This window comes from Fringilla coelebs (genome assembly GCF_963513975.1).
Source record: "Fringilla coelebs genome assembly, chromosome: 1".
Lineage (NCBI taxonomy): Eukaryota > Metazoa > Chordata > Aves > Passeriformes > Fringillidae > Fringilla > Fringilla coelebs.
The window spans coordinates 32,925,395-33,173,823 of NC_140028.1; the positions used below are offsets into that span (position 1 = coordinate 32,925,395).

At 39.1% G+C, this 248,429-nt stretch overlaps 2 protein-coding genes across 4 annotated transcripts; both read left to right on the forward strand.

The window, feature by feature from the left end:
- The first annotated feature begins 1,350 nt into the window (after positions 1-1,350).
- Positions 1,351-33,709, forward strand: UBE2W (ubiquitin conjugating enzyme E2 W). Of its 2 annotated transcripts, none has more exons than XM_084216900.1 (6): positions 1,351-1,378; positions 19,392-19,483; positions 22,456-22,558; positions 25,019-25,174; positions 26,319-26,394; positions 30,620-33,709. In XM_084216900.1, exons 1-6 carry the CDS (start codon positions 1,364-1,366, stop codon positions 30,631-30,633), a joined length of 456 nt encoding a protein of 151 aa, XP_084073026.1. In that variant the 5' UTR covers positions 1,351-1,363; the 3' UTR covers positions 30,634-33,709. The 2 variants fall into 2 exon arrangements, with proteins under 2 accessions (XP_084073026.1, XP_084073025.1); XM_084216899.1 differs by lacking the exon at positions 30,620-33,709 and adding an exon at positions 27,085-29,176.
- Positions 33,710-46,654: 12,945 nt separating this feature from the next.
- Positions 46,655-216,882, forward strand: STAU2 (staufen double-stranded RNA binding protein 2). Of its 2 annotated transcripts, XM_084214937.1 has the most exons (15): positions 46,655-46,748; positions 66,001-66,208; positions 67,269-67,399; positions 71,940-72,099; positions 74,098-74,233; positions 98,502-98,661; positions 102,250-102,357; positions 108,317-108,529; positions 110,916-111,053; positions 114,269-114,400; positions 118,461-118,521; positions 131,591-131,898; positions 155,433-155,546; positions 214,843-214,931; positions 215,772-216,882. In XM_084214937.1, exons 2-15 carry the CDS (start codon positions 66,010-66,012, stop codon positions 215,863-215,865), a joined length of 2,043 nt encoding a protein of 680 aa, XP_084071063.1. In that variant the 5' UTR covers positions 46,655-46,748; positions 66,001-66,009; the 3' UTR covers positions 215,866-216,882. The 2 variants fall into 2 exon arrangements, with proteins under 2 accessions (XP_084071063.1, XP_084071064.1); XM_084214938.1 differs by lacking the exon at positions 155,433-155,546.
- The last annotated feature ends 31,547 nt before the right edge of the window (positions 216,883-248,429 follow it).

The following is a 248,429-nucleotide window of genomic DNA, read 5'->3' on the forward strand; positions in this document are numbered from 1 at the left end:
ATTCAGTTTTTGCTTATAAGGCCATCTCTGAAGAAAAAATCAGGGCTACCACTGGGGCAGAGGTGATGCATGGATTTTTTAACATCAGAAAGGAGAGGGGTGAAGGGACAGAGGAAGGGGCTTCAGTGTTTTTGGAATGTGCAGCATAAGCTGTGGGAAGATGGGGATTATAATGACCTATAAAATCAGTTTCTCTGTTAAATCCTTAGTTTTACATAACCACTGGGATTATAAATTTTATAGGTTGTCTTTGGATAAACATTTTGTAGAGTTGTGTTGAAGATCCATTAAGTCTGAAATACTACAGCAGAAATAACAGCTTTATGAAGCGCGTTTCCGCAAGTTGTTCAATTTATTGACTGCACACGGTCACTCTACTGAGTGCTGCCTGTTTATTTTCACCTACACAGATAGGCAAAATCATCTGGTACAAAGGACAGGGATTATTCCAGTCCAGGAAAGGAAAATATAGAATCCAGAAGTGCTCCGACTTAAAATACGCCCACGTTCATTTGGACTCGTACGCCAGCAGACACCAGTGCAGGAAAATCAGATGCCCCGCGGCAGAGCAGCCCCCAGGGACGTGCCCAGCAGGAGAGCCGCTCACCGGAGAGCCGCGCCCGCCGCGCTGCCCCGCAGCCCTTCGGCCCCGCGGGCCCGGGCCCGCCCAGCGGGATCTAGAGACAGCGCACGGAGGAATGGGACACGCTGAAAGAAGAGGGATTTGGGTTAGATATCAGGAAGAAATTCTTTACAGCGCGGGTGGTGAGGCGCTGGAAGAGGAGGTTTGTGGATGCCCCATCCCCGGCAGTGTCCGAAGCCAGGCTGGAAGGGGCTCTCTGGGCAGCCTGGTCTGCTGGGAGGTGTCCCTGCCCATGGCGGGGTGTCGGATCTAGATGATCTCCAAAGTCCCTTCCCACTCCTTAACATCCCGTGGTTCTATGATTGTATGGCCCTCCCACAAGGGCACACCAGGAGTGAGGAGAGCCCGGAGGGCACAAAACGGAGGGGCGCAGTCCGCATTAACCGAGGCACTTAAACACTCTGCAGGTACAGCTCTAAAAACCTTCACAAACTGAAGCAGGCTGGGGATCAACCCCTTCCCGGCTGGCGGTGATGGACACTGCGCCGCTCCCGCTCCGGCCCAGGGCGAGCACGGTACGGGCAGAGCGGGGGAGCCTCCCTGTCCGCGGGAGCCGCAGCCCACAAACAAACACCGCCCGCCCGCACCGCCCTCGGCCCGCCCAAGCCCCGCGCACGCGCAGCCGCTCAACGGGCCGGCACGGGCACGTGACCGGGGAGAGCGCGGGGCGGGGCCGCCCCGGCGGCGGCGCAGAGGGGAGGGGGAGGAGGCGGATCCATCATGGCGTCGATGCAGGTGAGGCGTCTGCGGCGGAGCCCGGGGGCAGCGCTGGGGCCGGGCGCTGGCGGCGGGGGAAGACCGGAGCGGCCGTTCTTTCGGCCGCTTGCCTGCGTGGCGCTGCGCGAAGAGCGGCGCGGAGGGAGAAACCGCCCGGGCAGAAGTTGAGGGCGTCGAGGTCCCGGGTGGCGGGGCCGGGGAGGGCAGGTGGCGGCGGGGAAGGGCCGGGATGGAGGTGAGACGCGCAGAGGTGTGAGGGGCGAGGCTGGGACCCGGACGGCGGCGGGCGGGGCGGGCGCGGGGGGAGGCACCGGGCCCGGGGCGCGGGGGAAGAGGCGCCTCAGGGAGGCGTCTGGCAGCGATGCCGCCGCTTCACGGGCGGGCGAGGGAAGGGCGAGGGGATCCCTGTCCCCCGGGACTTGGGGGGGCCGCAGCTTCCCTGGGCGCCGTGGCAATGTGTATCGCACCGTGCGGGGTGGGCGGTCAGCGGGACCCTCCTTCCCTGTGGCATCGTGGGGACTGTCACCAATAGCTCCGAGTTGCTGAGGTTCCGGCGCTGTAATTCCCCGCACAAGGGGGACAGGGACAGGCGTGTCCTGCTCCGAGCCGCGTGTTGCCCGTGGGGCTCTCTTTCTCTCCGTAAAATGAGGTTGCGCTGTGGTGTCAGCTCTGTGGACAGGGAGCGTCTGGCTTTCTCGGCCGGATGGTATTGCTGTAGGTACAGTAGGATGGAAGATCCTGCTGCCTGACAGGTATTTCCAGCTGAATTATTCATTCATACCGGCTCTGAAGGGGTTCTGAAATAGGGGCTGCAGAAATTGCTCTGGTAGAATGGATCACTTTCACTGTGCGCTGCTCTGAGTGGGTGGTGCATTATTATGACTGGGGCAGGAAAAGAGATTTCTACGTTTTGTGGCAGTGGCCCCTGTCTCTTCTTAATTAACCAGCAACTTCTCTACTTTTCCTTGGATATTTATAGTTTTCCATTTTGTTTTTATATTTGGATCATCTAGATCTCCTTTCCTCTCATTTTGGTCCAGTATAGCTCACATTTTTTGTCACTAGTAATAGAACAGCACAGAAAGAGTGTACAAAATGAGTGAAATTTGTTTAATTTTCCTAATCACCTGGATTTAGTATAGCCAAAAATAGTTAAAATGTTAAATTGAATTGTCTGGGATAAAAATTATTCTCCTGAAGTTTAGAAGCATAACTCCCCCTCCCCCCCATTCCATGGTGTGTCTTTCAGAGTTACTGAAATGAAACGAGATCAAGAAATTGAACATACTGTACAGAATGTTCTTTTAGCAGTAGCTTAGGCAGGTAGTCTGATGTGTCTTAGTTTTATTAGCTCTATCTGACAAATGCATTTTTGCAATGCTCTTCTTCTAATAGGCAGACTTTTACAAGCTCAGCTGCAAAATAGAGGCTGTAGTTTATTAAGAAGTGTCTTTTATAAAACTGTGAACAGTAGGGAAATGGCAGCTGTGAACCAGGAAAGAGGCACTTTTTAAAAGGACTTGGTAAAGCTGTGCTGTGTCGCTGTCTCTGGCCTAGTAAATGACCTTCTACAGCCTGCCTCACCCTAAATCCTGTTGCTCCTTCTGTAAAGGGGAAAAAATGGTTACATATTAAACGAGGTTGAGGATACATGAATGACAAATGTTGCCTAAATGTCAGATGTGTGTAGGGTAATACTTGCTTCCTGAAATTACAGCCGTGTTAAACCTGATGTTGTAATTGCTTTCATTTTAGAAATACAAGCTGTAAGATGACACTTTTTGTTTTCTTACGTGATGTTCTGTTGTCTTTTGATAAGAGATTCAAGGACATTTATGGAGGTTTTTTTGTCTATATGTGGCTAATTGCACGATGCTCTCCTATCTTCAGTAAACTACTAATTTAATAATGTAGTTTAGCATGTTGGAAAGGACTTGTAAACAGGAAGCATCAATGAAAATTTAGTAAGTGAACTATTAAGTTTATAGTGGACATTCTCCCAGGTCTGTAAGAATTCAGGATCTTGAAATCTGTCAATTAACATTTAAGTGTTCAGTGTGAAAAAATGTATTACAAAGGAAACTGGTAGCTATAATTTTAAGTGGGTTTTTTTTTGGTTCAGAATAATTTATTATAATTATTGCTATCTTCTAAGTTGCCTGACACAACAAAGAGATGTTCTTTTAGTGATTAAGTATAGTCTTTTTAAATACTGTGTTTACCTGAAATGTTTGTGTAACTCATTGCTGTCTCAGACTGTACCAGTGGTTTGACACTGTACTATTATGGATTTTATTGTTAAAAATGATACATTGCACAGAGTAAGTTCTAGTTACTTAAACTGCTGTAATTTTATACAACAGTGTATGATACCCCAGGTTAATTACATTTTATTTTAACAGATCCACTGAAGTCTCAGATTAAGTTACCAGAGTTATCTAATTAGCCTGCTCTTAGTCTACAGTGAAGCTTTGAAACTTGTAACAAATTGTCTCTTTTTGCTAATGGCTCTGTGCATGGACCTGAACAGTTACTGCAGTTCAGTGGAAGGATAGTAACTTGTGACTTTGAGCCTTTGTGTGTATCATTTACATTACAGTGATTTTTGTCTGTGTGGACAGTCTTTAATGGGAGTTTTCTGCCACCCCTTTTTTTCTGTGGTAATAGAAGCCAATGCTTATGAGGTCTTGTGTTTTGTTTTCTAACCACAGTGTTGTTGCTAATTTGCTGTTGCTGGACTGGTTTAAACCTGGTTTGCATAAGTTTTTGCAAATCATATATTTTCTTAAAAAAAGCTAACTTACCCCAGACAAGCCTTTAAAGGAAAGAACACTTATTTTCAAGAATTTTTTCCAGAAAAAGCCCAAACTTGTGCAAAGTTCTCCTGGATAAAAACACAGAAATATTCTGAAAAGGTACAAGTAATGTAGAACAAGGGAAGACAATGGGTTTGCTCTAGAAAATTCTGATATAGAATCTTTAGTAATCTGAGTCCTTTAAAGGCAAATGCTGGAGAAATAGTAAACAGTTCTCAGAACAGCTGGAAATGCAGGACTTGTCTTATGAATGGAAGAGCAAGTAAAAATAGAATAAGGAAGTTCAGTTAAAAATGTACAGAAAATACATCATTGCTGTACCAAGTGTTAAATTATTAAAGCCTTTCCCTCAATGTTCAGATATGAACTATTTACATCATAAACTTGAAAGATTGACTTTATTAGTAATAATGACATCTTAATTACTATGATCTCCCTTTCACTTCTTTTTAGTTTAAATGCTACAAACCCTGGATTTATTTGTGAAATTGTGAGAATATTTAGAGGGATGATTTTAGGTTTTTTTATCACCAGAATAACTTCTCATATATTCTGTAAAGTTAGGCACATAAGATTTGTACTTGTAGGTATTTACATCTGATTGAATGCAGAGCTAATGTGATTAATGACACAAACAACCTCAGTAAAGAGTGTAGGATGTTGTCTTTCACTGTGCTTCTGTGTTATGCCTTGAAAACTGCTGTGGCTGTGGTGGGCTACCATCAAATTACCTGCACGCAACAAAATAAAGTGCTACTTGAAAAATTTTGTTCCATCAATAGAATTTTTTTTGAAAATATGTGTCTAAGCAGCTGTTTCATAAAATAACTGTCTGAGATGGCAATGCGAATTCATGGCCAATTTGAGATCCCAGTGAACTTGTATCACAGAATGCAAGCTGGTAACAATACGAAAACTTCCTGCAAATTTCACCCCAATATTTTCAGTCAGTGGGGTGGGGGTTGAGGTAAATATTTACAGGCCACTGAAATCTCCAGAAAAACCACATACACTCTTGGTTACACTTCCTTCTATTCTTTACCTGTGCTTCTAGTGTTAGTGGAAGTTCTGTGTTTCCAGCTGTTCTCAGAACAATTACTTATTGTGCAATCTTTGCTCAACATTGGCAGTGTTTTTATTTAATGATTTGGCAATAATTTGTTCTTATTTAAAAGCTTTGTCCAGAAAAAATGTATTAAACTATTTTTATGGTGTGTTCCAAAAAAATGCCCCAACCTTAAGTGAGGGAAGCTTTCAGTGAATTGGAACTTGGATGGTTATGCACATTGGTTCTGTACTGTTAAATGTCATAGTACGGGATGCTATTTGTATTTTTTCAAAAAAGAAAAAAAGAAAATGGGTGCGTACTGTAGCTATATAACCAATTCTGGGATATTAACAGAATAAAATTATTGGTAGTTAATAAAGTATTTAGTAGTTCCATTGGTAAAATGCTGTTGAGGATAAAAATTTCAGTAATTATTTAAACTGAGAAATGTGAGTACCTTAACTGAAACCGGAATGAGTAGACAGTAAAAATAATTTCTTCTGTCCACTAAGAGATTTTTAGTCCTTTACATAACCTTTGGTAATCAGTCTGTACTGATGTGTGCTATATTAGCTTTGGTATGTAACCATGCTAGAGTGAAGTAAGATAAATACAAAACTTTTAGTAATTTTACCAAGATAAGTTAATTTAATCTTGGGAGTTTATTAATAAAGTTTTGTCTTTAATATCAATTGAAGTTTAACATTTATAGTCTTCATTCAATAAAGATAAATAAAATAGAAGTTATGGCTTTAGGCCCTAAGGAGTTTCATTTGCTTGTTTTTGTATCTGCCTGTGTAAATAGAATTTTGGGAAATACTTTGTTGTGCAGCAGCTGCAGTATTTTTGAGCTAGGATGGAAGAATTCACTTCAGAGAAAGAAAGCAGTAGTAGAAAAGCTTATTGAAACAAGTGTCCCCTGAGTACTATCAGCAGCTCTTCCTTACAAATAGACCAACTGTACAGCTAAAATGGAAAAAACCATGGATGCTTTCAACCTGTCATGTTGAACACACGTTCATATGTGTATGATTTCAATCAGGAAAATAAAGTAGACAAGTGTTTGTTGTAAAGAAGAGTAATTCTGATTGATTACGAATATTTTTTGCTCTGAGTTTTATAGTATCTTGTGTTTAGGCCTAGCTATTCAAGTTCTGAGAAGAGAAAAATATAACACAATACATTTGCAAGAGCCAGGGAATGTTGTCTTGTTAAGCTGCTCCCTTGGAAGGCTCTGTGGGTTTGTCATTAATAAGCTAAAGCAGCTTAGCTCAAACAATGTGCAAAACTCGGTGATCAAGTACTTTCTTTAATTGTTTGCTCCAGTTCTACCAAGCAAAGAGTTTTAGACTAAAGGATCTTCACTATATATTGTACAGGTATAGGCCATACTGGCGACTACGCCCAGAGACTGAGGTTAAATTACCCCTATTCATGTGAAAGAGAGAAGGCACAACTCCCAGTGAATTCACCCACGGTTACGGCTGTGTGCAACCGGCGTAAAAGCCTTCAAATCATTAGATCATGTCTCTCACACAGCCTTGGTTTACAACTGAGAGATGAGCGTTCAAGCAGATTACAGGCTAAAATTTCCACTAGGGCAGAGGGGAAGAGGATGACGAAATTCTTTTACTCAGTACTTGGAGCCAGAAATGTTGTGTGTCTTGCATGGCTTTGAAGTAGTGAAGGACTGTGACAGAACTGTCAGCTGGATATATAGTTTTTGTCTTTTGAAGGTAGGAAGAGATAGTATTATCTATTCACTGAAACCTGTTACAACTTCATTTACTGAAAGCAAATGAAAATAAATAGGTTAAAGGCTTTAAATAAAAAGAGCCAGTAAGCAACATTTTGTGATCAATGAAGGTCACGTAACATATCTTCTGCCTGCTTTTGATAGTTGAAGGCTTTCAAAAGGTGTTCTGGAATTTGTTCGAGCCTTTGCCGTTGTTTGCGTTGTTTGTTGTTTTTTTTTTTTTTTTTGTTGTTGTTTTTACTTTGCTTTGTTCAAAAATGTGTTCTGGAATCTGTGCAAGCCTTTGCAGTTTAGTTTTTTGTTCACTTATTTTTCCTCAGGTGACCTTAATTACTGGCATGAAAAACAGGTATCAGTCAGAGATGGCAGGGAAAGAAGAGAGAGAACCTTATAATTTACCTTCCTAAAAGCAATAGTAATGTGTTAGTAAAGGAAAGACAGAAGTTAGTGGTGGTAAGTCAGGAATTGTGAGATGCCTCATTTTTGCTAATTAATGATCTCATTGAGGACACCAGCTATTCATCCTTTCATACACAGTACTAGAAAATTATGGTTTCTCCTTGGGTGATTACAAATACAAAGTTTTTTGTAATCTTTTTTAATTCAACTTAATTAAAAGCACTGCTTAATCAGCTTCAAGAAGAAAATCTGTATATGTGTCAGTAAATGATGATAATAGTTTAGTAGAGCATAGCAAATATTGTCCCTAAAAGTCTGCTGGAATAAAATGCTTCATAGAATTTGATGTCACTTGTTCATATTGATTTATTTATTTCTTCTTCATTTGGAATTGGTGGCCAGTAATAAGAAACCTAAATCCATTCGGTTTCTTTGACCCTTCTTAAGTTAAAAACTCTCCCCCTGTCATATTTAGGTGCATGGATTGAATGAGTATTTAAATCTTGTTGCTGTTTGCTACTTCAAATGTTTTACCTCTTTTTCTCTCTAAAATGCTCTTTGTCAAAATAGAGCACTTTATCGTGGTTACCAACTATTGGAATGTTTTTATAAGGATGAGAAATTCGCTGGTAAACATATGGTTGACCTCATTGTGCCTGCCTTTGTTATTTTCTTAAATTAATTTTTTTAACTGAAGCAATTCAAATAGTGGCAGAATCTTTTCTTTAAAAGATAAAATTATCTGTGGTTGACTTTTTATTACTGTGTGAGGCTTGTGCTGGGCGTTGGTACATTTAAAGACTCCATTTACAAAGCAGATGACTCGCTGTCAGTTTCATCTTATCCTGTAATAGTGGATTCCACTTAATTTGTTTTCAAATGACAGGTTCATTGTAAAAAAATTGATTATCTGGCAAAAAGCTTTTCAGACTGTGAAGTACAGAATGTTTCCTTTGTGTGTGTATAGTTATTGTGATTTATCTTTAATTATACTGTAGTTACGATTTCAGGTTGATCTTGTCTGTTAGTGAGTTTAAGTCAAGTGTATTGTTCTATTTTAAAGAGGACTGTTGCTTTGACCTTTCAGTCAAATATTTTAGAATATCTTGGAGCATATGAAGATAATATTCTGTTATCAAACTGAGAAATCAGCAATCTTTCCTCCCACCACCCTCAATTCATAACTGGATTTTTTAAATTTTTAAATGCTCAGAAGAACAAAAGATGAGTGATAGGAACTTAGATAAAAAAGATTCATGCATTGCCATTTGGTTCCTTTAAAATGAGAACAATGTGTAAAATTCTTGACGTTTAGATCTTGAAGTCAGGATTGGTCTGAGGAAATAACATTAGAAATCAGTTGCCAGATGTTAACATGTTTTATTAGAAATGAGGAGGAGACTAATCTGCTTCTGCATTCTCAGTATAGATTGAAAACCTGCTATTCAGCCAAAAATAGATAAAACTGAAAAACAATTCTTTGAGCTAAAATCCCAGTATTACTTTTTAATAAGGACAGAGTATTTTGTGGAGCTGTTTTGTTATGCATCTTGCTGAAGCTTTAATTGACCACATCCAGATGATTATCCATCTTTCCTTCTCTGTGCCTTGACTAAAGCTTGCTAGAACAACTTTGATAGGAAGAATTCAGGCAGGATTGTGATAATCAAGTATCTGGATGGTTCGTGTGTTTGAGAGTCTGGAGCAAATGATCTCACCTGAATTATGGGATATAATCTGCATGGGCTTTCTTGAATGACCTGGTTGACTGGGAAATAAAGGGGTTTTTATTTGTAGGAAGTGTCATTCTCTAGATTACTTAAATAGCGAGATGGAGTGTAGCAGGTGACTTTTTCTTAAATGACACCATTGTTAGTCTTTATGTTGTTTCTCTTCTGTTTGACAACTTTTTGGTATTTTAATTAGAGAGTAATGTGCAGTGAGTTCCTGGAATACTTCAACTGTTTAAAATATGTTGGATTTTTTCTTCTGTAGATGAGTTTAGTTTGAAAAGCATAACTATCTACCTGGTGTTTAGATCTTCATATTCTGGATTTGAGGCACTTGTCAGTAAATAACGTGTGAATGGAAGAAACTGAAATACTGAAAATAGAGTTCTAGTGGTCATACGCTCTCAGGCTAGTAGCTGGTACTAACAGTGAAGCTTTGCTTATGAGTCAACATGGCGGTGTTGTACAACACTGTCATTGCAGCCTGTTTGCAGCTTCTGTTCTGCGACAAGCTTGCTGTTTGTCTCTGTACTGTGACTGTCTCCTGCATGTAAAAACTTATCCAAAACAGAAAGGATGTTTTTTGTGAAACATTTTATAACTTGAATGTGGGAGGAGGTGACAGGCTGTAGCTCATAAGCAAAATGTAAATTCTTTGTCAGGATGTTATCATATTACTGACTGTGTTTTGGTGCTAACAGAGTTTGGGCCCATTTAAATTTTTGGATGTGGAAGAGAGTTTTTGTAGTTACAGAAGAAATACTGTTAGGTCTCCCTAGGGTACAACAGCTTTACCAATATATATATACACCAAAATAGAAGAATGGAGGCCCTGTGGGATTAATATTTACCTTCTAACTATTTATGAGTTAGTTTTCTTCTTCTTTGATCTTTGAGCCAGATTAAGATTTGAGTTTACAGTGTCCAGGTCATTTCTTAAAACGAAGAGAAGGGAGTTTGAGTGCATAGAAATAGGAGGTTTGTAACACAATACAAGTGCAAATGTTTTGGTCCTGCATGCTTCCTAGTCTGTGAAGCTGCTATTCCAACTTTGTTTCCTCATATCATCATGATACTGCCTTATTGGACATGACTAGTTGAGTTCTTGCCGGTTCAGGTGAAATGGCCATCACATTTCAGTTAAATTGCCCACCACATCTTGTTTTAATGGTGAAATAAGGTGTGGCAATGAAACATTTTCTCCAGCAGAAGTGAAAGGAATCTGCTTGTCCATTTGCCACTTTTTGCTGTGTTTGTATGTTTCTACTCTGCTGATAATTTTGTTTTTCTCCTAGCTATTTTCTACCAAGTTCTTACCACTTCCCTTAATATATCATGTCTTTTGTGAATCTGCTTTGGGGTCCTTCTTGCTTTATTTCTCTATGAAAAGGAAGATCACTGAAATAGGTTGTTTGTAGGTAAGGTATTTGACTAAGATAGCTCATAATTTAGTTGACTCATTTAAGATATTGCTGATTTAAGACACTGCACATTTTGTGCTGCATTTCTTGAAACACCAAAAAGTGAAGTATTGAAGAATTGCAATTTTATTTTCTTTGTATTATTTATGTTTTCAAAGTTTGTAATTTCAACTCATAAGAAATAATAATACAGGAGTATGGGCATACATTCAAACTTGATTGGATTAATGTGTTAATATTTTGCTGCTAATCAACAGCCAATATACCACTGTATGTACACTTTTCCCACTCCAATTATGAAGAATAAAATGTTACCTGAAGCAACACTTACTGGTTGGCCTAGGTGCTGTCAGCTGTATGTATGTAAGGTATACTTGGTATTGACCCCTCTAACTTCACTGTAGACATGTTTTTGTTTGCCCTTAGCTCTGTTAAAGTTTAACTCTCCGTGCTCCACTTTTTCAAGGGAGGGGCAAAGCTGTTGTAAGAGTTCTGGCAATGGGCTTAGAACTGACATTATGATACTTCTTTTTAAAGGTGTTGAGAAAGGTAATTTTCACATGCCTACAAGAGCTAGGGAGGTTTTCATGGTGGGTAAAGAAGATACTTTTGCATTGTGAGGGATTGTGGTTAAACTCTGTTGTTCTGTCTGTCCATGGGCATCCTTTGTTTATGATAGAATCAGAAAAAAAAAATCCCTGTTTTTGGGCAATGTGATGGTGAGGATTCTATGTATGCTTTAGGAATATAGGTTATTGACACCTGAGATAGCTAACAGGGACACAGAGACCAGTGAAATTATTTTGTATCTGTTAAAAAGCATTTATGTGCTATAATATCCAGCTCAGTCATACAAGTGAACGACTGAGGGCTGGTTTTGAAATACTAGTATTGAAAACCTGTAAATTTCTTCCAGTCCTATATTGCTGCCCCCTCTCCCTTTTCACGTGTTGCATCTTTTTTACGTGCAGGCCCTGCCTGCTTCTTAATGTGATTCAAGGAGAATCAACTGAAGTGGGAATTCAGCTGTGGCATTTGAGATGTTACCTCTGCAATTCCAGAGGTGACCAAGTAAGATATGTGCCAGTTTGGAGAAAGAGGAGTGTGTATTTTTGCTAGAAGCTGCTGGCTTCAGACATACGTTTAACCTGAACCGTGGCAGACAGTAAGTGCTGTCTGTCAGGACAGAAATGATAGAGGTAGTTGTGAGCTGTCTGGGGAGCTGTCAGGAATTTTACTCCAGCTGATTTTTTGTTCTTTTTTCCATATGCTGTAAGAAGTCTTACGAGTTTGATACCTTAGAAAATCTGTGGAGGATCATTGAAGGAGTTGCACAAATCCTGTTCGACAGAATTAGCAATAGGATACAAACCATTGCTATGTCAGTCATGTCTCAAATACTTGAATAAACTTCTTTTGGAAGTGATGCTTGGATCAGTGTTAAGCTGTGTTCTTTGATTTCATCCCTGATTCATCCTTTCCTGTAGAGATAGATATAAGTAAGGAATAAGTAATTTTGATTTCAAAAACTTCCACTTGAAAATACTTCTACAAACTACTGGTTACGTCACTCCTTTGCATTTTGCATGTGATTATTCCTTTAGTGGAAGAACTGTGCTGTTAACCAGTCTTGGATTTCTGATATTCTTACTTAGCTGTTCTGTTTCCTTCTAGATTGTGAAAGTTTTTATCAATTTAATACATTTTAGTTCTGGTTTACTTTAAAGTTGTGTTACAAGAATGTTTAAGTATAAAATTCTCTCTCAAAAATGAGGAGAATGTCAAAGTTAGATTATCTATGCGTCCTTCATGTATTCCCCTATAAATCTGCAGTCTGCTTTCTTCAAGTCCTTCCTAACAGAAAGTGGACAAGCAGGAAGGTTCTTCTATATGAAATCCTTTGATGGATTAGTAGAAACATTGAAGAGAGTGTCTTGTGATGTGAAAAGGACAGTAAAGCAAGCACAGCTCACAAGAGAATATCAATGTATGGAAAACATCTGTTTGGGGGTTGTTTTAGGCATGAATAGCTACATTAGCTTCTATTTTGACTTGAAGGAGTTGGTTGAGAGGCTGAAAGCAACTTGAGTGTGATTAAAAAAGTATTCCTCATTCATGGTAAGGAAAAAGCTGAAAGCAGTTGCAGAATTGACTTTAGTTAGGCACGTCTTAATATAGCTGGAGTGTTGAAGGGCTACAGGTTTTTAGAGAAAAATAATAATGTCTGATATCAAGCTGTTTCAATATGGAAAAAAATAAGAATAATCGTAAAAGTCAATGTGTCACCATGAGGGCCTGTTCAGTGGCATGAAGATTGAGGAAGCTTTGTATAGAAAAGTGAAACTAAGTAATTCCTGTTAAAAGGATAAGCATATAAGAGTGAAATCTACTCACGATTCATTGTTTTGAATTGGTGTGTTTGAAAAGCATTAAAAGATGTTCTTATAAATCATTAGAAAGATGAGGAAAGGGATGTGCCTGTAAATAGGAAAGCAAAGCAAAGAATAGGTGACAAATACTTGAATTGATGACAAAGCATGCCAAACAAAAAGGGCAGATTCAATGTCTTTTAGACACTGGATATTATGTCAGTAATTAACATTTAGCTGTCTGGGTTGGTGGCTTTTTAAAAGTATTTACACAACTGAATCTTTTTTTTTTTTTTTTTTTTTGACAATTCTATTGAGTGAGTTTCCAGATGATAAATATTACTTTTGTTTTTCTACTACCATGTGAAAGTTTGACTTCTGGAAATCGCTGGACCAAATAGTCTTTGATACCTATAGCAAACAATCAACAATTAGCAAAGACTATTAGCCAAACGTATTTAAGGAAAAAAATCACATTGAATTAACATGATTTTCTCCTTGTATTGGGCTGTAGCTGTTGTGAAGGAGGAGCAGTAGCTATATTTTGACTGTGCAAAAATTTTCCACGTATCTTGATGTGACATTTGATAAGCACACAACGAAAATGTGGTATCAATCATGGGGACTCTGTTTTTTCTGAAGCCATAAAGACCACAAGTTATCAAAGTTGCAGTTGGTTGTTTAGACTGCATGTCTGATTGAGAGAGGATGTTTGGTTCTTTTGAAGAGTGAACCAGCCAAAGGGTATTTTGAGGGCAGTCTGCGTTGCATTTAAAGTGTTTACTTGAGTAGAGATTGGGAAAAGTCACATCTGACTTGAACTAAATAAAAGAACACTTTCACGTCCATGAAGCCAAAGAGAAGTAATTTGGCCACAATTCATTCAACCCACCTAGATCTCTTACTGTAAAGAAAATTCTTCCAGTTGTAAAGGCAAGAGATAAAGTGATGTGAAAAAATGTTAAAGGCTTTTAGCACAACCTCCTTTTATGTTAGGAAGATGGAGAGTGTCTTTAAATCCTAACTTTATAAGATTCTACGAATAAGAGTTAAAATTGTCTGACAAGTGTTAACCTGTTATATTTTGTCCTCCTATGTATATTGCTGCTAATTTTCTAGAATGTTTGTGAAAACAAAACCAAGAATTCTACACTTATGGCTGTCAAATATAAGAAAAGCTTACCCACTGAAACATGCAGCAGTAGGAAAGCCTTGATGCTGAAAATGCTTGATTTGAGAATCTTGCAGTTGCCATGTGTCTTTTGTAGGTATTGTGTATGAGCTTGATATACCAGAGTCAAGTTTTTTCAAAGTACATTTGAGTCTTGAAGCTGAGTGGGTGTTTAGACTGTGTTGCTGTAAGAAAATTATTGTCCTTTGTAACCTTTTTGGTCAGCAAATACTATTCAACACTGAAGAGAAATTAATTTCAAGTTTTTAAATTCAAACTTCAGATGTTTTCTGAATTACTGTGATAACGAGGAACTCGGTTTCCTAATTAAACTGTATGAATCTGGTCTTTAAGGGCTTCATTTAAGAGCTTTTTTTTGTAACTAGATTAGTCTCCTGATAATCCAGTTTCTGTATTAATGAGACACAGCAAAAGACAAATTATTTTAAGAAAGAGAGAAAAAAAATAGTCCTTCATAATATCTGTGGAAAATATCTTCAAGTTTTCTGAATATCCCTAGGTGCATGTTAGGCTGTCTGTACAAGCATCGAGCCAGCAGCTCGAGGAAGGTGATTCTTCTCCTCCTATCTGGTACTTGAGAGCACATCTGGAGTTCTGTGCAGTACAGAACAGACATTGGGATTCTGCTGTGAATCCGGCAGATGATGGGCAGGATGGCTGGGGCAGAACTGTGTGACCTCTAAGGAGAGTGGGTTTCTTCAGCTGTAAGAAGAGAAGGCAAATGAGAGATCTTGCTGATGCCTGCAACAAAATAATAGGAAGATATGAGGGGTAACAGAGCTACTCTGGGAAGACAAAGGGCAAGAGATACAAATTGGAACATGAGGTATTTTGGTAAGATACAAAAGAAACATTTTATACCATGGTTAGTGAAACACTGGAATGCATTGACCAGAGAAGTTGATTTTAAGATTATTTTCTAAATGTTACTTATTCTCTCTCTTAAAACGTTTTGTTTTGTTTTGTTTTTTTTTACTGTTTGAAGGATTTCTGGTTAGTAGGCACTTTGTGCCCTCTGCAGCTTTGTTCCAGTTTCTATGGAGTGCTCTCATGTTCTGGAAGGGTCTATAAGCAGCTCTTTGTTATTCTGTACAGAAATAATTGAGTTGATATTTGATTAAAAAAACCCCAGATTTTGAAGATGTGCGGTAAAGGCCTGTTAAAGATACTCAGATATGTTCATCGGATCAGGAACTATTAACTTCTATGGTGTGGAATAGTAGAGTGTTTTTAAAATATAGAGTATATTTTATTATTCCAGCTGGGGGAAAAAAACCCCGACAAATAATGGGCTTAATCACATCTTAAATGTGTGTCTGTTGGTCCAACAGAAGTAATTATCTTCATATATAAACTAACTTCTGTCTCTAGTGGCAAGATTAATACTTAGGCAATCTTTAAAAGCATTTTTCCACTTGAACTGTTTAACACTTTCAGACTTTCTGTCATTTTATTACAAGATGCTTCTTTTGGTCTTTAATATCAAAGCAAATTATCCAGATTGTCAGTATAGCTGGAGATAAGAAAAATGAAGTTCACTGCCATTACTAATAGCAGTTGTTGCTCTTCTGTTTGGAATAATTCTAGGGTGAGAACCTATTTATTTGGGAGGGAGCAGTGCTGAGATACATAAAATCCATCAAGGTGTAATATAATGGAATACAGGTTCTTTAGGCAGGCATAGGGTTAGGGAGGTTCCTGTAAAGAAATAATGCCTTTTGCTGAAATTTGGTTTTGTTTGGGATATTGCTCTGAATCAAGAACAAATCCAGAAGAGTTGTATGTTTCTTCACCTCTAAATCCCTTCCTTCCCTATCCAGTGAGGAGCTGTGTCTAGGAATTTACCATTAATCAAAATTGCACTGGAGTTTCCTATGCTTAATAGATAATCATGGTCAGTTTTTTTTGTGGAGTCCCTTATTTCAATGTGATAAATTTATTTGCTCTAAACTGTTTTCATTGTAACACTGAGAGTGTTAGTCTTGCTTTTCTGGGTTATTGAGTTTCTGTAACTTAATAGATAACGCATTCATTTTCTACTGAACATGCTCTTTTCAGCTTTATATGGGAATGGCATAGATTTTTTTTTTTTCTTGTATTGATATTTCCACTGAGAGCTGCAAATAGAGGTCAGATGGAACTGATTAGAGAATGGTGTGGATTTGAAGGGACTGTAAAGATAATTTCATTCCAGCCCCCCCTGGATGTGACTCTCCAGCAAGTTACTTATCCACTGAACAGTCCACTCATCAAATCCATCTCTCTCCAACCTAGAGAGAAAGATCTTGTAGGGGACCATGCCCAAGTTTTATCAGAAGTCCAGATAAATGACATCTGTAGCCCTTCCCTTGTCCACTGGTGAGTCACTCCATTGTAGAAGGTCACTGGGTTGGTCAGGCAGGACTTGGCTTCAGTGAAGCCGTGGTGGCTGTTCTGAATCCTTCTCTGTCTTGCATGTTTCATAGTACAGCTTCTTGGAGGATGTGTCCCATGAACTTCCCAGTCACAGAGGTGAGACTGACAGGCTTCAGTGTCCTCCTTTTTACCCTTTTTCCAGTCAGCTGGGTCTTCACCTGACTGCCATGACTTTTCAAATATGGAAAGTGGCTTGGCACCTAAATCTGCCAATTCCTCTCAGGAGTCTGGAATGCAGCTTGTTGGGTCCCAGAGATTTGTTTATATTCAGGTTCCTCAAGTAGTCATGAACCTGAACTTTACTTAAAGTGGGAGGGACTTCATTGCCTCCTCCTGTCCATCCACTTGAGTGGTGTGGGAAGAGTGGTTGCCATTGGAGACTGAGGCAAAAAAACCCCAATCCTGTTGTTGAGTTCTGTGGCCTTCTGCTCATCAGTTTTTTCCAGTTGTCCAGGAGTTTTTATGGATGGGAGGAGTTACACCTTCTTTGGCTTTCTTTTTCTGGCTTACATTGATACTTATTTTGAATTGGCTAACTGGGAAATAATACTTTCTTTAAAAATATTATTTGTTTGATGTGACAAATTTGACCCAAAGTGTAAATAGTATTTCTTGCTATTTCTCTGGGATATGTTTTGTGAATTTTTTTTTTTTGAATTGCAAACAATGAGAAGTAGCACGTTGTCTGTATGTATTATTTATGCTGAATGGACAGGCCCTCATGTCAGTGTCAGCAAATGTTTTAGGATCAGAGGAACAGAGCACTTCAGTAGTACTCTGTTATTCAAGTATATATATTTACTTTTGCTGATGGCTTTTTTGTTTAGAAAGGACCATAAACATAGTATGTGAGAACCAAAAACCTATGAAACAGGATATTTTTGCACTTGTGTTATGGAAAAAATCATGACTGAGTCTGTGTGAGACAGAAAAGGTGGTTTCTGGAGAAAGGGCCAAGGGTGCAAGCTTGAAATTAGGTAATATTATAACTGTTGGTAATTTGAAATTTTTTCAGGATCAGAACAGACAAAATTTTATCTCTTCATATTGCTGTCAGACACTGATAGCTCAATGTTTCTGATTTCAATTAAATTCTAAAATGTGTCTTAGGCTTCTTTTTATAAAGACCAAGTTGTATAGTTGGTCTACATGTATATGTAAATGGATCTACTGAATGATTTGCTGTTCTTATATACATATGTTCTTTGCTATTTTGTAGCCAATGTTTCCAAATCTCCTCTTTAGGTGAGTTTGAATTTCAGTTGTCAAACGTTCTCATCTCTGAACTTTTAAAATATTTCTCTACGTGATAAAGTGTACACAGGTTGATTGCCTTTGAGGCTTGTTTGATGGTGGTCTGGGGAAGAGCCAGAAAGAAAATTGATTTCAAAACATCTCTGCCATTCAAATTAAGGATTTATAAAATGGTTTTGCAACTTTGCTCCTTTGCATTTTAATTCATATAATGGTGTTGGAAACACTGTTAGTGTTTTCTTAATCTGAGGAGAAAGAAGAAGGTAAACACTAGGATTCTAACCTGATTTGTTAACGTGTGAGCAATGTATACAGCTTATGAAAATGTTAGCATTGGATTTTCAGTTTGTTTGTTATATCTCAGTGCCAGGTAGGAACTTTCAATATAGAATCCCAAGGAAGTTTTTATGGCTGCTTGATAGAGACAGAAAGTTATTTCAGTACTTTCAGAATGTAAGTTGGGAATGTATAAGGGCCTTTTCTTTGCGAGTTGTGTGGTTGAATTTATTGTAGTCTGATTTCAAATATATTTGATGGGATGCTGAATCATTTCTGTGTTGACAAATCAACACTTTATTTTCCCCTGGAAATTTTTTAAAGTTCTACTAGGCACTGGAAAACAGCTACAAGTGTGTGATAAACTTGTGTTTTAAAAAAATCAGATATTGAATGAAAATGAGGTACTGAATCCCCAGACCATATATTTTTATTCCTTTGGAGTATAAAATAATTTTGACTGGTAATGAGGTTGACGTGAACTTGTAGATAGTAACCTTAAAATTGTTGGCAAGAAAAAAAGGACAGTAGAAATGAGAAAGCCTTGAACTTTTTATCATCTAGATGGCTTACAAATGACAAAAACATATTGTGTAACTTTATATGGAGAAAATTGACTCTGAGAGCAGTGCCAATGACAGCGCAGAGGCTGCATTTCCCTTGCTCAGTAGATTGTAAGAAACTGTTCTGGTGGTTGTTACAGAAACACCTTCTTGCAGTGACTGATTTATCTCTGTCAAAATAGGCAAGAATTGCCTGAGCTACTACCATAACACTTTAATAAGTGCTATGACTCTGTGGGTTCTAAGATGCAGTTAGTGTAAAGTTTTTAATTTGTGTTGTGCAATCCAAATAGTTTTGGTTTAGTTTTCTGTTCTGTCCTCTGGGATGACTTAAAACAAGGCAAAGGCTTGCACAGATGCCAAATGGAAATGTCTTAGGTTACGTAAAGTCTTGAGATTTAATTATAAATCTAATGATGTTGTGTAAATATGAAATGTTTGCTGCTAGGAGTGGAGCTCTTACAGATGTTTTTGTTATACAACAAATTAATTTATACCTCTGTAGTTTGTAACGCAACAGCTATTCCCTTTGCAGTGTTGCAAATGTAGGTGCCACTGTATTTTACCCAAAAAGTAAGTTTAAAGCTTGTCACTTATTTTGCCTATGTCTTTTCAGTTGAATTTCTAGGAGCAAAATCATCCTTCTTTCTCACCTTTCAATTTAATTTTGTTTTTAAATTGTCAAGTAAAACTCCTTTTACCTTTCAAACATTGATGAAATGTACTTAAGTGTGCATGTTTATTGTTGAACTTTATTTAGTATTTCAAATATTCCATACAATTTCTTTATAGAAACGATTACAAAAAGAACTATTGGCATTTCAAAATGATCCACCTCCAGGAATGACTCTAGATGAAAAGAGTGTACAAAATTCAATTACACAGTAAGTATATATACTGTTTTATTTCTGCTATCATGCTGAAAAGACTAAGTAATGAGCAGTTCTCTTCACACTTCCACCACTTACTCCAAATAGCATTGTGAATTTTGCTTTTAGTCTAGGCAATGATACACTGTTCTCCTTGGTAAAGATATTGCCATAATGTGTTGGACACTTTCAGAAACAGGGTAGTGAATTTACTAAATTTTTATTAGGCATTTTACTGTCTAACAAACTGTCAATTAGTAAAAGATTCTGCATATTTTAGAATAAAATAATTTAATTATCTTTCATAGCTACTAATGTCCAAAACTCTTCTAGATTTATTGAAATAGTAGCTGTTTTAGAGTTCTTTGACATTTGAATAGAATGTATGTCATAGTTGTTAATTTTCATTACCTTCTTTCTCTAAGGCAAGTGGAGAAAACTTCTTAAAAACCAAAGTTTGGGCTTGTTTGTACCCAAACAAGTCTGGGTACACTTGTTTGCATTTTTTTTCCTGCCTTGGCTTTCTCAGTGATTTGTGAAAAGGGAAGAGAAACATGGTAAAATATTCTGTGTCTATTGAAATGGACAGGGGTTGTTCTTGGTATTAATCTATTTTTTAATTGATGGAAATTCAAAAGATTCAGGCTGACATTTTTTTCTCATAACTTTCTTAGTTTCATTTTAGAGAAATGTTAAAAATTGAGCATATGTAAACATCAATGAGAGTATGATCTCAGACTATAAGTTCTGGACTATGTTATTGATTGATTGATGGAGCAGCTTAAACACAGAGCTGAATTTTGATGTTTTCATGTCTGCATTTTGGGTAGTGGCATTCAGACCATGTTATATGAGGCTTTTCTGAGACTCATATATACTGTTATATACGTATAGCATGAGTTAAACACTCGCTGCTTTTTAAATTACACTGGCCTTTGTGATAATTCAGATGAATATGACTAAAACTGAAATAGCAGTTTTTAGTTTTCTGCAAAAATGAGTCAGTCTAATATTGTAAGTGGTATCCACTTATTTTAACAAAAAAGTATTAAATCAAAGTTTAGAGCAGATTGCAAAGGATATCTGTTTCCAGAGTACTACCTCATTATAATTCTGCCCTGTACAACTTTTATACCTTTCAATACCTTGCACATAAAATCTTCCTATTTACTGTCATGCTACATTTTGAAACTGTTGCCGTTTTAGAAGCCTCTTGTCAAAAGTAAAATGATATTTTTTCTCTTTGAGGGATTTGGTATCAGCATGTTTTGAGTTCATTAATCAAGTTACAGCTCGAATCGGTTGTGTTAAAAATTTGTCTAGCAATACTTGCTTGGGTTTTAAAGATGTCAAATAAAATAATTGGATCTCATGATGTAACTGGGTCATTTAAAACATTGAGCAATCTTTTATTTTAAATATACAAGGATTAGAAATTTGAGAAAGCTAAACTGTAAAGCACACAGGAAATATGGGTTCTACTGATTCCTTGACCATAAAAGGAGCAATGTCCAGGAAGTTATCTTCTACTTAGTAAAGTAAACTATTTAAAAAACTTGAAAGCTGAAGTTCTGGATTGCAAGAACAAATAAATCAAAAGAGTATTGCTGGACTGTGTGTATAAATGTAAAAGCAAAAGGCATAAGAAGTGGTCTGGAGTGCAGATAGATTAAATCGAAGGCATCTTCACAAAGGTAAAATATGAAATGTACTTCATCAGCCTTCACTGTATTGCCACTGTGCTACTGTTGAAGATGCATTCCTCTTGAAGGGTGTGAGAGCTTGCAGTTTTTCTCAAAAAATGCCAAAACACAAAGCACAACAACAATAATAAAACCAGAAAAAAAAAACCACCAAAGAGTGACAGAGGGGTAAGTAAAAAATGTGCATGGCTTAAATACAGTGGGAGAGTCTTACAGGAGGATCATCAGAGCTGCCAGCTGGAGATATCAACTTTTCTGAGTACACTGCTGGTCTGCAAAATCTCAGCTGCTTTCCTTGAGTTGATGTAAACCATATCTGAGTATTTTTGTAGTCTCTTTACCTTTTTGTGTTGCTTAGCTCTGTAAAACTCAATCAAATTTAAAAAACCAAAAATGGGAAATTGATGCTGCAAAGGATGGTATTAATTGGTCAATAGAACTGTAAAATCATGGAAGTTAAATAGCAGAATGTTGCTGTATGTCTCAAACAATATGCAAAGCATCTGCTTTTAGCTGTACTAGAAAAACCACAATGGAAACCCAACAGCAATAAAACCCCCACCTGCAACATCACCACCCTCTTCCCCAGCAACTCCGACTAACTCCGGTCAGTTACTTTAATGGTATTATGGTGGAAGCAGAAGAAGCAGAGGGAAAAGAATATTGATATGTTGCGTTATCTTCATTAGAGATTCAAATTATCCTGGTTTTGGATTTTGTTTTAATTTGCTGGGACCTTTTCATTTTTATACTATTAACTTTTTCATTTTTGGTTCCATTACCTGCAAGATACCATTTAATTTCTGAGTTTTTTACAAATATAAGTACAAGATGAGCTTTGCCCTTTCCCCTTGGTTACAGATTTTATTTTAATTAACTGTATTGATTTTTCCTTGACAGAGAAGTAAAATAACCCAAAAGAGAATGTGTACTAGTTTGTTTCTTTCCAAACCTTTTAAGTTTTCAAGCAGGGTTTTTTTTTCAGCTTTGTTGTCTCACATTAGCAGCCATTTCTTGGGAACTGACAAGTCTGTGTATAGTTCAAGTCATAATTACATTTACAATTTGCATCACTGTGTCAGTGCCTGTATGCAAAACACCAAGTTTGTTTCTTTTAAATACAGGCTTGATGTATTATTCACCTTTGTGATTGTTGCAGTGTTAGAAGAGAAGTTAGATGGTCTGGCTGTGATTGATATTTGATTTGATTAGTCCAGTGCTCCAGGAGTACAAGTATTAATTTGTCAGTCCACAATGTTAACTGCTTTTTCCCCTATTCCTTAGGTGGATTGTAGACATGGAAGGTGCTCCAGGAACACTCTATGAAGGGGAAAAATTTCAGCTTTTATTTAAGTTTAGTAGTCGATATCCTTTTGATTCGCCTCAGGTAACTGCTGCCTTCTTTCTCTCTTCCTGCTACCTTCAGGTTACAGCTGTATGACTTGTGCTGAGTGCTGTATTGTCCACATAGCCTAATGTCAGCTTCGCTTACTTTAATTTATATTAAACACATTGTGCAGGTGCCTTTTCTTTACAAATGATTCTGCAGTGAAGTATAGGACTTTGATGTCTGCTTGAACAGATGAAATTAGTGTGACCTGGAGGCTTCTTTGATGTTGATATTCATGTCATAAAATACAGGGTAAAGTAGGAAGATCCATCCCCTTTACTGTGATGCAGGAGCCAAGTAAACAATAAACTTCATCCCTTCTTACTTTCAACATATTTTTTTCTGGTTGATTTTTAAGACTCTTGCATCTTCTGTGCTGCCATTGTTAATACAGCTGAAGAAATACTGTGCTTCTGATAGGGATTCTCATAGATACGTGACCTGCTTGAGAGACCTGCAAATAGTGTTACAACTGAGGTATGTGATACTGTGTTGCTTTCAGGACAACCTAGAGAGCGGAAGAAACAGCAGAACTTGAGACTGCAGAATGGGCTGTGTATCTGCATTCCTCCATTTCCTGAAGGAAATGCTTCAAAATATGGCTGATAGGAGTAGTGGCCAGTTATCATCCCTGCTTTTCTGAAAAAGGAAATAAAAAAGCAAGTGTCTTAGTTCTTGTCCTGTCTGTTTCAGCTCAGAGTTCTAGAAATTATCTCTGCAACTTCTCTCATTGGTGTTAAAACTGAAGCATGGAGCTGTGAGAGACACTTAAGCCACAAAAATTAGCATATTTTTAGGTACCATGCTAAACACTAGAATGCTGACTTACAGTCTTTTACAGAATAAACTAGCTACTTGTACTTCGGCACCTCATCAGGTTTGCAAGGTACTAATTATAGGTGATCCTCAAGAGAATAGCCAGTTTAATTGGGTTCTAGGTTGTTTGTCTTCATTACCCAACCTGTGTGTGTGGCTCTGTGCAATTTATTGTTAAGTAGCAAATTAGATCCATGCATCTACACTGAGTTTTATCACAGAAAACAATTAAAAATTTAAGTACTGGATACTGGATTGTTTTAAATGGATAGAATTTCAATTTTTCAAACATTGCTGTGCAGCAGGGTCATTCTGCACGACAATTTATTGGTCATAATTACCTCTCCTGCAAATCTAGTTACTGTGAATTGACAATTTTCACTTGTGCTGCTTTAATCACTTGGATGTTTTCTGCCTTTAAATGTATGTTGTCTGTCATAGAGTGCATTCTTTTATTTACCTAGTCTGCCTAGTTCAGGTTGTCATGTAAAAACAGGATATTAGTTACAAGTGAAATACATTACAGGATTATGGAGGTAAGCCCTTCAATGCTTAAGAAATACCAGTTTAAAAACCTGTGAAAGATCATTCTGCATCCAGTTTCTCTTATGCCTCAGAAACCTGTCTGCCATTTTGCAGATAAATTAAGCTCTCTAATTTCAGTTTCCTATATGATGGTGTTGCTTGTCATCAGTGAGGAGGTGGGTGTGTGTGTACATGTTTACATATTTTTATGCATACATATATAGCTTAAGAAACTGCTGGGTATTATAGTTATGAGTGGTAGAGATTTATAGTTTTATTGCATAAAAAAAGTTGGAAAAGGAGTTCAGGAGTATAATACTGATATGAAGGTTTCACTTTTACTCTCATTCTGTTCGTCCTGAAACAATTATATGTTTTGACAAAAACTTGATGTAAGAGCAGGAATTGCCAAAATTGCTTTTCTAGCCTTTTTTTGACTGTGATAGTATCTTTTAATAGAGGATTTCAGGTTCTAAATGCTTTTCTTCCATATTCTTCATGTCAAATAAAAAAAATTTTATTTGAAGTAATGTTTTAAAAACATTTCCTATTTGGTAAACTTTGGTATACTTTGTTTTCACAAGTCCTTTATCTATAGTTAATAGATAAAGTTAATTTTATTCTTCATACTGGAACCTGAATGAGTTGTCCAGAATTTTATTTCTGTTATATCCAAGTTTATAGAAATTCTCATGTGTGACTCTTGTTGTGCTTCTTGGGGTATAACATTGTGGCTTATAAAGTCATTAAAATCCAGTGGTTTGGCTAGACAGCTGTATTCCTTAGGATGTGGAAGACTGAGGCTGCAAGATTTTGCAGTCTTTACGTTGTTACCTTTGCACTTTTTATGCTGTATAAATATTAATAGAAAATCCCCTATATTTAACCATTTATTTAACTCCATCTTCACTAGCTATTTAGGCTTCCATTGATTATTTTATATTTCACTTAATAGTTTCCAAAATGAAATTAACCCAACGTGGTGAAGTGTCTTGCTTTCTATAAGTGAAAATGGCAGACCTGGTTCTTAAATAAGATTATATTGTTTCCCCAAACCAATACAGTTTTATATGAAACAGGGACTATAAATTAGTTATTTTTGTTCTTTTTTTTTAGGTCATGTTTACTGGAGACAATATCCCTGTTCATCCTCATGTTTATAGCAATGGTCATATCTGTTTATCCATTCTAACGGAAGACTGGTCTCCAGCCCTCTCAGTGCAATCTGTTTGTCTTAGCATTATTAGCATGCTTTCCAGCTGCAAAGAAAAGGTATGGGCTTTTTTAGCACTGTTGAAGTAGAATAAGTAAAAGTTAGTAATTTTCTACTTTGCAAAGTAAAATTTGCATTTCTCAAATTCCGAAATAGGCAAAACTACTGTATCTACGTTTCTACTACTGAGAAAGTACTAAACTAGAACTGCAAAATAAACAGTGCAGTAAGTACTTTGCCACTGTTTTCATGGTAACCTGCTTATATATCATTACTGGAAAAGAGCAGTGGATGGAACCCTTCCAGTTGTACTAACTGCGAAGTTCAATCATGCTTTAGGACAATTCTTTGTAAAATTATCTTTCCTCTAAAGGCAGTGTGGGATGATTAGTAAAACGTCTTTAGTGCAGATGTTTCTAACTTTGCATCTGTACTATTTCAGTGAACTTGGTGATTTTCATTTCAGGGAAGTAAATGGTGCTAAGCCGCTTTTTTGGCACTAATACCTTAGAGACCTTTTTGTAAAGAGATTGCCCTTTCACTTTTGACCATTTCTTTCGCAGAGGGCTGTCTGTGGAATTTAGATGTGGTCAGAGCTTGTCCATATGTGCTGTCCAAGCATGCCTATTTATTTTGCATCCCAATCAGTCCTAGTCATATATGTAGTAAAAAAACCACCCCAAAACAGCTTTGTATTGTATTCTATCCTATGTCTTTTGTAAATGATGACACTTATGAAGAAAACAAAAAAATATATAATAATGATCAGCTATAGATACTTAAATTCATTTTTTCACCCACTCTAAACTGAGCCTTAGAATGGGAATTGGATGTAATGCATCAGAATTAGATTCCAGGCTGCAAAGGAATTTAATTTTGGGGGGTTTTTTGAACAACAGCTGTTTCTTGTGAGTTAGTTTTTTTTGTTTGTTGGTTGTTTTTTTATTTTTTTTCTTTTTTTTCTCCCCTATTTATCACCAAACTGTATGATATTTTTTACTATTTAATTTTCTTGGAGTATCTCAAGTAAGAATTTGTCACCTGGATCGTTGAGAGATTTTTCTTCACCAAAAAGGTCTAGTCCTGCCTGTTACCTCATTTTCACTGCATTCACATGGTAATCTTTCATAATCTTATTAAAAAGCGCATGTATTACAATATGAGGATTGTTTGATTATTTGTAGGTCTTTTCTTCTGTTGCAGAGGCGACCTCCAGATAACTCATTTTATGTAAGAACTTGTAACAAGAATCCAAAGAAAACAAAATGGTGGTATCATGGTAAGTATCTAACTAGGACCAGAAATTTTTAACTTGTTTTTAGGCTGAAGACAATTAAGTTGCAGGAAAGTAGGATAAATGTGTTCAAAGCATTAAACTATTTTTTTTCAACTGAAAATGTTCTTTAAATCCTGTTTCTGAGATACTCTGCTGTGATTTTTTTTTCTATATCACATTTGAATAATTCTGGTGGAAATTTAAACATGTTTTAAATTGTAGGGTTGACTTTGAATAAAAGTTCTTGTAAAGTGTATCAATCCATTACAAGTACAAAGTTTGGGATTGGGGAAAGTCCATGATGAAACTAGGTTTTGCTTTAAACATTTTTTGTTATTGTCATTAACACTTTAAAAACTTTTATGTTGTTGAAAAGATACCTATGTATTTGCAAACAGCTATATTTTGATAGATTTCCACTCTCAATCAGAATTTCCAGTATGGGACAGTTGACTGACTTTAAAGGCTCCTAAAAACTAATACTCAATAGTATAGTAATAAGATCCACCATGGATGCGATAAAGAAGAAAAAAATGTATTAAAACTTCTAGTGTCTGCAGTGCTAGTGTTGTGTTGGGGTTTTTTTTCCTTTGGTTTTGGTTTGGGGTCTGCTTTGCTTTTGCGCTTTTTTCTTTTGTTTCTATGTGTTCTGTGTCTTGCTTTATACTTTGTGGTTTCTTTCTTCTGCCTCAGCATTTGTCATCCTCCACCCAGAGCTGCAGTTGGCTGTATGTGCTTGTCTTATCCACTCCGTTGGTGAGGAAAGAGAGAAGAAGGGGATAGAGATGGGCCATTCTTTGTTTCTCTCCTCTTGTTAGCAATGCTTTCCTTGCTTTCCCTAGGAAGATTCTGTACAAATGTTAGTCATTGGAAGCACGAGTACTTTGGGAAGGGATATGTCAGAGAAGGTAATGCTCTATGCTAGTGTAGTGCAGAACAGTTGATTCCATCACTGCGAGGCGAGTGAGGGTTCCACCATAAGACATCCTCTAGTTTTCATGGCCTCCTCACTTCAGCATAGGTTCTGTCTCTGATGTGAAAATTAAAGCAAGTATTTTGAGGCAGTGAGAGTTCCTAACTGGAGAGGCAAATTCCAAAGTCTTCACCCTTAAAATTCTTAAGATTCTTAAAAGCCCATGCATGGCCTAAGAAAAACTTGATAGTTTCATAATCCTTGCTGAGACCCATGGGATTTTGACATATGGTAATGTAACATAATGAAACTTTGTTTCTCATAATACAGCAATTGTAACCCCAAAACAAGGTGGTCTCAGGTACATTAAGAGAATTGCTGTATGCCATGAGATTAAGGTATATATAAGGAATTTGGGACTATCATGTGGTTGTTTTTAAAGTTAACTCCAAGAATAATAATCATATTGCATGCAAGGATAGATTTTTCATCCTCACCAGATTATTCAGCAGTCACTTTCTTTTCTCTCTCTGTTTTCATGCTCTTGTAATGTGTTTGGTGCTTCTCCATTTCTAGTTTTTGTTCCTCTTAAATGGCAGTTTTGGGAGAGTTTTTGTTAACTTGCTATTTTCACTTGCTAATTATTTTTAAAGAGAAAGAGGTAAAGTTCCATTTATTGGCTTTATCTTGTGATTAAATTGTGATTAAAATGTTCTGTTTGCTTTTAATTTGTACCAGTCTCATTTTGATTTAGAATAGAAATCTGTAAAAGCAGAACAGTCTGCAGATATTACTTTTATTTCTTAATAATGAAATTTGATTTGTGTTAAACAAGGAAAACACAAACTTAGTATGAAAAGAAATCTGAGTTACTGATTCTGAAGGTTGCTGTATTACTATGGCTCAAAACCACAGCTTACAGTTCACTGAATGATTATTTTAGTTACTGTGAAGTAATTATGCAGTGTTTGTTTTCTGGAAGTCAGAAAATCTCACCCCTCCTCAAATTCAGAGCAACCTAAAATCCAACCTGAGCAAGAGGAAGAAAGTCAGTTAATTTAAATAGCTCATACTGTCTTGATTAAAAATTCATTGGGCTCCACATCACCTTGAATTCTTACATGAAAAAATAAAATATTCCTGATGTCCACAAGAGAAAAATTTCATAAATGATTAGAGTGTTTTCTCTTCCATTTTGGTGTGTGTCATTTGCTTCTTTTCTCATTTAATTTTGTTTCTCCTATGTGGACATAGAACAAGGCTGCCAATGCATGATCCTTAGATTGTCAGTGTTTTCTAAACAGGTTTAAAGAAATGGTATGTTACAGTAAAATGGGAAGTGTGAAAAGAGGATTCTGTCATGTTTATTTTCTGCTCATGCTTCAGCTGAAGTGTCATATATCTAATCTTGTGGTTGAACCACGTTTGGCTGGATAAGTGAGGGAAGAAAAAACAATCCCACCCAGGAAAGAAAACCAGCTGTCCAAGGTGTACTGTTGTGAGAAATTAAATGCCAGTGCTAATACCACAACCTGTGGAGGGAGATGCAGAGTGATTCTGCCACTTCTGCTGTCTGCTGCCCATTGGACTGGTTTAGCTTTAATGTGACATAGTAGCTCTGTGTTTTGAAGAGTTAGGAAGAAGTCTGTCAAAGGTATAAAAACATGCATTTGAAGGAATTTTTTTTTTCCAGTATATGCCTGGAATTTATTTACCTGGGAGCAAAATAGTCCCTGGTTGGGAGCTGATATAAAGAAAACCCAGATAAGCACAGAGTGATGAAGTGGCACTTAGAGACATATTCTGACATGTAAATATGTGTCTGAATTCATCTTAATACAGAGTTTTTAATCTGTCATATCATCCCTCTGCCCCCACCCAGCACATCATCTTATTCCTCGAGCAGAGTTATGGAGCTCTATTTACTACAAAATAATGTTCCACAAGCCCTGTTTTAAAGCTCCTGATCTTTGATAACTGAAAATATTTCTAGATTGTCTACCCTACCCAATGTCTGTTTCAACTGTAGATTGACTTTCTTGCTGAATTTCCATCTGAGAGTTGCTCATGTTGTCTAAAGACAGAGGAGGATCTTCCAGATACAGTTTACTTGGGCATCCAGAATGAAATCTGTTTCACTAAGCTGTTGACTTCCTTTGTTGTTTTCAGGAGGTGGATTTTTTTTTTTGTGAGGGGAGGGTGTGGTGTGGAGGAAGGGAAAGGTAATGGTGTTTTTTTTCAACCAGCACTTCCTTGCTTCTTTTGGGTTTTGAGGTTGGTTTGGTTTTGTTTTTTTCTTGAGTAGAAAGTGTTTTCTCTGATATTTGGTCTAAAATTTTAGTGTACCATTTAAATGTCCCTTCTCTCTCTCTTTTGCATCCTTGTCCAGTTTTTTTTTATGTGTGCAGTAGCCTACTGAAAAATTCAAGAGTGTTTTTATAAGTAATAGCTTTGATATAATATTTTCCCATGAGAATGTAGAATGTTTATGAGGCTACATTTTTAAGGTGTGGGAGGTTACAAGTAAGTCCTTTAAAAGTAAGCAGACAGTAACCTTGTTTTCTGTTAACAACTCAATATTTACTGCTAGCAGGTGCAAATATACCGCAGGTTGATGTGTGAAGGAGATTGTTTAAAAGGGAGAGCATTAGTATGGAGCATAATGCAGAAAAGATAGGAATAGAATGTGCATTTTTACAGTATGTTCTGTCTAATCACAGTATTTAAAATATAGTGTAATTTACTTCCAGGTTTAAGATTTTAGGATGATAGTAGTAGCCTATTCTTTTTGCATAAATCTGTCAGCTATTGTTTTCTGTTGAGTCTTGACAAATAAATTTTTATATATATATATACACAGACACATATACACATATAAAGGATTGAGAATGCATCAGAAGCAGCCCACTCCTGCTGAGTCTTATCCCTATATATTCCTTCTAAAAGGATGTCTTAATTAGATAACTGTTGTGGATCTGCTGTACTTCAAGGGTGCAAAATGTTAAGCATATTTGATTTTTCATTTTCCTGGCAAGTGGTTTTCTAAATATCAAGCATGGAAATGACTGTCATTTTTATGGAGTATTTGCTAATACTAATGTCTTTGGGGGTGTATGTGTATTTTGGAAGTTTAATTTTTGATATTCTCTTTTCTCCCCGAGTTGTTATTGAACAAAATCACAGAATTATTCAATCAGGGTATTACCTCTGCATGTTACTGTCTGTGCTAGGAATTGTTTCTGCCTATAGCACCTTGCTAATTTGGAATTAGAATGTTTATATGTTTTCCATAAATGCTCTTCTTTTATTTTAAAGATGACACATGTTGATGCCACCATTTTGTGATCCTCGTAGCAGAAGATAGTCCTACTGAGAAAATGAGCACTTTGATCATTCAGTCTTTGAACTTTAACCTTTGACTGGAAGTGACCTATAGGCAATGAAGACTACTTCCTTTGACTGCATTTTTACTAGTGTGCATTCTGGGCGCATGTTGATCGCTGGTTCAGTCCATGCAACTGACATGCTTTTATTAGTCATACAGTATTAATGCAGGTGTCCAGAAATGTCAGAATAATTCCATTATTTTTATTTTAAGCTTTTGGAAGAATTCCAGGTCTTCATATATTGTGCAATAACACTGAGCTCCTTGGCGGTTTTGGTGCATCCATTGCCGGCAATGGACATTGTACCAGGGAAAGGTTTTGCTCCTGCCACAAAAAAGATTGACACATGACTGAGCTTATGAAAGTTTTGAATATATTTGGAATATAAACAAGGGATTGACAATTACCTGAAATCCAGCCCATTCTTTTATATTTGGATTCTATGCACTGTGACCACAAAACTAGCAGCATGAGTTAACATGCCTACCTGAAGGACTGTAATAAGATCATTACATATTTATTAAATCGTTTATCTGCTGTCAAATTGTTTTGACATGGGCGGTTTTTCAAGTGACATTGGCAGAGAGGTACAATGTTATCCCTATGGTGAAATAAAACTACTTTTTGTATATAGTTATTCATATCTCTGAAGCAAAGGTATGAGTAATTTAGGGTATGAGTGATTTAAACAAGAATTTATTTTGGAGATAGAGGATGGCAGTGATATAACTGAACTTGCTGCAGTCCGTAATTGGGCTTGTAATTTGTACTTTAGAGCTTTTTCCAAATAGATTGCACACTGTTATTTCCTGCTAGCCATCAGCATGAGCCCTACTGCCTACACCAATATTTCATTTATTTATGTGTTCGAAAGCAATCCATATAACATTTTTTTGTTTGCATTCACCGTTTCTTTTGTGTTGTATGTCATGTTTGAATGTTACAAAACAATATTTTGATTGAAAAGCTTTGTCAGAAGATATTTTCATGTAAATTATTTCTTTATCTTGTAAGCATCATCTTGTCTTTTAATCCTGTATTATAAAAAGAAAAAAAATACATTTTTGACAGAGGCTTAAAGTTTTCACAAAAAAGTGTGGACCTTCTTATTTAAGTTTAGACTAAAGTATATTTTCTTAACTTGTTTGTCCCACGTAGCCATGCCAATTTTTCCAGGCTTTTCTTCACCAAAAATAGGGGGAAAAGCCTAAAATCAGACATTTTTCTGTGGAGCAACATTTACTGAAATGACAGTTGTTCTCAGCACTCAGTAATATTTTGATACTGCAATTAGGTTGTCTTTTTAGGAAGCACTTTTATAAACTAAATACCTTTACACATATGCAAAATTTCTATAATTTTTTTTACTGTTGCCTTATTGTTGCACTCAAAAAAAAAATTCAAGCAATTAATGCATGAATGTCTAAATCAAGTAATAGCTTGATGTAAAAACAAAACAAAAAAATCCCTAAACCAAATCCAAAATGACTTACTACAATAAAAAACCAGAAAATTGGCTGAAAAGACTGATTTTTTTTTTTAATCTGCTGTATGATAACGGATGTTTTATAGCCTTGTACATACTTCTCTGTTACCTATTGTTTAAAACACTTTAAAAACAGTATAGATGCTTAACTCAGGGGGGATAGAGTTTAGATGGATTTGCTTCAGAGAAGTATTTTGTATAGCATCAGAACTGTAGATACTGGCAGTGAAGTGAAGCTACAATATACTTCAGGAACTGCTTTTTTTTCTTTCCTACTGTACTGAAAATATCTCTTGGCCTTTAAAACTCAATGGTAAAATCTAGCTTTGGATATAAATTTGATGTGTGTATATATTTTCACAATGAGCCTTGGAAACATTGAATTAATTTTCTTTTAAGAGCCAAAAAAAAAGTTGTTTTAAACAAAAGAAATACTTGTGCTCTAAACTTTTTGTTTAGCAAAATTTTCTTGTTGTGAGATCATCAAACTGGTTAGTTTTGGAAATGGTTCATATGAACGAGCAGTAATCTGATACTTAATCTGCATAGTCTTGTTCACTGCTCTGTATGAATTGAAACAGTTGAGAAATTCATGTATGACTGGTTCATATAGTAGATCCTATCAAAATAGTCCACAGGAAAGAGACCTTAATGTGACCAGGTAATGTCTGAAGAAATGGCTTAAGTACATCTCAAATTCAGTTACCTTTTCATATGGTGGTTTGGGAAACAACAATACATGGTCTCAGAGAAGCTTCATGACATACCATATGTATTTTGTTGAAGATGGGTGTTGTACTACAAAGCATTATGCATTTTATTGACCTGTGCTGTCACATGGACTATAGTGAAGTTAAATAACCAAATTTATGCTGCTCTTTAATAAACCCCCACCCCCTATAGTATATCTTTATTTAGATCAAGAAAATGCAAGGTAGATTAGAGAAGAATGTACCTCAGGTCTTATAGTTTACAGTAGAAATGCCTCATTGGTTCTCTTGTAGATCTGTGGGTAAGTTCACCTATATAGAGAGGGCCATGACAAAGCTTATATACCACTCAAGCCCTCAAGATAATGCAACTATTCTGACAATGCTACGATGTCCTGAAAAGGGGCTTGAATTAGATGGAAGTGGTCCATCCTTTCCCAAGGGTGACCCTGTGTATGTAACTTTCTTTCACTTGGAATTTCTCACATGGACTAGTTACAGAATTGGCTTGAAACTATCTTGCTTTTATTTTGTGTCGATATTCATGTTGTTGAACCCTTTGTTTTGTGTTTAGTGTCTTTATACTATAACACAATAAATTCTTGTTTTAAAATAGATTACTACCCTTGAATGGAAATACGTGTGGACCTTTTCATGGTGCAGTGCAGAAGCACAGTTCCTAACATTCAGCCACTCTTTAAGAAAAAGCTGCCAGTGATTCTGAAATGTTGTGATGCATCTCAGGGGAGGAATTTGTATAACAGCAAGGTGTTTCCTCATCCTCCAGAGGTTATCTGTTGTAACAGCTGGAAGAAACAGTTAATTAAAAAAAAAAAATCACTAAGATGCTTTCATTTGAAATGCTTTCATTTCTCACAGATGAGCATATAGTTCTCTTTTTTTCTTTTTTTTTTTTTGCCATTTGACAAGCACTTAAAATACTTGATGAGAAGTTTCAGATGCAGGATTCTTGTTTGCCTGCAGTGGTGGGAAGAGAGTTTCTATTATTTTGTCAGCATCATTCAGAACTGTTTAATCAAATCTCTGCCTCGTACCAATAACTGCTTTCAGTTTTGTGCATTTTTTTTCAAAAGATTGTGTCTTCTGCTTTGTAAAAGGCAAGGCACTGCATACCTAAAACATGTATTTTTATGAAAAATTAAGTTTTTAAAATTCATATATTTTCTATAGTCAAGTTTATTCTAAATGTTTGGTTTTTTTTAATTTGCAACTTTTTTTTGAAAGTCTGACAAAAACCCAAGATGTGAACTGTATTTAAAGGTATGCTTTAAAGAGACCATACAATTTCCAGGTCACTAATTAATGATGTTTTAAAAAGAGAGGGGGAAAAAAAACCCCTAATTAAACCCTAACTAAATTAAAAGATTTGCAAAAATGCAGCTATCGAGTTTGAAGGTTTGGAGGAAATCAATACAGTTTTTGCCTCCTCTGATAGAGCAGTTGAGCATTATGTTGTGTTTGTATGCTCACAAATCCTGATCATTCTAAAGAACAGGATTGTATGAATTTTCTTTTAAAACCAGTTACTTTTAATCCATATCACCCAGTCCAGTTTGGATTTACACAGTGGTACCTGAATAGTTTGGAATTGATTTGAATAAGGGGAATTAAGCTGTCTTAGTGATATTCCATCTTCAGCTGCAGTCACACAGCAGCATGGGAAGAGAGACTTTGGATTTGGTTAATGTGCCAGGTACTTGTTGGCTTTTGTTTCTAAGACTAATAATAAATTTCCAGACCTCCTGGCTTTAAAGTACCTTTATAAACTTGGAAGAGTAGAAATATCATGAGCCACCTTTTACTAGAAAATACAATTTTCTAGTAAAAGGTGGCTCATGATACTTAGAAATACAAATTTGAACGTACTTAGTCTCTGGTTTTATTTCATTTTACTGATATAGCAGTGCAGGAAAATCTATTCACTCTTCATTTCTTTTTCTTGCAGATTTTATGTACTTTTTAAAATAGTGTTAAAGAAATTTTGATCAGCTAATTCAATGTAGCAAATTCTCTCTGCAGCTACTTAAAGTGATTTTTTTTTAAAATTACAAAGTAAGAGTATTTCAGTAACATTGAAGTTCCAAAGTAATGAATGAAACCTATATGGCAAAACCATATAGATTTCATTCAGATAATTATTTTGTATTTAAAAACCAAAAATTAAATGCAAATTCAATTGACTGTGCAGTGTATGTAAGTCTAGAGATTGGATTTATAAGCCTGTGTCCATAGTCTCTAATATAATACTTCATAGGAGCTTTAATATGTGAGTCAGTGGTAGTAGGTTAGATTGTATTTAATTCCCTCTACTTTGCATACATGCTATGTGTAGTGTAACTTTGTCTTTCCAAGCGACATTTTACTCTTGACCTCTTGAAGGAGGGGCTTACAAGATACAGTTCTGAATAGCAGTCCAGTGAGGAGCTGAAAACCATAATGTTGGCCTCAAAGAAAGATGTTACAATCTGAATTCCTGTAACGCTTACCACAGTTCTTCCCTCATGCTGGCCTGGTTTTTGTTATTTAAAATCTCCATGGTAAGACCTTAAAACTTTTGTCCTGACTTGAGCAATTGGGGAACCTGTTTTCTTCAAGCCCTTTGAAGTGCTTCGTGCCAAGTAGGTCAGGGTTAAGTCTGTTCAGATGAACATTCTGGGCCCTTTCTCTTCCCAGGAGTACAATATTATCTGGATGCTGCTAATGCAGTTCTCCAGGGCATTTAATCCCTAAAGATAAAATCAAGCATGGTTTCTGCTATTACCAGAGAAAGAGGAATTTGTACTCCTTCCTTTCCAGTCTAATGGTTTACATTCCTACCTTGCATCTAACTTTATTCTCGAGTCTGCACTGAGATGATTTAACATGGTAAACCAGTAGGAAACCAACTTGAAAAAGTGAAAATCTATCTTCTCAATTAGCAGATTAGATCATTAGTTGCTGCATAAGCAGTAGTTTCAGAGCTAGTGCAAAAAATTGAAAGCTTTGTGTAGCTGGGCTTTGGAAGGTGGGGGCTAAAACAGGATTTGTATCTTTAGAATTTTCTGCATAATAAAATATTATGTAAAATATTGGCAACCTTGTGTTATGCAGAAGCTGAGTAATGTGTTATGAAAAGCCTGGGAGCTGGAGGTCTGAACTGCCTATAACAGTCTATGGGAGAGAACTCTCCTATATTTTTTAACTCTGTTTTCCAATAAAAAAAATCTGAAGTTGTTCCAAAACATTCAAACCATCTGTTACCTCTCCATTTAGATGCCTTGAATTTTTAGTGCTCAGGAACTGGGTGGCTTTTTGTGTTTTGGTGGGTGGTTTATTGTTGTTGTTTTGTTTATTTTGTTTGGTTTTGGGTTTTTAAAATGTAGCAAGTCTGTAGTCATTGTTCTGTGAGGATATTTTTAGTTAACTTTTTATCAGATCACTGTTGTCAAACCTTAATCATATATAGTTGTTTATAGTATTAAATATAGTTGTATCCATAACAAGTATAGTTATGGATGTGGGTGACTGTTTAAAAAATGCCAGTTATTTTCCAGAAAAAAGGCACTAATGTTACAAATAAAATATTCTTGAGATTAGATAAAAAGCCAGGTGTATTTACACTCATCTAACACAGAAAACACTTGTCTCAGAGGTCTCATTTGTCTATTGTATACTTCAAGAATGGGACTCTTGTACTCTGGTAGGAGGTTTTCAAGACAAAACCACACAGGTTGCCACTTCATCCCTTTCTCTGAAGGTCTTGTTCAAGGAATGGATGAAACCTGGTGGTTTTTATCTGTATTTATTTGTGCTGGGTCAGTGAAGAGTGTGTGACAGCTGCTACTCTGACTGGTGATAAATTGTGAATAGCTCTTGAGTCTCTCGTTCTCTAAACTGTCCATATATCTGCACAAAACATTGTTAGCTATGTTGCACATGCACAGAATAAAGTACATTTTACTTACGTGGTGTAGACCATTTATTGAAGATGAGAACTTTGGAAGATGCAGTATAGAATGTATACATAAATAAATAAACAAGTGACAAAGACAAGTCATCAAATCTCCAGATGACTTACAGTATATCAAGCCTAAAGTCTTGATTTGCATAAGGTTTTACATTAGTGGGGCTTGAGGTGAGGGGAGAATTTGGGGACATCATCTTGCACTGGTATCTTCTGTATCACACTTTGGACTATAAGTCTTTTAATCTCTTAGGTGTCTGTGTGTTGTCATCTCCCCGAGGCAGTAACTACTATCTTAAGTGTTATGCTGGAGTAAGAGGTGCAAGTTTGTTAGCATCCTGAAGATTCTCTGAAAATTAGTGGCTGGTTGCATGGTGTTTTGGGTTTCTGTGGTTTTGGGATTTTGGGTTTTGGTTTGTTTTTTGGTGGTGGTTTTTGTGGGGTCTTTTTTGTGTGTGTTTTTTGTTTGTTGTTGGTTTTTTGTTTGTTTGTTTGCTTTTAAGAGGACATCAGTAAGTGCACCAATCTATAATTCTTATGTTACGAAGTTCTCCAAAGCTGCAGAAGGTCAAATGCAATGCAGCTATGGTCATGATGCAACTGAAGGATCAAGGTCCTGGATGACAATCAGTAGCAGTTTGTTGAAATGTGCTATGTTAAGGAAAAGAGAATGGGTAGCCCTCTTTATGAAGGGGTAATTGAGGTAATAAGTTTCTTTTTTCCATTGCAATTGTTTTACCAGAAACCTTAATAAACAGCAAAGTAGATTTCATACTGTGCCTGACAAGAGATTTTGAAGTCTTGCAGGTGGAAAATAGACTGGATACAGTAGTTTGTGTTTTGCAATTCTGAAAATTTCTTCTGTTAGCTTCCTTTTTGTAGTCTGTAAGAATAGACTAAATAATACCTAGGCTCTTCTTATGTCTTCCTTGTATATTGGGTGCTGTTGGGGAATGCTGTACAGAAAAGCCTGTAATTCTTTTCCCCAAAAGCTTCTCTGGGTTGTTGTTACACTCAATTAAATACATCATCTACTTCTTTATGTTTCCCATCAGCTACCTTGTAATGCTAAGGGTTTTTAAACTCATGTCTGTGTAATGTTGACTTTTTGGAAGTCAACATTATAAAGACTTACCATTTGGATATTGGTATAAATATATATAAATATAAAAAAGTTTCCTTACGTTAGTACTGTAGCATGCAATATAATAAGGCTTAGGTCTTCTTGAATGATTTCTGAAATGTAAATCCATGTGAACTTTTTATTCAGCATTGGATGTACCTGGATAAAACTAACAAGAATTGTCTTGTGCCAGCCAGCTCAGTCTGAAGCATCCCTACACACCAAGTTTAATGTCTCAGGATTTTCTTTGTAGTAAACCAAAGACCTAATTGTAAAATTTGTGGTGATCTCTGCATAAGGCAATTCCATGCTGTTTTGTGGTGAGATGGTTTTTTGTGTATTTCAAGGCAGCTATTAATGCACCAGTGCTTGAATTTGAGAAATGGATCCTGTCACTATTGAGTTTGTCACATGGTAAAGCATTTACTTAATTCTTCTTTCTTATATTTGCCAAGTATTATGGCAGAATTTGGCCTCTGGAAAGGAATCTTGCTGCATGGTCTGCACCAGAATACTGTTGCTCTCTGTCATAGAGTTTATTTCTTGTGTTTAGTCTCAACAGTAGCTATATGTGTAGGTACATACAAAGGTGAGTACTAATCTTGCTTAGGCCTTGCATTATTTGAGTTTATTTTAGTGTATATCAATCTTTATATGTTTTACCTTGCTTTATATAGTATCAAACGCCTTATTAATTTCAGCTTTTCATTTAAAAGAGCAAGATTCCATCAACATTTACATTTTCATTCTTAATGGTTTTTTTAAAGCAAAGATACTTAAAAATAATGTGGATAAAAGGAAGTAAGAACTTTCTAGTTTTTGTCTGGAACTTAAAACTTACAAATTCTTACAAAATGTTCCTTTCAAATTTCAAGTTTTTAATCTAAGGAGTTGTTTTTGTTGACTTTGTTTTTCTTTTTTCTAAACACATTATTGTCCTGACATTATACAGATACAGAGATCAAAGGACACAACTAGTCCAAAAAATTCAACAAATAGAAATATGTTTCCCATTCTGCATAGTTCATTTGCTTCCCATCCATCTCTATTAAGTTACACTGCTAGCTACCTTTTATTGCAGGACAGTGGAACAATTCTGCAACAAGTTGAAAAGGACCTGTATTTCTACCATTTTGGAGAAGTAAAGAAATTCCTTAAGGATTTAAACAGTAAATTAAGCCTGTATTAGACCAGTAATCTCTTAAATTATTATTCTGTTGGAACAAGAACTGCCTTAGACTTTCATGAAGTCAAACTGCAAGAGCAGAAAAGAGAAATTGTCTGTAGCCAGCATTCATAGAGAAAAAAGGGTTCCCCATCTCCCAGCCCCAGAAGAGGAAAGGTTCAGAAGTTACCAGTACTGCAAACATGACTCAGTACACGACATAAAGGGCTTATTGTGGTAATAGAAATGGTAATAAAGCATTGCCTACATATGCTTCTAAGTATAGAATCTCATGAATGGAAACACTAAAAGCAAGGGCAACTGGCAGCATTGTCACTCAAATGATGTTTATTTTTAGAGGATTACCAATGCTTCCAATCCGCTGTTAGTACTAGCTCTTGCCAGCACACACAAGCTTCATTCCCAGTTTGCTCAATTTTTTAAGAGACAGCTCTTAAAGCAACAAGATTCCTGCTACTTCTAGGGACTGTAACAAAAGACAGCTTCAAAACAGGTGGAGTGTAATTGAGTAAGCAGAAGGTATTACATTAGCTGAAAATACAGAATCGATGCATGTTACACCTACATCAAATGTAATTGAAGTCCTCAGTTTCACCCATTTCCAAGAGGTTTACTGTGTAAGAAGTTTGCTGTATATTATGCATGTTACAGCAACAAGCACTGCTGACTTTCTCAGAGGACAGCAATGAAAAAATAGTATAACAATGTCTTTGAGTGAGATAAATCATATCAGTATTAGATGAAGTTGGTTAAAGTTGTTAGGCTTCACATTGTTTTACAGTCTTAGTAAATTTTTTTGAGTCTGATGACAAAATTATAAATTACTGGCTGTAATAAAGCACAAATATTGTCATGTACACAAATTGACAAAAATAGCTGGACTAAATTTTATTGCTCTATGAAGGTGCGATACAGTAGACAGTAAGATTTGCAGCAGTTCTAACTTTGTAATTTTTTAAAAATAAGCAGTCAGTGCAACATTTTCCCATTTATGATAAAATAAAACTCTCCCACTTTATCCTGCACTGTCACCAAATCGTCATTTACCATTATATCCTAACTATGCCAGGACAAGGGAGTTTGGGAGTTACAGGAGGTTTAGGATATTTTGATAATTGACACAAATGCACTAACTGGATATTTTTACTAAAATGTTGCTGTATAACACATCATTGAACCAGACCTTTCCCAGCCATTCAATAATTTACCAAAAGCACTAGTTTTGTGATAGTTGAATATTGCTGAATTTGACAATTTAGGCAAGAATAAACCCCCACATAATTTGAGAAGTTCAGTGTTCATTTAATGAGACAATTGGACCAATCTGTTACCTAGAGCAATAAATAAAAATGTTTAAAAAGGCAAGGTCTATGGCAGATCTGTACATCTCTGAATTTTTCTGAAAGTTTAAACATTAACAGGGCTCATATGCCTTCATAGAAGTTAGGGAAACATCCCCATGTCTGACAGTGTTTTGATTCTTCAAAGCCATATTAAGACAAAGAAAGCATAAACAAGTTATGGGCACTGCATCTTTCCAGACTGATCTGAAAATTTTGCAACAGTTTTATCTGATTCTTTGCTACACTTTAAGTTCACTATGGAACCCAGTGTATTACTGATTTATATACACATTTGAGAAAAGAAAAACAAAATACTAATTTTCATGTCCAACACTGGCCTTAGCTTCAAGATGTAAATGGCCTAATCCCTGCTCTCTCTGGGATCTAATCTGCTGGTTGTAAGGGTGGCAATAGGTATGATTAGGTACATTCTCTCATGAGCATTACTGCAGATAAATGTGACTAGTGTGGACACGGATGTACAAACTGTTCTACATTACTGGTGTCACTTTGGTTATGTTTGAAGTGTTACTGTAATTTTTGCCTGCACTGAGAGGCACTAATGAGAATCCAAAGCATTTCAAGAGGTGTGTGATCCTCTCATACAACACTATCAGGAAATAGCATTGTGTTTGGACTTGTCTGAAGGTCTTTTATGTAGTCAGAATGCTACCAGCAAAGCAAAACCCCCAAAAACCCCAGGCTTGTAAACAGGAATGTCATCTTATAGAATCTGTTGCTTCCTTGACCTGTAATTGCACTTTGGCTTTCCCATATTTCTCTCCTGAGCAAAGCCAGTATAGTGTCATCAGGTAGCAATGCCTACTAATGCAGAAATGGGCCATTTCTAAATGTCTGTGTGCTTTGTAATTGATCTTCAGGTTGCTAGTTCTGTTATTATTCTTGCTGATTTATCAAATTGTAGTTACCTTTGTCTTCATTGCTGTAGTCATAAGATGTGAATCCCTGGCTGACCTGAATTTTCCTGGTTTTCTTCTACCATTCTGTGCTCTGTGCTTCTAAGAAGTAATCCAAATCTTGCTGGTTTGGGGTGGTTTTTTGTTTGTTTGTTTGTGGTTTTTTTTTTTTTAATCTGGAAATCACATAGGATATTTGAGAAGCTTCCAATGTTCATAATGGGTGATGAACTTGTATGAAGTATCTGTGTATATACATAAAGTTTATGCAGTAACTATACATATTAACTAAATAAGCATAAATATGCAGCATCATATTTTCTGTAGTTGTACGGTGAGATGGCTGTACCTTACAAACTTACAAAAGAAAGCTTTTACAGTACTTTGTGTCAAAAACAATTGGAAAATTGTGGAAATATCTCTCACAAATGAAATGTACAAATTAAAACTAGGGACTTGGGGCTATCTTCTATGCAGTTTTGGATACAGGAACTATGATAATTAATGAAATTTTCTGAATGTACAGTAAAACTTCTAATAGTTAAAGTAATTTACCAGTATAATTTTAAAGTTTCACTAGCGTTATTAGAAGGGTAAGCATTTATTTACACATGGCTCTGCTATTTCCAGCACGGACGTATGAAAGCAATGGCAGCAAGTGATTGCTGAGAAATACAATGCTACCTGCAAAGCAGTCTAAATTTGGGGCAGTGGGTCAATTAATAATGAAAAAGCCTTGATACCTTAATGACAGGATACCTAGATGAAGGCTGGTAATTGCAAAATCAGCACATCTTTTTGGTTGGGTTCACTTTGCGTTCTAAAAAAATGATACTTGTTAAAGGGATGAAGACCTAGAGGTTTCTCAATGTCCTTATACCAACAGTGATGGAATTCAATATGTGCTGATAAGTGCAAGTTCTAGTTCACTTTATTTAGATTCTTGAAGTGATTGTGTGATTCATCTGTTTTAGGGAACTCACATTTTAGACATGAATCATCAAAGACAGTGTGTTAGTATAAGTTGTTAAAATTCATTGCTTGTCCTCATTGGAGCATGAAGAGTAAATGGTTTCCATTACACAAGAAAACTCTTCACAGTATTTGCTTGTAGTTTGTTTTGTCTTGGTTTGTTCATGCCTCTCATTCCATGTACTACCTAGTGATAAGTTGGTTTAGTAATTTGCCCTGCGTTGTAGTTAAAGATCTACTTTCATAGTCACGGTTCTGCACCTGTAATTGGGGAGAGCAGTGGTCTGACTAGACGTAGGTTCATTAATAATACTGGGTTTTAATCAAATATAATCCCAAACTACTGCGTTTTGCTTTTAATGGTTGAAAAAATATTATTAAAAAAATTAAGTGACTCATTCTTCTGGTACTAAGCTATTAGAGGCTTTTATTCAGTTGAATGACTGACTAATGTAAATAATGCATTATTCACTTCTTATTGGTATTTTATGAGCACTCTTATTAGCTTCATTATGGTTTCAACTTTAGTATCAAATATCATCCAAGTTCTTAAATAAATAAATAAATAGTACAGCTACAAAGAAACTTTCTAATACTCTGAAACAGAATTCTGGAAGAGGCTGTAAAATATCCAGTCTTGCAAGTTTTCTAAAGGAAACCAAGCAACCTGCTAACTCAAAGGTCAGATCCAGCTTTAGAGTTGGTCCTACTTTGAGGAGGCAGGGAGGGTGGTGGAGCAGACCTTCAGAACTCCTTTCCAATCAGTTCTGCAAAGCTCCTACTTCTTAAATACACTATTGGGTATTTTCTTTGGGGATTTATTTTTGGTTTGGTTTGTTACACCAAAGTGTATTGAGGGGTGGAAACTCATTTCTTGATGGTTTCTGTTGAAACTACAATCATAAATAATAACAATCACTAATAATAAAATATATTAGTAACAATGAGAATATTATGATTTCTTGCAAGTCAGTGTGAAAGTGCTCATTTATTTTTTTCTGAATCTGAGGTTCAAAATGACAAGGCCAAGTATCTTCAAGTGTCCTACTCATGTATACAGACCAAATAGAATAACTGTCCTTTCCTCCACTTAGGTATTTATCCAGGCATTTAGGCATTAATGTGGCTTTTTGTTATTTTCAAACTGCATACTGAATTAATCACTTTTATTAACAACTTGCATACTGAAAGTAGATTGTTGTGCAAGTTATGACACTCTTGTTATTTAATAATGGAGTAGTGTGAAAGAGTACATACAAACTATGCATCTTGTTTTCAAAACCTGAGGACTTTTTAGGTTGTATTAAGCTGCTTTTACTGGAGATACTGACTAGTCTTTATCCTGTACCTCAGCAGTAGCAGGAAAAAGACCCTCAAATGTAAGGGTACAGTAAATCTTAAAGAAGTGACTTGTAATGCAATTTGGTTGTTCATATAAGAAAGCTCCAATCATACAGGAAACATCAAAGAAGCAAAATACACCCATGGGCTTAAAATTATTATAAAATATATTAACCTTTGTTTTATAAAAGATGTATATATACATGGTAAGTTTTGGGATAAAATCTGCTCTTCTGTATCCAGTTTTCTTCCAGCTACATTCCATTTGCAAAGGAAGATGTATATCAAGATACTTCTGAGTTAATACATGTTTCTCAATATAAGTTTTTAAACTAAAGTTTTAGCTGTTTAGTAATAGGAATTTTATAAAAATGTTAGTTATTGAAATAGTAGCAGAGATTGGAGATTTTAGAGGCTTGTTGGAATTAACTGTCTACTGCAGAAAGTTCACAAACCCCTCATAATCTGGTGCTGACTTTCATTAGATGTGTTTTTCTCTGGGTGCGCCGATGCTAAGTATGTGCTATACTGTAGGGTTGTTCTTCAAACTACTCATAGTAAGTAAAGAAAAAACACGACTTAAAATTATGAAGGAAAAAACCAAGAACAAACAAATGAAAAAACTTCTATGGACAGCACCATCACAATTCAGCATCTGGATGAATTTTGCTCACACAAAAATTCATAGTAGCCTAATGAAAAGTACTTGCATTATTATCCATTGCTACATTATATCAGAAGACTACAAAAGAAATTGTATTATACAGTGTATTTCTGTCCTCAGTTCTTAAATTAAGGGGTAAGGAATCAGAAAACAAAACAATGGAGGAATGAGAAGGGGAGGATTAACGAACTACCACTGCTGAATACAGGGTATGTATAAGACACTCATAGCAAATGCTGAGTTCCCAACATGTGTTTCAAGAAGTTGTAAATGTCATATTAGTGTTCTGCTAGTATGAATAAAATCTTATTCATATCACAGATACTCACAACGCAGCTCTGCCACTAGGTGTCATGATGTGTATTTGGTGTGTAAATTACCTACATTATGCAAGCTTACTACCAAAATTCACCTGGGCTGTGTGCTTTTAGAGTTTTCCTCCACTATGCTTGGGAACTGTGTCAGGCTACATCTCTCTTTTTTTTTTTTTTTTTCCCGCTCAGAATTGATCCAACTCTTGGTATCAAGTAATAATTAAAAAAATAATTCTCATGTAATAGCAGATACTGCAGGCAATATGAACTCTAGACTCATTCTGATCCTGATTTATCAAATGTTTTTTAGAATTACATTTGCTGTGACTAATGTTATAACTCTCATATAAAAAGATTCATTAAATATTAGTTGTGTAGCAAAAAGGTATAGATCTTTGCCCCCTCAAAAATCTAGTTTTGTTTCTGAGCCTGATGAATTTTTTTATTGCGCTCTTGCAAATCAGGTAGGAACATGACTGCTTCAGGTTGGATGTTCCTACCTAGCTTTTGCATAGATTTAAAAATTATTGGTTTGTTTTACTTGAGGCAATCAAGAAAACAGAGTTTTACAAAATAAATTAGATAGATTGTGAATTAAATTCAGAAATCTTTTACTAATGAACAATAAACTTCTGATTACTTTGTGATAAAGATTTGAATGTTATCTTTTATTGCTGTAGATGGTCAGAAATTGATTTCTTTGATTTCTCCCATTTTATTAGTCTATTTATTTCTAATTTAAAGGAAGAAACAATTAAGACTTTAATCTCAATTTGCATAAGCTTTTTTTTTGTTTCTGCCTTTATTTTTTTTTTTTTTTTACATTTTTCTGTCTAGTTCTGCCTTCTCTAAGGGATGTGCAAACCTGAAATTTGGCAACAAGATAAATATTTTTATGGTGGCAAAACCAAAGACACTCGGTTTTGGTTGGAAAGGCACAGAAACAGCAACTTATCCCAGGGTTTTATGTGGCTGAGCCCTGGCACTGTGTGAGGAGGGGAGGGTTTGTGCTTCTCTGGGGAAGGAGGCGGTTTCAGTGATGCACCGTGGAACCTCCATGGCTGAACCTCCACAGCTGCACAACCTGGCCCTCGTTCCTGCGGTCTCCCTCCAGGCAGCTTCCAGCAACTGCATCAGTTATCTGCACTAATTCTAGACAGAAGAAAATATTAACATAAATCTTCTTTATGAGTTTTTACCTTTCTCTGAAAACAGCTCTCTCGGAGGGGAAAGGTGAGAGGGGAAATACGTTGGAGTTAGTGCTCCAAGCTAGAGTGAGATGAGTAACAGCAGATGGGGGAAATAAAATCAAGCCGCTTCTGTGGTGTGCTGCGGTGGCTACCCCACTCTCCCTGTATTTTTGTCGGCCTTTTTCCTTGCCTGAACTCTCGTAGCCCGCAGCCCGCTCTCTCCAGGCACGCAAGGAGCGGTGCAGACAGCGGCTCTCGGCAGCAGCTGAGAGTGGGCAGAGCACGCTCGCCATGCCGATCTCAACCCCACTCACGGACCGGCACTTTTCTCCGCGCCGCTGCTCTCCGCGCTCCCTGGGCTGGGGCTTCCTCCTCCGCGGTGCCGAGGCTCGCCGTGTGGAAGCCCGGCCTCGGCCCCGGCTCGCCGGGGGCAGGTGAGCGCGGGGTGCCGGGGCCCGCCGGGGCCCGCCGGGGCTGGGGGCGGGCGGCCTGAGGGCGCAGGGCCCCGCGCCGCCGCTGGGGGCGCTGCGCGCCGCCGGGCCGGGGCCGGGCCGCGGACGGGGCCATTCGCACGGCGGGCGCGGGGGGAGCGCGGCGCCGGGAGCGCTCGGGGAGCGTCCCGGGGGCGGCGGGCGCGGCGGGGGCGGCGGCGAGGAGGGGCCGAGGGGAGCTGCGGGGGGCGACGCCCGGCGCGGGGGCGGCGGGGCGGGGCGGCGGCGCCGGCGGGAGGGCGGGGGGGGGGGGGGGCGCAGTGGTTGGGGCCGGCGGCGGCCGCCGCGGCGGCGGGGTCAGTTCTCTTTAGTGTTTGCCGATGTTGGAGGCGTCTCCAAAGTGTCCCCGGGAAGCAGGTAACCGGGAGGGAGGGAAGGGGGCGGCTTCAGCCGCGATGTCCTGGTCTCCGTCCTGGCTCCCCGCTCCTCCCGCCGCCGCGGCGGCTCCCGGGCGAAGGCTCCGCCGGCCCCCCGGCGCCCCCCGCCTCCCCGGGGCCGTGCGGGCGCTCCTGCGCCACGGCGCCGCCGGCCCGCTCCGCTCCGCTCCGGCGGGGGGCGGCGGCACCGACCCCGCCATCCACCTCGGGGTCCCCGTCCGCTGCTAGCCGCCCGCCCGACGAGGGCGCAGGAGGCGGGCGGGGGCACAGGTGGGCAGCGCTGCCACCCCCGGGGGCCGGGGAAGCCCCCTCTGGATCCCCTCCGTAGCTCTCCGCAGCTCCCCGCGCACGGATCCGGCTGCCGGCGGCGGTCGCTGCGCCAAGGCCGGGCCGCGGCCGGGCCGTGCGGCGGGGCCGAGCTCGGCGGGGACCACGCCGGGCCTGCCCTGCCCCAATCCCCGGGAAGGAGTTCTGTGCGACCCGAACTTGCTCCTTGTCCTGTGTCCCGCCCGGGCCTGTCGCGGTGCGCGGCCTCGGGGGCGCACGGTGGCCGCTCCGCCGCCGGCGGGGCGAGGGGCGCCCGGCACTGCTGGCCCGGTCAGCGGCGCGGACCTCGCAGCTCAGCCGCCGTGTGTTTGTACGTGTGTGTTAGTCAGCCCTCTCTGTGCACGTCTCGCGCTGCCCCCAAACTTCGGACAGGGCCCCAAACTTTGCCATCAGTGCTGGGCTCTCCCACTCCCAAAATGGATGTCGGCGTCTCTTCCAGCGATGGGCAGAGCCGTTTACCGGCCCTCGACCAGCACGAGGGTCTGGGAGCCGTCGTTGAGGTGGGACCCAGAGACACACTGCTGTAAAGTTGCCTCGTCCAGGCTTCTCATGGGCTGGGCGGCATTTTCCCAGTGTTCAGGTGTCTGGTGGGAAAAAGTTCGTCTTGGTTACAGCCAGGCCTGGAAGTCACAGCCGTGCCCTCCTGGAGAAGTGTGGGCTGCTTGGGCTTGTCTCTGAGGGTGAATCCTGCAGCAAAGCTGTTTGCCTTGTAGCGCTCAGGGTCCCACCTGACAAGTCAGTGATACCCAAGCAAAAAATTTCCCTGCAGTGTATCTGGCTGGTGTTGCCTTACGGCCAGCAAGCTGTTTCTGTGAATACCGAGACGTAAGCTTCTCAAGCCATGTTTGGAATGCTCCCTGTGCAACCATGGTACTAAAAAAAAGTTTACGCTGTACAAAAGAGTAGATAAAGTGCTGCTGTTGTGGCCCCTCTCCTTGCATGCAATGCTGCCTTGAACAGTACTGAGGGATGTGTATGAGTAACTGCAGTGTTGCAAGGCACAAGGAAGGCTGTTTGCTCTGCCATAGCTTGGGGTGGTTAAGCTGTGCTTCTATCAGGGGGCATATATTGGTGTATCTGACTTGTGCTTACCAGTGGCATCCAGCTGCACAGGAGTAAGGTCTTCCTGGGTTGTATTGGTAATTCCAGGTTAGCAGTCTACACCAGTGAAGTAATACTAATGCATTTAAGCCATTTGCTAACTACAAGGAGGTTCTGTATGGGCTTTGTTGTGACATTGCTGCTTATATAAACAATGCCAGACTGTCAGATTTCTGAATGAAATCTCTTTTTTTTCTAGAAAGTCAGCAGCAATGTAAGAGCTCCAGTACTGATTTCCAGCTGCTGAACCTTAGCTTTGACCTAAAAAAACTCAGAGAGAGAGATTTCTACTCCTGCCAGTCTTTGCGAAGATTCCTCTTGCTGCCAGCTAGGAACAGGATTGAGGCTGCCTGCTTGTTTGTAGTTTTTGAGGGGAAAGGACAGTTCAGATTTTCTTTTCTTTGCAGACAACTTTTAAGCTGTCTTACTCAGCTTGGGTTCTGCTCAGGCTGCTCAGCTTGGAGGCCAAAGTCTTTATGTATCTTTTTGCCAGCTCAACCAACCTTGTTACCTAAGAATTACATCAAAATAATAATAAATTTGACTAATTTAAAATTCTGATTTTAGATAGTAGATTGTAAAGAAACTTTCTAATTTTACTTGCAGAAAAACCTGACCAGAGGTGTTTTAAGGACTGGACCAAGTTTAAATAAGCATTTAACACCATCAGCCTCTTTGGGGGCAAAGGTTTGATTTTCCTCCATAGCTTTGTAAACGTCACTCTAACTCTGGTTTACACTGGTGTGAATGTGGGAAGTGAATCAAATGCTATGTGTTTTATTTGTAAAGTGTCATGGCAAATGACCTTGGGAAGGTTAGGCAACAAGCCATAGTGGAGCAGATCCTCCTATTCCAAGACTGGGTCTCTAGCCATTAGGAAAGGTGCACCTGTCATGCTCTATCTAGACAGTTTGTTTTGACCTGCCCAAAATACGTGGTTATTGATTTGTTAGTCTTTGAAAACACTGAAAAACTCCCATCAATTATGTCCAGTCCTTCACCCCAAAATACATCTTCTGATGGTGTTATTCCATTGGAGAGCTGGTCTTATAAAGGAAGTGTGTGGGTGTTAGTGCCCTTTTTTTGGTATATATTTGATAGATATGGGCACAGATTTTTTCTGATCAGGGTGCAAAGCATCTATTTCCTCATGCATGTATTGCTAATGTGCTGGGGAAGGACCTAACACTGCATTTTTTCAGGATAACTGAAACAACATCTGTTAATGAGCCACTTTTCCTTCCACTGCTTACATTTATTTCCTGTCACCAGCAACAAAATCTATAGGAAAAGAGGCCTGTCTTTTGCCAGAACATGTTGTTTTGTATCTCTAACCTTTGGATCACACATAGCCTGTATTTTTCACAACAGTTTTTGAATTCTCTCTCCTCTAAAAAGAAGAAGAGAAAGAAAGACAGGGGGTTCCATTTGGTTGAGGGGCATAAAGAGCACAAGGCAGGGGTCCTGTGGAGGCAGGTCAGGGAACTGGGCTGGCAGTTTTGCTCAGGAAGGAAAGGATAGTAAATGAGGGGGAATGGTATTGGTGGGAGTGCATGACAAACTCTGTGAAGAGAGGAAATGGAATCTGTGTGTAGTGTAGTTAACACACATATTTAATTAATATATATGTATATAAAAAGTCAAAGGCTCTGCATTTAGGGGGTCTGCTCATTGTCAGCACTGAGTTACAATTGCCATTATCCAAAGTGTGTTTGCATTAAAGGATCAAGAGTTCAGCAAGAACCTGAGAGATGTCTTTGGCATTGTCTGAAAAAATATTTAGAATAAAAAAATTGCTTGTCACAACTCCTAATGTAAAAATGAATTTTGAAAAGCTGTCTGTGGTAGTGTAATACTAAAGTCATATCTATGTCTGTAACTGCTAAAGATTGTTCATACTTCATCTCAAGAGCAAGTGTTTTGTGGTTTTGGTTTTGTTTCGTGGGTCTGTTTTGTTAAACTGGTAGTTTTTGGAGTGTTTCCCATTAATGAAATATGTCCTACTGTGTCATACTCCATCTTTGCATTTGCTTTAGTCAACTATACATCTATACAGAACATCACTAGAATGTTACAAATTTGTTTCCATTTAACAAAATAAAATCAAATTATGAAATTTAAATTTTTCCTAGTAAATAGCACTTTTTTTTCATTTTTTAATTACTAATATTGTGACTCCACTATGCTTCTGTATCCCCATAATCTTCTGATTTAGTCACCATTAAAATGATGGGAGGGGACACTTTTTAGACTGGTTAGAACACAGGCTTTGAGCTCAGATCCCTGTTGGTGTCCCAAACCTGGTTATAACCGGCCACCAATTATTATATCAAGTATGGGTTACCCTCCTATCCTTAGATTCTAGGAGAAGTTAGCTTACTAAGATTTTTACCGTAGTATCACATGCTCACTTGAAGGGCATGTTTACAGTCTCATCTTCTGAAAACTTCCAAAGGATCACAAAAGTTCCACTTCCAGTTTCACTTCTTGCCAGTTTTGAGGAGGCTGTTTTGCCTCCAGGCTAAAGGAAATGTTTTTGAGTGTAGGAGACCAGATTTTCTTGAAATGTTTCTTGCAATGAAAATAGTCACCTGTTGGATCAAGAAAAGAGATGAGTAACCTATTTTTTGTTGCTACTGCTTATATATTGCACCTGTTAGGTATTTGTGGTTCCCAGTTTCTCCTACAATGATCCCAGTTTAAAAAAGCAGTGTTAAATGAATATAAGGAATCATCAGTATACTAAATCTGCAGAGTGATATCAGTAACTGAGATTGTCTGGATAAGTAACTGTCTGCAAGTGATAGAGAACTTTTTCCACATCACCCAGACAACACATCCATGCAACTGATACATTTTGAAGGATGAAATCAAGATAATGTTGTTCTCAAGGTGGAAATGTAGGCCTGGTAGAGGGCAATGTTTGGTCACTTAGAAGCATACCCAGTTGTTCTGATACAAACAAAATAATGATGAATTAACACTCTGTAGTAGCTTTGGCTTTGTTAGACAAGGTAAGAACAAGAAGCAATCTAAAATTTCATGTTAACTCTTAGTTCATATGTTTGTTTTACTTTTTTCCCCTTCTGCTAGTCCTTCTTCAGTCCTGGATACGATATTGCTTTTTTCTTTCGAGACTGTGGAAAATATTTTGGCTGCTTTTTGTTTCAGGCTTGTGTATCATACTATTTAAACCTGCCTGTTTTGAATAGTGTTTCATCTGTGAAGGCAACATCCATTCAAGAGGTCATTTTGCTCAAGAGTATATAACAAAAGGTGTTCCTTTTGTACCTGTTTAGGGCCTGGGAATTGTAATGAATGGCTCCAGAGGGGTTTTCTTGAAAACCCTTCTGACCCTCTGAGAATTCAGTGCAAGACACTTACTAGTCTTGTATTAAATGCATGTCCAGCTTCTGCATGGCAGCTAGAGCTGTCTCATCTTTGTGAAAAAGAATGAGAAGCTTGTCCTGGATCAGGAGTCAATTAAAGCTCCCTATTTTTTCAGAGGCATCTCTCAACATTCTCTCTTAGCTGAATCCACTGGGTTTGGAATGAGGTTTGACCTCTTCAGAAGGGAGAGTGGCCCACATGATCTTTTCTTCACCTCTTTTCAACTGGCCAGTTTTTATTACTTAGAGCCTTAAGCAAGTGAAAACTTGCTGAAGATGCCAGGACTGGATCAATTTTCCATGGACTTGGTAGAGTTGCCGTTCATGAGGATGTTCTGGATCCCTAAGGGGTCTTGGCAACCCTAAGTATTTGCCAAGTCCCACGAGAAGAATTTAATATTTAATTAAATTCTTCAGCTGTTACATTACAAGGTTCTTCTGAAACTGGCCATTCCACAAATTACTGTCAGTGGTAGTTCACCAGAGGAGGTGGCTTTGGAGGCCTTTTCTCTTCCCAGGGTGCCATTAAGGTACCTGGAAAACTTTTATCTCCCTTTCTGGTTCTCCTCAAATCTCACTGCAGTCTGTCTCTTGATACTCTATAACATTCACAGGTTACACTGTGCATGAAAGCAAGCAGCTACTGTAACCGGTAAAACTTAAGTTATTAAATGTATTTAAAGTATTTTAAAAGAAATGTAAACATCGACTTGCATCCTGGATTTGAAATTGTTTTTTTTCTTGGACACAGTAATAACTGGAATATTTTCAAGGTTTTTAAGCCAATCCTGTGCTCACTAGGATTTTTGACATTAGTACCAAAAAGAAGTGATTTCATTTGCGGTCATTGCAAATGCTGGTACTGTTTACCTCTGCTCAGGTATCTCATAGCTGACAGGAGCATGGGAGACATAGGTACTGTCAGACAAATATACCTGATATATCCCCAGGATAGGACAGGACAGAGCACTGCAGGTGAACAGGGGTCTATTTCCAGGGCCTGCTCTGTTTTTTGAATGTGGTATCTTTGCTGTTGTGCTGGATTGCAGATCTGCTCCACACCTCTGGAGTCAGCACTTCTATCTAAGCTTCTGCTGTGTGTCACTGCAACCTACACAGACTTTGGGTGACCCTTGGGCTAGGAGCACAACCCTTAATTAACTAGGAACTACATTTTTGCAGGGGGTTAGACTGTATTGGGCATATGTTTGTAGCCTAATAGCATATGTTCTTTTGGACATCCTAGAAAATGGGGTCCTGTTTCCTTTTTGAAGTACTCTTTTTAAATTTGATTTTGATTTGGAGGGGAAAGAGTAGGAGTCTTAGTAGTGAACGGAAGTGTTAGCTCCCTGCAAGTTCAAAAGCAAGTTTGTTCTTTTCAAGTCTGTTCAAGCTAGTTAAGGGTGGTTCCAGTCACAAAAGCTAACTTTACCCTGCTGAGTCTAATGGCCCTGGAGTCCTGAAAGTACAGTAAGTGGTAAGAAAGACATTTCTTTGAAGGGCAGCTCAGAGCATGATCCACCCATCCATCTTCTAGGTGGTCGTGAGTCTAGGATGTTACAGCATTCCTATTCCTAATAAATGCAATCTTCTTTTTTTGCTTTTGCTCAATTCCAGGTACTCTTTCCTATTATTATGAGTCATTTCATGTTACCAGTGCATCAGCTTGCACTTTAAGCCAGGGTTATCCTTTTATTTCTAACTTTATCTGCGTAAAAATACTTGAGACAATTCCAAATTTTAATTCAGTTTGTTTACATTTTTTTCCCTGTAGTAGTTACATTTATAACTTCCTTTGGTCTGGGGAAATGAGTTGTTCTGAATCATCAGCTGTATAGATGAAGGTCTCTTATTTGCTATTTTATGGTGTATCCTATTTAGTGTTCCTAAACACTAGTACATAAGTTGGAGGGAAAAGCCTGTTTTTGTTATGCTGGTTCTGTGCCCTCACAGTGTGCCCAATTTGAAACAAATGTCTTTTTACCAGCACTCTTCCTTTCTGTTTTTTGTTGTTACTCTAGTATCATCCTTGCTGATTCAACTCCAGAAATAACATTTTGCTATCCTGCCAGTTGTGTGTAGCCTCTGTGCTGCAGCTGACTTTGTGGCAGGTTTTTTGTGTTCAGCTAATGTTTAGCATTGATCATGACCTTGCCCCCAAACACAGCATCTTTAAACTTAATTTTCTCCAGTTGAAAACTTAGATTTTGTGCTTATCTTCAGTCAGAGACTTGGTAGGCCCAATCCAATACCCAGGAATTATTTTACCTTAGTTGATTGACTGATGAGAACTGCACTTGAAATAGGAAAGAAGCTCTGTCAAATCAATGCAGGACCCTTGATCTCACAGGTACTCTGTGCCTGGGAGCAGGGTCCCAGTCCTGTCCCCCAGTGAGCAGGGAGCTAGTCTCTGTATGGACTGTATGTCCACATTATCTTATATCCAAGCAATTAAAAACTGTCTGTGGAAGAGTTGAGAGAAGGGGGAGCTCCAGGAATGTTTCAGGAACAGAAGGTGGCAATTTGACCCCAGCTGTTTCTGGGAGCTGCAACTTCTTGGAAGCTGCATGAGACTCCAATGTGGGCATTCATCACTTTAGCTGTCAAACACAGTGGTTTTGTTTAAATACACTCATGGAGAACAAAAAAAGGTACACAAAGCAGAATTTTATCTGCTCCTAACAATAGAGTGCAACACCTGTTGCTTAGTCCACTGAAACTACCTTCTCTGAGAAGCCTGTAGCTGTTAATTATAGCCAGCTGACTACAGTATGAGGAGGGCTGGTGGCAGGAGCTGTAACATCATTTCAAAGAAGAGGCCAGTTTCTGCTACTACACCAAATTTGCTACTTCAAATTATATGAAAAGTAGTTTGTCATAGACAGTGAAGGAAAACTGAGATGATTTTCTGAATTTCATTAATAAAATACAATTTCTACTTAGGGATTGAAGTCAAGAAGTAATTTTTTCCTGCTCCAGAACAAAGTAACAGTCAGAGGGATGTTTTACTTAAAGTAAGAGTATGTTGTAATTTAAAATCAGTCAAAGCTTACTGGAGATTTTAGGAATGTAACTACTACTTGTTAGCACAAATTGGGAAAAAATTGCAGCTTTTAGAAGTATATAGGAGAGAAATTTCAAAATACTAATTTAATCAGAAACTAGATTCTTGGAAGCACCTCACATTAGACTCCCAACATCACAAATAAGGAACCAATTACAGCTTTGATGCAAACAAGTCTGTAGCCTCAAGAGTGTCAACTTTGAGTCATGTTTTTTCATTTACTTAATCCTCTTCTCTACTTTTAAGCTGGTGATTGATTGTTAAACTAGCAGCTTAGGCTTCCCTTCTATTCAGCTGTTTTTCTTCAGGAAAGCTGACTAATTCATTTTTGTTTAACAGAAAGTGAATGTGAGTTACCTGTATCTGGAGTAAGATGGTGTGATGACCACTTCATCTTTTAAAAGCTGTTACAGATATGACTATGTATCACAGAGTGTCTGGGGGAGATACAAGTTTCCAGTTTTCAAGAGATCCTAAGTAGTTTATAGTCATGGTAAAGGAGAGAGCTGAAGAGTTACAATACTGGAAGGCCAGCTCTTGTGCTTTGGGTTGGTGCTTGCTCTCAGGTGCAGTAAGCAAATACAAAGAGGATATTGTCTCTAGTGCTGGGTAGGGTGTGTGTCCTACCTCTGATCTGTAAGGCATTATTGCCACCTATAAGCTAGGTTTTGGGATCTGCCTCAAACCATGATGAGTTTTGGATGAGGAAGGCATCCCACAAAGAATGCTCTGATGATCACTTGCTATTTCATGAAGGAGTTTCCCATTTTCTTCCCTGTAGTAATTCAGGGTATCTTGGCTGGGTCAAACTGATGGCTGTGTCTGAACCAATATTCTGTCTGGATGGTTCAGAGTCTTTTCTGAGCTTAAAATTTGTGCCACTGTGAGAACTGGGTTAGCTTGTACTGACTGTTGGAAATTTCCATGGCTTTTATACCATCTTCTCTGTTTTCTGGACAGGGACAATAAATTGGGAAGGACTTTCTGATGAGATTATCTTAACGCAGCAAACATTTATATAAACCAGACTGATTTTCCCCCTTGGGCTTTGGGTTATAAACAGGTTGAAATGTTTTAAGATGTCAAACAGTTTCTGATGCAACAGATTGGCTTTCTTTATCTTTTAGTTTTCTTCTGGCATTGAAGTCTTCAAATTGATAATCTGGTTGATGTCCCTTACCATTTTAATACAAAATAGCAATCCTTTTTTCAATCATTTTTTCAGATTAATATTAAAAGTTTCTCTACTTAGGATCTCTGTTAGGATGTCTGTCTATGAAGTCTCTCCTTGAGTCTTTGAGTGGCAAGACTACTATACACAGGACCTGACTGATTTCTCTGTTAGAAAAGAAAATTAGCCACATGTACATTCTAGGATCATTAGTTTTGCTGTACACAGTAAGATGCACTGTGGCCTGAGTTGCTCTTTTCTCAGCTTTTTCATGTCAGCCTTGCTGTTGCCAGGGAAGCAAGGGAAGAGTTGCATTCCTGCCTGTCAGTATGCTCCACTTTCTGTTAAGTTTCTTGTTACAAGTTTTTATACTCTTGCTCATGCAAATGTGCACAATTGCAGTCAGTGCCCTAATCCCTGCATTTTCCATCATTCTTTACAAAAAGACATGTCTCTGCAAGGGAGCTTATTTACTTCTGTAATTGTGTCTGTTAGTTTTAGTAACATCCATGATCACCTACTCCTTGAAGACAAGTTTGGCAGTAGACTTTGGGTAGGATTCAGTTGCCTGTATTTTGGCATCTTGTGCAGATTGAGACACTAAGTTACCCTGTCTGCTTCTCATCTGCCACTCAGCTGTGTGGTTAGCTAATCCTAAATTAGAAGCCTGCTTGTTGATCACCTTGAATAACTCCCTGGGTCTGCTGGCTGTACTGACTGGTGCAATACATTTCTTTAAACACACACATTATTACCATTACATTGCCTCTTCATGTCAGGGTTTCTCTGAACTGCCTACCACATGCAGTGTCAGATGTGGCATGAGTCTTCAGAGACAATGTCTGCTTCCTGAAGCAGCAGCTGATGGCATAGGCAGGTATCCAGATGTGATGTCTCAGGACATCTCAGCTGGCATTGTGTATTGCGTCTTTAAAAGACTGTAGTGGGTTCACCCTGGCTGGATATCAGGCATCCATCAAAACCACTCTCTCACTCTCCTCCACAGCTGAACAGGGGAGAGGAAATATAATGAAAGGTTTATGAGTTGAGATAAGGACCAGGAGAGATCACTCACTAAATACCATCATGGCCAAAACAGGCTCAAATTAAAGATATTAATTGAATTTGTTGCTAACAAGATCAGAGCAGGATAATGAGAAGTGAAATAAAACCTTAAAAATACCTTCTTCCTACCCCTCTCTCTTTCCCAGCTCTACACTCTCCCCCAGCAGCACAGGGAGACAGGGAATGGCCATTACAGTCAGTTCATCACCTGCTTTTTCTCCTGCTGCTCAGGGAGAAGAGTCCTTCCCCTGCTGCACCGTGGGGTCCCTCCCACAAGACATAGTTCTCCATAAGCTTCTCCACCAGGAGTCCCCATCCCACAGGCAACAGTCCATGCCCAAACTGCTGCAGCCTGGGTGACTCTTCCATGCAGTGTGGTCCTTCAAGGCCAGGCTGCTCCAGGATAGGAGCAGGGCCCCTCTCTCCACAGGTCTCCCGTGGGCTCAGCCTCCTCTCAGGCACCCACCTGCTCCAGTGTGGGGCTCCTCCACAGGCTGCAGGCAGATCTCTGCATCCCCATGGATCTCCATGGGCTGCAGGGGCAGAGCTGCTTCTCCATGGCCATCACCATGGGCTGCAGAGGAATCCCAGCTCTGGTGCCTGGAGCCCCTCCTGCCCCTCCTTCTGCACTGACCTTGCTGCTGCGCACTTGTTCCTCTCTCACGTTCCAACCTTGCTCTTCTCTGCCCCCAATTACAACTGCACAAGGATTTTTTTTTTCTTCTTCTGAAATATGTTGGAGGCATTACCACTGTTTCTAACTGGCCCAGCCTTGACCAGCAGCACGTCCATCTTTGGGGCTGCCAGGGGTTGGCTCTGCTGGACAGAGGAGGTTTCTGGCAGGTTGTCACAGAAGCCACTCCTGTAACCCCTGCCGCCAAAAATTGGCCATGCAAACCCAATACCCTCTGGTAAACCATGGTAATCCCATGCTGTACTTCCTTTGACTCAGTGACAATTTAGGCCTTGCTTATATTTGTAAACCTGAATTATAGATGCCTTTAATCCTTATCTGAGTCCTCATTTCTCACTATACAGCCATACAATATGGGTGATTGTGCTGGTGTGACAGGTACTGTGCATGTAAATGGCTTTGTAGATCACTGATTTTTTTATATTAGTTACTTGACGTTTGCTGTAGTGGTTTAAGTAATTTGCTACATCCTAAATGTTTGTTTATTATATTTACTCTGGGACATTCTATGTGTTTCAAGTTGTATAAATCCAATCTTGATTGCAGGGTAAGACTTCTGTTCTTGCCCTGTTGCTAACACACCATAATTAAACGGCAGCAAAAGTACCCATGTCTGGCCATTTTTTAAATTGAGAAAATCTTTAGGTTTAGTCCATGATTCCATAATGAGCTGCCTTGTTTGTCTAGTTTGTTTTTTTACTTTTCTTTTCAAATTTACATGAAACAATTTTAAAGTGAGTCAGTAAAGAAGGATTGACTCAGTGACAGATATAAATAATATGTACTCCCACATAATGTGATTCTGTGATAATGGTAATGTGGTCATTGATTTGGAGACTTGCATGCTTTTTGTACCAAATTGGATCAACATCATATTGGAAGCTAGGGAACAGATATGGTTTCATGATGAAAGAAGTGTGCAAGATGAAGCAGTTTCTACCTCAGTTTTCTGAGTTTTAAGTCCTTTTATGTTGTTTTAATGTGCCTGTTCTGTGTAATTCAAAAGGGAGGTTGAACTGAATGCTGTTTGAAGAAGTGGTTGAAAAATATGACTGCAGATTTTTAGTCTGTTTCCTACTTGATTTTTTCTTTCAAAAATACCTTTCTTCCTTTCCTCAGGAAGGTTCTTATTGATTATACATGAGAGTTGGCAAAGGATAGTCCTCTGTGGGTGATAATATCTTAAAGTGTGGTAGGATTTGATGTTGTGACCTGCTGTTCACTGCAGCTGCTTGGCCCTTCCTTGCCTTCCTGGGGCTTTATGTACAACTCTTTTCTGCTCCAGTCCAAGAGCAGAGGAAACAAATTCTAAGAAACTGTGATATTTAGTCTTCAGAGATTGGGTTTAACACTGAGCAATAAGGGGAACTTTTTTGTAAGCCTTGCAGCTCCTTAAATTTTGGGTATTAGTCCCTAATAGTCTGTGTCACTTCCTTTCCTTGTAAAATAGCTTACCAAAATAATGAAAATAAAAGAGTTTTAAAAGTGATTTCTCCCCCACCCATCTTATACTTCTGCAAAGTAAAATGCTTTTAAGGCATCACTTCACTTGCTGCCATGTATTACTTAGCTGTTAATTAGCTGGTAGCTATGTTCATATATTCATTGAAACTAAGGTTCTCTAGTGTAAGGCACAGTAAAAGAAAAGAAACCAGGCCATGGGTTGCTGAAGATGTAATCATCAGGGATGAGATCACGGGCTTTGTGAGGAACAGTGTGAAGGAGATGAACTTCAGTGTATGGCTTGACAGCAAAGCTAAGCTGATTAGCAGGAGTTGAAAGGGCTAATTCCTTGCACCCACTCCAGGTCAGGAGTTTGTGTCCCTCCTTGTACAGACCAGATGCTCCTCTGACCTTTCTCCTTACCTGCCACGAAAACTGGTTCAGTGAGATGGACAGAAAGTGTTGGCTTTTTGCTGCAGGGAAGAGAAGACATGGGATTGTCCCTTGCTATGGCAGCAAGTCATTAGATCAGTTTGGCTGTTGGCAAGCCACTCCTCATAAGGCTAAAAGCTATGAAATTGATGGAGGAGCAAATGGGAAGAACAAAAACAAACAGGGGGGACCAGCAGTAATATAGAAAAAAAAAGTATTTTAATAAACAGAGAAACCCTGTGGAATTTCATGCCTAGTGTTTTATTTTCTGCTATTTAAAATGTCTAAATAAGACAAATTTTGCAAATAAGTCTGGATAATCATTGGCTGATTGTTGCTTTAAGTCATATTTTTGCTGAACTGCTACTGTGTGGCCATCTAATTACTTGATATTAGAAGACAAAAGTTCTAATTAGGCTGCTCTGAAGGTAATCCAGAGCTGTGTGGTTTTTGTCAACCCCAAATAAGCTGCTAGATATAACACAATTAAAAAAAAAGCATAAGGCTTGGAACTTCTTTAGTACTTTTTATAATAATGTCCACAAATATATAAATATTTGCCATAAATGTGAGAAATGGCACACCAGAAATGTTTTACCTTTAGACAGTTTTGTATGCTTTTGTGTAACTGAACGAATCAATTAATAACAGAAGAATAGAAGAAGAACAGAGCATTTAATGGAATTTTAAAGCTAAGGCTAAAACCAAACCCTTCTTAGTTAGGAAGCTGTTTAACTATTAGAGTTCTGTGACTTGTGGCTTTCACAGAAGAATCACATTAGCAAGCTTCTAACCAAAATGGGGTTGGTCTGAAAAAAACCTTTGAGATGCTTGCTGCCTGCTTAGACACTGCCCCCAGTCTATTGGATTGCTGTTCCTGTATCTTTCAATGTTTTCATTAATGATGTGGATGAAACAGTACACTTATTAAAGTGGAGATGCTATAAAGCAGGCTTAGAGAAGAATTGCAAATATTTTGGAATTAGAATTCAATGTGAACTTGAAAAAAATAAATGACTGGGTTTTTTAATATGAAAATTCAAGGAATACAAGAGCAAAGTCTTACTAGCTAGGAAACAGATTCACAAAGAGCACAGCCTAGAATTTGCTGGATAGCAGTTCTGTAGAAAAGGATCTGAGATCATTAATGTAATACTGTTGTGAAAAATGTACACTGATCAGAAAGTATAAGCAGAACTCATGGTTCTATAAAATACAAGATATTTCAAGTAGTTTTTCTTGCTCAGCAGTGGCTGGCCCTCTGTTGTTCCATTTGTAAAGTCCTTCACAAGTATGTAGTATGTGCCACCATTACATACTTGTGCACAGATTAAATTTGGTACTCTGAGTTGTATGACAGAGCACTGTGAAAGTGTGGTGACTCTGCATATGTGCATTTTCACTTTCTGCGCAGATGAAGTCCAGCCTTCTGTTTTGACTGTTCGGCCATTAGTTTCTCTGTCTGTAGATTGTGCCTACAACTTCTCTTTCTAATACTGCTTTTTCAATTTTCCTACATTGTACAAGTCTGTTTGGTTTGAAAACTCATTTTCCATGCTTTCTGCCTTTTGTGGTGTTTTATCTACTTTATCTGTCTTTATTTATTCAATTACTGTGACATAGTCCAAGAATCATTTCACCAAGAATCATTTCACCAAGAATCATTTCAACTGAATCAGAGCATTCAGTTCATATTTTTGTCACAAGATCTAAGGTTATAAAGTGATTCCAGAAAAATACAGAAGGTTATAATAATCAGAAGAAGTGTTAACTAATTATTTATGCTGCATGGTGCTTTTAGCATGATACAAGTACAGTCACAAATTTTAAAAGTATTGGTAACAGGGTCTACAGGGGTGTCTTCCATGGGAAGTCGCCAGAAGATTCACTTGTGTCCGATGGAGCCAGTGCCAGCTGGCTCTGAGATGCATCTGCTGCCAGCCAAGGCTGAGCCCATCAGTGTTGTTGGTACTGTCTCTGGGATAACAGGTTTAGAAGCAGGAAAAGTTGCTGCACAACAGGAGGAGGGGAGGGGAGGGGAGAGGAGGGGAGAGGAGAGGAGAGGAATAAGAATATGTGAGAGAAACAGCTCTGCAGACACCAAGCTCAGTGCAGAAGGAAGGGGAGGAGGTGCTCCAGGCGCCAGAGCAGAGACTCTTCTGCAGCCTGTGGTGCTGCCCATGGTGAAACACGGCAGGCCTATGCCCCTGCAGCCCATGAAGGTCCATGGTGGAGCAGAGATGCACCCGCAGCCCGTGGAGGAGATCCACAGGATCTGTGGCCCCATGGAGAGAGAGAGGAGTTCACGCTGGAGGACATTTACTGGCGTGACTTGTGACCCTGTGGGAGGCCCCTGCTGGAGCGTTCTGTTCCTGAAGGGTGTCACCCTGTGGAAGGGATCCACACTGGAACAGTTCACCAAGACATGCAGCTTGTGTGAAGGACTCATGTTGAAGAAATCTCTGGAAGACTCCACGCTGGAGCAGGGGAAGAATATGAGGAGTCTTGCCCTTAGCAGGATGGAGTGGCAGAGATAACATGTGATGAACTGACTGTAACCCCCATTTGTTGTCCTTCTGGATCATGGAGAATTCAGAGTAAAGTTAAGCCTGAGAAGAAAGAATGAGTAGGAGGAAGGTGTTCTTAAGATTTAGTTTTTATTTCTTCTTTTCCTACTCTGATTTGATTAAATGAATTTATTGTCAATCTCCCCAAGCTGAGTTTGTTCTGCATGTGGCAGTAATTGGTGAGTGATCTTTTCATGCACCTGTCTAGACCCACAAGTCTTTCATTATATTTTCCTTCCCCTGTCCAGCTGAGGTGGTGAGCCATTGAGCAGCTTTTGTGGTCACCTGGTGTACGGACATGGTCAACTCACAACAACACTGTATTTCCTGATATGTTAAAAAATGAATGGATTATTTTGCAACAATATTTTCACTTTAAAATGGGAGGAGTTTTGTTTTGTTGTTTTGGTGTGAGTTTGTTTTGGTTTGGTCATTTTTAGTTTGTCAGGAAAATTCACAGCTTAATAATAATTCACATAGTTAATAAGAAAGTCAGTACCAACTGTTTATTGAAACCTGTGTAGTTGCCTATGTAGTAAGTGCTCAAAAGGGGAAGTGAAGTAAAATGCAATTCTAGTATATTTGCATCCCTTTATGTATTTGCTATTGCATTTCTACTGCATATGTGTGGGTGAGACTACCAGGAGAAACCATTGCAGCATCTCATAGGACACCATAAGCCCTGCAGTGCAGCCTTACAAAGACAGCAGCGCTGTGACTTGCAGACTTTGGCTGGATAGATGTGTGTGATTAAAGCATTGGGAAATATCATTTCTGTTGTGTCTTGACATGGCAGCTGAGTAAAGGCACAAAGCTGGGAGGCACAGCTTGTAGTCCTGCTTTCTCTGAGAGGTGCAAGTGTCTGTAACCGCTGCTGAACTTGAAGGGAAACCTCTTTGGAGACACTTGGGTGTAGGAATTTCCTAGATATGAGTTGGGTAGCCGCCTGAAGGGGTGTGGGGCTTTTCTAATTGTAATCTTAATTCTTGTAGTCTTAATCCTAAATGAAACATTGCTTTTGTATATGTCAGATTTTTCAAAAATATCTGCATGGAAGATGTAAAAATACTTAGATTATATAACTGCATTTCATCTCTGACCAGCTTAGTGAAATCTCTCTCCCCTAAGTCCTATATTTTAGGTAGCTGTGTATTTTATTATGTTTGTGCTTTTGGCTGGGAGCCCCAAAATGGTTTTGCTTCACTGTTTATAAAGCAGTACAACAGTGCTGTATATATGTAAAAAATGTAAGGAAAAGGTGGAATATAGAGTTTTTGATATCTTTTGTCATGGCATTGAAGATTGGCTGCCTGGTAGTGTGAGAATGACATGCCATCCCTATATCAACTGTATTCTTTCTGTTGTCTCTCTCTACTAGTGGATTTTTAGAACTGGTTACAAATTTATTATCTTCATATCTCATCTCCTTAAGAGTTAGTCTCTACGATTATCTTACTGCCTTGGCATTTTTGCTTATACAGGTTAATTTGCAAAATAGTTACAGTTTCATGTAGGAGTTCTGCAGCTTTAAAAAAAAGGAACTCAGCACTCAATATGTTATGATAAATTCTGATTTCAGAATTGAATTTTCTATGTACTTTACTTTTAGTGTCCTTTTTTTCCCTAAACCTTATCATGTTCATTTTTGCAGTTCCTCAATACTATCCTTAAACTGATTTTTCTTGTTTTATCCTTAATAGGAAAGGATCCCTCCCACAATTTCTCTCTTTAGAACATCAGTACTGTAGAAGATAATATTTCATTTGTTTATTAGTAAGTTCTGCTTTCATGAAGAATAAACTTTTAAAATACTGGAAGTTGAAGTGGTAATTCACAACTGGCAGGGCTCAAGACCAGGTGTTCAGTAATATTTCATGCAGTACCATATGAGTGATGCCTTTCTCATACTCATGTTTGTAGGATAAAATGCTGAAAATACTGTGAGTTCCTTAAACTTCTATTATTTGATGATATTTCATGTTATGTTGGTTTCATTTTAAATATGTTTAAGACATATGGCCCGATTCTGCCATCATTGACTTTCCTGTTTACAATTAAGAATATTTTTCAATTAATTCCTGTTTATACTAATGTATTCAAAATCAGAAGCAGACATGTTCTCTACCAAAGACTTCTATAGTTCTACACCTTCTCAGTCTTTAAGTCAAGCCTTTCTAACAGTACTGCTGTATTGTATGATACTTGCTGTGAAGTGATAGTAGGACTTTTACAGTATGAATTTAGTATATATATTTTTTGAACACATGAGGTGTTTGAACATTGTCTCAGCTAACTGCACATGCATATTTTAAATCTGTCACTATTAGTATCTTACCAAAGATACTTATGAAAAGCGCAGGTGGTTGCATCTCAATTTTAAATTTTTTTCTGCGTTAGCCTTTCCAGAGACTTAAATCAGTTATCTGTCTTTCCTCAGTAATAAAAATTGCATTCCAGTCTGAACCTCTTCTCCAAAGCACAGAGTCACAGTAATAGAATTTATTATTTTCATTATACTAGTGCAACTGTGTTAAAGTACTTGTACTCCAAGGTGTAATAAGGGATTTGGGATCTTAATCCAACAATACTGTCCCTCTGAGTAAAGATAGTTGGATATTTTTAATGGATTGGTGGGGAGAGGGGCAAAAATATTTTTTCTATAGGTTATTCATTTCAATAAGCCCTCCATTAGAAAATTTCTCAGGTGTCAAATGGGTTTGTTTGGGGTTTTTTTGTTTAGTTTTTTTTATTGGGAGAGAGAATTACCCCAGCAGAAGAAGCAAAGAGCTTAGTGGTAAGCCTGTGGTGGATGAGAGCTGAACCCCTGCTCTGCCTTGGCCAGCAGGACCAGAGCTGCTGCTGGGTGAAATCCCAGTTGCCCAGGCCACTCGTTGGCTCTCACAGGTTTTGTCTCTCTATCCACTCTGTGCAGATCAGCTCACGTGTATGAACCCCAAACAATACAGTCTGTGTCCATGCTGCTGAGTAAAATATATCATCCTTATGGGACAGGAGAAGCCCAAACCTTTTTACCGGGTGACTGACATTGGCTGGTTTCTCTCTTAATTGAGTGGATTACCTGGATGCCTGCAGGCACCTAAACTGCTCTTGTGTAGTTTTTGCAGCAGCAGGAGTTTTCAGCCAGTAGCCCACATTTTGCCAAGGAGCACAGTCTCAGTGAGTAATATGGAGCAGTGCCCTGACCCTGGTTTGTTTATGCATGTAGACCTAGCTTGAGAACACGTATTTGCAATAAAGGAACTAATTTGGGCAGATGAAAAGAGATAATTAGTACCTGGCATATTCCCGGTTAATGCTTTAGCCATTGGGTTAAAGGCTAGTTTAGGAAATCCTGGTACCTCTGCCAGTAATTTCTGCAAGGATTTTGAAGTACTCCACCTGTTGGCTGAATAAGCACTGATTATTTTTAAGAACTTGCATCATCGGTGGGGGTTTTTTGCTTGTTTGTTTATAATTTCTTCCTTTTTCCCGCCCTCTTTTCTAGTTTAGTACCTGGCCAAAAAAGTTAGGGATTTTCTCTTGTGGCCTTATTTGATACTTAAGGTGCACTTTAGTGGAGAACCAATGGCAAAAGTTTTCAAGTTTGCTGTGGCATTTGGTTGCAAAGCCATCCTCTCTTAAAGATACTGGCAAATTCTTATCTCGTCTGCAGAATAATTGTGTGGAATTTGATTCTAGAATAGTAATTCTTCCTGCTAGATTTCAGGCAGGGTGACCCCAACATTGAAAAGCAGAACCTGGAGCCAAAGTGTGCGGGTTCTTCTCCAGGGATGTTTTTTGGCTCTGAGCTCTGTTTCTCGGTGCATCCATTTGGAAGTAATATTTGCAGAGGCATGACTTTTGTGGACAGTTTTGTGACCTGGATCCAGGAGCAAAAAAGGAGCGTTGCTAACAGCACTGTAGTCATTGGACATTCAAAATGCAGAGTGCTCTGCTGATAATAATGTATTTATTGCAGTGACAGGCAATGGCACAAGTTAAAATGCAGACTACAGCAAACCTGTCTGGACCCACCATGGCCCCTGTGGTGCTACCCCTGCCAGTTACAGCTACAAATACACTGAGTCTGCCATCCTCAATGAATGGATCCATTTCAGAATCGGCTGCCAGCTGTAGCAGTCCTACTGCCAGCCTTGTGGATCCTGCGTCTTTGATCAACTCACCAGGTAAGTTGGTCCAGATATATTTTCTTTGGTGTTCAAATTAATCTTTTTGATGACTTTTTAATTAAAGAAAATAATAATTAGGTCTTAAAGAGGATTGAAATAAAGGAGAAAACCCACGTAGAAAAATGTTTTGGCTAAATAAGCTGTTTACAAAGTTCAGTTTCTTTATTGAGCTCAGATTTGGAGTGAAGTTTTGATCAATGATGTAGAATCTCAGGAAAGAACATGTCTGTTTTGTCAAATTCTCAGTGTATCTTTTATAGAGAAGTTTTAGTGGGGCAGGAAGGTCTCCAAGTTTATTTCTCTTCTCTAGAACAGAATGTCTTCTGAGTGCTTGGCAGTATTTGGTGTTTCCTTTGTGGCCTAATAAACGCTGTAGTTTCTATGCTGAACTGGGTGTAAAATGCAGAAGTGTTGTCCTAACAATTTAAGCAAGAAATCACAATGTGTGTGTGTTAGGGATAAATACAAATAAATTGCAAAACCCCACAGAAAGTGAAAGAGTCTAAAGAAAGCAGAATTAAATCCTTAAAGGGGGAGGTGTTCTATGTGAGTGTTCTGAGAGTGACTTTGGTATTGTGAGAAAGGTCTAAAACTTTGGGAAAAAGCTGGCAGAAACAAGTGGGGACCTCAGGGTTTCATCTACTGTATTTGTCTCATAACTCTTATGCTATCCACTTCTGCTTCAAAGAGTGGAAAAACCATTCTGAAAGAGTAGTCAACTCCAGGAACCAGTATACTCCTGACAGTAAACTTTGGTGACACAGAAAATATAGAATATGCCTATGCTGTCCTGCACTGTCATCTCTCATATGGACATTTTGGGAAGAAATGGTTTTGGGGCATTTTTAATTGCATGTAATCAAAATTGTTATTGGGAACTACATAGTTTCATGTGATTAATATATAAATGGTATTTAAACTTTGTATTTAGCATATATGCAAAAGTTATGTTTTAGCCAAAGTATTTCCTTTTTTAAGCATGCTGCTTTTGCAAAGCTTTGTGAAGTTGTGAAGAGTACATTTCTCCACAAAAACTTTACAGACTCTTTATTTACAGCTCCTCTCCAAGATAACATGGCAAACCCCAAAGAGAAAACTCCAATGTGTCTGGTAAATGAGTTAGCCCGTTTCAATAGAATTCAACCCCAGTATAAGCTTCTGAATGAAAGAGGGCCTGCTCATGCCAAGGTAAGGTCACAGTTCCAGGTGATGAGCCATACCTTACATGCTGAACAGATAATATCATGGTTTGGACAAATGTGCTTGTCAAAACCAGCTACATTTCTAGTGGAAGGGCTTTCTTCCTGTTCTTTACTTTGCTGCTCTTTTAGACCACACTTTCAGAAAGTATGCCTGTATTTCTGTTACAGAAGCCCTGTAGATCATTTTGTACTTTACTTTGTCTCTCATCTTTGAATTTACATTTGCTGGTCTTTATATAGACCTCATGAAGGTCTTTTCAGGGTGTCACCACCCTTCCTTAGTCTTTCTGGGGCATTTGCTTTTTAGGCTGCATGAATCTTTCTCTGCAGTCAGCATGCCTCTGATAACTACCTCTGCATTTTTTTCATGGTAATGTAGGTGATGACAAATTTGTGACATTTTTTAAAGTGCTTATTGATGCAATTTTTTGTCCATTAAGTTGATAGTCTATCTTTGAGTCTCGCATTCTAGGGCACAAACTTTATTACTGGGCAACTTTACAATGTAGGGTTATACTAAAACTCCTAATGTGATTATAGCATAGAAGTTTCTAATGATTTGACAGCTAATTCTGGCCACTTGATGGGTGGATGTCCAACTTAATAAGTAAAAATTAGGATGCTTTCAGATGATGGGGAATACAGAGGAATATCCTCATGGTAATTTTTGGATATAATTTTGAATTTCCTCCCTACTTAGGAGCAAATTGGGGAAGGAAAAAAATCCTAGAAAAGTCTGAGTGAGACACTGGCATAATTAGTAGCTGGTTTGTATGTAGTATTTCTGGAGTGGCCAAATCACATGAGGCAGCAGGGCCAGGGTGTAGATTAGTAACAGTTTCAGCTCCTCATGGGCTGTCTCTGCCCTTGCCCCTTGTTCCTGCATTGCATGCTGTGTTGTCAGCTACTGCAGAACAGATGCAAATCACTGACCTTCAGCTCTGGCTGGCGATGTTGAACATGTTAGAGTGGTGGAAATGATGTCAGCAGGTGTGGGGCTGCTTTTAGCACCCTTCGTTGCAAATGGAAATTGAAGAGCTCTTCCTCTTCCTGGAGGCGTTTGGCACCACAGGGTACACTGGTTGGGTTTGGGTTGCATATTTAATTTGTTGGGCATTCTGTAACTTCTCACTATTGTGTTTATAGTGTTACCTTTGTTTTCCCATTTCTGTGAAAAAATAATTGCTTTGGTTGCGGTGTGGTTTTGACTGTTTACATTTCTCAGCAGTAAGGAGATTTGAGTTATATGACATTCAAATTATGCTTAAAATTTTAGTAGGATAATAAATTGTTCACAGATGGAAGGGGCCACCCTTCTCCCAAGCAATTGGCAACAGGATAAGGGGACATAATCTCAAAATGTGCCAGGGGAGGTTCAGAGGGGAGGTTCAGTTTGGACACGATGAAAAATTTTTTGACTGAGAGGGTGGTTCAGCATTGGTTTGGACTGCACAAGGAGGTGATGGATTAGCCATTCCTGGAAGTTTTCAAGAAATGACTGGACATGGCACTTAGTACTATGGTTTGTGTTGTGTGGTGATGTTTGGTCAAAGTTTGGACTTGCTAATCTTAGAGGTCTAATCAACTTTAATGATTCTATATTTGTTATTACTTTTAAAGGAACTTATATCAGTGAAATTACTTAAGTCTGCATTACCTGCACTGCTGAAATCCAGATTTTCAATGAATTTCTTAATTTTTCAGTTTTTCAATTTACCTCATTCTTTTAGTTGTGCTCATAGTAGTAAAAAAACCAGTTATGTGCTCCATAGACTCAGGAGGATATTAAGTCTAATTTTGATCTGTGTAGTGAGATAAAAAAAAGAGAAATGAATGAAGAACAAGGGTGATATTAATAAGATTATGCAGGTTTTGACCTATGAAAAGTGAAGAAAGAGATAGAATTTATTATGACTCTCTTAGCAATTTAGTATCATGTCTTGTTAGTAATATGATGATATACTTGACAGAATATGTGGAACAGACCTAATTCTGTCTTGGGAAGCATGACCTGAAGGATGTAGTGCTGCTGTTGCTCTTTGCCATTCAAGGAGCTTCTCATATTGCTTTGCTCCTACACATCCTCTGTTCCTGACCACTAATGGTTTTCACAATTTTTAGACATGCTCTAGAAGATAGCTGTCTGTGTTGTGACCACAAATGCTAGTAAATTTTTATACCCTTTTTTCTAGTTGTCTCTGGAAAATAAGTTTAGACAACTAGAAACAGTGCAGTTGGGAGAGAAGTGGCTCTTCCTAACAGTGCAGTTAGGGTTTCTAGGAGTCTGCCCTCCAGGTGGATTCTTCATCATAAGGAAAATCAGAAAGTCTTTGTTAGCATAAATGATGTTTTGGAGTACGTAAGTCAGATTGAGCACGTCTTCTGTCCTTCCATGTCAGTGTCATTTCAGGACACAAATTTAAAAGGAACAGTGGCAAAATAAAGTGGATGGTGGTACAGAAAAGAGGGAAAGGGGGTAAGGGATGTAGCACTTCAAAAACTGGAAAGGAGGAGAGAAGGTTTTACACAGAAGAAATGAGGAGTGAAGAGTTGTCAGAGCTTAGAGAGACCTTACAAGCACAGGCATGGTGGCCTTTGCATTTCTGCTCTCTGGACATCAGGTAAATTATGTTGGGTGTAAGGAATAGAAATTTCCTCAGTGAGAAATGTCTCTCAGTCAATAGCAGAACTGTTAGCTCTGGAATTACAGGATTTGAATGTTCCATTGTCTGCTCCAGAGTTGGATTTAGGCAGGTTTATTCCTTTAATAAAGGAGTAAACCTACTCCTATGTGTGCGTTTTTGCAGGAGTTTTTTTGGCAGATGTGTTAAGTGAGAAGGTGCTCTGACTGGCAGAAATTTACTGAGCAAGCCCTTTATCATCTGGAGTTCCTATTTATTGCTCTAAGCAATAGATAGGTAGATAAGAGGCCATTATTAATCATATTTTAATTTAAATTCGGGATTTTCCTCCTCCTATAAAAATACTGTACTGATACTTTCTTGCAAAATATAAAATATATAAATTTCAGATCCAGAAATCAAATTTCAATGTTTTTTAGTAATAAGGATGTATGTTTGCAGGTAATTTATATAATTATGAGAATTTAGCTCTAATACCCCTCTTAGCTTTCAGATGGGGGTAGGTTTGACAGAGTGTAAAATTAAGAGACTATTTCTCTCTTTCTTCCATGAGGAAATTGTTGTGACTGCTGTGGCATAAAACAACTTGGCAATAGGAGCTGTGATACAGGGACTTGCATTCTGAAAATTACAGTAGGCCAAAACTCAAGGCTGTAATTAAGACACCAGTATTCAGTTTGAATGCAGCGTGTGCATGTGCAGAGGGCTGAGTTGGGAGACACACACATACTTGTGTTCAAATGCTTGTTTGCAAGTACTTGCTAAAAAAATGTATATGTAGAGGCAGATTTAAAGGCTCTTTTAATCTCTAAAAATCTGCTCCTGAATCTAGCAAGTTTAAATAAGTGAAAAAATTGAAGAGCTGTCAAAATTAAAATTTTACTTTATACACTTCTCATACTAATACATAGATCGTTTTTTCCTTTGACTCAAGTAAGTTAGTCTGTTGTCTGAGGTAGGTGAATCTTAGTTTACTGTATGTGTCTGACTGTTAAGTCCTGCCTTTTATCTAGGGATTATATGGCAAATATATTGAGTTCCTAGCTTTTCTCCCCTTGTTCTCAGATGCTCAAATTTAAACAGAACATTTATGTATCATACAGAAGATAGACTCTAATATCTTACACATGCATTGAGTTTTATCAGCACAATTTGCACAGCATGGATACTTGAAATAGCCCTCTATCACAGCATTTGAAATATATGGTTTTTATCAGTTAGTCCATTTCTGAACTCTGGATGTTTACAGTTCCTGTCCTCACTATAGATTTTACATTAAGAACTGCACTTTCATTAGAAAAGATAATAATTCTTTTGCTTCTTATTTTATCTTTTTGAACATGCTTGAGTTGTGACTCTGCCCTAACAAAAGGCTTTATTTTTAGAAATCTGGGTACGTGAGAAAGTAATTCACTCTGCAAAACTATCTGGGCCAAATTCTCTGCTGCCTTGAGAAGTGTGTAGTCATTTATATTCATTCATAATCATTACAAAATTGGGGTTTTTCTCAGTACCATGTTTAGTGTTTGTTTTCTACAAGTAAAGTGACTAAACATACTCAAATATAAGAAGAAATTGCTGACCTGTACATAGTCTTCCAAGAGCAGAGGATCAGTTTGAAGTTATTCTTACTTGGTTTAAATATTATTCTGTTCTTTGATAATTGACATTACCATGACACTATTTTACTTTGTGATTTGAAAGGCCAAATGTTGCTCACTGATAAGGTCTCACTGATCTCTGGAAGAATCTGATGTGTTATCTGGGAGTTGAATACAATGAAAAGAAAGCACGGTTTCTCTTCTGCCCTGGAAGCTTTTATACAGATTGTTCTAATCCACAGTGATAATCTTGCCAGTGTTTACCTGTTCTTTGTCTTTGAAGATGTTCACAGTGCAGCTGACTCTTGGAGAACAGACATGGGAAGCTGAAGGAAGCAGTATTAAAAAGGCCCAACATGCTGCTGCTAGCAAAGCATTGAATGAAACCACCCTTCCCAAACCAACACCTAGACCACCCAAAACCAATGTAAACAATAATCCAGGTATGACATTTTCCTCTGAGTGTTAGATCTTGTTGAAGTATCAGCATGTTATAGCACTAAATAAGTAATTTTAACAAGATACTTGAATTTCCAGGATGAAAATCAACGTAGCTATAGTATGATTGGGTAATGCAGAACCTCTAGTAAGCTTTCATGGAAGAATTTTTTAATGCACATATCTAAAATGGTTGAACTGTAAGAGAATATATTAATTAGGGAATACATTAATTATAGTAATGCTTAGATGTGTGCTAAATGATGGTATGTGATCAACAGTAAGCACACAGGAGAAAACCAGACTGAATTAACTAAAACACATTTCCCAAAGCATTATTTTAGCTAACTTTCCAATGAAGCTGGAAATTTTATCCAGTCCAATCCTGTGAAATTACATCTCTGGCATAAACAAAAGGCTGTGAATTGGCATGAGAACTTTGACAGGTAATTTCCTGCATGCTGAGTTTTCCTTCAAAGCAACCTGTGCTTTCAAAAAGCTTTCTGCCCCTCCCCCTCTTTTAAAAATGTATTCTTCACTTTCTTAAAATGAAGTAATTTTGCAGTTTATCTTCTCGATGTTGGAAAGAGAAAAGCAGGAGTAAATTTCCTTTAGAACTTGTGAGTATTATCCTGAGCATTAATCATGAAGGATTGTTTGAGAGTGGTGTGGTAGTGTTCTCTTGCTCCTTTGGAGATCAGTGTGTTTCCTCTCCAGACCCAGGACACTGGTTTTGCCCTGCTTCCTTCACAGTCACTGTGACTTTGGCTGCTTACAAAGCAGGAGGCTCAAACCTCTGTGAAAAGTGGATCCTGAGTTTGGTTCTTGGCATTGTAGAGTATTATTGACTTTCTAGATTTTTTTGGCTTTGAGGATATTCTGAGAGGGAAAATCTGATAAAAAGAGGAGTAGGCTTTAAGAGAATTAATTAAAAATTTTATCACTTAACACTGTAATTTTACTCTAAAAAAGGTGCATCGTATATGCACAGGTGTATTCTCATCAAAATGACATTCAGTATTTTTATAAAAAATTTGAATTCATAGTAATGTCTTGCTCTGGAAATGATATTTAATTGTTGTTGGTATAAGTTTTTGAGTAAGTGTTGCATAAACATTTTCATCATTTGGCATATAAAGCTTCAATGTCAGACTGGAAAATTAATCATAGCTTTTTAAAGGGTAAATTTATTTGAATCTCACATGAAAGTATTTTCAGAATGCACATTTAGCTCATTTGGGATTCTCTTACAACAGTGTAAATGGGGATTACTGTAGCTGAACGTTTTATCTAAGAAAAAAGAAAGAAAGAAGTTGAATGTAGCTTATTTGGCATTTTAGAAACCATGCAAGTGGGCAAGTACTGGCTGCCTTCTATTTTTGCATTCTGTCACCAGTAGATGGCTGTAGTTGCACTGATTTCCAGGATCTGTATGCTCAGTCTGTTAGATCACTCCTATGAGACCATTAGTTCTTAGACATAGTCTTAAGTTTTCAAGTCTTGCAAATAAAGCATTTTTTTTCACTTATTGTGAGATTCCTGAATGACTGCAGTAATGCCTCTTACTTCATGCTTGTCTCAATGACTCTTTGCTCTATTTGTGGTTTTATTTAATGGTATTCAGCAGAAAGACACATTATTCTATTATCTTTATAGTTCTTTCAGAAAGTATCATAATGTATTAAAAGTACTTTGGAAAGATGAATAACCAGCTTGTTTATTGCCCTGACTTTCTCATTCATATGTGAAGGTTAATCCACTGAAACTGCATAGAGAATTCACTGAGAGAGATTTTAAAATGTTCTTTCTCATTGCTTATGATTAAGTTGGCATCTACATTCCCATCTTTTAAAGAAACTGAAATGTCTTTTTAGCTGCATCTTTTTAATTTAAGAGAAAAAAAGAAAAGTCGTGTATGTCTCCCTTTGCAGCTCAGTCCTGCTTGTGTGTTTTTCGGTATTTCTGGTTTAAGCACCTTACTTACAGTGGGTTTTTTTTTGCAGGCAGTATAACACCAACTGTGGAGCTGAATGGTCTGGCGATGAAAAGAGGAGAGCCTGCCATCTACAGGCCGTTAGATCCAAAGCCAATCCCCAATTACAGAGCAAATTATAATTTCCGGGGCATGTACAATCAGAGGTTTGTACTCTTTCTGTTGGTTTATTTTTTTTTTTATCCTTATGTCCTGAATCTTCTTTAACTTTCTAGGTTATTTCAGAGTGAAAGAAAACTAAAAATTTTGTTAAGCAGAGTCTGCAGTCTTATTTAGAAACATGCATAATTGCCTCCTGAAAGAGACAGGTGCCCTAAACTCATCACAAAGAATAGAGATGTGCAAAACTGCTTTTATTTTTATTATGTACATTAAAAAGCACATTAAACAGCCATAGTGGTGAGGAGGCAGAGCATTAACTTCACAGAAAGGTTTTGCTTTTCTTTGCTGTCATGTCATGTGATTAAAAACTGTGGCATCAAAAATTTTGCAATCTTTTCTTGGAAATTGAATATAAAATTGGAAGGACTGCATTTTGATAACTGGCTTGAAAACATTCTCAGGTTTCTGGTTTTTTAGCCATTCTTCTTGGTCAGCTATCTCAGTTCCTTAATCCTCAATGTTTAGTTAGGAAAAATCCTTTATTTCACAGTTTAAAAACCTATATTCAGAACTATGTCAATTTGTAATCTGAAAAACTTCTTTCTCTGAGATAGGTTTTTTTCCTCATTTTTCCTTATTTGTCCTCAGAGGAACTGTATCAGATCAGGTCTTTTGAAGCTTCAAGAGACAAAATATGATCTGTGATATAAAAAAAGACCAAACCAAAACAGGTCAGAAAGTTTTAACCACATATTTTATCAGTGAAAAATGTTACCTTTTTAATAAAGCTTGACTTGATGGATTTCATGTTCATTTTTATGCATCTCATAAGTGTCAAATGGCTTGAGGGTATGAACTCTGAAGAAGTGTTTTGGTTCAAAACGACTCTTCATTAGAAAGTGAATTTATTGCGATGTTGAAAAATTAAGGAGTTTTAAAAAAAGCAGCATTTCAGGATTGTCTAAGGAAAATATTTCAATTTATTTAATTCTATTTTACGTTTCCCCAGACTTCAAAATTATGATAATTTGGTAAGTGTAGGGTTTTAACACTTCATTCTGAGTTGGATTTTTTGTTGTTTTTTTTTTTAATTTGCTTGGCTGGTGGGTTGTGTTGTTTTATAACAGTAATACCTAGAATTTTAGAAAACAAAAAAAACCCAAAATAACCTGGAAGAAACCCTTTAATTATTCTGTGGAACAGTGCCTGGTTTTTGTATCACTTGTCTTATATTTCTAGTCATTGCTGACCTGTGTCTCTGCTTACATCCATCATGGTTTAAAAAGCTAATTATGATGCTTGAAATGAGTTTAGTTAATATTTAGAAATCCTTCATTTATTTGAATTGCTTTTATAGTGAGATTAGCTTGACTAGTGGATATAATGCTATACTGGAAAAAATGAAAGCTAGTTAAAGGCATGAAATCTGGAATTCTGGAATCTGAACTTAATTATGGAAGGATATTGGTGGAAATAGAAGGTCAAAACACAGCAGTTGCTAACTCTTAATATTTCTTTTCATAGAAAATGATTAGTGTGTCTAGCTCAATTGATAAGTTTTCTTCTTTGAAAACTTTCATGAGAGCCATGTTTTGGTGTTAGGGTAGAATGATACATGAAGGTTATTTTTCTGGGCACATTAGGTAGCCAAGGCCACTTGATTTTTTTGATCACAAAACAAACAGGATAGATGGGACAGAAGGCCACAATCTGTCCTTGCTTTTTCATTGTGCTTATTTGAGTGAGGCTACCCATGCAGAACAGCTAACAAAACTGGGATTAGTAAATTGATAACTAACACTAAGTAGCAAACAACTGGACATACCTGTCTATGCATGAACACATACCTGTGGTGCACGTGCCATGTATACACATGGAAGCCAGAGGAAAGAGGAAGCAGAAAAATGATCTGTACAGTACTGTTGATGGACTACTGTGGTAGAAATAATTGTTCATTGCCTTTTTTTGCATAGGGAGGTGCTGGCCCTTTGTGATCACAGTAAGAAAGGCACTTAGACTTTGTAAGGCATCATTTAAAGGCTGTTTGTTAGACCTGCTGGTTTAAGAAGCAAATAGTACAGATAATCTTCCATATTTTCAGCTACCTTGGGCCCTGAGTGGTGTGGCATTGACCAGGACTGTTCTCCATGGGCACCACAGCATGCAGACCTCAGCCTTAGCAGAGATTAACCCCTCTTGGTCATTCACACTCTTACAGGATTTGCTTACAAGGAGACAGCCCTGTCAGGAATAGTCAGGGATGATGGTCATGTGGAAACTTTGTACTGTGCTCTCAGATAAAGGCAGGGTCACGCAGGTGGTACCGAGGGGGAGCTGCCAAGGGCCCATCTCTTGCCACAAGTCTGTTCTGTGGCCAGGGGATTTGAGCAGCACAGCACAGCCCCTTCCTGTGAGCACTGCTGGGCATAGCCCACATGGCTCAGCCTGGCTGCACTGGGGGCACTGGCTGCGATGGGCACGATCCTGCACCTCTTCCAGCCAGCATTGCTTGGCACCCCCTACTCACCCTCGCCACAAGCAAGCCTGGAGACACAGTCTGGATTGTTTATAATAGCCAGGGAAGTCTGAAATATGAAGCATATGATGCAGCACTGTATTATGTTCCTGTGGTATAATATGGTACATTTATTTTCTTCTACTGCCACATTGTATTTAGCATTCATTTGCTGATTTTTGGGAATTGGGTAGTGGAATAGAAGTACTGTTGAAGTACCCAAGTAAATGCAGACTATATAGACAGTTAAAAACAAGATTTAAGAATTAATGTAGATAATATGCTGCATGAAGCTTTTTTTTCATTTTCTTTAGTTTCTGGCTGTAGATTATTTTCTGTTATTAAAAAAAGATACATAATATGCTAAATAAATTGGAAGCTTTGTCTTTTATACTGTGTCTGCATTCCCTTTACTGATGTCTGTTTAAAGAAATGTGCTTTTCAAATAGGTGAAGATACAGACAAAGATTAGGAGATTGCATTAGGGAAACTCTGATACTGGCAAGACTAATGTCTTGAGGAAAAAATAGATTATTAAATTCATTCTAGGGCATATCTCTGTACCAGTAAAGTCTAGTGTTTCAAGTGGCACAAAAGATCCTTTTCAGTATCTCATAGAAATGTGATCTGAGAGTTGCAATTCGTATGCAAAGTTGATGGCTAGGTTCCCTGTCAGGCTAAGATGATTAATGTCAAAGTGGCAGTGATTCCTCCTCCTTCATTTGTCCCTAGCCTTTGTGTCCCTGAATATTTCCTGCCTCCAGCACTGGAAGTTGAGCTGGCTGGAAATTAATCAATTTTGGGGGGGTAAAGGAAAGCAGAAGTTACTCCTCGACTTACAACTGTACTTAGACATCTTCTTTTCTAGTCGCACAGGAGCTTGTGCCTTCACCAGAGAGGAGCAGGGTGTATTTGGAATGCAAGGGCAGCTTAGGTTGATTTAAGTGTGTGAAGGACTACTGTCTCACATGCTGTGTAGCATATTTATATGGGCAGTATATTGCACAGAAGATGTTGAAGCATGTTTGTAAGGGGCCAACATCCATTTGCAAGGTCTGCAGCTGATGGCATAAATTGATAGTGGTGGCCATAGCTACTTTCATAGGGAAAAGGACAGCAAATGAGAGGAAAAAGGGAAAAGGGGAAAGTTTTCCTAGCAGTTATCATGGAAGGCAAGTGATGAGATGTCCCAAATGAGCATCCTTCCACAGGTGTTCTCTTCAATGCAACAAATGTTCTCACTAACACTTTCCCGTAGTAATTCTGTGGTTTTTATCAGGACATGCTCTAGCTGCCTGTTGCTTACAGTGCTGATAGTGCTGCACCAGGGTAGGTGTTGGATACTGGCTGTTTATAGAGCTTTGTGCATGCAAAACTCAGCATGGCAGAGAGCAAGATATTTAAGGCAGTGTTTAACTCTGTGTTAAGGTCTTAGCCTTGTAAGTCTCTTCCTGTGCTAAGTTAGGAGGTGCAAGGCAAGTCAGTGCCCCTCTTAGGGTAGCTAAGTAGGAAAAACACAGTCCAGCTTGGAACTGGATGAGGTATGAATGTTTTCATGCTGACTCTCCACTCAAGATAGTGAGTGCAGTACTGGCTAACTTGTTAACAGCATTGGGTCATTGCCATTACACTGCATATTGTGACAGGCTGGTGAAGTCTGTGTGAGGCTGAGCTGAATCATGTGAAGTTACCAGCTAAGGTCGCTGGTAGCTTGGGTATCTGTATACTACAGTTCATTTATTTCACAGTAGATAACAACTTGGAGTCTTCTCTGGATTTTCTTTATTGAAGTAAAATCCATGCAAGTTTGGTCAAAGAAAGTTTGATGGCCTCTGATAAGACAGAGCTTTTAAAAAAGTTGTCAACCCTGAATCCAGCCATGTTAAACTTCTTATTTAACAAAGGTTTCTGTATTCCTAACAGAGATTATAATAGAGGAAAATACTCTTTTGGCACTCAAAATTTGCCAGTTATATACAACCAATTTAAAATCTCACAGGTTGGAATTTCAGCAATTTTGCAACAAAAGCACATTAAGACCTTCCAATTCAAATACTATGTGTTACAGAAAAGCTAAAAATGGTGAAGACTTAATTCTTTATGGCTTCTTTAATCTAAGAGTTTTCCATGATGACCCTGGGGAAGGATGTGCTGATGCTTTCGGGGCTGGGTTGCTAACTGATGTAGCTTGCGTGTTTGTCAGCACAGCATTTGGCACGAGTCAGGAGAACTGGCACGCTACTCAGCACAGCCCAAGCCTTGAGACAGCAGGTCAGGTTTGAAAACTATTGGCAGAGCTGAGGACAAAACATGTGCTTACTTCCATATCTGTAGCCAATGCTAGAACCCATCCTCCCTCACATCTCTGGCTAAAATGCAGTTGGCTTAAACCATGTAAAAAAGAATTAAAAACATGGCTGTTTAAATTAGAGGAGTTAAACAATAAAATAAGGTATCGATTCTGACTACAGGGTTGTCCAGCTTGCCTTGTTACCATTGAATGCTGGTTTTATTTTTTTCTTCAGTTAGAATTGAAGAGAGTAATTTCTGAAGTTTAATTGTCCTGCAGTACTTTCAATTATAGAATGTCTGTAAAGTGACAGAAGAAATGATATCTTACAGGCTTACCTAAACAAAGAGTTTTCAGCCAAGAAATAAAACCACTAGAAATTGAACAGCAGCTTTTGATGTTTTAGTTTGGAAAGTAATGTTAAAGAGATCATAAACCCCAAACCTTGTGTTTTGGGAGAATTCAGAAGTTGTTTTCTTAATATATAAAATTCCTTAATATGTGTCTCACCACAATCTAGAGAGCTTGAAAAATATATATAATATATATATATAAAGAGGTTTCAAAATGAAAACCACTTGTGAAATATAGGAACAAAGGGAATACAAAACAATGACAAGCTAAAGAACGGAAATAAAGTAATTAAAGCAGTTTCTTGCTTGGTTTTAAGGAATTTGGATGGTGTGATAGCTCTGCAAGCATGTCACGCAAAGTGGTGGTGTCCCTAGGATAAACTACAGCTTCTGTGCACTTGCACAGTTCCTGCTGCACTGAGCCTTCATCTTGGGCTTGTGTAAGGTTACTTCTTCCTGCACATATGTTGTGTACTGCAGACTAAAGAGAGGACTATCCCCTTTCTCCTCAGAGCATGGGGGAGTGCACAAACCATTCCCCTTCTTCTCTTTTTTCATAGCTCCGCCATTCTGAGTATATTTTTCTTTGAAGTTAATTAGTGCTTCTTTACAGTGCCATTTGCAAGACCAAACTCAGAAAAATAAAGCAACAGCATATCCTTGCCTCTTGTGGAGCCAGCTGCTCTGCCTGGTCACAAAGCACAGGCTATCACCCTACCTGGGAATGTAGTTCCTACCTGCCAGGTAGCCTGCTGCCCTGCTGGGTACTCAGTTGCTGCATGGAGCTGTAGACTTCTCTGCTCCTGAAGTGATGAATATCAGCCCTGTGGACCAGTGCCTAAATACTGAACAAGCACTTTAAAAATGAGGGATAATAAAAGAAAGCTTGAGGGCTGGTCTTTGGCCAACTACATCTGCAGCTGCTAGCTTCATAGTGGACTAACATGTTATCCAATCTAATGATCAAAGAGAGGGTAGACTGTGTGATTATTGGATAAATTGCTAAAATTGTCAAGTCATATTAATAAAAGATTGTGTGGTGAAAGAATGGAATAAAATGAGGAGTTTGTTTCTTTTATGAATGCTGACCTAAAGATTTAATATGTGCATCAAAGGGAAAAGATTTGAGGGAAGTGTTACTTGACATGAGTGCTTAGTAATGCAGTCTAAATCCTCACCCAGCTTCATTTGTTTCACAAAAGTTACATAGTCCTATGAGGGATAAAAAAGGAAAATCTAGCCAGAAGAACAGCTGTAGAAGCCAAATTTGAAGTGCGTGGGTTGCAATGCAGGAGACAATGTAAGAATCTATCGATATTACCATCTCCAAAACTACACCTACAGTTATACAATCCAGTTATCTAATTTACAGAAAGAGAATGAGGTCTGAAATTTTCATGACCTTTAGATGCTCTCCTGTGCTGCTTGAGCACCCTGTTTACCTTCTAGCAAAAGACAGCTCTCTGCATGGAGAGCCTCATCTGTTTGAGGCACAAATATTCCAGTGCATAATATAAAAGGCAGTTGGATCTGAAAGACTTCGATCTCTTATTGATTAGATCGGCCAGCAGCCTGGAAAATATAAAATTCAGATTAGTCCAGGCAGTCTTTTTGTTACTCTAGGCACATGATTAGCATAATATCTGTTGCTGAATTCCCATTATTGAGGTTTTATGTTGGGGCTTGCTGCAACAGAGGAGGATTTTATGCACAGCTGTGTGTAAAGCAGATTTTTTTCCCAGGCAAATATGCTGTGGCAGATGTGGGACGCTAAGTTGCCTAAACATAGGTCTCTAGTGCCGCTTGAGACATCGCAGGGTGTGTGAGACATCCACATGGTACCAATGGATTTAGCAGAAGACCTAGAGGAGACCTTTACTAGAGTGGCAGCGGAAGGTCGGGCAGAAGGTCAGGAAGGTCAGATACCCTAGAGCATTTCAAATGGCCCTGCGCAGCTAAGTTTAGGCAATTGACAGAATCCCTAAAAGCGATGTTCAGTCATCCTAGCGTTTCATACAATCCACTAGGACTCCAGCTATTTGTGACAAACTTGTCTGTTTCATGGGTCAGTCCTCTGTCACATCATGTGGATGTTTTAGGTACATGACTGCATCTCAAGTTGTACTGTGTGCTTGTGTTCAGGCAGCTAGGTGCAGTTCTTTAGGGTGCTGGTGGCATTTGGATCCAAGCTCAGACATCTTTCAAATAGTCTCTGCCTGTGCATTAGAAAGTCTCAGTCTCCCCTTATAACCAGTGGAAGGGTTAGGCAGAACAATTCCTTGTCCAGAATGCTGTTTGTCATGCCTTAAGCTAGGTTGTCATACATATGTTTTGTATGGATCTCTCCAGAGCATCACTTTTATAGCAACTTAGTTTCTACACATTAACTAAATACCTAAATTTAGGCATCTGAATCTAGAGCTGAATCCTGCTCTGAGAAATAATCCTAAGAATGTTGATTTGCAATAATTTTATGAGTGCTATAGTGGGAGTAATTCGACTGTCACAGTGGAAGGACTGAAAAAAAGACAAAAATCTCTCCCCGGAGAGAAGTGGGAGAGAAAAGTATTAAAAGAACAAACTCTTTAGGGACATATCTGGGTAACAGCAGTTTCGAGGAGAGGCAGGCATGCAAGCACTGAATTGCTTTTGATTGAATAAAGTACTCTTTTGCTGCAAGAAGCTGTGGAGACCAGTGCCCTTGCTCCCCACGTGAAGTGAACCTTCAGTTCTGGAGTGCGTTGTGTTGAACTGATCACAGCAAACAAATCTCTTGGTTGGTGGGGGAGCAAGTGTGGGGTGCCACACTTTCTACAGTTGTCTTTTACTTTCTACAGTTGTCAGCTTCAGACCTTAGCCACAGGGCACAACATTCTTCCCCCCAAAAAAGCCAGAGTCAGAGTTGTTGCCTGCATTTCCATTCAATGTTGCAAAATTCTGTCCTTAAAATTTTAAGGATTGAGAGATATGATGATAGAAATGTTTACTGACTGACTTCGCAAAAACTCCTCTCTGCATTCCTCACAATCCTCCCAGTAGTTTGGGAAAAAAACCTTGGAAGAAATATTAAAAACTACTTGGAAATAGAAATTCAGAGTTTGTTTAAAATAGGTTATATCTCCTTAAATATGCTATTATTTAATTCTGAACAACAGATATCATTTTCAAAGGATTAAAACTGAGGGAAATAAAGAATAGACCAAAGAATAATGCAAGTGATTGTTCAGATTTAATTATTGTTAATTATTTGGCTGGAAATAGCTGATTTAGACCATTAGATGGCAGCATGAATTTGTGCAAGAATTTCTCAGCAAAAGCATTCTCAAAAAAGTTGCCTTTTTCTATTCTGAAGCTTTTCATTACTTTAAAATGTCATAATTCCAGCACAAATCAATTAAAACCAGGTTTTCTGCAAGGCTTTGTCTCATAATTTTCTTCGAGTTTTCCTCTTCTATAATAATTGAGGCTCTAATGCCATAGCTTCAATGGCAGTTTTCCTTTTTTATGTCAATCTAGTGCGAGTAAAGGATGCCAGTTTGCCAGCAGTGACAATTAAGTGTTTAGTTTATCTGCACAAAGCATGAATTCAGCATTTCATCATATTAATTCATTCCTCAGGCCTGCCCTGAAGACATTTCCTTAAAGATAAGGCTGCAACTTGGCCACTAAACCTGCAGTCTATTTGTACTAAAGAAGCTTTCTGATGATTTGGACATCTATTTGCTTGCAAGGGACTGAGATTGCCAGCTGATACTTAATTCAGTTGTGTACATTACCAGTTGAGATAGGATTCAGATCATATCTTAAAGCAAAGCCTTGCACATCACCCTTTTATTCCCCCTGCTAGTGTATTGGCATTATGGTGTAATAATCCAGTCACAGACTTTCAAATTAATCCTTTGTGTTCATCTTCTTCATGCTACATTTCACTTCCCCTGGCCTGTTTGTTCCCACTAGTTGCCTGCCTCCCACACAGACATATTGTTACAAGAAAAGTGTTGAGTACAGCTGTGCTAAGATTTTTCTTTGCTAGTATCTGTTTCTAGGAAAGGAAAAGGGAGAAAGTCAGTCCATTTCCTGTTGGTTTAAAACAGCAGAAACATCTGTTTGTCTTAAGATAGTTTTCCCAAAAGAACAGTGGCAAGGGAGCTTGCAGGTGATGAGCTTTGCCATTGCCAGTAGCTATCAGTTTAGACAATAGTGATTATATGGTTGGCTTAAAACAAAATAAGATTCCTTAAGTGGCAGAGGATATTTATTCCTGCAGTAAAATTTTTGACAGCTAATGTTTAATTTCTACAGTGTTTTAAATCTTAAAAATACATAGAGTATCTGGGATTAAAAAACCCAGATTCTGGTATGGAATCTATAGTTTCCACTAAATTCTGTCCAAGATTGATTTTTCTGCAGTCCCCTCACCCTGTTATCATGAATTTGCACAGTGCACACAAAATGGTGTTGGGTGACGTGTCCTGGCACAGTCTGTGTATAATCCTTCCTAACAAATGCATCCTGTCACTGCCATCCACAGCATTAATGGCTACATTTAACCTCTAAGGGATCAATAACTTATATACTCTTAAGTGTATTTACAATATTACACTGACAGCTGTTAAAATAATGTTATGTAGGCTAAAAATCAAGTTGACAGAATAGAGAGCAAGGTTTGAGGTTAGTGTTCCAAGTACAGTGTCTCTTCATTCTCCAAGTCAATGCACTTACCTGGTATCATTAAAATCTTTTTAGCCTTAATTGTAGAGCATTCTAGATGCTTCATTGCTCTTTGTGCCTAAAATGTGATGCATCAGTATTGCAGCATTCTACACAGTCTTTGCTCAAGATGAAGTAGTTTTGTCGATGATCTCTTGGCCCCATTTGTAGAGGAGTTCCTAAGCCCTAATGCTTCCATCTTTTCTTAATAAATATTTTTATTAATATTCTTTCATGATATAGTGACCACCTGGACACTTTTTGTGTTCTTACAGAGGCTGAAAACATAAAGAGTGTAATACAGTCCTTATCTTTGGTGTCCTAATGTCTGTCTTTCAACACTGCCCTTCCACTTGAGAGACTTCCTGTAAACCTTCTGATTCAAAGATCCTCAGAGCCAGCAGCCTGCCCCAGCACCTTGTAAATCGCTTCAGTCTGTTGGCTTTGCAGCTCACTGGGTGTTCTTTCTCTAGCCCTACCTTTGACATAGCCAGCTTTGCTTTCAGGATACGGACAGAAGACTAGTCTTGTCGGTATGTATGAAAACAAGCACTGAACCAGAATGCTCCTCCAGGAGCAGCAATATTTTGGGTGTGTTTGCTCTTTCCACACAGTTAGCTTTTTATTCAGCCTTATCTTTTCCCTGTACTTCTGCTGAGCTAAGGGTGTTTCAGATGGGACACCTGTGAGATAGTGGGTTCAATGGAAACAAGCTTGTGTGGCCTCGTTTCTTCTTATGGCCTTTCTGCTGTGTCCAGAACATGAATATTGGTTACCAGTAAATATCTTCTCTTTCCTTTGCCTGCTTGTTTTGGTAAAACAGAGGTGAACTGCTCTTAGGGCTCAAACTTTACTTTGAGAGGTTGCCATAATTTTCCTGAGGGAAGCAAGCAGAAAGGTTAGTGGCTAATTTTTTAACAGCTTATAACTCTGTATGATCTGACTGGAATTGTACTCTATCCCTCTAAGGTCTTTGTCACTTTTGAAATGAAAGTTCTGCCACAGAATGAGGAAGTATTAAATATTCTGAAGAAAGTTTTTAAAGATTCTTTTGTAACAGAATATATGCAGTCTGAAGGCAGAACTTTACACCAGCAATCACTGTGTTATAGTTTCTCTTCACATCTTGTCTATAATATTGATTTGGGTGGGTGCTTGTGTTCTGTGAAAGAAAAGTACAGTTAACATCTGTTCTGAAATGCCAATTCACAGGATCTTCCAAAGATCTCCATGTCTTTATGGGGTATTTTAGAGAAGAATGCCAATTTAAGTTGGTTTTTACTGTCACAGAAAGGATAGGTGCACTCACAGGTGTTCATCAGGTACTTTGGCACCATAATGTGTTTGGCTTATATGTTTTACTAAAATGGGGCTGAATCCCTCAGTGTTGTGATTAAAAGGGAAATAATCTCTGGACAGAAACCAGCCCAAAATTTAACTTTGAGGTGCTGTTCCACGACAGAGGAGAATGTGGAGTCTAATCACCTTATTGATGTAGATTCAAGTCTGACACTAGTGTCAGGGAAACAGAAATGAGATTTCTTAAGGAGGTGGACATCAACAGCAGAGCCTTGGTTCCCATCAGTAAAGGTAATCACTATATTGACCTTGTTTAACTAAGTCAAACATTGTAATAGCCACTTCACGTGTTATGAAGAATTTCTTTACAAAAGGAGTTGTCAAGCAATAGAACTGGCTGTGCTGGGAAGTGCTTCAGTCACCACTGCAGGAGGGATTTAAAAGACACATAGATGTGGCACTTAATGAAATGGTTTAGTGGTGTACTTGTTAGTGCTGGGTTAATGGTTGAAATTGATTTTCTTAAAGGTCTTTTCCAACATAAATAATTCTATTATTCCATTTTAACAGTCCTTGGTATCTCTCTCCTTCAAGACTTCTTTTGAGTCCCTGTTTTTTACAATACAATTCCATCCCATTTTGTAAACATTTCTTATGTTTCCTACCTTTTAGAAAGTCTGAAACCTTGTCTTTTAGTGTACTGATCTAACATGATCTACATTTTTTTTCTTTGTTAATATTGAATACTAAATTTTATTCACTGGACCAGCTGAGATCAGTCATTGTGCTTTGGTGACGACTACTGTGGCAGTCTCATTGCATTACTTATGCATTTTTATTAGCAGTGACTTGCTATTTACTTGTCAGTCACTGGTGTAAATCCATTAAAAGATTGAAAAAGAATGTTAAATAATAAAAAAGAATATTAAAGGATATTATGTCTGCTTCCCTAGGAAATCTGCACTTTTTATGCTTTTCAGTAGAAAGGAATCAAAGCACTGCAAGGCTTCACCAATAATTTTTGGCTTCTGACCTTTTGGCTCTTTACAATCTTCTCTCTGGTTGATTAACAGACACCTTCCTTTCCCCTTCCGGGTGGAGATAAATCTTCCTTCTTAAGGCCATCCACTTTTTTGTCAGCATTCTGATATGATGTGCAGGGCAACATAAAATGTTCTTGTTTTGCAATTGACCAAGCTCTGTCTCACATTTCTTTTCTTTGCAAGTCTCATAGCACAGAGGAGAAGATTTCTGCATAGAAGCTTTGGCTGGCTGTGCATGGCCATTTTTAGAGGTTGCAGAGCTGATAGCTAGCAAGGCAGGAGAGTGTGCATCCTCAATTAACTGCACTCATCTGCTGAGGAGTGGCTTATTAAATCAGAATTAAGTGTGCTTTTTCAGCTTGTTCTTACTTTCAGTCCTTCAATTTCCAATTTTAAAGTGATAGGTTAAATTTCTTACTCATGATAATGCAGTTTTAATTCCTGGATGTTTACATTCCTCAAAATGGGAAAAGAATGTAGAACAGTACATACTAATTATGTGAATTTAATTTGGATGGTGAGAATCACTCTGTGAGCTTTCTTGGGCCTTCTTCCTGTGTGGACTTTCAAGTTAATTAATTCCTATGAACTCCTAGATGTTTTTACTAGTAACACTTTTATTAGTATTACATTACTGGCATAAGTATATGATAAAATGAAATAAGTGAGATACTTCATTCTCTCATTTACTTTGTGTCTAGGCTGGCAAGTGCCATGATTTTCTTTTTTTTTGACATGAGTTTCTTATGTAAAAGGAAAATGATTCTGTAGTCAGATATTCAGCATTGTTTATGTTCTTTTACTGTAATGGCTATTTGGACAGCATTCTCAGTAACCACTCTGCATGCTTGTAAAGATTAGTGAGTAATACAGTTCATGGGAAATTTTATGAGTTGAAGTAGATAAGAGTATGAGATGTTTGTCTTCTGGATGTCTGCTTTAACCTCTAAAGTATACAGAGTACATCACAGCTTCATTATGTTTTTCCCTTTTATTCTTATTATGCTTGGTTTTGTGTCACAGAAAAGAATATTTTCTTTTTCCTGGTATTTATCTTTTCCTTCCCCCAGCCCCCAACTCCATTTCAGCACTGTCCACTTGACATTTTCCAATGTTTTTAACTCTGGAGGCGCTATTCTTGTTATGTTCCTATATTATTTATGCTAATTTTACAGTCAAGAATGAGTTGACGTTTTGTAGACCATTCTCATTAGTTATTCCGTTGATAGGTAAAAATACTCCTTCAGAGGATCATAGAATTTTATTCTATTTTCTCATATTGATTCTGTTGGTTTTCACTTGTTTTTTCTACCTTAGTCTTCAGTATACAGTACTTTGGGAGGTTTTTCTTATCATCCTTTTCCCCCTGGGTTTTTCCCTATTACTTCTTCTTAGCCTTTTTTTGTTGGTTTTTTTTTTTTCCTTATCTCTTGCACTAGTTTCTCTTTAAGAGAGAGTACTTGGGCTGGTTTTGAGACCCTTCTGGAACTTTGACAAGTGTTTCATCTTAACTTCAGGGGTTTCAATTGAAGGAAAGAGAGCAATAAAACTGGAAGCAGAGACTTGAAATTACTCTGAAAGTAGTGTTCCATAGCTAGTTCAGTATGTTTGCTCTATTACTTGTCAGCCTAATCCATGACGCTTCAAACTCCTAAACTTAAAATGTCTGTAGCTTTCTGTTGGTTTCTTCTAATTACTTGTAATGAGCAACAGTTTTATTTTTTACTTCTTTTTGTATATACTTGCTATAAATGGTAAATAAAGTAGTGATAAATGCAGAGAGTAAATATTGAAATATTTGTTTCAGTCAAATGTCTATTGAGCAACTTGGAATTCAGAGAAACAGTGATGTGGCAATATTATTGTCTTGTCATCACAAATTCTGCTGGGAAGATTCCAAATTAGTTAATGCTATGTTAAACTGAATCCTCCTCCCTCTTGTTTTTCACTCAGGAATGTTTTGATATTGTGATCGTAGAAATATGAGTAATTTTTTTTTTTTTTACTAAGTTACTCATACTGCTTGAAGGAACTACATAGCCTCTAGCTCAAGAAAAGAAAAAAAGATAGAAAAGGGAATTATCATTAGTTTCATGAAAAATTCCCAGACTCATAACAAAATTTAAAAGAAAGTATAAATAAAGACAGACAGAAAGGTATAAAACTCAACATGAAATTACTGTGTATTAAAGGTAGATTGTGTATGACTAATGTGTTAACCTTACATGTTATGTGCCAACTCATTTTTTAGGTAAAGAGAGTAAAGTAAATCTTATATTTGTGGGATTCAGTTAAGCATTTTATAGCATTAGATAAGGATAATGTTTTCATTAAACTGAAGGAGAAGGGGATTTGTGTAAGAAATGCAGGGTGGGAAAGGAAAAGAAAAATAATCAGAGGTACTAAAAGTCAAGCTAGGAGGAAGATTATTAAGTACAGTTCTTCCAATTTTAGAATCAACCTTTAAAGTTATTTTTGTTAAAGGTGTTTGCACAAGAAGTAGGAAAATGTTCATGAGATTTAGAAGACATCATTGATACACAGAAAGGTCAAGATAGGCAGGAAGACTTGGGTGATAGAGAGGACTGATGTATTAGAAATGCAACAAGACTAGACTTTCCAGTCTAAAATGTAAGATTAATAACAGAGGCACTAGTAGTACTAACTCTGTTGTCACCTGAGGGTTATTCAGTTGAAAACCACAGAACATAAGTGTTATATTATTAAGTATTTGCAAGATAATCTGAGAAGAACTAATGTGATTGAATTAGTGGAGAGGCAAATGTGATTTTTAAGATGTGTTGAGCAAGATATTTCTGGCATAGATACATAAATATTCCTATTATACAGAACACTGTTAGCCTTTTATTGGTATGTTTATGTTGTCTGTAATTCTTGGCTTTTGTATTTTACAATGGGAGCAAGTATGGGCAGGGGCTGTGAAGGATGATCAAGACAGTGGGTAGCCTTTTATACATAAAAGTTCTGAAATACTTTAACTTGTTCCCTTTCAAAACATAGGCTGATAGGGAGTAGGAAAACTCATCTTGGAGGGTAAACAATAAAAATAAAGAAACAAGAAAAATAAATAAGCTATGTAAGTTCCAGGACAGTATTGACACAAAACAAAATAATGTATGTTAAAGTATATCCAAGGTGAACAGTAGGAGATTCCTAAGTATCAACCCAGCTTCCAGATCATCCTCCCAGCAGAAGCAAGTAATCTCATTTGTTTTCTAATAGACCTTAACAGATAAGGAGGATTACATTATGCAGTTGCCTGCAACTCATGGATCTTGACTGCTTAATGTGGGATTTTCTTGCATTCTTGTATTTGAAATAGAGAAGGCGTTTCTATGTTTTAAAATGGGAAGCATCTTTGTTATGTTTTCTGACTATTTAAAAAAATGGACAGATGCTTTTGAATGTTTTTCTATTAATATGTTTCCATCACATGGTTTTCTTTAAAATTCTTATATAGTCACTTAAACATTCTTTTGCTTAGGGATTTTTTATAACTAGGTCAAAATTGGTTTCATAAATGACCATAGCAAATATAAAATAGAGAAAAAATACCGAATCATTCAGAATCAATTAAATTCATTTAAAGTTTTAAAAGGTTTGACTTATAATTTAACACCATCTTTCAAATGAAGCACAATCTGGGACAAGTATACATTAATTTTGTTCTTTTAATTATCATCTGGGTAGCTGGAAGGAGGTCAGCATTCAAATAAGGGATATCTGTGGCTAAAACTCATACATAGTGTGTGCCTTGCTCACTTTACATTAAAAATGTTTTTAGAGGATGTGAAAGTAAGCTAGAAGAGAACAGCCAGACTCATTCATCATAGAATGGTTTAGGTTGAAAGGGATCTCAAAGATCATCTTGTTCCAACTTCCTGCCATGGGCAGGAGCACCTTCCACTAGACCAGATTGCTCCATGCAACCTGTCCCAGTGCCTCACCACCCTCACAGCAGAGAATTTTCCACTCTCCCACCAGCACCCCCAAATCCTCCTTGGCAGAGCTGCTCTCAATCTGTTCATCCCCCAGCCTGTGCTGATACCTGGGGTCACCTCAACCCAGGCGCAGCACTTTGCACTTGGTCTTGTTAAATCTCATGAGATTCCTGTGGGCCCGTTTCTTGAGCTTGTCTAGGTCCCTCTGGATGGCATCCCATCCCTCAGGTGAGACAACCTCCCCACTCAGCTTGGTGTCATGTGCAAACTGGCTGAAGGTGCACTCGATCCCTTTGGCTGTGTTATTAATGTATATATTAAATGACACTGGTCCCAATACAGATCCTTGAGGGACACCACTTGTCGCTGATGTCCATCAGGACAGAGACACTAACTGCTGCGTTCATGCTGCACTGTCCAAACTCTTTCTTATCCCTCTAACAGTCCATTCATCAGATGTGGTACTTTCCAGTTAAGAGAGCAGGATGTTGTGGAGAGTGGCTTGGCAACAAAATCCGCTTATTCCCCTCAGGACCCTGTTACAGCCCATCAGGTCCCAGAAACTTGTTTATATTCAGGCTCCTCAGGTGGTCATGAATCTGACCTTTACTTGCAATAGGGACTTTGGTGGTGTGAGAGAGATTGCCATTGAAGACTGGCAAAAAAAGTTGTTGAGTACCTCAGACTTCACTTGTTGTTACCAGTTTTCCAGCACTGTTTTTCAGCAGGGAGCACTTTCTTTGACTTTACTTTTCTGGTTAACATAGTTGTAGATGCCCCTCTTGTTATTCTTTCCATCCCTTGCCAGGTTCAATTCCAGCTTCACTTTGGCCCTCCTCACCCCATCCCTGTACAACTGTGCTTCATCTGTATACTCTTCCCAGGTTACCTGTCCTTGTCTCCATGCTGGTGCATTTGCTTCTTTTCCTTTAGTTTGACCAGTAGTTCTCTACTCAGCCGCACAGATCTCATTTTTCTTGACCAATTTCTTGCTCCTGGGAATTGCTAGCTCTTGTGCTCCATGAAAAATTCACTAAAGATCTGCCAGCTCTGTTCTGCTCTCTTGTCCCTGAGGGTAGTCTCATCGGGGACCCTATTGACCATCTCCCTGAAGATATGGTAGTCTGTTTTCCTAAGATTCAGGAGCCTAAGTTTACTCTTTACCTGACCCATGTCCTATAGCCCAGGCTGCCTCCAGTCTTGATATCCCTCATTATCTTGCTTGCATTGGTGACCAACAGATCCAGTATCACATCCCCTCTTGTAGGGCTGTCTATTACTTGGTTCAGGAATCATAAAGTAGAATCATCAAAGGGAAGAAACCTTCAAAGATCATCAAGTACAGTATCAATGCAGCACTACCACTCTTACACTACTAAACCTCAACATCCAGTGCCTCTTAAACACCTCCCAGGATGGTGGCTCCACCACCTCCCTGAGCAACCTATTCCAATACCTCACCACCCTGATCATGAAAATTTTGTTTCTAATATCCAATCCCAATTGCCCCGGTCTCAGTTTAAAGCCATTTCCTCTTTAGAGTCTAAAGAAACCCAGCTCCCTCAGCTGTTCCTCATAAGACACATTTTCTAGACCTTTCATGAGCTTTGTTGTGCTTCACTGGACATGATCCAGCTCCTCAAACTGAGGGACCCTAAACTGAACACAGTACCTGGGGTATGGCCCTCAATGCTGAGTACAGGGGGGTTCCCAAGTCCTGCTGGTTACACTGTTGATACAGATGCCATTAGCCTTCTTGTCCACCTGGACATTCTGCTGACTCATATTCAGCCAGCTGTCAGCCAGCACTGCCAAGTCCCTTTCTGCTGAACAGCTCCTCCTTCAGCCTGTAGTGCTGCCTGGGGGAGTTGTGAGGGCAGCACTCGGCCCTTTGCCTTAGTGAACCTCGTGCAGTTAGCCCACTGATTGTCTGTGCAGGTCTCTCTGCAGAGCCTTCCTACCCTCCAGCAGAGCCACACCCAGCTGAGTGTCATTGGCAAATTTACTGCGCTCAATCGCTACATCCAGATCATCAGTAAAGAGATTCAACAGAGATTAAACAGGACCAGCCCCAAAGCTGTGCCTTGGAGAACACCACTAGCAGCTGGCTGCCAACTGGATTTAGCTCCATTCACCACAACTCTATGGTTCCCACCATCCAGCCAGGTTTTAACCATCAGAGAGTCCACCCATCCATGCTGCAAGCAGACAGTTTTTCTAGGAGGATGGTGTAGGAAATAGTGTCAAAGGCTTTACTGAAGTCTGGGTAGACTACATCCACAGCCTTTCCCTCATCTGCTAAGGTGATTCACATGGTCATAGAAGGAGATCAGGCTGGTCAAGCAGGGCTGTCCTTTTGTAAATCCATTTTGGCTGGGCTTGATCCTCTCGTCTTGCATGTGCTATTCAATGTCACCCTGGATGATCTCTTTCAAAACCTTGCCTGGAACTGAGGTCAGGCTGACAAGCTTGTTGTTCCCCAGATCATCCTTCCAACCCTTCTTGTAGATGGATGTTACATTTGCTGATTTCCAGTCAGCTGGAACTTCATCAGTTGACCAGAACTGCTTTTAGATTATGGGGAATGGTTTGGCAAGTTCTTTCACCAGCTCCTCCATTACTCTGGGGTAGATGTCCACAGTCTTGTGAGTGTTTAGTTAGCATAGCAGGTCACTAGCCATCTCTTCCTCATTTATGGGGGCTTCACTCAGCTCCCCATCACCAACTTCTAGCTCTGGGACCTGGATATTCTGAGGACAGCTGGTCTTGGTATTAAAGACTGAGGCAAAGAAGGCATTAGGTATGTCTGTCTTTTCCTCATGCCCTGTCACTACTCTCTGCATTTAACAAATGCTGAAGACCTTCCTTTTGCTGCCAATGTATTTATAGAAACTTTTTTTGTTGTCTTTAACTATAGTGGCTAAATCAAGTTCTAGTTGGACTTTGGCCCTTCTAATTTTCTTCCTAGATGACCTTGCAACGTCCTTATAGTCCTGCCAAGTTACCAGATCCTCCTTCTAGGGGTGATATATTCTCTTTTTCACCCTAAATTCTGTGTTTAATCAGGGTGGTGAAGAAGTTATCCTGCATGCATTCCAGGAGTCTCCTGGATTGCCTACAGCTCACCCTGCTACTATCCCAGCAGATGTCAGGATGGTTAAAGTCCCCCAGCAGGATGAGAGCCTGTGAGCAAATCCTTCCTGAAACTAGAGCAACAAGGCTTCACCTATAGGCTCTGCTTGAGCAGGCAGCCTAGTCTGTAGTAGACACAATTCAAGAATAATGGACTGTAGCTCTCAAAAGAGGTACTTGGAAAAGAGAGCCTCTTTGTTCCCAGGTGTTGTTGTGGATCTGCTGAAAGAACCAGAAGGTTCACTGTGTGGAGACAAAAGTGACTATACTGGATGTTTCCTTCTTCAAACCATAGAACTCACATCTGTAAGAAATGCACGTGGCTAATGGACTGCTTAGGAAAATAGGATATAGCCAGGGAACAGCTGCACTAAGCAACTGGCTCCCCTAGAGAAATTTCAAATGTTTCAGAGAAAAAGTTGTTCACAGCAAATGCTCTTTCCTACTCCCCTGCGTGGTCTGTGGCTCTCTGTCCCTCCACTCACAAAGCTCACAGCATTTTCCTGATTAAACAGTGCCAGCAGGGCTGCCAGCTTGATTGACTTCTTATGAAAAAGGGGCCAGACAGAAAAAGTGCAGAGAGTGACCCTTTCAGCAGAGCTGGCATCTGAAGAATGACTTTCCCATTCTGACATTCCCATTCTGTGTCATAGCTCATATTTTAGTGGCCTTTATCATGGCTGCTGAAATATGGTTCCAGTTCCTCCTCACTTTGCTGATATTATGGAATAGGAATAGGGTAATACTCCCTATAACACTTGTGTAGTGGAGAAGTAGTTGGGTTTACTTGTTCTTTTTTACTTAGTTTAAGAATATGTCGACCATTAGAAATTAGAGGAAAATGCCACTGACATTTTAGCATGAGGCTAAATCTAAATAAACTTCCTGGTTTCTGTGAGCTGCATCTTGCACTTGCTTTTTTTCCCTTGCTAAGAAGAAGGTAACAATATTTATCAAAAACATTTATGCCATTGAGGAATCCAGAGAAATGCAGGAAATGCAGTATGAACACATAACGTATGTACGAATACTTTATTTGTCTTTGTGTATGTGGATTTGATGGCCAAAAAGGAAGAGGCCCCAAGGGCTCCTTAGTATGCAATTAATATTTTGGCTAGAAAAGCAGCAGATTGTTTCAGTATGCTTACATGTTATGACATCATATTCCAGTAAAATTATAATGAACAGAATTTTTGTTTGTCTCTGTGGCAAACCAAAATGAGTTTTCTAATTGTCAGCAGACCTTGGTGATTTATTTAATTATAGTGGCGCCCACTCACACCAACTTAGTTGAGGTCTGTCAGCATTTTTGTTATGAACCCCTATTTTTAGGGGTTTATAACTAGTTGTAAATATTTACTCATTGCTGAAACTTGACATCCAAGGTCACATTCATAGAGCAAATATCCTTTTTCAGGTTGACTATTCTAGTGGCATTAGCTAAAAGTAGATTTCTGTGAACCTAGATGCAGTAGATGTTCACAGTAGGTGCTGTGAACTTAAAGGGAATAAAGGGAACCTGCTTTACAGACCTCTTATTTGAAGAATCTTTGTAAGAATCTCAAATGTCCAGAACAGCCAGATGAAAATGAGCCTGTTTTTATAGGTTATATGTGACTGATTGTGTATTATCTGTTATCACACTTTGTTTTCTTCCAACTGAATGTATCATTTCACATGCCATTTTGTTGTCTTCTAGTCTTACAATCTTCTGTCATTTGGCTGTGTTGGTCAGCTTGTGTTCTGAGGAGTGTGCCAGTATCATCTGAAAATCTCTTTTACGTAAGAATTTTCTCCAAGGAAAACCCTAGCATTTGTAGCTGCCATGTAGAATGCAGGAAGATGCATATTTTCTAAATGAAGATAATGTAAAAACTTTTAGGGACCTAATGAGTCCATATGTGAGGCGTTACTGTTCGAAATCCTGACTATTTCAGTTCTGTGGCTGAATGGAGTGACAGAAGACTGAGGAGTGTAGAACTGACACGTAGATGCTCTTATGATGGAAAATATTGTGATGATACATTATTGCAGAATAATCACTAAATTCTATATAAATATTCCAAAGATTGCTGATGCTTTCAGCCCTTTCTGATTACTCACATGTAGTATACTAGGAAGGTTTGTTAATGATCAGTGGCAGATACAGCATTTTGCCTTTGCATGGGCTTGTTCCTTACATGAGTGCACATCTTCAGGATGCAGAATCATTCATTATTAAAACTCAGTTTAATCGTCCCACTGTACTTTCAGGCTGCAATACTATGGTTATTTTTGAGGCTTTTGTTAATACAGTCTCTGTCCTCACTGAAAAGAGGAGGATGTTGTTTCCTTTGACATGTTCCTTGTTGAAGAGAAGCTAGTAGCCTCACAGATTTTGTTCATTTTCTGAGGATTTCAGGTGTTCCTTTGCACTTTCCTGGCAATGCTCATATTATCAGTACTGTGTTACAACTCTGCTTGAGGCCAAGGGGAGCAAGAAAAATTTAATCAAAACCATGTAAAAGCCTAATCATTCTGGCGATGCCAAAGAGCTGCATGAGGCTCTAGAGCCACAGGCTGAATATCATTTTTCCTTATTATCACATAAATAGCTCCCTAAACACTCTTTAAATGAAAAGGTGGGGAGGGGAGAGGGAAAAAGAGAAGGCTTGTTGTGGGATTTGAGTTTATAAAGTGGATTAAGTTCATGTGCTTTCCTCCTTTGCAGGCAGTGGGGAGAAAGGTAGGTCTAGTAACTCAACAGGAAGCAGGAACTTCTGATGCATATTGTATTTTCCCTAAATCTAGGTAGTTGCTAACAGCACTACCTCATTTTTTTCTCTTTAAAGAGGATTGTGAAGTAGGTGGGACATGCTATCAAGGTGCCTACTGCTTTTGCATGACACAGCTTGTCTTGTGCTAAGCAGCAGCCAACACATGCAGCCATTTCCAGTTCTGCATCTTCTGTGATGGTGAGAATATTCCTGGAACTCTTCAAGGAACTTGAGAGTACCTGTTGCTGCAGGGAAAAGAGAACTACAGGAGGCTGTGGCTTCTGGTAAGCTGTAGCAGCTGCCAGTAAGCTTTGTCAGCTGCTCCTGGTCAAAAGCTGCATTGAACTTTCTTTCCAGTCATCTGATTAGAGAGGGTTAAGCACCCTCTCAGCCGGTACTGGGGATGAGCACATGTAAATGCAGGGCCCAGAGCACTGCTCCCAGAGACAGCAAGCAGGCACAGCAGATTGCACAGCAGAAGATGCAGAAGGGACTTGGAAACTCTGCTGAGGATGGGGTTGTGCTCAGCAGTGCTGGTGATGCACTACCTGGCACAGTTCCTAGCACCATCTGGAGCAGCTCTCCTGTTACATCAGAGACCTTGAGTCAGAGCTAGCTCCAGAGCTCTAGCCAGGCTGTACAGATAGTGGTCTTGTCTGCAGGAGGTGTGCCGTGTCGGAGGGTTTGTGTTACCAATAAAGAAAATGCAAGAAGATGTCAACAAACTGCTGACATCACTAGGTCAAATGAGTGAGAGATGACTTGGATCTTCTCTAAGATCCTCCAAGTACCAGAGCATGAATTCCCAGCCATACCAAAGGAGGAGCAGGGAGACTCACTGCTAATTAGGCTGGAAAACTGGGAGGGAGTCCTGTGATGGCAAGAGATGGAAGCTGGTAATTTTTGGCATTGGGAGGAAGTTTTCTGCTCCATCTGCAAATCTGCAACCATATCAGTGCCAAGTGTTTGAATTCCATTAGGCGTGTAGGAACTTTGTAATAGTTTTCCAGAAAGTGTGGTCTGACACTAGAACAGGTCATCCAGAGATGTTGTGGAATCTTCATCCTTGGAGTCCTCCACAATAACTTGGACAAGGCAGTGTAACTTCAGATTTTGACCATGTTCTGGATGCTGACTTGGACCAGATGACCTCCAGAAGCCTTTCCAGCAGGAGTTATTATATAATTTTATGAAAATGTTACATAAGCAAAAGTTTTTCCAGGCCTTAATAATTCTCAATAAACGTGTTAAACTGTAAACAGTGTTAAACTGTAAACAAGAAAGCAAAGTAAATGCCCACTTTTTTGTCACAGAGGCAACTTAGCTCGCTCCTCCAAGGCCCTATAGCCAGAGGTATATTTGAGCCAGTGTTATGCTTGGTTCTTTCCCTATAAATGTAGTTTTAGAATTAGGCACAAAGTTTAGGGACATTGAGGCCAGAGTACTTACTCACACTTGTCTGCTTCTGAAGTGTGCTGCTCTCTGGTCAACTTTGTATTTTGTTTTACAGTTGGAACGACTGGGTTACCTTTATTAATGAAAATTCAGAAAGTCGTAATATTTAGAAGTTGCCATCCATGTCCACACATGAAAGTGGAGAGAGCACACTTTAAAAAGGATCCTTTGAGAGGAATAAGGAAAATAGAGTATTGTGTTTGACTGAATCTGGGTTGATTCAATCTAGTTTTGTTGTGATGGACATTGCTTTTGTCCATGCTTTTGGAATCCTGGAATCCTGGCCTTCCTTACATTGCTGACAAGTTATTTGTTAAGTGAGGATCGATTTCTGCTAGGTCTGTTCTCTGTCATCTGACTTTGTTGTCCCTTAGAGCTGAGCTATGATGACAGGTTTCTTATGAACAACCTCACAGTCCTTCTTCCTCCATGCCACTTGTCTGTGGGACAGGAGTTGTCTCCCAGGCAGGGCTTCCGCTGGAATTTTTGATTCTCCTTAAGTTTCATCTTCTCAAGACTCAAACCAAGAGGAGAGCAGAGCTAGGCTGTTGGGCTGATAAATAGTAGAGCTTGTTGCAGAGCTCCACAAATGTAGGTGGAGAGCTGGTTTGCACAAAGGAGCTGCTGTCAGAGTTACCAACTGCCTTGCTGAGGAACAGTCTGTGCATTTGAATCCTGGGTCTTATTCTGGGAGAAAAGATAATGCTTTATCCCCAAATACTGCTCTATTTTACATAAAATGGATGGGTAAAATTCCTAACTTGTATTGTTGTTTTCTTTTCATGACTTCCTTCCAGGTATCACTGCCCAGTGCCTAAAATTTTCTATGTCCAGTTAACTGTTGGCAACAGTGAGTTTTTTGGTGAAGGAAAGACTCGTCAAGCTGCTAGACATAATGCTGCAATGAAGGCCCTTCAAGCTCTTCAGAATGAGCCTATTCCAGAAAAATTACCTCAGGTCTGTGCTTCAGGAAGCTTTTTTTTAAAAAATAACTTGCTTTTTCCCTGCTATGTCTTTAAGCAGCATATATTGCTTTTTAAAAATTAAAATGTTGTGTCATATTTTAAAAAATACTGAACAGAAAAATTATTCTCAGAATAATCTTTCTAAATTGAAAGCAAAAATATAATGTTTCCCAGTCAAAGAAACCAAGTACTTGCAAGACCTCTGGGAGCAGCTGAAGACCACTTGTGGGTTCTCAACAGCAGGTGTGTGTTTGCAGGAGACTGAATTGAATCTTCAGTCAAGTAAATCTCTGTGGCTTGATTATGCTGGGGTTAAGGGGCACTGGTTGCAGGTTAGTCATGAACAACACTTCTGTCACTTCATGGGTTAGAGCTGTAGGTGGCTGGAGAAGGCTGGAGGTAACACTTTGCCAAGATCATGATGGAGAGAGTACAAAGTGTTGCACTGTGTAGAGCCGAGTGTAGCTCTCCAGAGAACTGGAGACTGATTGAAATAGAGTTTAAGGGCTTCCTGGTGCCAGGGTTCAGGCCCCTCCCTGCTGCTGCCCATGAGAAATGCACACAGGGCACCGTGCAGTGGTGGGGTGTGCTTTCACCATGGGACATGGTCCGTCTTAGTCACACTCTGTTTCCTTCGGCAAAACTGGCCAGCTTGGTTATCTGTGGGAGATGATTGATTCATTGCTCCTCAAACATCGGGCGTGGGTCAGAGCCAGTACACATCATACTTTGGCTGGCCTCAATTCCATTATGAGGTTGAGCCTCTTTCTTCCCCACTCCCTGACAGTGTGCTCCTGAGACTTGCTGGTACCCATCTAGTAATCCCATTAGTAACTCAGTGAACTTGTCTGGAATGGGATCCATGGAATATAGCACAGTAGTTACTTATGTAGGTCAATCTTTTGGCCTTCATGGCCATCCTTAATGCAGCCTTCTGTATATTCTTCTTCAATTTCAAGCTATCAGTTTTTCCTTTTATTAGAAAAACTTAATAAAGGATAAAATCTTTTATCCATATTAAACCACTGAAAAGGAGTATTGCCATGTTAGTATTTAATTGGGCAAATGTGTAGAAGAGCATAAGGTGAGCAGAAGCAAGAAGCAATCAGCCAACAGGCAGGGCTGCTGGTGAATGTGCTTTCACAAAGAGCTATTGTGTGTCTGCCAAAGCACCTCTGCTGTCTCATAGATGTGAGGCTAAGAAAGGCCTTACAATTAAAGTGTCAGTTGTGGGAATGAGGATCAAATTTAAATCCAAAGTGCCTGAGACACTCCTGAACATATTTTATCTTCCTAAGGCTTGAAACTTTATTGCTCAGTACTAATGTCTGAACCTCGATCCTCTCTTTTCTCCACTCATTGTTAGGTTCTCTACTATGCTTGGTGGAAAAAATATGCAGAGAGTTAAATTGTAGGGGCAGAAGGGACAATGGGGGATTTTCTGGATAGATGTGTTTGTATTGATCATGAAAATTCAAACTATGGTTTCTAGTTTAGACTATGTATATGTGGTTAAATTAGAGTACAGCTAGAAAACCTAAACATTCTTGACTTGAAGGCTTGCTAACAGTCCAGTGGGCATTATATAATTTTATGTAAATTATGCCAGTGTTTGATTATTCTCCATTTCAAGGATAATTTGTGAGGTATTTATTTTAGAATTCATTTAGCTTCATTTTCTGTTTAATTGTTTTTTTCTTATGTTTGCTAAATGTAACCAATAGATATCAAAAATCTCTCCCATATATATATTTAGAGATTTTTCTGAAGTGTTTTTGAATTTTTTGTAGACTGTTTTCATCGTGTCTCAGTGCAAAGTCATTTTTATATATATATTTAGAGATTATTCTTAAGTATTTTTGAATTTTTTGTAGACTGATTGTTTTCATAGTGTTTCAGTGCAAAGTCATTTTTTCTAATCATTAGTTTGTTCTCTGGATTGTTTTGGTTTTTTTTTTTTTTTTGCCAGCTTTTTCGATTATCAGTGTCCTTTATAAAGCACAAACTTAATTGAATACAATATCAAGTAATATTCTCACTAAGGTTTTTACAGAGTAGTAGCATCCTATTCTTTATATCCTCAAATTTTTTTTTTACTTTTAATTATTGTTCTTTTAACTCTGCTAATCTTTCTCAGTGAAACTAATCAAACTTGCTTGTCCTGTAAGTAATGATCTATATTCTTGATTTCAGTGGTACTTTAATTTCATTTTATGAAATGAGCTAGAGGTCCTACGTAATTTCATTGTAACTACCCTTGTTATTGTTTTGCACAGCACCTCGCTTTTTTTTTCTGGAGTTTCTATAAACTTTATAATATTTTGGTTTGTATTTAGCTCCAGGTCAATATCAAGCATGTAAATGGCTTTTTTCAGAATCAAAATTTTGCAGCAATTTCATGAGACAAAGGGTGTTCCATGTCTGCGTGCTGTAGCTGAGTGCTGGATTTTTGGCCCTGTGTTATCTTAAAGATTAATATATTAAGAGTTAAAAAAAGGCAGATAAAAGATGGATCAATTTCATTGTAATGTGAAGAACCTAGTGCTTTTTAAATGCTGTTTTAGAACTGTGGTATCTGGATTTTGTAGCTATGTTGGTGGCTGAAGATTTAGATCAGACTTTGTTATGTAAGATGGGAGCTCTGCAGGAATCCACCTAATTCAGCCCAAGTGTCTTTGATGTTTACCTCCACTAATAAAAAATTAGGAGCCTGGCCAAGGTTACATGGTTGTTGAGAGATCCCAGTTTGAAGTATTTCAGAGCTTTGCAGTTTGAAAATAGCTGGAAGTGAAGCCTCTGAGAACTAAGGAAATGTGTCCCGGGGGACAAACACCAAAGGCAGTAGTTGCAAAAAGCAAAACTCTGACTGATCCCAGGGCTAATGGTTGGGTGAGAAAATTTAGATTTACCTGAAGAGCGAATCAAAGCTGATTTTTAGGCAGAATAATGTTTCATGTGCCTTTTGTTTTTTTATCTCTTTGCCTCTCTGTTTGTTATGTTCCTATGGATAAATAAATAATGTTCTGTGTTGAGCAAGCTGTTCCCTGTCACTACCTTTTCACACTGGTCATAACTCCCAGAGGGAAGTTGATGGAGGGGCCATTAACCAGCTGGACCTGCTGAGGACACCTGTAACCTGGTGACCCAGTCAGAGTGTGGGGGTGATTGACTGAATATCTTCTGAGAGGAGTACAGTCTTCTGACTTTCCAACAAGCACAGATTTCCTCCTTGCTTAGAAGGGGTACCCACAGAGAGAAACGGGTCAAAGGATCTGTTTGATCCTCATGTTTGACACAAGTGTGTACTCAGACAGTTGTTATCCATGTCATTAATAACATCCATATTTGCTGTTTGTAATTAATTTATACATTAAGGTGTATGTGTTGTTATGAAGCATAAGCACAATATATATGGCTTCAGTCAGCAGATGTCTGATAATGGGGTGCTGAGATGGATGTACAAATGCTGATTTACAGCCTGACAGGAGACTTCAAAAGTCTTTGAGAAACTGGGGGGAGGATATTATATTTTTTTGATCTTCTAAGAATTGTAGTATGATTATGTATGCATCATTTTCAGAATGGAGAAACAGGAAAAGAATCAGAAGAAGATAAAGATGCAAACAAATCTGAGATCAGCGTAGTGTTTGAAATTGCTTTGAAGCGCAATATACCTGTCACTTTCGAGGTATGTGTTACATTTTTATCTGTGTTACATATTTATCTTGCTAAGAAATATTTTAAAAAGGTACCACTAAAACTCAACACATAATTTCCATGTATGAAAAATATGAATTTCATATTCATGGGAATGATTAAAAAAAATTGTCAGTGTTTCAGTCTAAGACAATGACTTTTTACTGGAAAAATAGATACTCTTTCAGAATTTTTGGAGATCTAATATTTGATTGCAAAAACTTGGTTGGCAGAAACACAGGTAAACCATTTTCTGTACAGAGCTGTGGGATTAGAATCTGTAGCCACTCTCAGTCTGATTTGAAATAATCTTTAAAAGAGTTAGCCAAAGTCTTTGCTCTAACTGTTGGCATTTATATACTAGAAAAGTTCCAATTGGAACATTTCACCTTCAGTGTGCTGTCTTCAGAAAGTCATGAGTATCTTCCACTCTGATTCTGTTTCACTTATCTACTTCTACTTAAGCTTTCACAAGTTTTTTTGTTTGTTTCATATGATTTTATCTATGAACCGACTTCTGACACCTTTATTTACCTGAAGTAACAAAGAGCATTTGGAATAGCTCCAGTGCTATCAATGAAGCAGCTATGGGAGAATGAGTGATACTAACAGGAATTTTTTTTCCGATGAGAATGTTCTCACAAAACCTTGTTGTAAAAATCTAACATTGTGGTAGGAAGCACCAGATTTTCAAGCTGTTTTGTTTTTTATTTTATTTTTTTTTAACGCAGAAAATGCTAATGTAAGTGGCCTTTTATTATTTTATTTTCCTGCATTTTGTTTTATATTTAAACTGAGTCTACATGAAAGACTCAGTGGATAGTGCTTATACTGGTGATGGTTATTTTCTCCAGTGCTTTTTTCCTGTTACAGTATAGGCATGTATTTGCATGTGAAAAGAATCAAAACCCTAAATTGTGGCATGCCTTGCAGTGTGCTGTATGCAGCATGCTGCTGACATGTTTGGCCCATATCCCTGAATTGGCCAACGTCAAATAATCTATTTGGATCTTCTTAGAAATCTGAGAGATCTCTCAGAAGGTAGGTAAGAAAGACAAAGAATATTGTTAATGACTAAGGAATTCCTCAGTATAGCAAAGGCATATATGCCTTATATATGTGTTCTGTGTGATATGGACTAATTAGAATGTTAAGAGAATGTAAAATCTAGAGGATAAAACTGGGGTGTCTGGGGCTGTTGGTGTATCAGTTTGCCACTACATGCCAATTACCTAACTCAGCTAAGAGCAGACATAATGGGAACACATGCTTGTATTTCAAAAAGGACGCTCCTAATTAATGTCTCAATTTTCAAACAATTTTCTACCTTAAACATTAAAAAATATTTGGAATAGTTCCATACCAGTCAACGCACCAAAACGTAAGGAGATGTATGATCACTGGTCACAGAGGAGCTTGGAAGCTGTAAAGAAAAGAGGGGTAGTGCTTTGAATGTCTTCTTCACTCCTGGTTGAGCTTATTCAAGGCAGAGCATTTGGTAAGGAGAGACTGAAGGCACAAATACTTAGTAAGGAAAAATCTAATGTGTCACTTGCCAAAGAATGTTAGTAACATTGAAAAAAGACAGTTTTTTACTCTCCTGACAGGTTTTGTGTTATTTCCTGCCTTTAAATCTAAATATAGGTGACATTCTCAAATAGAGTTTTGATTGAACTTGGTTCTGCCTTACTTTTCAATAAAACTGCTAAGCAATTATGGATAATCCCCAGGATCTGATGTTTCTAATAGGATTTTATTCACTAATGGTCTTGTGTTATTCCAGGCAGGCATCAAAGCTTTTTCTAGCTTTTATTTTGTGTGTGGTAGCTATAAAATGATCTGCCTTTTCTTCATCTGGCAAAGCTTTAGCCAATGTTCCAACAGTGCTGGGTTATGCAACAAAGTAATGATCATAAATATATATTCAGTTCCATGTAAACATGTCCTCAGAATTGCATGAGGGGTGAACAGTCCTGTTTTGTGTAATGGGGCTAGAAACTTTTAATTGTCTAGGAATTTTAGGATGATTTAACAAACTTTCTATCTATTAATTTGTTAAATAAAAACATTCATTTGTAACAAGGAACAAGCTTTACTTCATACTTGTCACTGGTGCATTCTTAGCTAACTTTGATTCATCAACTTTTAAATCAAAATGCAACTGCTCTAAGGCATTTGCGGGGTTCCCAATGAACAGTTTTTAAGGATTACTACAAAAGAGATTGCTGTAGTAATTTTTAGAGTAGCTGCAGAATGGTCAGTTCACTTCTTTTTTCTGCCTTGACAATAGACTAAGATCTTGCTTTTTTTTTTTTTTTTGTTTCGATACATAGGGTTTTTATTCCTTATTTGTCAGTAAGGAATAGATAAGCCTAGAAAACATAACTGAGGTCAACAGCTTCAGATATTAGAACACACTGGGATGTTTCAGATTGCCATTTTATTTTCAGTATTTTTCTTTGGATTGCAGTGTTATTTCTTTAGACTAGCAAATATAATAATGTTTTTTTCATTCTCAGTAGCAGGAGAGAAGGCATAGAGTGCCTAAACAGACAAATTTTCTGCCCCTCTATCCCTGTCCATTGTTCTGCTGGAAAGTGTTCTTATGTCCCAGTCTTATCGCAGTAAGATTCTGCAGAGTTATCAGAGATTCTGCATTTTGAACCAGGGACAAGCCAAATTGCAGGCTCTGGGAGAATAGTTCTCAGCAGGAAGTTTCACACCTATCTGGCTTCTGCTGTCCTGGGGATTAAAGCTTTGGATGACTGACTGCTAAATAACTCTATTTGGGTTTTGCAGAATGGTCACCCTTCTCACTGCAGTTTTTACACTTTGATATTCAGACTCTTCTGTTTTTCTTTTTTTTTCCTTTTTTTTTCTTTTTAACTGGGAAAATCTGGTGTGTCTTCCTGCACAAGCTCCTGGAAATATATTGATTTTTTAGTATCTTATAAATAATCATGTATTCATAGATGTAGGTGACATGGGTTTTTTGATATGATTTCTGTCTCCTCTAGTTTTGGGAGGAGTTTAATGTCCATTTAATCTTGCCCTAATCTTTTGTATTTTCTACCTGGCATCTTATTAATAATTAAAGCAGTGTTACTCTTTCACTGTAATCATACTTCTGTTTTTCATTTGTCAGCATGATTCATTAAGTTGAGCCAAATTCATTCTTGATGTAACTTGACCTTAGATGTGTTTTGGCCCCATGTGTTTTCTCTTGCTGTAATTATTCTTTAAATCCATGGAACAGAAAAAGAAAAGTGTATTGAACTGTCACCCTTAATCAAATTCTCAGCTTTAAATTAGCCATGATTAGCTCCACAGGTCATATCTTTCAACTGAGGAAATAGTTTAATGTCCTGATGTGCATAGTGTTCTTAGATAGCAAAGGTTGAATTTCTTTTTAGTGTTTTCTGTCCCAAGGCTCATAGCACAACTGTTTGAAATCATATGGAGTAAAAAGATCTAAAATCTGGGGTTAACCAAAAATGTTGTTAGGTAAATGTTTTTTTTTGCTTAATTACCAAATTTGGATGTTTAGCTTGATCCAGATCCCATCTGAATCCTATGGGGTTCATTCCACTGACAACACAGACTTTTTTCCATTTACACACTAACAAAGATAGAGTTTTTAATGTTTTCCAGTCAATTATTTACCTTGTATCACATACTTAAAATTTAAAAGATGAAAAACACACCAGAATGCATTAGTTTTATATTAAGAAATATGTTTTTGTGTATATGAAAATATTATCTGGTTTTGCATTAACATTCTTTCTCTTATATATATATATATTTGTGTGCATTTATATACATATGAGAAAACTTATATAAACTAATATTTTAGGAACTCAGCAATTATATTTCTTAGCCAAGTTATTTTTTCCTTTTTCATCTGGTCAGTATAGACATTCCTGTATATTTTATTAATACATTATATTGCATGTGAAGACAAACACCTATATAACAGTATAAGTAGAACCACAGAAAGATTAAGGACCTTAGTAAGGTTAATTTAGCTATGTTTTACAGCAAGCATGTTGTAATACTTGGATAACAAAGTACAGGGATGGTTTGAGGTGCTGTAAAATCAGGTGGGAATGCTGCAGTGCAATGAAGGTGCTCGGCATGGTCACGATGCCTGACTGTGTCTGATAGCAGGAGGTGCTGGCACTGGGCTCATCCCAGCTCCTGCACAGGCACTGCAGCGTCCTGGGGCTCAGCAGGGCTCAGTGCCCTCAGTGCATTGACCACTCATGTGGTCAAGCTTTAGTGGGCAACTTCCAAGTGAGGCAGTGTTGAAAACACTTCAGAAATTAATACTCGGAATCTTAGAGTGAGAACACTCCTGGATTACAACAGAAAAATCCCATTCTGGAATAGATGTCATCTTATTCTGGGAAAATGGGACAAAGTTGTCTGTTAATTTTAATTTTGTGTCTTTTAATTGATATATGCTGTGGTAATTGTGTTTGCTGGGTGAAGCTGCCACAAAAGAGAACTTAAAAAAGAAATACAAGCCTATAGAGACCTCATTACAGTGCAACAGCAAAACTAAATAATGCAAGGGACATGACCTTGATAAAAAGAACTTTAATACAAAACATGTTGTAATAATGTTAAAATTGAAGGTTTGAGCACATTAAAACTATAGTTATTACACCAAGAAGGCCCTGGTACCTTTACCTCAGCTCCCATTCACCTTCCTCCTCAACCTAAAGAGACATTACTCTTCTTCAACAAATGGTTTGATATAATTCCATCAAAAGAAAAAAAAATCTGTATTTATATTGATTTTTAAGATATTATAAAGAGATGCCTGTCAGATACTCTAATGTCTCCTTATACATATTACCTATAACAAAGATTAAATTAGGTAGCTGCTTCCGCCCATCAAACAAAATAACAGAACCTGTTCCCAAATGAGGTCTCTTAATTCCTGATAGACATTGTCCAGACCAGTAAATGGTGCGTGCATACACGAGGAGATGGATGGCTATCCTAGCACTTGCAGTGCTCTGATTTAGGGGTGAATGCATCCTAGCATCAGCTTTCTGAAAGGAGATGTGTATGTGTGTATGGGTATATGTATGTATGTATGTATAACTGAAGACAGAAAAATAACTAAAGGAAGGTACAGCATTCAGAACTTAATTTCTTTCCATATTACTATAACTTGTTGTAGTGAAGTACTTCAAATGGGTTTTCTTATTGTTGTACTAAATGTGTTTGGAAGGGAATGAATAAATGAGTTTTTTTCAGAAATTATTGGCTTTTGTGTCAGTTATGGTGGCTCTTCTGGTAATTCTTTTCAGTACTGTTGGGAGGACGGCTGAGAGTCATGGAGGCAAGAATGTGTCAGCCTTTCAAATGTATGGGATATTGCTCTGAGCTGTGTACTCTGGCAAGGCAAGAGTTGAGAGCAGGCATCCAGCCTGCACCTATTGAGACTGAAGTTTGGGACTATGAGCATCCAATGGTTTGATGAGAATAGAAAAAATTACAAACAGGTTGAGGTAATGCCAAATTAATACAGTTTTGAATGTGTTTTTTATAAAGAAATAGTCAAAGCCCACTAGACCTTCATGGATTTAATTGCTTTAATATGTGAAGCACCTTGCAAAGAAAAAAACCTATCAGCCTTGGTTTAAATATGCATAATTGTGGTATATTGTGTTATTCTATAAATCTTTAAAAATGTAGGTCTGCTCTTATTTTCTGTGAAAAGCTGAATATGGTGGCTAGATTTGCTTTATCCAGCTAGTCTTAATTTTTTGCTTCAAACCTCGTACTGTCATTAATACTTGTCCCAGTTCTATGGAAACCAATCTAATAACTTCAGTTAGCAAGAAAAATGGACTAGTAATAAGTTCATTGCAGAGATAACAAACATTAGGTTATCTTCTCGTAGGGTGCTTTGACTCAGTGTTACTTTCTCTTAAAAGGTGATTAAAGAAAGTGGACCTCCTCACATGAAGAGCTTTGTTACACGAGTTACAGTAGGAGAATTCACTGCAGAAGGAGAAGGCAACAGTAAGAAACTCTCAAAGAAACGTGCTGCAATGGCTGTACTACAAGAACTTAAGAAACTTCCTCCTCTTCCTGTGATTGAAAAGCCAAAACTTTACTTTAAAAAGCGTCCAAAAACAATATTGAAGGTATGTGTCCACCTTTGAGGCAATTAAGAATGTTTGCTCAGAAAGTAACAGTCAGGTTTTAAATCCAGAAAGGCTTATTTGTAATTTTCTGTCAATATTGTTACAGTTGCTTGTTACTGTCAATATTGTTACTTGTTTGTCTGTGCTAATACGCCTGGGCTTTTTTTAAATCCTGAGAATGCTGTGGGATCCTCAAACAGAATGGCTTGTAAATAGCACACATCACTGAGGTCTTCAAAGGTTTGGTTCAGGTCCAGTGGAGGATCAAGCCCTCCAAGCAGCTCTGTCCAGCCATGTGAAGTTTTAGCATCATCTCCTCAGAGAATCCCTTCTAGCATATGTAGTGGTTCTCTCCCTGGGCTCTCTCTGCTCCCCAGTTTGAAGAGGGAGAGAGATACATGATACATTAGTGCTTCAATGCTTTACTAAAAGTTTGACCATTAGAAATCTGTACACTCAGGATACAAAGTGCAGAGTTCTGAAAGAGCAGTCACCAGAAAACCACTTAAAAATAAGCAAGTACTTAGGAGAGTGCAAAAGTGGATTTGGAAAATGTACAAAAGACTTATTTGTCACCTTCCTCTTTTCATTTGCCTTCAGTACAGAATAAGTGATTTTTCAGGAAAACCTAGATTAATTAGATACCTGTCTCCTATTAAAATTCTGCAGATCTAATTCTCAGAAACTTATATGAAAAAGTAGGCAGGAAAATGATTTAATAGAAAACCATCAGCATTAATGCAGCTTTCAAGCTGGAAGATTGGAAAAGTCTTTTGGCTTTGGCTTTCACCAAACATCTTGGAAAGCTTTTCTCAAGAAAGAGGCTAAGGGTATAATAATGAAAAGATTTCTTATATTACCATATACCATTTGCCATTACGAACTTAAATTTAATTGTACACAGTTGGCCTTGTTAGAAAGGGACATTAGTTGTCAAAATAAGCTGAATATGTAGATGGTTTCTATTTTTTGAATATCCAAACTCCTGAAATGCTTTCAATGTGCCCATTTCTTTCAATTTAACTTGCATGTGTTTTGAGCTTCAAAAAAAGTGGCAACAAAAACTTCTTTTTATTTGCATATATATTTATGAGGCTGTATCTTATGGCCCGCTCTTTATTTAGCCTGCTCTGCATTTTGTCTCTGCCTGGCTTCTTGCCCACACAGCTGCCCTTGTGTATGACATTGTCTTAGCTCTTTCACCTACATCTTCTCTAACTACTTCAGCAGTTACACTATGTAGGATTTGCTGCACAGCTTTCTAAATATAATATCCCTCTCTGGTCTTTGCCTTCAGTTGCTGATCATTTCTTCAGTTTCCTGAACACTTGTTTGTTATTTGAGAAGCTCAAGCAAGCATGAGTGCTCATCTTCTCTTAGCAAATGGTTTCATAAAAGGGGAATAGCTTCATAACATGATAACAATTTTACATTTAAATGCCATTTACATTTGCAAGTGCATTCTTTATGTTATCCTGTATAAATCAGTTAAGTATGACTTCAGATAAATTTTTGTGGGTCTTAATTTCTTCTTAAAATCTACCAACAAATATTTTCCTAGCTATGTGCTTTGAAAGAGCATTTGCTGTTTGAGCAATAATTCATTAAAAGAATTTCAGAGTTAGAGAGTTTTCAAGGACTGCAGTTTTTCCCCTGTCTGTGTAATCTTGGACAGACCACTGTCAGTCCTTCTGTTTCCCTGGCATGAGATCAATTCCCCCACCAACCATACTTTTGGACATGTTTTTGTGAGGATTATTGCCTGTTAAGGATTTGAAATATTTTATGGGTGGTTCATCATAAGCAACACTTCTAGGGTAAATTTTAGGTATTCATATGACACACAGAGTAAACCTTCTGCACCTTTAGTTGCAAGTTGCACTGTAGGGTGGAAGGCCTGGAGTGCTGAGAAGGAAAGCAGGAAGGCTGGAAGAGGAAGCATCCTTATGTATGGCAAATGGTTTTTGTCCCTGTGCAAATCCCACCTCTTCTCAGTGTAGTGCATGTTCCAGCGTTGTGGCAAACTGTTTTAAGGGGTTAGGGGGAAAGGTCCTAGAAACAGGGCAGTAAGATATAACTGACTAATGAGTCTGCTAATTTTCATCCATCCTTATGAGGACCTCCACAGACAGGAGAGGGTTTTCATAGATTGCAGATGCAAGGTATACGCATACCTGCAACAATGGCAGACAATTTCTTTCCACAGCTTTGAGCCTGAGGATTCTTATCTTTTGTCTCATGATCAGAAAATGGAAAGTAAGTTACTTCTTATTCTCTCACAGGGAGTATTACAAAAGAGAGAATCCTAGTAAATGTTATTGAAGCAGTGTAGTAGTTACAGGGATATATACTGAAATAATGGTTCTTTCCTTTAAACCTGGTTTAGACTGGACCAGAATATGGTCAAGGAATGAATCCCATCAGTCGTTTGGCTCAGATCCAGCAGGCCAAAAAGGAGAAGGAGCCAGAGTATGTTCTTCTTTCAGAAAGAGGAATGCCTCGCCGTCGGGAATTTGTTATGCAGGTATCCTTTGTGTCACGTTGGAGATGATGGCCTTGCTAAGTGTTTTGTTCAAATTGAGGCAAAATGGTGGCAAAAAATGAAGTGGAACTCCTTCTGTTTGGCTTTTTGCCTTGCTGTCAGATAGACAGGAACAGTATGAAATACAGTATCAGAAAGCCTGTCTAAACTTTCTTCTTTCTCTTAGTGAAACAAATGGCAGTTGAATTATGTGCCCTCTAGATGCTTTTCATGTATTTTGCATTATTTTACACTTTTATTTTTATTTCACCTGATTCTTATTGTCTTTATTCCTGATGGTTCATGATTTATTTACTTTTACTTGTGTTTTTGGAAAAAAAATGAAATTGGGCTAGTGTTGATCTAAGGATTCCAGCAACACTTAGTATTCTGAAATATGGGCATTAATATCTCCATATTACCAGGCATTTTGGCTTGAAAAAATAGTGTTGTAAATTTTTCTGATTTCCAGTTTCTTTGTGACTTTGTTTATCTCTGAAATACAGCAAAAAAAGCCAACCACATGTTTTAGACTGTCCTCTGACTGGACCTAATACTGAAAGAGTAGATAATTAAAATTCCTTTCAAATTTAAATTAAGAACATGTACAAAAATTTGGTATAACTGTGATACTTTGTTAGATAGCACAACAGCATGTTGAGAAAGATTAGAATCAGGAAAGGATTCTGTATTCTTGTGTTTTCAGTCAACGGTAATTTTGTGCCGGAACAACTCGGAACAGCATACCTCAGCATGTTTTGACTTGTTGTCTACCAACCACACCAAAATGTCACTTCTGATCACAATCAAAATTTATGATGTTCCAGCACCTCATTCTCCAGAAAATTAGTTATGTTTTCAATTAAATCTCTAAGTTCTTTCTTCATGTCTATGAAGATTAGCTAGTGATCTTAATTTTCTTGGGCCTAAGTGGTCTTTCTTTATGATTTATTATTTTTCTCTCTGAAGGAAAAAAAAAGTATTGTATTCTTTTGTTGCAGAATCTTTTTCTGAATATAAACTTGGATTTCTAACATTTTATGAGACCTGAAAGTATTTGGAAAAGAGTAATCTTGTCACAGAAAATCTCATTTCCCATGCTGAGACCCCCCCATGGGACTGTCCACAGTCGGTAGTTGCTGTGTGAGGCCAGAGCAGTGTAACACAGCCCAGTATTAGAAACATGGGCTGGAAGTTTTCTGTTGGAGGAGTTTCAATAATGGCAAAGTCTTTGGTTTGTATAAAAAAGGAATCATAAAAGCAGTCAATATGTAGAAGATTCCTGTATCTAAGAAGGTTTGTGAAAGAAAGAGTTAATGAAACTCCACAGAGCAATTGCTTTGTTACAAACACTTTTAAACTCCATTTTCACCCCTTTGTAATATCTTCACACTAAAATTATTTTGCTATTTATCCCACCTTCAGGAAGTCTCAGGGGATTCATTATGACATGCAGAAAACCTTATCAGAATAAAATACCTTTGTATAAACTACTTAAACCATGTTTTCATTTAATTTAATTGAATGTGGAAGTAAAATATCCAGAGATAATATGTTCATTTTTATCTGTCACACAAAGAGCAAGTTTAGATGTGATGAAATGGATCCAATTACTTGTCCTGGCTACTAGATAAACAGAAGAAAACCTCTGATGACATTAGTTGGTGTTCTGTTCCCAAAGTTAATTTCAGAAAGCTCTTTCTCTTTGTAGTCAGGCCTTTAATCCTTGATAGAGGTTATAATAATAGCTAAACCAGTTTTACAGGTCTGAGAAATAGCAACACATTGATTTATTGTGAACTCTGTTATAAATTATCTTTTTGTCTTGTCCTATTAAAGTCCCTCAATTTTATTGCATAGAAACTTGTAGCAGATTGGCTATTTTCTAATTGTTACTGTGCACTGCACAGAAGACAAGGTTTATATTTCAAGATTATTAATATTTTTGGCTTAGGTAGACAAATCTTTTTGCATAATGATGTATATATATGTATTTGGAAGGGATATTCATGATTATCATTTATTTACATCTTCTTCTTAATACTTAGAATTAAGAGTATTTGAGTAAATAAGAGTTTAAACTTTTAGGAAAATACATATATGATAAATTAAGGAAAGTGAAGAATTATTGAATGACATAAACTACTAAATATAATTTATTCTTTATTTAGCATTTCTATGCCTTTTTTTACCATTTTTTTAACGCTCCTTCCAAACTGTTTCTAGTCTTTGACCTCTGGGTGGTTTGTTTTTTTTTTTTTTTTGTTATTCAGATCATCTTGATGATTTTATTATTTTTATTTGGTTTTGATTTCCTTTTTTTGACATGGGTTTTGAAACTGTGCACTATTTTGAGACACAATTTGGCAAATAGAAGGGCTTAATGGACCTAGCAAAATAGACCCATCAAAGAGCTATGAATGAATAGCTGTGAGACTGCTTGTGTCACACACCAGACACATACAGCTCCAAGAGTTTTAAGATTGGTACCAAAGCCAAGGATTAAGTTGGAGCCACACATTTTGTGGATATCCATTGCCTACAATTTGTCCTTATTTTGGGGTTTTAATTTCTGCTAGTGTTATGAAAGGCATCATGTTTGTCAGAAACCCTTTGTACTGTACAGACCACAGGTGCACTGAGGAGCCTTCTTTCCAAGGACTGTTTGGATCAAAGCTTGTCAGGTGTAAGCAGCTCCAGCCCCTGTGTTCCTTGCAGTGCAGCAAAGTGGGAGGAAGGCAAATATGGTTTTTGTCCTTCCTTAGAGGCAACTCTTGTTAAATCTCAAGTCTGTTTGTCTCTCCATTGCTCTGCATTCTGTCCTGATGATGCTGGGGAGCTGCTGCAGGGAGCACTCCTTCCTGCAAGAAAGAGGAGGTGCAGACCCTGGGGCAATTCCAGTGTTAGCAGAGTGGGGAGAGGTTCATTGGGGAGAATGGGGGTGACACAGAGGCTGGTGGAAGAGAGGGGCAACTGTGTGTGCACTGAGATGCAGAAAAATGTAGCTCCTGGGTATGAGTTTGGTGATCTGAAAAATCTAAACAAGCCCTTCTCAATGAATACTGTGGTCTCCTTTTGTGCTACTGTAGCTTTTTCAAGGTTGCTTCTTCCTCAAAAGAGCTGACCACTGTTGATAAATCAGCAAGAGTACTATATGATGATATGATATTAAGGAGTCTTGCATTTATCTTGCTTATGATTAATATTTTCTTTTTAAGGTAAAGGTAGGCAATGATGTTACTACTGGAACAGGCCCAAACAAGAAAATAGCTAAAAGAAATGCAGCAGAAGCTATGTTGCTACAGCTGGGATACAAAGCCTCTACTCCTCTTCAAGACCAGACAGAAAAGGTGAGAACCAGTTGTTGTGATGCTCACAATTTACCCTTGTCTAGGTTTTTAAGCTGTATCAGCCAATCACTTAGTAAAACTATAGCTTAAGCTTGTGGACACCCTGTTTTAGGGAGTTGCTGGTCACAGATTAGCCTTTGTTTAGCTACAGCTCTGCAACTACCCTTAATATTCAGTGCAGCCTCTGCTCCTTGGGAGGAATTAGGAACAGAAACAGTTCCATAGAACAGTGTGTGTGCAAAAATGTTCATGTGATCCATGCACCTATTTCTACTTACAAATCAGGATGAATGTACCTCTTGCTTTTATTCCATTTGGGGCATTCATGAGAGCCCAGAGGAACAGAAGGAACAAAAGGAACAACATTAGTAACTTTCATATATGAAGTAAGAATCAATGTTTATCTTCCCATTGCATGTGCACTAAAGGCATTACAGAAAAATAATGGCCTTTTCACATTTGATGACGGATAAAGAAAGTGTCACTTTTTTTTTAAAAGAAGAAGGAATTGCATTTTAAATTCATATGTGTTGCAAGTATGTATTTCCATGTTAGCTCTCTGTAACTTAGCACTCCTTTCCTGTCTTGAATTTATTGATTAGGGCTTTGGTAACAAAAAATGGCTGTTAAAGTTTTGCCTTTTGTTCTCTGAAAAGATACTTGGTAATGTATTTGACTAAGCTGTGGACCCTAAACAGCTTCTGTCATATACATATTTTGATAATTACTTATATGTTTACTGTGGCTGCACTAGGTAGCCAACAGAATGTTCTGATGGGCTTTTCTAGGACTACATAATAAATCTGAATATAGCATACACGTACACATCTGGGTAAATATGTAATTTGTAAATATGTATACAATATGTAAATATGTACACAATATGTAAATATGAAGATATTCTGTTCTATATGTTCTGTATTCCTAACTAGGAAAAAAGAAATACTGTACTGGTTACTTGGCCCCACCTTCTTCTGTTTCACTGTCCTTTGAGAGTAGCAGCAATATGTGTGCTGTTCACACTCACCTTCACTGTGTTCTTCACTATATGTCTTAGTCATAGACAAGTGTGAAAGACTCTGAACAGAGTCCTTGGAAGCTGGATGATGTTCCTAGTGAGAACACACTGTGCAGACATGGCCATTTTAAAAAAAAAGCTTCTTGACTGAGTCAAATGATAATTCATTTTCAACAGAATGCTGAGACATTTCTGCTGTAGATTATATTCTCTATGGTATAAAACTATCAACTTTTTCTTCACTGCCAATTTTGCCAAATGGCTTTAATAAAAAACAAGTCAAAAAAGAAAAATTAATTTTTTTATTATAATATGAAAACATAGGTTTTCATTCTAGGGTTTTAAATTGGCTGAACTAATTTTATAGTGTTTTTCAGAGATAAAGCCTGAAAAAATTCAGCCCACAACATAGTTTCTTTGGAGAACTCTACATAGGAAACTTGTCGTTACACTGAAATCCTTACCAAAAAATTGAATGGCTAAAAAGGGATGTTGCTGCTTTGTTTCCCTGCATTTATTAAGCTATTGCTTACAAATGCATTGTCTTTAGAAAATCAGACTTAACTGCATACTTGCAGATGTAGACATTTCAGGATTGGTAGACTAGTGTACAATGGGCTAATATTATTCTGAATACAATGAATACAACATTACTGTATCCAAAAAATGTGCAGTACTCAACTTTTATGTAGTGGCAGTATCATAACAAAATCACAACAAATTTTTAAAGCTTTTTTGGGGTTTAAGGACATGAAATATCTAGAGCATCTGGTTTTATCTTCTGTATATATGTCTGGACATATTTGGAGATGCACAAGTTAGTTTGTGTAGCTGAAAGAATTTTAACTCTCAAACTAAACTGTGGTGGAGAAGAGCAAAAATAGCTCTTAGATCTCTGTCAATTTGAGCATTGCAAAATTCCTTGCATATAAATTGCACAATAAAGATATACCATTAGAAGATACTTGTTTCACTGTTTGAATCCAAAATGGGTCCCAGTGTAGATTAGCTGATGTAGCAGGTTGATATCTAAATTGATAATTTAATTGATAATTTTTCACCTGTATATTTTTTGATTATGTTTAAAAAGGCAATTCTTTTTTCCCCTGTGCTCCCTTTTCCTCAAGTCCTTCCATTCCATTCCTCCTCTCTTAAAAATAAGCAAAACCAAATCCAGTGGTTTTTTTCCCTTAACCCTGGTACATAAAATGTGACTGCATTTATTGTTTTAATGGAGACCTAAGAGTGTTATAAGAGCAACGTGTAGTGCTGATGGCAGCACAAGTAATCCAGGTAATGTAAAAAAGTAAAGGCTCTGCTCTTTTCTGGGTTAAACTGATTCCTGAAAGAAATCAGTAATGGTTGTGCAGAGCCTTGAGGAGAGCAATCTGGAGGTATGCTGGGAGACATTTTGCAATTGTCAGAATTTCAACTGTATGGATGGGAATGGAGAATTGTAGTAATTTTTTCGTGTTTCCACCTTTTTGTTTCTTCTTGCCACTTGTATTCTCTTAGAGAGAAGAAAACCAAGGTAGATTGCATTCATGTGAGGCAGCAGTACTAAGGATAACTTACTCATAGAGGAATTGTTAAATTCCTTGTCATGATCAAGTTAATAAACAAAAAAAAAAGAGAAGAATAAGGGAAGTTGGAAATCTTCTCTTACTGTAACAGTGTGGCTGAGCTGGCATCATGTTACAGATGGTCAGGATGGATTCCTGACAAAACTATGCTGTTGTTAACAGCAGTAAATACAAACATATTTATAGATTTCATATTGCTTATTCATATGAAGAACTGTTGTCACACGTATTTTCAAACATATATATTACCTGCTTCATAATATGAATAAAACAAGCTATATAAAGTAAAGTGTATGGATGTAGGTGACCAGTTTGAAAGCTGACTGTAATGCCTGTCCTCCTTTTCCATCAAATATCTCCCATTTTCACTGCACATTGCCAAGGCTCTTTGGGATGTACATACATGATGATGAAAAAAGCAGGGAAACAACCGCTGAAGTACCTGCTTTTCATAGTGTGCTCTCTCATCCTCCTTTCCAAGTAAAATGTATCATCTAGTGGTCTGTATTATGACTTGGTAGTAATCTAAACAGCCTTAATGCAGCCTCTGAGATGCAGAGGCAGATTTCAGCTGGTTGATTTTCCTTCTCATCTCTTTCACTTTTCTACCCCATCTTCGAGAGCAAATGATTACAACTTTGTTCTGGCATATAGCCTGCTTTGCTGTGAGGTTTTCTGTTTACATAGAAAATCCCAGTGAAATCTGAAAAGGATCATTCATTTCACATTCATAGAGCCGGTTGTCAATAGCTCCTAAGTAATGAGGAAGCTCCTCTGACTTTTTTATCCAGTTTTATACATAAATCTAGAACACTGCCATCTTATTTACTGTGTAAACCTCACTAGTGGCTTCATTTTAAACCTCTGTGTTAATTGTTCCCCTTTTCCATGTCAGAGTAATACCCAGTATTAAACATAGTAAAATTAATTTGAAGATAACTAGCTTCTATACTATTTAATAACTATTAAAATAATTGAAAATTACAATCATTTTTTCTTCCACTTTAGTGACAAAATTGATTCCTAACAAGTAAATATTTTAAAATTATGCCCAAAGTACTTTATAGTGTTTACACATTCCTTCATAGCCGGTAATTAGGATCTTCTTGTTTTAGAATGTAATTTTTCTGTTGACTGTTTATGTTTTCAGTTGAGAGCTGCTTAAAACATTTAATTTTATTTAAGTCTGATTTGGTAACATTTGAGTTGAACCTAATCCTTGGGGAAACATTTATATTTCAGTGTTAGGAAATAGTTGTTAATATTTACTCATGAAGGGTACATTACTCAAATAACCTGTTTTAGGCAAAAATTAAGATGAGTTAGCAAAATTTTGTGAACAGATGTGGCAGTCTCAATTCATCCTTTTTAGTATGTTTCAACTAAATTTATAAACAGGAATGTTCTGTTTAGAGAGCAATTTGCTCTTTACTTACTTATCTTTTTCTACCTGTTTCAGCTTGGAGAAAACAAAAGTTGGAATGGCCAAAATGTTGGGTTTCCTGAGCCAACAAGTAATAGTAAGTATTGCTTTCCAAATTTATATTGATATTTATTTATCTTTGTCTCTGTATGATTTGGATTATCCAAGACAACTGAAATGCTTTTTGTAAATATTTTTGGGGTTTTGTTGCAATTAGATGAATTGAGCCCTGAGTGTCCTGTGTGTGAGTGTAGGTATGAGTGTAGAAACAAGGAAATTTTTATCTATTAATTGAAGAATTGAATCCTTCAGTTTATAAGGGATTTTAGGAGGTCACCAAAACTGCTTGCTCAAAGCACAGTCATTGCAAAGTTGAGGTATGGTTGCTTATGACTTTTTAACAGTTCTGCAGCCATGAAGGTTCTGTAGCTTCTCTGGGCAGCCTGTTCCAGTGCTTAACACTCTTCACATTGATTTTTTTTTCTTTTATTCTTGTCAGAATGTCTCCTGTTTGTTTATGACTGTCATCTCCTGTTCTTCTGCTATGTACCTCAGTAATGTGCCTGGCTCCATCTTTTCTGACAACCTCTTCTTAGATATTGGAAGGCTGCTGTTGGGTCCCAACAGATTTCCATTATCTAGGAATTTAATTACCTAGACTCTGAAATCACAGCTTAGAGACAAGGATGCTGTGGGAGACATGGTGTCAAAATCCTTGCTAAGGCCAAGGTAGATGACATCCGCTGTTCTCCATTCGTAAAACCAGTCATTTTGTCATGAAAGGCAATCACACTCTGTGCCCACAAATGGCTTTAAGAGGACTGCATGGTTTTCCCAGGGACCAGACTGAGGCTGACCAGCCTGCCTTCTTTGAGTATAATGCATTTCTCCAGGCACTGGAGATTTCTTCTGATCTCCATGACTTTTTGAAGAGAACAGAGAGTGGCCTCACAAATGATGCAAGCTGGTTTACTCAGCACACTGAGATAGGTCCCATTTGGTCCAATGGATGCACAGGAAGTTCCACCTGAATGTGAGGAAGACCTTTAATGTCCTGGTGCCTGAGCACTGGAACAGGTTGCCCAGAGAGGTTATGGAGTCTCCTTTACTGGAGATATTCAAGAACCATGTGGACACAATCCTGTGCCATGTGCTCTGGGATGACCCTGTTTGAGCAGAGGGATTGGACCAGATGACCCACTGTGGTCCCTCCCAACCTGACCCAGTCTGCAGTTCTGAGATTTTGTGATTTATATGGGCTGATTTCTAGCTTTTCTCACAACATCCCTGACTCTGATGAGGTTCTGCTACTGGTAGTTCCTCTCTTCCTTGAGCTTTATCTGTAAGACACAAAAGCCCAAGAAACCTTGTTGGTGAAGATTGAATTTGGTTTCACTGCAACAGGTAAAGAATAGGACAGAACCTGATGAGTTTATAACTAGATTTTTGCTGTTTAAAGTGGTAAAGATCATATAAATAGTACTTTTTCACTTTTTCAAGAGCCCTGGATTTTTCTCTAGAATCGTGTGTAGTTTTGAACTTCTTAATGGCGCCAAACATACTCTCCCTCAACTAAGGATTGTAGAGATGGACACACACATGAGCTACCTTCTATTTTTTGCCTATATACATCTGAAAGACATGGTCCTAAAAACAGGTTTTAAGGAGTTTCAGTAATGTTCCATTATTTATATGGTCTTCCCACTCACCACAGAGGGACCCAGAGATCTGAGGAATAATTTGTGCTTCAACTTACACAACAGTTTGCTAGTGTTAAAGTGATCTTGGATGGAGCAAGTGCCATTGTGTTTCCCTGAAAGGAAGGATTCTACAGGATCTAAGTCTTCCCATTAATGGCTTCCTTACAGCCCTGTCATCAACCCCCATCAATACTTTTAGATGATTTGTGTTTGTATTGTCAAAATCTCTAAGGACAAGAGCTGTGAAATATCTTCAAATGTTAGTGTCTTAGAGTTTGAGACAGCAGAATTAGACCTCTATCTTTTCTCATGTCCTTTCACTATCTTGTAGCAGAAATACTTATAGATGAAACCACAATATTCTGTTAAACCAACAAGAAAAAAACAATCTCTTAGTCTGCTCAAGACAACTTTGACAGTTATACCTGTAAAACCAAATCTAGAAGAACACAAAGGGAAACTCATTCAACAGGAGACAAGATTAACAGAAATTATATTTTAAACTTGTGCTGACCAAATAACTTATTTTTCACAGACCTGCTCACAGATCTTTTTGCAGCCACCAGAGCCACAGTACAGAAACGGGTTTTTATTCTGGGACACTTTTGTAGTGGTCAGTGCCTTCATTTCCATTCTTCTGATCTACAAGTAAATTAGAAGTTGAAAGAGATGTAGCATGCCAATGGACATAGAGCATTTGTTCAGAGACCACTGTTCTTAATCTCTTAACCCCCTTTTTTGAGGGTTCCAATCTAGAGGCAACATTAATAATAAGCAGGTGATTAAAGTGATCATAGAATGTTAGAGGGTTGGAATGAATCTTAAAACTTATCTAGTCCAACCACCCCTGCCATCCTGTGCAGGGATACCATCCACTAGACCAGATTGCTCAGGTACTTATCCAGCCTGACTTTGAACACTGCCAGGGTGTTTTGAATAAAAAAAATCACTTTTATGCATGATCTCTCATGCACCTGTGAAGTGCAGGGTTTTTTAAAGGCAGCTCCACAAGTTCCACACTTTGAGATAAAAAAGTGTCCCATCCTTTCAGGTGTGAGTATGCTAGTTTATTTTTAAGAGCAGCACTTTCTGATATGTGAATTTACTCTTGAAGTTTTTAAAGTAATTTTTTTAAGTTAGGAAGCTTTAAAAGAGTGCAAATGGAGCAGCTTCCTCCCTTTTGTATCCTTCTTAAAAGATAAATGTACAGTTTGCATTTCTTGTTACCTTAAACGTAACTTTCAGTGGTCTTGAAAATCTGAGGCTCTGAGATTACTACATCTACCATTGGGCAGCTTTTATTCATATTTCCAGTAATTTTATTCCAGGAAAACAATTGTGTCTTGCTAGGGCAGGCTATTGTGCATCAGTTTCCTATTGCAGACAGTCTTTCTTTGTGTGCATAATGCCCTGTGTTTCCATCTGAATCAAATAAAACTGGAATAGTAAAGGGAATTTGTATACTTCAGTACAACAGAAAACAAAAATCATTACAGTTCTATATTTTAGTACAGTTGAAAAACAGATTTCATGGTACTCCTACGATGTTGTTTGTTTTTGCTGAGAAATACTCTACAGTTTGTATCCTCCTAATTACTAGCTCAAAATATATTTAGTATTCCCTATTAAATATTCTTGAACATTAACTTCTCCTGCTGCCCACTGTCATGTTACTCATGCATTATCCACGTGACAAACCTCACTTCTGTTCCTCCAACTCACTGGTAAAGCTTCTTCCCACAGGTTTCTTCTTTACCTGTCTTCTTCATTTCAAAGAAAGATGAAACACAAAGCTATTGGTTTCTTGGTTTGGGATATCTTTGACATTCTTTACATATGAAATGGCAAGAACACTGAGTTTTTTTCCCTTATGCTTCTGGAAGAGACTTTGAGAAACTGTGAGCAGACCAGAAGCATTTGCAGCCCATATAGAAGATGTTTACCGTAAACAGAGTCTCATTTATCTTTCTTGATTTAAGTAGTTATCAACAGAAACAAAATATGCAACAAATAAACAATCCTATTACAAAGTGCATTTTCATGGGAACATTGTTTTGTATTTCTGCATGGGGTAATCACAAACATCATACAGGATGTGTTCTAGGAGAAACTGTAGATAAGCTATGAAAAACAGTATAAAAATAAAAGTAAAATGTTACTGTGTTTATAGATATTATAATTCAAAGCAGGAAAAAAATGACCAGAACTGTTTTTACATGTTTCCCAATTTCAGTTTTCCATCGTATAGGTTTCCTTTACCTATTTCTAACAATTCTGGGAGTCACAAAGTACTGAAAACCTGATAATTTAAAAAAAATCACATTCAGAGCAATCTTACCTCTCTGTAAAGGACAGACTCTTTGTTTTTCTTGCTTAACATTTTATTACTAGGGATTCGTGCATGACTTAACAGTCTTTGTTCTTCGGAGTACATCTGCTCCTGCTGTTTGTTCACCACCTGAAATCATAACCATTTGTTTGTGACATCACAATTAGTTACTGGGAAGATGATTAGATTGTCACCAACAGATGATTATGATTTCAGATGGTAAATGAGCAGCAGGAGCAGATGATCTCCTAAGGAACAAAGATACTTGATCTCATACAATTGTTCTCAGTGACAAAAAAAAAAAAAAAAAAAAAGAAAAAGGAGAGAAAAAAGCAAATAGATATTCTGAAGAGTTTCTTAAGTCTGTAATGAGAAAATTTGATATTTTTCTGCAAATAGCATTTATTTTAGTATTTTTAAAACTCTACTTCAATATTAGATTAAGAAATATAAATTAAGATGTATAAAAATACAAAAAGATTTGGTGTTATTATAAGCCCTAAATGTGTGGCTACATTCAGATACTTACTTAAAAGTTTCTTCACCAGCTTTTTGGAGAAGTTAAATGTAACATAAATTATGTATTTATGAAACTTTGCCTACTAACACATCTTCACATTGAAGGAAACAAAATTTATTTGAACTTTGTAGTTCTGGCCCTCAGTAGCTTCAGAAAGATATTTTTATATAGTCCTCTAATTGTTTGTTTTTCAGCTGGGGATTTTGGTGAAAACTTCCAGTAGATAATTTAATACCCCATGTTTCCATGAGCATGAACAGAAGTCTATAGTTTTAGAGTAGAATTTTTGTGTTGTAATTTGGGCATTTTTAATTGGAATGTTTGTGTGTTTTATTTTGCTGAAATATGTAATTCTTTTGGGTATATTTCAAAGAGGATTTATAGTGGATTGTGTGCATTTTTACTTACTAAGTACTGCTGTTGCATTGGACTTGGCTCTGAATTTCTTCCAAATGTACTCAGTTTTGTTAATTGTAATGCACTCTTGCTAGGAGTTACATTGATACATCACTAAATGTTTCCTGAATTATTTCCCTTTCTGACTAGAAACCACAGTAAAGGTATGGACAGCACCACTTACTTGGTTAAAGGCCACAGAACAATAGTTTTCCATCTGCACATTTTGATATTTTTGTTCTGTTTTGTGGGGATTTTTTTAGCTAACAAACTATCAGGTGAGCATTATACCATCAATAGAGCAGTTCCTTCAGCTGAGCCATTTGTCCTCACTTTATATGTTTCACAATCTTGTCTAGAGTCTCTTATCACAGCTGGTTATGTTTAAATAATACCTTGCCTCTGTAACTGCTGAGTTGATTTGCTAATTTTCTAATTAAATTTTCTTTCTTACTGAAGATACTGGAAAATTAAATTTAGAAGCAGGAGATTTGTTCAATTTTATTTCTTTCCTTATTTACTGAAACTAGGAAATCCATGCTGCATTTGGCATTATTAATAACTGATGTGTTATTTTTATGTTTCATCTAACAATGAAAATTATTTTATCCAGCGTAATACCAATTAAATGCAGCTTTCATTTTTTTAATAGTTGAAAAAACTTCTAAAACACCTAATATTAAAAAACATATTAACAAAACAGGGAAGAGTGTGTTATTTTTTCTTTGCTCTTTTGAGAACTAATGACAAGAGCCAAATTAGCATTTTTATGTGTGAGCGGGATTTGGGCCCAACTCTGGAGCATCAGACAACAACTGCAAGTGGTCCTTATCTCTTTCCCATACTTCCCCTTTTGAGATGCTCAGTTAAGTGCTTAGAGCTCTGCAAGGTTTGCATCTTCAGGGTTGATGATTTCTGTGCTGAGTTTAGAGTAGTGTGTGTTTATAAAGAGCCCAGTGTTTTAAGCATGTGCCCAGAGCATTGGAGACTTAGTTTCCTTCTGCAGCAGAAGGAGAGTATTCATGGAGTGCAGAGTAATCTGGATAATGGCAGCTGCCTTTTGGAGATGTGCATCTAATATGATTTGCAGCCAAAAAAGGAACAATGAAATGCTATTAAATATAGGAAATTCATAGGGAAGGAGTGATCTAAAGTAATCATGACTGTAGTTTGCCTGTTGATTGAAACTCTTGTGAATGAAAGTGCAGATGTATATTCAGGTGTTCTCTGGCTGGTTTACAGGTATTCTGCCTATTTTAGATACAGGTTAAAAAGAAAGGGTTGTGAGAAACCTGCTGCCTGGTTCTGGAGTAGCACAGATTGTGCATATGTAGGGAATACAGACTTGGGCTATGGGGTCTGTGGTTTGGGTGCCCTCAAGACAAGAAGGAACTCGAGACACCTGTCTGGGAAACTGCTTAGCCATCAAGCTTTTGATGTATGAAATGTATAAAGAGGAAGCCAGCTCTGTGGTTAGAGATGATTTCAGACAATGCATCCTTTTGTTTTTATCAGTCTTCTAAAAGGCCGATATGAACTGCATTTATTCAAGGTTGCTAGTCTATTCCTTTGGAAAAATCTGCACATGAAGCAGAAATGCAGAGCTCTTTTTTGATGTTAACTCTCCAATTCAGATTTAATTATGTAATTATGCTAAGTATCTGCATTTGGTATTCTGTCTTTAGGTGACAAAATGGAGCAGTATCACATAATTCACCTCAGTACAGTGTTACTGTAAATACTTTCACTTTTCTGGAGTCTTTTCTCCTTTTCCAACACCCTTCCCTCCAATCTGGAACCCACCATGTACATCACCCTTAGTCTGGGATAATCATGTCCTTAAAAAATTGAATCTCCTGAACTGAAACTTTGTTGCTGACAGAGCTAAAACTTAATTCTCCACTCTTTTGTTCACGCTCTTTCAGCAATCAGAGGAGGCTCTTTCCTCTAATTTCCTCCTCACTCATACATTTGCTGTGCTTGTTGATGGCCCCCTTGGCCTTCTTAGCTTCAGCAACCTCTCTGTCCTTGTCTGGTAGGTCTGCTCACTATTTCATCTCTTCTCTGTGTGGGTCAGGCTTTTGTTTTCATCATCACCATTCTCATTCCCCTCCTAATCTGTTAATGAATGGTCTTGCCTGCACAGGTTCCCTCCGGTTGCACTCAGGCACTCTCCTAAATTGCTTTACCCCCACAAATATCACTTTCTAGCAGCTATTACAAGCACCTTGATCTGCCAGCTCACTAGCTTGATTTGCTCTTGCTCCAAATTTGCTGATCCTCTTTACTGCTAAGAATACTGACCTTCCTTCAGTATTTTGCTAGTTTTGTTCCTGAGCCTGCTCAATCAAAATCTTTGGGTATACGGGATGTGGACATATTGCTGGAAAATTATGATGCAGGAATTATCATGTAAAACAGTGTAGATGTTTCATCTGTTTATTGGAATATTTCATAGAATATCCTGTAGAAATTCCCCACTGCAAACACTATGTCTTATTTTTTACCAAAATCTTATGTATGCAAGCAGGGGTAAAGCTGAGGGAGAATTCAAAGGACTTTCCTCATATAAGTTAAATGTCAAATTTTACAGAAATGCATACAATTTAAATCCTGCAATACTGCAATTTCTGGTTTGGCTATACAAAAAATAGTCCAGTGAAATCAGGGATATCAAGACCTGATTTCATGAAGAACTAAATAGTATATACTTCTGTACCGTAGTTATTTTAAGGTTAAACAAAGTTTGTATTTTAATGAGCAGCTTTATATAACATCAGTTTGTTTAAGGTCATGTAGACGAGATCTTTTGATTGAAAGACATTGTGTAATGACAGAACATTTTTTCATGTCTGAATATTGCAGTAGCTGGTGACTTAGAAATACCACGGATAGCTGTGTTAAGTAAGTAATGATTGCAGCTTGGTATTTCAAGCCAAGACTGTGCAGACAATTGCTGAGAACGTAATGGCCATACTATTTGCCTCTTCAATTGTCTGACTGACCTTTTCTGAGTTCCTACTGAGGTAATGAAATTTGAAAATATTCTAGTATATAAATAGTCTTTTACACTGAGTGGGGTATAAAACCATAATTTCTTCTTATTATAATATTTACATTTTTCAGTCTTGTTATTGAAGTAGTTATTTGATTTTGTAAATTCTCTCTTTTTCTTTTTTTATGTCAGTAGATTTGTAATGGGCCATATTTTAGGGCCTGTTGAGAACCTGCCAGTTCTAGGGAGTAATTATTGTGTTTGAGTATCCCCCCATACCTCTTAAGTTCTTGTCCATTTTAATGTTCAAAATTGTGAAATCAGGATTAGATCCAGTTCTAACTTTTCCTTCTTACAGCCTTACTACAAAATTTTTCCCTGTACTTCATGTACCACATTATAAGAAGGCTTTATTCAATGTGACTACAGACAGCATAATCTGAAAGCTTTTTGATGATTATCTATCAAGTTTTTAATTCCGTTCCAAAAATACTGATTATTTCCTTATGAACAGTCTTTTCTTCATCTAGTGATGGGTTATTTCAGATACCAGGGTGCTAAACTTAATTCATGACCATATCATATACAGAATTATACCATTGTTTACTCTGCATCATTGCACAGGATGTGAAAACACTCCTTTGTGCCATGTCCCACATCACTGGTTGTAGTGCAGGGAAGAGCATGTGCTCTTCAGCAGGGTCAGGGGAAGTCATATTGCAGCTGGCAGTGCTTCTGACACATGAACAAGTATAGTTTTTTTTATAAGATGAGCAAGAATTTGGGGAGAAAACTGTATTATGCAGGAAAGAATAAAGTTGTGGTTTAGACCAAGTATAAATATAAAAGTTAGTGAGTGCCCCTGAACCAGAGAAGTCATTGAGTGAAGGCAGAGGAAGAGTATCCCTACACTACTGATTAAGTATGAAGTAGCACTGACATACATACATATATACATATATGCAGATTGACAACACAAGCCTGATTCTGTAGGCCATCTTGTGGAGTTGAATGATAAAATTGAATTCTAAACTTTTAGTGTTTTCTGATCTTCCTGAGAGAAACAGAAAATTGGAAATAGGACACCAGTGGTACCTGTGTAGGCTCTAATAGCTGTGAGTGTGCAGGCAATGCTGTCATCACTCTGAACTTTTCTTAGTTTAGTAGCCCACTGCTGTGGGTAACTTGTCACTGTTCCTGTATCAGCAAATTTTTGCAGAGTCTTATTACATGGAGGCTTGTTCAGTAATACTGTCAGTTGCTGTTCTTCACCCCATTAGCCATGCAGACAGTTTTCTAATAGTTAGTTTTGTTTACCACAAACTCCAGAAAGTGGAGAACCTATTTGTAGAAATGTCCCCCTGTCTTCCTCTTCACAGCCAAGGGGATACTGAAGAGAAAGGGTTAGGGATAAAAATAATATCACTCAAACAGAACTTTTAAAGATTGTCTCTATTATGGCTGCTGTGAAAAAAAAGGTGTAATCAAAGCACTGAGATTACATTTCCAGGGCAAGGCTTGTGAAGGATTATTGGCCCATCTTGTATCTTATTCATACATTTGCCTTGGAGTCCAAGCTATTTTGCTGTTATCTAGTATGTGACAGCAAAACTAGACAATAGAAGATGAAATTTATTCTTAGGTAAGAAAGGTCTTTGGTGTGTTTTCATAGACTTCAGAAGATTGTGAGAGACTGCAAACAATTACTGCCCATGATGAGTAAGACATGTTTTTTAAATGTTAGTGATTACATTGCATAGCTAGCCTGCATATTTTTGTAGCACATTTGCCCACAGGTTTAAATAATATAAATGGAAATTATTTTAACATGCTTCATAAATGTGCCTCGAAGTTAATGTCCACCAGAAGGTGCAGTGTTGTTGGTCTATTATAGATCCTAGGACTCCTAATAATTATGATTCTTCCTGTGGAGTATGGTGAAGCTTCTATGGGATAAATATTTAGTGGACACAAAAGTCTAAGGCTTTTTCTTAGCTGCAAAGTAAAAACAAATGAAAATGTTTGCCTGGAGATGTTCTCCTGCAATGCATAAAGGTGTTAGAGGATAGTATTTCTTTTTCCCCTGCTTTTTAATCAACTGATTGTTAGAAGACAAATTAAGATAATTTCTGAAGGGTTCTTTTGTTCTTGCACTTAATCCTCTGTTGTCGTTGTATCCCTTGTCATTTGATACCTCTACTACTGTAACTAAATATATTTATACACTTTCCTATAATCCAGTAGAGTTGAAGTAAGCAGGCAACAGTGAGGAATGATATATAAAATATCCTCAGTAATACATTAAAAATAGATAATGAATTACAATTAATAGATGTTTTATAGAAGTTTTCAAAGAGACCAAGTTTTTATTGGCTTTTTAAAGCATGTTTGTAAGAAGCTTCATGAAACATAGGCCCTGAATATAAAAAGTTAATATCTTGCAACTACATTAATGTAATGTCTAGAATATTACATTACTTTGTTTCCAGAGATAATCAATGATGGTAATATAATATCTGCCTCTCAGAGCCAATGTATGATTTAAATTAATTATTGCTTATAAAGCACTTTGAAGTCTTTAGCAGTAAGGTGTTGCAAAGTGTAAAAGTACTATTATTAATTTAACATCACCATTAAAGTCAGTACTTTAAGAGCATTTGCTATACTCTGCTCAATATCTTTCTATTCATCATATGCTGCATATTAGTTATTTTAACATTTAGAAAGCTTAGTAATCTGGAAGTATTCCAAACCATTGTTCCAGACAGCAGTTAGATATTTGGGTGGATCATGTAAAAACAGTGAAATGGCTGAGAAAGCATGTAAAATGTTTGTTTTAAGTAATATTACATCAATGGAACAGACATCTGCAGCACTGGACTTGATTTTAAACTTCTTTAAACTTTTTTTAAAGTTAACATTGTACTATGTTTTTCTAAAATTTATTAGGGGGGCTAATATCATGTTATTTCTAAACAAGTAGACTGTTTTATCTTTTGTTCAGTTTACATTTCTGTTTCTGAAACATTCGTGGGAAATCAGATTTACAGTGGGCAGTTCTTAGGAGGTGGTGGACACCTGCCACTCAGTATTTTTACTGCTGTTTAGTTTTGTAACCTAATGTCAACTATCAAGATGTGTATTATCTTTTTTTTTTTTTTCAATTTTCATTAATCTTACATCTTGTGTAAGACTTTAAAAATACAGGCAGAGGTAGGCCTGGGAGGTTACAGCCTCAGGAAAAGTGTGTCAAGTCTCTCTTCTCATATAGTGATTATGTGCCATAAAATAATGCTGTGTATTTACACAGTTGTTTATCTATTAGATTATGTTTGAAATTGTCCCAGATAGAGAAAAAGAAATTTTAGGGATCCTATCCTCCATCTTTCCCAGCAGCATTGTCTTGAATTTGTGCTTAGTTCTGGAGCTCAGTCTACTGCCTTTGGAGCCAGTTCTAAACTAGGTAAAAGCAGCCTTAATGCTCAGGATCCAACCAGACTCCCCAGCCCTATGGAGGTAGGTGGGGAGAGCAATCAGGTGAATAACAGATATGTCTTTGTAAATGATAGAAGCAGATGTTCCAGACTTCTAAAAGCAATATGAATTTAAAAGCCAAATGTACAAGTAAATCAATTAAAAGATTCACCTGTAAGCAGTTTGCTGAGTCGGCACTGAGGAAGTTCCATTTTCACCATGTAGTTGAAAGTGAGGATATTAATTACAGGTAATATTTTTTGAGTCTTCTCCTTGTGGTAGACATTTTATTTAAAAGTACTACTTGCACTTCTAGGATTAAAGGAATCTTTCCTAGGTACTGGAAATTAATTTCCTCCTCTTCTTTGAATTTATTCTACTTTCTGAGATTAATTTAATATGTACTGCAAATGAATTAAACATTGAACCCTTTGATTTCTCTTGGGATTACTAAATCAGTTCACAAACAGGTTTATTATCCCTAGAATGAAATGCCATATGGCTCAGGTTCACTCATATTATATGCTAGAAGATTAAAGTATGTTCTTAATATGAAATTACACATTTCAAGCTCATTTTCTGATGCATTAATAATAAGAAAAAGGTTTCCCTCTAGTATCAGCCAACTGGTTATTTGTGTTTCCAAAAAATGCTTAATTATATAAGAAAACTAGCAAACTTCAGACTTAATTCTGCACATTACCACGCACAGGACTATCAGCAAAACTGATCAAGCATGTATTTCTGTTTCCAAGCAGGTTGAGGGTTGAGATACTTTCTAAAAATGTATTCAAAATGTTTGAATGTAGATAAATTATCCCAAATTTACATTTCATTGGAAATATTTAGAAATTACTCACATAAATAAATCTAGCTCTTTTAACGTTTACCTTAACTCCTGTTGATATTAAGTAGGACACATATATGTGCTTTCCTTTTTCAGTAGAAATGTTCTCAAAGGCAAGTAGCTATTTGAAAACTATAGGTTATGCAGATAAATAAAGAAATAAATTCCTTTTCACTGCAGAGCAGTCAGTCACATCAGAATCATTAGCACTGGCTGCAAGGCAATTTAAGATTTTTTAACCCCAGGCTACCATTGTGATTCAGCAAACTCTTTAAGCCAGCACTTGAGGCAGTGCTGCTACTGCAAGGAACCACACTGCCCTTCCAATAATGCTAATGATAGAGGGGAGAAGAAATGAACAATTCCCATGGAAACCCCCTGAGAACAGCCAATACCTCCTGCAGCTCATTCTCATGGACATCCTTACCTGGGCCTACAGGTGCTGGCAACAGAGCAGCTGGGGAGTACAAGCACTGGGAGAAAAAAACTAAACTACTTCTGGTGGCAACAGTGCTGATATAGACTAGTTTCAATTATTTGTGAAAAATTATTGTATCAGGAGGTAGAAGAATGTAGGAAAATAATGATTGTGCTACTATTTTGAAGTAACATCTGTACATCATGGTTTGTAGGTCTCCAAACATTTTTTTGTTCCTGTTGTGTGTTCTATGCTAGCCGCAGTTTAGTTTTAAAGTTAAGGTTTGTACCATTTTAAAAAGAGTTGGGGAAGAGGAAGGCCCCTTCAAATTTGCTTTGTTTGTAAATATAATTTACAGTTACTGTAAAAAAAAAATACTGCTTCTTAATTCTTACTTTGTTTTTGACTGTAAAATATGTTAATGAAAATTGTCTACGTGTCAAACCCATTCTAAAGTAATGAGAATGATCTTTGGTTTTGTTTTCAGCACCAAAGGGAATACTCCATCTCTCCCCTGACGTATATCAAGAGATGGAAGCAAGCCGCAACAAATCAGCCCCTGGTACCACTGTAAGCTATATGTCACCCAAAGAAATGAGCCAGACTTCTAGCTCTTTCTTCAGCATATCTCCTACCACAAATAGCACAGCCACCATTGCCAGGGAACTTCTCATGAATGGAACGTCCCCAACTGCCGAAGCCATAGGTCTAAAAGGAATATCTCCTGCTTCCCCCTGTTCTACAGTGCAGCCTTCAAAACAGCTGGAATATTTGGCAAGGATTCAAGGCTTTCAGGTATGGGAGGGGGAAAATGAAGCTCTTCAGCCAGAATCGTAGCGTTGCCATCAAGGTTTCACTCTTGCCCTATTGAGTGTGGGCATGCATGTAACTTATCTTGTAAAATTAGCTGGTGTCTGAGGCAGTTTCTGGGTCCAGGAGATACAGATTTCCACCTTACATTTATCTTACTGCAGTCCGTCTTTCTCTCCTATGTCTCTTCTCCTTAAATAATTACAGGCTTAAATTATGCTTTTAACTTGCACTTCTTTGAGAGTTCTTCACCTCTTGGTTTCTCCCTTCAACTCTGATCCAGAAGCTACTGATGCACCACCTTACCTTTGCATTTGTTTTCTAGGCCGGGTCATTCAAGTAGTTTCTTTGGTTCCCACCCTTCACCTCTTAAATGTAACCTGATGTTTTGGTTTAGGAATGGTACTATCCAATTTAGCATCCCACACACTCTCCAAACCACTGCCGCTCACTCACTCTCCCCTTCCCACTCCCACCTCCCCTTGTGGTGGGCTGGGGAGGAGAATTGGAAACAAAAAAGGTAAATCTCATGGGTTGTGATAAGAACAATGTACTAGAAACAGCAATGGGATAAGAAAACAAACAGTAACAACAACAATGCTAATGACAGAGGGTAGAAGAAATGAACAATTCCCACAGAAACTCCCTGACAACAGCCAATACCTGACCATACCCTCTGCCACAGTCACTGGGACTGGAAGAGACTCCCTCCCCGAGACATGGCAATGACATGAGGTGGTATAGAATAATGTCCAGGTCCTAGCCATGGCCCCTCCTGGCAATTGGAAAAATTAACCCTCTCCTGGCCAGAACCAGGACATTATCCACCCCTGTTCTGTACCATCCTCCATGCCCAGATCCTACACATTCCAACTGTATCTGTGTATATACAAGCAGAGGTATCATTTCCCTAGTCAATGGCTGTTCCTCCAAGATGTCTGTTGAGTGCATTTAGTCCGTGACCGTGGGTTCTATCCATCGATGTCACAATAGGACACAAAATGAACGACATGCACAAGCTGAAACGTCCAAGGTAAAAAGACAGAAGTTTATTTCTGAATTCCAATATTTATAGACTTTCAAAAGTGGCCATGGATTGGAGGATAAAATTGCCACCTCTCCAGCCACACTGGTCAGACCAACAGTCCATCAAATTTCTCCTCCTCCAGAAAGGAAAACGAAACAGTCAGTGTTTACATGAAAAGTGTGTGAGAAACTCCATTTCAAAAATGTAAACATCAGAAGGCTTAGAAGAACTTAGAAGAATAGGGCGACACATCATAGATGTCTTCCAGGTCAGGAGGGCTGGTGTGCTGTCAGGTGGTTGCAGGCTGCATCACAAATTCACTACTGGTGCATCTGGAGCAGTCCATACTCATTGTCCATCACAGTTATGAAATACAGCATCATTCAGCAAGCAATGTTACACAACTCAACAGCACAGACTGTTCTCACCCAAAAATCTAAACCCCTGGAGGTAGTTCATGATGATTTCCAAGATCCCTGAGCTTTTGGGGTTTCCTATTCAAGCTCACTGTATGATCAGCACAGTTCACTCTATGTAGCATTAGTCTCTTCTACATGTCATGCCACTTTCTCTTAAAGCATACGGCCCAGCACTGGCAGCCAGGGTGCCAGAAGAAGCTGTGCTTCAGTGCCAATCATTTCTGACGCAACTTGAACCCCTTCATGAGATGCCAGTATCCCTTTTTCAGTTGTGTAGCAGGCCTTGGATCCTTTGTATCCCCAACTCCAGAATCCCAGGAGTCATCCTCCAGTGTCCCCTGGTACTTTTTGGCAGACACTCCAGGGAGGATCATTCTCCCCAACTGCAGTATAGGGCACAGCTTTCACATCTTGTCCTGTCCTGACTGACCCAAGAGCTACTGCATGAACAATCTCTTCCTTAATTTGTTCAGAAGCTTGTTTTTCAGGACCCCGCTTAAAAGAATTCATCTTTGCATCTTAAGATATAGAGGGCTTTCAATCTGATTGAGCTCTGGAATATGCATTCTCCAAAAGCCCACAGCTCCTAGGAAAACCTGTATTTGCTTCTTGATGGTTGGTGAGAACATAGATGCTGTTGACCATGGCCATTAGAATCTGATGACATCTATCTTACCCTTTTATTCCTAAAGCCTGGATTTCCTGGCAGGTCCCTTGACCTTACTTTGCTTTAAGGCAAAACCAGCCTTCAGGAAGATTTGGATTATCTTCTCCCCTTTCTCAAAAACTTCCTCTGCTTGGTTGCCCCACGCAATGATGTCATCAATATATTGCAAGTGTTATGAAGCTTCACTCTCTTCCAGTGCAGTCTGGATCGTTCTACGGTAAATGGTGGGAATGTCTTTCCACCCCTGGGCAGTTGGTTCCAGGTGTACTGCATGTCCTTTTGGGTCCTTGAAATACTCACTCCTGAGGCAGTCTGTGCCAAGGATGCACAAGGCCTCTGGCCCATCACAATGGGGTGGTTTTGACATTCATTCCTGTAAGACCCCAGAACTCACTCGACAGGTCTTTTAAAAGGGCTTGCAGGTTTTTTATGTACCCTGAATTAGATGCAAAGGAGAAATACCAACAAGGTATTCTCAAGAGATGAAAACAACAAATACTTTACTGGCAAATTTTAGAAAATCAGAGAACTTAGGCAAAAGTTTAGAGCAACATTCAATCAACATAAAATGTTTTGCCAAGCCTTAACTTAGCAAACTCTAAGCCTGATCAGCTTAGCAAACTCCAACAAATCCAAGTTTAAGTTACTCAAACTTGGAGAAGGCATTATAAGAAGAGGAGGAAAGAGAAAAAGAAAGAGAGAAAAGATGCAGAAAAGAATGACTATAGCTACCACTGCTGGCTTCCAGTGGTCTTCCAGCTGATATAAAATCCATGGGAAGGTAGGGTCAAGACATGTGCTTGCTTGGTGTCCTGGCTTAAGTATCCTTTGGCTTTCCTGGTCCCTTCTTCCAGGTGTGACTTCTGGTCTGGCAGCCACTGAGGAGCTGGGTTAGGGCTTCTGAGATGAGGAGGAGCACTGCCTCCCGTGTGCCTGTGATTGGCAGTCACTATGGGGCTGGGATACAGGCTCTAGAGGATGGAGTGTGTGGAGCAGGACATTGCCCCACCAGGGCCCAACCTGCCCCTTTGCCCACATACACCCCCAAAATGTTCTGAGCAAGCAGTCTCCTCCAGTCTCTCCCAATACCCAGTGAGGTTCAGTACATCTCCCAGTTCAGGCAGCTCTTGGGATCCCCTGTCATCCCAGAAACAGAGAAGGATTCTGCCCCTACTTATCTTGGTAGCATGAGGGTACATGGTGCACTGGGGTCAAGTAAAGCCTTAAACTCCTGTGGGTCTGGTGTGCCAAGCCATCAGATCCACACAACCCAAGAGATCTGATTGTCGCTGTCCTCCACCTTGCTGGAGGCAGGACCCCTCCAGTTCTGGTCATGGTATTTGTTGCTCACAAATTTGAACTGAAGGTACTTCAAATAGATTCAAGCAACATCAGCCCTCCTATTCTGAGTATTTGTCCACTGGAAACTGGAGTGGTATTTATCCTTGAAGGATATTCTGCAGTGGTTGTTCTTTCTCTCAACTCCTGGTTCCATGCTGTTTGGGCACAGGTGCTGTTTGGGCACAGGTGCTGTTTGGGCACTTCCTCATGTCCCTCCTATGGTTGTGCAAGTAAAACCACAGGTTATCTTGTGGTGTGCACCCTCTCTCTCAAGCAGGTGGGCATTTGCTACCAATAGCAAGGACTCTGGTCTATACTGGAGGCCCATGGGACATGTCCTCTCTAGCTTGTTCAGGTCTTTCAGATCTGTCTGCCATCTTGAGCAGTTGTGCCATGGCTGAGGTGCAGGTTGGTAGTGAGGCAAAAATATGATCTTCATCTTGCCAGAGTCAGGTAGTCACCTGAAGCGCTGTTTGTTCTCCTAATTGCCATTAATGTCAATGGCATATGATGGTGGCGTGCTCTGCACAAACTTCCACCACATGGACTGTGTACCCTGGACCTCATCTGGAGCTACAGAGAGCTGCTCTTTATTTCAATCTCTATAAAGTACCTCTAGCACAGCTAATGCTCTCAGGTACTGGATACCTTTCTCCATGGCATTCCACCTGTTTGGACACACTATGAGATCATCCTTGAGAGAACGCCGCTCCCTCTGCTTGACAGGAGTCACTTCCAGAGGCTGAGAGTTTCTGTCCTCTTCCCAATCCCATTGTCAATACCTGCATCCTGTGACAGGGATTCCAGTTGCTTGGCTTTATTACCACCTGGTTTCATACTGTGGGACACAATGTCCCAGCACAGGAGCAGCCAGGTCACCAGGGGCTCTCCTGGCTGGTGGCTGATGTATTTTTGCTCACCTGGTGTAGTGGTCAGATGCCAAGCACCCACCAAAGCCACTCTCTCCTCTGCAGCTGGATGGGGGAGAGAAAATATAATGAAGGGTCCATGGGTTGAGGTAAGGCCTGGGAGAGATCATTCATCAAATACTGTCATGGGCAAAACAGGTACTCCCCAATGCATATCAACTCAGAGACAGGCATTGAATTTATTACTCACAAAATCAGAGCAGAATAATGAGAAATACAAGAAGAACCTTGAAAACACCTTCCCCTTGTTAGAAATGAACTAACTTTTAGATACAATTAAATGGGGACAAACTTTTGCCTACACAAAAGAAAACTGTTTATCAGTAAAGATTTAACCGAGCCAGGTGTGTACCTCTCTCCCCTAGAGCTGAGCACACACACCCTCCAACAGAATGGCTACAAAATTTACCTTTTCCCATCTAGGGGGTAATCCCTGACCCCCTTCCCATTGGCTGGCTACTCGGGGATTTACATTATCTCCTGACCGCCTACTTTTCTGTCTCCTCCCCTCTCATCTTACTTCCTTTTGGTCAGGTCTTCAACTCTACCCCTCTCCCAGCTCACAGCAACACCCAACAACCAGAACAAATCCAAACCTCAAGCAACACCACATAGAACCAACAACTTTCATTTAACAGCCTTTTGGCTTCAGCAAAATATTACCTCATCCCTCCTTCCTTCCCACTGACAGCGAAGGGACAGAGGGAATGGGGGTTTGGTCAGTTCATCACCTGTGGCTTCTCCCACTGCCAAGAGAGAGGAGTTGTTCCCCTGCTGCACTGTGGGCTCTCCCACAGGAGACTCTTCATGAACTTCTCCACTGTGAGTCTATCTCACGAGCTGCAGTCCTCCCCAAACTGCTGCACTGTGACTCCATCCCAGCAGTCCATGCCCAAACTGCTGCACTGTGACTCCATCCCAGCAGTCCATGCCCAAACTGCTGCACTGTGACTCCATCCCAGCAGTCCATGCCCAAACTGCTGCACTGTGACTCCATCCCAGCAGTCCATGCCCAAACTGCTGCAGCATGGGTGACTCTTCCATGCAGTGCGGTCCTTCAAGGCCAGGCTGCTCCAGGATAGGAGCAGGGCCCCTCTCTCCACAGGTCTCCCGTGGGCTCACAGCCTCCTCTCAGGCACCCACCTGCTCCAGTGTGGGGCTCCTCCACAGGCTGCAGGCAGATCTCTGCATCCCCATGGATCTCCATGGGCTGCAGGGGCAGAGCTACTTCTCCATGGCCATCACCACGGGCTGCAGAGGAATCCCAGCTCTGGTGCCTGGAGCCCCTCCTTCTGCACTGACCTTGCTGTCTGCAGAGCTTTTCTTACATGTTCTCACTCTACCCTTTTCCAGCCACAATTTCAACTGCACAACAGTTTTTTATTTATCTTTCTTCTTAAATATGTTTTCTCAGTGGTATTACCACAGTTTCTAATTGGCCCAGCCTTGGCCAGCAGCACATCCATCTTTGGAACTACCAGGGATTGGCTCTGCTGGACATGGAGAGAGCTTCTGGCAACTTCTAACAGAAGCCATCCTTGTAGCCCCTCCCTCCCAGCCCCCTCCAAAACCTAGGCCATGAAAACTCAATACACCTGGAAATAGAGATCAGGTGATTATCTCTGGCCCTCTTTATCCCTCACTAAGTGAGCTGATTTGGATTTCTTTTTCTGTACAGGGGCAACTACTACTGCCACAGGTGGTTCCTTGGGTTCACCTGCAAAATCAGGCTGCAGTGCCTGTGGGTCTGTTTTCTTCCTCTTTCCCCTGAGGGTGCTGTCTAGTATTGGATTGTGTCCACTAAAGCATAGCCAGGCCCAGCACACTACAATAAGTTTCCCCTTTCTTGAGCTGCCACAGCATGCTCCTTGCAAATATTCTGTCACTTTAGCAGGATCCTGTAGTTGTTCAGGGATGAACTTCCAAACCACTGGAGTGGAAATTTTTTTTTAAATCTTCTTAATTTTTTGCCACGTTTCACGCCACTCATGCTTATCCACCCTTGGGGCAGATCTCTAAAAGAACTTCCTAGAAATCTGTTTCTTGACTCTTAACATGGTGTGGACTGAGACCAGTGAGTCTTAGCTGCAAGAACATGCTTTCCTTAACATCCAAGGGAAATTCAAAATTCTCAAAAGCTGTTGTAACCTGTTTCCCTACAGACTGAGTGTGATTACTAATTGACTTGCAAAGACAGTGCCTAAAGTAAAGGTAGGAGAGCAGCACTGAATATACTTATGAAATTACACTCATTGCCCTTGATCAGTCATAGGCTGATATCCCATAATACAGCAAAAAAGCAACTCCAATCCTTCTCCCTGCTCTGAAGAAGAACATCACAAGGACCACATATAGGAATATAGGGGACATATGTGAATACAGGGTTAGGTACCACAACCACATGAACAGACCAAGCGGCATTGTGACCAGTGGCTCTGGAGTTAATGCAACAAATGCTTAGACTGAATTTGTTTCCAAGCTGCTCTGGACAGATCTGTTGTTACCTCAACCCTTGATGCCACACACTGGGTGCCCAATAAGGCTGTAGTGATTTAGGAATGGTACTCCCCAATTTAGTGCTCCCACTGAGACTCTCCAAACCACATGCTGCTCACTCGCTCCTCCCTCCCCCTCCTCCCATCCCTTAAACTGGATGGAGAGGAAAATTGGAGGCACAAAAGGCAAAGATCACAGGCTGAGATAAGAACAACTTATTGGAAACAGCCGTGAGATAAGAATTTGACCAATATTAATGACAGAGAGTACAAGAATCACACAGACCCCCCACCAACAGATAATACCCAACCACTCCCTCTGCCACACTACTTGACCAGAAGGGTTCCCTGTCTCCCCCAAGAGACTCCCTTCCTGCAGCAGTGATGTGAGGTGTTACAGAATAACCTCCAGGTCCTAGTCCTGCCACCTCCTGGCTACTGAAAAAGTTAACCCTTTCCTGGCTGGAACCAGGACACCTGAGAATGGTGTTTTGTTCAGAAGGTGCAGCTTAGAAGCCAAGCTGGTGTCAGAGCAATGCAGACTGTTTTTGCCATCATAGTCAATACTAGAGAATGTAAGGTGAACCATGCTGGGTCAGTGCATAGTCCTTGAACACTGTATCCAGCAATGCCAAGTACCCTATATTTCATAGGACAGTGGCAGCCTCTGTAGTACATCCAGTCATTTCTGTGGTGTGGAAGTTAGGAAGAGGAAGCCTCTTCCCTATCCCATTACATGCAGAATTACACGTGTGTATGGATAGTGGCTCATTTTACAGTGTTGAACTGTCAGAGATATATGTAGAAATATACTTTTTCCTGTCACAGGTTTTGAGTTTTTGTTTTGTCTGGAGTTTTTTCCCCTTTCAGAATTGTGAATTTGCTTCATTTGAAGAGTTGGTTTTGTATGCTTTAGCATATGTAATTTGATCATGTAACTAAATTCTAAAAATGAGAGGTTCCTTTTGCATGCCTGATAATGAGTTTTTTTGTCAAAGCCCATGTAATTTACAAGGTATGCAGTTGTTGAGTGACTTTAAAAAAGCTGCTAGAATTCAAGAAATAGTGTCAGATGTTCTGTTGGTATAAGCAGCATAGTTAAATTACTTTTTCTTACATCAGATATCACCAGTTGTGGATTTGACTTAACAGTTTTTTGTCTAAAATGTACATTCAGCTTTCTTTTGGTCTTCATTTTTGAAATGTCATTTTTGCTTCATTCATTTGAATGTCTCTTAATGAAAGTACCAGTAATATCCTGAGCTTCACTGTAGTAGAGTTAAGCTGCTAATAGGAATTCAGTTTTCCTGAGTTCCATTTATTACCTGCCTGCAGTAGAAAGAGATTAATTCTGATGAAAAGAAATTCAATCCATGAAGTTTTCACTGCTCACTTTCACATCTTGTCAGATTGCTTGTGTCTCCTAGTAACGGTTTATTTTCATAGAACTGATGCACAATTTATGTTACTGTTTTGGGTCCTACTTGCCTACAGTATGTGGTTACTGTAAAATGATTAGTTGTGTTTGTCCTGGTTTTTTTTTTTTCCTCATGCTTTGATTCTAGATGCTTTTGTAGAAACTGTTTTTAAAGGGTCTTACCTTGAGCCAAAAAATATAATCCTTTTCATCCATGAACCAGACTACTACTTTTTGCTTGGCCCTAATACAAAGCAAGGAATTTGGTACGGAATCTTGATTATTACCATCTATCCGCTGTGTATGTAACTGCTGGTTTTACATCATCTTAGCATGCTTTATAACACCTCACTTCAATAAGCCTGGTATTGATGTGAAACTCTGCCGCTGCTGGATGGCTGAGCTGAGGTGGAGCAGTGAACAGAATCTCTGTGGGAAATGGCTCAGTGGCCTGTCAGGTGCATATCACAGGTCTCTTCACCATTTCAGCCTAGAAAGCTCTTTGTGTTTTAGAGTTTAAAAGCCGATGTCTTTACAGGTTAACTTTCTCAGGCCTAGTTACTAAAGGAGAAGACTACTGCATTTCCTAACAGCTAGCTTGTTTCATGTTTCCTGAATGACCCAAAATGATTTTTAAATTGTTAGCATGTATTTGTATTCTGGTCCAGATGATAACCATAGTTTTTGTCTTTCATTGAAGAGCGTATACATTCTGTTCTGTTACAATGTATTTTTTGAATTTTTTAAAAAAATCAATAAATACTCATATGATGTTTCATTTGTAAATGTAAACAATGTTATTTGCTTATTTGAATGGTTTTCTTGAACTGCTTTAGCTGCAGGCGACACTTCTTTCAAACACATTTATTTAAGTTCTTCTAAACTGTTTGTATATGATCTCAGCTATGTTCTATTGTAAGCCCTTAATATTAAGTTATTGGGACCAATGTATAGTTAAGCAGTAAAAAATTGCATTTTCATTCTTTATGATTTATTATTCTAAAGACATTTGTAATTGATAAGCAGCAGCTCAGTGTTACTGAAGAACAGGTGTTTAGCTTGGAGACTTTCAAAGGTCAGGCTTCAAATTACCTGTGATAATTAAACACAAATTCTTCAAGCAAGCCTTTACAAACTCTGAATAAAGCATTTTAGTGCTTGCTTCGTATTTATGAATGCTATCTACCCAGTTAATTGTTTTGCAGACTTTGCCTGGAAATGGTTTAAAGGAAAATTCAGCTTTGGTAAAATTGTTATTTTTAAGTGACTATGTGGTATTTTGGCCATTGTTCTGTAACCAGACTAGGAAAGTTACAGTTATTTCTGCTGACCATTTAAGTGCAGTCAATTATTCAGAGAATTTGTTTAAATGGAAACATTTAGAGAAGCTGTTTACACATGTATAACTTGAGCCTCCAGTTTTTACTGAAGCAAAATGCAAGTTGCAGGTAGTCCAGTAGGAAATTCCACTGTGAATTTCCATGAAGCAAAGATCATAAAAAAATGTAAAACTCCAGGACTGAGTGCCCACAATCAGTCCCAATACGTGGCTGTAGGCATATTTGGCTTGCTACATTGGCAGGGCTTGGAGGTCTTAACTTTTCCCCTGTAGTGGCTCCATAACAAAACCTCACACAGGATATAGTCTCTATGTGATGTTCTCCTTTGGTTGCAACGGTTACACAATTTTCTTTTCCCCTCCGCATTTGTTTACTCGTTAACTGTTCCATTTTATACATGGATACTTAAATGTTTTACTGTCTGGCATTTCTAAATGTTTCTCCTTTCCCCAATGGCACACGTTTCTGAATGGTTGCACGCACAGGAGAGGTCCTGCTGGATGCTCTAGAGTCAGGTTTACTTGTGGCTCATACATTCCAGTGCATGGGTTTGAATTGTTGGCAGGACTAGGCTGAAATTAAACTTCTGCAGTTGTATTAGGGTTGACACTGAGCTCAAACATTTTCCTACAGTGGCCTTAAACAAAACAAAACACTTTGTGGAGGTTGGATTTGGAAATCAGTGTAGGAGTGCTTGGATCTCACTACTGAGGTATGCATGTGAGGAGAATTTCAGGGAAATTCTACCCTTAGTGGATTCCAAGGAAAGACCTGTAGTTTTGGTCTGATTTGTACATAATTGATGATTTCTCTGACAGGTCAGATTTTTAAAAAGCACCTAAATACCATTTTTGAAATTGACACAGCAATGGATGCTAATAAGAAGTCATTTAAAGCTGTAAAATCATCTGAAAAGGTAGAAGCTGTTAGGGATTTTCATATACACCTGTGCAGATTAGGTACCTTACCTCCACTTCACTAGCTGGGGCACTCTACACACTGTTTTGCAGTTTATTGGTTTTATGGAGGGAAGGGTTCTATGCACTGAATCTATTATCATGAAGATAGTTGTGGTTATAGTGTTAGCTGCCAGAGAGAGTGTATTTTCAAAGCTCCCTGCAAATGAATGAATCAAAAGGTGTGTTTTAGCAAATCTCCAGATAAAGCCAAAGAGAGAAAGTGCAGCAAGTGCTAAAAACAAGAATGTGTGTAAATCCAGGTGATACCGTTCTGTCCTTGAATGTGTTGGCTGTGGGCACAGTTTGTGGTCACTGTCAGCTTGGGACTGGGATCCCAGAAAATGGGCTAGTGCTGAAGAATATGAAAGTCCCATCACTTGTTCAAAGTAGAAAACCCAAATAATAATTAAAGGAAGCTTTTGAAATTACAGCATCAGACTTCTTGGCATCATTAATATAAAACAGATTTGAAAGCTATGTCTACAAAATGTTTTCAGATAAATGGTTCTTTGAAGATCCTATCTCCAAAAATTGAAAAAAATTAGGATATTAAAAAGTGAAGGTGTTTGCAGGATTGTGTTAGAGAAGAATACTTTTGAAATAAGACTGTTAAAGACAGTATTTATTTGCCCTCATTTGAAGTCAAGACCCCCTATAATTCTATGCATGTCACTGTACATCTAACCCCTTCCCTCCCCACACTCCCAGAACCACTGGGGCTTCTTTCCCAGCAGGATTGACCAGACTGCAAATATTAGTGAAATTATTCTGAAATAGCAGTGTACAGTCAGGCCCAGAGGGAACTGTGATCAGCTGATTTGCCTTAGTGTTAACACTCAAAGGGTAGTGGGAATTATTGAACTTATATTAAAAATATAATAATCACTTATTCTTTAATTCCCTTCAAGTAGCTTGAGAGTGACTGTGCTCCATACATTATCAATACCTGCTTCTGTAAAACAAGCAGTGGAGTTGGGCTTTTGTTTCCTGTCCTGGTGCCTGAGCTCTTAGTCAGGTGTACTATCACTGTTCCTGCTCATTGGTCAGATAATTTTTGTAAAATGATGTGTGGAATGATGTTGTGCTCTGTCTTCACCAGAAGTATTAAAGCCTGGCTTTTGGCAGAAGGGTCTTATCTCCTGTGTGCTTGTACTGTGCCATGCTCAATGGCCAGTACAATAATCTCAACAGCAATGTTTGTCTCTTACCCTCAGGGAGTATAAACACCTTTAGAAATGGTTGACAAAGCCCTCATTATCTCAGTTTCTGTGTCTTCTGAAAGCTGTGGGGATTTTTTCTAATGGGAAGTGTGCACTTTCACCAATTACACACTACTGCCTGATGTTCCAATTACTATAGGCTTTTGTTGTGGGTTAACTCTGGTGGGCAGCTTAAGCCCCACACAGCTGCTCACTCTTTCCCCCCTGGTGGGATAAGGGAAAGAATCAGAAGGGCATGAGTGATAAAACTCAGGAGTTGAGATGAAGACAAAAGCTGTGTGTGCAAGCAAAGCAAAACAAGGAATTTGTTCACCACTTCCTGTGGGCAGGCAGATGTTCAGCCAGCTCCTGAAAGCAGGGCTCCATCGCGTGTGACGGTGCCTTGGGAACGCAAGTGTCATCATGCTGAATGTCCCCCTCCTGTCCCGAGGTTTTATCACTGAGCAGGATGTGGGATATCCCTTTGGTCAGCTGGGGTCAGATGTCCTGGCTGTATCCCCTCCCTGCTCCTTGTGCACTCCCAGACTGCTCACTGATGGGAAGGGTGAGGAGCAGAAACGGCCTTGGTGCTGAGCAAACCCGGCTCAGCAGCAGCCAAAGTACCAGTATGTTAACAACAGTGTTTTGGTCACAAATCCAAAACTTGGCACTATTCATGCTTTTATGAAGCAAATTAGCTCCATCCCAGAAAAAAACCAGTGTAATCCACCCTTTATTCCATACTATTGACACTGTACTCCAGTCCCATATTATCTGATAGATTGTGCCTCATTAACCACCTCTCTTACGCCTCCTGGAATGTATACATGGAAATCATTACCTTAGTCTGTGGATCACCCCTTTAAAAGTCCACAAAGTGTCCATTGAGTCCATTTAGTCCATGTGTATTCAATCTGTTATTCAGTCTGTATTCAGTCAGTTCACTCAGGACAGGTGAGGTGGTGCATGGAGTTACTGGGCACCAAAGACAGCTCAGCTTGGGTCGCTGCTGTACTTTCACATCTTGTGAGGCTTCTCCTCCATTGGTTCAGATGGTTCCTGCTGTGCAAATTTCCATAGCATACTACTCACATCCTGGGTTACAAAAGTTTAAAGGTATTCCTGTGACAGTGTCCATCTCTGGTTCCTTTAGGCCAAATTACAGGGTTTAACAACAAAACATATTAGGGTTTGCAGCAAACTCCTCCCTTTGCTCCTTGCCTGGCTAGCAGCAAGGGGTTCCTGCTGTAGTAATTCCCATGACTTGCAGCTCAGATCCTGGGTTACAACAATTTAAAGGCGTTTCCATTACAATCTTCAGGCCTCATCCCTTTGGACCAGACCATAGGATTCAGCATTGCAATGAACTCTTCCTGTTGTCCCTCCTCCAGTTTGAGATTACACACAGGCCCTCAGACCACATGGGCAGTGGGGATTTGTCTACAGACCACCATCCTTTGGGGATGTAACTGTTCCAGAATGACAACATCCATAGGTCACTCTCCCTTCAGGGGAGTACCTGCTCTAGTATGGGCTTCTCCATGGCCATGTATGGTTTTGGTTGTACCATCATGATTTTAGCCACAGTCACAGTCCTGTGAAGTTGAGTTCCAGCCTGTCCAGCACAGGGATGGGAGCAATGCCCTGGCTGTCTGCCAGCCCATTCCTGTTATTAATATGTTCCCAAGCAGAACAGAATAGGATGATAAGGAGAAAAGGAAACAAAAGAAGCAAAAAGCAGTCACTTGTGAGCACTAGTTACTAATCTACATCCAGGCAAGCAAGCACAGGAGCCTGACAACTAATAGCTGAACAGATATAAATTTGGTATAGCATGCTCTGATCAAATCAGTTGTTACCTCTAACTCCTCATGCCCCACACTGGCCAGAAGGGATTGTTGCAGGTATTCCCTGGTGGGCAGATCAGCTCCATGCAGCTGCTCTCACTCCCCTTCAGTGGGATGTGGGAGAACCACCAGAAGGGTGAAAGTGCAAAAACTCAAGGGTTGAGATATAGCCTGTTTAATAAGGAAAGCAAAAGCCACACATGCAAGTAAAGCAAAACAAATCATTCATTCATCACTTCCCCTGGGCAGACAGGTGCTCAGTCATCCCCAGGAGGGCAGGGCTCCGTCACATGTAACAGTGACTTGTGAAGACAAACACCATCACTCCAAACACCCCCACCCTCCTTGTTGCCCTGGCTTTGTATGCTGAGCGTGATGCCATATGGTGTGGGATATCCCTTTGCTCAGTTGGGGTCCTGCCTGTGTCCCCTCCTGGCTTCTTACACATCCCCAGCCTTCTTGCTGGTGGGGTGGTGTGAGAAGCAGAAAAGCCCTTGTGTGAGCACAGCTCAGCAATAAGTATCAGTGTGTTAGCCACGCTTTTGGTCATAAAGCCAAAACATAGCACTAAGCAAACTGCTATGAAGCAAAGTAGCTCCATCCCAGTCAAAACTGGGTACAGCTTTTTATGCTTCAGTAGCATCTTTGCCACTGTGTGCCACTAGGCAGAAGCCAGGGAATAGGAAAGCTCCTTTTATCCATGTAAACTTACAGTCATTGTGCTTGGAAGAGAACTTACACCTTTTTATTGGGTTATTTCCTGCAAAATGTACTCATTTTTCAAGATAACTACTACTTTTTGTTGTATTTAAAGGGGAAAAAGTTTTCTCCAAGAATGACAGCAAGTCAGGCAGGATTTTATTAACAATTTAAGGGACATTTCTGATTTGCACAACTCGATGATTGAGAGTCTTTAGTTAGCTCTCAGAAACTTGCAGGTGTCCTGCTACTGAAAATCAACTTGACATCAAGTGGCTGTGTTATGTAGGAAAGGACTTCTAGGTCTCCAAATCCTGATTTATACATGACTAGCCAAAGGAAAGAAAATATGTTGGGAATGTGAAATAGAGGGAGAGATAAACCAGAACAAGATGATAGCAAGAATTGATCTTCAGAGAGATCCTCATGTAAAAATCAAAGCACCTGGACTTCATTGCATGCTGGTTTATAGGTTTTCTTAATCACCTAACTTCTGAGGGAAGGTAGGCAGCACCACAGTTGATGGCAGTGACCCAAGGTAGATCTACAAGAAGTGGTTTTATAGTTTCCATTTATTTCAGAAATGATTCTGTGGACTACAGACCATCTAGTTCATATTATCCTATTTTTGACCTGAAAGGAAGTAAGAATGGTGGCAGCATTCTGTGAAAAAAGAAACATAAAAATCATTCTCATATGAGTTGCCATAAGGAAAGGTATGCAATATGGAAATGTAGCCCATTTGTTCACAGAGCATACTGCAGGAGGTAGTATTTGCTGCAGCAAGAGTGTTTCCAACTTGACTCATGAGTGTGCAGCATTAGGAAAACAAATACAAATCTAGCACAAGCTACCCAACTAGCTGGGCCAGGATTCTATCTAAACTAGTTTTCTATCCTGGCCATTGTTACCTTTCTCCTTATTTCAAGCCCTTTATTCAAGCACTGCTGAAGTTTTGCTCTTCTTGTCTCCAGAAAATGCTGGATGCCTCTTTTTTGTTTCAGTTTCTGAAAGGAAAGAAGGTAAACAGAGAATAACTGGCTGCTGGTAGTGTGTGGGTCCTCAGGTGTGGTGTGGATGTCGCCTTGGTAATATTCTGGCTTGTCTGCTTGGCATCTTGCAAATAAGAGTTTGAAATCCTCCCACATATCCCTGCATGTAACTTGGTCTATGGAAAAAATGTGAGTTATATTTTGATAGGCAATTTTAGAATTTAGGGGATTTATGTATGAGAAAGTTTAAAAGCTATCAGGATCTCTCAAAATACTGCAGCCAGCACTGAACACACTGGACTACATTCTCTGCCAAAATCTTTCTCAGTAAATCCTAATGTGACTTGATAACTTAGCTACAGACCTTGGCTTGGAATAGAGCCCAAACTTTGAAAGACTGGAAGTTTCAGTTGGCAAAAATGTGAAGGTGCAGTGGTGAATTCATAGCAGACTAGGGTTTAGTTTTAATTATAGTAAGGGAATTCAGCTCTCAAGAAAAAAACCCTTAAAAAGAGAGGCAACAAGAAAAGGTGAAGAAGGAGAAAGGAGACAAGTTAGAGTTTATTCCACTCTCTGTGACTGAAGCTGAGGCTTTAAGAGAGGGTTTATTTGGATATCTTCTCCTTCAGTCTCATTCAAAACTGAAGGCACAATGGAGTAGGGTAATTTTCGGAAGTGAAGTGGTTGTTTCTTGTTTTAATTAAAGAAGGGTGGTTTATGCATATTGCCCTGTTTCTAGGTTAGTGCACAACGTCAGGGTCTGTACCAGCGTCAGATTTCTTAGCCTATTCAGGCAGCTGATTTTCTATTCACAGTTTCACACTGATCCTGTTCTCCCTTCATTAACTCAGCTTTTGGGGCTTTCACACGTGGTTTGTAAACAGAGCATCATTAATATTTGCTTCACTCTTCACTTCAGTGACAACCTTAGTCCTCAAAAAGAGTGTTCCTGAGAACTTCCATTCATGCTGTTGCTAGAAAGTTATTTTGAACTCAAGCAACTTTGTCTTTCCAAAGTAACCAAGTTCCTCTCTCACGTCATCAGTTGTTCAGGTTGTACCCAAGACACAGGCTCCTCCACTAATGCTCCATGCCATGCTCATCCTCATGGGTATGTTATTAGCAATACACACCCTCTCACCTCCCTCCTACATTTTAGGCCGTGTGATGAAAACAGGAGATCTCAGGATTGCCAGTTTTTTCTTTTGACATGAATTATGAAATTAATTAAAGCTTCTCCCTCTGGAAACACAGTATTTACCTGTTATGTGTATGGCAGACAAGTTGTTTCTGCAAAAACCATGTCAGCTATAGTTTCCATTATTTTGTAGGGCTCTGCATTGTGTTAATTTCTGAATAATTAATTTATTAATTCTTATCATATTTTTATTATTTATTTGGGAGGAGGGTTGTATTAGGTGTTTAAACTCAGTGTAGTTAAGCTACTCTCTCCTATGTTGACCAAAAAAAAATGTATCTTATCTACAGAATAGAGGAAGTGAACAGGAGACCAAGGTAGTTTTCAATATAAGTGTGATTTTTTTTTTAAATAGAAAGTTCCATCTCGTGATTTCAGCTTTCCTATCAGACAGCTTTCCTCTCTGCAGCTCTCACCTTTACCAGCCATTGTAAACATAGTTGCTCACTTTGTATGTGCTGCAAAGGGACACTGTCTGTATGAATACATACCTGGGTTAAGATTTAACAGATGGAAGGTGAGCAGTAAGCACCTTACTGCACTGATTATCCTCTATGCTATGATGGCAGCTGATTTTCTCTTTTGTGAAACCAAACATCACATCCAGAGGTCAGACAGAGCTGGGTCTCCCTTGCTTGACTGAGCATAATATATGGCTCGACCTTCCAGTTCTCATGAATCACTGAAACAGGAGCTCTGAATTCAGAGGATATCTAAATAGCAGGAAAAAAAAAAAAAACAAAACCAAAAAAAACCTGTACAAGCTTCTTTGGCTCAGAATTGCTTTGCATTTAGCAGATATTTTATATATTGTCTTTGGAGACCGTATCAAATATTTTTTTTCTCCTGTTATTTGTACTTTGCTGGGTTTTGTAGATGTCAAGTGTCTGCCTTGCTGTAGCCAGGAGGGTGAAATACTGCCTCAGTAACCTGTGACAATGCTTTAGTCTGCTTGTTGTTGCCTATTTATGGTGCAGTAATGGTTTATTTCGCCGTCTAAACCCTAGGACTGTATTTTAATGAAGATTTAAGGCTATGATACAGCTGCTATTCAAACTGTGTGAGAGAGGCATGTTGGAATAGCTCAAGATTTACTGCTGAACTGTCAGTCTTTAAGCTACCAAGTGTCTTTACCCTTTGGTGCAGTAGCTACGAAGGAAACTGTACCCACTGCTGTGAGGCAGACACGGCGATTAATGAACCTGAGGTGCGCTAATCAAACATATGTTTTCTTGGCACGGTGATTGTGTTATATATCACATCCCAATGTACAGGCCTTTATCTTTCCTTAATGATCTAGCAAGGGGGCTTTTTTAAATGTGGGTGTTTTTCATGCTCTCCTTAGATTTGTTCCACAGGGGGTGGCCGTTAAAAACATCTGACGGGCATGCAGTTAGCCAGCGCCCTGCTGAGATTAGTAAAATACTATATTTAGTAATCGCACTACATCAAGGAACTCCAGCATTGCAGGAAACAGTTTGATTCAATGCTTTTTTTCTGACTTTTTTTTTTTTTAATTTTTTAGTGTATGTCTTATTATTTCATCTGGTATAATTTTTTTTCCAACTTGGACTTGGTTTTTGTGTCTATTATTCAACTTTTAAAAAAAGATTTGTTTAGATGATGGGATTTCCCCCCCCCCTTTTTTTTTGGTTTAGTTTTTACTAAAAGAAACAAAACCAGAATTTTTAAACAGGTAGTAAGAATGAAAAGTGGTATTTGGAATCTCTCTCATATTGCTCTGTGTCTGAAGGAACTGATCTAATATTTGTTAGGAAACCTCTATGGATAATATGTAATACAAGGATTCATGCTTTTGAGAACTACAATACTAAGTAGTGAAAGCTCCTAAAATTGGCTTTGATAAAATGGTTGAAATGACCAAGTATATTAAATGTATTTCTGTGCCTGAATTTCTTCACCAATAAATAAGCATGAAAGAGACTTGGAGCTGAAACAGGTTTGTTTCATTTTTTCTTTGATAGTTCACATGACTAACTGTAGATGAACAACATAATGTGGAAGATAAAAGACCCATATGAAAAAGAAAGATTTTTACCAGGATGCCAAAGGAAGTAAACAGTTTCATGAGACTCTTTCCAAATCAAAATTGCTATTTTAACATCTGATTTCTGAGCTTATTCTGGTTTTCTTGTTGCTGTAAATCCAAGCCTATGTAAAATCTTTGAAACTCTTCTGTAAACTCAGTACTAAATTGGGTGCTCTCCCTTTAAGGGGTAGATTTAAAGGAATACCATCCTTTGTTCTAACAAAATAGTCCAGGCCTGTCAATCCAGAAGATTTGTGCATTGCTGAACATAATGGCATTTTATTACCTAGTTTATTTCTGTCTTGCATTCTAAGACTCCTGCTGATACTTTGACTCAGAGTAGTTCTCAGTTTGGAAACTTGAACTCCAGTGTCACAGATGACTTCTTTCTTTTGGTAATTTGTATTTTTTTTTAACCTATTAAATGTTCAAGAAAGAAAATGTTTGTCCTGACAGAAGTAGTGTTTCAAACTGTGAACATCTAAGCAGTGGTGTGTGAAAAGGGTAGCCTTTATTTTTGCTCCCCTCAGACTCTTGTTAGTTAACTCATTTCTAAGAGTAGTTTGGGATATTATAGTCAAGCTCAATGATTAAGTGGTAGTACAACAGGTCTCTCACCCTCCTCAGCTGTGTTTGAGTAAACCACAGCCATTGTCCATGCAAAAGAATAGATGTTCAAATTCAGAAATGCATGCTGAAGGCCAGCAGACTGTGCTGTTCTTGAAGTTAGGAACATTGTATTTGCAGAATCATTTCTGCAGTTTAACTGCGGCCATTATCTGAAATTGCATATTGATCCAGTTTTTAAAGCAGCTTATTGCAAGATAAATCCTGAAATATTTTTGCAGTTTCCATGAGAACACTTGCAATTAGGGAGGAGTATTATATTCTAGTAAAGGTAGATTGAAGAGACATCTTTATATAAATATGAGAGAAATGAGAAATTTCCTGCTTGTGAAGCAGCATTATGATAGAAGTACCCTAAAATATAATTTCCTATACAGTTTTATGCAGTGTAGTTTACTTTCTCCTGTATAAAATAACATATAAAATAAGAATTCTGGCTATGCCATTCCCCATTCATTTGTAACATGGTAAACATTCATCTTATATCTTCCTTTACGTGTAGCTAAAAATGCCCATCAGAATATTTGCATCTTTTCAGTAATTTAAAATACTGAAAATAAGGGCTAAATTTCAGCATAAGTTGTCAAGTGGTTTCAGACCTTCACATAAATTTCTGTGTACACACTCCAGTGAATGGTACCCATCCATACATACTCGTACCATGCTGCTTGTTCCTGACTGAAGCAATCTGTAAAATGAATGTACATTTGCATGTCATGTGAATCTGGAACAAGAAAACATACATGTGTGAGTAAATCCCTGGCATTGTGAAAAAATATACTTCTAGAGTTTATTTCTGTGTTTTGGTGTCTGGGATGCCCTTTGTGTTTTATGCACCGAGGTTTTGTGCCGTGGAGTGCTGTGTTTGGGATTCTTGAGCTGGCCATACATGATTTATCTCAGGTGTATGTAGTTACCCAGGAGAAAAGCTGGCAGTGCTGTGTGCTTCTCCCAATAAATGAGCAGTCTCATTTAGAATTATTGCCAGGATCTTGTTGTGCTGACACCGCTTTGTGCTGTGTGGAGAAACCTTGGAGGAGAATTACATGTAAATCACTCATAATAGTCTGAGGCTGGAGTCTTGCATTTTAGTCAGAAACTTGCACAACCCTTGCTAGAGATATCTATATTCTGGCCATTGTTTTCTAACCAGATTCTAGTTCTTTTCCATCAGATCTCTGCTTATGTGTTATCTAAATAAAACATTCTGAATTTTAATGAGTGAAATTTCATTGCTGTTTAATCCTTAAATGCACTGAGCTAATCTGTGAGTGTCCCTTAATCATAAAAAGTGAAGCCGGGAAATTACGTCCCGGACACAGAGAGTAATTATTTTCATAGCTCTTTTGTTTTCACCTCCATCACATATGGAAAGAGAAAATGACCAATTGTGGTTCGGCCAGAGGCCTTTATGATGGTTTAGAGTCCCAGCACTGCCAGTCAGTCCAGTCCAGCTTGGATGAGTCATCTAAGGTCTGCCCATGAAGTGTCCTTACCTGCCTAACACAGGTCTGGTGAGATGGGCTGTAGTTAAGCACTCCTGGCTCTTTAAGGCACAGGGGAACTTAGAAACCTTATTTTTGTCATCATGAATCTCAATAATGGCTTCGTAATCACCATCAGAGCATTTGGCCAGCCTTCAGTCATCACTCCTTGATCACAGATACTGACTCTGTGCTCTGCCTTAAAAGATATGATATTCTTGAAAGAGTTTTATAGGTGTTCAGGTTCTTCCCACACTTAGCAATAATGGCATGGACATAGAAACTGAAATATTTGCAACATGCTGCTGGCCAAAACCCAAGAAGCGTTTGCTGCTATTTGAGCTATTTGATAATTATTTGACTACTATTATTTCTTTCTGAGTGCCTTATTTGGACATTCTGCTCTAATAGGTAAATTAAAAAGCCTCAAATTTTGGCTCACAGATCAAACTTGAAGGGGAAAGGAATAATGTAGTTTGAGAATGTAGCAACTGGACTGATAAATACCAAAACAGGATTACTGGGAAATGGCACATACGCATGCCAAATGTAGAAGTCTGAATGTTTCTTCTGACTGCACAAATCTGTAGACTAGAGAGATTTGATGAAAGGGCAAAGTCTTATTTGTTCCTATTTAAAGTCCAGTCTTTTGTGTTTTATATCACTATTCATATCATTCATATAGAAAGTGTTTATTTTGGTTCAGCTGAAGAGTTTCAACAGAGAAAGAGATAATTAGAAAACTGAGAAATTACAGAATAATGGCCTTGATACATTGACATGAGGCCAAAAATACATAATGAATTTCCTTTCAGAAAGTTAAGCCTATAGAGATACCAAAATTCTGAATTAATTTCAATTTCAATGTGGGATTCTAAAGGGGATGTGAGTCAGACTTGCTATTGCAGATAGTAGTGTCATGAAATACTAATAGTTTTTTCCTCTGGCTATCTCCTGTTCTTTCAGCTTGTTAGTCACTCTTTATTCCAGTGGACACTAGTGAATTTTATACTCATACTATTCTGACAAAAACTTAACTGACAAACGTGCTGCACAGTTCAGAAAGGGCCATTTCCCCATTTCTACATATGAACTTTTCTGGGTCACCAGATTTTGCCCCTTTTGTGATGTCCTGTTTGCAGCACAGAATCATCCTCTTGATCTTCACTGCCCCATTTCTCCCATCTCATTCTCACAACACAAACTCAGCAGAAAATCTACTTTGCAACTAGTTGTGGAAGCTTGATAAGCCTTTGTCATAACAGTAGTCCCTGACATTTAAAGGACTTCAGTTTATATTTGTCAGCCAAATTTCATACCTTCATACCTCTTTCAATTAATCAAAGTTAAACCATTGTATATGTGAAGGGGCCTCTTGTGGTTTCTAAGTAAGTAGTATGGCTTTTCTGGCAGAGAGCCACTAGCAATTTAGTAGGCACATAATGTGGGGGTTGAGAGGAAGAGAGACAGGAATAATCCAGAAAGCTTTAAGAAGGGCTGAATGAAATCAGTATTTCTATACACGGTGCAAGACTTTCTGTACCTTACTTTTGGCCACAGCAAAACTGTTTTGGTGTGTTGTCAGCAAAGTAATTCTGAAACGTAGCACCAACTTGGTTTTCCTCTTACTGAACCAGCTTTGCACTGGTTTTACTTCAGTTGAAGTATTCCCAATTTGCAGAGTTAGGCACAATGGATTTAATACATGGTTATATTGTATAAATATGACATATTATGTCATATTTTCACTAAACTGTTTCCACAGGAATAAACCTAATGTAGTTCCTAGTTGTCTTCAGAAATAGCAAGATTTGTTTTGTAGCCTAAAAGTCAGGATGAGGCTTTACCATGTACCTTTTGCCTGAGAGCTATACAGCTGTAAATAGATACTAACATAAAAGGTCTGTCTCCAACAGAGCTGATCTCTCTTTCCAATTCTGACAGGGGTCACATAGTCAATGTAAATTACCACCATAAACTAAATTCCACCTCTCCTGTAGAACAAAGTGCTTGATCTGCCTGTCCAGAAGTCAGGAGCTATGCAGAGAACTGTAATATTTCAACAGTTCAGTATGATGGCAACCTGTTCTTAATAATGAAACGCTAGCAACACTTAATTTCATTTTGTTTCACCATGTTAAAATCCATCCTTTATTTAAAAACCATCTGAAGGGAACTTGAAGACAAAGAGAATAGTTTGAGTAGAAGCACTATCTTTCTCTGTATTTCATGCAAGTTCAGGTTCAACATGCACATCTTGATGCTCGCAGGGAATGAGTTACATTTAGAAAAGGTTAGCCTGACACCTCAAGAAAAATGTGATTTCTCATTTTATCTGTCATTTTGATTTAATTGATATATGTATCATAATAGTAATGTCAAAAGTGTTAGTGGATTTTGCTAGAAATTAAATTAAAATAGAAAAATTTAAGCTATTATTGGCAAGTTTTTCGAGGTTGTAATGATTTACTTGGGTGTTTTATAACTAAGCTACAATATGCTGTTAAGAATGACATGTAGGCTGGAAACTTTAACTTGAAGCTAGATTCTTATATAGATATAACATCTTGAATTCAGTCTGAAAGATGTAGAATCTGAAGAACTCAGCACTTCAAAAATTATGCAACAGGCATATCATGAAAAATTGGGCCCCAGTTCAACATGTGACTCTCTAGACTATTTTACAAACTCCTTTTTGATATTAAAGATGAATTCAATGTAAATGTCTGGAATTCTTCTGACAAGCTTATTGAAAAGGGACAGTATTTTAGCATGACTCCCTTGTGCAAACCTGGTGTTTAGCAGATTACGTATGTTATTCTGTTATAGGTACACTACAGTGATAGACAAAATGGCAAAGAGTGTTTGACCTGTTTGACACTGTCTCCTGTGCAGATGACTTTCCAAGGTATCGGGAGCTCCATTGAAGCCAGCCATGACCAGGTATCATACCTTCACCCCCCACTCTTGTAATTTTATTAATATCTGGTAAGGTCAGACTGCCAGCGTTAGTAAATTTAAAATTTCGACGCATCTTGTGCATGTCATATGGCATGTTCTTGTCACAGGGATTTGCCTCTCTTGCCCTGCTAAAATTCTGATTAGATCTAAAGAGTGAAATGCAAAGGAGACAAAACTATATTGCTTTTTACATATTTTTAAGATATATTAGGAAAGCCTGAAGAGCTTGCTTTGGTTTTAAAGTCAGATGTAAGGTTTCTGCAAAGGTTTTATTTGCTTTTATGTGTGTATCAGGTCTTGTCTATCCTATTTTGTTAGAAGATTATGAGTAGTTGGAAAAGCAGAGAGATGAAGCCGTCATCTCTAGCCATCATCTGTCACAAGAAACTGGCATTTGAGAGGGGAAAGGCATTTTTAATCAGACTGTGTAAAACTTCCATTTTGTTTGGCTGTTGCAAAAACATTTAATTCAAGCTTCTGGCAAAAAGCCTGAAGAAAAAAAAAAGGCTTAATGTTAATCATTTATCACCCTTTTGCTTCAGATGGGAACTGAGGGGGACTTCCATTCTTCTTGTCATTCTTGGAGTCTTGTCCTCCAACACTCATATGTATAAAAGCAAGACAAGACTTTGATACTCTGAAAGTATTAAAAGCAAAAAGGAAACAAGCAGAAGAAAACATTAAACTAAACCTTGCACCTTTCATATCTTCGGTAGATTAGAAAAATTACCATGTTTACTTGCCTTTGCAGATTATCTTTAAATGATACTGTGTTCACATTTGCTGTGCATTTCATCAAAATCTATGCAAGATTCTCTAAGAAAAAAAAAAGAAAAGCTGCCTTAAGAATTAGCAGAATTAGTTACTTTTGGGGAAAAGTTTTGGACACCCTTAGCCATGTTTTTGTTTGGTGGGATTTTATTGAAAGTTCCTAAGTTAGTTGTTAACATAAACTAAGCCCATTAGTTATTTACATGGTAACATGAGGATACTTCCTGCCCTTAAGTGTTTGGGGTTTTACAGTAATGGAGAGCTGTGGTAAGTCAGACCATACTTTGACATTCAATTCTCATTTCATCCAGCAACTTGTTTATGCTGCTCTAAAGCTGCTTCATTTTTCTTTCAGTAAGGATAGGCTTTTAAAATATCGTTATAACACAAGTACGATATTTAGACGTTTCAATGAATTTAAGGTGGTCCCTGTCAGTTTGGTAACAACTACATTCTGGGCTACCAGCCAGCTTGGCCTTTGTCTTAGCATTTATTTAGGCTAGAGTATGATATGTAAACAGAAAAAAGACTCTGTAAGCAAAAAGCACATTTAAGCCATCTGAATAATTATATATTTAAGACCTCTAAATGAAAATGTTGTATTAAGCCTGCAAAGTCAAGCGCCCAGAGATTAGGAAATTCCAGATTATGTGCAGCGTTAGTTTCATCCCAAATGTGCCCATTCCGTGCTCCAAATGGGATATTCTTCTGAGAAGAAAAAAAAATTGCATAAAATCACAGATAAAGATTGTATCATGGCACATTCACAAATAGGTAGAATTAAATTTACTTGGGCCATTATGTAGCTGGAATTTCCTCATCTTGATTCAATTTTCAATGAAAAACTGTTCATAATTGGTTTTAGTTATGTAATTTTCCACAGGGTTCTTAAAATGGAAAGATAAATGTTTTGTTATTGCATGATGGGGTGGTTGTTGTGTTACTGAACCCACATCACTTGTGCAAAGATTTCATCTGAGCCAAGAGCAAAAGAAAATAATAATCTGAAAGCCAAATGCCAGCCAGTGTCTCACAAAATAAATCCGCTCACTGGACAGGATGCACAAATTTCTGCTCTCGCCTTTCCTAAGTGTCAAAGGAATTTCATTTTCTGGGGCAGAGGGATGCTGTTGATGGGTTGTGTTTGATAAGGGGGTAGCAGGACTAGATTAAAGTATCATTTTGCATCACCTGAATAAAAAGAGAAAAATTAATCATTAGCAAGTCAAGGCACTGGAATTAATAAATTAATGACAAAATTAGGGCTGTTAATGGACTAGCTAAAAGAAAATTTCCTTTTTCTCTGTTGTTCCTATGTGCTTGGCATGTTTTTCCTTGTTTCCTACAATTTTACTCACAGTAGGTTGATTTGATGGTTATTATTCTTTTAAAAATAGGAGACAGAAATACTGCACCTTTGTCAAACTGAACTTCATTTTAAAGTGTCAAATTAAATAAGTGCAGGATAACTGTGTGCTATAAAACTTGAATTTTACAAATTCTTCTTTAACGTTTGTAATCTGTTACTTTAAAATCATATCTGTAGTATTTTATGGCTATTAGGATGGGCTGATCACTTGGAATTGTGTGATTTCAGTGGAGGGATGGTGATTTCTGCCTCAGTAGTGAGGCCTGGCTTAGTTTGACATCAGGAACTGTCGGCTTCTGTGCTTATGAAGATAATTTTTCTCGCATTCATTTTAAAATATTGATTCTATAATTTCTAGAGGTTTTTTGTGGAACACTTTAGGAATGAGACTCTGAAATATTTTGGTGGAAAAGGGCTGAAAAGTGATGTGTGAGAGTATCTAACAAAAAAGCTATATACAGATTTGTGACTGTATTGTGGCAGGAGAACCACAATACTGTGGTACATGGCAGCTGATCAAAAAAATAGAAATGAAAAGGGAAAAAAAGAAAACTATGTTGCCAATGGCATTTCCAGCACTACAGAATACCTTTTAGATTGGACTTGTCTTTTGTAATGGGTCTCCCTACTCATATCCAGTGGGAGATTTGTTACCCAGCAGATACCAAAGTGGTTACAATCCTGCATAAGTACATTATCTGGCCGTTTCAAATATGTCAAGACTTGACACTGCAGTTTTTCAAGTCTCTTGCTCTTTTCCTGTACTCTGTAGGGAGTTTTCATTCTTTAGATTGGTCTAGCTTGTGATTTTAATGAGTTCAAATATTTTCCCCACATACTTCATGCGAGCAATTTCAGATTGATATAAACATATCACACTGGTACGTTAATTAGTGTGTATTTCGAATGTCTGATTGACAAGGCATATCTCATTTGGTCATGAAGCAGTATTGTGGAAGCAATTGCTGATCTTTCATTTTTCTTTTGACAAAAAGAAAAAATGGGAAACATTCCTAAAACACCACTGCAGTGTATCCTGCCACAAGTTTTGCTAGGTTTTGCATTCAGGTATGCCAATCTCTTTAATAAAAATTAATGGAGTTCATAATTTTTTTTCCTGAATTATTTCTTTCTATTTTTCTGTTTCCTGAATTTTAGACTATAACTCTAAAACTCTCTTTCCTTAACAGCAACTATTCTTTGGAGGGTTTTTTCCAGTAAAATTTAGTTACAAGTAGCTATTAGTTAAAATGGTCACCACTTTTTATTGATTTTCTCAATTAATGCTGAGTTTTTCCTTAATGGAAGTAAAGCCTGGCATTTTTTTTACATTGCTGTGGGACTGGTGACAACCTATTCTCAGGGCTTATGATGGGCTTCAGGCATATATTGTAAAGGTGGAAAATGTATTGAAAGTCAAAGTAACAGAAAGGAAGTCCAGATTGTTTTTTTTATTTGTGTCACTGAGAAAATTCAAGATATGAAAAGTAGGAGACAGAAAAGGGAAAAATTCATAGATAGGAGGCTATATAATCAAAAGTAGTTGGAATGAAGCAGAAAACTAAGAAAGTGCAGGGGAACTGAAAAATAGAATGTCTGAAGGGTCAGTGAATGTCTGAAGGCCACAAAAGCATAATAAAGAGAGAAAGCTAGAGCTAAGCAGAAGGGGTGATCAAAAACCCCACCAAAAAAAAGACATCCTCACTGCTACGTCTCAAAGTACTGAAACCTGAATTTCTTGTTACAGCTACAAATAAATATTGTCCAGTTTTAGTGAACTGTGACACATGAAGAGTTCTTTGAACTCTTGAGTGCAGGCACACTAAGAACTGTAAGTTAGAAATTGTAATGCTAGTTATTGTAGGAAATGGAGATTTATGTTTTCCCTGGAGGACTCTAGTCAATACCTTAAAGTTGTTATAGATGCACTCAAGGAATGTCACTGGATTCACTATAATGGTAGCTAGGTTAAATTTGATGCCCTATGTCAAACAAGACAGCCTGTGACATGTTGTCAATCTTAGAAGTGACATACTTCTGCTATGCCTTGAACAAGCCAATGTCAAACTCGGCTTCCATGTTTACATGTATATTTCAGAAACTTGCAATGTTACCATCTTCAGTGGCTTTATAATAATTGTTTTTCTGGATTTTACTGCTCTGAGTGACTGAGTGCTTTGGGGTATCACACTCCTGTGCTTTTCATAGCTGTGAAAGAATAAACATCTTGGGTGCATTCATAAGGCTTACTGAACAGCAGGCAAATTGAAAATATGAACATTCATTTTAAAATGAAATTATTTAAAAGTCAGTGCTAGTGATGAGAAAGAACAGCTTGGGCCCATTTTGAGTTTTAGCATGCTTGCCATGGAGTACTCTGCCCGAACAAGTGAATTTTTAACTCCTAGTAACTTAATGTTCATTGAGGAGTGACCAGTTCTCTACTTGAATTTCAGGAGGCAGATCAAAGAGCAGTCCATTGTCTTAAAGTCTCATTGCTTTAATACTTTTTGATGATTTTGGAGGTTTTAACCATATGCATGTTTTTTGGTGCTGGCATTACTGTCGATCTGTTTATTACTGAGTTCAGCTGTTTACTTCACCTAATTGTACTGGTAAAGTGATATCAATGAACATTTTATGCCTATATTTTTATTCCTTGCTTTCTTAATGTTATCCATTATATTAATGTTGTATATTAGGTTGTAGTTTTCGAACTCTTCTGCACTTTGCAATGCACAGAATAGAATACTTTTATTTTGCAGGAAGATACCAAATGTTTAATGTTATGTTTAATCTACCACTAATAGCACTTTTATTTTAAGCATAAAAATAGCTGGAAAGAGAGTGAGCAGGGGCAGAAATTGTAGAAGTGGAAGAGCTACTGATAAGATAGACTTTATCAGAGAGCTCAACATGGAGAGGTTGTACTGAAAGGAAGATGCCACACTCAGCAGTTTCAGAAATCACTGATGGAAAGTTTGGCAGACAGCAGTGGTGAGCAAACTGAAATGTGCTCTGTATCAAACCATATTTGCTGGCCTGCAAACAGGCATTTCTCAACAGGGTTAACAGACATTGGGGATGCCCAGATGTGAGCAGCTCCTGATGGCATTTGAATACAGGAAGGGCAGAAATAGTTCTCAAGGAACAATAGAGAGGAGTGACAGCCTCAAGAGAAAGTTCTTGGAGCATTAAGTTTTGAAAAGAAGCTCCACATCTCTGTTGTGGTCTCAGAATTGCTTGTAGAGCATGCTCAGGAAGCAGCATCTAGGGAATTTACAAAAGCCAAAATAGCTAAAGGTGTAGTCACTGAGTATGTGAAGGATAAGAATTTGTCCAGTGCTGTAACCAGAAAAGATAAATCGGGTTGTGTTTTTTGTTAAAATACCTTTCCAGGTCAGAAAACCAGATGACACTACATTAATTACCAATTTAATTTTTTTTTGTAATGACAAGTTAGTATTTTCTAGATGTTGAGATTTACTTCACAGTGGGTTTTTATGTCCCAGACATGGTCAAAAAATGAAAAAATGTCAAGGTTTTCTTTAAAAAATGCATGTATCCTTTTTCTTGTCCTTTTTTTTCCCTCAGGCGATGTTATATGCTTCATTTATCAGCTTATTTCTACTTTACTTATTGTAAATGCATTTCTCATTTCTTCAGGATGGCTTCTTCAATAAAATGATACAACCTCAATTTTAATAAGTAAAAATTTTCTAGCAGTTTTCCCAAGGTTCGGCAATTCCATTACAGCCCCTTCAGCATCAGGACTTCTTCCTGATCTTATGAAAACATCTCACACAACTGGGTCTCCTTCTCCTTCAAGGGAGGGGGTGCCAGCATGATCACAGCTGAGTGCCCAATGCTCCAAAAGAGCCAGTTCACGTAGGAAAGAAATTTAACCTGCTTTTGATATATAGCACCACGTTTTGCTTTCCTTCTGTACTCTCTGTTAGGTTGATGCTGCAGTAAGGAGTCATCCCATCAGGTTTTAGTTAGGCTCACTGGATTGTTGTCTGCTATTTGATATTTTTCCTCATCTGTTGTGCTCCCCACGACTGTGTGTGGAAGTACTGGTACATTCTCTCCGTATTCTTCATCTTCTGTTTCACATTATGTCAGTCTGGATGTACGTGACAGAACATTTGCTTTTCCCTGGCAGCTGCTGAAGTTTTCCTTGATGAGCCCAAGATCAAATGCTTGTATTTGTTCAGGAAGTGTAATCTTTAATTTTCAAAAAGTGGGTTACTAATTAATTGCTGAATGGGAAAAAAATGCAAACCAAGGCAAGCCTATCTCCTTGCCAGACTCTTTCATTCCTCTCATTCAGGGCTTCCTGAGTAGATTCCCAGTGTGACTGCTTCTTGCTGAAGATGCATAATAGGATTTTTCAGTGCTCTGTGTATGCATGTTTGTTTACACAGCAATGTCAGCAGGGTATGAAATGCTTCTGTTGCAGTCTCTGCCTATCTTACATGCTTGGCACGTAACTCATAACTAATGACAAACAAAGACCATGTATATTTTTGGGACTGTCTTCGTCTGTTGGGAAAAGAGAAAAAAAGAGGTGGAATATCCTCCTGACTGCTGTTGGTGAGGCTTCACAAGCGTGGTGAGGTTCACAGGATCACACAAGGGTTGAGGTGGGAAAGGACCTCTGGAAATCACCTGGTCCAAGGCCCCTGCTCAAGCAAGGCCACCTTGAAGAGGCTGCCCAGGCCACGTCAAGGCAGCTTTTGAGTATCTTCGAGGTGAGACACTCTGTCTTGGTTGTTCTTTCCCATTGACATCATCTCCAGTCCTGGCTGCTTGCTAAACTGCTGAGCCAGGTGTAAACAAGCTGAGTTGAGTTGAACTGATCCACTGGGCCTTAGATGAATGCCTGAAACAAGGGAGACATCAGGACTGCCCACTGAAGAGGAGAGAGAGCCATCCCTTTCCACAGCAGCAAGCTGTTGGCTCAGCTTACCCACCTTGTAAAATGATGTTTAAAGGGGATGAGGCAAAAATTAATTGTACAGAGCAGTTAATTTCTTGTAGAAACGTTTGTCTTTAGTACCCTTAAACAGTACCCTACTGTTCACTGTGCAGTAGCATGACTTGGCAAAAATAGGAGATCAGGAATGGCACGTGGAGGGAGGAAGAGCAGGGCTGTAGCAACCCTGACCTGCAGAAATTTAGCTGTTTTGGAACTGCACCCTTAGTAGTTATTTGCATTAAAATACCTTAGCAAGCTTTCAGTGCAGTGTAACATGTGGAAGTGGCAAGAAAGGCATTAACAACATACAATGAGCCAACCTTCCATGGAGCACAGGCCAGCTGTTCGCTATCCTAAGTTTGCAATCTGTTTCTGGTTTGGTTGTTTTGCTGTTACTTTAGGCTCAGTTGGACAATGGTGGAATGTAAAAATCTTGAATGTTCTTGCTGCTGTGTCTGTTAGAAAAGGGAAGAAGCTTTAAAGGGAAAGGTATTGGAGAAGTTTGGAAAAGCTAAAAATGTCAGTTTACTGCCTTGTCACGCTTCAGCAGGAGATTCAGCCCACTTGTATTATCAAGAAATCTAACAGATTTTTCCCTGTCAGGGAAAAACACGGGGAAGACAACAGAGGTAGGTTCTTCTCCTACTCAACAGCTAAAAATGGATAGGCATACACCTACTGGACAAAAGATAGTAACAGAGATAGAGACAAAAATCAAGTGGAAGGAGACCCACCCCCAAGTAGCTTGTCTTGTAGTTGGGATTGACAAAGATCTAGGTTTATTCATTTAAACCCCTGACAACCAGCATTTTAATTTTAATAGTTTCGTCCATTTTAATTTCTAGGACTGGTAAAACATTTCAAAGTTATGAATTAAAACTAACACTCAAAGTACAGCTTTTGTGGGCACCTCTATTTTAGACAAAGAAAGACTTTAGCTATATATACATTGAACTTTTTTGCCCACCCAGTGCTAGCTGGAGTTGTTCTGTGGCATTTTCCACACACTACTCAAAGTAATGCTATGCCTGTTTGGTGAATTGTGTTTAATCACTTGTCATTTGGTGAAGTTGCTTAACACCCTAATTATATAATTGGCATTTCAAGTCACATTTCCTTAACCATTCTACAAGACAAAATAATGATTTGCACATGTGGCATCTGAAGAACTGTGCTTTTGCCAAAATTCTGTTTGCCACCTAATTTTTCCACTTCTCTTGAAATAATATCCCATGGCTGGCATTATGCATGCATCTAGCACAAATGAAATTTCATCGTATTTAGTTTGCACAATCGTCATACAACCCCTTGATCTACACAGTGCAAGCAGAAACTAAATTTGACATCCTACATCCCTTCCTTTCAAGGGTTCATTTCAAGAAGCCAGAATCTCTTAATTAATGCTCTGACAATAGACTTAAGGGGAACTAAATGAGCTCAGGACTCATAAGTAATTAGTAATTAGTAGCAGGTAATTTTGGAAGTGCGAGGACGAGAAAGTTGTGGAGCAATGTTGAGGAGCACTATGATTAAACTCAGTTCCTAGACATCTGTGCTTTCTTCCTTGGAGGTTTTTTTAAATACCCCATCAAGAAAGAGCTGAAGACTTACCCTGGCTTGATGACTAATGGTTTACCTGAGAAAATGACTTCACTTCTCTTTTTTACGTGCTTGTCATTGATGCCCTAATGGAAAATGTCAGACATCTCAAGGGAAAAGGTATAGTCTTTCCTATAGCTCATTTAACATAAAATCCAGGTCCCTCTGTCTCTGCTTCTAAAGTGATTACCTGTACAGGTTTTTTTGTAGTCACACTGGGTTTCTAAGATCAATGAGTCAGAACATCCCACTGTTCGAGGCAGGAAGGAGTCACCAACCAACCTTCTCTTCAAAGCATCAAATGTTCAATGTCCTTACTTGGTACAGGAGTTTCTGTGTCCCCAGAAGCTCTGTATGTACTTGTGCCCTCCCTTTCGTAGCCCTTACAGACTGCCTTTGTTCCAATGCTAATGCTTCATTCCAGCAAGATCCTTCACATATGCTAAATGTAAGAGTGCTTCCAAGTAATTCACTCTCTCAAGGATCCAGGACTTGAGATAATAAACACTAGAATGGAGGTATCAAGCAAAACCAAAGCAGTGAACTCTTAAGTTAAACTTTAAATTTTATCAATATTTCTTCATATTCATTCTTTCTCTTTCCCATCATAAGAGAGAATGTGAGACCTAGTTTTCCACAGATCCTTACGGCTGTACAAATAATTGATTTTACAGTCCAAAATCTCCTCTCTCATCCTTTATCCCCTCAAAAAAACCCCACCAGTTCAAATTGGTCCAAAATAAAGAAAAAAATGCTTCTAGCCAAAAAAAATAATTAATTTTGTACTTGGGCATTTGTAGTGAAACTAAGAAAATGGCTGAGATTTACAAAACTGGTGGGAAAGATGATGAACTGTTTTACCAGTAAGCTCAGGGGTTCACAGTCTCACGCAAGATGCAGAAGATGTAAGTTTTGTTCTGTGCTTGTCCCCACAGGACCATGAACCCTCTTTAGGAACCCTTCTTATGCAACAGAGAGTCACAGCTGGGCAGTCCCAGGAGCACAAAGTGGTAACCACAGAACAGTCCTGTTTTTGACTCAATGAACAGTTTGCTCAATAGAGCTGCATGGGCAGAAAAGTTTGGTGGAATTCTTATTTGATATTAACCCCTTTGATCTGAATAATGAAAAGAAAAATTGTTGTCCTCCTGGGAGTTAAAGAGACTTAAGCTATGATTTTTCACAGTCTAGTATTGACCGTCAAGTCAATACTGGACTTGATGGTCAATACTTCTTCCCCTTCAGTTTTCACCACGAGTGGACAAAGCTAAAGAAACTGTAGCAGATAACTTCTAATTTCTAAAGGTATTTACACTTCACGATGCAGAATATCCATCCTGAGTCTGGGAGCAGATTTGGCCAAAGCAAAGCTGCTCCTTCTGAGTATTTCCAATGTTAGCTGGAGGCATATGCTTGCTCTGCTCCGCAGCCAGCCCCATCCCTGCCTCGGGTAGGTATCCAGCTGGTGGCGGCATTGTTCAAACCTCCAGCCACGTGCTCCTCTGGGGGGAAGTTGCCACATGGACCCCGAGCTGAGACTGCCAGCTCAGGCTACAAAGGCAATTTAAGGCAGTAGGACATGTTCAGACGAAGTCACTGTGCTCCCCAGCGGTACCTGGAAAGTCTTTGTCTTCCTCCCTTGTGTATTTCTTCCAAGCATAACCTGCAGACAAAACAAGATCTTTCTTTCCTCAGCATTCAGCTCTTCAGCTGTCTGTAAAAGAGCTTTACATTTGTTTCAGGATATTTAAAACTTGGTTGCGTGGCACTGATTCATAAAGGACATTTTGGCAGCTGCTGTTGCTGAATCTCTTGTATCGGCTGTAGATAAAGTAAGGCAAGTGCCAAAGCCTCAAGTCTTTTATGCTGATAGCAGTGGAGCTCTGAGCAGTCCCTGTACCCACCATGTCTCAGCCACCTAGATAAAAATAACACCTTTTGCTGATACTGGTTACAAGGCTTATCCCAGTAATGGAAAGATTTTAGATGGTTTTTGAGGCCACAGAACGCCTGTTTAGATATTTCTTCAAAACATTGGGCTGTTCAGCAAGGCAGTCTTATTTCATACTCCCTCCTAAATATTTCCTGCTTCAACATTGTTTTGAATAATTGGGGTAGTTTTTTCTAGCACAGCATGCTGAATGAAATTATGAATTGAGGAGATTTTCATGTTGTCGTGTTAGATTCAATACTCCATTGTCATTTATGTGAGGTGGTATAATAATACACTATCAGCCATTTAGTGGGGAGCTGGGCATACATGAACCTTTGTGCCTGTGAGAGGGGCTTCCCAGGGGGCCTCAGTTCATCAGTGCAGATAATACTGCAGGACCTGGGGCTTGATTTTGGAATGCCACAAAACAGGATCATTCTTCTAAATTAAATAAAAAGTAAAGGCTCTGTGTATAGAACTTTTTTTTTTTCAGTCATCATGTGTCTGTCCATACTTGTGAGAAAAATAATAGGGAAAAAAAAAGGGCAAAGGAATGTTTGCCATAATTTTATAAGCTGCAAAATAATTAAGCAAGAAGATGTGGGTTTGAGAGGGAGTTAAAGGAAATTAAAAGGAGGCATCAAACATTGGCTTGATCCAAAAGTGCTTAAAATCCCATTTGCCCTTACAGGATGAAAATACTAGTGAGGAAGTCTGACATGCTGGCAAAGACACAATTTAGACATGTCAAACTACTTTAAGATAATTTGAAAGTTTCTTGGCCCTCATTTAAATAAACTGGATCTTGAGTTTTTTGGAACTCTCCTGATAAGTAACACTTAAAACCCTTTTGATCAAATACCCTTTCTCAGGCAATTACATGTTCTTAATTTAGAGGCCAGTTCAAAAGATTGCTTGTTACCTTCATTTAACAAAGGTTCAAGTGCTGCAGTTTTCTGATCCTTTTAAAAAAGGCAAACAAGGAGAGTTTGCACAATAAAAGTTCTTTTTTATTCTCAAATTAATTATTTTGAAATATCTCACAGATTACATCAGTTTCTTCCTTGCATTCATGTTGCAAGATGGCGAGTATTGTATATTGTTAGTGATGCATTAAATTAGTTGTTTACATTATAAAATCTAAACATATTAGAATCTTTTGTGTTTGTCTTCAAAGATTCCTATTCTAATAAAGCTTTCTGAAACAAGTAAGGTTGTCTTTTTTGTTTAGTTTATGCATCAGTGGAGAACCTAAAGATTTGTAGCCTCTAGTCATCCCCGTCTGTGTTTAGTAGAGTGTAAGAACATTGTGTTTTGGAAAATATATATTATTTTTTCATATAAAAGCGAAATTTATACTTTTAAATAAACTATTTTTCATTTAGAAAAGGTAACACCTGAGACAAATGTAGATGGAAAGAGTCAAAGTTTATACTCTTCTCTCAAAAAATTTGTTTTGCTGCAACTTTTAATCAGAATAAAAGGTATATACAGTCCTGAAGAATAAAAATCTTGGCTGAATCCTCCCTATTTTTGATGGCTTTGTTCACTCTTTGGGTCAAAGTGTTTCTGAGTGTTAAGTGATACAAGACCAACATTCAGAAGTATTTGGGATTTTAAAGAAAATTTGCTGTTTGGACTCTCAGTTTTGCTCTATGACATATGTTTTAACAGAGTTGTAATGGAATATGGAAAAGAAAATCAAAAGCTGGTAGCTTTAATATGGCTGGAGCTGCTTGGTGAAAACAACTTTCATTTTCGAGGGAAGTTCATGACTGAAGTTTTAGAAGCCAAGCAGCTTCTCAGAGAGTCAGCAGAGCAGCGTGGCAGTGGATGTCCACACTTACCCCTTAAAACAATCCTTTCCACTGCAATATGTCTTAGTTCTTCATCTAGAGAAATGACTGCTCTAAGGTATATATATACACTTTATATATACACTTTGACTTTTTAGGTCATACTGGTCATACTGCATCTGCCTTATGAATCTGTGCTTTAATATGTTTAGACATACATCTTCCTATCCTAACAGTGTTGGCAAGTCATGAGTAAACAGCAGGATTTTATTTACCTGTCAAAGCCCCAAATAACTTGCATTAAGCCAAATACCAAATAAAATGTCACAGTTATACTTGATAGCATCTGGAAGGAAAAGTAGCGAGCTAAGTGTTAACTTCAGAATCAAGATTATTTTCTGTGTACAAGATTTGCCTTTTAGAATAACGTGCCAAGAGCGCTTCATATCTCAATAGCCTCTAGAACATACAGCAATATAACAGGCACTGGGTTATAGTAAAACTTGGGAAATGTGACAAAATAAGCAGTGGAGTGAACAGAACTGTACTGAAACCAGTTGAAAAAACAGGAAAAACAGGAAGGATAGAACTTGATAAAATTATGGAAAATCTTAAGGAACATCTCGTTCAGATCATGACAGTGAGAAAAGTGATAAGAAGCAAACTGCTATTTTTCAAAAAGCTTTCAACTTTGAACAAAAAAGCAGAGTGATTGAAAGGTACCAGAGACTTTTGATTAAATAAAAAAGTAGCTTTTTAATGTGATGTGTAAAATTATAAAAAAGATCATATATTATTTGCCTGAAAGATTTTCTTTTAATGAAAAGAAGCATGAGAAGGTATGAAACAGTCTGATATAACAGCCTGCAAGAAATTGTTTCAAAGGTAATCATCACTTGCTTAGTTATTTAGGCAAGATGTGTCCCCTCAGCTGCCTAAGGACAATGCTGTGTGTAACAATGTAGTAGCACTCATCTGAACAGTTTTAATAAAGTTAGAGGTTAATCATGAGGCTTTAAAAATAATACAGACTGTGAAACAAAGTCTAAAGTACAAATCAAGAGAAAAATTGAGAAAAATTCAAGTCTATGTTTCAAATATGCCCTCTACTTCTGGACTTCCGATTCAAGATACTTTATGCTACAGTATTTATAAAAAAGAGCACACACAGCTTTTAAAACACGAGTTCTTTAAGAAATTCTGCCTAAATGTCCTGATCCTGTAAACATTTCTGTGCTCATGCAGGTCTGCATATGAGGTGTTCCATTAGGTTACCACATGATTGGTCTGTGCAAGGTACAGAGTCAAAAATGCAAGTTCAGCTGGTGTAAGTGGAGGTTGATCTGAGGTGAAATACTAAATGCAGCTACATTTACCCCATCTGGGGTTGGGATCCCCTCTTTGTTTTGGCTGGGCTCTTTTCTAAGTGCTCAAGACTAAACCACCACATCCCTGAACAGACATGTTAAGAACTGATGTTCCTACAGTTAATTTTTTTAAAGCCCAGGGTGCGTGAAAGCTGCCATTTACAGCTGTCTCATGATTTTTATTGTAGAATGAGTAACTTGTATTTTAAACTCCCTTTTGGTCTTTCAAAATGGTCTTTGGTATTTTTTTTTTTTTACAAAACATTGTAGCTGGCACTTGCATGCCCATTGCCTCCAGCTGGACAAAAGTGACTGAAGTGGAAAATTTTGTTCACAGTTGTAGAAAAAGAAGTGATGAGAAGCATAGAAAAGTAAAGGCTCATTGTTGAAATCACAGGAATTCATGCCCCTTGTCCTGAGAAGAGATATGTGGCTGGGTTGTATCTTGAAGAGCAGTGTCTTGTTTTGAGTAATGCCTCTTACTTCCCTCCTAGACCTCCCTCCTGAAACCTTGCTTCAGATCACAAATCATTCACAATTGAGACAGCAGCAGCCCAGAGTATCAAAGACTGGTATTTGACTGATGGTTTGATTATTAGTGCAGTTTTTAGGGGGATGGTCTTTATCAGATGGAAGAAGATTCTAGGTTGTATGTTATGAATTTCTGCATTTGCAGTAATGTTCTCCATTTCAAGTGGAAATTAGGAGGTAAACAAGCCAAGTTACTAGCTAAAAGTGGTACAACCAGGTGCCGTGCTTACGTTTCTGCTGTATTAAGAAGTCAGAATGTCTTTTCAGGTTGTGAATTGGACAGTGTGAGTAACTGGTGTGGTGGCTCTGGAATCTTGCTAAAGACAGTGTTTCAAAGTGTGCATCTGAAGTTTCTATTCCACTCCTTGTCTGGCAGAAGAAAGAAAAATCTCAGTGTCACTCTTACTCCTCTCTACTTTGGGGAGAAGTTGTGCACCTTTCTTCTAATCTCATCTTCCTCTAACTTTTACAAGACCTTGGTTTTGTCTTTGATACTCTTAAGACATCTCCCAGCAAATCTCTCTTGTTGTAGGTATTGCAGGTCCACTGTCAGGTTGTCTCTGCCTTGTCTCATGAGCAGAATAACTTAAGCTTCTTTAGTCTTCAAATACAGTCAAGATTTTATATCCTTTCCTTATTTTTTTTCCAGAAAATATCTGATCTTTCAATTTACCTATTAAACTTTAGAGCTAAATGTGATCAAGTTCCATATATCAATGCTGTCTACTGGTAATAACACTTTCCTGTTTCTTTATATGATTATGAGCATGTGCCTAAACATTTGCTGCTGTAGCCTTTGCCTTACTTTTGATATCAATTTTTTGATGTTGTCTTTTCTGGAATAAATGATCTGCATCTGAATGAGATGGAACTTGCATCCTTGTGGATTACCCATTGAAAGTTCCATTTTACAATGCTTATATGCTTTACTCCCTTTTTATCAATTCTTACTCTGTGCTTGGGAGAAAGCAGAGAATACAGCAAGAATGCCTTATCTGTGTTGCAAGTAGGTCTTTATAAATGAAAAATAAGAGTCAATTTCCCCTAAATTTGATTATTTCATGAATTCCATTCATTAAGTACTGAAAGTAAAGTTCAAAATGTTAACATGGTGATATGATTAGGGTGCTTTTGATGAATGTGGTTTGTATGAGGCTGGGCTCCCATTCAGAATCAATCAATCAATGCCCAGTAAGTTTTCTGAGTAAATGTCATTAAAAAGTTGCATTTACAGAGAATGTATTTGTGTTCTCTAAATAATCATCTGGCATAATCTTTGCATAATATCCTTATGTAGTGTCAAAACATACAGAGAAAAGACATCTTAAAAAATGCAAATTTTCCTACAAATGTGCAGGAAGTAGCATCCATCTGAGCAGTGATGTTGAAACCAACTTATTAATCCAGTCCTATGTCAAAATACTTATACAGTCTTGAATATGATAAAATTATGACTATGATTAGGAACAGAGTTCTTCCAAATTGCCCCAGAACTGAAAAAAGGAAAAAAGAATGTATTGACATACTGTATGTCTACATAGGAAGTAGTGTATATACTTTATGTTCATTCTGACAGAAATTGCAAAAATTTCTATGTCATTACAGAGCACTTGTGTGAATAGTTAAAATTAATTCACAGGAGTAACTTGTATGTAAAATCACTCACTTACATAGCATTTTCAAGACCTGGCCCAGGCTATAAGTTTCTATCAACACACTTAAAATACCTTGTCACTGTGGTGTTTCCAGTATGAAGTATACATCAGATGCAGAATTAAATTATATTTCACGTTTGAAATACATTTTAAATATTTTCCTTTGCCATAAATTTCTCCAGTACAATGTTTTTTCTGCTGAAATCTGAGAAGATCTCTTTAATTGTGTAGTGTTGTGTTTCAGTAATTCAAGTCATGGTGCAGGTGGTACACGCAGTTTACTGATGTTAGAGATAGTATTTAAACAACTCCGTGCTCAGAGGTAGTATATCAAAAGTTTTTAAATTGAGGGTGACAGAAGCTGGTGCTGCACTTTCATGTTATCCAACAATGTGGAAGAATTTTGACATATGGCTGGAATGATCAAACTACACCAGTTTTGCTGTCTAACTTCATTTGACGTGCATTTCAAAGATATTTCAAAATTATTAGGTTGTATACAGTCTTACAGTTGGAGAGTTTACCTTCCTTATGGAACATTTTAATGAAGTCTGATACAAGGGGGCTTATGATCTCAAAACATTACTTAAAGCTGATAAATTTTTTTGTAAATCTTCTTTTATGTTTAATTTTCAAGTCATGTAGAAGCTGTAGTTTCTACAGGAGCTGTTACTATAAAAGTGAAGCATGCTGCTACTAACCAGCCCACATTATTTTGCAAGCATACTTCTTCCATTGATACAGGAAGAGACTGGCCTAGAAATACAGAACATTGCTTTAGCTCCTCAGCATTTTGTAGACATCTAATAGGTAAAAGTGGAAAACAAAGGTAGCATTAGGAAGCCCAGAACAGTTTGGTAATACCTAAGAAATTATATAATCTGTGCAAGCTTAAACTGATTTGTAGAATGTTTACTGGTTTGTTGCTTTTTGATAGAAAAGCCAAGTAACGTTTCTTTAAATATCTTTGCTGTTTTTATTAATACTGATGTGACTCAGAGCATAGGGTAAGCATAGATATAAACACTTTTTTATAGGGTAAAAACTGTATGTAATTTAAAATTTTCTGTGAACACTTGCATTTGTTCAGGATTCTGACATCTGGGACCCAAAGGACTTGATTTACTTCCGTAGTTGCCTGAATGTACGTGTCCTACAAAAGAAATAAGGATTTCAAAACTTAGGAAAATTATTTTAATTACAAAAATTACTGTAAAAATCAATGATTGAAAGTTAGTTACATTAAAAATACCTACTTGAAAGTGCCTTCCTGGGTTTTTAATTTAAACTTTTGTTTTGTTTTGGTTTATTATTATGGAGAATTTCCCTACAATTTTAGCCAGCATAAGATATTTTATGTCAGCAATGCCTTTTTCTGTCTGACTACCAAGTGCATTATTGCACAGGGATTCACAAAGGGTACCTCACCATAACAGCACTTCATAATTATCTGACGGAGCAGCGAGTGATGGTTTGGTGTTTGCCGTGCTTATCTGCAGCAATAACAAAGGATTAAAAGCTTCCTTGCTCCTGTGTTGCAGTCCCCATTCTTTTCCTGCTGGCTCACAGAGGCGAGAGAGACATGTTTATACCAAGCCCAAAGCTCAGCAGAGGCTGGAGGAGGGAGCTGCTAAGTAAGAAGTCAATATATGTCTCATATAAGGAAAAGCAGCGTCCCGTGCCAGAGCCATTTCTGTTAAACAGAAGCCTATGGGGGAAGGATTATGACGTGTGATTGAGACACCTGTTGAGAAAATAGGCAACTATTGACAAGTCTGATTCATGACTGAGTGACTGCTCTGCTAGTCTTCACATGATCCCCACCGAGAGCGAGCCTCGACCGCCTGCTAAACAAGGGCTGTTTGAAGTTTCTTTTTAACATTTCCAAGACGTTAATTCAGCAGGACATCTCCACTGGGGTTCTCGATGTCACCAAATCAGCAGCTGTTGAAATCCATTCACTTCAGCATGAAATGTTTGCATAAGTTTTTTTCTTTTTTTCTTTTATTTGTGACAACAGCAAAGTAAATAAAACCCTAAAAATCCTGCGCTGCTCAACTTGTAGATGTGTGAGAACAGCTTCTGGTCGCAATTGTAGCTGCTAAGGCAAAATATTTATTTGTAGAGAACAATGACAATGAGAGTTTATTATGATACAGAAAAAGTACTGATTTTAGTAGACATTTCTGTCACATTTTTCTATGTAAACATTCAGTTAATTTTTGTGCCAGCTGTCGAACTTGTGTGAAAAGTGTTTTGAAATGGAATGGTCTTTGTTTTTCAATTCAAAAAAATCTTAAAAGTCTAAAAGCAAATGTTTCCTATTCTTTCCAGTCAGTAAATGAAACACTGTTTTTCGTGTAGGAAAACATTTCTATCTGACTCACATTTCCCTGAGAAAACAGCTTGTATCATAGAATTAGTTTAGTTTGAAGGGGAAACAGAACAAGGCAAGACATGTAAACATATTACAAAGCTTACTTTGATATTTAAATGCTTTTTTTCTTTTTTTTTTTCATTTCCTGGCCATCTGAAAAAAGGTGTGGTGAATGTAGTCAATTGTAAATAGAAACTCTGTATTTTCAGTCAGCTTCATTGTTAAACCCAAGAACTCCTGACCACATATGAAGACTCCCCGTTTGAGCCATCCTTCCTCTGTTTATTAAATCTGTTAAGACTTAAGTGTATTTTTACAAGTTCATTAATGTATTCCATTCTCTCTGATGTATTTTTTCCCACTATTATCAGATTTCATTATATGGGAGGAATTATCAGATCAACCCATTATACAGCCGAGCAGCGTTAAGTCTGATTGGAATTTGGGCTTCCCTCCGTTTACAGGGGGAATATTGTGTAAATCAGACTCTCGGGTTTCAGTGGGAGGCACAGGGCTGCACAGCATCCATTTGTCAAGTTGATTGCACCTCAGCAAGGCTGCATTAGCTTGTCTTTGAACAGAAGTGAAATCCTATGCGAAGCTCCCCTTTCTGTCATTTACACTAACATCCATCCTCTTAAACCAAGGCCTCAGAGAAAAAACAAAGTGATGGCACAATATAATCAGTCACTCAGGTTGTCTGTCATCTGTTTTCTTAAGGAAATGACTTTTAAGTTAGTGGAGCAGAAAATTGAAGAAAATTAGCAGAAGGTTGTTGTAGAGGCAGGAGGAATTTTTAAAAATTACAGATGTACAGGGAGAAGCTCTATTGCATAGAGCCAAGAGAAATGCAATTGATTCTGGTTTTTGGTTTCGTGTTATTGTAATGCCAGCGTACCCAATATGCAATAATTCAACTTTTAATGAGACTTTATTCATAAACTTGAATTGGGTTGTAAACGCACAATAAAAAGCTGGTATGCACATTTTCAGCTTTTATATCAGTGACTGTGTTTTATGATGCTGAATACTCCAGTAATTCGCACTCTTTTCCATGTGTCAGGAAACCTGCCTACATATCTCAGAAATGTTAAGCTGGAAAGGCTGTTGTAAATGGCTCTGGGAAGAGACTTGGAAGTTTATTGAAAGTCAGAGAACTGGCTTTTTACCTGATGAAAATGGCAGTAGTAAACAACAATAATTACTCAAACCAATGCACGGGGAAACTTTTACAGTACAACTACTACATTTGCTGCAGGGTTAGAGGTGTAAATGAAGAGAAGACAAAGACACACATTTTGCATAAGGTCGAAAGCACCACATCTTAATACACTTCTTTTCCTCCCATCTTCCTAAACTCTTCTGTCCACTCTGGAGGTAAGTTTTTAATTAGGGATACTTTGGTTTCGCTTCAATCACTAGGAGAGTCATTTTTTCATGTGTATCTTAAGGGAACATTTTTCACTGTGGTATTTTTTAAGGGAGGATTGTGTATGGCTATTTTAAGTTAGAGCAAAATAACACATTCCTAGTCTAAAATAAAAACAGTGAGTTCTTGCAACAAACTGGTGTGAATTTTGAATTTATTTAGTTATTTTGAAATAGATACGCCTTCTAACAGCTTATCATGTAGTAAGTGACTAGCATCTGTCAAATGTGCTTCTTTCTTTTCTTTTCTCCCTTTTTCATTCTGCCCAAGGGAAAATTGCATGTGGTCTTTATTTGTTTATATTATGAAAATATAGTAGTTTAAATGTTACAGTGCAGTAATAGTAATATTACTTGGGTGAGAAACCTCTTTTCTAATATTTCCTTTTCCCCATTTTTTTCCTGCTAGAGATAGGGGCACAAAACCTCACAAAACAAGTCAGGTTATTAAATTGTTCCATCTTAAGATTCCCTGGAAACATAGAAAAAGGTTAATTTTTTCAATACTATGCATAGCATGTTCCTACAACTTTCATGAATAACAGTAGATTGAAACTGGTTAATTTTTCAGTCACTAAGTATTAGTATTTATCATGTGTCCCTTGAAGAAAACTTAAATTGGCTTGACAATCTTGAATACACTTTAATTTGAATAATTTTACTCAAAGACAGATATATAAGCATCTGCAGGATCAGAGCACAAATGAATCCATTTTTATCTTTAAAAATAAATCTTAAACCATTTCAGAAGGAAAGCATTTTTAAACTGAGCATGTGAAATTATATAAAAAGTTACAGAAATATCAAATGCATTGCTCATGCAACTCACATTTCATGAAGATATATATTACTTAAGGATGTGGTACGAAGATGATAATGGCTACATTTTCCACTACTTTTCCCTTTTATAACTTAATGTTAACATTTAGGAATTCAGGAACTTGAGAGCACTAGAGATCAATCTTGATTCGTTTATTTTTCTTTGTTAAAATTTTGATAGCCTGGTAGTGCTTTTGTTTGAAAGAGTATTCTTTACTTCCTCTTGTGGGGCATGAAATATTGTTACACCCAGCTCTTCCTCTGAAATAGTGGAAAACAATTTAGGTAACTGAATCTTTGATGAGGAGACCTGAGATTGAAAGTTCTGGCATTTAATTGCCCTTTTACACATAATTCTTCTATGTTTAACCTCAAAGGTGATTAAAAAACTTACATCTTAATTGCATAGCCTCATTCAATCATTAGTACTTTGCCTTGAGGCAATTTATTACAACTTTATTTCCCTGAACCATCAATGAAGATGATGCTGAATTTTATATTAGCCAAATGTCCTTTTGAGATTAATGTGGCAATATAGATTTTATGCAAGCTTTTTCCGCTTTAATATTTGTGTTATTAGATCGAGGTTATAGGTATAGCACAACTGTCTGGGCAGTTTAGAGAATGCTGTGTGCCTCAAGAACTGGTGCTGGGGTTTTATTTGAAAATGTGCATCTGCAAGAGGAAATATTAGCAGGGCATTCTGTGATGTGCTTCCCTATAGCTGTTTTTAGAGCTTACCCTCAAAAAGTTTTCCCCAAGATAATAGAAAGCCCTGGGACCAGATGGGTGAGGAGGTGAGGATGTGGGCGCTGTGCCACAAATGCCACTGTTAATGTTGGGCAAGTCACTGTAAATTGCACTTATCTTTCAGCGGTCTTATGGTGGTTCCTACATTCTTAAAATTTCGAAGGGTTTCAGCTGTTAGGGCTATGAAATACCAAAACCCCCTTGTGTTAGTTGGAACTCATCATGAGCATGTTTTGTGTTATGTTCTTTAATTCAATTTGGGTAGGTATTTAAATATGACAGGTAGAAAGCATTGAGACACTTATGCCACTCTACATAACTGCCATAATTTAAAAATTCACTGCTTTTCCATACCATTCTCAGATTAGAACTGGCAGCTACTGGCATTCACTTTGCAAGCATTTCTGCTTGCTCAGAGCCCAGGGAGATTTCAATGGATCAGGCTGGTTTGATGAATGTCTCAAGCGAGGTGTGCTGACACCAGTGCCAAAAGCACCGTCCTGCCTTTCCTCCACTCCTGACTTCTCATTCCTGACCCTCTACCACGCTATCCTTTGAGCTATCACAGCTGTTTATCCTGCAAGCAGTGAGGGAGAGGAGGCTGGGGGAGGACAGGACTGCTGCCATCACTCACTGCTCTGGTACAACCAGCAGAAGTGTTGGTTTGGCTGCAGACTCTGGAGCCGGATGAGTGGGCTATGTAAGCAAACCAGAAGGGTCTCCCAGCATTCCAGAAAAGTGAGCGTGTAAAGTACCATGGAATTTGGTGAATGTTACATCCTTCCTCTAAGGAACAGGTAAGTTCATGTTAGCAGCAGCTCAAACAGTAGCAGCCTCCACCCTAAACTCTAGCACATTTCACCTCCAGAAACAAAAGCATAAGTGAGGGTGCTCAGACACTTGAATTAAGTGGAAGAAGAGTGTGACTGGATATTAAATTAATCTCAGTGGAAATTGGATATATCTGGAAGAGTAGGGCAAAAGCAAAAGATAGAAAAAAGCAGGAGAAAAAGCATACCAGAAGAATCAAAAGAGGAAGAAAATGTGAAAATAAGAAAGAATTAGATAATCACTGTGGCAATCCTACAAAGGTCTCAGTGCTAGTTGAAAAGGCTTCAAGAAGGGAAGGCAAAGATTTTTGTTGTTGTTGTATGTCTCCTGCGTTGAAGGAAACAGGAGTAAAATTGGGGGTGGGTGACTTTGGAGTTTTAACTAGATATGCCTTAAGGATGCTTGACTTCATAATTTTCTCCTCCTAATAGAAACAGCCCTCAGGGCCTCAAACTTTGGCTAATCATTTAGGTCAAAAGGGTAATAATAATGTAGAAGACCATGAATTAGAAGTGTACCCTAGGGAAAGCTTGACCCAATGCAGAAGTAGAAAATAACCATACAAAACTCTGTAATGGGATCCTCTGAAGCTGAATGGGAAAATGAGGGCTCATACAAATATGCTCACCATCTAATATGAAACATAACTCCAGAAGTATGTATTTTTATTCCCTGTTATGAGTGAAACCACAGTGGAGTTACTGTAACACTGAGGCTGAACTAATCCCATCACAGGATCAGATCTTGGTAATAAATAGTTCCAGGTGTGATCCAAGGATTAGGAATGTTTAGATTTTTTTAAACTGAAAGGTGTAGAGTTTTTTTTTCGGTCTTTCCACTGAGAAGGGAGGACTGTGTGAGGTGTGAAACTCCTGTCTCTCAAAAGACAGACCCGACTCTTGCATATCCTTTTTTGCTGGTATATCTATCTCAAATGCTTTACCAGGAAAGCTGATATTATTCTGCAGATGTTATGAATGGGGAAATGAGGGATGAGGATGCTCAGCATCTTGCTGGAATGGTGCTGGCAAACCTGGAAGTAAAAACACGGTCCCAGTGCTCTATTTCATGGGTTCTGCTGCCTTCTAGGTCATCCTTACAACCTGCCATTTTATTTATTGTGCAACTTTGTGGTTTTGTTGAGACATGTTTGGGAAAGAGTGACTCTTGAATATGCCCATCTTGTGCAGGGATGGAATGAGCACGTGTGTAAAGATTGTGCCATACTACACACACATGAAGGACTACATGAAGGCTACACAGGCAATCTCACAGCCAGTGTCTTCATGCTTCTCAGTCTTCATGGGCTGTGTCTAAGTGCTTGGAGGTCTATGAAATAGGCTAAACTTGTGTGTGAGGTTGTTAGCTTCTTTCCACAGGCTGTGGCTGTATTGGCAGCAGATAGATGGCATAGCAGCAGCTAGTGCTGGTTATCTCAGACAGATAATTTGGATAAGTTTGTATCTGAAAAAGGAGCTGCCAAGAGTTGTCTCTGTGGTCACACTAAGCATTTATATCTGTTTCTGTACCATCATCCCTCTCCAGAATTTATTCAGTGGTATATAACCATTTATACAACCCCATGCAGCACTACGGGCCTGGGGAGGAGTGACTTGAGAGCTGCTCAGCAGGAAGGGACCTGGGAGTGCTGGCTGACAGACAGCTGAATGTGAGCCAGCAGTGTGCCAAGAAAGCCAATGTCATCCTGGCCTGTACCAGCAATAGTGTGGCCAGCAGGACCAGGGCAGGGATTGTCCACCTGTACTCAGCACTGGTGAGGCCACACCTCAGAGCCTGTGTTTAGTTTGGGGCTCCTCATTTCAAAAAGGACATTGAGGTGCTGGAGCAAGTCCAGAGAAGGGCAGTGAAGCTGGTGAAGGGTCTGGAGCACAAGTCCTGTGAGGAACAGCTGAGAGAACTGGAGGTTCTGTAGTATGAAGGAGGTTGAAAAGTGGTTGTAGTGAGGCTGGAGTTGGTCTCTTCTGCCATGTCTCCAATAAATGAATGAGAGGAAAGGACCTTAAGTTGCATCAGGGGAGGTTTAGATTTGATATCAGGAAAACATTTGAAACAGTGGTTAGGCATTGGAATAGTCTGCCCAGGGAGGTGGTGGAGTCATCATCTCTGGAAATGTTCAAGTGGCATCTGGATGTGGCACTTGGGGATATGGTTTAGAGGTGATTAATGGTGGTGGTAGAATGATGGCTGGATTAGGAAAACCCTGGCAATCCTGTGATTTTGTATGAGACCATCAGGTAAGTGGTCACTTCCACTCATTATTTTCCATGTGTGCATTTCACTTACAGGCAGGATTAAAACAGTTTGGGACCTGAAGCCCGAATCCTTAGCTCCCTAATCCAGGGAGATCAGGATGAAAAGAAAGCATGGTGAGATAGAAAGAGTGCAGAGACAACTGTGTGTCTGCATCCACACTGGCACTTATGGGGAGAAAGCAAGCAGGTGCTGGAGATCTGTGCAAAGAAAAGAATCACAAGTAGGCATCAATTATAGGGCCTCAGACTATGCTTTCCTTCAGTGTGTGCTGCTGAGCAGAGGCCCTGAGCCAGGGACAAAGTGTTCTGGGACATGTCCTCTGTAATACTTTTAGATTTCTTGAATAATTCACAAAGCTTTTGGACACCTTTTCCCCAAACACACACAAAGCCAATTGTGCTATACAAGAGTTTAAGAAACTCTGTAAGGAAAGCAGCTTACTTCTTCAGCCTTTATGTAGGCATTTTAGAGCAGATTGCATTATTCCCTATTTTGAGAGGATGACAGCTGAACACGTAATGTTTGCAGAGTTAATATGCTTTAGTCATTTATTTTGTATTTTTTTGAGAGTTACTGCCTTATTTACAGTGTAATAGTAATAGTCATGTTCTGCATATAGGTATATTGCCTATGATTGGGAACAATACCAATTCCTATACCAACTGAAGAAAACTGAGTACTTCATGATTTAATTATTTGTGTTTTTTGCACAGAATAATTAAAGGGTCATGCCAAAATCTTATCAGAGCATGACTATTTAGCATGCCAAGACTGAAGCTATTTAGGTGGCATACTAATGACTTATTTGCTGACAAGATTCACTTTTAGAAACTCTCTCTTCACTCTTTCACTATTGATAGTTAGAAGTGTAAAAAGTGTAGTTATCAAAATGCATTAGTGGGAAGAAAGAATAAATTTTCAAGTGACTTGTGATTAGAGATGCTTCACTTTAGAAAAAATCATCAGGGAAATGGATTTTTAAGAGCCAAGCAAATATATTCTGAAAAATCAAGGTATGGGTAGGTATTTGAAAGTCAACCAGCCCTGGCACAGCTACTTATGTTACTCCTTCTCTAAGTCTTCATCATAAAATTTTTGCACTCCAGTTACTTATCTAGAACACCACTTTAATCTGTAAGTATTAGCTTGTTTCAGAAGTGTTGCAGCTGAATAGGAGAAACTGGTGGTTAAATTTTTCTGAATAGTTGAACAATCCAAGACACTGTAAAATTACTTTAGTCCATACATGCTTTAAAAAATAGATCCTCTATTTGCCATTAGATGGTCTTAAGCCACACATATCTACCTGGTTATCTCTTCATAAGTGTTTTCTCTATAAAAGTAATTAATCCATCCCCAAGCAATATATTTAACTATTTCCAGTAAAACACAGTTTTGAATGTTGCATATATCTTGACCTACACAGTTAATCCACAGCTTTCCTTGAAGTATATACACACAAACATTGGTCTTTTGCAGAAGAGACTTTAAAGGATTTATCTGTAGATGCTTGAAGGAAAAACCATTTGCTAAAGTAGTATTAAGACTTACAGATTCTGTTTAACATTTGAAATACATCAGTAGCACTAAGTCAGTTTGAGTGTCTCAGCAACTAACTAGTCCCAGAAAGAATTGGTGGTATCCCACAAAGTGCTGATCTTCAGCATTTTTAGTGCTTTGCAGAATTGATTTCTCAGTCCCAAGGCAATTGTCCATATCATGCAAGTGCTGCATACTATTATAGTCAGAAGCCTCCGTTTGAGAGTAATCCAAGAAAAAATGCCAGTGTATTGTTTCCAAGTTATTTTTGTGAAATATTTGGCTCCAATGCATAGCTAATTTTCAAAAGGCTCTTTGAAAGTCTCTCGTTAGAAAAATGGATATTTTTTATGTGTGCATAGTTCATTTTTAAACCAAATCTAGCTAAAAATTGCCACATAAGCTGTTTTTCAATGGAGGGCCAATAGCCATATTTTTGTGTCTCCACAGAAGGAATACATTTATGTTTTTAAAATATAAGTATTTGAGTAGCCATATAAAATAAGCAACATGAAGGTGCCATATTGAATTCATTAAGATTTCTCTCTCATATGTAACCCCAAGTATCTAAACCCTTACAGTTTTATTGGCAGAGGGAACAAGTACATGGCTTGCCAGATCAGCTGGGCTATGAATAGCTAAACATTAACACACTTCCAAGCTCATGTTTTCGTTTGGGTTTCTGCCTTCAGTGTAGGTTAAGAAGTCCCCACTGATGATACCATCTCCAGACCATATTTAGCAGATGTATTTGGCCTGTCCTGTTATCACCCCACCAAAGCCAGGAGATGGAGTATCCTTTGATCCCTGGTGCCTTTGGCTGTTCACTGCTCAGCTTTCTTGCTGCTCTTTGTTCACCAGGGCATAACTTCAAGCTCAGCACCGTAACACACTTGCTGTGGAGCTGCCAGGCCCTAGGAAGCTGTGATTCCTATGGCTGTTGCTGTCCCAAGGATCAGTGGGCTCAAAGAAAACCAAGAGCAAAGAACAGGTCACTGATTCGGTCTTCTTCTCCTTTGATATAAGTAATTACTAGGAAACAAAACTTAACTTTCGCTTCATAACCAGAAATTAGTACCATTTTTGTTTGACATCGTGACATCTTAAGTTGTTAAAGGGAGCCCTTGGTGGCTCTCAGGGATTAGCGGGGGGAAATATTTCACTTGCAGGTCAGCTGCACGGATCTGTCCCGGGGCACGGGTGATTGACAGCTGTTCCAATGTGATGTCTGCAGGAGGGCCTGTGAAGGAAGCTGCAGGTTTGGGGCTGGGTGGGCAGGTGTCAGCACTGCAGCCCACGCTGCCAGAATTAGTAATCCCTGCCGGCGGTGCCGTCGCGGCTGCAGGGACCGCGTGGAAACCCAGGGTGAGACCCGGGGGTTTCTGCTGCTGGGGCTGTGCCTGCCTGGGGAACAGTGTGAAACCTGCCCCTCGAGCTTGCTCAAGTGAGCAGGAACCTGTCCTGAGTTGCTTTGTGCAGGCAGTTCTCTTTAAGCCTGGGCATTACCGAGTGGGGCAGCTCCAGAGAAAGCGAATGCCAAAGGGAAGGCTTTAATGCCCTTCCCTATTTCTGTCCCAGATTCCTTCCCACAAACCTGCATTTCACCAGGCTTTTTCCCTTACTGCTTCAGCTCCTTGCTACACTTTCCCATGCAAGCTTTTTTTTCCTTGTAAATGATGTGAAGCAAATACCTAATGTTATCTTTAGTGCTGACACAAGAAAATTAGAGGAGGTATATTACAGTGCTGCTCAGTATTCTTTCCAGAGAAAACTGCTGCTTAGGTCAATTTACTTGGCACTGTACTCTGCTTTAATCTTAACTCGAGGCCTGCTATAGATGTACAGCAGCTGGGTCTAATGTCTTCATGCATGGTTGCAAGCAAGTCAGTTAATTTCTGTTTGTTGAGAGGTAGGAATCAAGCAAATTTTTCTCTGTTGAATGGAAACATTGTGGGGCTGGTAACAGGTGAATAAGCAATACTGGATAACAAAACAACCTGGAATTTCTGAACTTTGAAGGGCTGGATTCCATAACAGAGAAGTCACAGTTTCATCTCCTTTAAAATGGCAGTGGTTTATCCCCAGACCTTCAGTTAGAAGAATTAAAAGGAAAACTGGCTTGACAGACTTTGTTTGTGAGAATACATGTCACAAGTGAAGAAGCACTTGGCTCCAAGTCCGCTGTCAGTGCTGTAAGCTGCTAACTGGGGTGGTCATTTTATTGCTAAACCTTTATTCAGGGTACAAAAGCTAAACAAATTGCTCACCTATCATGCTGAGGTCTGCTCAGGCTCTCGATGACCTCTTGGGTTATATTCATCAAGCTTGGTGGCATATGTCTATATGGGTAGCCCTGGCTGTGCAGGCTGTCAGCCCAAGTTGCTGCCACATTCTGTGAAGCTGTTATAGATTGAAGCTAAATTCATTGGATCTTTTGACTTGAAAGAGGTGTTCAGTGTTAGAATCAGTAAAAGAATTGCTACTTAAAAATAGGTGCTAATAAAAATGTCCAGTGTTCTGATTAAATATAAGACATGGGGTATGAGCCTGTGGCTCATAGTATAACCAATAAGCTTCTATCATACTAACTAATGGTAGCTTAATTACAAATACACCTTAAAATTACATGTAACTGTTCATATTTTTATAAAATAAAACTTTAGATAAAAAATAAGACAAAAAATCTAAAGAGTAGAAAATGAAGTCTAGGTCTTTCTTCTCACAGATGACATTGTGCTGTGGGCAGGGGGGGAGAGAGGGAGAAATAATCTTCTCAATTTACTATAATTCTTTTTTGTTGTTGTTGTTTCTGTGTCTGGATTCATAGAACCATAAAATTTTGAGTGTTAAAAGGAACCTTAAAGATTGTCTAGTTCTACTCCCCCTGCCATGGGCAGGGACACCTTCCCCTAGATCCAGGTATTCAGAGTAGAAGGAGATACTTCCGAGCACCATAATTTTTTCTAACAAGACCTTCTTCATCTGTATAGCCTAGCTTCTCTCATTTAGTGCACAGGCATATATAAGAAGTGGGAAATCTCAGGCCAAGTGGGATGCCAAACTAACTCTCCTTACTTCATGGCTGGCATTACTGCTGAAGTCTCCATATTGTCAAATCCCCAGCTGAGGGAAGCTGCATTTCAGAAACCTTCTACTAAAGAATCAGTAAATGGCTGTTAAAAATGACAATCTGCATGGGTAGGGAATAAGCATAATCAATCTTGTTATTTCCATGGAGTGTATCTCTGCTGTTAGTTGAACGAACAGCTAAGATGCAAATATTACTCTGATATTTCCTCTCAAGCTTGGCTGCTTAAAGCAGTTTCCTGTAAAGTTCTGTGTTTACCTAAGCCCTTAGGGGAAAAGCCACCATCCCCTCCCCTACCCCTAGTGGAGCTAATGAGCCATGCCTGTTATCCTCCCAAAACTCTTGTTTCAGCAGAAATTAATCCACTTTCTTTGCCTGGTTCTAACACATGCCACCATGTTAAGCCAGGAAAGTGAACCTTCTTGCCCTTTTGTGCTCACTGGAGACTGACAGATAGGTAGTACTTCTTTGTGTTTTCTTTAGTCATTATGTAGTTTGACCCTAAATCTAAACCAGCTTAATTGCTCACTGCTACCCAAAGAGCCAGTCTCATTCCTTTCCTGCCATCTCATTCCCAGCTGCATGACTGCCCTGTCTCCTCTGCATGGCACTTGTCCCCATGGTGACTTGGTTTAGAATTCTAGACTTAGAAAAGAAATGAACCCTAAAAAAATATATTAATAGAATTACAGCTCCCATTGGGGTCAGTCAGGTGCCCGTGGTGGTGAAAGTCTGGGGCAGGAGCACATTCATGGCCTGAGAGAGGAGAGACTTTAGCAGTGACCCAGTGTTAGGTCAGCTTAGCTGTCTTGCCAAACTAGCCTTGGTATTCTGTAGAGGGTAGCATAATTGCACTATTCCACAATAAACCTGTGGTGAGTCAGCTTGTATAACTGAATTAACTTTCCCAGTGAATCATGTTTCTAATGTAGTTTATTGGGCATGGCTGCACAGACCATCTGTTAGTGGTGAAACTGATGTGTATGCTTGACACGCCACCCCTTCTCTTGGTGCCACACTTCAGGCCTGTAGGAAGAATGAGGTGGGAAAACTGACCAGCATTCAACATGATTTCATTTTTCCTGCCAAATTATTTGTATACTGGTCATTGGCATGTCCTGAAAGACAGTTGTAGCAGCATAATTAATGGGGCAACACAAGGGCTGGAATGGTGTTGGGAGGAGTGGAGAGAGAAGGAGCGAGGAACCGCTTAAACAAATATTGGCACCAAAAAAGTATCACTATAACCATGGCTGTGCAGTGTGGTTAGGATTTAGCAAAGGTTTTCCTTTATCTAAAGTGTAAGGGACATTTACATTTGGAGCAGAAGGTCTGAGTTTAGCTGTATTGTCAGCATGCCACACTGAATTGTTGTGACAATCTCAAAGATTAGAAGGGTAAGGCAACTTGCTTCTTGTCAGTGCAAGGGGGTGCAACTCTGAGCCCTGAATATAGGGGAAGATAAAGCAGCTGTCTGGCCCAAACTGGCAGTAAGTTAGTTTTAGAAGGACCTTCTAGGATTAGATAGCATATTCAGCATTTGTAGCTTACACAAGATGAATGGGGGAGCGAGGGACTGAGAGCAAGAGCAGCATTCTGCAGATATCACCTGTCTGGGAACATGCACCCCTCTGAAACTTCTCACCTGGAGCAAACATCCTGGGTAGATGACAGGACAAATCTGAACCTGCAAAAGTTTGGATTTCTATACATAAACCTGCCTTAGCATCTAAAGAAGTTATGCTGGCATCTGTCTAACTACAGCTTTGTGTTTGCTGGTTTCAGCATTTCAATAAATGCTACTGCATAAAAACCTGCGGAGCCAATGCACTCTCAAATTCTCAGTAGGGGCTTACTGAAGCAAAAGCAGAATAACAGAAGAATCAATCCCACAGTATGACAGAGATCTTTTACAAACAGCTTTGAAGCATTTGAATGTGTAATATTTTGTGATTGCATGTAAAGTTCTCTGATGTCTTTCAGAGAAATTTAAAATCTTGCCATATGCTTCAACCTTCTTTTTTTTGTGTCCGTGGGTTATGTGCAAATCTTTAGGGTGACTGCTAGAACAGTTGTGAGCATATTGGATGCCTGCATGATTCAGGGAGCAGCTTGAAATGTGCTCAGCATCCCACGCTGACTATGGCCCATTGAACCAGAGAGCTCTCAACACCTTGCCACAGCAGGCTCTTAACAAGTGGACTGCATTATGTTAACTTCCTTGGAAGGAAATCAAGTACTGCTCCCTCAAAATCTCCTGTGCCTTTCTGTCCAAATTTATAGGGGCTGACAGACTTTCTCTCAAGTAATTCTTTAGTGCTACTTTGCTCCACAGTGTGTGAAGGAGAAAACTTGTCATGGAGAGTGTCCCGAGAGCCAGACCCATAGGGCATGTCGCTGCCACCTCAGGCTCTTAGAAGGCTAAAACCAGTTTGTGTCAATGCTCCCCATTAGCTGCCCTAATTTTCAGATAGAAACAGGACCATCACTTTGACTTAATTACATCATTTCCTGACATAGAATATTGTTCGGGTTTTGTTTTCTTGTCCGTGCCGTGTGTAAAGCCTTTATAACAAGACCTAAAATAATGTCTTTTTGGTAAATGAAAACTGGTATTACATATTAATTCCATTTCTTATAGCCTTTCAAAACAGAGGCAGAACTATCTATATATATATTTTTTTGTACTGCCTAAGTAAAAAGCCCCATCCATTTGATGCTAATTTTGAATGACTTTTTAGTCAGAATTTAATCACCTGAAGTATTTTTCATGTAAGTCTCCAGAGAGCCACATGCTACATAGCATGTTACAAACTTTGAATATTTCATGTGTGTAAATATGTTTTATTACTAAAAGTTTGCTTTATGTACTGTGAGCCCCGATCTTTATTTTAGTACTTTTTTTTTACTTCTAGCTGTCTCAGTTACTAAATTTGAGGCATAGAGCCCCAATTCGCAGCTCAGTCACCTTCTATTTAAAAAATATTCACTTGTTTCACCTGAAAAATTCTGAATTTCTAATTATCAAATGGAGCTGTTTATCGTTGTCTGAGGTGTTTGTTTGACAAGCAGTCATGCAGAAATAGTGCAATGTGTAGGCTCCCGGTATAAATAGAAGCAATCATGATCCAAACTGCAGATAAGTAATTGGAATAATAAGTTGAAATAAAGATGCTTTGTCAGTTTGCATTCCTTTTTCTGAATCAGCTAAGGGCAAGTGTAGAAACTGATCCTTATCTTTAGTTTTTCTCCCAAAATAAGGATAAGATTGGATTTAAGAATAAGAGCTTACCATATGAATTTAGGTTTATGGAGGATGTCAAAAATAGTATGCCTAAGGCAAATTTGCTTCTAAAGAAAAGAAAAGAATGCAAATAAAGCTTAGGGTTATACTGAAACTGAACTGCAATATATTATGAAATAGCTTGGTTCAGTAATTCCTGGATTGTTGCATTCAGATTTTCAGCCCACTATGATTCTTTGCTGATTAAAAAAATCCTCTGAGAAATGCCAATGACTAGTGAAATGAAGGGTGTAGCTTTTTCTCCTGTCTGAACTTTCAGACCAAGAAGTAGATAATAATTTGCACTTATCAAAAACAGCACGGTGACCTGAAGCTATTTGGTATATTTTAAGGAGCTGATTGAGAGAAATGATGATGAAAATAGCCTCAATGAAAAGTGACCATCATGCCTATGTAAGAGACAATATCTGACTAAGAAAGCTCTGAAAAATTGGTCCCTTTTTAGATGCTTTTCACTCTCTGATGTAGGATGAGGTCAAAGGACTTATGTATGGTCTGTGCAGTGTCTAGCATGACTTAGCCTCAATACTGTTCACAATTGTAGCAGAACAAACTAGTTTTCTGATTCCTCATTGCATCATTACTGAACAAGACAGCCCTTTTGGATTATTCTTTGCTACAGGTTTGTAAATATTCTAGAACTAAAGAATAAGCAGATGCAACCCATTTTTTCTTGTACTGACAGTTCTTGTTTGTAGACTAGTTGTAGAAATAACTCCAGGACATCTGACATCTTATTCATATGAAATGTGTTGGCAAAATTTGTCATGAATTGATTCCATTTCTTCTAGTTCCTTTTTGGTTCTCCTTTTTTTTTTTTTCCTTTTTTTTTTCTTTCCTGTGGGTGTATTTCTATTTTTTCAATCATTTTGGAATTTGGAAGTTTATTCATATCTCCTTAAGCGAATAATAGTTCAAGGAACACATAATCCCTTTCAGGCAGCAGCTTTTATAGCATGTGGTGGGTGCCTCTGAATCAGCATCAAATGTTGGCATCTCCACTTCCTCCTTCATCAGAAGTAGTGAAGTTTCATCAGAACTAGAGAGAAAAAAATATTTCAAGAGAAGAGAAAGAAGCGGTGTTCCTTTCCTCAGGGGGAAAAAAAAGGAAAACCAGATTTAATATTAAATGGAAGAAAACAAATCCACTTTTCAAAATCATCCTGTGTACTTCCTTCAAGATTTACACAGTAGAAATTAGAATTTTTTCACTGAGGATGGGTGCTGTTGATAACTAATAATGAGAACTGAATACGGTTTTTCATAAACCACAGTTCCTTTCCCTGAATATTTGCAATGTGATTTGATGTTTCTTCCATGTGTGGAAACCTTAGATTCACAATATCATGTTTCTGGCAGGTCTAGAAAAGAACAAACTTCAGAATAATGGAGTTCTCAATCTGTACAGTCAGATTAATAAAATGTCTGCCAACCTTCTTTCTCCAATTTTCTGATCCATTTGATGTAACTACTGGCAAAAATATTTGAGTTCACTATTTAGAAAATCCCTTTTGAGCCCCTGAGGCTGGTACTCTGTCTCTTAGCCTCATGCAGGGACAAGAAGCAGGTGCCTGACAGCCTTCCCTCCTGCCTTCTTTGCACCCTGACTGTCCTGGGATATCATCCCTGTAGGTGGGCCAGGGAGGGCTCACCAAGGTGAGTGAAGTATGCTGGGTCTGGTCCTGAAGAGGGCTGAAACCCTGTGGTTGTTGTTCTGGCTGATGTTCACATCTCAGATAATTCCATTGTATCCAAATCTTCCTCCTCCAAACTTTGAACCCCATTGTTCAACAATCTGAACTCTGCAAGAAATAATTCAAGAAAACACTTCAGGCAATGGAATGTAAAAAAGTCTCTGCTTGTAATGGGATCCCAGTATCACTTTAATTCATGGATAATCTGCTTCTTTTTTCTTCTTTAACTGGATATTTATAAGATAGAAAATCCACAGTGTTTCAGCTTTCAGGAGGTTAGTGGGAAGAGCCTGTTATACTATAGGTAGGTATTACCCTCATCTCTCTTGCCAACCTCCCTGGTTGAAATAACAGCCTGAGAACAGGTCACTTTATATAAAATAATAACTTTGAGGGATTCATGGCTTTGCTCTTCCCAGATTATGAGCCCAGACACAAAAGTCTGACCAAAGCAATGGAGCCTTTACAAAACCTTTCCAGAGGAAGGGCTGGATGTCTAAGCTGTTTTCCTATCCCAACTCAGAGAAAGATTTTTTTTTGTGAGATCATATATCAACAAATAAACTTTTAGCTAAGCTATGGGAACAAACCCAAGTTATTTTGGCAAGTAATAACATCAGAGTTGAGTGAGGATGATGCAGAAACCTGAATTTTCAGTTCTTAATTTTGTCTCATATTTCTAATACTCTTTGAAATTAACAGATAACATTCTATCTTATTTTTACTTTAACTTTATTTTAAATTTAAATTTTTCATCAAAGACACATCATTTCTCAGTGTTGAAATATTCTGTGATAACTTAACTCCATTTCTGGATGCAGTGGACCTAGATTCCTTTCTACACTAAATGGAAACAGAGTGCAGGGTATTTAATATCCTGTCATTGAGACAGTGCAGGCTGCTACTATTCAGTGAGTAGTATGTAAGTATATGAGTTTTGAAAATTAAAATGAGCTGGTAAGCTAACAAAAGAGTAAGATATAAGCATAGTAGTTGTTTTTACATCTAAGTGAGGCCACTTGAAATAATTACAAGCAATTTGAATGTTTTGAACAATCTCTTTTAGTGTAAACCGTGCAACCAACTCTTCATAACATTAATACTTTGAAATAATTGATTTTCAAATACTGGAGCAGGCAGAGCATGAAGCTTAAGACTGCAAGGCAATAAAGACAAATGAGATTTGTGTAAAGATCTATATTTTAAAAAGGCAGTGCAAGTTCAGTGAAGCACAGCTCATCTTATAAAAACAGCCTTTGTCCTGTGTGGAAAGAATTCTGTCATTTATAATATGTGTAGCTTTTATTTTCATGAAAGAAAGACAGTATTGCTTAAAGGAGGTGGGCATTGCTGTTGAATTTAGGATATAAAGCTGTTTTCAACTTTATGTATGATATACCCAAATAAAGTAAACCCTACTTGGGCTAGAGCAGAGCTGTAAACAACCTGACTGCTTGCCTTTGTAATCTGAATTCAGCACCAGTGATCACTCCTTTGTGGTCTAGTAGCGTACTGGGTCTGGCTGGGATGGAGTTAATTTTCTTCCTAACATCCTGTGTGAGGCTACAGCCATGATTTGTGACAAAACCAGTGTTGGTAACACACCCCTGTTTATCCACAGCTCAATGGTGCTTGCATAGAGTCAAGGCCTTTTCTATCACAATCTACCTCAGTTCAAGCAGTTTGGATTGGGCAAGAGTTTGGGAGGGGACACAGCTGGGACAGCTGACCCTGCCTGGCCAAGGAGATATTCCGTGCTGTTCATTCCATTATGTTCAGCAATAAAGCAGGGGAAGGGTCCTTCCAAGATAACCATCGCTTGGAAAATGGCTGAGCATTGGTCTGCTGGTGTGAAGTGATGAGGGATTGCCTTTACATCACGTGGTTCTATCTCCTTTTCCTTCACTTATTAAATGGTCTTTATCAACCCATGAGGGTTTTTTTTCACTTTTGCTGCTCCAATTCTCTCCCCCATCCTAATGGGGGGCGAGGGAGTGAGAAGCTGGATGAGGTTTAGATACCAGTCAGATTAAATGCACCACTAATATTGAATGCTTTCAAATATTTCAGTTCAGCAGAATATGGTATTCTGGACTAAGAAGGTGTATAGCACTGAAAGCTCCCAGCTTCAGCTTTGATAGTGCTGTCAATAATCAACTTTATTCTCACAGTATAACAAAGGTGTGGCCTAAGTATTCCTTCCTTTTTGTTTTCTCATTTTTTAACTCTGCTGTCATGGGCACATATTTCAAGACTTTGATTTCATTTGTATTTCTGAAAACTAATCTGCCAAGGAAGTAAGAGAAGGCCATGGATTTTGAGCGTGCCATGTACTGACGCCTTGAGAGGCTGACCTAGAACAGAGGCTAGACAGAGCTAAGAGAATAAGTAGGTATTTATTAAAAGGCATTAAAGGATACACCTTGGGCAGCACAAGAGCCCAGCCAGGGCTACACCCAAGAGGGACCCAAAATGGTCACAAAAGGGACAACTGGTCACAAGTTTTCACACTTATATAAGTTCTGGTCTATTAGCATATTGGGATTAATTGTCCAATTACAGTTTCAGGTTATGAAGCTGTTTTCTCTCTTCAGTCCACTGTAGTTTATGCTTTTTTGGGCCTGAAATTTGTATAGGTTGTCCTTGGTCTCAAGCTGGAAAAGGATTGTTTTGTCTACCTACTCTGTGAAGAGAATTTACTGACACTTAATATGAAGCTCAGAGCTACACACCTAGGCAGCACAGAATCTAAAAAATATGAAAGCTAAAACTAAAGGCATCATACTAGGATCAAAATGTAGGATCCATGTACCTAATCTACACAGAAATTTAATAGCTTGGCCTGCAGTGTTTATATATAAATGTCTTCATTTCAATGCTATCGTTAAGTTGCTCAAAAACTGGGGACTAGGGCAGGAAATGTGACCTGGCATTTTATTATATATACAGCACTTCCTGAGTTACCTTGAGAAATCTCTTTTAGTGCACAAGACTGTATTGCTGTTTCTCCACACTATACAGAAATAAACATTTCAACATTATAGGCAGTATGTTCATCAGTGGTCTGGAAGTAAGCATGAAATCATCTCTTGGTAGTGTTTGCTGATAGCATGAAGGCCAGCAGAGTGTTAAATGGTGATAAGTTGTAGAATACAATGCAGTAAGCCTTGCTGAGTCCACAAAGTGCATTCTGACTCAGCTAACTGCACACTTGTTCATCAAGGAACAAGGGATCAAAGCCATACTGTCAGCACAGAGAATTTTGGCTTCTAATTAGGTGATCAGGGGTCATATTGGATGGGGAATTGAGTAAGAAATCCCATTGAGCGCTTGGACATGAATGTAACAAGTAATAGTAATTATGAGTTGCAAGATATATCCTTGTTTATGGCGTTGGTCGGGCTGATGCTGGAGGAATTCATCTAGTCCTATGTCAGCATTTTTGTAGGGAAATGGAAACATTGAAGTAAGTTCAGAAAACAGCCACAAAAAAGTGTTTGCTTGAGGAAGTGGGGAAAATGCCTTCTGGTGAGAGACTTGGAAGCTCATTTGGTGTAATGTCTAAAGGAAAAACTGTGAGCTGGCTTGATTCTTTAGGGAAAAATACTTAGGAAAAAATTTGGTTTTTCCTAAGGGACTCTTTAATCTACCTTAGAAGGACGTAATTAGAACCACTAGCAAAAATCTGAAGGTATGCAAATTCTGATGACAAACAGAACATTTTTTTGTACTGAACAGAAAAATGCTTACCCATGAAAGCTTCTAAATGTCCCTAACAGGATAGGATTGCTTTGGTCAACACTCAAGGATGGCAGCATCATAAGAGGACAGACTAGACCAACACAAATTCCCTCCTTTATGAATTAATAAACCTATGTGCTTTATAACTACAAAAGAGCACAAAAATCTCACAAACCTGTAACTTTCATCACCAGATCAAGTTGCACAGGCCAGGGAAATCAGTGCACGTTGTGAGAGAGAGCATGGAGCTAAACTGAAGGAAGCATACTGGGGTGTGGTGCCAACTTGTTTTCATAGTGAGCTCTCAGGTGAAATCTGAGGAACTAATTCTAGTACCTGTGAGTGTTTCGTTTTATAATTCAGTGTCTTTTCCACTTCTGGTTGGGGTTTTGAGTAGTGAATTCACTGTGCTTACATGGTGTTTTGAGCCTGTCTCTCTATCTCCTGCAGTTTCTAGCTATGATGAATTTCTCAAAGTAGAGAGGAAGCCTGGCATCTGGCTCTGCTTAATGCAAACACAACTCAGAAGTGCAGTTTTGCAAGTGGTTTAAATCAACACAACCAGGCTAATTATTTCGTTCATTTACTGTTTACTGGGGGGAAATCAGGACAAGTTGCTTTTTAAATTCTTATATGTAACTTAGGCCCTATTCTTACCCCTCTTGTTCAATGCTAAATCCCACAATTCTTGTGGGATTGAAGAGCAGACTTCCAAAAGACAAACACTGTCATTCACTCTGGAGTTCTTTATCCATCTAACAAGTTACTTTTACATTGCTACTACTTTTTCAGCATTGGGTGTTTTTTCCTTCTTTTAGTAGAAAAAAATGATTAATACCTTCCTGTGGATACTTACCACAGCATATATTTCCTTACATGATATTTTTCTGTTGGTAGAGTGAGCCTATTTTTTTCCATGTTTTATGACTCGATGAAAGCTTGAAAACTACAGAGAAAAACTTACAGGAGGGCTCTCAAAAAAGTTTGGTGACTTGGGCTCCAGTGCTGTGGGTTCAAAGCCTATCCTGAAGCTTGAACTGGCAGACAGTAACAGTTTAAGTACTTCCTGTTGGATACATCATTCAGGTGAAAACACAGACAACAGTCTGGTTTTTTATCTGATGGAAGAGTTCTCTCTTTCTAAAAGTCTCCTTGCTCTCTACAAAAAGATAAATTATTTGCTACTGTGATCCCAAAATAAGGATTTGAGGTAGGGAGTTTGCTTGTATCCTGGGGGAATTTGTCCTTAAGCCACAGAATAGTGTAGCCTGTAGTGAAGCTTGCCCCAGTTCAGTCATTACTTTTCTTCCCCCCTTAATAATCAGAATCCATTAGCAAGGCTGAGCATATCCAGATCGATCTTGCTCAAGTTGTTATCTCTCCAATAGCACAAAACAGGGTTCTGCAGTGTACTGTGACTCTCCCCTGGCCCAAGTCTGGTTCTTTGTTTCACATACACCAAAGAACCCCGCAGGCTGATTTTAAGACATCTCTGGCCTCTCAGTGCACAAGTGAGCAGAATTTTTTTCACCACATGGACAGGTAAATTAATTCCATATTTTATAACTGCTGTGATTTACAACTACTATGATTTATAACTACTGTGCTGGAGTTATAATGCTCAAAGCTTCCTCATAAACTATAGTCACTAAAGCATCTTGCATACCTTTCAGATGCCTGCAATGCTTCCAGGTTGGGTTAATTTTATGAGATTTTCTGTAGTGGAAGTACAGAGAGAAGCATTTCCAAAGGCTCATTCCTCCCATCTGTTTATTTAGGAGAGGCTAATTCGTACTCTAGAGATACCTAGACTCTTTCTGTTTCTTTCTGCACACAACAATGAACTTTGACTATGTGCTTGGTGAATTTAGGGTTAAGTGAGGATGGGTCCATCCATTAATTACTAGCTTGCCATTTCTTATGCAACCAACGGTTTATTGGGTTTTTTTTAATTAAAATAAAAGATACTGCTGCTTATGAAACTTTAGCTTTATAAATAGGTATGGTTCAAGGTTTTGCAAGAGCACTGGCAGTAGTGACTCATTCTGGCATTTGCAGACATTTTGCAAAAAGTGTTTCTAGGAGACAACACCTCTATAGATCAGATACCTCTAGACCTGGATAAATGGTACATTACCATTTACATGTACATTGCAAGATTTAAGGAGTAGAGTTCTTCTGAGCAGAGTCCACTTCCCTGTAGTTATTCTTCTCCAATGAAAGTTGGGAGTTTTGTTATCTTGAGGCTGGGCACAGAAATCTACCCATATTTAGCTCTAAGAGAATATGTCTTTCACTGGTAAATGAGACAGTTGTGAGGATGGCCTGGAACTAAAGGAAATAAATGTTTTGAGGTGGAGGGACAATTTAAATTCTTAAAGCTCCACTTGTATTAGCTACTTCTTGGCTTCTAGTGTATGAAAGCTTCTTGGCATGTGCCTGCCTGGGGTCAAGTGGGACGTGGGAGAGATTGTGCTTGGATGTCTGGAGTACTACCACTTGGGGGGGAAAATGTGTAGCATTCCAACAGATATAATTAATGACAAGTGTTGTTGTCTTTCTCCTGTGCCATTCACCCAATGGCTGCCTGGTGCTGACCCCTTGCTGTCCCCCTGACCTCTCCAAAGTTTATTTTAAAAAGGCATCCTTGCTTTCCCAAACTTTTCAGCTAGGCTTCCCTTGGGCTTCTTGTTCAGTGCATGCCCACAGACTACGCCTGTGTCCACTGCTCAGTGATCAGACACAAGTGTTTCCATTAGAGGGATGATTAATGGAAACTTCCTTGGGAATGGGAAAGGGAGAAGTGGGTAATACAAGTCAAGAAACGTGTTAAAGCTGAACAAAGAAACTTTGTTTCTTTGTTTCAAAAATAACTTATTTTTCAAGTGTGCTGCAAATTGTCCTGGCTCGCTTGGGTCCTGCCCACATCAGTAAAAAGCTGCAGTTGTTTCCACAGGGGTGGGCTTGAGAGAGGCTTGTGCTTTCAACCCACTTTGTAGTGAGTGACCACATCAAATAATTCCATCAGCTTCTTTGTTGGCAGATTTAGTAGATATGGGGTTTAATGCTGCATAGTGCAGGTGCATGGAATTTTCTATGTCTAAATGCAAAGTAATAAAACAATGACTGAAGAATACAGAGGAATCCAAACTGGCTATAATGAGAGTGCAGCTGTCAAGTTACTCCTTACTGCTAGCATTCTCCAAACAGAAAACTGCATGACTAAGTCCTTCATTTGCATGATGAGGATCACAGATTCTGTCTGATCTCGAGCTTCTCCTCATGCTCTGCTTACCCTTTTCCAGTTGTAGGATGTTAGAGGCAGAAACCTGCTTCTTCCATTCCCCTTCGGCGCTATGTTTAGCTCTTTGAATGTCCAGGGATAGGATCCACCCTGTCAGCCAAAGCAGCCTGCAGGTTGAAGCAGCACAGCAGTGAAATGGGCCCAATGACTGATATGTTGCTGCTGAGGGAACTGGTAAAAAGCATGAATTATGGACAGAGAGACTAACAAACTTGGGAGGAGACTAGAAGCTTTGTGCTGCTGCTTCCCAGGGAAAGCAGAGGCTGGAGTTTCTAGCAGTACCAAGTAGGACCTTCCACAATGCTTTGCAAGGAAGAAGCTGGCTTTGCTGTTTTCCAGGAGAAATCAGAGCTTTTGTTGCCTGCTCTAGTCTAGTCTAATGATGTATTAAGAAATTTGAAGAGACCACAATAGAAAATGTTACCTTTGCATACAGCAAACAGCATGGGTAGCAACTTTGCCTGCCAAACATTGCTGTTCATCAGAAACAAGCAGCTCTGACTACTCAGTAAATTGTTATTTAGCACATGCACATCATATTCTCTACTGAGTCAATTTTTCAAGGCTAAATCTTGATTCTGTTGCCGAATCAGAAAAACTGGGCAGTTGAACTGTAGCAGAGTAGGGAAGCTGGTGCATGGGGCTGCAACTGCTATTTTCCAGGTCTGAACCTCCTTTGCCATGTGTACAGAAGCAAATGAATTCATTCCATGCTTACCCCATCAGGCATGGATGTGCCTGTGCTGGCTGGGACCTCCACGTGCCTGTGCAAAGGAAGGCCTGCCCCTCCCCTGCATAGCAAAGGCATTCTGCTTTTGTGACATCTGGGCCACTGCAGCTGTTATAAGGAGGGGTTTGCTCTTTTTAGAAATTATTAGCCAAGTAAGCATGGTGTTTATTAAAATATTCAGTGTATGTGGTAAACTTGCAACTCTGATATAGAAAATATCAGCAAATGATTCTGAAGTTTATTGAAGACTTCTTCCTGTCCCTTCTCTAGTAAAGGGTGAGAGTTATATTTGATTGAACACATAACTCAAAAGATACATTTTTTGACTTTTGTATTTTGTCTTTATAATTCATAATCATTTATATTTAGTTATAAACACTGTAAGTTAAAATTGCATATGGAAAATCATGTAAAATATTGGAGGAAATTATTTTGCTTTAGTTCTTCATATATGATGAGCTTTGATGGAATCGTTGCAGTAGTTAAAACACAAGAGAGCTAGTGATCATGAAGAACAGATAGAATCTTTTTTCTTATGGTTCATCAAAAACACTTTTCATGTACAAGTGTGTTGATAATGTGCAGCTGCTGGTATCACTGATGCCAGTAGAACAGCTTTTAGTCAGGCGTGCTATTGTAAATAAGATTGAAAAAGATTGAAGGTTAGCAATATATAAGAAGCATATATGACTATATGAAAGAACAAACTTTCTGTAAATTCTGCAGAGCATACTTTCTTAGGAATGAGAATTTATTAATTTTAGTACAAAATATTTTGCCATCTTATTAATGAAGTGTTCTTTCACAGTCCATTAAGTATAATAATTATTAGATATTTTTTTCTCCAAGATTGTTGAGTTTTTGTCGGCTACCATTTTTCATTTCTTCTCTTTATACAGACTTTTTTTTTCAGCATTTGAATGATTGATATTCACTGTATTGCTAATTGTTGCACCCTCACTGGAGAAGACTAACAAACGTTGTCAGTTCATTACTGCTTCTTTTGTTTTCTTTTGTATGATTAATGCCCATTGTTGATACCAAGTTACAGTTCAGTCAATTGTGGCTTAGAAACAAGAATGAAATTAATGCTAGGGAAACATAAACTATCAACCAATTTACAGGGTGGCTGATTCTAATGAAGTGAGTATCTTTACTAAATACATGTGAATATTAAATTCCTCCATGGCATAGCTGGAAAGGAAGAATGCAGAATATTTAAAAATGGGCTTGCCCTGTATCATTAGCTCCTTACTTCAGTTAAACATTTTTTAGCCTCGTGGAATCTAAATTGAATAGAAACAGGGTAAAAAATGGATATGGCATAGATCCCACCTTCAGGGCAGCTGGGTTAGTCCCCTGCTTTAGCATCCTTAGCACTGTGTGTCCTGGATCTTGTGAAGCCTGACCTAAGGGTGCACAGAGGTTTACACTTCCTGGGCCCATGTCTACAGAAAGAGAGCTGGACCCGTTCACATCTCTTCTAGACAGGCACGTGTTGTTTTCAGGTCTAGAACAGTTTGTTTCCAGATGATAGGCCAGGAGCAAAACGACAGTTCTGAGGTAGAAATGCAATCTACAGAAACACTGTATTTTACTGATAGAATGGAAAGGTTTTCAGCACTGGATCGTCTCTCTTGGTGAGTAGTCTGTAGGGAAAAAAGATGCTGTTTGGCATGTGTATTTCTAAAAATGACGGTGAATGTGTGCACATAACAAATAAGGAGGACAAAAAGATTTGCATAGAGGAGCAGGTTGAAATACAAAAAGCAGTGGGGTCCATTAAGAAGTACTTTCCTTTACAGCTGGTCCCAGGCTCACTTTTGTTTAGCTGAATATGTTTTGCAGCCGAGTAAAAACGCACAAGAGAGTCTGGGTCTTGTATCCTTAGTGTAAGGATTCAGTTCTTTCTCTAAGCTTTAAAAAGTTTTCCTCATTAACAGGGAAAATGGGTGGTAAATATGAAAGTATTCCTTTCTGATGGCTCTTCCAGGGACTTGCTTTACTTTTTGTTAGAACCACTGTAGTACTATCCTTTGCAGACTGACATTGGTTTACATCACAGTTTGGATGATCTTCTCCAGTTGTATAATCACAGACCAGCATGGGGAGTCTGTGGGTGGCTTTAAGAGATTTTCTAGGTTTCTTTGTTTCAGGAGTTTGGTGTCCAAACATTATATGATTTGTTTATACTGATTTCATTGGGAAGGAAAGAATAAGTCTGATCTCCTCTTTACTGTAACTCGATAGCATGACAGTTATCTCAAGCATGGCTTCAGTTAGGTCTTATTTGTGCTGGAGGAATATTACTGTCTAATATGCATAACATTATGTGTGGATTTTCTCTGCTTCTGGTAGCAGCCTTAGAACTCTAGGGCTTCCTTCATGCTCTGCTTTTATTGTTTATGTGACAGCTAAAATTATTAAATTCTTAGAACTAACTGAGACTGGACATAAAGTTTTACTCTCTACTATCATTTAACTTACATTAGTATTTTTGTTTTTATTTTGAGTGTGTTGATTTTAACTAATTTAACTGTATTCTGTAATGGCATAGTAAAATTGCTTGTATCCTGATCCTGGAAACCCTCTCAAAGGGTTTGCATACATGTGCAGGCTTATTGGATCATTTGCATGAAGAGAGCTTGAATAGTGAAGGATTATTATTATTTATCTTAATAAAATCTTTTATTAAAATTGAGCTGTATATTCATTAAAATGCCTTATAGAGAAGAATGTTAAATGAAACAGCATCCTGAGGGCTTTTCTTCTTAGCTGTGGTTGGATAGTTCCTCGTGATTTCCATGCTTTACACAGTCAGGAAACATGAACTCTTCCCACAGCCTTCAGGTATTAACAATTACACGTCACAGGAGACTGTCTAAATGCATGTGCAGCTATTTATCTACCTTCCCAGATAACCAGAGCTTTCACATAACAAAACTATAAAATACTCAGGATTGCACAGAGAAAGGATGAGCAAGAATATTATTGCATCCTACCTTTTAAAGCAGCCCCCAAAAGCAGAACTAGTGGATTGCAATTCCTGCATTTATCACTTCTGAACTTACTGCTAAAGTACCACTTAGATAAAGAACAGAAATTATCTAGGGAGCATGGGGTGATCCTCAGGACAGCTTAGTAACTGCTGTGATCAGCCTGTGGAGTCAGATTCCTCCCTTTCTTTGATCCATGTATGTTGACTTTTGGTTTTTTGCAACAGCTGAATCTTCCCTATCACTGATTGTCACCTAGGAGGAAGGATATGTAGGTTGTTGACCTAAAGCTAGGAAATCTGAAATCTGTACGTCTCATACTCCGGACAGCACTGCTCACATCTGTGCCATCGAGAAAAGGACAAAAAGGAGAGTCTCACCTCCACCCCCTTCTCTGCTGGTCACCTTCTCAATGACAGCAGCAAGCTCTGCTCAGGCAGAGGAGGGAGCTGAAGGGCCAGCAGCCTTCAGGACAGGACTGTCCATTTGTAGCAGCCAGGTGACCAGGCTGCCAGGCTTTGCAGAAGAACTCCAGAGAGGACCTGGACTTCAGCCCCAGGCTTGGAGCGCCTCACTGCCTGCAGGTAGCTCCAGGCTCACCATGTAGCTTTCTCAGCTCATTCTTCAGTCTCTGCACTTTATGCTGAGTAAAAAAACTGAGTACTTAACTTTAGGCCTTTGGTTTTATTCCAGGGATGTGCTGTTTAAAGCTTCGCTCTTACAGCGCCTAATTTGTAAGCACCTGAAATTTTATTGAATCTAATCCTGACAGGTTATTTTGTAACTAGCAAGATTTTGAGTTAGCTCTTTTTGACAGCTGTGGTTAATGAATTTTAATAATAGATGCTAGAAAGAAATGATAAAATAGCCGTTAGCAGATCTTCCAGACTGAAGCCCAGCTGTTTGGTAAAGTTTTTGGACATATATCTATACTTTTGACTGCAAGTGTAAATGGAGTAAATGCAGGTCCATAGATGCAGAGCTCAGTTAATCCAAGGAGTGTCTAACCTTCATTAGTGACCTACTAGTTGGAGAGGTTCCTGAATTTAAGAAGTTCTTGAGGAAATCTGGTTCCTGCTGTCTCTCTTGAAGCACTTTTTGAAGTACACAGTACCCAACATGTGCCATTCATAGCAGAAAAACACACAGGACAGCAATCATGGAGATGACTGAAGGTGCCACTTGCTACTCTTTTTATCTTTCTACCTGTCCAGTAGCAGACTGAAGTGGGGCTTAATGACTAAAGCAAATCCAAGTGAACAAGGCCAGTTCCTACTTAAATCAACACACAAACAGCAACAGAAGCTGACTCTGGATTTGGCCTTTCCTTTAAAAAGGAGACCTGTAAGCAGTAGAAAATAGAAAATAATCCAATAAAAAATACGTCTGCTATTCCAAAAGATGCACAGGGAGGTAGCTGCTACTGATTCTAAGTGAGGACTAATCCTTCACCTCAAGACACATTTGCTAAGAAATGCTTGAAATTGTGTGTAAAAAAGCAGCACTGGACTAGGCAGGGGGCTATGAGGGGTATTATGAGGCTTTTCTGCAATGGTGTCATTTAAATTGATAACCAGAGTGATGAGCCACTGAAAGCAGATTAATTTATTTCACCTTAAGGAAATACCCAAAGACTCTCACAGGATTTTGACTTAAAAGGAGAAGCAATGAAGTCATATTAGAGCTCCTGTATTACAAAAAGGCAAGTCAAAATATTCTACTTTTTTTTTAAAAAAAGAAGAATATATCTTGAAAAGGCACAGGAGGGACAGAAACAGTACAGGTTTGTTTTTTTGTTCTAGAAACCCAGGGTTTTTTCTTTCATGCTGGTTGTATATTAAAGGCAAACCTTGGGGCACTTGAAAAGTATTCTCACACGTGAGATAGAGACCTGAGTCACAGCATAAGGCTCAACTTCTCCTTTTCTTTCCTAAGGAGCTAGACAGAGTACAGCTTTCATTTATTCCACCAGATTCAGCAGCATCTTCCCATTTTTCAAATACTGCCAGAATTCTCAGACCTAAATGGTAGGTTGGAATTTTTATACATGTAGTCTAAATTTTTAAGAATCTGTAAAAGACCTCTTTTTAAAAATTAGCCTTTTCACTTGCCTCCTTCTGTCAGAATATTTGATGCTTTCCATACAATAGCTCTCAAAAGAACCTGGTTTTATTTTGCAGTTCACTTCTAATTCCAAGCTGGGAATGCTGGACACTACAGGCTAGTAAGGAATGTATAGGAGCTTAACAGCAGGAGCAACAGACCTAGGTTAAAAATTCAGTGACCAGGAACAAATGTGCCTTTTATTTCATCTCCCAGTTAAAATCCTAGATACAGTTTATTGGCTTTAAACTTTTCTCATTTAGAAGAATAATCTAAGCTTAGTGTTTCTTCTTAATCACATCCACTTAAAATGGGACATATATGGCTCTATAAATTAAGCTAGCACAGAAGTATTCTTTGTTTAAAAGACTTGGAAATAGCTTGACAGTTAACTATTAAATGGTATCTGAAATACCTGGAATTTTCTCTGAAGGAGGTTATGCCTCTATGGAAAATGACAAAATCAAGTTTAAACCACAAGTGATGGAAATGTGCCACCTGATTATCTCAAAGTCAGGAGCTAAGTGTATGTCTGAAAAATACTGAGCTCAAGTGTTTCTTCAAGGTGATACGGCAGCTTAATGGCAGGGTCACCTTCTTTTGAATAAAACAGATTTTTTATCCCAGAAAACACATCAAGAGTACAAGTATTTCAGTTCACTTTTAAATAAACTAGAGACCTGTTGAATTTTTCTCATAAAGATAAATCAACAAGTATATGGATATGGCAACCAAACAGTCATTAGTGCAGTACTTATATTTTGCACTTGTCTGTGATGTTATGACTGAAGAGTCTATCTTGGATCCAAAAAACCTTTTCTCAGAAACCATACATTCCCATACAAAGTTTTTTCTTCAGTTTGTATTTTTCTGAGGAAGAATTTTGACCAACTCTCCGCTAGACTCCTAGTTGAATGTCAGATCCAGCTGCTTACATGTCCCCCTGAAAAAATATGTACAAGTCTCCTTTTTAAGGAGCAGCAAGATCTGCAGCATCCTTGTAATACTGATGTACTTCTCAAATTTGGGGTCCTGACATAAAAAAGTCTGGAATGAAGGATATGGTGTTGCACATACCCAATTGAAGGCAGGGAGCCAACAAAATGCTGTTGTAATTACAAGTGAACATTCTTGTATCATAAAACTGTAAAGAAAAAGCTATAAATCAGAGCTGGCCTGGTGGTCCCTGGCAGCAAAGTGCAAAAGATTTGAGCTCATTCCCTGAGCTAGCCAAGAGTGGGATCCTCATGGCAGCAGCAGCTCATTCCAAGGGAAGGGCATTCCTCCTGACTCCTGGGTGATGGTCATGAAGCAGTGATTTTGGTGGGAGTCAGATCCAGCCTTCAGTCCTGAAGAAGGGATAGTCTGAAAAGTGCTGGCCATTGTGAAAAGTAAAGCAAGCTGTCAACCAGAATTTTGTCTTCAAGAGAGTGTGTGTGTGTGTGTGTGTGTGTGTGTGTGTGTGTGTGTGTGTGTCTAGGAGCCTGCTGCTTTCAGCATTAAGTTTGCACTACTGTTCAGATCCCAATATTGAATCACTTCTTGTACTTGAGGACACAAGATTGTCCTTTAATTCAGGTAGTTCTGCACACTCACTCATGAACCCCAAATCATGCTAAAATCTTTGTATGGACACTAGAAAAACACAAAGAAATTAAGTAATGCTATCCAAAATGTCACTACTGAAGTTCTCATCACTAATGAACATGGACCCAAGTTTAAGTTTCAGTTAGAAATGGGATTTTCTTCTCTCCTGGAACATTCTTCTCTTTTCAGATGTCTCACAAGGATGTAGCTCTTTAAAAATCATTGATGTGTCTGGATAATTTACTAATTTCAAAAGTAACTAAGTAGCAGAAAGGTCGGAAATTATGAAAGCTGTTAGCATTGGGCAGTTTTCTAGAGACATTCTTTAATACAAACTGTGTGTGTTAGTATTTCCTGTCCCTCTGAAAGATGTGGCTTGATCTGAGCCTACATTTACAGTTTGTGTTTGGAAAATAAGATGATATACTGTTGTTAAAAAAAAAAAAAAAAAAAAATCCTAAGGGTGTGCAAGTGATTACAGCAAAGCAAACCCCAAATTGACAGCTGCACAAACAACACTTGCACAGCAGTGGTAGTCAGCTACTAAGAATGACCAGTTTCCCATCCTACTGGTCAGAATTTATAATTAATATCACATTTGGAGAGTCTTGTCTAATAAAACCACAGTTTAATAAGCTAACTTGATTATGGAAGAGATAAAGGAGAGTGGACCAAAATTCAGGATTGTTTTGCAGAGTGTGTTACCTCCCTGTTGATAGCAGTATGAGAGCAAGACAGACAGTGCTTTCCAGTATCAGCCCCTACAGTGGTTTAAGAGGTGCAGTCCTGAAAGGTGAGGGGCTCTTTCCCAAACAGCTGTGACCCCCTGCAACTCTGATAAACTTCCCAAAAAGATGAGGGAAATTTGTACTGCACAGGATGTGCTCAGCACATTGAGGGATTGAGTTAGTAATGTCCCTGATAATTGTGGATACCTCATTGTAGGAGTCAGTTTTTATTTAAATTTTTTTAATAGGAGTATACACATCTGTCTTTATACCCAGCAGCTTTTCTGGCCCACAAGAAGTCCTCTGTGAATTTCCCCAACTGAGCTCAGTGGGATCTCTGTCAGCTGCAAGATTTATGTCATCTTTTTCAGTCCTGAGAACTGTTCCTTAAGCTTTTCACATCTGGATTTAATTGGAAAGACATTAAAAGACATTAAGTGTGCTGGAAAAGCATATTTTAGAGAAGATCTTTATAGACACTTCCATTAAGGGAGCTGATGGTTGTAGGTTAAAATGGGATGAGGATGAGCCATCAACAGTTAGCAAAGACAAAATTATATTAGAAACTACTTCAGATGAGAAGTTTGTCCTGTTGCTCTTGGGTCTGACTCCGCTCGCACTTAAATCAACTTCAATTAGGAAAAAAAATACCAGCTAATGCAGTGAAAGAATACTCTAAGATCAGAATCAAAAACTTGTTCCTTTTGGAAACACTCAAGTTTCTAATTACATGCCATATATGCTAAATATAATGCTTTTAGCTGTCAATCTAGATTTGGTACTTTGTTGGACATACATGCACACTTGTAAAATGAGACTTGGAGAATGAAGAGGGGGATTGGTCATTAGGGCTCTGAGGGTGGAAGTATCCTTCTCTGAATGCCAGTGTGCCGGCCACAGGAGTAGAGTTTCACAGAAGCAGAGATAGGATGCAATTTAGTGCATGGGCTTCATTACAGATGTTGTAATGCAAGAATCCAGAGCCCTAAACTCCCCCATTGTTCCAGCTGCAATTTGCCCCTTGAGGAAACCAATGGCCAAAGATTTGCATTAGGTGTAATCTATTGCTTTTGTCTTCAAACCGAAGTTTCTAGTCATGTTTAGATTGACAAGAGCTTAAAATTTAAGGTAATGGACTCAGCATGAGAGAACAAACATTCTTTCTAAAATTGTTAAAACCAAGGAATCTGATGTTCAGGAAATTGCTCCCGTGTCTAAAGCAAAGTGTATGATCTTTAGACATAAAAATATGTCAAGTCTAAAGAAAAAATAGGTAGTTTTGTTAAACATTGTAGGGAGAAAAGTACTCTTTAGACTGTTTCAGCAAAGAAAAATTTTTGAGAGGCTCTCACCAGTCATCTTCTCCTATAAGGGAGAATTTTTCTCCTCTATAGAAAATATTTTGCATTGTTGGGAAGATGATAGCTTGATGAGTGATAGTGAAAGGAATGAGGCATTTGAATTAAATGGCTGCAGTGCAGACATCAAAATTTTCTATCATTAAATACCTTCATTCAGAATCTCCCTCCTTCTATCTTGGCCTATGACAAAATGCATGTAAACTAGTAAAACTGATTCTTACTTTTATTGCCTGACCTTGAGCCAGCCCTTTCTGTGCTCATGGTCTCTTGCTTTGATTTCCTTCTCTTTTAAAACAGGTTTAATTAAACCACCTCTGTTCTTTAGTGACACTTTGTCTCATGAAGAAGAGGATATTGGCAAGGAGAACCAAAAAGTATCTAAGCGCTAGTGAGAGTGTTTTACAAGTTCAGTTCACTAATGAAAGAGTAGCCATGTGGATGCAAGTATTGAGTAATACTTGATAGCTTGAATCTTGATGTGTACTCATTTTGGTATGGATATTTTGGAGTTCATTAAAATCTTTTAATTTTTGGGGGGTTTTTGACCACTCTGTATAAGCAATTACCTAAGAAAACCATTTAAATAACAGAATAAATGCTTATAGCTCATTAATTTTGTTAAAAGAGTTCTAGCTATATTTGACCCACATAGTAATGTATCTATCTACATTTCTATGTGGGTCAGGGCCCATTCCCTCATGGGCAGTAACACTGTCATTTATGTATTGACACCCATGCAGTGAAGGCAGTGGCAGTGATGTCAAAACCAGGATGGAGCTGTGGAGGTCAGATGAAGGAAGAGGATTGTTTAACACAATATATTTTAGAAGCCACTGTAAACTCTTACACAATTAGGAATCTCAGTCAACTTATTTAAAATCAAGAGGTCAAAATCTTCTGCAATGTGTATGGGGTTAATGGCAGCAGACTTGCAACTCTACTGCAGTGATGTGGAGAGATGCCTATAAATAAATAAATAAATAAACAAACCAGATCATTCTGAGAACACAGCTGATGAGGATGTTTTCCAGCCATCAGTGATGAGAGAGTGATTCATGGCCTTTTTTCAATGCTGGTGCAGGATTTTGCCTGAGGATATGCATTCTGCTGTTTTCAGCTTTACATTTGAAGCTGTCTTTCTTAAAATCTCCTATCATTTTTGTCTGCAGCTCCTCAATCATGCTTGAGTGTTGTCTTAGTTGCATAATTTAAACCTCTACCTACCAATACAATAATTGACCATCTAAGTACTCTCATTTGGAAGTCCCTAATTACTGAAAGCCCCTACATTACTTAAATGTCTACCTCTTTCCAAAAGTTAGTGTTTAAGTAGCTTTTGTTTAAGGATATAAAATTAGAAGCAAGATTAATTTAAGATTAATTGCTGTCTAGTGAAGTTCTATTGTATATAAGTAGTGCAAACACTTGGAAATTTAATTTTAAAATATTTTCCCTCATGTTCATAAGTAAGCTGTGATAATTTATGATTCTTTCTGTATTCTTGGAATTGCAGCCACTGAATCAAAAATTTGGACTCTTGAATTTAGAAATAAATTTACTTTAAAAGAACTTCCAGAATTCTAGACAAAATCTATAGCAGATACACTGAAAAAATACTGAAAATATCTGATAGAAGATTTACTTAACTCTTAATTCTGTTTTAACTGTTTAAGATTTATGCTAAGTGCTGGTACTGGGGCCCAACTTTCACACCTCACTTCACCATTAGAGGATGTACACACCCCTCAGTAGATACTGGCACAGAACCTGAAAGCTCTTTTGAGATGTTCATGAACAAGCATCAACTTACTGGTTTCCTGCATAAATTGTCATGAAGGCAAATGTCTTGGTAGCACTTGAGTACATTTCCCCTTTCAACTGGGAATATGTGTGTGGGAGGGGTGTGAGAAGATGCAGGTTAAAGAACAGTCCCGTGCAGTCCGAGTCCCATACAGATCCTTCAGCAACCCCTTCTTCTCTTGTTCCCACCTGCAAGTAAAACACAACCTAAACTTGGCAACTACACTAACCTCTCCATGCTGGATTAATCTCTTATATTCTGTTAACTTAGATGTGTTTGCCTTTAAGTATCATTTATTAAATCCTCTTCATACAAAAGCATACCTTTTACTAATTTTTAAATAGGTGCTTTTCAGCTTTTCTCTCTTTGTGATTGGAAAGCTTTCTATCACCATTAAAACAATAGAACTGCCTCGCTCCACATGATTATGCAGCTCTTTCTTGGGCTTTAAGAGAATGCTTCACCATTCCTTACTCCTGGAATTATTGCATGGTCACAAGAATGGCAGTCAGATTTTGGGTATGGTGGTTCACATGGAAAATAAGCCATGCCCAGTTGACTCTCTCTACTGTTAAGCAGTCTCTTCAATAGATGAAGTAGATGAATTTAGGTTGAAGATCAAAACCTATGGAAATAAAGTTCCCTGTTGAATAGTGTCTTTCACTCCATGCACTTCTCAGCATATTAAGAAGCATGGAGGAATGAGTGCAGGTGTCCAATGAAACTCTGTGGAAGAAGGTGACATGCATGCTGTTGATAGAAGCTCTGTTTAATATGTTGGAAAATTTGTTCAAGAACAGTTAATCCTTACTTTAGGATTACCCCCAGAAAGCTGGCAAGGTCAGGCTGTACATGGATTGTGTGTCATTTAAATTCTGGCTGCATGAGTTGCCTGGACGCAGCATTAACTAAAACATGGGACTTGTTCTAAGCTACATCTGTGAATCATCACTCTTTGTTTGAAAATACTGGACTCCTCCTATCCTCCAAGCTCCTTCTCTTGACAGGTGCAATCAGTAGCCTTAAGTGTAGTGCCTATCAGGTGACTATGCCTTTGTGCAAAGATTAACCAGTTTTGGAAAATGCTATTTCCATGTAAACTACACGAGTTAATCAGATTATAACCCTGTGTTTTTCATGCATATCATAAACATATGAGGAAAGAGCTTAAAGTCATTTAATTAAGGTTTACACTGTGCTGTGAAAAGCCTTTCCAAACTTAATATTCAAACAGATTTTAACATTGGTTCACATGAAATCTAATCAACTGGAGAGAACAGCACATTGAAAGGAAAGCAATGAAAACTCCTAGCAGGAGTTATTGCTTGCAATATAGTAAATTCATTTACAACAGAAGCTGTGGGGGAAAGGGATTTGTTTGCAATACTTAGTTTTTGTTTAGCTTGAATGTAGCCAACCTGACAAATTCAAGAGAATTAAATAGGTATGTTAAGGAGTCAAATTTTAACTACTTTGTGTGCATGTATGTAAGTCTACACAAAGAAATACATCTTCTCTTTGTGCATTTCTCTATGCATGAAGTATTGAGTGTGGGCAAGTTAAAGCCGGGTGGAAGCTTAGTAAAAAATTTCTTTCTTCATCTAGAGAAATGAAAAGCAATCACCCAGAACAATAATTTGAATACACACAAATTTAAATAGTTGCTCAGTTTTGGGGCACTGAGCCTTCAAACCTCTATAGCTGTAATATTGTTGGGGTTTTTTTCAATAGCCTTTCAACGTGAAATTAAAATCCATATATTAAAAATTAATGAAATGCATCTCATTACTGATGCAGATAGCTTTGCTGCAATGTTATTGCACAGCTGACACTGCCTTTTGAGGCCTCAGTAGTCAGGGAAAGGTAAAGAAACTCACTGATTAGGGGGACATTTTTGATTTAGAAAATAAATAAACGTTGATTTGTTTGTGAATACTACCAGTTTTGCTCATGCTCGACTGTTGTCTAGGCTTTTGGCTAGAAACTAAAATCCAGGACTAGAGTCTATGATGGTTACCTGGTATGCAAACATGTTCTCAAGCCTAAACTTGAGCAACAGAGACTTGCTGATGCATATGGCATGTGACTACAAGAAACATGACCACAATGAATCATTGACTCAGCAAACTCAGTCCTTAACTAAGACCCAGCTACTAAATGCAATAAAATCTTGTCCTCCGTGAACTTCTCTAGACCCTGACAAGTCTGTCTTGCAGTTTCTGCCTGTAATTTTATGTCTTCAGAAAACACTGATTAAGGCCAAGCTGAATATGCTTTTTCATGTACTTAGAAAATTGATGTTAGTAGGCATATTGCCAGTGAAGTAACAGTATGAAGCACTGTGTTTATTAGGATTGTCTCAGACATCCTTGGTAAAGTCAACTGGAAGAGCCACAGAGAACAACAAACTTTTACAATTTTCAGTTTCATGAAATAAGCTGAAATGTAATATAGATTCAAGAGGAAAAACACAAGCCACATACTGTGTTAAAACAAAATGAAAATTTTATCGTGAGGATGTGATCTTAAATGCATATGGGCTAGTGGAGTGCCTGTCTGCTGCTCTTGCTAGAGAATGATCTCATGTTACTAGATTGTCATTATAAGACACTTAATCCTCAGAGTGAGAAACAGGAAGAATATTTACAAGTTTCAGTGCTATTTACTAATTGCCAATTGACTTGAGGAAAGCTAAAAAATGACTGGAAACATCCATCCCCATCCTGATACACACACATACTAGTAATGGAAATGGCAGCCAAGACAAACAGCTAGCAGCGCGGTGCATCCTGTTGGCATCGGATTTTTGGCACTGTTGTAGCTACACAGAACACAAGTGATACAAGAAATGTGTAAGGACATCTGTTCTGTAACCTACGGGGCTTCACTCACAAAACAGTTGTAAAATCTTCTGGGGGAGAGAAAAATTTCTCTGTATCTGTGCAGATGCTCTATTGTAAGAAAAATATCAATGGAAGGAAGTGTTGAGCCTTTGAAAGAGGAAATTGTTCACCAGATTCACTGTCAAATGTTCCATTCTTTTCTTTCCTTTTCATTTAACCTAAGTTATCTGCCATTCATAAGTTATATTTAAGCCAAGTGGTGTAAATCTGTTGGGACTAATAGAATTGAATCATGGATTAAATTACCCTGGTGTCTGCTTGTAACTCTTCTTCACTGCAGATTACTTGAGCTCTGTGTCGCTCTGCTGACTATTCAAGTCACAGCCTCTAAGCTACCAGCTTCCTTCCTGAATCCAGCATCTTCATGTCTGTCTAGGGGCATGATGGGGAGAGAAGAAACATTAAAGACATCAATTAAGATCCAAAGTATTGTTTACTCACCTGCTTCTCTTAGCTTGCTGATCCTTCCAAATACAAGCAGGCTATGGGAGAAAGAAAGGGGGGGTTGGGGTTTAGTACACTGCAAGGCTCTCTCTACCACTTCTCTAGTCCCCTTCAGCCACATCCCATGAATGAACCTTTTAAAAAGGAAATAAACTTTTCCAAAACTCCAATCTTGTTGCAAATGTTGGCATACAAGTAATTAGGCTTCCCTCACATGTAACTAATGGAGAGTACGACATGGTTCCATGAAAAAGAAATCAGACATCATAGTAACCTGGAACATATTAGGAAACTGGAAGTTAAAGAGGGACTGTGAGGTGTAGGAGGTTGGGAGAACCTGGGTAGGAAAAGCTTAGCCCTGGGAGCTGCTGGAGTCCTGGGTGGGAGCGCATCTAGGAGCTGAAAAAATGCAGGCTTCAACAGTGCTCACAAAAACACCTTGATACCTGTAGCTGGCAGATGAAGGGTACAGGCACAGGACTGCTTCCCTGCTGATTGCTCTCTCTGATATTTGATTTCGTAAATGCAATAGGTCTGAGATTTTATCTTTAATGTCATATTTCAGTTTGGGAAAGACATGGCTTGAAGAAGGGTGAGATGGTGAAATGAGACTGCACCATGCTACAGGCATTAGGATCTGGAAATTGTGTTGATATTAAACATGCTTATCATTGAACACCTTGAATCATATTTTCATTTCATGTGTTTTCTCTAATTGTTCTATATTTACTTTATTGACTGCCATACGTTCCTGTGCTCCCAGTGCCACAATAATCCATGCTTATAGGCAAAGTGTTCATTATTTTATATTGCAGTACTTCCCTTGCTGTTAGAAGAGGAGAGGGGCTCTCTTGATCTGATTCTATTAAGCTAGTGGCTAATGTTCATCCAGGAAGTTTCAAATCAGTTTTCCTGGAAAACAACCCTGAAAGCTGCTCTGTAGTTTCTGTAATTTACTTGCCTTGCAAGTAGTCAGTTCTGTGAGTAAAACAGTAGTAAGTAACAGAGCTACTCAGCAGTTCTAGAATGTGGATGTTTGTGTTGGTCTAATTAATCTCTTGATGATTTCAGGATTTCAGGTGCCCCCTAACTGAAACCAGACTGTTCTGCAGATCATACGATCAATCTGTGATTTAATCTTGAATGAAACTTTACTTGGCTCTCCTTACAAACTATGATCAGGGCATTTTCGTCCAAGTCATTGTACAAACAAATAACCTGAACACAAAGTTCTTCCACAAGAAGTTTACAATTCACACATCAGACAAGGAAGCTAAGAGTGGGTATGAAAAAGTAAACAAGGTAGGTTGAGAAACATGTGAGGTAGCAGTTTAACTGTGTGGGAGGAGCCAATGTCAGCTTCCTTCCCTCCTTGCAGTGCTACCTGGTAATGGGCTTTGGTTTACCATACATAAGAAGGAAGGAGATTCTGATAGTTTTACTAATGTGCATCAGGAAAAAATGGATGTGAGAAGACAGGAGATTCTTGGGTGTCAGTCCCTACCCATTGGATTCTTTCTCACAGTTGCTAACCCATGACCAATTAAAATACAAGGATGCACAGGAGCCCAAATCACTCCCTTCCTCACATGAAGTCGTGCTTGCACTGTGATGAAAAGGACCTCAGGGAGAGGAGGAGAAGAGAGAAATTGGGATGAAGATATATGTTGGGTTACTGGAACAGAAAAGTTACAAGGGCAGTAGTTGAAAGTCCTCATTGCCACTGGAGGAATTATTTGTGATGAGCAGTGATTTTGCTGTGCAGTCAAGATCAAGGGTGGAAAGATAAATGGTGGTTAGACCTTATAGGAGTAGAGAATGCATATGTGAAACTTGTGAAGGGACACCATGAGGTGCTAGAGGAAGAATTTTTGTGAAGAATGGAAATATATCAAAACTTCAAGAAAACCAGAAGAAATGAGGAAAGAGAAAATTCTCTCTGGGGAACTCAGTGAGTGACATAAGTGAAAGATCCAATAGTGGGATCTCATACAGGAGGCTCAGAACACATGGTAAAGGTGGAGTGGATTGTAGGTAACAGTGATAATCTGAAGTTTACCAAGAAACTTCATAAAATGTTCAGCTTTCTTTTCTTTTTTTTTGTCAGGGCATGAACCATAACATTTCACAGACTAGAAAGATTCTACTTTCATGTGTGACGGGTGGGAGTGCCTTGTACAGCCTTCTGAGGCTTTAGCAGCTAGTCATTACTATAGACAAATATGGGACACAAGATCTTTTACTTTGGGGCAGCCTGGCAATTTTTGTGCTGTTATTCATCTCACCAAAATACACATTGTCTAATAATATTTAAGTTGTGTAAACACACCTTTCAAGCGAAGGAGTTGTTGAGAGAATCCAGGCAAAGAATTAGTACAAAGGCAAATCTAATACTTCATTACAATGGCAGCTCCTGTTCCAGGCAGGGTCCCTGGTCTCTGAGGGAAAGGAAGATAGAGTCACAGATTCTTTCTGTCCCAACAAGTAAGAAGAGAGCAGCAATTGTTGCTTCACAATTATTGCTTCACTGTGAACAGCACTTTAGGGCCTCCAGTCAGTTCCACTGCTTGAGGTGTTAGCTTAGGGCACAATGTGAAAAGTCACCTTTTCTTTCCCCTGTGATTAGTTCTGAATGCATCTCAGGAAGAAGTGATCAAAAAGCAAAATCCATTCTGCGGTTCTGCTTTACATTTCACCTTCTCAGTAGAAGTGACCTCAGCTGTTTTATTGTGCTGGCTCAATCTTCAAAGTTTGCCGTGTAATGTCAGAGAGTTTCATAATCAACCTTTTCTGAATCGATTACGAAAAAGGAATTTTTTTTACCAAAGCAGATAGAGGGAAGAGAAGAAGAGAGGACTCATAGCAGATGAGGCAGAAGTTGGTCAATGAAGAATGCAATGGAAAATGTAATATAAAAATTGACTGTTCTTCTATTCCTGATTCTCCCTAATCACACCATATAGGCTCCCCCTGATTAGCACATTTCACTACCTGTGTATAAGACATCAGGCTGTAACATTGTCCAGATCTGACTTTGGAGTGCTGGTAGTGTCCTGCTGACCCTCTTCACACTTCTCACACCTTCTGCAACCATTTGCAGTTCAAAGTTTGTCCATAGGATCTCTGAAAAGTGTGGGCTTTAGGAAAGCATGTGGGGAAGCTGGAGAGACTTTACAGCCAGAAAGCCAAGAATCCTGAAAGTAGATCCTATTCTTTCTGTAAGTGATGAAGCTTGCATTGGCACAAATGGGAGTCACTGATATGCCCAGGAAGAAGGAGATCTCCTCAATCCATGCACAAGCACAGCTCTTTATAGTGGAGCTGTTGTGCACCCACTCTCTTAGCTCTGTAGGCTGGATGGCTTTAATAAACAGGAAATTAATTGAATCCAGAATATCAAAACACACACCTTCCTTCAATTGGTGCTAAGATAATTGTGCCAGTGGGTTTTTTGACAACTCATTTTTTCTTCAGGCAGCGTTAAGTGCCTTGAAACAGTTTTCAGAACAAGGACTGGATCCAGTGGAAGGAGCTATGAAAGTTGAGAACGGATCACATGAAAAGTAAGTACCATTTAAATCCTCTGCATTTTAATGCCTGTGTGGCATGGTAGATAAGAAATGTTAATTAAGAGCTTAGTTGCCCTTTTAGACCTATGCAAAACTATTTCCTCTGGAATTTACATACAGTTTGTGACAATTTGAGAGGATAAACACGATTTCAGGTTTAGTGTAACTGATAATGTTTACTAATTAGCTATGAGATAGTCCTGTGGAAATGCTAAAGAAAAGGATTTTCTTTCCATTGTATGGTTTCTGTGTAAGTAGCATAACATGATTTTTGTCAAATGTGTTGTAGCGCATGATATTGGCTGTAAATAAGCATAGCTATCTGCCAATAAGTCATTATGACTGCAAGCTGAATTTTTCCTCAGAGAATTTAAAAGTGGAAATTTCTTTCAGGTCTTAAAAAACTCTGATATGGAATTTAGCTTTAAGCAGCAGACAATAGAACAGGGTTTCACACTGGATTTTTAATTATGTAAGAAAGTGGGATTGCCCATCCAGTAAAGATTTTTTTCCAGCTGCTAGTCTGTTTATGTAAGAAAGTAGTCTTGTGTTACTAAATAAATTAGGAAGTAATAGAATAAAAGAAGTAAGACTAAAAGTGGCATTCGGAATTTTCAGTAGATATATTGGGGCTATTTATAAACTAATTTAATCAGAAACATTTTTCCATATGATCTCATCAGCATAGTATTTGAACATAAATATTGTTGTTTCACTTTAAAATGTTACCTTCCACAGTGACCTTTGAATCTCATGTGCCATCTGGTAATAAACATGTCTTAAAGATGTGCAACCCTGGACCTTACCACTCTTGTTAATGTATTAATCTTTCAGACAAGTCAAGCATCTGGGAGAGAAAGCAGACAATAAACAGACTAACTCAGGCACCATTGCTCAGGACTGCAAGGATTCAAAGGCTGTCGTCTAGGAGCTTCCCAGCACCCACGGCTGCCACTGCATCCTTATAAACCTGTCAACACGCAATAGGGTGTATGTGTACAAGGAAATGAATGACTAATACCATTATTTGAGTCTTATGTGAAGACAACACTATTCTAACACGAGAGATAGTATACATGGTACTGTTTATTCAACTGTGGAAAAAAATAAAATTGAACATTTCCCTTAGAACCCGAGATCAGAGCATAACTCAATTGCCCAGAGGCAGAAGAAGTCTGATCGTGTTACTGGAGGTTAAAATAACAAAGAATTAACAAAAAGTGTTAGGGAAAAAAAAAAAAAGGGAAACTTTACAATTGATTAATATTGAGGAAAACAAGTCAGCATTGGTTCAGTTATACAATTTTTTGTAGTGTAGTTTTAAGTTCAGCTTACTGTTTTTTAAATAATGCTTGAATATTTTAAAATTAACCAATGACAGTGCTGTGAGAATTGTAGTTGTTGTCTTCATATATAGTCATACAGCTTATCTTTTTATGCAGACATTATGCATTCTTCATTCTATATGAATATGTATGACTTTAAGATGCACTACTCAGAGTTGTATGCAAACAGAAGTTTAAATCTTGACAAGTATTTGCTTAACATGAACAGATGTTAGTTATGATCATTTTCGATATACTCCAGGAAAAAAGCAAATATGGTATTTGATTTTCCTTGCCATAATCAATTAAAGAGGCGTCTTGCCTCCGAGCAACATTTCCCCTTCAATTCTGCTCTCTGTTGTGTGAAGCACATCTACACCCCATTCTGTGTGTTGTACCAACCCACCGTTTGCATCAACTGAGTGTTTTTAATCTCTGCATTCGGACCAAGAGCAAAAGGGAGGACTGCAACGTTATCAAGCCAAGGGTGGAAACTGTTGATGTAAAGATCATTCTTTTGTGAAAGGAGTGGCAGCAGAGATAAGACCTGTGGCTGCTCTGTACCAGCATATTTCTTTTAAGTGTGTGGCCAAATGCAGTAAAACCACATCAGTTCATGTGTACAATGACAGTGTCTTCTCTTTCTTTATCACTCGCAGTTAGACAACTAAGAGAAAAAAAGGAAAAGAAAACAATTAAGAACTAACAAATGACTGGCTACCACACTAGAGCCAGGTTTCAACCAAGCTGTCCTCACGCCACCACTTTCTACAAACCTGCTGTGTTAGACCAGACATGCTGGTATTTAGGTCATTTATCTATCCAAAATACAGATTATTTCATTTAATGCAAAGATAAAGCTTAACTGCATAACAGCCATGACAACATTGCACAAGATTGTAGAAGCACCAAAACCAGAGATCACAACTCAGTGACTCACACAGAAAAGCAGGGGAACAGCAATGTGAGGAAATGGTGGAAGGTACAGTGGCATTGATTCACCTCTGGGATGGGCTTTTAGGGGAACACGCATCTTGCTCTGCCAGAACCAGTGCTTGGAGGCCTTTTTTTCTACTTCATGTTTCTCATGAGAATGAATCACTCTCAAGCCTGGCAGATAAGGAGCCTTTGTTGTAAAAGTTTGAAGTTTTCTAGGGTCTGACTCCATAAAAGAGTCAGGAACAAGCTGAGCCTTTCAGTTCCCACAGATTTCCAGGGGCGTTTGGCACCTGGCAGACTCGAGTTATTCAGGCAGCAGCACACAAAAATAATTAGCTCTTACACACCACCTTTCTCAGGGATATGTTACCTGCCTAATTGGCAGCTGGAGCAGAAATTCTGCTCCTTCAGCTCATCAGACAGCTCAGAGAGCTCAGAAAGAGCCTCGGTCTGTGCTTTAGCTGTACCTGCCAGTATGCAGGATACAAATGGCATTACTGTCCCCTCTCAGAGAGAACAGGAACAAAAGGAAAAGGCAAACCCATTCCTCTGTCCTAAGGGCGAGATGCTGTGCTTACTGGGGAGAATGTGGCAAGGAGACTGGCAGTATGGTCTCCCTGGCATCAACAGAACCTCTGTGGTGTGTTCCCTGTCCCAGTAAATTTTAGATTAATTGCTTTGTTGCAGGTGGGCTCTGCATTGAGCGCCAGGCTTACTCCAGTGCATGCAGGGTGCAGCAAAGTGATGCTCACTTCATTCTCAATTATCAAATTGCAAGCAAATGTGTGCAACCAGCTGTCTAGGTCCAAGAGAGCTCATTCAGCCTCTCCAGTCAAGGCAACAGTAGAGAAAGAGTGTCTCTGTGAAACTCTTATTTCACATTCCCTTGCTTGTAAGAACTGCACTTGATTCTGATTCTGACATAAAACAAGGCAAGCAACTGAGCTGGGGGGCTCACTCCCTTTCCTCAAAACTGTAGAGGCATGGAGCAGACTGGGGGAGGAGGGTCATGTAGTAGCAGAAGTTCTATTTTCCAAAAGCAGGGCTGACTAATGATTGCTGTAATCACAAGTTAGAAAGTCTGCAGCCTTCTGTCAAGTGCACACAGATGGCAGTTTCAAATCACCTCCCAAGCCACAGGTTAAAAGCTGCATCACAGAGGCCACAATGCAGGCTGTCAGAGCTTTTTCTGGAATAATCTGAAGAAAGAGTTCCTGCTCCCTACAGGTACCAACAGCACCACAAAGACCTCTGTACAGAGCTCATCAAGATACTGCACCTGAACACCACAGTGTCGTTTTAAGGCATTCCAAGGTTCCTGTGTCAGTGAAGGGATTTCAGTCTGCTCCACCTGCAGCATTTATTTTCTCAAAGAATATCCTGCAGTATTCACACACATATACAGAAATGCACTTTAGTTTGGCATTATCACTAGAAACCTCCCAAGAGCTTGAGCAAAATTCTTGCATCAATGATATTGCAGCAGCCACTGGACTTGTCTCCAATCTTTAGTCTGGTTGCTTCATAGCTGTTCCTCTTAGTTCCTGAGCTGTCAGTATCTGAAAACTGCTGGGAATTCAGAATTAAGTCCGGTAATCTAAAAACAACTATATTTTTCTAGACTAACCTCATTTATATTTTTTTTTATAAAAAAGTACATGTGGAACTGAACAGATCTTATATTTAGTTGTGTTTAAAAAGTAAATAATGATGGGCACTGAAAGAGTATCAATATGTCTGAATGTTACTATTAGTTCTAAAAGGGTTGTTTGTTTTTCTGACAGCAGTTGATATTTTTTATTTTATTTTAATTTTTAGATTATACGTTCTTTAAGGTATAGATTTTGTCCAATTTTTGTTTGCAAAGCACCAAGTATGGTTTAGTTCCCCGTTGCACACACATACCACACATCTCATCCTGTGTCTCAGAGCACTTTCAAAGATGAACAACTGCCTTGTTTTACAGAAGTGGATCTAAGGTGCAAACTGGTCTTTAGGAATAAGGTAGGAATAAAGCCTAGGATAGCCAGTTTGCCTATCTAGCAGGCTACAGTGTTCTCAGCACTTATTTTAAAGACTCAGAACACAAATTGTCATCAGTTTTGAACCTATATAACTCATTAATCAAGAGGAATTATGTTAAAGAGAAAATAGGTCACTTAGGTATCCTCTCAAAAATCTTTTCAACACTTTCTGGAGGTCAGCAAACTAAGAACCTGCACAGGAAAAGGCTCATCACTGACAGAATGGGGTACCTGATATGGCTCAAAGGATGGGAATACACATGGATAATCTTGTGTCTGAGTTATCATCTTCAGTGGAACACTGCCCTGTTCTCCAGGGACACTCCAGACTGCACTGGTCTCCCAAGGGACAGACGTGCTGCTTCTGACAAATACAAAACACAGCAGCACCGGGGCGGTAGAGCTGCAGAACAGGGTGCAGATTTCTGTTCCCAGCCATCCCAGCATTCCCCTTCCATTCACAGTGGAGCTGAATTTACCCTTCAGCTAGAGTCCTCACTGAATTCAAGAGATAATTAAGCTGGCATTTAATTTCCTCTGATGGAAGTCATAGTCATAGGATTTAAAATATTTAGTACTTATCAGCAGCATTTTTTAAGGGTCTTTGGCTGAGAGTAGAGAGGGACCTTAGGAGTAGGGGAGTAGCTGGGATGAATGACTGCAGGAATATGGAATCTCCTCCTCCTTGGCTTGAAGTGACAATGAAATCTAATCCTTCCTAAAGCGTATGCAAAGCCCTTGATCTCTGTGACAGTGCTTTACTACATGCATTTTATTGGTGGGTGGCTGCTTGTTATTGCTCTCATCTTTCTGGCCTGCTCTAATTCCCCATGAAACAGCAGAAGGTTTCCCATTTCCTGCAGTGAGAGTTGAGCAAAAATTTTAAGCTGGATTTGTTTTCCAGTTAATAGGCAGAGGGCTGGGTTTTTGTTTGTTTGTTTCGAAACACTAAGTAAAAAAAATATGCTTGGTAATCTTTATATCCTCTCCCAGGCAAATCCAGCATGCCCCGCTCTTAGTTGCATCCTATAAACAGGTATTCATTATTTTCTTTGCTCAAACAAGAATGGCCTTTGCAACTCCTGAGAAAACTGAGCAGAGGGTGGGAGGTGGTTTTGAATGATAATAAAGACAGGGACTCTGTCAGAGCCCTAAACACAACATGGAATGATGATTTTGTGTGCCTTGGGGAAACATGGATCTGTGACCAGTGAGGATGGATAATGGCCACCTTCCATCAGCCTTCTGGCTTGAACGTGGCAAGCTGCCTGCCCTGGGCAATAGTGTTCAAGGTGTGGATTTGGCACAGCTCCCCAGGGATGCCTCCAAAAGAGCTGCAAGGAGAGAAGCATGTCCTGAGGAACAGCTTGCTCTGCCTTTCCCTCCTCATGGCTGACGATCCCCGAGCCATGAGGAGCTGTCAAGGCACAGGAAAAATGCTGCTTCCCCTGCGGGTACTCACCTCTGCTGCAGTCCCTTGCTGTTGGTGACTGCATTCCTGAGGTGTGACACGGGCTGGGCAGGCGTGCACACCGGTGGGTGAGACGTGTGTGGAGTGTTTTGCTGGGATGATTTCTGTTATTCCACATGCGCGGCGCTGACTCTTGGTTTTGATCGTACAGCCTGGTATTTGCTTTATGCAGTTAGTCATGGTTGGCTGTGCACTTTTGTGCTTGGTGTTTTAACTCCATAGCACTTCAGTGCAAAGGAAATTTAAAAAACAACGATGAAAATGTTTCTACTCTGTTCTTAATTAAGGAGACCTCAATAATTGATTTATGTGAAGAAGGAAAGCTAAACAAAGTGCTTGCTAACATAAAAATATAACTTATTTAAGGCCCAAATTTTCTTTTATTTATGATAGCCAGAATCTAGGAGAACCTGAATACCTGTGAAGTTTTATCCAACAACACACAATAAATGAGAAGAAAATTACCCTGGATAAAACAGTTTATGCTCCTCACTACAATATATTAAATATATATTTGTGTATTAAAATTAAAACAGATCATTTAAACCTGCTTATGTACTTTTGTTTGTGATTATATGTGCAGCATAAATTTCCTTTTTCTATACCACTGGTAATTGTTAAAAATATTTAAGGACAATAATAGCAAAGTCAATGTTATCTAAGTCCCTATTTTTAAATGGTCTGTTTCCACCCCCCCCCCCCCCACCCCAAATTAACTGTATTTGAACTGGCTGAAAATAGATTTGAATTTTTAAAATTTATTTAGGTTTAAAGATAGGAGGTCTTCACATGTGGTTCAAAACAAAGCAGACATGTTTAAATAGGATAGGAGAAAAAAAAATCAAAATGTGACATCTGTCTGTGGCAACCCAATTGCTTCAGCTGAACTTTCTTGCCTTCTATTTTTATAAAATGACAATTTATTGCAAACCAAACTTGACCTCTTCCTATATGGAGAGAAAATATAAAGTAAAAAAGGTACAGAGCTTTTTTCTTGTCAAGGAAGAAGTTTCCATCCAGTGCAGCACAGCACCTACACTTTAACCATGTGAATGAAAGTTCAACCCCACTGATAATTTGTAAAATTGGGAACTGTTTACAAGATACACTAGAAATACTGTAGCTAAATATCTGGCAAGCAGAGACTACAGCTCCCATGTCCAATACATGGTAGGAGTAAACAATTAAATGAGCACAGAAATGCAATAGTTCCTTGCAAAAGAAAAGTCACCCAGCCCAAGGCTGGGCAGTCAATTTATGCAGCTCACTTCAACATAAATACTCTTATGATTGTGAAATACTTGTTGCATGTGATCAACACAGCACTGAGAAATATGTTGCTACTATTTCAATGTTTCTTCTAACTCATAGACAAAACAACCCAGGGCCAGAATGTTAATAGCACTGACTTAGTTAAAATATACCAGAAAGGATGAGGTTTTTCTGATGTCTTCTGAAAATGTGATCCCAAGTTGTCGCAATTATTTTGAACATCACCTTTGGAGTAATTTGAAAACTGCTTTTGAAATACCAGCAGATCTATTTGTGAATATTTACAAAAGTAAGCTGCTTGTTAAGGAGGAAGAACACTGTCAAGGCCTTCACAACATTATGTACAAAATTTTGCAGCAGATTTTGCAGACACCCAAAGGATAAGTGTAAGGCTTCTGTGCCTTAAGGATTTCTGTCTCTTCCCTTAGCATCAGTTGTACTCCCAACTGCTGTGTTTGCACAACAGCTGAAGAAAAAGTTTCCACACATATTTCAAAAATACTGTGAAAACATTTTTGTGAACAAGAGTTTGTGACTTAATAGCATTCAGGATTTTTTTTTTGCTATTTTCTTTTAAATTTTGGTTAACCAAAACCCCCTTTGTTTCTACAAACAGAAGTCCTTCATATTTTTTTCAGTTGAAGAACTAAGACAAAATGGCAGTTTTGCAAGATCTGTAAAAAGGAACCAATACTAGCTTTTTAAAATGGACCCAAACTTTTCTTATTTTATATATACATATATAAAATTATTATATATAAACACTTTACTTAAATATTATGCATACACTTGCGTGTTTCTATGTGAATGGATTCAAGCTACACACATTTGTGCATGTGTCCATGGACATGTGAATATATGCACACAAATGATCTGTCTGCCAAACTGGAAACAGAAGCACCTATAACCTAAATACACAAATGTTTAAGTGCCAAACTAGGTTCACCTAACTTGGTGACAAACTAAGTATAGAAAAATGTCTGTGTGTCCCCGATCTAACACAAAACATCTTAAAGTGCAGAGAGACAGCTTCTCAAAGCAGAGGATTGCCCATGTAAATCTGCATTTCTGGGCATGTTTGGAAGCACTTTGATCTTAGCCACATGAACTATTTCCTCCTCCAGTCACTTCAGGACTCTGATGCTCCCTTTCTCCCAAGGAGAGGATACACTATCCTGTAGATGTTCAGGGATTTTTACTGCTTTGAGCAAGATACAACGTACTGGTGAAGGAGGAACTCTTGCCAACAAAAATCTGCTTTTTACTCAGTACCTAAGACTGGAGACTAATTTCCTCCTCTGCATCTTGCTCCAGGAATGCCCTGGTCCACCAGGCTGAAGTCTCTGCTGAAACAGGGCATCATACACCTCTCCAACTCATCCTCCTCACTTTGAACAGATCTATTCAACATTTACTAAATTAGTGAGAAAAGAATATGATACCTGTTACTTGGTGTTTAGAGTACTTGCCGGCTAGGATAGAAAAAGTCTAGTGTTCCAAGTTATTTCCTTAAAATAGTGAAATATCAGTATCAGCTGATGAGGAGGCAGTCACTTGTATTCACTTTTGTACTTTCTGAACCACTGAATATTAAATTATTCTATAAAAAATGGAGTGTTTTCTGAGGAGATGAAACATAGCCCAGTGACTTCCATGTTTTGGTGGCTAAAGCACTCTTTGGAGGTGTAAAGTTATATTCTGCTTGCTATTAAGAGAATTGTCAATGCCACAAAAATTCATAGTATTCTTACTCTGAGCAGTTCTTTACAGCTCAGTCTGGTTTGCAAAAGCACGTGGAAAGCAGAGCAGCCGAATGTGAGGTAGGTGTATCACCCTCCCCACAAGGAAATGTCTTCCTGAGGAGGAAACTACCTTCCTTCATGACTACTGCACTTGAGTGATAAACTTCTCTCTGAGCAACAGATGATGTAAGCCTGAGAAATGTATGACCATGACATAGAGCCTTTACAGAAAGGCTCATTTCCATGACTGTGTTCCAACAAAGAACTTCAGTTTGATTTCCTTCTTAATCATATTCATAAAAGGAGTATTTTGCTTTTCTCCTTAATCCAGAAGTTGTGTTGTAACATCACAGAGAGCTTCAAACTTCTGTGGCCTCTCAGCTCTGTTTTGACTTCAATGTTTGCTTTTCCTGGTGTAATCTTTTGTTTTTGTTTGATAATTTGGATCTATTCTAATGCATTCCATCATATTTCTGAGAGAAAAAAGTTCAACAAAATTTGAGAACAAAAAGGGTGAGTCCATTGGAAGTAAAATTAGCAGCTTATTTTATTGCTTAAGGCCTTCACCAAGGAATAATTTGTGCAAAATTGCTGAAAGCCAAAGAAGGCTTAAAACAAAAAGAGTCAATAGTTTGATGAAACCCAGACCTCCTGTGTTGTGCAATTAAAGGTTAGACAGGGTGATAAGAGCTTTAATTTACCTTTGGGAGATATTAATCAGATTTTGGATTAACTTAAAATATGTTTCCTGCACATTTCTTGCCAGGTGAAGGTCCTTCAATGTTTCCTCTGGTGCAGAGGAAGAGATAACACTTTCTCAAAGCGCGGGGAACACCGCAAACCCAGATATGCTATCAGGAGGCTTTCTGTAAACTCCATCATTCTGTGAATTTCCTTCTAGCAGCCAGGAAAGCCGGGGGTACAAATTCCCCTATGTGCTAGTTCAGTGTGAGTTCTGTTATTATTAATTATTTATACAGCACCGTGCGTGTGCAGGCCTCTTTACAGACAGAAGGAAATATCCCCCAAGAGCCTGCAAAGCGAAGGGCCCAGTGGTACAAACACTTCTTTAGCTTTCCTAGGATGGACTACCTGGAATAATCCACTGATGTCAGCGGGCTACTTAGGTGCTGGTAAGTGCTCTGCTGGGTAGGAAGTGTTTGCAGGATTAGGCTGTAGTTAAACCATGAAGTGATGATGGGTGATGAGGGAAGGGAGGGCAAGCATTCCAGCTAGGAGAGCATGTTGTTGCTTTAGTTATAACGAAGGTGTCAAGGGGCCAGGGCATTTTTAATGCTTTATGTTATTTGTGATCCTGTTGCTGAGAAGGAAAGGCTCAGCTTTACAGGCCACACGGAAGAAATGAGCTGCTCACTTCTTCCTCAATGAGAGGAAGAAGACTGGCTTCAAGCAGAGGGAGAGACAGAGCCTGAGCCTGTTACATGAGGAAGAAGACTCCAGAGGTAAGGAGGGATGCACAAGAAGAGATGCTGACCATACTCTCAAAGAGTCTCCAATGCTGCAGCTAGCATGTGTCCACTATATCCTCTTTTTTTCCTTTAATTGAGGGCATTTTCAGAAGTTTCTCAGTACATTTCCAGCTCTTGGCAAGTCCCAGGCACATCTGTGACATTTAGCTGATAGCCTCCTTAGCGAAGGGAAGGTTGCCAATGAATCCTTGTGCAACTGTTTATGCTACAAACCCAAGTATACAACCGCCAGTTTCACTCTTACAACACAGAGAGCATTTTTCCTCCTTAATTGAAAGTGTGGAACACAACAAAGGCTTTAAATACTGAGAAAACAACCAGCTGAAACAAGTAGTAAGAAAGACATCAAGGACGACAGGCACTAGGCTCCCTGCCCAGTGAGACAGGCAGGCAGGGCATGCTCGGTTTTTAAAAGGAACCTACAGGCTTTGGGAAGAGCATAGGATATGGGGGTCAGGGGAGGGGTTGTTCTAGGATTTCAAGGCATTTCAGATAAATATTGAAGGGATGCCACCTTCCAAGTGAAAGCACAGGTCGAGATGTGGCTCCAGAGGAAGCCAGCAGTAGCAGAGAAGGCTGAGTTGCTGGGCTGGTCTCAGTGGAAATCTTTCCTGGAAGGCTTTTTTGGGTGAAGACTTTTGCACAGAGCTATGAGACTGTTGCTCTTCAGGCACAAGCCTGCAGCAGAAACAGGCTGAACATCAGCACCTCCACGCCACCAAGAGTTTTAGGGACAGGCCAAGTGACTGGGGAAAAACCTACTGCATTTCTGAGGGATAGTGTAGGAACCTGTAAATTCACTGCAGGCTGGCTTTTCTGACAGCTCCAAAAGTTAAAATCTGGGAGAAAAAAAAATTTTATCATGAAACTAACAAAATAATAGGAGTTAACAGGGAAATTCAAACAGGAGATTAGCTTTCAGTCATTTCTGCAGCATGAATATTTTGAATTTTCTGCATTTTGTGGGAACCAAATGGGTGTCACAATGGTTAAATGAACTGAGAGACACCTCGCCCCTACACTTTGAGGGTGAGGATGGCACTTGCACAGAAACAGACGTCACCAACCCTCACTTTTCTGAATCCCCACCCCCCCACCTTAATCCCTCTGTGATTTGTGAGACTCTTCTCTTTCCTGAGTTAGTCTGTGATACGTGACTAAATTCATTTCCATACATTTTTTAAAGTTTTTAAATAATTCTGACAGATCACAAAGGGCACTTGAAGCAAACAGATATGTGTAGGCAGATCCACAGATTATGGAACACAGATACTCTTAATTTTGTCTGCCCTTTTTAGTATTTAACCTGTTCCAGACAGTATTACTGTTTTCTCTTACAAGTTTCACATTTTTTAACCTAAATTTTTATACTTTCTTAGTAATATGCTTTGAATTCTACATAAAAAGAACCTGTGACATAAACAGCCATATCTTCCTGCCTGAAAAATCTTTTACATATGACAAACACAAAACTAGCCAGGAGATGGTCTGGCTCTGAGCTCATTTTCCATACTGTACAGACAGCTTTTGATGTAAGAACCCCACATATATTTACTCAGAGCATCTGACACTTGAGATGAGGCTTTTATTGGTACAAGGTACTCCGGGCTGTCAGTCACAGCGAAGTGAGCCATTGTCCTCGGGGTGATCAGCACCCCTCTCCCCTCACAAAGGCATGTTTTCAAAGCATGAGTGGTGTCACACCTGTAACACATGCAGAACAGCACGAGCTGCACCGCCAAGCAGCTCTCTGCAGCTTGCAGTCAAAGATGGGGCTGATGCTCCACAGACTTGGAGGTGGTTCCAGTGCTCCCTGCCCCTCAACAGGCAGGTGTTGGCAGGTGCCTGACGGGCTGGAATGGGCAGTGGCCTGCTCTAGTATTCCATGAGTTGTGAGCAGTCCTCCACAGTGGAGTGGAGGGTCCAGAGAGATTAAAGAACATGCAGTGTGTCTGAGTGAGGAATGGAATGGTCCTTCAAGCCACAGGTGGCTGTGGTGCTCCTGCCACCAGCCCTGGGAGCATCTTGGCCCCAAGACGCAGCAGCAGCCAATTCACCAGGAAGAACTGTCCTCACCTTCTTCCCTCTGACCCTTGAGAATAAATCTGACATGGGACATCACCTTAGACCAGGCACATAAAGCCTCTGAGTTCGTTTCTGCTTCTCCTGACATCACTTCCAGACTGCAGCTATAGAATTTTATATTAGCTTTTGTACTGAATGGCCAACAGAAATCCCAAGAGATTCAGTCTCCAAAGTATGCCTAAAGAGGGAATATGGTCTGGATGTAATTTAGCTGCCATTGCCCAGCAATTCCATAGATCTCTTTGACTTGTGACATTAAATATATGGAGCAAGCACATGAATGGATTAACATACACAGTCCTATAATTAGCTATGTTATTAAATTTGCTAAGTAGTTGGGGGGAAAGGGGCTTGTTTGCCATCTGTTTAAAAAGTATCTCTCTTTCCACTGAAATCTGGATATAAAAAACCCCAGACATGTGGGCATGACTGCCTTACATACATTACTGGGATTATTTCCCTTGAGTTAACCAAGACAAGCATGATTCATATACCAGTAGAATGTTGTGCAAAAATGTGCATAGCATTTTTTCACATAATGTTCCTTTTCCTTCCCATTATAAATTATGAATCATGTAAACATCATGAATTACAGAGTTTTCGGTTGTTCTGGGGTTTTTCTTTTTTCCCCATGACCCTAAAAACTACTTAATAGAAGAGTAATCATAATAGACAGTATGGTAAATTCTGCCATGAAAATGATTTTTTTTTAGTTCTACTCTTGTCACTATGTAACAACACAGTCATTTGCTTTAATTTTCCTAGAAAACTTGAAATAATCAAACTGATTTTAGAACCCACACACACACACACACACACCCCACACGTCCCCTGACTGAATACAGAGCATGTTTGTGTCGCAAGAAAGAAAAATTTGCACTGGTTAGAAAAGAGGTGCATATTAAATATATAATTATTAGCCTCAGCTATGTGGAAATTGTCCAAAAGTATGAAAACAAGCTGAGTTCTGAGCAGCTAAGAGTAAGGCCCTGGTTTACAAACTCTTCAGTAGAGCTCTGTCACTCGATCAGGAGACTCGCGAAAGCTTGTACTGTAAGAGCACAAGAAAAAGACAGCATGAAAGAAAAAGACCAACAAAAACCACCCAAACTGAAAGATGGGAAGCTCTCCAAAAGTGTAACTGAGCAGTACTATAAGCCAATATTTCTGTGTAGAGCCTTACCTTTAATGCCACATTTCTTCAGAGAGATGAGCAAGCATTTGTGATTTCCAGTGAACCATTTACATCAGTGTCTGCAGCATGCAGACCGAATGTTTTATAAGCTTTTTTTTTTTTCAAACAGTGCATATGAAAGCACAAGTGAAAGCAAGGGAAGCTGGACCTGAGCAGTTTTTCCATTTGCCTCAGGCTAGCTGAAAGGATGTTCTGTTAGCTCAGAGGCAGAGAGACCCCCTGCAACATTATGAGTTTGGGGTTCAGTCACACATCTGTAACAATTTATCTGTGATGAATGCAAAAGTCACAATAAAGCAATGGAGAAGGCACAGCAAAAACCAAGAGAGGAACATAAAGGGAAGGGAGCTGTAAGGTACCTCAACACGTACAGTCTAACTCCAGCCTTCCCATACAGTCATCGGAGAGGGTTAAGCTTTCAGCGTGGGTGCTCTGAGTCACTGCCTGGAGGAGCTCAAGAGGTGATTATTTATACAGCACATTAACCACACAGGACTGTATAGGAGGTCTAAAGTTCAGGATCTGAACATGAATACTCCCCAGAAGGTGTGGAGTTTGCATTTCTTTCTATTTGCCGCTATCCCCATGGTGCCTGTGAGCTCCTCCAAGCCACATTATAGAAGATGAAGAAACTTTCTAATTTACACCAGACAGAAACAACTCCTATCAGGGATCAAGGCTGAATTTTCTCTTCCTATGTCTTCCTCTCTGGCAGTGGTAAAGACCAAGTTATATGTTGGATGTTTGTCCCTGCACAGAATAAAGTGGTCAAGATAAAGTAGCTGGGTATTATTTGCATGCAAAGAAAATTAAAACCAAAAAAGAAACTCCCTACTAAGGACCCTCATCCATCTGTTTTTCTTTAGGGATGCTTTAACATTAGCTAAATATCACTTATTTACACCTGAAGAAGTTAAATGATCTTGTTCCCATGAACCCTCTTACAAATGCTGTCCTGGCCTGTGATTTATATAAAAGTAGCTGTTCCCTTAATTTTATTCACAATAGCTTCATTCTTACCGTATGAACCTGCTTTGTCAGTATTCGCTTTGATTTATGGAAGATTTCAAACTACCAAAATAACTATCCCTTTTCTTTTCATTAAAGCTAATCCCCACAAAGACACTTTCATCTGCTGATTAGTCATGCTTCAGCAATCCTTGCTAACCAGAGGCTAAGTTATTGATGTGTTAAAGATGTAATCGCAGAGATTCAAGACCACTGAAGAAAATTCAACGTGTTGTTTGACAGTGTCAGAATTTAGCAGTGTCTTGGCTTTTTGAACCAGCCAGGGTAGCACATGTTCAGCGGCATGGTCAAATCTCTTCGGTTAAGCTACAAGCCTGAAAGGCTGTGCTAGGAAGTATTTAAAGTCCACAGACATGCTGCATTGAAGATCATGAAAAGAAAGGGTAGGGATTTCCAAAATACTTCAGGGAAGCTGGAGCCCCACCTCATTCAGCACGAACAAACTAACTTCAGTGTTTCTCAACAGTGCGCCCAGCTTTTCAAGTCAAAGAGGCAATATATTTTGCATTATGAATTGTACATATAATTCATTATCATGGCTCATGTTGCCCCAGCCTTGTCTCATCTGAATGTTTATTTAGAAATAAATCTTGTACCTTTTCATGCTCTGATCATTGTGAAACAATAATTTCTTCCTGGCCATCACTCTAAGTGATTTTACATTTAGAGAATGACAGGTTCAAATACTAGAAGCAGTTTCCCATGAACTGATTATCATTGCAAATGTTTAATGTAATAGTTTGATGTGCTGTAGATGTGCTAAGGAGAATAAGGACTCATAGAGCTCTAGAACCTGTTTCTAAAACCTAGAGGTAATGGTGGTCTTCAAGACTAATCCACCACCCAGAGAAGCAGCTTGTATTATGCTTCAGAAAAGGGGGCACAACAAGCCTGAACTGCCACTTCCAGCAGTCAGGACCTGTCTGACTCAGCTGTGATTGGCAGCTACATGACACATATTTAAATTCATCAGAATACACCCTTGTCACAGCTACACCACAACTTCCTCAGGTATATGTGTATTCATGGCTGATGCTTCAGTATGTTGAGCTTAATAGCTGTGTAAGCATGAGTGAGACCTGCTCTAAATCCCAACTGACTTTACAGCTGGCATGTAGAGGTCTCCAAGCAATAATCAGTCTAATTCTTGTGCAGTCACCTTTTGGGAGATATATATATATTCAGTTGCCATTACTCATAATCATCAAGCTGTACTAAGAACCACTTTACTTGAGTCTTCTCCATATTTGATGGACAATTGGAAATTACTGAGAGCAGGAGGCCACTGTGGATGTCACAGCCTGGGCTGGAAAATGGCTTAGCCGGTTTTGGGTAGTAAGGATCCTGAGCAGATACATCCTGCTGAGCCTGAGCTGCTGCCTTCTGGGCTAGGCCAAGTGTCCCCAGGCTAAAGGAGATGACAGCATGGAGACCCCTACACAGACACACAAGTGTGCCCTGGCCCAATTGACAGCGGCACAGGGGTTGGGCTGGCTCAGTGCACCCACCAAAGCATCACTGCAGGAGTCCTTCCGAATCCACTTTGTGCTGCTCCTCTCCCACGGCCCTGTTACACAAATAGCCAGGCACTGCCTGCACTACGATGCCACTTTGTCCCATTTTCAAAACTGCTGCGTGGATGAGCCCACACTCCCTCATCACTCGTTCTGTTAGATGAGGCTTACAGGCTGCTCCAGGTTTGGATCTTCTGTTCCATAATCTCACCATTATTTATGCTTGACCTGAATCAGCACAGACATATGCCTTTCCTGTCTTCTGTGATTCAATCTCAAATGCTTTTCACTGGTGGACTTGGTTCTCATTTCCACTTTCATGTGGTGTGATAGAAGACACCAATGATGCTGCTTCTGTCATGTCCAGCCTTGTAGTCACAGCACTCTTTTGTATCACTGTGCTTCTCCCCAGGGTTGACATTTCACCCATTTTATGTCAGTCCTCCTTACTTTGCAGCATAAACTCATTATGCGTCCTTACTGTTTATTAAATCCACGATCCAGAGGAGGATCCCCCTTTCCTCAAGGATACTAGCACAGAGCAGTATGTACAGGGTTCATGGAAGCCAGCTTTCTGCCTCCTTTCTAGCAGCTGCTTCTTCATCTGGTGTATTTCTGGACGGACAGCATCCAGTTCCCGGGCAAACACTGCTCCACAAGGAATGTTCTTGGAACCCTCTGGCTGAGCTTGGTCTGTGAGCCCAAATCCACTGAGCACATGTAAATTGGTCCATTGTTAATTTGTGCTGGAAAGCCCTGCTGAGCATAGGAATATGCCAGGAACACAAATCTCTGAGATCCTCTTTTCAATTGAAATGGCTTCCCCTCCCTCACTTCGTTCACCTTTCAGCCTTGTCCTGGCTGGCTAAGACTGATGACTGCTCCACACAGCATATCAAAGATTTGCTCCATCTAGGCACAAATCACCCTTGGAAGGGGCATCGAACTCCAGACTTCACTTGGACCTGGTCCTGCAGATTGCCTGCTGCATGATCCCCTGTGGAGTCCTGTGTCAGCCACTTATTTCGTACAGCTATTACAGAAAAATAAGCCAAATGAGCTTACTGAGACCTTACCCCTCACCTATAGTAGAGTTCTGCATTATCTGCACCTGGGACACTCTGACCTGACCTTAGGCTGCATGGCAAATGGAAAAACCCTACAAACTCTTTCAGTGCTCTGACTAAATCAAGTCTGCTCTGATTTGTGTCAGGGTCACCACTCATATTTGTTTTGTGATTGCACATTTAAGGCAAGAGTTTAGCTCCTGTACCTTGTGCACCTTAAAGGGAAGAATTAAGAGTCTGACTTCCCTTGTGAAATACCTTCATTTCTTCAGTTTGCGGAATGATTAGTTACTGTGAGCAACTGATCAGATTAAAATGTACAAAATCACTCATAATCTGTATATGTCAAATTCCTAGGAAATTAGGCTATTACTAGTGAAGAAAGACAGCACAGAGGAAAAGCATGTTTTCACTGTGACCTGGCAGTTCACTGACTCAGAGACAGGCTATCTGTACTAGATCTGTGAAGCAATCCAGAATATTTCAACCAGCTGGGTTGGATAATGCTGACAAACACGAGACAGAGCCAATAGTTGTATCTCACAGAGGCTGTAACAGTCCTCAGTGTAACTAACAGGTGGTGTGGTGTTCCAGAGGCTTTGCATGATTCCACACTAATTTAAGTCTAATGAAAAACAGTGTAGTTGGCATCCATAGTGATTGTCCATAGACCTCTGATTCCTGTGAGCAGGTAAGTACTGATTACACAGGTAATCAGCTTGTGCAGCTCTTTGAGTGACTCTCCATCCTCATTGCAGCGTCTGGAAAATCACATAAGGATATGGTAAGGAGTGTGTCTTGCTGCTTTAGCTCAGGCAGCATTTTCACCTTATCCTGAGATGAGCACCCAGTTCTTTCACCTCTGTTCTGCAGATATCATTGAGAAATTGATTCTTTCTGAAAGGACACCCCATTATTCAGTTTGCAAATACCGATGTATATCACTTTGCCAGTGGCTTATCAACCCTTTCTCATCTTGTTACCCAGGATGATTTGACAGATATCCTCATAAAATCCTGACAAGATTTCCTGATAATGGTATTACCAGAAAGGTAGCCATTAGATGACTTTCTAAGCCCTCCTTTCTTCTTCTTTCAGGTAGTTTTCTTTATGGAGAGTTAAATTGCAGCAGGAGTGGTCTTATCCTGTGGCACAGGCATCACCAGCAATAATCAAAAGATGTTTGCATCTTCAGGTGATACACAAATACAAGCTGAGTTCTTCTGCTTGCACGTGGCCTGTAATACAGCTAGCAGCTTCTTTGTGAAGGCACCTGAAAAAGCATACCTGAGTAAAATTTACCCATGGCAGACAAGCTACTTTCTCTGTTGAGTACTTGGGCATGTTCTTTGACCTCCTTTCTTGCTGTTTTTTCTTCCAGGAAAGTGTGAAGTTTGTCTCCAGTAGTTTCCTGGTATGCCTCCTGTAGTCTTCCAAAACATGCTGGGGGTATGACTAATGAAGTAGGAGTGGATGAGCAAAAATATTTTCTCTTTTTCTGTCCCAGTAGCTGTATCTATGCTGGTATCTCAAACTCTGCCAACCCTGAGACCTAGAGGCATGTTCTAGCTACATCCATATTCCTGAGCTTTCTTGCCCACCAAAGCATGGTGGGCAGAGTCATTCTACCTATGGATCTAACTCATGGCTTGTGCCATCTCCTGACACAGGCAGGGAAAAATTTGGGAGAATTTTACTTAGCATTAGCTAGAAATATGCCAGGAACCCTAGCAACAATTGAGCAACATAAACACATTTTGGTGCCTGGGAACATTTCTTGGTACTATTGTTTTATTTTTTCCATTATATTGCTCAAAAAAAAAAAAAACCTTGAGCACTTTTAAACTGCTTTCCAATTGAATACCTCCTAGATCCAAGATCTAATTACTCAAGGGTAATAATTCCTGGCTGGTAAAATAAATCCTCCTGGAGAGCACTTTGCAGACAATCTGAATGACAGCGCAGAGATTTTTATTTGTTTTTCAGGGCATGTCCAGCACTTATTGATAAAGCTGGAACATTCTGCTCATGCTTGGAAGTCAGTGGGACAGGAATTCCTGGTCTCACCTCTTGTTCATATTCTTTGGCTATTCATGGCATAGAAATTACCTGGCTGTTGTGAAGACTTATGGAGAAGGCAGGGTGAATCATACTTGTAGAGTGAATGTGTCTTCTATTCCAGGATATTCTCTCACTGGAGAAGTTCATAACAACTGGTTGGGTGTAGAGAACAACCAGTTGGGTGTAGGGAATCTGATGTCTTGCCATCTGTATAATTTCTGCTGTAACCCATAAATTCACTAGTGAGTTTATCTCTTTCATGTTCCTTGAAAAACAAAAGCAGCCTAAGTTATTTCAAGTGGGCATGTTGAAGCCTTGCTGCTGTAAGCGCTACAGGGTAGTATGAACCATCTCATTCTTTGACCGTGGCAGGAGATCCTTAATGTTCATATGAATCCAGGAATAGATGGAAACAAATGTTTTGTCTGGTGCCTCTTCATCAAAGTTAGTAGGATAGCTACAAGCTAGGGTGTTTCTACCTCCTCCACTCCCATTATTGCTTCGAATCAAATGCCAGAATAATTAGTTCATTGCTGAAGAACTTTACAATGCTTTTCTTAGCAGATCTCATATCCCATACAAGGCAACAACTCCCAGGTCTTAGTCCAAGTACAAGAGGGTATTCCAGCTGGGACTGGGAAAGAAAAAACCCTTAATCTTATATTACTTAAAACCAGTTCATGTAGTCCATGTCCTCCACTAGAGTACCACCCACCAGTCCAGATAACTCTGGATTAATCTCATACACTCCCAGTCGATCATACAGGACAGACCACACTCACAGTGTACATAAGAGTGATAAAATTCAGTTCTTACATCCATGTCAAAGGGCCTCAGGCTGTGGATCACAAACGTAAATGAGAGCAGCTGAATGCTTTTCCATTTTTGCTTTTGTTTTTACCATGGGGTTTGAAGCGTCACACTCAGTAATATAACTTCCCTTTTCTAGTCACAAACAAATGACATCTGGCCACTTTCAATAATAAAATTGAAGAGAGGGGACATTTCCTTTCAGCTTGTTGTGCCCCTTCTTAACCTCCAAATTCCAACGAGAGCTGAGGAGAAGGAAAACTTTTTCAAAAATAATCCCCTAATGATTAAACTTACCGATGGAGAAAAACTTTGCTTCGAGCCTCTGAGTACCGTTTGCTTCACACAATCTCAAACATCCTGACACAGTTAATGCTTGAGGAGCTGTTTGCTGCTCCCACTCTCATTGTTACATCATACAGGAAACCCTTGCAGGAAATGAAAGCTCAGCCAGCCTTCTCCTCCCTCAACACCTTGAGCTTACAAGTCCGAGACAGAAAGCACACAAGGAAGAATGAAGGTGGGGTAAGAGCACAGGAGAGGCAGGCCAGACACAGATAAATCACATACCTTGATTTTCCTGTCTGGCACAACATTCAGTTTTCTTTCTGGAGGTGCTTCTGTGAAATAATCTGGGTTTCACTGAGCAGGAAGTTTTCACTATCTATCCCACATGGGGGCTTGTCATTCAGGGTTGTGCAGGCTGAGTCTGCTTTGTGCCTGTGTCACCTCAGCGGGCATTTTTAAAGGAATACAAATAAATTAAATAACTCTTTCTTTTGAATTAAAAGGATGGGCTCCCATCTCTTGATGTACCCCCGGTCTGAATGTTCTTGTCACCACAAGGATGTGGTGGAGCCCTTTGTTTGTGTGAAAAAAAGTCTGCTTTCAACCAGACTCACCCAGCTCTTTCAAACTGGGAGCAGAGAATGGCTGAGGTTATCAAGATGAATAAAAACTGGGAAAGGCACTGTGAGCAGAGGAAATGAAAAGCTCTTTTCTTCTTCTGTTCTTAGTCAACAGAAATACCAGACACATCATCTTAACAGTTCAGGCCAAGCCACTACCAGTGGTACAACACGTAGTACATCCAGATGAGGCAATTTAGGGACTGTGAATGGAGCTGCAAGGCCACCTCCTGATGATCTATAAGAGCTTCTTTCAGAGTTGATTCAGGACAAAGGAAAGATTCCCTTTGGTTTTCCTATGGCCCAGATAGTGGCACCATCCCTGCCACCACAGATAGCTAAAGGTTTTCTAGATAAATGTTTTTCTGATGAAAACACGATATATGGAAGCCAATTTGTGTTGAAAATTTTGAAATGCTAAATGGAAATGCACCATTTCTACTTCCTGTTCTGCCTGCCTGCCCAGCCAGATGCCTGCTCAGCTCCCTTCTAGGTCCCTTGGCAGGTGCAGGACTTCTGTCTTGCAAAGTGCTTGTAAAAGCACCTTTTGGTTCCAAAACACTAGGAAGTGCCACAGCAAGAGTTGTCTGTTTTTGTTAAAGCAAATGTACAGCTATTGCCAAAGCAAAGCTAATGAGGACTGCAGGAGCCAGGCAGAGATTCAAACTTCTGGACTGACATCATCACAATCTGAAACAAGAAAATCTATTTAAAAAAAAAGGTATGACACTTTCCCACGAACTCACAGAGCAGTGGAAAGCCCTCCAGGCTTCTGTGGAATACGAGGCCTGCTTGTGAGTGTCCCTCCAAAAGGCACTGGCAGCCCAGCCCAGCCCAGCCCAGCCCAGCCCAGCCCAGGTGGGCTCACCAGCGCATGACTGCTCCTTCTCAGCATGCACCGGGCTGTGCCAGCGCCCTTGTGCAGTGCAGATCGCCCAGATCTCTTTAAATGCAGCCCTCTCCTTTGGAGGCAGGTTGCATTCCCCCAGGCACTCCTTGGGAGCACATTTCCCTGCAGGAAAATGCAAGTGAACCTCTTGTGGTGCAGGAAGGAAATGCCCTGCATCGATCCTGTCACATCCAGCACACCTGGCCAGCTTTTAGCGTTTTGCTCCACGTGGCCCCTGGGGCTGTGGAAGTCCCCAAGGCTCTCCTGATTTGTGGTGGAGAACTCTCTAAAGCTGTTGGGAATTGACAGTGTTGTTGTGCAGCCTGCAAGGCTTTGGAATATTACCTGGTAACACGTGACAGGAGAAATCTACCGGGGAGGTGTGGCTCCCTTGTTTCCAAGGTTTGTGTCCTGGCAGGTCACCCCACAGCCTGCCAAAGAGTGGCCTCTGTGCCAGCCTTGCTGCAAGGGCATGCACACATTTCGAAATGAGAAAATAGCTGTAAGATCCATGTCCATCTACAGAAGAGCCCACAATAGGAGAAAGCAACAGGGCTGGTGAGCCTACTGCCATTGTGAGGCTCACAAAATCTCACTGCAAACCCACAGACCTGAGATTCAAACTATTATCATGACTGGTCTCTTCCTCTGTGCCTTCGGAAGCTGCAATCCGCCACGGCCGGTACTTCTCACAGCTTCTCTTGTTTCAAGGCTTCTGGGAAAAAGAGTATGGAATCTCCTAGGATGAGTCACAGCACGTGGCCACACTGCTCTGTGGTGATGCAAAGGAAGACACAGCAGTGCTGGTTAGAGATAGTCAGCTCTAACCCCCTGACTCTGCCTGAGAACACAAGGGCCATGTCACTGAACATGGGTGGCTGACTTCACAGCAGTTGTATGCTGTTCCCATCTCCTGTTCAGAGGGGATGCTCTGGGAGTCAGCTTAGCTTTCTAGTCCAGGAGAAGTTCACCCATAGTTTACATTTTCCGATATTTTCTTGGTGACTAACAGTGTTAGTGAACTCTGAGGAGAACAATCTTTCTGCTGCTGGGTGACCAGCTTGTTTTGCAGGTCCCAGCCTCATCTCTGGCTTTCCCTGCTTGCAGCCTGTTGTCCAAACAGTTCCTTTGTCCCCGAAACCCTGTGGTCCAGTGCTTTACAGCCTGTCCTACATCTTCCTGACCTGCTACAAAACCTCTTTCCAAAAGCTATCATTCATCATTTTGTTCCTGGTGAGAGTCGTGATCAAAGCAAAAATGTGGCTCGTTGTACTTGCCACTATCAGAGAATCCCACAAGGCATATCTGATGTGAGCACCCATGTTCCCAGCAGCCAGGGAAATTGTAGTCATGATTAGATGTGCACTGCTCCCAGAAAAGGGCTTGGCTGAGGCTAGACAGTTATCTGGGGCCCCTGTGGGGTGAAAACACTGGCTGTGCATGGAGAGAGAAGGAAGAGAGAGCTCACCATGGCATTTCTGGACCCTCTGCAAAGGGCCCAGAGCAGAGAGCTCATGTGGGCACACCCTCAGAGCTCCCTCCATCCACTTACAGTGTACAGGAACGTGGCCTGGCTTGGGAAATGACAGTGCAAGTACATTGCTTGACTGACACAGAAAAGTTTCTGTGTTTATGGAAAAATGACCAAAAACAAGCCTGAGTGGATTCTTTCATAATCAAGATCATTTTCTCTCCCACAAGCAGGAAAGCAGAGGGGCATTGCAAGAGAGGGAGATTTTGCTAAGCGGATTAACATATTAACTAAAAATAAAGATTGGACATATTTGGAATTCTAAGATAATCTTGCTTTTCTGGTGACAATAGAAAAAACTCAAGCCTCTCTCCTCTGCTTTCTGTGGCGCTCCAATTCATTCTAGCCTGTTAATTCAGGAGTTTATCTATACTGTACATAAAAAAGATATGTCTATGCCTAGAGCACATGCTGACATCTGTGTACAGATGATCTAGTGATTGGCCTATTTTGATTCATCAACCCAATGCTGAATACATTACCAGAAGATTTGTTTTGAAATAAGAAATTGTTCTTTTTTGATTTAATTACTTCAAGTGTTTTCCCCATATAGCATCTCCCGTTCATTTTGTCCATCCAACCTCATGAACTGATCAGGGAGTGTTTTTTTTAAAACCCCTTATAGCCCCCACTTAGCCTGAAATGACAAGCCTCCCTATCCTTCTAATAGCAGTCCTGGTGCTGTGCTTGAGTCCATGGCAGTCTGAGCAGGGCAGACATCCCTTGGGGATAATGGTGTCCCTCCAGAGGCTGTGCTGTTTTGCCCTGGCCAGTTCCAGCCCTGGAGGAGATTCATTTCAGCTGTCTGGGGTACCTGCTGGTGCTGTGTCCTCCTTGGTGTTCACCATGCAATGTGCAGGCACACACAGGCCTTTGCCCTTCTTCACAGTCATAACCCCTCCTTGGCTTTTTTTGCCTGCAAATACTGAGCATGGAAGGCGATCCATGGACCTCCAGTATCTCCATGCTCCTTAGGGTGTCCCCCTCTCTGACATCAGGGCAGAACAGTCTCACAGGAGGTTGGAGGATCACCCCAGGATGTTGGCCTGGGGGATTACCTGTGGCATCCTTTTAGGAGAGTGTCCAGAAAGCCAACAGCTCCACGGGGTGGAGGGCACTCGGTGCCTGCACTGCTGGTGTTATCTCCAGCTTGTGTAAATGAAGGTAACTGGTTTATTTTCTAATCTGTCAGCCCCAAGGGGAGCCTTTTGGTGCACACACCCCATGCAGACTTGGTGACCAATTTTACCACTGCAGTTCAAAGCTGTGGGGTTTCAGACCCTCCTCCCCCAGTCTAGTAGAAAGCACAAGATGCCCCATGGAGAATTATTTTGGGGAATTACCCACCAGTGGCACAGCCTGGGTGCAGTGTGTCTGCTGGCCAGCAAGCACTTACCTTCCTGTTAGGACAGGACTATCCTAGGTCTCCAATCTACCCTACTCTCCTAGAGCTTAAAATATTTTCTTCTTTCCATCTGCAAAGACAGCTGAAATCTCTCAAGAATGAATGAAAAATAAATGCCATAGCAATCTGCCTGAGGAACCTTCCAGCAGGTTTATATGCATATGTGTGTGTGTTTATGTGTACACACATGCACACACACAGACTTCACCATTTCAGCAGGGGACTTTCTATTTTACATTCTTCTCGGGCTAACACTTGCACTTTAATACCAGATATCACTGTGAGACATAATGAGGGTCATTAAATGTATTTATTAGCTTATTAAAGTGAACTGCCTTCACTGTTGCAGCTGGCCTGTGTTTTATAGAAACCCCAGCAAATCCCCAAAGTCACACAACAGGAGCCCAACACACTTTAGCTGATGACAGAGTAAATATCAAATTTACTAGGGCTAGCAAGTGGCAAACACAGTTCTGGTATGTTATTTGAAAACCTGCCATGAGGTATAATACGTAATTCTCAGCTCATAAGGGTAGAGTTGATTTGGAAGGAAATATGAGAAGAATTTGATAGGATTTAGTAATATTTTCTGGGATACAGTTTAATTATAAACAGTCAGGAAGCTCTTGGATACTAGTTGTGGGTCTCAAATAACCATTAAAGGAAGAGGAAAAACTTTAGCTGGCTATATGAGCTGATCTAATGTAGATTTTAGTCATAACACATGAGATAGATACACCTGAAGTGCCCATATCTTTAACAAAGTCTATGTGAAAAATAAGTTTATATTTTGAGTTAAGCTCAGGAAGAACAGAAAGACCCAGTAGGTGCTGATTGTCTAAACAAGGTGTACCTGGGAGTGCTCAGGTAAATGCATTTATGTTTTTTTGCTAGGCAACCTTTGTTTCTCACAGGCTGTAGTCTGTGAGGCAGCTTCTTTTCTGATTTTTAAATCATGAATATTTCATCTTTCACACTGGGGTTCCTCAACCCTCATTTCAAACACTCCAGGGACTGCAATAGCAGGGTGTTCTCAGTGACCCAAGCACAGAGGGAGGCAAATATGATGCCAGTGCAGGATGGGGTTCTGCTGCTCCTCCCAGGAGCCTGTTTGGGGGAAAACACTGCTGAGGAGCCCAGCTGCAGTGAAGCCTCTCACTGTGGGGATGGGCAGGAAACTGCTCCAGCAAAGCCCCAGGAGGGCTGGGTTTAGTCTCCCAGCCCCACAGATTTAGCAAAGGTCGGGATCCTGAAATTGTGCCTCGACAGTGCTGCCCTTTAACCCTCACTTTCAGGTAGTCCTACATATGTGAAGATGATGGGAAAGGGTGCAACTCTCTCAGACATTTCTTGAACTGTTCCTCTAGGGCAAAGACAAATCAGCAAATCGGATAGATGGATGGATGGATGGACGGACGGACGGACGGACGGACAGATAGATAGATAGATAGATAGATAGATAGATAGATAGATAGATAGATAGATAGATAGATAGAGTATCAGTGGATGCAGAATCAGCCACACTTTTGGCTGGAAGTGGCTCCAGAAATCAGAAAGGGATTAATCACAAGGAAGTAGACTTTGTTTTTAAAAGCTCCTCTCATCCAAACAACCCTCTCAAATCTGGTTGGGAATAGTCTCCCAGGAGACTGGATGAGCAGTGAAGCCAGGTGAAGACAGAAGAGCTGCTCAGCCGCTGTGAGATAGCTGTGACTAAGAATGATGACCGCTGTCTGCCTTAATCAAAAAAATAATAATCCTGTGTCCCTTTTCACTCCCATTACAAGGAACTCACGAATGGGTTTGCATCATTTTCCATAAAGCAGAAGGAAAACCCCTGCTGAGGTATTTTTACTCTTCCTCTATCTCACTGTCCTGCTCTAACACCCACAGTTCTCCTGAAGATACAGTCACTGCTTATTCAAAGTTCAAGTGTAGGGGGACCCTGAGCTGTTCTGCCAAAAGCTTTCCCCTTCCCCCTCCACCCCCGCCTGAATCACTGGCAGCAAACATAATGGCAGAGGGTGTCACATTCTTCTTACCGTAATTCTGTAAAGCAGACTGGGATATTTTCCGAGATTTCTTGTACAGCTGGATGCAAGCAACTCTGTGTGTGTGTACATGTGCGTGCACCCAAGTGCCAGTAAATCATCTTAAACTCACATGTTTGGAAAATTACTGGTTGATTTGGCTGTTTTCTCATAACTAAGTGTGTCTATTCAAATTATAATTGAAGATTTACGTCTTCAGGCTTTATTCTTCCAAGTTCTTTGTTAAATTTCATATATGAATAACATGAAAGAGTATCCCAGATAGCCGAAAGGCATGAACTGTAAGTGCCCACACCTCTATACACACTTTTTTATAATGGCTTAGGCTGACATGAGCCAGGAAATTCAGAGTTTGGTCTCACATGGTCTTAATTCATACCTTTGAACACACAAAATCTTCTCCCTATAGGGTTATATTTTAAAAACAGCTAGTGGGATTTAACCCCAAATTTCTGTGCAACTCTGATTACATTGGCTTTTTCTTTTTCAGCTTTATCTTTTATTGAGTTTCTTGCTCATTTTTCAGAAAGATAACAGTTAGAAAGAGGGATTGGGAAAATACTAATTAGTTTTCTATAAGGCCAATGTTATTTTTGAAGTGCTGGGGTATTTCCTTTTCATTTTAATATATCTTAAGCATGTGTATGTTTTATATGTTCTTATCAACACAGTGAAAGATACTGCAATTAAATGATCCAAGGACTCAACAGTTAAAAAATGCCAGAATAAATTGCTTGCACAAGTCTGTTCACCTCTCTTACACTTAGGTCCAAGGAGATGGCTTCCACTTAGGGTCAATGCACATTCACCCTGGCACTTGCCCTTATCAGACCCCTCTCCCCACTGTGTCCTCCTGGGTCACTGTCACCTTGGCCAGTCAAGGCCAGTCATCCAAAGTGATCATTACATCCCAGCCTCTCACCCCTCTTACCCTGTTTTTCCATGTGTCTCCTAAGCTCTTGGCCCAGAAAACCCAGAGTAATCTCCCAGCTCTCCTCTGAAAGCGTGGTTCTCACTGAAAGCTGGCACATCACAGTGGAGAGAAATTGGCTGTAGATTGGGTGATTATTTTTCACACACACAAATACACTGTCTATCAACAAGTCTCCCACACACTTCACCTGCCACCTGCCCAAGTCAGTAGAGGATACAGCTAATTCCAGTTTGTTGATGAAGGCAGAGGAAGGATGTAGGGGCTAAAGAACAGGAGATGAGACTTTAAAGCCAACCCACATTTGCTTGAGCTGAGCAGCCTGGACACAGAACAACCTATGACCACACAGACCTGACTGTTTATCTGCTGCTGCAGTCAGCAATTTGTCAGGGAGTTGTGCACATCTGGTTGCCTGAGCTGCTCGACATTTGGAAATGGGAAGATCTCTAGTCACACAAAAGAAAAGGCTTACAGGTTTGACTTTTGCAAAGGGCAACAAATCAAAACTGCAAACCCTTCTATCCACCCACTGTTTTCCTTGGGCATAAAGATGTCCCATCCCAGCTTGCTTTGAATGTTCATTTGGCCCTTAGGCAAAAAACAGAAAGAAGAAAACTGGGTCCCTGACAAGGAGTAGGTCTTTCTTCTAGGAAACAAACCTGAAATGTTCTGACTGAAGAAGGAAGCATTAGCCCAAGCTGTGCCACTGCTGTCTGCAACAGGACCACACAGCTCCTCAGAACCTCTCTTAGCTGAAGCTGAGCCAGAAGCAAATGAGGCAGCATGGACGGGATCATGGCCCCACAGCTGAATGTTCTGGGACCTGACTGGAAAGCAGCTGAATTCTGATCGCTTATTCAATATTTTAATTTTTATCTCAGTGACAAAACAGTTCAAAACATGCATTTCCAAGACTCCCCAAAAACAGGCTACAGTGTCATACTGCTTCCTATGTTGCCTGGGTGGTTCCTGCATTGCTAAATTTGTCCAGACATGTGATTCTCAGAAAAGCTTGGGGAGAGGCAGTATCCCAAACGGAGCACTGGCTGACAGCAATGTGAAACAGGGAGCAAAAGGACTGTCACCTGCAGCTTGAGACCTCCAGAGAAAGGATAGTTTCTGAAATTTTTTGTAAGTAAACAGGATTTTCTCAGAGAGACAGATGACTCCATCTTCTCTTTCCCATGCAACACCTGCAGCTCCACATATTTGGCTAAATTTTGGGTCAAAAAAAGGGTAACATTAGTATAATCAAAGTAATGTAATGGATTTAACTCAGTGAACGATTTTTAAACTGCCCAAGGCCTTTTGGGCTGTGGACTGTTGGGATTTGGGACCTAAAACTTGTTAGTCTTTTTCAAAAATGCCACAGGGCATTTAGGATATACCTATATATAAAGAGTATACCTTCAATGACAGCTTAATTGACACTATGTTCCCAGTGAGCCAGAAAGGCTTTCATCTACATGGAGTCATTTCCAGTGCCCTCAAAAGGTGTGTTTTAGAGCTTCAGTTCTGGTTCTGTCCCTCTCCCCCATTTCCCTCTGGGGAGAACAGGACAGAGTGCTGAAGACCACAGTCCTGGCATTGCCCACAATACAGCTGATCACAAAGAACATGTAGGATTCTCACCCTGAAAAAAACCCCTCTGAATCATATCCTGAGTATTCCCTAAACTCTATATCATCTTACTGACTTTTTCCAGTTTCCTCAGATGCATTTTTATTCTCAGCTTTATTCATGGCATCTTCCATGGGTTTACCTCTATTGAGTAGTTCCTTAGTTTATATCTCTCAATGCAGATCTTGTCTGTGGCTGAAAGGATGTCCTTCCACTCCCTCCCAAGGCTACATATTCTCATAAATCTTTGAAAAACCCTGTTGATAAAGAGCAGCTTGTTGGTTGCTCTCACTGCCTTGGCAGGTAAACCAGCCTGGAGGAACAAGGAGTTCTCTACCCTCCCGCCAGTGGAGGTACAGCCTGCCTTCCACTGCTGCCAGCAGTCTCCAAGAGTACAGAATAACAAAAAAGCACCCCTAAAGAGCCAAGGAAATGTGACACTGTCTAAATTCAGGTAAAAGGTTTTTTCACACTAGTTGCTTTGTGTTGGGGGGAACACTGATGGCGTGGAGAAGCAGTGGAAGCTGTTTTCTTGCCGTTCAGCACAGGCAGCATCAATTGACTGGGTTTAATATGGTGTCACTTATGAGACAGGTATGGAAAACTGCTGTGAGCAGTAGCAAACTGCTTGCCACTGGGCAGATTTTACACAGAATAAGCCATGGATTCTGGATGCTGGGGGGAGAGACTGGGGGGGCTGAAAGAGAGGAGGCAAAAATGAGAGCTGTGGCATGTGTCTGTCCATACCCAAACCCTCTCACTACAAAGCCCAAACTAGAAGCTGTACCATTTCAAACAGAGGAAACTGTTGAAAATACAGCCATAAGCAACTGCTCTGTGAGAAAACAACAGATTTAAAACCTAAAATATCTTTTTCATTCTTTACTTCTAGTCCACTCAAGTTTCAGCTGTTTCAAAGGACTTTCTTAAAAGAAGGGGTAAAAAAAAAAAAAAAAAAAGCCTGAGCAGCAATTTGAGCTTATACTTTGTGTAACAGTCTCTAGCTTGAACTCGTGAAAGTATTTTGCTTTATCTTTGATTCAAGACACAGGCTACTCAGTTCATTAACACATGTCAGAGCTTACAAGTTAACTCATGCTTTGCTCCTGCAACCCAGAGAGTTAGCTGAAGGCTCCATCTCACTGATTTATTTTTATTATCCTGGTTTTTTGTTTATTTCCCAGTAGATCTTTTTCAAACTCATTGATGGACTTTTTGGGTATTAGCTACTGAGATGTTGAATGCACAGGTGCTCTGAAAAACATGAAGTATTGGGTTACAGAATAACTGATGTGATCTTTTGGCTTTTGCATCTGATTTAAAAAAAAAAAAAAAGAGAAAAAGAAGAAAAAGCATCAATTGTCTATATTTCATAAGAGCTTTTTATCCAGCAAAGAGGCCAGATGAACTTCTTAATTCTACATTTCATTTTGGGACCTTATGTGTAGTATCAAACAGAGTAAGTGAATTGCATCAATCCCTGATTCAGCACATGTAGACCCTTGACGCTGAAGTTTCCCAGTCAATCTATCCTCTTCTCCCCACCCCTGACATAAATAAAATCAGGAGTGGAAGATTCCCTTCAAGGAAATTTATCTCTTTGACAGTCAAACAGGTGGTGAAGTTAACGCAAACTCTCAAGAGAACTTGGTTGGTAAGAAGGGCTCTGCAATAACTAACCACAATGATTTACAAGGGACTAAATTGCCAGATTAGGCCTTGATAATTTTTCAACTCTTGACTTCATTATTACCTTGTGGATCTGGATCTTACATCACCTCTAGGAATGCCTGGGATCAAATTAAAGTGGAAACACCTGGTTGAAAGTCAGTTCAAAATACAGATTTAAGAACTAGGGGGGTATTTGTTTGCTGGATCTGCTTTTCATGCATTTTAGACAGCTATAAAATTCTGTTTCTCTGTGCTCAAGCTTTGTTTTCAAATGCCAGTTTGCTTTGCATGTGTGCTTGCTAATAATCACTGCTCTTTGCAAGCACACTCACTGCTTAGAGATATATAGAATTGCCATGTGAAGCAGATTTAGAAGTTAAAAGGAGTGTCCAAGTGAGTCAAGCTACAAACTCAAAGACAGATTGGTTTGAAAATCTGTGGTTTGACCTAGCACAGCATGACTGTCTAAGGAAGAAGGCAGAGGTACTCATGGAGCAAGGATATGCAAAAAAAAAAAAAAAAAAAAAGATGCTGTAGTTAAGATAAAATGCAAATAATGTGTTTTTAAGTAATGGGTGAGAACAAATAACAATTTTTGCCAGGAATCTGTAGCTGGAACAAACCAGAGGAACACTCAAAGGAACAGCAGACAGTGATTTAATGTCACAGTACCACTACTACACAGCTCTGTTTGAGGAGAGTCTCCTGCAAGCCTTTAAGCTTTTCGTCCCTCTGCATCCTAGTTGTCCTTCACCAGCTCTCCTGCTCAGCTGTACTCATGGCTGGGTTTCCATGGGTCAGGGAATTCAGCACTGGCACAGGAGAGGCAAAGCAAAGCTATACAACACTACAGCAGTAGGAACCCTACACAGGACACCAGGTGGAAAGTCAACAATTTATCTATCCAGACAGCTGCCAGGCTGCTGAGAAGATGGATATTTATAGAGCACAAGAGAAATCCTTCCAGTTAGTTCTGCTGCTGGCACACAAGCAATGGCTGCCTCAGAGAAAGTGTCCAGCTACAGCAAGAGCTGCTGATTTTAATGGGACCCTGCCTGGATGGCTTCAAATGTCAGTTGTGGCCTAACAACCTTGATGGGTGAAAGCAGTTCAACCACACTTCCTATGTGGAAAGACTTAATTTGATCTGGAACCATTCCTCAAGGGTACCACCTCTCATGGCTGATGGCACAGCTGGGCATGACATGCCATTCAGAGACCAGGGTACTGGTGAAGCTGGGAAGGCCTTGTTGCCAAGTTTCAGAAACCAATGTCATTGCTTGGTCCTCTTTAATGGGTGAGATTCTCCCATGCGTGGTTCCTTTCTGTTTGATAGAGATGCACTGCAACAAGCTCCTGCCTGGGAAGAAGTCAAACGTGCTTGACAGAAAATGACAGTCATGGGCACTGGAGCTCCCTGCAGATATGTGCTCTTTGCCTGTGTCCTCACCTTTGACTTTTCCAGGACTAAAGATGCTTTCATAGGGCTCTGGGTGGGCAGTGCAGCACAGAGGCTTGAGGGACACCTTCTATAGCTTGGAAGGCTCGGCCTAAAAAAATCACCTCCATACATGGACCAGACTGCAACTGGTCGGTCTCTCTCCAGGGCACTTGAAACTTCAGGGCACTTGAAACTTCCCAGCGTAGGCTGGGAGAGAAGCAAAATCACAACGATGATGGTAAATAACCTCCCCTTTCCCCTTGTGAAAATTACATGACAGATGGGGAGCTCTCGCACTGCCCGTGCAATTGGGCTCCTGTTCCCCCTGGGACCAGACCTGGCAGCCCAGGCAGGAAGAGGAGGCCAGGATGCAGCACCTCGGCAGGTGAGAAAGCTCAGAATCCTGACCATGACACTGGAATTGTCTTCAGGGAGCGAGACTCGAGGAAAAGCTCCAGACAGTGACAGAGCAGGAAGTTACAGCAGCTGTAGGAGCTGCGGTTAATGAATTTCCCAGTGGGGCTTTAGCTTTTGCTCTGCCTTGCTCCCTCTGGCCCAGAGCGCCGTATTAGTTTCTCCGCTTCCCAGCCATCCCAGTCCCACAAGCTGTTTCGTGTAAGAATTTTCAAGGCAGCAGATTGTGTTATGAGTCCCCAGTGAGAGTATAATTTTAGGTCCGTTTCCAAACATTTAGTAACAAAGGCTTGACTTCCCAAGGTGAATCCCAGGAACACTGACAGGATCTCCACATCTGATCATTCAAGCATCGGGGGAAGGAAAAAGAAAATTAAAATATGCAGGGTTTTTTAGAAAACAACAAACTTGGGTCCCACAAGCTCAAGAGTTGCGGAATTCCACGTGCAATTTTGTCCCTTCAGTAAAAAGGGGTTACCTTGGCTGACCTGACTGCTCTTATTAGGTGCTCTAGGTCTTCAGAGGAGAACCTCCACAGGGGACTGCAAATATTTATAATACCAAAAAGACAGAGAAAGGTAAAAGCTGCTTGTTGGAGACTCTG

Excerpts from the sequence above, each read along its gene's own strand:
- STAU2 (XM_084214937.1), top strand. The coding sequence starts at position 66,010 with ATGGCACAAGTTAAAATGCAGACTACAGCAAACCTGTCTGGACCCACC. Across the intron at positions 67,400-71,939 it reads GAGGGCCTGCTCATGCCAAG|ATGTTCACAGTGCAGCTGAC; the intron begins GTAAGGTCACAG and ends TTGTCTTTGAAG. Across the intron at positions 72,100-74,097 it reads CAATGTAAACAATAATCCAG|GCAGTATAACACCAACTGTG; the intron begins GTATGACATTTT and ends TTTTTTTTGCAG.
- UBE2W (XM_084216899.1), top strand. Across the intron at positions 22,559-25,018 it reads ATCCTTTTGATTCGCCTCAG|GTCATGTTTACTGGAGACAA; the intron begins GTAACTGCTGCC and ends CTTTTTTTTTAG. Across the intron at positions 26,395-27,084 it reads AACAAAATGGTGGTATCATG|CATTTGTCATCCTCCACCCA; the intron begins GTAAGTATCTAA and ends CTTCTGCCTCAG.